Here is a 288,358-nt window from a genome sequence, read left to right on the forward strand (position 1 = left end):
GCATAAACTGACACTATAGGATGGATTAAGATATTCTCATTGTTTAGCTTCTCTACCAACAAGGTGCCTCTAATATTGTCAGACTGGACATAATTTATTTGACTCTCCTCTGAACAAAGTCACGGAATGTTTTTCCTAAGAAAGTGTCACCAAAATCCTAACATATCATTAGATATGTTCCCTACTGCTGGTGGATGTACATCTGTTTCACATTCACTATCATCATTTGACCAAGGCATGTAATTAGTTACCGAGTCAAAAACACTGATTTCCCTTCAGTTTACTGCTTGGTCCTCAACAGTACCTATATTATCAGTATTATGGTCGGTTTCATCCAATATCAGTTTCTCATTTTGATTACTAATAGGCTCACACTGTTTATTTTGTTTACTGATAGGTTCACAGTGCACAATTTCTATGGTATGAATGAAGGAATTCTCTGTATGAACAAACGAGTCGTTCGCTGCATGTGTCTTAGTTATTACAGTCTCGTACTCCTCACGTACATCTTGCCCAATCTGTTCTGTCTCATCCTTGAAGCGCTTAATTTCTTCCCTGACACTTTCTTTAAGTTTTTCTATCGCATTCTTCAAATTTCTATCACGTTCTTTGTTGTACTCTGATAATACCTTTAGAAAACTTTGCAAAATTTCATTGTTTCCATCTTCGGCATTACTACAGGAAACAATAGACACAGGCTCATTTTGGTCAACAGTCGTGGATGCAAAACCTGAATCTTGAGCTATGGAACCTGACTGTTGTGACATATTACATTCTACACGCTCAGTTATCCAAGCAGAATCCCTAACTGCACTGTGTTGTTCTATGTTTGATATCGAAAAATTATCCTGATTAGTCCCGTCAGGTATTGTCCCATCTATCTGAATTAAACCAATATTGTTAGAAAATCCTTGTTCAAGAGTCCCTTCGATTTCTACAGAATTACCAAAGGCTACAACAGTTGCAGCTGTAGCATTTGACCTAACTCTGGTAGCTTTTGACATTTTAATGCAATTATAGCAATAACAGCAAACAAAAGGGAAAACTGTCACACACGGAAGATCAGTGTTACACAGATAACTACTAAAAATCATTTCCTATGAATGTTAACGAAAACAGAAAAAATATTTAAATTACCACTGACAGAATTTGGAGTATAAATGCAAATTTGCAAAGAAATACCTATACTTCAGTAACGAAAACAAAGTAGCATATACCTTGAAAAAATCATTGTCTAATCATATAACAATTCAATAAACAAGAATAGTTTTAAATAGGAGCCTATCATTAGCAACAGCAAAGATCAATAGCAAAATCATTTACTCTAGGCATAATGTAACACACTCACTTGCACTGCACCGTAAAATACTCGTCACAAATCGGTATTCAAAACTGCAGATAATAAACAAAAGTTCTTTTAGCGTACAAGCAAACTTTAACTGTTCTCCTGTCTGTATTGTTAACTGCTAATAAACACCCAAGAAACTATGTTGCTGCAATGGTATAGAGTGTATAATTACTTCAATGGTTGCGTCACAGACCTTGAAAGCAACCGTAAGTCAAAGCCTATAACTGAAATTTTAATTTGTGGTGGCAGAATAAGTCTTTATCTGATTTAAAAAATTTTGTAGACTACCATACAAATGCGCATCCTGGCAGAAAAGGTAAAAAGTTTCTAAACTCGGGTTTGTATTTGTTAAAACTCGTGTTTGTACGTGTCTGGTTGGCGTCTAAGAAACTGGAACGGACCATCACTATTGCCGAGGTTCTCCGGAAATGGAATGGGGAAATCCTGTGCCTGAGGTGTAGGTGCTATTACAGTGCCGAAGTGCAACATAACTGTGTTAAATTAAATTTTGAACAGAAGTATGTGAAGCACACGCTACGCGATGTGATATCCAAAAATGGTTCAAATGGCTCTGAGCACTATGCGACTTCTGAGGTCATCAGTCGCCTAGGACTTAGAGCTAATTAAACCTAACTAACCTAAGGACATCACTCACATCCATGCCCGAGGCAGGATTCGAACCTGCGACCGTAGCGGTCGCTCGGTTCCAGACTGTAGCGCCTAGAACCGCACGGCCACTCCGGCCGGCTGATGTGAAATGCAGCCTAGCCAGTACATCAAACAATTCGCCTGTGAGAGAGCAATCCGTTTTCAATGAAATTAACATATAATTACATTTTCGTCGAGACATTTGAGCCTCATCTTTATCTACGATAATAATGGAATCTGAAGAAATGACAGGAATATTAACCATTACAATACTGCACATTACTGAACATTGCTGGACAGATTACCCAAGTTCAAGGCCCTCCCAAACACAAACTTCATATCTTCAGCTTGTTTTCCCCTTCTTAGATCGTCACTATTGCCGAGGCTCTCCGGCATTGGAATAGCACTACACTATTGGACGTAATGGGGAAACCCAGTACCTCAGGTATAGGTGCTGCTCCAATGGCTTAGAGCCTCGGCAACATGATGTCCGTTTTCTGAAAATTGTCTTGAATGAATAATTATGTCATTTTATACTCCTAACATGCTTTTCCCCATCAGTTTCAGTATACTTCCATAAAAACGAAAATGAAATTCAAATAACTTGAAACCCCGGTAAAACACCTCATTCGATCCTTGTAATGCGTGTGACGTCACTGGCAAGTTTTCTGCTCTTACTGTCATAATGCTAATTCACAGTGATGTCTTGGTTTGGAATTTACGTTTCGGGAAATGTGTTACAAACGGCGTTCAGTACCATACTGTACAAATATGTATATAAAAGTTCCTGAAAAGCTGTTATTGAGTAGGGAATAAGGTGAGTAAAATGTGGGTGGACTGTACCGGTAAGTTTCCACCACGTCGACGCAAAACTTCAATAACTTAACTAAAAATTTGTTGCACTGTGAAGCCGACTTTAACTTGCCTCCGAGGTATGTTCTTCCATTGTTACAACGACGGATTGCGTCATTCTACGTAATTAAATACCTAATGAAAATTGTCGTTTTACACAACTACACTTCAATTATTCATTAGTTCAGTTGTTAGAACAGTACACCTTCGAATTTTATAAGACGATGTCCATAGATCGCTGGTTCGAATCTAACCCGCAAGAAAATTTTTAGCTTATTTGTAAAATGACTGGACAGTCCTCTCGCATGAAAACTCAATCACAATTACAAAACTTCATCACACCTATCAGAAACATAATGTTATTGTCTTCTCCCTGCTGTTTACATGTGCTTAGATTTGCATTCGTTGTTCGCAAAAGTCATGTTCAAAAAGATATTTTCTAGTTAATGTGACCACGCACTTTTTACTTTCTTAGAAACAATGTTTTTATCTTTGTACTGTCCAGCTAGGATTCATATTTCTTAAACTTCTGCAGGTTCATCATCTTACATAAAGATGAAATAAGTCTGCTTCCTACATGTTCTACACGTTTTATATCTCTCCGTATAATCTGTCCTACACATTGTTGTCCTGTTGACGTGTGGTGATATCTTGACTGCTAGCAACGCTTTCCAAAAATATGAATCGTTCGTTCCCAAAGTAAATGTATTTATCCTTTTTGTCCATCTCTCGTACTAAGACTAGGGTGAAGTTTTATATAATACTTCCCACAATCCAAAGAAGCGCTTCACCAGTCCTCTCTAACGCTATTTTCGTATCTCGTGTAAAAGTTTTAAAAATATAAGACCCTTCCAGGATTTTAATATGAGACCGCTTTATCTGCTGCTGGATGCGCTTTTTGTTGCACCACTGAAACACATGCTACATGCAGTATAACTGCTGAAGGTCTTCTACAGTGGAAATCAGCACTAAGTTTTGCCAAGAATAATTTTATTGTGCCTTGGGTCGTATATCATGACTGATAGCCTACAATTTAGTTATAATATACGGATCCATTGGCAAAAGTTCTACAATTCCTTAGTTTTGAGCGAGTTTAATGATGTTGCAGGGAGCAGGGCAGAAATGCCAGTCGTTGCACATAACGCCGCTCTAAATGGGTAGAAAAGGATTTTGTGAATGCTGATAGTGGAAGTATTCCGAAATTTAATGTGCATTAAATTTCGGAAGACTTCTACTATCAGCATTCACAAAATCCTTTTCTGTTTTTACTTGAAGTTGTAATTGCGTTTTCCATCATTTAATAACTAAACTGTTTGCAAAAAAAGGTAAAGGAAAAGAATGAAAAATGAGGAACTAAACATAACGACTGATAAATGAGAACAAAGACTCCAAGTATAACTGTTCTTCATTAAGCCTTAACAACAATATACACTTTCACTTATTTCTCACAACTTGACAAGCTAGCAAACTATTTCTCAGTAACTATCCTGTGTACAATTACTTTCATTGACATTTATTTCAATTATAAGACAAATACATGTGCTTCACTATAAAATTTCTACAGTAATCTTTAACCATACACAATGTTCTAACAAGAAGAAACGACACAATTACGAATATACACAAAAAGTTAGATTACCTCAGAAAACTTTCCTTCTGACATTTTTGCAGTCATATTGTCTCAATTTCACAAAGTTTTTTCCCAGAATATATTAATACAAAATCCTCTTTAAGTAATACTGTCTCCACTACATGGCAGGTTATCTTTCATCCTTTTCAAATCAAGTTCATCACTAGGCTCTGTACCACACACTGACCGATACTCTGACAAAGTAGAACTAGCCTCTCTGAACAAGATCTATGGTCTCAAGAACAGACTAACAAACAATACGGTTTTATTGGTATTACAGGAGTTGAGTACATTTATCAGATTCACGACTTCGTTTACATTTATGATCAAAACTTCTTGAAAATCATAATGGCAAATAAGACAGTTCCCTTTTAACCTTCCACTCCCGAACAACGCTCTGAAAAAACGTACACCTAAATCTTACAGTGCGAGCTTCGATTTTCCTTGTAATCTAAAGACGTTTCCCTCCAAACAGGTCGGCGTCGACAAAGTATTTTTGGTTTCGGAGGAGAACGTTGGTGATTGAAATTTCGTGAGAACGTCCCGCTGCAACGATAAACGCATATATTCTAACGATGTTCACCCCAAATTCTGCATCATGTCCGTGCCGCTCTGTCCCCGATTTCTCGATAATACATAATGCACTGCATTCTTTGTATTTTTTCGATGTTCTTCTTTAATCATGTTTGATAAGAACACCATACCGTTCGGCGATATTACAAAACAGGAGGGACAAGCGTAGTGTAGGTATTCTCTTTATCGCATCTTCTTACTGTTTTGCCAATAAAACGCAGTCTTTGGTTTGCCTTTAATTACCCATGTGTTCTTTTCAATTTAAGCTGTTCGTAATTGTAACTCCCAGGCATTTGGTTGAATTTACGACCTTTAGTTTGACTGGTTTATTGTGTAATCGAAGTTTAACGGATTCCTTTTAGCACTCATGTGGATGACCTCACACTTTTCATTATTTACGGTGAATTGCCTATTTTCTCCCCAAACAGATATTTCCTCTAAATAGTTTTGGAATTGGTTTTGATCTTCTTATGTTTTTACTAGATGATAAACGACAGCATCATCTGCAAGCAACCTTAGACGGCTGCTCATATTCTCTCCTAAATCGTTTATACAGATAATAAATAGCAGAGGGCCTACAATAATACCTCGAGGAACGCCAGAAATCATTTCCGTTTTTCTCTATGACTTTCCACCAATTACTACGAACTGTGATCTCTCTGACAGGAAATCACGAATCCAGTCACATAACTGAGACAGTATTCCATAAACACACAATCTGATTACACGCCACTTGTGAGGTACGGTGTCAAACGCCTTCTGGAAGTACGGAATCAATTTGAAATCCCTTGTCGATAGTACTCAACACTTCGCGTGAGTAAAGCGCTAGTTGTGTTTCACGAGAACGATGTTCTCTAAATTCGTTTTGACTGTGTGTCAACAGACTGTTCTCTTCGACGTAATTCATAGTATTCGAACACAATGTATGTTCCAAAATCTTGTGCATATCGACGTTAATGTTATGGGCCAGTAATTTACTGGGTTACTCCTATTGCTATTCTTCAATATTGGTATGATCTGTGCAACTTTCCAGTCTTTACGTACGGATCTTTTGTCGAGCAAGCTGCCATATATTATTAAGATAGAGCTTTTGCATCAGCGTACCCTGTAAGGAACCTAACTGGTATACAGCCTGGACCGCGAGACTTTCTTTTATTACGTGATTTACATAAGTTGCTTCGCTACACCGATGATATCTACTTCTAAGTTAATTATGTTGGAAAATGTTCTTGATTCGAATTCTGGAATGTTTACTTCGGCTTCTTTGGTGAAGGAATTTCGGCAGGCTGTGGTCAATAACTCTGCTTTAGAAGCACTGTCATCGATAGTATCTCCATTGCTATCGCGCCGAGATGGCATTAACTGTGTCTTAGCGCTAGAACACTATATACGTGCAGAATATCTTTGGATTGCCTCTCAGGTTTTGAGACAAAGTTTCATTACGGAAAATATTATAAGCTCCTCGCATTGAAGTCTGCGTCAAATTTCGAGTTTCTGTAAAAAATCGGCATTTTGCGTTCGTTTAAATGTGGCATGCTTTTCTAGTTGTTTCTGCAACAGTGGTATGAACTGTTTTGTGTACCAAGTGGGATTAATTTATTTGGTATAAATCTCTCAATTGCTGTCGGTACTATTTCTTTGCATTAGAGCAACATCTGATCTACACTTGCATTGTTAATATTTGGAAAGAGTGGAGACTGTCTCTCAGGAAGGCATCAAGCGATATTTTCGTCTGCTTTGTTGAGTAGCTATATTTTTCGTTTTTGGATGATTTGGGAGTTACTGTATTCAGTCTCATTATGATAGCCCCGTGTCCACTAATTCCTGTATCAGTTTTGATTCTCGTCATTAGCTCGGGATTATTTGTTGCTAAGAGGTCAAATGCGTTTTCACAACCATTTACTATTCGAGTGTGCTCATGAACTAACTGCTCCAAATAATTTTAATACAATATTTTTATCACAATTTCGAATGATATTTTACGCATATCTTCGGATGTAAGTATGTATTTTCACCAACATATCGAATGTAAATTTGTGTCACCACCAATTATAATTGCATGAGTCGGGTACGTGTTTGAAATTAAACTCAAGTTTTCTTTGAACCTTTCAGTAACTGAATCAACTGAAAACCATTCAACAGTCAAGATTGCATAAAATATTTCTTTATTTAAGACAACCGGTTTCTGCAGACTTTGCTCTCATTTTAAGTCCGTAAGAAAGTGCGTATACTTGGAATATGTCTCATAAGGTAAGATGTTACGTTTGATTAATTCAGTTTGATATTATAAAAGCCGGAAGTGGGCTGTACATCTACATACCTAAAAAAATCTTTTTGTAAAACATGTTCATTTTACACCGAACCTCACGCACAACATGTCAAGTGGATAAAATCAGCACCTTATAAAAGGTTTGTCATCGCTACAATATTTGAAAACATAAGGCGCTTAATGCAAAAGACCATGTCAATATACATACTGCTCCTCTTCAACGCGCTTACCTTGGTACGGCGTACCATTCCGCTGACAGGAGTGCCGGATTTATGCAACATCTGCCCGTTGTTATTTGCAAACATAATGTTGCGATGTGGTGCCTCTATTACATAACCGAAGAAAGGAACGCTACTGCTTTTGCTAGGAAAGGATTTTTTAACGATGTCAAATCAGAAAAGATCATTTAACAGGTAACGTGGTTTAACCTACTAGGAAGTGCGGTGGATTCCTAAAACAGTAGAAAAGAACAAAGCCCTTCTGCAGTTACACTTGCATCTGGTACCAAAGCAGAGAGAACCAAACCAAGCAGAATAATGCTGAGCAAGTACCTTTCCAGACACGTTTGACTCTACACTATTCAGTTGACAAATTTTGCTACGTCTCTGAATCGAGTGACAGTCAAAGTACAGCTCACTTTAATCTGGATTCTGCCTTGCTAGTGTTACACATTAATTCACGACTCACAAAATCACATCAATTAATATCAGAACACTTTCTGCAAAAAGTCCTTTATCGTACTCAGTGGCGTTCAGCCATTTAAGAATCATTACCAACAACCATCGAACACGAAGCATTAGGGTGCCAGAGACTTATTTGTGAGCTGAGACAAGTTATGGTGATGCGGAATAATCTCTCACGCCAGTGGATGGGTCTAGACCAGTTGCTGGAACTGGGGCACGACGCTAGGAGCTGCCGTCGATGTAATACATCGTGACAGAACGTCAGAACAGTGTGGTGGAATCCATGGAGCTCTTGTAGGGATTAAGTGGAAAAAAGGAAAGCTCCGCTTTATGTCCTGATGGGCCAATTGGGACCGACCGACTGCCGCGCCATCCTGTCAATGACGTCGTCAGAGGTGGTATGGGCGGGCGTGCGGTCAGCACACTGCTCTCAGCTGGCCTCGCGAGGCTGAATGCACACGGAAAAGACCCTGGCAGTACCACGAATCAAACACACGTCATGCACCTAGCAGCTATTTATGCTGACACTGAGCTAAGAGGCGGAATCTTGAGAGGATTTGTCCCAAAATATCTACACCAGCCCTGACGTTCTGCTGTCGAGCGTACCGACACGAACTTCCGCTGAGTGCCGCGCCACAAATTTTCTCCCCAAAATCGATTCTTATAACCTCTGTTAAGTGATGAGCATAAATCGTTTTCTGTAAGTACCTAGGGAACTTACTGAAGTTCGTTTATGCATGTTGTCATGGCTCATTATTTTAAATGTCCTCCCGATTCGCGTAAACGGATAGTCTCATTCTTGCAGTGAAGGGGCGTCCTAACTGCAGAACGGCGTCAACTAAAGATCAACGCAGGTATTAACGTGTCAATGCTTTGGAAGTTTTTGGATACGGAACCCGACCTGCAGCATCAGCCACGGACCTCACAATACACCCCTTTCCTGTCAAAAGTGCCGTAAGGTCGGTTATATTGTAACGTCCCCTATGAAAAATTAATGAATTATTGTGCTGATAAACATCTTATGTTATTTAATTTTCAAACAGCTGAGCAAAACTGAACGTACTCAGACATTCACTTAGGTGACACAATATTTTTAGCGCAACGCAACCTGACTTTCAGTAATCCCTACAAAAGAATGGCCCTGACTAACAATAACCTATACCTTTCATTAAATATTACCTCACAAAAATCTTCGTTACTCGAACTACTGAAATACAGTGAGCGCCAATACTGCCAGCTAAATAAATGATTCAAACAACTGAAGGCACTAACTACTGATAGGCATAGTTAGCAAAAGAAAGTTTTTGATAGAGACCTTAAAAGTGTTCAAAAGTCATAATATATATCAGTCCATGATATCCAATATTACAAATTTACTCTTTCTGATGGACATACGTCCAGATTGTCCGCTGTCAAAATTCCGCCATCTTTCTCCCAACATCCACCACTGCTGGCGGCTCACCTACAACTGCGCAACGCTACGCGCTGTTCACGTCCAGCTGCCCAACACTACAATAACAAACAACAATGCAAACCAGCCACAGACTGCACACAGCACAGCTAGTGATTTTCATACAGAGCGCTACGTGGCGTTACCAATAAAAAAACCTAAACAGCCTACTTACAATATTAACTCTCAAGATTTCCGTTCGTACACACTCCACTGATGCATAATTGAAGCTCGCGGTAGGTCATGAAATTACTTATATACACATAATTATTCAATCAATAATTTCATCCTCATCATCTTCGACATCCATAATTAGTAGTTGTAAATAAATTAACTATGCAATAATTATCGTATATTTGGAATGATATGGACTGGAGCATGGACTGCAGCTGAGTGCCGGGTCAGCTGAAAATCCACCGAGGCTGAAAGAAATTGAGAATGAGCGACGTTGTACTGTCATCGCGAGGCGCCGGCTTTTCAGGAATCGCATCATTGACCTCTGCTTTATTGGTGGTGTTCAAACTAGGCACTAGTATCTGCAGACCCTAACAAATATGCTGCCGCTGTTATTGGCGGGACATCTCGCACTGTACATTAAGGCAGTCCCTGTGGTACCAACATGAGGACCTTTCTTACAAGGGAACCTCCCCATCGCATCCCCCTTCGATTTAGTTATAAGCTGGCACAGTGGATAGGCCTTGAAAAACTGAACACAAATCAATCGAGAAAACAGGAAGAAGTTGTGGGGAACTATGAAAAAAATAAGCAAAATATACAATCTGAGTAGCCCATGCGCAAGATAAGCAACATCAAGCTTACTCTGAGCTCAGGAGCGCCGAGGTCCCGTGGTTAGCGTGAGCAGCTGCGGAACGAGAGGTCCTTCGTTCAAGACTTCCCTCGAGAGAAAAGTTTAATTTTTTGTTTTCAGACAGTTCTCAAAGTTCAGGCACTCACACATAATCAACTTCGCTCTCCAAAATTCCAGGACTTTTTTGGGAGTGGTTATCACATCCACAAGAAAACCTAAATCGGGCAAGATAGAAGAATCTTTTTACCCATTCGCCAAGTGTACAAGTTAGGTGGGCCGACAGCATATTCCTGTCATGTGACGCACATGCTGTCACCTATAGAATATATTAGACGTGTTTTCCTGTGGAGGAATAGGTTGACCTATGACCTTGCGATCAAATGTTTTCTGTTCCCATTGGAGAGGTACGTCCTTTCGTCTACTAATAGCACGGTTTTGCGGTGCGGTCGCAAAACACAGACACTAAACTTATTACAGTGAACATAACGGACAGATCATGACTTTGCGAAAATAACAAAGTAAACATTTTTCTCGAGGGGAGACTTGAAGCAGGACCTCTCGTTCCGCAGCTACTCACGCTAACCACGGGATCACGGCGCTCCTGAGCTCACAGAAACCTTGATGTTGCTTATCTTGCGCATGGGCTACTCAGATTGTATATTTTGCTTATTTTTTTCATAGTTCCCCACACCTTCTTCCTGTTTTCTCGATTGATTTGTGTTCAGGTTCCCTTGTTAGCAGAACACTTGGTGGTCGTTGCATCTGTCATTTGGGAAACGAAAAGTAGTCTGTACGCTCACCAGGCATAACACCTCTGGCCATCTTATCTTTGCAGAAAATTAAAACAGGATATCTTCAAGGCAGCACTGATGACTTCCGAAGACATACAATGCCCTTAAACGTTTCCCTGCGCTACGATAAGTCGAGATGAATTCTAGCGTGAGATATTCTCTGTCTGGAATCGCTTTCTAGCATTTATCATTGCTCACAGATAACATTGTGACCCTTGATACTACAGTCATAATAATAAACACACAAATCTCACCCAACTTAAACGTTTTCTTAAATTTTAGGCAACGGCGCAGATGTTTGTGGTACCTCATGTCTTGATGGCGGGAGAATGGTAGCGGCGCTGTTTATTGGTTGCTACACGGGTGTGGAAAACTTAAAGAAGAAAGTAACATTCGCATGAGGTGTCAGTGCCAAGTATCATAGTTTGCTAAAACTTGGGCCACACACGGAAAGAACTGCTACAGTATAGCACAGAAGCATAGTACAGAAGGTAAACGAAAGAGATTTGCAATGAGACAAATAGAAATGACGCATTTATTCAAGGACAATAATTACATTTATGTCAACCAGATTCATGATGATCCCCTGGACACTACAAAAGGCGGGCGTGGTTTTTAATTGGGTGCGTGATCACCTAAACCTGCAATGCGTGTTCTGCAACGCGAGCCCATGCTGGTCACAAGATTGGTAAGGAGTTCTTCTGGTAGGGCGTTCCGTTCTTCCACCAGAGCGGCTGACAGCCTCTGGATGTTCGTTGGTCCAGTACACCACCCCAACGTATCACACACGTGGCCATTCGAAGAGCTCCTACAACTGCGCTGTTCGGTGGAGTGGGGCAATGTCATCCATAAAAACGAAGTCACTGTCGATTGCACCCCTCAAAAAACGCAATTGCTGAAGGAGTGCAGTGTCACAATAACTGCCGACCGGTGAGTGTACCGTTTTCAAAGATTTGGAGGTAAATACGGCCGTGTAGCATTATGCTTTCGCGTACTATAACACCTGGACTACCAAAACTATCATCGTCGGCAATGTTCCTTGATGCATTACTTGTTCACTTGAGGGTACGTTCAGCATTATCGAACATGATTGTTTCGGTAGTCTACATCCACATCTACATTTATACTCCGCGAACCACCCAACGGTCTGTGGCGGAGGGCACTTTACGTGCCACTGTCATTACCTCCCTTTCCTGTTCCAGTCGCGCATGGTTCGCGGGAAGAAGGACTGCCGGAAGGCCTCCGTGCGCGCTCGAATCTCTCTAGTTTTACATTCTTAATCTCCTCGGGATGTATAACTAGGGGGAAACAATGTATTCCATACCTCATCCAGAAAAGCACCCTCTCGAAACCTGGACAGCATGCTACACCGCGATGCAGAGCGCCTCTCTTGCAGAGTCTTCCACTTGAGTTTGCTAAACATATCCGTAACGCTGTCACGCTTACCAAATAACCCTGTGACGAAACGCGCCGCTCTTCTTTGGAATTTCTCTATCTCCTCTGTCAACCCGACCTGGTACGGATCCCACACTGATGAGCAATACTCAAGTATAGGTCGAACGAGTGTTTTGTAAGCCACCTCCTTTGTTGATGGACTACATTTTCTAAGGACTCTCCCAATGAATCTCAACCTGGCACCCGCCTTACCAACAATTAATTTTATATGATCATTCCACCTCAAATCGTTCCGTATGCATACTCGCAGATATTTTACAGAAGTAACTGCTACCAGTGTTTGTTCCGCTATCATATAATCATACAATAAAGGATACTTCTTTCTATGTATTCGCCAAACATTACATTTGTCAATATTAAGGGTCAGTTGCTACTCCCTGGACCAAGTGCCTATCCGCTGCAGATCTTCCTGCATTTCGCTGCAATTTTCTAATGCTACAACTTCTCTGTATACTACAGCATCATCCGCGAAAAGCCGCATGGAACTTCCGACACTATCTACTAGGTCATTTCTATATATATTGTGAAAAGCAGTGGTCCCATAACACTCCCCTGTGGCACGCCAGAGGTTACTTTAAGGTCTGTAGACGTCTCTCCATTGAGAACAACATCCTGTGTTCTGTTTGCAAAAACTCTTCAATCCAGCCACACAGCTGGTCTGATATTCCGTAGGCTCTTACTTTATCAGGCGACAGTGCGGAACTGTATCGAACGCCTTCCGGAACTCTAGGGATAATGACATCTGCCTGGGAGCCTGTATTTAATATTTTCTGGGTCTCACGAACAAATAAAACGAGTTGGGTCTCACGCGATTGCTGTTTCCGGAATCCATGTTGGTTCCTACAGAGTGGAGTCTGGGTTTCCAGATAAGACATAATACGCGAGCAAAAAACATGTTCTAAAATTCTACAACAGATTGATGTCAGAGATGTAGGCCAATAGTTTTGCGCATGTGCTCGACGACCCTTCTTGAAAATTGGAACTACCTGTGCTCTTTTTCAATAATTTGGAACCTTCCGTTCGTCTAGAGACTTGCGGTACACGGCTGTTAGAAGGGGGCCAAGTTCTTTCGCGTACTCTGTGTAGAATCGAATTGGTATCCCGCCGGGTCCAGTGGACTTTCCTCTGTTGAGTGATTCCAGTTGCTTTTCTATTCCTTGGACACTTATTTCGATGCCAGCCATTTTTTCGTTCGTGCAAGGATTTAGAGAAGTCCAGGTGTTATGGTGTGGGGAGGCACAATGTTGAATGGTTTACTGGCCTCCAAATCCTTCAACACGATACACTCATCAACTAACATTATTGCGACACTGCAATCCTTCTCCATGTGCATCTTTTCGAGGGCGCTTTCTACCCCGACTTCGTTTTAATGGGTGACAATGCGCGACCATATCGAATAGCGAAAGTGGAGAAGCTCTTGGAACGAGAGGATATTTGGTGAATGGACTGGCCTGCCCAGTGTCCTCCCCTCCCTCTGACTTCAGTTCGAAGGAGCATGTATTGCATGTTTTTGGGAGACGTCCACGTGACCAACAACCACGCATGAGTTACAATCCCTACTTTCCAAAATAACTCTTTAGCAACTCTGTGACTGCCAAGGGATCACGTTGCAGAGCATGCACTGACGCCCGTGGCAATCACTTACCCTATTAAGAACCACGGCCCTCCTTTTGCATTCACGAGTAGCGCTGATCTTAGTGTAATTATTGTTGCGGCCACATGTAGTAAGCGTTGCTTCACAAAGTGGAAAATGGCAAAACAGAGGCATCCGGCGACCGAGGTGTTCTGAGGTAAGCGCGCCACAGATAGCCTTGCTGACAGAAGCAGTGTACCAACAATCTGACGCAAGGATGCACACAGACCGAGTGCCGAGCGAAGCCTGGAGAGTGCTGAGTAAGGGGAATTGAGCCACAGATAGCCTTGCTAACAGAAGCAGTCTACCAACAAGCTGACGCAAGGATGCACACAGACCGAGGGCCGAGCGAAGCCTGGAGAGTGCTGAGTAAGGGGAAGTGAGGCCAGCACGCTAAGTTATGCTGCAATATACTGCGGGAGTAATAACAAAAAGCTACCACCAAGGGTAAAAAACGTCCTCCTGTCGGATATAAACAGTGGAGCATGGGCAGCAACTGACAGAAGCCATTAGGAAGCGGTTCGGATCAGAGGACAGACGTGGTCTGTGTCCGAATGTTCAATCTTGGTAGGTGACGATTCTGGAAGTATGTTCCAACTCGCAGGAGTCATCCGTTCGCCACCAGATGTCAACTTCACCTCTGGAGGTCGGCCCGAGTTCAGTCGGCGCCATGGCTGACTAACTACGGCGCCGGACGGAGTGGCCCTGCGGTTCTGGGCGCTACAGTCTGGAACCGCGAGACCGCTACGGTCGCTGGTTCGAATCCTGCCTCGGGCATGGATGTGAGTGATGTCCTTAGGTTAGTTGGGTTTAAGTAGTTCTAAGTTCTAGGGGACTGATGACCTTAGAAGTTTAGTCCCATAGTGCTCAGAGCCATTTTAACCATTTTGGACTAACTACAGCGAGAACTTCCAGCAGGACCGGCCGCAGCGCGGTCTTGGTCACAGGCGCCGCCGGGGACTGACGCCCGGACATCGCGGCAACCCGGTCCCACAGCGCGTGGTCCGTCCATGACGGGACCTGGCGGACATCGCGACTGTCGGCTTCCCAGCCGCCGGTGCAGCAGGCGTCGGCAGCTGACCTCACGGCGACGCGGCTCCGTGGGCGTGCCCGTTGTGGGGCGCCGAGCGGCGGCGAGTTCATCTCAACCACAGGGCATCCTGGCTTCAGCGGAGCACTGGTGGCCTGAGGCTCCCAAGTGCGATCAGCGGCGCGCGTTGCGCGTTGCGCGCATTGTCGGAGAATCTACACAGCAGCAGCCAGGCGGAGGGATCCGCAGGGCTGGGCAGCGACGACGAGGGAGAAATTGTAAAGAAAGTTCAATAAATAATTGTAAAACTCCACGCCGTCTCAGTCTTTGGTGCAGCCACTGTGTCTGCTACTAATAAGCGATGCATAGAAACCGTAACATTATTGTCTTTGAAGAAAGGTATCACCTACACTCATTGTATTGGGTGTTTCTTTCAGTTACCTTCCGTACTATACTGTAGCAGTTCTTCTTACGTTTCAAGTTTCATTGAGCTGTGTTACTTCACAGTGACACCTCATGTGAAAGGTAGTTCCGTCCTTAAGTATTGTGTACGAGTATATTCGATGACATTCACCTAAGAGACATCGCCAAAGTGTTTGTAAATGGTACGTTCGTGTTACGGCGTCAAGTCAAGCGCGGGCACGCCAGTTGGGAACGATAGAAAAGAGATGGCTGTGAGAAGAAGACAGCCAATCGCAAGCTGACCGACCACTCTCCAGGACGACAACGCGACAGCAACGGCCCCTGTGTGAAGAGGACATAAGCGTTGCGACCGATTGTTGACGATCCAATTGAATAGTAGCTTCAAGATTGGGCAGGTCTATGGCGGCGTCAACTCCGTTCACTTCGCTTCTACTCCCTATGTAGGACTGACTTGGTATTGTTAAATACTGTGTAAGTAGGCTGTTTAGGTTTTTATGTTGGTAACGCCACGTAGCACTCTGTATGAAAATCACTGACTATGCTGTGTGCACTCTGTGGCTGGTTGGCATTGTTGGAATATTCGCTATTGTACTGTTGGGCAATTCGATTTGAACAGGGCGTAGCGTTGCGCAGTTGGAGGTGAGCCACCAGCAGTGGTGGATGTCGGGAGAGAGATGGCAGAATTTTGAGAGCGGACGATCTGGACGTGTGTCCATCAGAAAGAGTTAATTTGTAATATTGGATATCATGAACTGATGACCTTTCAACATTATTAAGGTAAATACATCGTTTGTTTTCTATCAAAATCTTTTATTTGATAACTATGCCTATCAGTAATTAGTGCCTTCAGTAGTTAGAATCTTTTATTCAGCTGGCAGTATTGGCGCTCGCTGTATTACAGTAGTTTCAGTAACGAAGATTTTTGTGAGGTAACTGATTCATGAAAGGTATAAGTTATTGTTAGTCAGGGCCATTCTTTTGTAGGGATTATTGAAAGTCAGATTGCGTTGCGCTAAAAAAGTATTTTGTGTCAGCTTAGTGATGATCAGAATAAGTAAAGAGAGAAATGTCTGAGCACGTTCAGTTTTGAAAATCAAATAACGTAAGGGGTTTACCAGCACAGTCATTCATTAATTTTTCTAAGGGGATGGTTCAACTGAAGAAGCTTAAGTATTTTGTTTGTTGCCCTTTGCTTGCGATACATCTGTGTAATTATTAATATGACTACTTTGATTTGATTGTCTAGCCAACTGGGTACGAAGGATTCCTAGACACCCCATATTTGACGACAAGGCTGGACATAATATTTGACGTCGAGCATGGAGACATAATAGTCTGAATGCCGCAGAAAATAGTATATACACAGTGCCTGACAAAAAAAGTCAAACATGCTGAAGGAAAGAACGAAATGAAATGAAGCGACGTATCAGCACGACGTTACACAGCCTCTGACATGGACTTGGTTGTGAGTGTGTCATAAACCAATTGGATCTTCTCCGGAAGTATGCTGACCCACAACTCTTGTAACTGATCCTTGATGGGGACAGATCTCGGAATCTTGCTGGTCACTGGATTAGCTGAAAATGTTGCAGGCAGTTCATAGAGGCACGTCCAGTGTTTGGATTAGCATTATCCTGTTACAAATGGCACTAGGATGCAGTCGCATGCGCGGTAACACATGAGGTCGCACGATGTCGGTAACCTACTGTTGTGCCTTCAGAGTTTCTTGAATCACTGCCAGCTGTGACCTAAAGGGATACCCGATGGCTCCCCACACCATGACAATGTGCTTCTCCAAAACATTGGATGAGTGAGACCTCGTCACAGGTCGCTGCCATTCTCTTCGACGATCGTTATCCTCTGGTGTCCAGATCCTCGAATCATCGCTGAACGCGAAGTGACGCGATTAATCAGCAGTCCGTCCTTCCCAATTACAGTACCATTTCCAACGTTGCCGCGAGTGTTGTGGCGTTAACGGCGGCCTACACGCGGTGTAGCGAAACAAGCGCTGTATCGTTTGTGAGATACAGAAGCGAGCGAATGTGCTGGGACTTCAGCAGTTCACTGCTAGTAGCGCCGCGTCACCATATGCAGAAAGTGTCATCACTTCTGTCTCTACGCTGTTCATTTTTGGAACACAACCTACGACCAGCTTAGAGACAGAAGTGATGACACTTTCTGCAGGACCTGACCATCATTTTGCAGGATAATGCTCAAGCACGTACAGTGCAAGCTGTTACTGATTTGTTTGATTGATGGGGCTGCCAAGTGCTACACCACCTACTGCACTCCCCTGACTTAAGCCCTCGAGATTTCAACTCGATTTCTAAACTGAAGGGAACACTTCGTGGCATTTGCTTCAGAACTGCTACAAATTCGTCGGGCAATAGACCGCGCCGCTCGAACTGTCAACACAACCGGTACTGCTAAGAGTATCCTACGACTTCCACATCGCTGGCAACGGGTTATACACAATGCTGGTGACTACTTTGAAGGTCAGTAAAACTTTGTAACACGTATCTATCATGTACCAGCTGTAAATAAATAGTTGCCACTATTAAAATTCCAACCCTCGTATAACGGTATACATTGTCGAAATAATGTAGCTACAGATGTCACTTTTGCCATTTAACGATGACATATTGTACAAAAACGACGCACTTTTGATACATAATCGTTGTGCAGTAGCGTTAAAACGTTAAACTTTCGTAGCACAAGAGTTATAACATAAAAACATCAAATACAGGAATCGTTTATCTACCGATATGTAGTTTCCTATCATTTTATTACAAATGTCTAAAATGACACCTTTTCGAGAGATCTTCAGTTTACTGATACTTTGAAACACCTTCTGTTCACACCACATACTCTGTGTTAAAGAAAACCCACCAAATACGTAGTGTAAGTCAATACAATGCAATTCTGTTTGTGACGTGAAACGATGTTGCAACTCATTGGCCTCGTTCTTCTCAACGAGGCAAAAATCTGACATTCTTCATTTCACGCTCCGTAATGGAAAGCGAAATTCCATGGTGTGACGTCATCTCCTCGTACACGTGTATTTTCGCGTCCCGTGAGAGGACGGATTAAGGCAGAACCTGTCGTATCTACTTGCACTCGCCTATGACAGATAGCGGAGGTGTTCAAACAAGCGGGCGAAACAGCATACTTCGCTTCTAGTTGCGTTCTTTTTTGTGCGTACGGTAATTTTGTGGGAAACCGGACCTTAAAACTGGCACAGAGTAGTAGGTTATTTTGATATTCGATAAAGGAAAGGATAGTTTGTAAGCCTGCGGTTTCTCATAGAGCATTATTACGCTTTCAAACACCCTTTAAAAACTGTAATACTTTATTACTGGCATTGTTGTAATTTCCAGCATTTCAATAGGCACGATACCATTACTCATTTTGGAGTACTGCCTCTAAGTTCTTCAAATAGAAGCTGAAAAGCATCGAACTAGTTTCTTTTTTCTCAGAAATCTCAGTGTTTTGATGACTAAAAATCGACATGGGATGCATAAGATCTGTTTTTAAAACTGTGTTATGCTGTACCAGTACCAGGCCTCACAGAAGATAAACATGTGGCCTGATATTGGACTCACATAACAGAATTTTTTTTAAAAAAAGCGTAAACATCTCGTGTCCCAAGTCTACTTATTTATGTGACTAGCAATAGTGATACCTTTGAAATTTTCAGAGACGTTTCTTTAACTAGCAATTTCCAAATCAGACATGTCCGACTGTACCATCAGCATACTGAAACGTGATTATCAGAAGACTTGCAGATCACATTAAAAATCGAATGTCTAAACAGGAACGTACTCAGCAAAGTAGTAAGCTATTTCCCTACTTGCTGCACCACGTAACAATTGATCAAGAAGATATGATTCTCAGAACTGTAATCTAGAAGATTTTTTTCTGTGAAAATTTTTAAAGTTTTTTAAATAAAACAGACGTTATCAACATTCTACATATTTATTCTTCATACATATGTGCAACCCTCTTCCGGTGAAGGGTTCCGAACTGTAGTCTGTAACACAGCAGTGTGTATCGTAACTGTGTCGGTGCATGAGAAGCGCCGTCCTGTCACCGAGTTTCGAATTCGAAGAGTTCGTCCTCGTCGCCATGACATTGCCAGACCATACACCAGCGTTAGGATACAAATACAACATCTTCGTTTCACTGTCATCGATCATCCTCCATACAGTCCCAACATGGCTCCACCCTCTTTACAAAACTTAAAGAACACCTTCGAGAGCATCACTTTGGCAGTGTCGAAGAGGTGCAGGCAGAAGTGAGCCTGTGGCTCCGTCGACAAATTCAAACGTTTTGTAGTGACCGCTCTCGGTTGGGAGAAATACGTTCGTCGCCAGGGTGACTGTTTTGAAATATAAATATGTTGTCATGTAGAATAAAAATATAGAATGTTAATAACCTGTGTTTTGTTTAAAAAGTTTTAAGAATTTTCACATAAAAAATTCGGAGGCACTACTTCCGGCATGCCCTCGTATAAGGTAATATACGGTCGAAAGCATTTAGTAATTGATGCTCTGAGCAAAGCTCGGAAGCCGAGCAGTGTTTCCAAAATTATGTCGGTTCTCGGCTTGGTTCACTACTGCATTCTACAGTTCAGTTAACACGCTTTATTTACATCATACAGACGTACGAAATCTGTACAGTGCGGCTACTAAAGGTACGAATTACTTAGTTATGTTCTTATGCGACACTTCAATTCTTTCATAAAAGGCACATGACTTGCTACAGCAGTTGAAAGGAATGTACACCGTCTTGAAAGAAATTATAACGCAAACATCAACGACCAAAACTAGAGTGATGGGATGTGGTAGAATTAAATCAGGTGATGATAAGATAATTGGATTAGGAAACGAAACACCGAACGCGAATTGTGTAAGTAGCAAAATAACGTATGATGAACGTATTAGAAATGATACAAAAAGTATCCTGGCAATGGCAGGGAAAGCGTTTCTGAAGAAGAGAAAGTTGTAAACATCGAATACAAATTAAATAGTAAGAAGTTTTTGATGAAGGTATTTATCTGTAACTGATGTTCCATGGGATCGGCTTCTATCAGTTTTTCCATTCTTATATAAATAATTAGTGTCAGTATTTTGCAAGTCTTGTATCGTAAGACAACAAAGTTGTGCGCTAGATTTTGGATGATATTAAATTTGCTGTAAAGAGTCAATTTCATGAATAATTCCATATTGTTTAGGTAAGTAAAATGAACTGATTCATTCAAAGCATTTGTTTCTTTCTGTCGCAAATGGATTCCTTGCCTTCAATTTTATTCTGACACGCATACAATGTTGTCTGACTCTCTACTTGAGTGTTATAGAGCCGCTGACGTCCATGTAGAGGACCCAGGTTTGATTGCCGGTACGAGACTGGCCCGTCTGGGATGAAAATGCGGAACTTTACCTACCTTCAGACCTCTACAGATGAGGTAGGTGCAAGAACATCACCGTCAGTTCCTGGAAGCATGAAAAAAGTTCGTCTGTGCAGGCTTGTAGCTGTAAAAGGGTTACATAGCTCATTTCCTTTCCTGTTGACAACTTCCAGTTGCAGATTGCAGTGTGCTCATATTATTGTCCTGTGATTTTAAATTCCTTGCTGTCGTGTCTGTTGCCCTTGAGAAAAACATAAGCTCTTGCTTTTCTTGTCTGTAAGGTTACATTTTTCCTTCTTCCTGCTCTCTCTATAGGTCTCCATGTATTACTTACAATCTTATCTCTTTCTCTGTCCTATCTAGTGCATCACAATGTTATTTTTTTAATTTCAAAATTAAGTTACTAATACTTATTTAATCGGTCTCCATTTTCGCACTCCTATTGTCGTTTTAGTACAGAAATTCCCATTTTAATCTGAAAAGAAGGCTAACTAAAGATGATGTCTGTGATGTATTTGGCAGGTTTTATTCATCTGTCCATTAGTTTAGCACTGTCCCTTTTATACCTCTTGACAACCCAGAAAAAAAGAGTGACTGCTACAGAGATTGGGTTGTAACTCAATAGTTGCAATCTTCATCACTTCATGTGCAAGGAAACCTATCAGTTACTTAGTGTGAATTATGAACTGTGGTATGTAACTTACCTTTTGAGACTGAGAGCTTTCGGTTTTTGTGGGGTTTATACTACATTGGGTTATATGTAACAAGATAAAACATTGGCACCATGCATAGCTAAAACTCATCTTTTCTCTTTTCACTTAGTTCACTACACACAGTATCATGAGAGATTAACTACAATGTTTGGAATGAATGACTATATTGAATCACTGTGCTGTTTCGTGAAGGATCCTCGTCCTGTGCAGTTGATAGTATTCAGCCTTCATAGGTATGTATTTGTGTTTGTATCCTGACTTGGTCCAGTAAACAGTTTTAGGTTTCCGCATGTATTTCTGGCTTCAGGTTAGTAAAGTATTTCTTCTAGATATATTGCATCATATTTTATTGATCTTTTAATTTATGGTTTACAATGATGTACAGTGACTTTAAGGTAGTCAGTACTGATTGGTTAGGCAGAACATACAATATTAAAGTACTAAAGTCAGAGAAATGAGAAAGAGATACAAGAATTTGTATACAATCATCAGTAAATAGGTACAAGACTTCTTTTACTGTCATATGTGATAAAAATTTGTGCAGTTTACCTTATTGTATTATTTGCATTATTTATACTGTAGTGTTGACAGTTGTGGACTTTTGTTCCCTTCCAATAAAAAAAAATTATACTCTGCCTTCAGTTTTACAAAATAGGATTCTATTTAGCACAATGTTTAAGGTAACATAATACACTCTGTAGTCATGTGGGGACTACAACCTTTGAAATTCTTTAGTTCCTATAATCAACTTTTTCATTGGCATCCCTACAATTTTGCATAACTGTAGTCCTTATGTCTGAGCTTTGTATTTCAAAAACTATTTTAATAATACCTAACTCATTAAATGCATTTTTTTTATTTTTGAAGGTACTTTACATGTCTCTCCCTACTGATTTCCAGACTTTACTACCATGCTGAATGTAGAGTTTCACTACTTCATATGAACCTATGGTCTCTAATGGTGGTTCATTTTATGGCAACCAATATTTAATCACAACAGATTAAAGACATTGCTTTTTGTAAAATATATTCTGTTTTATGTTTTCTCCAATAAAGTGTTGACTAGTCACAAAATGTACACAGCAACAAACATAAACAAATCCTTAAAATTTTTTCTGAGCAATGGTATAAGTGCTACTTCATGTGTAACAGAAATGATGTTACATATTTTGAAGGTGAGACAGTTTAGAGATGACATTAACCTTTACAATTTTATGTCTGAATTATTGTATTCAAATCAAATACTGAAATATGTTTCTCTGTAGAGATATAAACAGTCCATAGTTTCAGTGAGTACAAGTATAACATTTCAAAGTGATGCACTTAGTTTCATACTTACTTAGTAAATGTGTAACTAAAGTAATTATTATTTCTGACTGTCTTTTTTAATTCTACATTCAAGTGAATAGCCATCTTATGACTAAGTTTTAGAATTATGTTGGGCTATTTAAAAACTCCCAAATAAAACAAGGTATAAAAGTTTCATATCAGCGCACACTCCGCTGCAGAGTGAAAATCTCATTGAAGGTATAATTACATAATAGAACCATATTGTGATATGTTGTAGAATCAGCATATGAGAAAATGACAGTAGGTAAATCAGAAGTACTATTGAATTAAAAAGAAACAATCTTCTGAACTTACTTTCTTCATTATTTTGTACATAACAATTTCATGTGATGGGATTTTCAAAACCACTGCAGGTCATTGCCTTTCTCATTTTTCCTTACTTTTTTAAACTGGTAATGCAGTCAGTTACACATGTCTCAGTAAATAGAAAAATTACAGCGTCTCTCTTTGTACATGGTATTGCAACCTGAAGATACACTATCTTTACAAATGACTTCTGCTTGTATTGTTCAATTATAATGGTATTATAGAAGATTTTGAAGAGGAACATTTCTAATTTTTAGAACGAAACATGTAAGTAAGAAACTATTTTTACTTCAAGATATGTAATTGTCTGTATTCATAATTTTTAAATGAAAATTAAGATGCTTCACAAACTACCAGGAAATGTACTCCCATAGTATTTCAGTAAAGCAAGTACTTCACTATAGGCTTAATATGAAGTATTTAAGAATTTTTTAGGGTTCACTGTACACCACAAATTTAATATATGGCACTTTTGGGGCCTCTGACAATAAAATTCTCTGAATGAATTTATGACAGGAGAGTAATAGCAGGTATATGAAATTTTACTGAAAATAATCTCTGCAAATAGTAACATATCACTGAAGATTAATATGCAGATGCTGGAGTGTGACAATATAGTTCTGATTTTCACAGACCTTTAGGTCTCTTAGTGCACTGTACTGAGTGATACAGCCATCGATCGCAGATATAGTGTGGGGAACCAAGTCTGATAGAAAGTATCAGAGCACAGGCATTTTAGGCTATTTACTGAAGCCATGAATTCATGCAGTCTTGTTATTGTCTGTTAGGAGCCGTGAATGTACTTGACAAACTGCAAGCTTTGTTTATTCACATTTTATGCAACAATTTATTCTTCTGTGGTTTCTCAAGTCTCCAGTCAGTATATGTCACACATCTCACTGCCTGCCACTGACAGAGGGAAAAGGTGACTGATCAGTATAAGGTGTCCAACAGTTGTTGATTGTGGTCTAGGTTAGGAATCATTAAGCCTCTCATAGACACGGTGAGGCATTCATATCAGATGTTGAGAATATTAGTTACTGTGATGTACCTCAGATTTTATTGTCAGAGGTTCTGTTTAAGTTTTATTACGTTATTATGTCCTACCTGCAATGCTTAGGTATGGACAAATATTTAGAATTCAAATTTTGTGTGTATGTGTGTATTAAAACCACACTATACAATTGTTTTACAAAAAGTCAAACACCAAAATAATACTTGCATGATGTAAAAAACTTGTTTTAGAAACATAGTTCATTTTCATATCTGAAAATATGAATGTATTTAATAACAGCTGCATTGGCAACCATGTCAGACAGCACGAGTAAGTGACAATTACAGAGGCACTAAAATACCAGACTGAAGCCATTTGTATGTTAACGAACCTCACCAACATACAAAACACTGAAAATATTTAATAGTTTTTCTGTGCAAAATACTCTTCTCTTTATTGTATTTGTCAGTTACATTAAGAACCTACATTCACATATTTAAACAATTTACAATTCTACAATAACAATATCTTGAACAGCCAAAAATTCTGAACAATGTCAACTTTAATAGACTGAGATTGCATGGTAAGAATAAAGACACTGTCCCATTGATTATGCTTATCAGCTACTCAGTTGTTAGCATTTCAGTTTTTCTGAGCAAGTAAAACACATTATTTATAAAATCTACTGAAAAAATATAGTAACATCATCACAGCTGATAGTAGACATTTATCAACAAATTTTCCTCAAGAATGAAGACTGTGAGACAAGATCCTATTTACATTCAAACATCATCTCCCAGTTTCTGGCAGAGGAAAAGAGAGATAACCATTCCAATAACCTGCAAATATAATTGAAACAATATATCAGTCAAAATGTAATGATTTCTATTAACAGAAAACAGAAATAACTTTTATGTAAAGGCTATTCCACAAAACATGTTTATATCTTTCAGTTTTGAGCATTTGTGTTCATTCACTTCTGCATCACTTACTCGAAACCCACTGGAAGAACACACCCTCAGAGATGTGGAATGCATGAAAATCTTACTTTGCAACCAAAATGTAGTACTGATAAAATGATTTTATGAGCTGTATTTTTAAATATATCCATGTCAATTACAGACACCATATGTTAGTTCTGAATGAATCTTTTTAAACATAGAAAGACTGGAAAGGTGGCATTTAACATAAACACCAGAATATACTCTGTATTTAAAGAACTAGTATTCATCTGTTTATATTACCTGATAGTGGTTACCCATTATACACTCTCCAAAATTGTTCGAGATTACTGCTTCATGTTGAAATATAAATGATCATTTCCTGTGTTAATGGAGATTTATTTACAAATAATCTTGTTTCCTACAATGCTAGTGTAGATCCAACAAGCCAGAACCCTAATATTTGCAAAATTTATAAACTATATACTTAATGAAATAAGGTCAGCAGTGAAGAATATTTAAAAAATATTTTTACCAGTGTGTAACCTACTAGAGCTCATCAAAATAAAAAAAGTGCTACAAAATTATTTTAGGTTGTGGACCATATCTTACAGTAAAATGTTGAACAAACATTTCAACAACATTACATATGGCCTTTATAAAGGTATGTGATACTACTGTGGAATACAACTTAGCTCTTACACATTGTCTTTCCTTCAATCTCTAACATTTTTTTGTAAACAAGCGTATACAAATCGTGCTATAATTGGATATCATGGGTGGAGAGGAAGGGAACTGGTATTATTTATTGGCAGTAATTAAAGACTGAAATTTATTTGACCACATTAGTGTATAAGGAGGGAGAGACTTGAGTGACACAGTGTATGCTGGCAGTTAGGATGAGCGACTGCATTTTCTATTGTCTGCTGCCTTCCCTTCCCTTCCACAAAACTGTATATGTATATATATTTATCTGTATTGTGTATATGAAAATTCACTAAAAGTTGTATCACTAGTTTCTCTGATATTTAATTAAATGTGGGATCGACGCCGGTGTGCTTTAAGCTCTTATGGGTCTCAACACCTCATCACTATTCTAGTCAAGTGACCATGTTGGCAGTCATTACAACTTGAGTTTAATCATTTACACAAGCGGCACTTTGTGTTTGGAGTTGGTTGTTTACTGTGCAGGAATCGGCTTTCGTGTGCCGTGTAAACATGAACTATGTTGGATCTATTTTAAATGCTAACAGAAAAGTAAAGCTGTGAGGACGGGTCGTGGGTAGCTCAGTTGGTAGAGCACTTGCCCACGAAAAGCAAAGGCCCCGTTTTCGAGTGTCAGTACGGCACACAGCTTTAAACTGCTACACTCTGTTGCAGAGTGAAAAATCTCATTCTGGGAACAGAACAGGAAATTACCAGGAAAAGTTAGCCGCAAAGGAACTAAGGTCTCTGAGAACAGATCCTTTGATTCAGAGAGTGACGAAGTCAAACAAGCTTGACTACAAGCGAACATTTAACAAGGAAGTGTACAGTTAGGACAAGTTGTTGTGCGAGTGCAGCATAAGAATATCTGATTTTCAGTCCAAAAATAAATTCATCAACTAATACATCTGTTAAGGATCTTGTACATTTGTCACACTAAAACTCCCACTTACACAAAAATGTTAATTGGAGAACTGCGAAAGCTTAAGCTCTAAACTGTACTTAATTATGTAGAAAACAACAAAATTCTTTCTTTTGCCAGATATGTTATTTATCTTATTATTATTAGTATCGTTATTATTATTATGTTGTTATTTATCTGAGTCCAGAAGTCGGTGAACACCCAGGATGTATACTCACGAGCCGCCACTGATTTTAAGAAAATCATTAAATTACCAGCAGAAAATGAAAGAGCTGGAACCTAGTTACCTATGGCATAATTAATGCGTGCAAGATCTTTCACAAGTATGTATCATGAAGGCCGAAAAGGAAGTAAATGTATGATATAATAAGAGCCATAATATTGGGCATTCCTGAGAAAAGCATAATAAATCAACTTCGAGGAACATAATATATTTAACATCCTGGCAGATTAAAACTGTAGTCTCGATCGAGACTCGAACTCGGGACCTTTGCCTTTCGCGGGCAAGTGCTCTATCGACCGAACTACCCAAGCACGACTGACGACTCCTCCCTACAGTTTCAATTCTGCCAGTACCTCGTCTCCCTCCAATCTTCACAGAAGCTCTCCTGCGAACCTTGCAGAGCCAGCACTCCTGCAAGGAAGGATATATCGGAGACATGGCTTAGCAACAGCCTATGGGATGAAACTTCCTGGCAGATTAAGACTGTGTGCCGGACCGAGACTCGAACTCGGAGTCTCGGTCCGGCACACAGTTTTAATCTGCCAGGAAGTTTCATAACAGCGCACACTCCGCTACAGAGTGAAAATCTCATTCCAGCCTAGGGGATGTTTTGCGGAATGAAATTTTCACTCTGCAGCGGAGTGCGCTCTGATATGAAACTTTCTGGCAGATTAAAACTGTGTTCTGGACCGAAACTCGACCTCGGGACCTTTGCCTTTCGTGGGCAAGTGCTCTACCGTCTGAGCAACCCAAGCACAATTCGCGAACAGTGCAGGAGTGCTAGTTCTGCAAGATCTACAGGAGAGCTTCTGTGAAGTTTGGAAGGTAGAAGGCGGAATTAAAGCTGTGAGGATGGGTCGTGAGTCGTGCTTGGGTAGCTCATGGTAGAGCACTTGCCCGCCAAAGACAAAGATCCCCAGTTCGAGTCTCGGTCTGGCACACAGTTTTAATCCGCTATGAAGTTTCATATCAGCGCACACTCCGCTGCAATGTGAAAATTTGATTCTGGAGATGTCATATATTAATTGATTAGTACACACATTTAACATCTCTGTAGAAATATCGTCACCAAGCGAAGAGGCGCAGTAGTTAAGACACTGAACTCGCTTCTGGTATGACGGAAGTTCAAATCCCCGTCCAGTCATCCAAGGTTAGATTTCGCGAGGTTTCCCAAAATTGTGTAAGGTAAACGTTGGAATGCTTCATTTGATAAGGACACAGCCGATTTATTTATCCTCCATCTCCAAATCGAACTTTGTTTTGTCTGTAATAACCTAGTTGTCGACAGGAAGTTGGACGGTAAAATAAAATGTCGTGTGACTAGGGCCTCCCATCGGATAGACTGTTCTCCGGGTGCAAGTCTTTCGATTTGACGCCACTTCGGCGACTTGCGCGTCGATGGGAATGAAATGATGATGATAAGGACAACACAAAACCCAGTCCCTGAGCGGAGAAAAATCTCCAACCCAGCCGGGAATCGAACCCGGGCCCTTAGGATTGACATTCTGTCGCGCTGACCACTTTTTAAAAAAAATCTCATTTTGTTCGTTTTCGTTCGTTGTGTCTGCTCGGGGCGGACGTCGCAAGACACCCGTTTCAGTTCGTCATTAATCCATTAACTCAGTTTTTTTATTATAGAGGGCAGCTAACCCTCAGACCGAACACGCTGAGTTACCGTGCCCTCAGTCAAGACTGCCGGACTGGGAATTGAATCCAGGTCCTCCCGAATGCCAGGCCCGAGCGTTACCGCTCACCCATCAGGCTCGGTGCCACTCAGTTATTGGGGGCGGACAGTTGGACGGTAATCGTCCTTCCTTCTTCCTTCCAATACCTTAGGAATTTGTTTGTAATGTGACATGTCTAAAACACAGAACATTTGTAGAAAATCGGTTTTCGATTGTGCAATGGCATCGGAAGATAAATTAAAAAGTACAAATAAAACATGGGTTAATATGCCATGTGATGTTTTATATAGTGTCCCTGACATTCTCTGGACTCAGAGGCCTTGTTCAAATACGAGTATATTGGTGTGACCTATGAAGTACAGGTTGCTGAAAACAGCGCAGTGCTCTGCTGGGCATTGTTGTATTTGATAGGCTCGTCACTTTCCCTAATCTTTGAATCAGCTCTCGCGATACTGGTCGCTGTTCGTCACAATCTAAATAACAATGCAAGTAGACTTCTTTTACATACCGTATTCGAAGCATTAGCCAGAGGCGAGATTCATACAGAGAGGCAGAGAAAGGGGATCAACGCCAGACGTTAAGACGTAAGGTTGAATGTTACCCCACACCCATCACCCACACTTCATGAAATAAAATACGATAGATGTACTGTTATAGGTGAGGGCCGGCCACTGCGTGCCAAATTTCACGTGTGCGGCGTGCGGCCCAAGGCCCGTACTCGGCTCAGCTCGCCCCCTCTCGGAAATTTCCGGAACACCGTGACACTGCATTTAGCACTGGGGTGTCTAGTTTTCGGTCGGCACAACACTCAGAGATCGGCAGAGTCACACTGTCAGCGCTGTTTACCCTGCGCTATTTGTTCCGTGGTATGAAGGGCGTTCACAGGTCCAGTGGCCGTTTGCACCAAAAGGGGTAGTCTACCGATCTACCGTCACTGAGCCGTGGTAAAAATTGCTGTTTTGAAGAGCGCGCCGCAGCGCGTAGTGTGAAGCAGTCGCCCTCAGCTTCTGGCGGTGGCGCCGCTGTGGCAGTCGCAGCTTTGGTGTCTCCCTCTGGTGGGAAAGGGGAAAAGTTGTCTGTCCACGTGTATTTAAGGGGCGCTATGAGCTCGCCAGTCGGTCAGTCTGGGTCTGTCTCTCGTCCGCATTTGTTAGGCATAAGAGAACTCAGCGAGTGGTCGCCCGGTCGGGGCTTAGTTCCTGCATCTGGGTCTGCGTGTTAGGCGGCCAGTCTGCTCGAGTTTGCTCAGGCAGTGGTCATTGGCGGTTGGATCGATCGGTTGGTCGGTCGCGCATTGAGACACAAGATGACTTGTCCGTCTTGAGCGTCGGCGCACGTGAGGTCGCCACGTGAGTCCAGTGGGCCGCGGCGCATAGCGAGGGGTAGTGACTTCGCGGTCGACAAGAGAGCAACAGGCGTCAACCCACGACATCGGTCTGGCCGGTGAGAGCTGCGACGCCGTGAGACGGGTGATCGGCACGCCTTCCTGCGTCCGTTGAAGCGGCTGGCAGCGGACGGTTCGGGAGAGCGATTTGGGGGTGCTGCGCCAGGTCCTCTCGAGAAACCGCAGTTTATTAGAAGTTAAGTGATTGGTGATACGTTGTTTGAATTACTCTTGTTAAATTCTACTTGTTTTCTTGGTGAGGTCACCAGCCGTTTTGCTTTGGGGTCGTCCCGCCATTCTTCTCCTTTGCCCATCCGCGGGAAGGTGGTTGTTTATAAATTGGGTGGTCCGTTTTTCGCTTGTGGAGTAGGGGTGGGTTAGAGCAACCTGCGGTTCGGGTTGTTCGGTAGTCTCCCTATCAATCTACGGTACGTTAGTAGCTGCCTCTGTCATGTTTGCCGGATTTGGTGTGTTAACGAATTTATTGCTTGGAGTGTAACGGCCCAATACCTGAAATATGTTTTGATCTTTGGAAACTTTGATATTATTGCATATGATCTTGAGAGGCGGTATCTGTGTACTGTAGACCATCTTAACTATTGTTTGGCGAACCTTGTAGAATTTTATATAAGATTGCATTTCATGGGCATTTATTTAAATGATCATTTTAGTATACAAAGTTGCCAACCTTCCACCGTAAGACTTTTCTTAGAAGTTAAAATCAAGTTGCACCTTCGGTGGCAAGGTTAATATTTTAATTGTTATTGTTTTTTCCATCCCTCCTACGGGGTTGCATAGTTTGTGTGCTTGTGTAAATTGTTAAAACTCTTAGTTTAAAGTTACCTGGTGTGTTGGAGATTTGCACCAGTGTAGTCTGTCAGAGGCTGTTGTGAGCTGTCGTAACTACGGCTGTGTCAAAAGGGAGCGGCAAGGTTCTCTGCCCGAAAGCTCATACAGTCAAATCTTGTTTCTTTCTTCCTCTGAATAAATTGTAACTTTGATATTTAGAGAGTGCTTTCTGATTATAATTTTAAATCTGTTTCTTTAAAAAAAATGCTTTTAGGTACTATTAAAGTGAATAAAATTCCCATTTGTTAAAAGGAATTTGGTTATGATTTCATCAGTTACTCACTGGCCACTACTTCCATGCTTACGTAGTGTGATTAAATGTGTTAATGTTCTTGATGAATCGCTAGTAAATAAAATAAATTCTTAAGAATATTCTTTGAAAATAAATAACGGTTCAGTCACAAGCGTTTAAAATAAAAGGGAATGGCAGAAGAGAGGGATGAGAATTCTGAATTCGTTTAAGCGATGGATACCACTTATATGCTATGAAACGACATTACGGTACCGCGCAAAAGAGCTGAAACATTTACATGACGATAAAAGGGCAAAAAATAACAACGATCGACAGACGAGATTCATTGTTCTGTACATCAAGAAGCACTTTGTGCTCCATTTGTAGGCATGGAGCACCTGAACAAATTGCTGGTACGAATAGTAAAATTTCTGAAGTCGCACCCATTATTCCATTGTTAGTAGCAACACTTTTCATAAGAAAGGAACGAATAGCATGGAGACTTAATGTAGCCTACTAGTGCAAAGTACGTTGGTTAAGTCGAGGGGCATGCCTGAAACGATTTCTACATTTAAAAGTCGCTACTGTTGATTTTATGAAGGAAAAAGGAGTGCAGAAACGAAAATTGGAACATCCGAAATGGATTTCAGACATCGGATTTTAAGTGTACTTGACTGTCCACTGCAAGACATTGCGACGTAACTTGTTTTCGATATGATGGTGATGCACTTAAAAACAAAATTGCGTTGTAAAAGGGACACATTCTGGCAAAGACAATCCAGTTCCATAAGCTCACTGGCGTTAAAGAAAACGGAAGGTTGGAAGAATTCATTGTCGCAAGAATTTAACAAGGATAGCTTCATAAAGATTTTGAGGACACTGTCAGTCTTAAATTTATTTTCGAGCTACTTTCGAGACCGTTTGCCGTTTTACTTCAAAGCACCTCTGTGCAGACTTAACTAATTGACCTGTGAGGTAACTCCAGTTTTAATGACAAATATTTGTACGTTAAAGATGTCCAGGACGTCTACATTGCTTCCGAGAGGTAGATTTCCCAAGTCTACATAATGAGCCTGCAAAGCTGCTACAATAATTTGATCGACATATTCGTATGAGAGATCTTTCTTTGGCTATGAAACTAAATAAGTCACGATTGCATGGCAGCTTGAATGCGAAATAGTGAAACTGTATGCGTCTGTCCGTATACTTGCTGACAGTTTGTATCGGATAAAAATTATATTAAGTCTTGCACGCGCCAAAAATAAATAATTAAAACTGAAAACTTGTTTTGTTTGTGATCTGTGTTTTGAGATGTCTGAAATATAAAACTAAGTCATGTCCAGTGCGACTGCACTGCCAATTAAACGCGGCGCGTTCGTTGTTTTATGCTGTTGTGTGGGTAGTGTCGGACTACGAACTCAGACACTGAGATGCAATCACTATTTGATCGTAGGGATTTTTTATGTAAGTAAAAGCTTCTCTCATCACTGGAAATGACGTTTATGTGAGCAAAATATTAAGTGTTACCATGTTTCAGAGCCCTCGTTAAAGTGTATGCCCCCCTACAAATGCCCGAGGAAGGTTAGCGCATGCCACCTCCAGCAGGACCATGCACTGCAAAGCAATGTGGTGTCAAAGCCGTACTTCACGTTGAGTATAGCTTTAACTTTACTAACAGAGAAGAGTTCAGTATTTTGAAAAATAATTTTTGTTATTACATATACATATGGTGAACATGGTTACTAAAATTATCGTCTTACGTGACATCGACAACGTCATACAAGGCGGCTAAGTATATTTTTTTTATGACAAAGCAGTACTGTATTTGTGGACTTCGGTATTATTCACGGTACCTTGTCTTTGAACTTCAGTGTACCTTATGGAAGCGAGTTATTTCACACAGGAGATGGCAATATTGTTTCCTGCTATTATCAGAGAAGCGCAAGTTGTGGTGCTAAGTTCCTATGGGACCAAACTGCTAAGGTCATCGTCCCCTAGGTTTACATACTACTTAATCTAATTTGAACTGACTTACGCTAAGGACAACACACACACCCATGCCCGGGGGAGGACTCGAACCTCCGACGGGGGGAGCCGCGCAACCCGTGGCAAGGCGCCCTAGACTGCGCGGCTACCCCCGCGGCAGAAGTGGAGGGAAAGCCTGATTATTTAGCAGTCTTTCCAACGATTTAGAAGTATGTGATGTGTAGCGCCACAAACGGCAGAGTGCGACATGTTATGACGCGGAGGGCGTTTTCTTGGACATGATATTATTGCGAGTATCCGAAGAACAGCAGCAAATATATGTCGTAGCTATTGCCTTTTCTGGGGAGGGAGAAAGGATACATTGTTGTGCTTGCACCACGGAACATGGTCTTCCTGTAGTGAGAGACAACTGGCTCTTGACGAAGTGAGACCTGACTTCCATATCTAAGATTTCCTTATCAGGTCATATGGTGTTCGATAGGCTTTGGATCGACATCTGTACCACCGCTTGTTCATAGGTTGTCTACCACAATACCCAGTATTCTGAAGAAAAAGAATTATTCAGCGACCTATTAGACAACAGAGACAGTAAACAAAAATTTAGTCGCAAAGACAAGACTGAGCCTCATTTGATGCAGCTCTATACCGTGCAAGCCTCTACATCTCTTCGTAACTGCTTGGAGCCTTTATCCATTTGGACCTGTTCACCGTATTCAGGCCTTGGTCCTCCTTTACAGTTCCCACTTAGCAGATTGACAGTATGCATCCTATGAACCAATCGCTTTTTTTAGTCAAGTTGTGCCACAAACTCCTTTTCTTTCCAGTTCTATTCAGTACCGCCTCTTTTGTTATTCGACATAACTATATAATCTTCAGCATTCTTCTATAGCATCACATTTCAAAAGCTTGTATTCTCTTAGTCTCTGAACTGCTTAGTGTCAACGTTTCACTTCCGTACAAGACTACACTGCAGACAAACCTACTGAAATAATTCCTAACACTGAAATGGTTATTAGAAGCTAACAAATTCCCGTTTTTCAGAAATACATTTCTTACTATTGCCAGTCTGTTCTTTACAGGAATTAGGAAAGGACTTTCAGATGGGAGTGAGTACATAATATTTTGAATAGGAACCCATGTCTGCAAACGTACCATCTGTTCTACGACGGTTTCAGTTCAAATGTTTAACTCATCCACTTCTGCTTCACGAATTGAATTAGGGAATTATTAGGTAACAATTCAAAGGGAAACTTAACGAAACATGCATTTGTCACTTAAGCACATTTGTTCGTATTAACATTTAAGCATTACGTGTTTACATTATTCGAAAACAAAAAAAACAACCCATCATACTGTACGTACAGAATACTACTGATGCGTTACAATAGCGGCTCGATGTGGCGACCATCAACGTTGTTACAGACACTGTACCTACGAAGCATTTTCTAGTTCTCTCTGCATCCCACGTGGTGCATCTTCAGGTTCTAGTGCAGTGGCCAGAAGTCGTGCATCAGATCCCCCTCTGTCTCTACAGGACTCTCGTATATTAAACTTTGTATACAACCCCAGAAAAAGCAGTCCAGAGGAATTAAATCGACCGATCGTGGTGGCCACGCGGTTGAGCCGCCTCGGCTTATCCATGTTTCACCATACCTCCTGTTGAGATGTTGTAAGCGTACTGTCATATCGCTGGCTTGGTTGCGGAGTATCTTTGCGAGCCGCGTCTGCAGAGAGTCGTGCGCGTGACACGGAATTGTTATGTTGTGTTGTGGGTAGCTCTGCATGTGAGAGGCATTGTTACTACGGAAGTTACCATAAAAGAGTGCAGTCAAGTGCCAGTGTCTTGTGGCGAGCGTGAGAACATGCGTTCGGTCATCGCGTTTCCGCACCATCAACAATCTACCGCGCCGCGACGGTTACGCGCACGCTCGTACAACTGAGATCTGTGAACTGTAAATTAACTTTATGAGCAGTGTTATATTATTAGTAGTGTCGAGGAGGGCTGGCACCAGATATCTGTATGTGTGACGAGCGTAAGAACTTTCGTTCGATCATTCGCCTTCCACATCATCAACAATCTGCCGCGTCTTGTCGGTTATGCGTACCTTCGTCCGAGTGATATTGTGTACAAATGGTTCAAATGGCTCTGAGCACTATGCGACTTAACTTCTGAGGTCATCAGTCGCCTAGAACTTAGAACTAATTAAACCTAACTAACCTAAGGACATCACACACATCCATGCCCGAGGCAGGATTCGAACCTGCGACCGCAGCGGTCGCTCGGCTCCAGACTGTAGCGACTAGATATTGTTTACAGATAATCATCAAGATTGTTAATTGGGATAAACATTTACGACTCACAATTTAAGCAGCGCAACCTGTGATTTCTTATCGTCTCAGAATACAGATGTTCATACCAGACGTAGGACAGTGTTGTGCTTTACGTTGAGTGGCTCCACTTAACCCGCTTGCATATTTCGATACATAATTTCAGGCAAGCCAGCAGCAGTGTGGAGCAGAACAGTACGACTGCCGCGGGATTACCAGGTACGTGGTGTGCACAGGGCACACGGTCAAGAAACGAGAAGCGACAATCAGTTTAAGGGACACCCCGCCATTTGCACCCCGGGTGTGTTACAATGTTTTACGAACCGCAAGTGAGAAGTGAGATGCTGCACCATCATGTTGAAACCACATTTCCTGACGGACGCTCAGAGTGGTACAGCTTCCAAGAACGGCTCCAATACGTTTTGTAGGAAGATCAGCTATGCAGAACCAGTTAGTTTGAGTGGAAGGAGGTAAGGGCCAATCACATGACCGTCCAGAATACCTGCCCACATGTTAACACCAAATTGGTGGCACGAGGGTTTTTCGTCTGCTTAGACATGGCTGTTTCGCGAATGCAGGACACAGTCTCTAGTGAACTGACATTCATCTGTGACGAGAATCCGATGTGGAGACAGGGGTGCAGCGTTGCTGGTACCACATGCAGCAGGCAACGCGTTGTGGAAAATCGGCTGAATCCATAGCATGTACCCTTTGTAAGTGGTGCGAATGTAATTGTTGCTCATGCAGAACTTCCCAGACGATACTGTGACCAATACCCATTGCACGCGCGCTTCTTCGAGTACTCGTTGCCGGCTCTCTTCAACACTATGCAGTATACCTTCACCGTTGCAGTGGAGCACCACAGCCCTGTCTCCTCATTGTCAATGTACTGGTTTATCAGAGCTGCTGAGAAACTTGAGCAAAACGTTTTGACATGGCGCTACTTTGCGGAAAACGTTCGTAATACAGCGAGTAGCAGCTCTTCCGTTACTTCGAGCTTCGCCATACACAAGGAGCATGTCTGTGTATTCTGAACACGCGTGGAAATGCTTACTATATCGGAGACGCACAGAAACTGAATAGATCTCTCAGCAAGATAGAAGTTAAACGACATCAGGTGATCGTCTGACGTAGTGCACGTCATCCTATCTATCCTATTGCATACCAAGACAGGTAACTCTTTCCTCTTCCCTCAGCAGACGTGGATGCGTTACACTTATGAAGTGAAGCCGTCGTAGAACGGAAGTGATACGTTTCCGAACATTGGTTCCCATTCAAAGTATTATGAATTCACTCCCCTCGACAAGGCCTAGAAGTTTGTGACGGGAATTTCCACACAGCCTGTATATCCTCTTTAATTCAGCTATCTTCAGTTAATCTGTTGCTCAAACAGTAAAACTCACTTACTACTTCTAGTTTCCCACTTCCTGGCATAATTCCCTCAGCATCATCTTGTTTAAGGGGGGATGTAATGGATTTTGGTCCAAGTAATCGACGTTTCAAAAATGTTCTTTTCTTCATCTACACAGTTTAATATATGTTGTGTGTGAATTTTATCGTGATAGCAGCTTTAGAAATACCTTTAAATTGTTAAACTGATTAACTCTGCACAGGTGGCCACTGCCACCTTTTCCAATATTTGCGAAACTGCTTGCGGAATTTTTGTCAGTCTGAAGGCTATTTCCTTTCGATATTTTTGGCTGACTTCTATATCTCTGACTGACATCTATATTTTTGCCTCAAATCTTTCTTGCAGGTGATTTATTTACGATTTGACAATACTAACACATATTAGTAGATGGAAGGTTGAATTCGCAAACCTTTACGTGGAAGTCAAGATCTATGCATAATGGGTGGTGGAAAAACTGTGTTTAGGAAACATAGGTTTCGTGGAAATCGGTTCACCAACAAAAAAGAGGAAGCAGCTCGAAATGGAGAACATAAGCTCTTAGTTTCAGCATCGAAACTTGGGACAGAAGAATTGTACAGATGCGTGGATTATCCTGATATGGATTTCACTGGATTCAGACTTATTGATTTAGAGCTTCTCTGCAGGCCATGAAGTTTTCATGTGTTGGCTGCAGAAATACGGAATGGATGATTGTTGTTGAAGAAAGAAGAAGGGGAATAGCTTGTGATTTTAAGTTAATTTGTAATTCGTTTGGCTATGAATTTTGATTTTTCCTCCTCCAAAAAAAAACTGACACTGATACCTATGAAAGCAATTTTAGGCTGGCATGTGCTCTGAGATGCCTTGGACAGGGCAGGGAAGGAGGTAATTTATTGTGTGGTTTTCTGAAAATGCCTTCGCCCTGTGCAAGGTTTGAAAAAAGAAATAAATAAATGTCTGATGCTAAAGAATTGGAGGAATTGGTGGAAACAAACCAAAAAGAAATAGATCATGGAGTAGGTATTCATGACAGTGAATCTCCTACAAATGATACTGACCTGTGTGTGTCTGCACATGGGACCTGGATGAAAAGGGATCACATATCTCTGTATGGAGTTGCATCTGTTATTGGTATTGACTCAGGTAATGTTTTAGATGTAGAAATTATGTCTAAATACTGCCACCTGTGTGCAACAAGGAAAATGTCCAACAATGAAGACCGTGAGAAACTGTTGCAAGAAAAGCATGCAGAAGCATGCTCTAAAAATTATAGGGGCTCAAGTGGGGGTATGGAGTCTGCTGCAAAAGTGAGGATGTTCTCCAGATCTGAGGACCAGTATGGTGTTAGATATACTAAATACATTGGTGATAGGGATTCCTCTTCGTTCGAACTGGTAACAGATAAAAATCTATACAATAAAACAATAGAAAAGTTGGAATGTGTTGGCCACATCCAAACAAAGTATGATGGTAGGCTTCGTCTCTTGCTGAAAGAGAAGATAGGTGAAGTACTTGAGGATAGAAAACCATTAGCAGTAAAAGGCAGGCTTACTCTGAAAGAAATTGATTCTCTTCAGATATTTTATGGGGGAGCTATCAGGAAAAGCACATATAATTTAGAGGCAATGAGACGTGCTGTGTGAGCAATTTTTTTCCACAAACTATCTACTGACCAAACACCAAGGCACAATCTGTGTCGGAAAGACGATTGGTGTAAGTTCAACAACAGAAGTGAGAGGTATTCACATAAACACTCATTATCAGAACCTGTTATGAATGCAATTAAGCCCAGATTCAGGTTTCTTGCATACCCTGATTTATTGAGGAAGTGTCTTCACGGAAAGACACAAAATGCAAATGAAAGCCTCAATAATTTAATTCGGATCAGATGCTAAAAAGGACTTTCTGTGGACTTGAAGAACTTAAAATAGGTGTCTATGGTGCAGTTTTATGTTACAATAACGGAAGTAAAGGCAAAGTGCTGAAGAGAGTTGGTATAGATGCTGGTGTGTTTACAACAAAAGCATTTTACACGACCGACATATGCATAATTTTAGATTCGTACGTTAATAAATATGGCTGTAATGATTTTTGAAATAAATGTAACATTTTCCGTTTCATTCTCCCTTCATTCAGTTACACGCCATTGCCTTTGTTTTACTTTTACTGATGTTCATCTGATAATCTACTTTCAAAACAGTGTCCATTTCGTTCAACTTTTCTTCCAAACTCTTTGCCGTCTCTGAAAGAATGACAGCGACATCGAAAAACCATAACTTTTTTTTTCTTTTCCATGAACCTCATTTCCTTTCCAAATTGCTATTTAGTTCCATTTACTGCTTGCTCAAAGAACAGATTCAATAATATCGAGGACAGGCTACAGCCCTGCCTCTCTCCCTTTCATATCCTTCGAATCTCATAACTGCAGTCTGGTTCCCATAAAAGTTATAAATAACCTTTCAGTTCATGTATTTATCCCTGCTACCTTCAAAATTTCAGCAGTCCAGTCAACATTTTCAGAAGCTATCTCTAAATATGTAACTGCTAAGAACGTAGATTTGCCTTTTTTCAATGTATCACTTAGGATGAGTCGTAGGGCATTTACCGCCACACGTGTCCCTTCACGTCTACGAAATCTAAACTGATCTTCCCCGATGGCGGCTTGTACCAGTTTTTCCATTCTTCTATAAATACACTAACTGACGAAACTCAATGACGAAAGTAACTTTCGCACGTTGTTTCACTGCCGACTAACACAGTATCATGAACTGTGGATCATACACAGAAAGAACTGCTATGCTATAATACCCAATGAGACTAACACTTTCACTGAAAGACAATATGTACATTGAAGTCACAACGATTTGTGATGGTCTACTGGACATTACAAAGGCGTGAAATAGTTCTCAATAGGATGTGTGATTACCATGGAGAGCAATGCGTGCTCTGCAACGTGTTGAAACATGTTTAATAAGGCCTCTTGTAATAGGCTGTTCCTTTCCTCCACCAGGGTGGCTGACAAGCACTGGATGTTAGTCGTTGCACGTGGAACTGTTATGATGTGACTCCACACCACATCACACACGTGCGCGATGGGATTTAAGTTGGAGTTATGGGCAGGTCAGTCAATTCCTCGAATATTCTGTTACGACTTCTGCACCACTTGTTACGGCTTCTGCACCACTTGTTAGCAGCAGACACAGTGGCTGCGCCAAAGACTGAGACGGCGTGGAGTTTTACAATTATTTATTGAACTTGCTTTACAATTTCTCCCTCGTCGTCGCTGCCCAGCCCTGCGGATCCCTACGCCTGGCTGCTGCTGTGTAGATTCTCCAACAATGCGCGCAACGCGCGCCACTGAACGCACTCGGGAGCTTCAGGCCACCAGCGCTCCGCTGAAGCCAGGATGCCCTGCGGTTGAGATGAACTCGTCGCCGTGAGGTCAGCTCCCGACGCCTGCTGCACCGGCGGCTGGGAAGCCGTCAGTCGCGATGTCCGCGAGGTCCCGTCATGGACGGACCATGCCCCGCGCGGCCGGGTTGCCGTGAAGTCCGGGCATCAATCCTCGGCGGCGCCTGTGACCAAGACCGCCCTGCAGCCGGTCCTGCTGGAAGTTCTTGCTGTAGTTAGTCAGCCATGGTGCCGACCGAACTCGGACCGACCTCCAGAGCTGAGGTTGACATCTGGCGGCGAACAGATGACTCCTGTGAGCTGGAACAGACTTCCGGAATCGTCACCTACGAAGATTGAACGTTCGGACACGGACCACGTCCGTCCTCAGATCCGAACTGCTTCCTAATGGCTTCTGTCTGTTGCTGCATGCAGTCCACTATTTATATCCGGCAGTATATTGCAGCGTAACTTAACGTGCTGGCCTCACTTCTCCTTACTCAGCACTCTCCAGGCTTCACTCGGCGGTCGGTCTGTGTGCGTCCTTGCTTCAGTCTTTTGGTAGATTGTTGCTGTCAGCAGGGCTATCTGTGCTGCCTATTTGCAACGCCTCGATCGCTGGCGTGCCTGTGTTTTGCCATTCTCCCCTGCGTGAAGCAACGCTTACTACATGTGGCGGCAACAATTCTCTCGTTCAAAGAGCTCCTCTAACAGCGCTCTTCGATGTGGTCTCCCACTGTCATTCATTAATACGAAGTCAGGACCTAATGTATCCCTAAAAAAACGCACATGGGGAAGGAGTCCAGTGTCACAGTAACGTCGAATGGCGAGAGTACAGCGTTCAAAGATCTGGAGGTACGGTACGCCGACGCAACACAGTGTTTTTCCACACCATAACATGTGGACCACCCAAATTATAATGTTCGACAATGTTCCTGGCTCCATTACGTGTTCATACCTCTCACCATGTGAGAGTATGGTCGCAATCATTATTAAGAATGAACCTACTCGCATTCGGAAAGAGGACGCGATCCCACTCTTCCCTGTACCAGTCCCTACGCTCTTCACACCACTGCCAAACGTACTGATCGTCGGGAGAAGACACCACCCCCATGCCATCGCCGTGCCACTGTGTAGCGAACATAGTATGCTTTGCAGTCCTGTTAAACGTGGCTTCAGTTGCACCCGCTGCTTGAGGTGTGCCCCTTCTTGCCTGTTGCACAATGTAGCGGTTATCTGCTGCTGTAGTTGACCGTGAATGGCCACCACTGTCTTTGGTTCGGACAGTTCCCCCTGACACATGAAGCAATGCTGTGAGAAACACCAGCCTCCTCGGCTACACTCGTAACACACCGTCTTCCTTCCAATTTCCCTATAATTCTTCTCCTTATGAAGTCATCCAGATGTTGTATCTGCCTCATGTTGTAATTAAGAACTCCATCACAGTGCACCATAACTGCTCGATGATTGACATACACTGTATTTTCCGTTCCTTCAACTCTTCATGTTGTGGAGCTATTTGGCGGTTTAGTCACTCTGATCTCACGCAATATGTCGTCCAACTTTCTATGCACGACAGGGTGGCTTCTGGCAACATGCATGTGCACTTTCATTCATTTCCACCGAGTAGTTTCTATGTTATTTAACCTTACCTAGCTCGTCCTTCAGTTTTGAAGAGCAGTGTAAGTCATGTCAATAATCTGCAACCATGATTTTTTAAAACTGATGCTTTGCTACTGCTCGCACATGTCAGCACCTACCTTTATTGGAAACGGTATTATTACATACTCCCTGAAGTCTGAAGGTATTTCGCCTGTGTCATATGTGTTGCTCAATAGGAGGTGTATTTCTGTCATGGCTGCCTCTCCCAAACAAGTCACTAGCCGTCAGGGAATGTTGTATATTCGCTGTGTACTCTCTTTTCTGATGATTCTTAAACTAAATTTAGTGATGGTTAAATTATGGCCTGTGCAAAATTCTTCTAGGCGATCTCTCTCTCATTCCTTTCCGCCAATCCATATTTTCCTCTTTGTTTTCTTACTTCCAAATTCTAGTAGCCCATCAAAATTAAATTTTCGTTTCCTTTAACTATCTAGATTAATGACTTTATTTAATCACCTATTGTTTCAATCTCTTCGTCATCTGCGGAGCTAATTTGCATATACGATTCTTGTACTACTATGCCGTGTGTTAGCGTCGTGTCTATCTTGCCTACAATAATGCGGTCACAATTCCGTTCTAGTTGTTCACCCGAATCCCTAGTTTCTTCTTCATTATTATTCCTACTCCTGCATTACCTCTACCGGATTTTGTGTCGACAACCCTATACCGATCTGGCCAGGAGTTCAATTTTTCCTGCCACCACAACTTCCTAATTCAACCCATCCATTTCCCTTTTTCAATTTTCTTATTTACCTACCCGAAAAGGGAATCTCGTTCAGCACTCCGCCCCGTAGAGTGCCAGGTTTGTTTTTCCTAAAGACAGATCCTCCTGAGGAGTACCCACTTTCAAATCCAGACTGGGGCTATTTTACCTCCGGAATAATTTCCCCAAGGTGATGCCATCATCATTAAGCCCTACAGCACAGCCAAATGCCCTCGTGAAGAAAAGTAACAACTGTAGTTTCCGCTTGCTTTCAGCCGTTCTCAGTACCAGCACAGTCATAGAGACTGTTACATGTGAAACTAATGTAAAGGTTGCTGCCCTTCTTCAGGAACCTCACGTTTGTCTGGCCTCTCCACAGGTACCCCTCTGTCGTGGACAGTACGGCTATTTGTATCGTTGAGACAAGCAAGCTGTTTCGGCAAGTCCCATGCTTTATGGGGGGAGGGGGATGCTAACCTGACTGATTACCACTAAAGTTTAGTTAAATTGTACCCCTCTATTTATCGGTATGCCAGTTATTTATTTATGTTAGTTTTGTATGGTCATGAATACATTATTTTGTGTACTTAATATTAGTAGTTAATTTCTTTGATGATTGTAAATTCTTTGCTTTGCACGTTTGTAGCGTTATCGACAATAACATAATTCTCAGTAGTGTCAAACAGTGGCCTAATAACCAAATCAATAGAGTTGAAAAGTAAATAATTGCTGAAACGAGTGGAAAATAAGTGTCTTCCTTTCCATATAATTTATCTATTTCTATTTTTTGTTCAAATGTTCAAATGTGTGTGAAATCTTATGGGACTTAACTGCTAAGGTCATCAGTCCCTAAGCTTACACACTACTTATCCTGCCGGCCGCTGTAGCCGAGCGGTTCTAGGCGCTACAGTCTGGAACCGCGCGACCGCTACGGTCGCAGGTTCGAATCCTGCCTCAGGCATGGATGTGTGTGACGTCCTTAGGTTAGTTGGGTTTAAGTAGTTCTAAGTTCTAGGGGACTGATGACCTCAGATGTTAATTTCCATAGTGCTCAGAGCCATTTGAACCATTTTGAACATCTTATCCTAAATTATCCTAAGGACAAACACACACACCCATACCCGAGGGAGGACTCGAACCTCCGACGGCACCAGCCGCACAGTCCATGACTGCAGCGCCTGAGACCGCGGTTTTTAAACTGGTATTTTACGTATCCATCCGACAGAACTGTGCGATATTAGTTTTAACGACGTGTAATAACAGCGACAGTAAAAAACGAAGATCAACCAGTCGTGCGGCAGCACCAACCCTCGCCCTTGCTTAGTGCAACCGCCATGCAGCAGCCCTGCTCAGTCGCTGCTGGAACGGTGATTATTCTTCATGTTTCACCGTCACTGTTAATACTTGTCCATAAAATGAATAACGCACTGGACTAACTAGCGATCGCTCTATAGAATGGGCACGTAAAATTCCCATTTTGAAGTAATTTTGTTTGTTATGAGAAACAAACCGACGCTGTCCGTCGACGTTGGGCGTCATATGAGACGTCACAAGCATCATTTGTTTGGGCTGACTCCAGCTAGATAGATATTCAGCGATCAGAGGCCCTGCAGATCACGCTCTGCTTCCACAAACTGCCTCCATTCCTTTCTGTTTTGTGCCCGGTTTGTCCAGGTGTCTTCAGTTGCCAGGGCTGCTAGATCCTTCGCTAGGTCGTCCATCCAGCGCTGCCTTGGTCGTCCAATGGGGCGTTTGGTGTTTAGTTTCCCCGCCCGTGCCATCTTCGCCTGTATTCCATCTGGCATACGGGCTACATTGCCCACCCATTGTACTCTTTTGCTCTTTATCTTCTGTAGGAGAGCTAGCTGTCGCATCAGAAGGTAGCTTTCCTCATTTTTCCTCCTCCTCCATTCTCCGTTGTCTAAAACTTGTCCCCATATCTTCCTCATTACTCTTCTTAATATTAATAGTTTTCCCCTTTCTCACTTAGTCATGCTCCATGTTTCTGAACCGTACATTACTGCTGGGCATATCAGTGTGTTGTAGATTTGCGTCTTAGTGTTCATTGAGATCGATTTAGAGCCAACCGTCACTCTGAGGGAATGCTGATTGCAAAAAGGACGTTGCAAATCTCTGCCGAAAGACCAAAGAAAATGCATCTAACAACCCATAGCAGAGACTCCCGGTGTAATGAGGATGAACTTTAATGCGTAGTTATTTTGTAAGTGGTAATTACTCACTGACTTTATGATGCCACACAATCTGTAACAATGACTTCATTGTCGATGGGACATCAAAACACAATCCTGTAGTCTTTATCGTAGTTGTCTACACTACTCTGCATAAGACGTTACAGATGCGCTCAATAACATGCCTGAAAACACTTAACCAAAATGTTTATTATACAGTAGATTGATCGAGAGCTTCCAATATGATGACCTACTGGTTCCCCACCACTTAATCTCTTAGATTATGGGTTTGGGATCGAGACTAATTCGTAGTGTTGGCGACCTGCGTTAATACTGAAACATTTCTGTTAGCACATTCGAAACTAACATGGGTTTATTTGTTCTTTTAAATGAAAACCACCCTTCCTTGGTGCACTGTATTTTATTTCTCCCAGACGCGTTTTGCCTTTTTCACTTTAAGGCATCATCAGTAGAATAGTTCTTCGCCCTTTTGGTTAGCATCTGCGTTTCCTCTCATCTGGTCACATGCTGGAGGTCGCACTACAGCTCTGTTTACAAAACATAAGCACATTTTTATGATCCGAACATTTTTGCTTCCCATTTTTCACCCTGTTTGCCCTTATTGTGCATCACAACAATCAGTCTTCTATCACCAATTATACATAGTTGGTCGAAAACTGTGATTTCAAGACGTAATTATTCTGAGTTCACTGTAAGGACAAACAAGATGAGAAGTGAAGATAAATGTTCGGATCATAAAAACAGGCTTATGTTTCGTAAATAAAACTGTAGTGTGATCTCCAGCATGTGACCAGATGAAAGGAAACGCAGATGTCAACCAAAAACGCGAAGAACTAATCCACTACTGATGGCTTAAAGTGAAAATGGCGGCCGGCCGGAGTGACCGAGCGGTTCTAGGCGCTACAGTCTGGAACCGCGCCACCGCTACGGTCGCAGGTTTGAATCCTGTCTCGGGCATGGATGATGTGTGTGACGTCCTTAGTTTAGTTAGGTTTAAGTAGTTCTAAGTTCTAGGGGACTGATGGCCTCAGAAGTTAAGTCCCATAGTGCTCAGAGCCATCATTTTTTTTTTTTTTAACGTGAAACGCGTCTGGGAGAAATAAAATACAGTGTAGCAAAGAAAAGCGGTTTTTATTTACAAAACAAATATTTCTGTGCTTGTTGTGCTTGTTGCGGAGGAGGCCTTCAAACTAACACGTTTAACATGGGTTTAGTTAAAACGTTAGTGGTACTGCAAGATATTGGGATGCATCACGAGTTGCAAGACTCAGAATCATATCCAGGGTCTTCGATAATGCCAAGTTCTCAGATATCGGTAGTCAAGTTACTGAACTCGTTTTATTTCAGACTCTGCATGTGAGAGGACTACCTCGTCATCCGACTGTCACGCATCTTCGGAAGGGAAGGGCTCTTATGCTTACGTTAAAAGACGCACTACTGACTCACCTGGAATGCTGCGGTGCTGATTCCCACAGCTATGAGAATTGTCGTCTCTGTTTTGAACCAAGCTTCTAACTGCAGATAGCAGCCCTGAAAGGAAAGAGAAGACGAATTACTTAATTCCTGGTTTCATTAATAATAATAATAATAATAATAATAATGATAAAATCAGTCTCCTCGAAGCTATCCAAAAGAAAAGTTCTATTCAAAAATCTGCTCTGACAAGCAAAGAGGTCAAAAGTAAGAGAAGGAGATTGGAGATTGCAGGCAGCACGTTGTGATCTTCGCCAAGAGTCTCCGCTCTTCTGGTAGTCGAAATACAGGCAACACAGAAGTTATAGAGTGATTGATTACTTGTTACCTTTGATTCACGTATCTGTTCAAAGAACCCTACCTGCGGAACACAGACCCAATCTGTGCGATAAATTTTGATAGTCATTCACTGACATTTCAGCATTTCTTCAGTTCTCTTAGCACTTTCCTCTTTGCCCGATCATGCTTAATCTTTGGACTAGAGAGAAGCTAATCACGTAACTTGTACAAGAAGTGAGTAAGACAATACGGTTCTAATTCCATTCGTATTTACGAGAACTGAATGGTAGGTAATGCCTTAATCGACAGTGCACCTTTTAAATACGGTAGCCTTTATAGAAATTAGTTTTCCATGCGGTACAGATGGCTGCCATACACACGTCATCCCGCGGCCAGGAGCTTGCAGTAACTGACGACTTTTCAGAATTATTTTCGCAGAATCAGCTATGAATTTTCTGTTATCTCGGCGGGTCGAAACACTTGTTATTACTTTTAAATATTTCCTTGCCTAAAATCAACTTACTGTCCGCACACACTTGGGCTGCACCCCGACCACGCTTGACTACATGTCACCGGCTGTCTCTCTCCACTATCCGCAGCTCGTGGTCGTGCGGTAGCGTTCTCGCTTCCCACGCCCGGGTTCCCGGGTTCGATTCCCGGCGGGGTCAGGGATATTCTCTGCCTCGTGATGACTGGGTGTTGTGTGCTGTCCTTAGGATAGTTAGGTTCAAGTAGTTCTAAGTTCTAGGGGACTGATGACGATAGATGTTTAAGTCCCATAGTGCTCAGAGCCATTTGAACCACCTCTCTCCACTGACGAAATTTATGGAATATCGGTGGTATCGTAGCCGCCGAAAATAAGCTCCTAATGTCAGTTACCAGTAAGAGTATTGACAACGGCAGCTTGTAAAGCTGTTATGGAGGGATTCCACCTCCCGTTTCCCCAACCAGGTCCTCCCCACTACTCGGATTTCTTAATAATCGTGAACTCAAATTTCATCTGAAGTCGTAATGTTGTTGGAAAAAGCTTGAGCTTCAGTTTCTTTCCGCTCCGGGTAGCCACCTGGTCTCAGGCCCCTTGCCACGGTTCACGCGGCTCCCCCAGTCGGAGGTTCGAATCCTCGCTCGGGCATCGGTGCGTGTTGTCCTTAGCGTCAGTTAGTTTAAGTTAGATTAAGTAGTGTGTAAGTCTAGGGACTGATGACCTCAGCAGTTTGGTCCCATAGGAACTTACAACAAATTAATAATAGTAATAATAATTCAGTCTCATATTCGGCCCCAGTAGCTGAATGGTCAGCGCGATAGAATGTCAATCTTAAGAGCCTGGGTTCGATTCCCGTCTGGGTCGGAGATTTTCTCCGCTCAGGGACTGGGTGTTGTGTTGTCCTAATCATCATCGTTTCATCCCCATCGACGCGGAAGTCGCCGAAGTGGCGTCAAATCGAAAGACTTGCACCCGGCGAACGGTCTACCCGATGGGAGGCCGTAGTCCACGACATTTACATTTTTATTCAGTCTGATAATGCTAGCAATAGTACTGAAAATTTCAAGTGTGCAAGTCTTCATCGAAGGTATGAACATCTGTGGAACCCACTAAACACAAATTTTCCGGTAGTTAACTAAAGCAATAAGGTGAGACACTTGATTTTTTTCTCAAATGCCATTGTGCCACAGTTTTCTGTTGACTTTCCTTTTGCACCTCATCGACTTTCATCCAACTCCTTGTTTAGCACACAATTTCAGTGTACCACTTTCGCCAGCTTTATACGTTTTCCCATCCTTTCACAGTACTAACAACAACAAATCAGCCATTTCCGTAAACCGCTTTCTTTCTACGGTAAATTTCAACTGGAGCAACACTGTTATCTTTTAGGAATTCAGTGACGGCACGTTGCTTCAATCGCTGTGCCGAGCATCCATCAAACTATCCGACTGCGGCTGTCATACTAACCTCAACGATAGCTTGCGGCTAGCTGGTGTTCTAACAGAGACTCCGCACGATGTGCTGAAACAATGACTTGCCAGTGCTGCCAACGTTTCAGGAATATAGGACGTACAGACATTGCTTATTATTAAGGCCCCCCTCCCCCCCCCCCCCCCCCCGCCAATACCAGTTTCAAACGTGATTTTTGGTGGTAGACGTTTACACCTTTATGTATTGCTGCGAGTGTGCTCCTGTCGTTTGGTACAAAGTCTAGGTGAAAAAGAAAGTGAAAGGATTGTACGGCCGTTGTTGGGCAGGGTTGTTCGGCCTCCTGCTCTAAATAATTCTGTCTGACGCCACTTCGGCGACTTGCCTGTCGATGGTTACGGGAGCCGGCCAGTGTGGCCGAGCGGTTCTAGGCGCTTCAGTCTGGAACCGCGCAACCGCTACGCAGGTTCGAATCCTGCCTCGGGCATGGATGTGTGTGATGTCCTTAGGTTAGTTAGGTTTAAGTAGTTCCAAGTTCTAGGGGACTGATGACCTCAGATGTTAAGTCCCATAGTGCTCAGAGTCATTTGAACCATTTTTTTGATCACGGGATGAAATGATTAGAACAACAGAAGCAGACAGTCCGCATGCGAATAAAATCACTGACCCACCCGGGAACTGAAGCTGGAACCCCACAATCAAGAGGCAGCGACACTAACCACTTTCAGTTTTCCTTTCGTTCTATCGGTGTATTAGTGACTTTTCGTCATAAGTTCCATGCAGATGCCGCATGACACTTTTCAAACGCCATCTACACTCAGTCTGCTCATTACACAGGGTCGCAAGCCCGCTGACCGAACAGAGTGAGCTACCGTGCCTGCTCCCTACTTGACCATAAGTCTCGGACAGTGTACGTGAAAGTCATGTCTGCTTGCAATGTAGCTGCGTAAATTGTAGTTCAGGTAAAACTCACTTTTAGCCACAAATACCACAGTGGTTCAAATGGCTCTGAGCAGTATGGGCCTTAACTTCTGAGGTCATCAGTCCCCTAGAACTTAGAACTACTTAAAACTAACCAACCTAAGGACATCACACACATCCATGTCCGAAGCAGAATTCGATCCTGCGACCGTAGCGGTCCGCGGTTCCGGACTGAAGCGCCTAGAACCCCTCGGCCACTCCGGCCGGGCACAAGTACCACTAAGGTTCAAAATGGTTCAAATGGCTCTGAGCACTATGCGACTTAACGTCTGAGGTCATCATTAGCCTAGAACTTAGAACTAATTAAACCTAACTAACCTAAGGACATCACACACATTCATGCCCGAGGCAGGATTCGAACCTGCGACCGTAGTGGTCGCTCGGTTCCAGACTGTAGCGCCTAGAACCGTTCGGCCTCACTGGCCGGCCATAAATACCACTAAGGAATAAACGGAATTGGAAAAGGTCGTAAGAATACCCAAATCTTTGATGCGACGTCTTTGGGATGATCTGCCGGCAACTCGTGGTCTCGTGGTTAGGGTTGCTGTCTCTCGATCACGGGGGCCCGGGTTCGATTCCTGGTCGGGTCGGAGACTTTCTTGCGCCGGATGGTGTGTGTGAGTTGTTGTCATCATTTCATCGGCATCAACTAGCAGGTCGTCGAAGTGGCGTCAAATAAAAAGACATCCACCAGGCGGCCGAACACCTCAGACGGGGTCGCCTAGTCAGTAATGTCATACGCACATCTCATCTCGCGAGATGAGCTACTACGTGCTTTACAAACAAACTAATTGCACACTTTGACAGAATTTATACGTAGTTTACTTTAAGTGCGTTACACCGGAATGTACCCTCTGTGTTGCTGTAGGAAGTGGCAGCGAGATGCTGTAAGTGGCTGTGAGGTGGCGGGAAGAAGTGACTCGGACACTCACCCTGCTGTGCCTGGCCCCCGACGCGTCGTTATTGTCCTGGCACGCTCGCTCGTCCACCGGGTTCGGCGTCTGCCACGGTTCCTCCACCTGTGTGCACGAAAACACATAGTCCTATGTTAAGATGATGAACAATACAGCAGCACAAGTGTGAAATCATCAATAAAAATGGTTTTATGACAGTACAAAAGTGTACGTATGGCAATATTTATTTTATTTCGTGCATTTATTTCACTTGACATTAGGGTCCACAGGCCCCCTCTTACATCTATCTAGACATTTTCAGTGAATCAGTAATTTAAATATGTTTAGTACACTACTGGCCATTAAAATTGCTACACCACGAAGATGATGTGCTACAGATGCGAAATTTAACCGACAGGAAGATGACGCTGTGATATGCAAATGAATACCCTTTCAGAGCATTCACTCAAGGTGGGCGCCGGTGGCGACACCTACAACGTGCTGACACGAGGAAAGTTTCCAACCGATTACTCATACACAGACAGCAGTTGACCGGCGTTGCCTGGTGAAACGTTGTTGTGATGCCTCGTATAAGGAAGAGAAATACGTACCATCACGTTTCCGACTTTGATAAAGGTCGGATTGGAGCCTATCGCGATTGCGGTTTATCGTATCGCGACATTGCTGCTCCCGTTGCTCGAGATCCAATGACTGTTAGCAGAATATGGAATCGGTGGGTTCAGGAGGGTAATATGGAACGCCGTGCTGGATCCCAACGGCCTCACATCACTAGCAGTAGAGATGACAGGCATCTTATCCGTATGGCTGTAACGGCTCGTGAAGCCACGTCTCGATCCCTGAGTCAACAGATGGGGACGTATGGAAGACAACAGCCATCTGCACGAACAGTTCGACGACGTTTGCAGCAGCATGGACTATCAGCTCGGAGACCATGGCTGCGGTTAACCTTGACGCTGCATCACAGACAGGAGCGCCAGCGATGGTGTACTCAACGACGAACCTGGGTGCACGAATGGCAAAACGTCATTTTTTCGGATGAATCCAGGTTCTGTTTACAGCATATGATGGTCGCATCCGTATTTGGCGGAATCGCAGTGAACGCACATTGGAAGCGAGTATTCGTCATCGCCATACTGGCGTATCACCCAGCGTGATGATATGGGGTGCCATTGGTTACACGTCTCGGTCACCACTTGTTCGCATTGTCGGCATTTTGAACAGTGGATGTTACATTTCATATGTGTTACGACCTGTGGCTCTACCCTTCATTCGATCCCTGCGAAACCCTACATTTCAGCAGGATAATGCACGAACGCATGTTGCAGGTCCTGTACGGGCCTTTCTGGATACAGAAAATGTTGGACTGCTGCCCTGGCCAGCACATTCTCCAGATCTCTCACCAATTGAAAACGTCTGGTCAATGGTGGCCGAGCAGCTGGCTCGTCAATAAGCCAGTCACTACTCTTCATCAACCGTGGTATCGTGTTGAAGCTGCATGGGCAGCTGTACCTGTACACGCCATCCAAGGTCTCTTTGACTCAATGCCCGGGCGTATCAAGGCCGTTATTACGGTCAGAGGTGGTTGTTCTGGGTACGGATTTCTCTGGATCTATGCATCCAAATTGCGTGAAAATGTAATCACATGTCAATTCTAGTATAATATATTTGTCCAATGAATACCTCTTATCATCTGCATTTCTTCTTGGTGTAGCAATTTTAAAGGCTAGTAGTGTACATTAACAATATGTAAGGGGCGATCAAAAAGTTTCCGTTCGAAATCAGTACAGTCCAGAATTAATATTCCAATCAGGCAAAATCGCCTTGAGCATTGAGGCAATCGTCTTATATATGCACCAGGTTGGTAAAAACCGTGTCCTGCTGCGTGAAGAATTTCTAACTGCCTGTTGCACATCCTCGTGCGACAGGAACCATTGACCCTTTAAGGCTTTATGACACCAAAGGCGTGATAAATGCATGTAGAGAGATCATAACTATAGGACGGATGCTCGAGTGTCTCCCACTTGAGTTGACGTAACTTCTGCGCTACGACATTTGCGACATGGGGACGTGCATCATCATACGAGGTGCGGCTAGAAAAAAACCGGACAGATGCTGGAAAAAACATTTATTTACAATTATTTACAATTTCATGTTATCTCCTTCAATGTACTCTCCTCCTCGGTCTCTACACCGCTCCATACGAATTTTTCACTGTTCATAGCAATGCTGCAGATCATTTTCGGTAAGTCCATACATTACTTCCGTCGCTTTTTCTTTTACTGCTTCAACAGTCTCAAATCTAGTTCCTTTCAAAGCTGGCTTGACTTTAGGGAAAAGAAAAAAGTCACAGGGGGCCAAATCAGGCGAGTAGGGTGGATGATCTAAGATGGGAATGTTGTGTTTTGCCAAAAACGTCTTCACTGACAGCGCACTGTGAGCTGGGGCATTGTCTTGGTGAAGGATCCATGACTTTTTTCTCCACAAATCGTTCCGTTTTCTCCGTACTCGCTCACGTAGGGTAGCCAGGACGCTAATGTAGTAATGCTGATTCACCTTTTGTCCCTCTGGTACCCAATCAATGTGCACAATCCCATTGATGTCAAAAAAAACAATCATCATTGCCTTGAATTTCGATTTTGACATTCGTGCTTTTTTTTGTCGTGGAGAACCAGGAGTTTTCCAATGCATCGATTGGCGTTTAGTTTCGGGATCGTAAGTAAAAAACCACGATTCATCGCAAATAATAACATTTTGTAAGAAGGTGGGATCACTTTCAATGTTTTCCAGGATGTCAGAACAAATCATTCTTCGGCGTTCCTTCTGTTCAATTGTGAGACACTTTGGAACCATTTTTGAACACACTTTGTTCATGTTGAAACTTTCATGAAGAATCTGCCTAACACTTTCCTTGTCAACTCCTGTTAAATCAGACACTGCTCTGATTGTTAAACGGCGATCTTGTCGAACAAGTTTACTGATTTTTTCAATGTTTGCATCAGTTTTTGCTGACAATGGTCTGCCAGTGCGAGTGTCATCACTGGTGTCTTCGCGGCCATCTTTAAATCGTTTAAACCACTCAAACACTTGTGTTCGCGATAAACAGTCATCGCTGTGCACTTGTTGTAACATTACAAACGTTTCACTTGCAGATTTTCCTAGTTTGAAACAAAATTTGATGTTAGCACGCTGTTCTTTCTGTACACTCAACATTTTCCGACGCACAGACAAAACGTAAACTACTTAAAACATACGCCACGGGCAGACTGAGTGCAGGAGGCAGATGAAACTCGAGCAGTAGGCGGAGCGAGAGTCACGTGACAGGTCACGCGACTTTCAGCCTTATTGCATTCGTTTTATTGTTTCACCAGTACTAATCCGGTTTTTTTCTAGCCACACCTCGTAAAGCACCAGCACCTGCTGGAGCAGCATTCCACAACGGTGGTCTTCGACAGACATGCTAGACCGTACACATTTTTCATTCTCCTTGATGTCAGCCCGTGTTGTTTCTTCAGCAATCAAAAAAAGAATAACAGCACATTGGTTCTGTTTGGACACATGGGTAATGACGTTGCCATAGTTCATATTCCCGCATTCACCGCACGCATATCCGAAAGACGCGAATGTCACACTAATGTCTTGCCTATATGTCGGTGCTTATATACCGTCATCGGACTGACGTTACGGCACATATACGCTGCAGCAACGCCCTCAAACAGAAACTAGATCTCCCGTTATAGGACAATAATAGCGATCATGATAATAAAAATACAAGGCATATTCGGAAAGTAAGGTCCGATTAGGCGCGAAATGGAAACCACTATGGAAATCCGATGGAACTTTGCACGGATGTGTTGGGCAGTGTCTTTAGTGTGCCTGTTGATCGCTTCACGTCGCTCTTTTCAGTTCAGAGCGCAAAGTGATGACGTGGACATGCCTGAAACAACAGTGTCTCCCACCAAGTATGTGGATCTGCTGAGAGATTTCGCCTGAAGTTATGCAGCCCACATAACATAAATGTCATGCATTTCTTTCTTCGAGACAATTTTCAGCCACATTCTGCAGGGGCAATGAAGACGCTCCTGCAGCGTTTTCAATGGGAAGTGTGTGATCACCCACCATACAGCCCTTAATTGGCTCCCTCAGTTGTTCATCTCTGCCCACCTGAACTGCTGGCTACGAAGACAACACTTTGGCACAAACAACGATAGGCGGACCATCGTAGAGAATTGGTGGAAAGCACAGGCGGCTGCTTTCTGTGACGAGGGTACTGGGAAGTTTGTACAACGCCACGGCTATTTACAAAGGTAGCTGGAATGTGTGGCTAACCGTTGCGAACAAAAAATGTTTGATTTTCACTGTGGTTTTTATTTCGCGACCAATCGGACCTTACTTTCCAAGCAGCCCTCCTAGTATTGAATGTACTGTACGTAATTTAAGAAATGTAAGTCTTTTTAAAATTGTATTAAGCAGTTTCCCGATTAGCTGACGTTTTTGTCTAATGTGAGAATCGGCATCTAATGTGGCAACACTATAGAAGAAATCACTGTGGAGAAGTAGTTGGAAAGTCAGAGTAGAGAGAAATAATAGGTTACGATTAAGAGAGGAGATCGAAGCAATAAACTAGAAACTGATGCGGATGAGAGAAGCATGAGCGGTTTAAATTATGAGAAACACACTGGATCCCTGTTGGACAGTAGGAAGACTACTGTAGTATACTGAGAAGGAAGTAGCGCAAATGATAATATAAAGTTTTAAACTTTTCTTGAACGCAAAATTGTTTTGGATAAGACGTGGATTACATAGTAATTTGTCCCAAGTTCGTCAATTAACACTAGAGTTTTCTGTGAAGTAAATAACAAGAGAAAAAAGTTTTTTCTTGCATCTGGTGCCACTGCTGTTTCCCATATCGTCTCGACGATAAACTTCACCAGATGCCAATTGTGGCATTCGTGATCCGCACCGATGAGCGAAAACCATCTGATGAACAGCGTGTTTGTCTACCTTTGGAACGAAATAAAGCAGTTATTCTGCGCGGCACAGATCCAGCCATTGCTTAGCAGGTTTGTGGATGTATGTGGCACCAGATGTCTACGTCCACGTGTCTCACTATCTCCGTAAATTACGGGCCGGTGGTTTGAAGGCGCGTTCCAGAGGTGTTCCTTTGGGTTGAATCGGGTGAATTTGATGCTGAGACAGCTACTTTAGTTTGTTATCATGCTCCTCAAACCACTGCAGCCACCTTGTGACACGAACAGTTAGCTGAAAGGTGCCACCGCCGTTGGGGAATACCTCAAGCATTAGGGGAAGCCGGTGGTCAGTAGTAATGTTCACGCAGCTCACAGCTGTCACCGTGTCTTCAGCTACTACCGCAGTTCCCCTGGAAGCCCAGGTTAAAGACATCACAGCATAGATGTACGTTCCTGGCACAAAGCTCGTTTCGACCATCCTTTCAAATCCACCTGGATGACGGCCTAGCCGGACAGGACCGTCGACCTAGCGTAACAAGAAACGTCATTCCTTCGACCAGACAACAAGTTTCCCTTTACCCACAGTCTGGTCTTGTTCATCCCGTGCCAACTGCAATCGTAACTGATGATGTCATTGCGTCAAGATGTGAAAAGGTAGGTGTCGTCTGTTACGGAGTCCCATGTTCGACAAAGTACATTGAACGGTGTCCTCCGACACACTTTTGCCTACACCTGTACCGTACGCTGTCGTCATACCTGCGGCAGATCGCCGGTCGTTCTGCTTCACAGAGCGGGCAACCTGCACATTCTGTAATCAGTCGTGGACGTTCAACACCTCGTCCCCTGCTCATGATTGTACCGTCCTTTAACCACTTTCCATAGATGGCGGCGACAGCAGCACGCAAAAAGTGGACCAGTTTCGCCATTCCAGAGATGTTCGTCCGCAAGTGATGGTCCATAACAATCTGCCCTTTGTGGCCTTCTCGTAGCCACTTGTCTCTCCTCAGCTTATACACCCTTACCGTGTCAGCTGCCCGCAATCGCACCGGGGCAGTCAATCTCAAGGCAGGTGGTGGTCATAACGTTCTGGGACAATGTGGCTAAAATCGTCTGCTCAACAGGCTACACAACATGTGTTTATCCACCTATGACACCTTAGCTAGAAGAAATCGACAGTTAACAATCTGAAACCCAATAGGAAGGTACTGGACGTCCGAAATCTTTCAGTACAAAAATTTCATCGTAAATATTAATAAATTCATCCACGTATGTATTTTTTGCGCAAGAATATTACAAAAAACTATAAAATTTATATACAAAACATTAGTAGAAAGCACATGTATATGTGGGTTTCTTAGGAAGTAGTGAAGAGAAGAAAAGGCAAGTGTTATGCTCCGAAAATTGGTTACTCGAGACTGCTAAGTCTCAAGATTAGACAACATTGGGAATTAAGAAACCAGAAAAATTATGTGATTGGAAGCGAACAGACTGGAAACTACTGCGATAGACAGGTATTATTACGGTATCGCTATTTAGAACGAATGCTTAGTAACAGGTGGCCGCAGAAATTGTGGAGGTGCACCCAAAAGGGAGGAAGGAGACGGCGCCGACTGCCTAGATTATGAGAAAATTTCGAAATTTTTTGGTAAGTTCCTATGGGACCAAACTGCGGAGGTCATCGGTCCCTTGGCTTAGACACTACTTTATCTAACTTAAACTAACTTACGCTGAGGATAACACATACATCCATGCCCTTGGGAGGACTTGAACCTCCGCGCGGCCTAGATTATGGCGGACAGATGTCAATGACGCATTTCTCACCGAGAATATCTAAGAGGCCATTACGAAGGCCGTAAACTATGGACGCTGAGATGCAAGACATGCGATTAGCTGTAAATATTTCGCAAGTATGTACAGGGTATTTCAAAACTCGAAGGCACAACTTCAGGAATGGGGTCCTCATAGAACAAGAAGAAAAAAAGGCTGTGTCAAAATGCGCAAGGAAATGCTTGATTAAAGATTTATTCGACTTTCAGTTCTTACAAAAGTGCACTGTACATCTGTAACGCCAGCTAATACACTCTGGGTGCGTATCAGAGGAAATGTTCGAAGTGATCTGCCCCTTCCTGAATACAGGCCTTGGTTCGTCGCCTCATTGAATTCCGCACACGATCAAAAATGCCTCGTGTTTGAAAGGTTGCCGCAGTGCGTACATGGAGAGACGGTTCACCCACAACAGCAATCGATAACACGAAAGATTTTTCGTGGCCCCACCGGTGAAATGCCAGGGCGTTTAACTCAGGCGAACGGGGTGGCCAAGTAATCGGTTCACCTCTATCTATCCAGTATTCATGAAAATGTGCATGCAGCTGCATCTGGGCAAGCAGACTGAAATGATATAAAAGACATCATACTTACGACAGTGAGAGTAAAACTTTCTTTATTTCACTCATGTTCGTTAGTCCATCACTAACATGGGCTAACGAACGTGAGTGTCTACAGACTATGTTGTTTTATGACTTATGGATACGTGTGCTCGCAATATGTAACAGTGTGACGAATGTATTTAATAGTAATGACAACGACATATAAATCTGTCAGCTCATTTTAAGTTGACATGGCGTAAAGCCACAAAAATCTGCACTTTGTAATGGCCTAAGACCGAAATTGCAATCGTGAAATAAAGTATTACAGTCACTGGCATAAATATGATGCCATTTATAAAGTTCTTCATCTACATCTAAATCTACGTAGTTACTCTCCAATTTACACTTAAGTGGCTGCCAGTGGGTTCATCGAACCATTTTCATACTACTTCTCTACCATTCCACTCTTGAATGGCGCGTGGGAAAAAGGAACACCTAAATCTTACCGTTCGATCTCTGATTTCTGTTATTTTATTATTATGATCATTTCTCCCTAAGTAGGTGGGTGTTAACAAAATATTTTCGCATTCGGAAGAGAAAGTTGATGATTGAAAATGACTGTGAATGCCAGGTATAAAAAGTTAGACCGAAATGAGTTAGAGTACCATCATGCATGAAATACAATTGTCAACGGGAGTAAGTCTTCCTGGAGGACATAGGTCCAAACAAGAAATCGCCAGCAGTGGTTGGCCAGTTGTTGACGGAGAACCTCTGTTGGTGAGACGATTGGATGGTTTCATGGCATTTTGTGTCGGCCCATACGTGCTGGTTACGCAAATTCTGGATTCCGCATCTTGTCAAAGTCGCCTCTCTGCGACTAAAGCAACAGCTGCAAAGCTCGGCGTCACAACACATTGCTGCAGGAACCCCCGTTTTCAAGAAGGGACGTCGAACAGATGCGCAGAATTATATACCTATATCTCTAACGTTAATCAGTTGTAGAATTTCAGAACAGGTAATATGTTCGAGTATAATGACTTTCCTGGAGACTAGAAATCTACTCTGTAGGAATCAGCATGGGTTTCGAAAAAGACGATCGTGTGAAACCCAGCTGGCGCTATTCGTCCACGAGACGCAGAGGGCCATAGACACGGGTTCCCAGGTAGATGCCGTGTTTCTTGACTTCCGCAAGGCGTTTGATACAGTTCCCCACAGTCGTTTAATGAACAAAGTAAGAGCATATGGACTATCAGACCAATTCTGTGATTGTATTGAAGAGTTCCTAGATAACAGAACGCAGCATGTCATTCTCAGTGGAGAGAAGTCTTCCGAAGTAAGAGTGATTTCAGGTGTGCCGCAGGGAAGTGTCGTAGGACCGTTGCTATTCACAATATATATAAATGACCTCGTGGATAACATCGGAAGTTCACTGAGGCTTTTTGCGGATGATGCTGTAGTATATCGAGAGGTTGTAACAATGGAAAATTGTACTGAAATGTAGGAGGATCTGCAACGAATTGACGCATGGTGCAGGGAATGACAATTGAATCTCAATATAGTCAAGTGTAGTGTGCTGCGAATACATAGAAAGAAAGATCCTTTATCACTTAGCTACAATATAGCAGGTCAGCAACTGGACGCAGTTAATTCAATAACTTATCTGGGACTACTCCCAGCCTGTTGAGCAGACGATTTTAGCCACATAGTCGCAGAACGTTATGGCCACTACCTGCCTTGAGCGATCCTTTAGGAGTGGTCTAAAATGGAATGACTATATAAAATTAATCGTCGGTAAAGCAGATGCCAGACTGAGATTCATTGGAAGAATCCTAAGGAAATGCAATATGAAGACAAAGGAAGTAGGTTGCAGTACACTTGTTCGCCCACTGCTTGAATACTGCTCACCGGTGTGGGATCCGTACCAGATAGGGTTGACAGAAGAGATAGAGAAGATCCAACGGAGAGCAGCGCGCATCGTTTCAGGATCATTTAGTAATCACGACAACGTTACGGAGGTGACAGATAGACTCCAGTGGAAGACTCTGCAAGAGAGACGCTCCGTAGCTCGGTACGGGCTTTTGTTGAAGTTTCGAGAACATACCTTCACCGATGAGTCAAGCAGTATATTGCTCCCTCCTACGTATATCTCTCGAAGAGACCATGAGGATAAAATCAGAGAGATTAGAGCCCACACAGAGGCATACCGACAATCTTTATTTCCACGAACAATACGAAACTGGAATAGACGGGAGAACCGACAGAGGTACTCAAGGCACCCTCCGCCACACACATTCAGGTGGCTTGCGGAGTATAGATGTAGCTGTAGATGTAGATGAAGAACCATTAGGAGAACGTCATCCTTGGAGGATAATCTGCAGAAGCCAAGGGGTTGGGTTGTTTTGGGGGAGGAGACCAGACAGCGAGGTTATCGGTCTCATCGGATTAGGAAAGGACGGGGAAGGAAGTCGGCTGTGCCCTTTCGAAGGAACCATCCCGGCATTTGCCTGGAGCGATTTAGGGAAATCACGGGAAACCCAAACCAGGATGGCCGGACACGGGACTGAGCCGACGTCCTCCCGAATGCGAGTCCAGTGTGCTGGCCACTGCGCCACCTCGCTCGCTACGCAGAAGCCAAGGCTTGCACACGCTCCAGATGGTATGGATACAGCACGCTTTCACACAAATATCTCCAGATCGTAAAGTGCGGCACATTCATGTGCAAGCCTAACCGCCTTGTGCTGATTCCAGGACATTCCTCCACAGTCCTGAGTAGGCTTTCTTTATCCTATCGTGTTGTAGGTGTTGCCGACCCCCTGTGGACGAGTGAAATTCTCGTATTCACAGACAAGCCGAAGAATTCCTTCAAACATCTTTAGGTGTGGTAATCTGTGCAATGGTTAGCGCCACTGTACAAGTGACGTGCCTGCAATACATTGCCACGCGCTAAACCTTGCATGTAATTCATTGTCGCGAGCTCTTGGTTGGTGTACATTTCCAGACTGCAGACTAAGCGCACAGGCAATTACAAACTACCCCATCCATATCTTCGATAATGGCTACGGATACGTGTTAACGTTGCTAGTCACTTCAGAGGAGAATGCGCACCACAACTACTAACCACGGATATGCCAGGAGCTACAAATTTAGCTTGCGCTCACCGACTTCATATGCGCATTCTGAAGGATATTCAGGCCCATATCACACTGATTCATAACTTGATTACTTGTGTAACACTGCGTAACAGTAGCATGCTCGAGTAACTATGCATTTACGAACCCATGTTGACATAGCCTTATTTTTTTCTTCTTGTGTGAGGGATCCACTGCTGAAGTTCTGCCGTCGAGTTTCGAAAAACCCTTTGTATTGATAAATTCCTGCACTCTCACACGGATTTCTTACAACAAAGTTACAGATTCTGACAACTTTGTGCCCTTTTTTCTACCAGTCACTCTTAGTACAGTCACTATTTGAGTTGTAAATTTCAGCACATTATGTCACCTGTAGGACTTCCCCCAACATTGGTAACATATAATGAAGGTACCAAGCATTCAAAGAACGCAGGGCTATAGCAGATATTACAGGGGAGAGATTCTGCAATGAAATCAATATACCAGGCCTCAGACGCAATTACGCGTATATAAAATTTTCAGAAACCTAAGCTGCCAATAACTGAAACAAAATACCCGCAATATAAGTACATATTCGTAATATGCAAAGATAAAAGAAGCGACTGATATGTCTTGCAAGTTCATTCAACCCGCTTCATTTCTACGTAGTCTTCCGCGGCCGGTGTCATTATTATTAAAACTCTTCTGCCTGTTTTCCACGTCATTGCATAAAATACTGTAATCATAAACCTAAAACCAACGTTTCGACAGTATTACAACTGCCTCCCTCGAGGCAAGACTGGATGAAAGGAGGCTCTATTTATTGCAGATGATCGGTATCAAGACATCATATTTTTGAAACTTTATTGGCCCTAGAATATAACAGGCTAGTCGTGACGGAAGGAGGAAGGTAGGAAAGAAGCTGTTCGTGGGCTAGCTGGCTTTTCAGTGATTGGGTAAGCTTGAAAATCATCGCGTGGAAATGCACTGACAGTTCCCCTACAGCTAGCTGTCTGGTCCGTGCGGCGGCGTCAGTGTCCGGTGAGTCTGCTTCCCCACGACAGCTCGCGGCCCGTTGGACTGGGACAGCCGGCAGCCAGGACGTCGGAAGTTTGCAGCCGACCTCTCTGCTGAAGTTGTCAGGCTGCTTAATAACTTCAATCGCCTCTCCTGATATGACGTATTGACACTGATTGTCTGCAATAAATAGAGTCGCCTTTCCACCACCAAAACTAGTCTTGCCCCGAGGGAAGCCGTTGTGATACGGTCGAAAAGTTGGTTTTCGTAATTATAGCATTTTATACAAAGAAAGGCACTCTAAAACATCCAAAAGAACTTTAGTAATCACAACATGTTTCATTTTTCATAAAACACAGTGATCTTTATGTTGTAATATCAGTGACTGGCACTTGGGGCCACGAGTTAATCACACACAAGACTGCTTAGGAAAACTGTGTGGCGGTTCAAGATTTATTATAACACTGTGAATATTTTGTTTAACAGTCTGCGAAGTTATATGTCGACTTATTCAGCTGTTCTCTGATGTAAGAGGTGCCGTATCAATTTTAGACTGAGCGAGGTGGCGCAGTGGTTAGCGCACTGGACTCGCATTCAAACCCGCTTCCGGTCATCCTGATTTAGGTTTCCCGTGATTTCCCTAAATCGCTTCAGGCAAATTCCGGGACGGTTCTTTGCAAGGGCACGGCCTACTTCTTTCCCCATCACTCCCTAATCCGATGTGATGGATGACCTCGCTGTTTGGTCTCCCTCCCCTGAATCAACCAACCAACCTATCAGATTTAGTGAAGCATCGTAAGCACTGGTGGTCCGTTATTAATGTTGGAGACTACGGGTCAATTTTGTAAAGCGTAATGACAGGAAGTGCGATAGTTGAGTTAAATGTAGAGTAATGACTATGTTCAGTTAATAGCAAACTGAGCAGTGAAGATTCATCAATAAATATCGAATGACATCCATAATGCGAATTCATTTCAAACGATAACTTGTTGCACCACTGTATTTAGCGTTCGAAGCCCTTGTTAATTCAGTACCTCAAACCTTGGACGATATCATACGCAGCCAACGATCACTTATTTCCGTATGAGCTGGGGAAAGACCTTGTTTTCATCTGTAGCATAACGAAGACAGAGGACACCGTAGTCAGGCAGAAGACTCTTCCGAGGAGCCATATGACACTGGAAATGGCGTCCAATGCTTCTTGACAGAGCGTAGGGACACGATGCGGGAGACCCGCACCACCGTACTATGCAGGAGCATAATGGAGGTTTCTTTCCGTTGCCTTCTTCCGACCGTAATGGGAATGAGTGATGATGATGAAGACGAAACAACACCCAGTCATCTCGGGGCAGGTGAAAATTCCTGACCCCGCCGGCAATCGAACCCGGGAAGCGAGAACGCTACTGCAAGACCACAGGGTGCGGACCGATATGACATTAGTTATTCGTGAAAGCTAGGGACACGCATGTTTCCTTGTGCATCTCAATGGGACTGGAGTGACAGACTCTTCCACATGCAGCGAACATCAAGTGGACGATGGGTATATTTACGAGTGTTATTTCGTCCTGCGATGTTCTAAATATGCTCCACACTAAAATAAAGTCTGCAAAAACTTCGCAAAAATATGCGTTTCCTAGTCAAAAAATATTAGAACACTAATGACTGAGAAAATCCTGTAAGTGAACTGTTTAACAGCACTTTACCTACAAGAAGCGGATATACTTTGCTGATACACCAGATACAGAGATTTGTAATTTCGTCTACCTATAAATGGCTGTATACTTAAATTCAACCGCCATTGCTAATCTTAATAAGTAATTGTAATGACTGTATTGTTTCCAGCAAAAAAACCAAAGAAATAAATTTAAAAAGAAGAGAGGATACCACGTTCAACTATTGCGCTCAAAAACTCTTGTTCCAAATTGCAGTGGCGAATAAATGTCCCTCTGAGTGAGAAGTACGTGTTGTGATAAGAGTAGAAGACGGCTTCTTCTCCAGTAATGTGACCAGTGAGGGAAGCTGGGTAGCTCCCTGTCCGCCAGACGATAAGCGAAAATCGTGGAACGACTCCTCACATATTATATTTCAAAGAATAAATTTAAAATATTTTTACTAAGAAGTAACGCATCACCACGTTTTGTGTCAGAAAAACAACATTTCACCTCGAATTACTGCCTTGAGGATACACTGCCAACATTAGTGTATAACGCCAAATGAAGCAAAAACTCCTACAAAGTAATGTGGCTAGAGTCCGCCACTGCACATGGCCAGTACAGAGTCTCTTGCACTTGTTGGGATGTGAGGTTTTGGTGAATCTATCACACAAAACTTGAGAAGAAATAAGGCAGACTTGATGGATAACATATTTATCACAACAAAAATGTAAGTCGGGCGAGGCTTACTAAAGCGGCCAATTAGTGGTCAGTCTGCTGCCCAATTCTCATTTTCTCGCATTAAACACGCTTTCACGGTGGTTACACATCGACCGACTTCTGACACGCAAACGATTAGAAAAGCTATTTTAATTTTACTTACCGTTCCGCTGAACGCCCTGGAGACTACGCTGATAGGACTTCCGGAATTAGTCGTCTAAAACAAAAACAAAAATAAAAATGGAGCATTAGTGACAGTCTGCAATTATCAATGGGAATGCAGCAACACATTATGAACACAAAATAAAATCATATTTGTGGTCTCGTGAACTGGAATTTTTGCTGTTTTAGAACGTCAGAGTTTCAACGTTACCCTTGTACATAGTACAGCACTGCACAGGGAGTTCAGAACTTGCCATTACAAGCTGCTAGGATCTACAAGCGGGCAGGATAAGACATATTAAACATAGCGTTCCACTCCTCTGTGTTTGCGTAATGTAACTATAGTAATCCGCAGTTACAGTGATATTTACAAGGTGTATATCGAATTAACCAAAGACTAGCTTTGGAATGAGCACAACTTTTTTTAAGATGAGATACTTTACACGTCAGTTCTCAGAGATTTTAAAATTCGTCAAAAGTTCGTTTGTTTCATTTTGACTATAGCCGAATAATCGTTTTGAAAGATTCAGTAACTGTTAAGACAATAAAATAGTTCGTATTTATTGTTCCGTCTCAATTGCACATTTTCAATTAGATTACGAGTTTTTATCATTCTTAATCGCCTCCAGATGATTTACATCAGCAATCCGTCTTGTCTCCTTAAACCCACATATCAGAGTACCCTAATATGTAGTTCTGAGTGGATAAAACGGGTTGCTGATGGAACTACGTAGATCTGAGTACCTTGATATGTAGTTCTGATTGGATAAAACGGGTTGCTGATGGAACTACGTAGATCTGAGTACCTTGATATGTAGTTCTGATTGGATAAAACGGGTTGCTGATGCAACTACTTAAATCTGAGCACTCTGATGTGTGGTTTGGAGTAGACAACATGGGTTACTGATGCAGGTAAGTAGATTTGAAGATCATCAATAGTGCTGGAAAAATGTAATATAATTAAAAATGTGCATCTGAGAAGGAACAATAAAATGAGAATTATCTTAATATTTTATTTTGGTTGGATTGTAGACAGGTTTGTGGAAAAAATGATGGGCTCGAGTATGGATGCTGTCACATTTACATACATTCAAACAAATTCATTAAAGTTAATACTAATATAAAGTAAAATACTGGTAGCCCTCATGCAGCTTAATTCCATTATTAAATACAAATTAAACTTCGATTTGTGACATTACACTCCTTAAAATGACGTGGAGAAGGATTCCTTTTAATAAGATTTTGTTAGACGCGAAGAGTCACTTCAGAATGAACTGATGTTGTAGTAGAACACGTAGCTTCAAATGGTTCAAATGGATCTGAGCACTGTGGGACATCTATGGTCATCAGTCCCCTAGAACTTAGAACTACTTAAACCTAACTAACCTAAGGACAGCACACAACACTCAGTCATCACGAGGCAGAGAAAATCCCTGACCCCGTCGGGAATCGAACCCGGGAACCCGGGCGTGGGAAGCGAGAACGCTACCGCACGACCACGAGCTGCAGACGAACACGTAGCTCTGCAGTATTTTTACTATTCGTGAATATCAACGAGATGAAAGTTGGAAAATCTGCAAAAACATGTCCGATGTCAGTTGCGAGTGTGTGTCTTTCCTGAGTTGTGTGTGAAATAAATGGTGCGCTATGTAGTCATGCTTAGATTTACGAATATTTACATTGCACACACTGACCAAAACCTTATAGTACAAAAAATGTACTTTGGGACCAGAGACCTGGAATCGAATAGAACCATTAAATCACGACATTGGACCAGAGACCTGGAATCGACTAGGACCATTAAATTCACGACATTGATGAAATCCACCTTTTTTTGGTGGAATGGTTGAATGGAGGCTCAGACTTCATCTTTATCGACCGCAAAGCACAGGATATTGCCACAGGTTGTTACATTTCCTCTGTCTTGCGATGCCATGCGGATGGAGGGGCATGTGGCCAACACACCGCTCTCTCGTGCTTTGTGCAGACTTCCGAGACCCTGGAGCCGCTACTGCTCGCTCAAGTAGCTCCTCAGTTGGTAGCACGAGGCTGATTGCATCTCGTACCAGTCCTCCACCAAGGAAAAATCCTTGGCAGTACTGGGAATCGGATCCGGGGCCTCCGCATTGCAGCCATCTACACTAACCACTTAGATACGTTGGCTGACGTTTTATTGTATAAGCCAACAAAATTTGACACTGTATTCGTATTTGACCTCAGCTTTTTCTCACACATTGAGACTTCATTGTAAATTAGAATATTACAAACGCATTTAATTATAAAATAATCAAATTATTTCTCAGTGTGAACGAAGGATTTATTGGTGCACACAAATAAAAACAGCTCTTTAATACACAGGTAATATGTGTCTATTGACTCTAATTTCTTTTCTCTCTCCTCCTTGAAGCTCTTAATACAGCTTTCTCCTTTGTGACTCACCTGTTTTGTATCTCCGTAAATGACCAACTGTAGTCACCTATCGTATTTGTATTTTAGCACTGTTCCTCACTAAAATCATACAATTTTTCAGAACAAAACTCAAGCTTGTGACGTTTCATTTCCTGGCCATGCCTGTTTGGTCGTCCTATTCACTATTGTAGATGCCAGGAGGAGTTTCCCGTGGCCAGGTGAACGGAGCTTTGCTCATCCTGAAGATTCCTAAACGGGTGGGCATACTAGCTTGATTTGCAGAGCACGTCGTTTCCTCGCGACGGCAGTGGTTACCAGCATCTGACGAAGGTAAACTCCTGGAGCACCTGGCATCCTGGCAGGAAGCAGCGACTTCTAGAGAAGTTCTCGTAGAGGACGCAGGAACTGGCCAAAGAACTGCTTACATTCCTCTCTTGCGTCAGACTGGCTGAAACGCCAGAATATTGAAACAGTTTCATGGAGCAGTTCGGAGCTCGCGAAATTGAGAAATCGGCCGACGGGCTGCGACCTCTGCGGTGCGAGTTGTGTTTTATCACCATTCCGGGATTCGTGACCAAAGACATTGCTTTTCCAGTACGGCAAACCTACAAGGAGTCGAACGTGCGGTTCTGTCAAAGTAGACACAATTATCTCTCGAATGGGCATTGCGTTCTGTGAATGGTGTAGAGACGACGCTTAGGCCAATTCACATTGACCGTCAAGTCACCTCAAAATATTCCGCAGTGCGTTTCAAACAGCGGCATTGACACAGGTCGTCAACGGACCGTTGCGTCACTTCAAGGTTTGTTGGTAAGGAAATTTTGTGCTATCGTCGTCTGCTAACATTGTAAGTGTAGCTGCTTACGCCGTCCTCATTTGTGTTATAGTACTACATATTGTGCTTTTGTGTGTTCGTGTTTTATTATTATGCTTTTTTTCGTGCAAATCGCAAATTTTCTACGACGACTTGGATATTTTTTACACCGTGTGTTCTTACACAAGCTAGGTCATACTTTGGAAAGCGATTAATTATTTGGATTTTACAATAACAGGACAGAGATGACGCCCACAATGCATATAAATAAGAACATCAGTCGACGAAGCAACTCCCATTACATAACGTTTTAAATGAAAAGGTCAGCTTTAATGAAGAATAAAAATACAGTTGTTTGTAACGTATTAGTTACGTAAGAAAGAAAATGAGTGAGCTTCTATTTATTCGTTTATAGGTATTGTTTGACATGGGTATGTATCCGTTAGAAAATAAATGTCGATGTTTTGAAATATCGTTTCTCTTCTTAGAACTTTATCAAAAAAAAAAAAAAAAAAACGCTAAGAGAGAACATAGGCGATGAAGTTGGCTTTGGTGATTAATAACCTTTGTCGTTGCTAGTTCCTGAATTCTAATAGTGTACTCTGACATTTTGTATCGCAGATGGCGACTCAAAACCCCACTCTCGGCGTTCTGCACTGTGCTAAACGAACTGACGTGATGGACAGTGTAAATACACGCTGACGTGCATGGCAAATGCAGGACGTGCTTGAATCAAGGAACAGTCGGAGTTGTAGTTGTAAATTGTTGTAGTTGTGCTGGGAAAGTCCCTGCGCTTCAAGCGCCAATAGAAAGCACAGAAGCTGAAATCGTTATAGGTACAGAAAGCTGGCTAAAGCCTGAAATAAGTTCTGCAGAAATTTTTACGAAGTCTCAGACGGTGTTCAGGAAAGATAGATTAGGCAGAATTGGTGGTGGAGTGTTTGTGTCTTTCAGTAGTAGTTTATCTTGTAGTGAAGTCGAAGTAGATACTCCGTGCGAATTGGTATGGGTGGAGGTTATACTTAACAGCCGAACTAAGTTAATAGTTGGCTCCTTCTACCGACCCTCAGACTCCGATGATATACACTCCTGGAAATTGAAATAAGAACACCGTGAATTCATTGTCCCAGGAAGGGGAAACTTTATTGACACATTCCTGGGGTCAGATACGTCACATGATCACACTGACAGAACCACAGGCACATAGACACAGGCAACAGAGCATGCACAATGTCGGCACTAGTACAGTGTATATCCACCTTTCGCAGCAATGCAGGCTGCTATTCTCCCATGGAGACGATCGTAGAGATGCTGGATGTAGTCCTGTGGAACGGCTTGCCATGCCATTTCCACCTGGCGCCTCAGTTGGACCAGCGTTCGTGCTGGACGTGCAGACCGCGTGAGACGACGCTTCATCCAGTCCCAAACATGCTCAATGGGGGACAGATCCGGAGATCTTGCTGGCCAGGGTAGTTGACTTACACCTTCTAGAGCACGTTGGGTGGCACGGGATACATGCGGACGTGCATTGTCCTGTTGGAACAGCAAGTTCCCTTGCCGGTCTAGGAATGGTAGAACGATGGGTTCGATGACGGTTTGGATGTACCGTGCACTATTCAGTGTCCCCTCGACGATCACCAGTGGTGTACGACCAGTGTAGGAGATCGCTCCCCACACCATGATGCCGGGTGTTGGCCCTGTGTGCCTCGGTCGTATGCAGTCCTGATTGTGGCGCTCACCTGCACGGCGCCAAACACGCATACGACCATCATTGGCACCAAGGCAGAAGCGACTCTCATCGCTGAAGACGACACGTCTCCATTCGTCCCTCCATTCACGCCTGTCGCGACACCACTGGAGGCGGGCTGCACGATGTTGGGGCGTGAGCGGAAGACGGCCTAACGGTGTGCGGGACCGTAGCCCAGCTTCATGGAGACGGTTGCGAATGGTCCTCGCCGATACCCCAGGAGCAACAGTGTCCCTAATTTGCTGGGAAGTGACGGTGCGGTCCCCTACGGCACTGCGTAGGATCCTACGGTCTTGGCGTGCATCCGTGCGTCGCTGCGGTCCGGTCCCAGGTCGACGGGCACGTGCACCTTCCGCCGACCACTGGCGACAACATCGATGTACTGTGGAGACCTCACGCCCCACGTGTTGAGCAATTCGGCGGTACGTCCACCCGGCCTCCCGCATGCCCACTATACGCCCTCGCTCAAAGTCCGTCAACTGCACATACGGTTCACGTCCATGCTGTCGCGGCATGCTACCAGTGTTAAAGACTGCGATGGAGCTCCGTATGCCACGGCAAACTGGCTGACACTGACGGCGGCGGTGCACAAATGCTGCGCAGCTAGCGCCATTCGACGGCCAACACCGCGGTTCCTGGTGTGTCCGCTGTGCCGTGCGTGTGATCATTGCTTGTACAGCCCTCTCGCAGTGTCCGGAGCAAGTATGGTGGGTCTGACACACCGGTGTCAATGTGTTCTTTTTTCCATTTCCAGGAGTGTAGTTGCGGAACAGTTCAGAGAAAATTTGAGTCTCGTAACAACAAAATACCCCACTCATACGATTATAGTTGGTGGCGACTTCAACCTTCCCTCGATATGTTGGCAAAAATACTTGTTCAAAACCGGTGGTAGGCAGACAACATCTTCCGAGATTGTCCTAAATGCTTTCTCCGAAAATTATTTCGAGCAGTTAGTCCACGAACCAACGCGAATTGTAAATGGTTGCGAAAACACAATTGACCTCTTAGCCACAAACAATCCAGGGCTGATGGAGAGCATCATGACTGATACAGGGATTAGTGATCACAAGGTCGTTGTAGCTAGACTCAATACCGTTTCTTCCAAATCCACCAGAAACAAACGCAAAATAATTTTATTTAAAAAAGCGGATAAAGTGTCACTAGAAGCCTTCCTAAGAGACAATCTCCATTCCTTCCGAACTGACTATGCTAATGTAGACGAGATGTGGCTCAAATTCAAAGATATAGTAGCAACAGCAATTGAGAGATTCATACCTCATAAATTGGTAAGAGATGGAACTGATCCCCCTTGGTACACAAAACAGGTCCGAACGCTGTTGCAGAGGCAACGGAAAAAGCATGCGAAGTTCAGAAGAACGCGAAATCCCGAAGATTGGATAAAATTTACAGACGCGCGAAATTTGGCACGAACTTCAATGCGAGATGCCTTTGATAGGTTCCACAACGAAAAATTGTCTCGAAATTTGGTAGAAAATCCGAAGAAATTCTGGTCGTATGTAAAGTACACAAGCCGCAAGACGCAGTCAATACCTTCGCTGCGCAGTGCCGATGGTACTGTTACCGACGACTGTGCCGCTAAAGCGGAGTAATTGAACGCAGTTTTGCGAAATTCCTTCACCAGGGAAGATGAATGGAATATTCCAGAATTTGAAACACGAACAGCTGCTAGCATGAGTTTCTTAGAAGTAGATACCTTAGGGGTTGCGAAGCAACTCAAATCGCTTGATACGGGCAAGTCTTCAGGTCCAGATTGTATACCGATTAGGTTCCTTTCAGATTACGCTGATACAATAGCTCCCTACTTAGCACTCATATACAACCGCTCGCTCACCGATAGAGCTGTACCTACAGACTGGAAAATTGCGCAGGTCGCACCAGTGTTTAAGAAGGGTAGTAGGAGTAATCCATCGAACTACAGACCTATATCATTGACGTCGGTTTGCAGTAGGGTTTTGGAGCATATACTGTATTCAAACATTATGAATCACCTCGAAGGGAACGATCTATTGATACGTAATCAGCATGGTTTCCGTAAACATCGTTCTTGTGCAACGCAGCTAGCTCTTTATTCGCACGAAGTAATGGCCGTTATCGACAGGGGATCTCAAGTTGATTCCGTATTTCTAGATTTCCGGAAAGCTTTTGACACCGTTCCTCACAAGCGACTTCTAATCATGCTGCGGGCCTATGGGGTATCGTCTCAGTTGTGCGACTAGACTCGTGATTTCCTGTCAGGAAGGTCGCAGTTCGTAGTAATAGACGGCAAATCATCGAGTAAAACTGAAGTGATATCAGGTGTTCCCAAGGGAAGCGTCCTGGGACCTCTGCTGTTCCTGATCTACATAAATGACCTGGGTGACAATCTGAGCAGTTCTCTTAGGTTGTTCGCAGATGATGCTGTAATTTACCGTCTAGTAAGGTCATCCGAAGACCAGTATCAGTTGCAAAGCGATTTAGAAAAGATTGCTGTATGGTGTGGCAGGTGGCAGTTGACGATAAATAACGAAAAGTGTGAGGTGATCCACATGAGTTCCAAAAGAAATCCGTTGGAATTCGATTAATCGATAAATAGTACAATTCTCAAGGCTGTCAATTCAACTAAGTACCTCGGTGTTAAAATTACGAACAACTTCAGTTGGAAAGACCACATAGATAATATTGTGGGGAAGGCGAGCCAAAGGTTGCGTTTCATAGGCAGGACACTTAGAAGATGCAACAAGTCCACGAAAGAGACAGCTTACACTACACTCGTTCGTCCTCTGTTAGAATATTGCTGCGCGGTGTGGGATCCTTACCAGGTGGGATTGACGGAGGACATCGAAAGGGTGCAAAAAAGTGCAGCTCGTTTTGTATTATAACGTAGTAGGGGAGAGAGTGTGGCAGATATGATACGCGAGTTGGGATGGAAGTCATTAAAGCAAAGACGTTTTTCGTCGCGGCGAGATCTACATACGAAATTTCAGTCATCAGCTTTCTCTTCCGAATGCGAAAATATTTTGTTGAGCCCAACCTACATAGGTAGGAATGATCATCAAAATAAAATAAGAGAAATCAGAGCTCGAAGAGAAAGGTTTAGGTGTTCGTTTTTCCCGCGCGCTGTTCGGGAGTGGAATGGTAGAGAGATAGTATGATTGTGGTTCGACGAACCCTCTGCCAAGCACTTAAATGTGAATTGCAGAGTAGTCATGTAGATGTAGATGTAGATGTAGACGTGGCGGTGCTGTGCCGTGATGCGCGTTCATTTTGCTCATCCAAGCTAAGAGCGCAGTTTATTCCTGGTAAGAAATGCAAATTGTTATGGTGTCTATAAATCGCCTACCCACAGCACCTACGAAGGAAATCTGTCTGTTCTAGCAAAATGACGTCTTTCAAAATTTATAGGTAGTATTACGGACAAAACTATGCTATCCCGAGATCAAGTGACCACGGTGGCAATGAATGTTTACAACAGAAAATCAATATAGCGCTTACGAATGCTCTATTGTTCCTGTGCGCGGGTTTGGAACTCCGCTTAACGTCTTTTCAGGTTTCATAGGCGGAACGGTTTCAGCACCAAAGGGTGGAGCGTTTAGCTAGTTAGAGGTTGATTTGAAGGAACAAAGCAGACTTGGAGAGGTTTATTTGGAGACAGCAAATTCATTTGCTTTACGTGAAAATTTAAGCATGCTGTTTCGGGTGTGACTTTTTACCTACTGGCTATAAACTGTGTCCTTGGAATCTTTCGCTTCGGCGTGCCTGCATTAAATCTCTATGGTTTTCCTCCCGACGACGATGGCGGAGATGTTCATCGAAAGCTCGACAGTTTTGTCAGAATTGACGCGGCTTTAAGACTGAGAAGATTTTATTCTGACTGTAAACTGTTTTCCGGATTCGTTTTTGTGGAGACTGTCAGCGTAAGTAGCAAGGGTGATCGCATCTCAGAATCTTCCTGGGAATAGTTGGAGAGCTGCAGGGTTTTATTTAACTGAGGACTAGGGGAAGGCTTAACCGTGTCTGGCTGTTCAAAAGGAGGCTGGCGACCCTTATTTAGACTGTTTCAATAGTCTAAGACTGCAGGGGATTAATTGCAGTCCGCAGTAGACGTTTCCGAGGTAATCTGCTTAACGGTAGTTTTCGTTAGGTGGTTTGTCTCGCGCGCAGCACGTTGTTTTTTAACAGTGTGTCGCTTCTGGCAGTGGCTGCTACTCGAACTTGACGAGACGCCACGGAAGCTCGGAGGACGTACGAAAGAAACATTTCAAGGTGCCTGTTCAGAAAGTGAGGCATGAAGCTCATTAAACTGCCTACCTCGCTGAAATTTTCCCTCATGCTAGCAATAAAAGAAATGTAACATACATCATTCTTGCTGCCTAATAACTTAGTAACAAACTTCGTTAATAATACCAAAGTCGCCCTCTCACTCACAATGATTTTTGATTGAGTTTTGCAATAAAAAAAAATTGGTTCAGATGGCTCTGAGCACTATGGGACTTAACTTCTGCGGTCATCAGTCCCCTAGAACTTAGAACTAGTTAAACCTATCTAACCTAAGGACATCACACATATCCATGCCCGAGGCAGGATTCGAACCTGCGACCGTAGCGGTCGCGCGGTTCCAGATTGTAGCGCCTAGAACCGCTCGGCCACCAGGCCGGCAGTTTTGCAATCAAACATAACCTTTCGAATATCAGGTCTTAACACTTACAAAAATGCCTTCTTTCACTTACGTTTCTGATCTCTCAGAGATACTGTAGACATCTCTATCTTTCGATAACATTTTCATAAACTCTCTCTAAAGAAACTTTAAGTAAGACAGCGAATACTGCACAATATGTGTAAAACGAAGCAATGACCTATAAATAAATAGATACGTGTTTGGATAAGATTCCAAAGTGATGCAAAGACTTGTAACGTGCTTGAAGTATTAAGAAATATTAAAGTTCCATCTTTAGCAAAGGCAAGAACGTAGTATTCCAAGACTACTAAATGGAACAAATCCATTGTCCCGTTGTGCTGGGTGTTCGTTTTTCATTTGCCTGCCGTTACACAATGAATCTACAAAGAAGATTCGTACGATACATCCTATAATATTGCACAACCGTCTGGGTCTCACACATAGTAGGACTAACAGGGAATACTGTACTTAGACAAAACAAGGGTACTGCGAATGGTCAATTTTTGTTTGAACCGCAGAAGAGCGCCCTGGAATGACGAAAAACCAGAATTGGCATACGTTTAAAGTCAGACGTCAATAGTCCTGCAAATGCTTCAAAAAACAGCATTGAGCGATGACTCTAGGAATAACCTACAGCTCGCTACGTATCGTTTCCGTATGGACTGCGATGATAATGTTAGACTACGCGTAATTACAGCGCGTACAAAAGCAGTTAAGCCATCTTTCGTCCCGCACTTCATAGTACTATGTAACGGAAGAACACCTAATAGAGTCTGCACTTATCCGGGCAATTTGCGTCGTATATGTCATATAAGGATATTATATATTGTATTATGAGACCAAGACGCTGCAGTGTTTGAATATATTACAATAGGCCTATTTCGGCATGATTTCCATCTCCAAATTATATCAGGAGATCTTGCATCCATATGGCACTGAATGTCTGAACTGCTGTCACAGTACTGTATAAGTTGGTGGAGCTATTGTAGGTGTTAAACTTTCAAGGGAGCAGTTATTCTTCAAGGTGTGTAATTATGTTGCATGGTAATCAAAAGATATCTCTGATTCAACTGTCAGTTTTACTGTCAACCAACAACGTTATGAAATAAACTTCCTGAACTCGATACCTTCACAAATAACTGCTACGGAAACGTTTAACGGAGAAAACTTACACAGTGCTGTCACAGCAACTCAGACATCGATGTCATATGGATATCAAGGCCACCTGATATAATCTGAAGATGGCAACATGCCGAAATAGGCCTTTTGTAATAAATAATATAATTGAACACAGCAGCGGCTCGATCTCATAGCATACTATCAACTTCGAACAATGGGAAATTAGCCCTACCATGCATTTTACAATGCTTTGTAGAGTATAGATGTAGATATACATCAGAAATTTCTGCGAAGTTAAATAGCTGTATCTAAAACAAGCGCGTCAATAAGAGCACTGCATATTAAAACGGAAATACTATATGATCATTATAAATGCTAGAATATGCGATTTTAAAAATATCGGTTGTTAATTATAAGTAAATGGAGGTTGACACGTTTTTTTTTATCACCTTACTAGCCGAGTACCCGGTGTTGCGCAGGTAGATATTCCAATCCAGTTAATACACTTCCTCCTTCCCCCACATTCCTCTCTCTCCGTCCATCTCCTCGCCATTCTCTCTGTCCACCTTCTTCTCCCTCTTTCCGTCTATACCACCCTCCTCCTTTCTCAGTCCATTTCCTCCGCCCACTCTCTCTGTACACTTCCTGCTTCCCTATCTAGTTCCATCTCCTGCTTCGCTCCTTTCGTCCATCTCCTCCTTTCTCCTTCTCTCCCCACTTCATCACCCCTCCCCAGTAGGAGGCCGGTGGTTCTTACCCCAATAGAATTCCTTTCCAGATATTAATTAATATGCATACCAAGTTTCTTGAAATCGATCCACTAGTTCAGGAGGAGCTTTTTGCCCTCGACTTCTCCAGAGTACTCACATATGACATGTATTTAACATATTTCACACACATCTGTACGCATACTTCCTCTGTATCTGTAGTGAATTTCACCCTGAAGTTTCGTTTTCACACACTTCAATCTTTTTGGCGTCACAGCTACTCAACAATGTCTCGCACAAAGATATAATTTTGCAGGAACTTTCAGTAGTATGTTTGGATACTGTCTGCTAAGTTTTTTGCGAGTAGTGTTAGTAGCGAAAATGTAATAAATTAAAATGCCACGCATGACGCGACATTTTTTCACGCATCTCAGTGTTTACGACGTCATATATCCTGATCTATGGGTCACACAATGATATAATTTTGTAGTTACATTCAGCATCGTATGCGGATACTGTCTGCAAAATGTGTCATTAATGCATTTAATAATATAGACGTAATAAATTTAAATGTCATGCATGATGAGGCAATTTTTCGCGTATCTCGTTTTTTATGACATCATATCTTCTTAGCTGTGATGGGTAGGTGGTTCTTGCCTCCAGAGCATTGTTGCTGACAGTATGGGATATGAGTACCAAGTTCCATTGGAATCGCTCCTGTGGTTTAGGAGGAGATTTGTAACATACCAACATACACACATATTACTTACCGATTATGATTCAGCAGATTAATAAAGCACAAGAAAAAGCATCTAGATATACATCGTTGCTTGGAGTTGGCAGCAGTAGAATAACAGCAACATTTGCCCCTAACACATTGTTTAGCAATAGCAACGAAGTATCATTTACATACACCACTTTACTTTTTTAAATTTTGCTTAGTAGCTGTTACATCTACAACAGAAAACTAAACTGACTACATCTTTTCATGGTAATGTAAAAGCCTTGTGCGACATGTTAGGTGGTGCAGAAATTCGTAGCGTTTTTGTTGTGTGTTGGTATTCCGGTTGCTATGGGTTTGTTTATTGATTGTAATTTTTATTTACAGTTCACAGTTGCTATTTGGATTTACGTATTGTCGTCTTTGCCAGTTGGAGATAGCGAGCAGAGCTGTGGACGACAGATAATAGTGTGACAAGTGGAGAAACCGGAACATTTCCGAGATATTCTTCGTCTAGAGGGGTAACAGCAGCGGAAGCAGTCAGGAAGACCTGCGCCGTGTATGAGGATGAAGATATTGGACAGAGCACGGCAAGAAAAGAGTTTCCTCGTTTTGACATTAGTAACACTCCTCGTTCAGGAAGACCTTCGGGGTTTGATGAAGATTGTTTAACAGCATTAATCCACAACGATCCGCATAAGTGTAGTCGAGAACTGACAAATCTGATGAATTGTGATCATTCCGCCATCGCGTAACATTTGCATGCAATGGGGAAGGTTGAAAAATTGGGTGTACGTATATCGCATGCTCTGAGCCAAAATCATAAAAATCAGCGTGGGCTATATGTGCGTCTCTGTTTGCTCTGTATCAATTTGCTCGTGAACATCAAAGACTTCTGTTCTGTATCGTTACTGGTGACGAGAAATGAAAAAATGGAAATGAAAAAAAAGGAAAAGAAACAAATGATTGATCCCAAACAACTCCCCGTAGAAAGACCTGCGCGCAATCACAAAATATAATTTTTATGATCTGGTGGGACGGCGACGGGTGATGTGCTACAAATTGCTTCCCCGAGGTGTAACCATCACAGCTGACATTTATTGTCAGTAACTGAGACGTCTTTTAGACGCAATCCAAGAAAAATGACCAGGAAGACTGCGTGAAGTGATGATACTCCAGGGTAAGGCCCACTCGCATTTTGCTAGACCGACAAAAAACGCTATACAGGAGTCGGCTGTCATTCTGTACTTACATTTTCACCTGATCTTGCGCCCTTTGATTTTCACATTTTCCGCTCTGTATCGAAAAAATTTCGGGGAACTTGCTTTCCTGATGAAAATACGCTCCTACATGGCTCGACGAGTTCTTCGCCTCAGAACCACGTGATTTCTACTGTCACGGAATCGAAAATTTACCCCAGCGTTGGCAGACTGTTGTAAATAATGAACGAGAATGTATTATTGACGATGAAAGTCTGTGTTACGTGTATCTTTGCGTTTATTAAACTTACGGAAAAACGCTGCGAACTTATGCATGAATCTAATATAAATTTAATATTATAAATACCTTGAAAAAAGTGACATTTTATTGATGGAGACTACACAACTGAGTGATTATCTTCCTTCAGCGCATTACGTTATGAATTACAAAAGCATTTCACAATGAAGTAACCGCTTCGGTCAGCCAGTGGTAATCATCAGACTAAAGGCACCTGCTGCGCACAGGGAAATAATGTGCCCTTTGCTTTATTAACATACATAAATATTACGTCAAAGTGCTTTTAGCCTGATGATTACCGCTGGCTGGTCGAAAATAGTTCCTGCATTGTGAAATGCTTTTGTAATTGCTGTTGTTATATAATAAAGATGGTAGATGTCAATCTTTATTTGTTAATAAGTGTTCCAAAAAATTTGAGTTCCGTTTCTCGTAAACTATGTAACCATTTTCTGTAGAAATTTTCTCAAATGCTACGCACATAACAGTTTCAGTAAAAATAGTAGTTCAGCCTAAAGTACTGCAGCGCCACCAACTCACAGGTTCTACGTGTTGTCGGCTTCATTGCTATATTAGACTGGATACACCTTTCCGTCAAAATTATTAATAGGACAAGGACGAAACGTAAGATGTAGTCAGAAAAATATCTAGCACCTAATAAACAATCACGTTTAATTTTATGGTTTTAGAAACATTTCATAAAATTTATAATCTTCAACTTCAATTTTTCCTCCTCTACAGAAGCAAAAATTACAAACCTTGTTCACTGGTTGATAACTGGGAGCAACAAGAAGATACTTTGAAAAATACATTCAGTCTCAACGAGCAGGTTTTGGAGAAAAAGATACCTTACAGAAGCAAAACTGAAGGTTGCAGAAATAAACTGTTAAAACTGAACACACAAAATTTCCTTTACGTTTAAGCGAACATTCTATATCGTAGTCCATCGCTGGTGACTGTTTCTTGTCCCTTCTGCTCCTTTTTGTTCTTATTCTGCTCTCATTTCTTTCGGAGGACGTCCATACATATATGTTCAGAAAATTTTTTTCGCATGATATGAAGATATTTGTAGAGATGGAGTGCACCAAAAAAGACCTTACTTCCACATCCATTCCTCCAGTAACTGATTTGGACGATACATAACAATCGTTGAAAGAAGAAATTTCATCTAAAACACCAATGTATCGAGAACGTTTGGAAAATAGTTTGATTTTAGGACTCCTTTCTCAGTACAACTTTCCTGAGTGATTCATCTATCCTCTGAACTGTACATAATTCAGTATGCGGAAATAAGAGATGTGACATTTAATCTCTAAACTCAGCGTTATTCACTTTGTGAATCCGAAGAAGAATGTACGTAGTCTCTTCGTACCAAGTGGTGCGGGGGGGTGGGGGCGGCAAGGGGAAACATTTGCACCCTATGATAGAATTCTCACACATTTAGAGCTATAATTATCAGTGACTCTACTGAATTGCAGGTTTAATACTGCTGAGACCGGTGCGAAATACTGTTACTTTATCAATTTTTGTATTTCACCTCCTCGTACAGCCCTTATCGACGTGCAGACCTATGACACGCGAATTCCGACCCCAATTCCCAAATCAACATAAACATTGCAGCAGTAGGCCTAAACGTACCCGTCGTCCATCCCCCAGTTCCCGTAATGACGCTCTCTCCCTTTTCCACTCTTTGCTGTACAACGGAATCAGAACAATAGTTTACAGTTTTCTGTGGACTAGGAAGACCCACAACGGCTTGCTGAATAAACATTCAGTTTCACTCGACGGAGCTACTGTAGTGCTCTCTTAAGAACACAGCCATGCCATACTGTAGATATGTGTTCACCTATACATAATCATGGGAGCCAAATATATCAGTCAAAGAAAGAAAGCTATTACCATAATACAGAAGAGAGGAACAAAGCGTAAAATTTCAAGATCGAAAAGATGTCCTCTCCAGGGATTGAAATTTTATCAAACTCTGTGGGAAGCAACACAGCGGCAAATACAATCATAGAGGTACAAATTCTGCTGTCCATTTGACTTGGCAACTATGTGGCAAACTGAGGAGACGAGGACGCTTTGGCTCAGTCTTAGGCTGTTAACTCTAGATTAATAAACCTGTGTGAAACTTACTATGGCAGTAGGGTATAAAATACGAGATTTTGTATTCAGCTAGGTATGTAAAAGACCTTCGAAGATCTAATAATGGTAATTAACTAACGCATAAGCTATAAATTATGACTTCCTTTTGTAGACTAGAAAATTTTACGATGGTTTAGCAGCAATGTACCATTTCCTCGCCCCTCCCCCCTTATGTTCTAGAATTAAACTCGGTTCAGCCACCGAATCTGAGGATAGTTTTGGGAGATTATCCATCAGCCAACCCAAAAAAGGTAGATTTCAATAACTTCTTATTAAACTTTAGTTATGCTAGTCAACATTAAAAATAGGGAGCACGGAAGTAACGCAATAAGTCCAGTAACATTATCAGATGTGAAGTTTCGTAAGAAAGTAACGTTTTATAGGAGTTTTAAAGCTTACTTCCCTTTTCTCCACTTCATGGAACATTAAAGCGGCATTTTTTGTTGATATTGGATAAGATTTGCTCAGTCGTTCTTTCTAATTCTTTTTATTTTACGTTTTTAATTTTAATGTCAGCCTAACATTATTGAAACAGAAACCCACCAACCCGGCATTGTCCGAGTTTTCGTTTTGTCAGTTTTCTACTAGATAAAAAACAAAAAGTGAACTGTGTTTGTTGCGAAGTTTCGAAAATATTTCAATTTCATGTATTCGTGAAAACACAGTTTAAATTATGAAACGGTAATACAAAGAAACATGTAATACAAAGAAATATGCGTCTTGTACAGACGTGTAAGTACAGTATCCAAATTAAAAAACATGATCAAGTGGTTCAAATGGCTCTAAGCACTATGGGACTTAACATCTGAGGTCATCAGTTCCCTAGACTTATAACTACGTAAACCTAACCAGCCTAAGGACATCACACACAGCCATGCCCGAGGCAGGATTCTAACCTGCGACCGTAGCAGCAGCGCGGTTTCCGGACTGAAGCGCCTAGAACCGCTCGGCCACACTGGCCAGCAAGAAACATGATCCTGGAGGCTTCTGTATGGTGGGCGCAGCTGTTTCTTGTGTCTATAACGCGATTAATTAAACGTCCCTATAGCAACATCTCTTCATAGCTCTATAGACGACTATCCTTTACGCCTACAGCCGTTTGGTTTTCGCAGCTGAAAGTTATCAAAAGCGCTGCCATCTGTTAGGGATTTCCTTAAGTTGACCCGACTGTAGGACTGTATTGGTAGTAAAGCTTGATGCATCATGCGACTTTTTTTACGTATCTCAGTGCTTATGAAGTCATATCACCTAAACTATGTCTCGTACAATGACATATTTATGTAGGTACATTCATTGGAACTGGCGGCCGAAGACTTCTGGCATAAGTCAGTCTGCCAACGGCGTTGTCAAAGTGGGCGGAGGAGCGGACAGAGGTTCAGTGAACTCTCTTGCCTTTTGAGTGGGAAACTGCCCCAAAAAGTGAAATAATCAGCAAAGATCAACGGCATGAGGATACAGAAGGCAATTGCAAACACTGCATTAAAGACACATAGCGTGTATCTAAAGGACATGTGGCCTGTAACTGAAAAAGTGGCATGATGATCTCTCCATTGGCAAAAGATTCCGGAGTAGTCCCCCATTCGGATCTCTGGGGGTAGACTGCCAAGGGAGAGGTGAATATGAGAAAAAGATTGAATAATCAAAGAAAGGATAGCGTACTATGACTCGGGAGGGGGAGGGAGGTGGAATGTCAGAAAAATGAATGTCGTAGAGAAGCTAGAAACTCTGAAAAGGTAAATTCAGAGGCTCAATCTAGGTATACTAGGGGTCAGTGAAGTGAAACTGAAAGAAAACAAGGATTTCTGGTCGGATGAGTATAGGGTAATATCAACAGCAGCGAAAGTGGTGTAACGTGAGTAGAATTCGTTATGAATAGAAGGTAGGGCAGGGAGTATGTTACTGTGAACAATTCAGTGCTATGGTTGTTCCTATCAGAATCGACAGCAAACCAACACCGACAACGACAGTGCAGGTATACAAGCCGACGTCGACAGCTGAAGAGATACAGAAAGTACATGAGTGTATTGAAAGGGTAATAAAGTATGTAAAGGGAAATGAAAATCTAATAGTCATGGGGGATTGGAATTCAATTATGGGCGAAGGAGTAGAAGAAAAGGTTACAGGAGAATATGGGCTTGGGACAAGGAATGATAGAGGAGAAAGACTAATTGAGTTCTCTAATAAATTTCAGTTAGTAGCAGCGAACATTCTGTTCAAGAATCAGAAGAGGAGGAGGTATACTTGGAAAAGGCCGAATGATACAGTAAAATTTCAGTCAGACCGATTTTCCGAAACCACAGTCTGGGTTGTAAGCGTACCCAGGAGCAGATATACACTCAGATCACAATGTACTAGTGATGAAGAGTAGGCTGAAGATTGAGAGATTAGTCAGGAAGAACCAATATGCAAAGAAGTGTGGTACGGAAGTGCTAAGGAATGACAAGGTACACTTGAAGTTCTCTAAGGCTGTAGATATAGCAATAAAGATTAGTCCAGCAGGCAATACAGTTGAGGGGGAATGGACATCTCTAAAAAGGGCAATCACAGAAGTTGGAAAGAAAAACATTGGTACAAAGAAGGAAACTGCGATGAAACCATGGATAACACAAGAAATATTTCAGTTGATCGATGAAAGGCGGAAGTACAAAAACGTCGCGGAAAACTCAGGAATACAGAAATACAAGTCGCTGAGGACTGAAATAAACAGGAATTGCAGGTAAAGTATGACGAAATGGCTGCATGAAAAATTTGAAAAAATCGAAAAAGAAATGATTGTGAGAAGGACTGACTCAGCATACAGAAAAGTCAAATCAGCCATGTGTGACATTAAAAGCAAGGGTGGTAAAAATGCGACGGGAATTCCATTGTTAAATGCAGAGGAGAGAACAAATAGGTGGAAAGAGTATACTGAAGGCCTCTATGAGGGAGAAGATTTGTCTGATGTGATAGATGAAGAAACAGGTGTCGATTTAGAGGAGATGGGGGTCCAGCATTAGAATCAAAATTTAAGAGAGCTTTGGGGCATTTAAGATCAAATAAGGCAGAAGGAATGAATAACATTCCAGCATATTTTCTAAAATCATTGGGGAGAAGTGGCAACTAAACGATTATTCACGTTGGTGGGTAGAACGTATGAGTCTGGCAATATGCCGTCAGACTTTCCAAAAACTGTTATCCACACAATTCCGAAGACTGCATGAGCTGACAAGTGCAAGAATTATCGCACAGTCTGCTTAACACCTCCTGCATCCAAGTTGCTGACAAGGATAATACACAGAAGAATGGAAAAGAAAATTGACGATGTGTTACATGACGATCAGTTTGGCTTCAGGAAATGTAATGGCTCCAGAGAGGCGAGTCTGACGTTGCGGTTGATCCTGGAAGCAAGTTCGTAGGACTTGTCGACCTACAAAAAGCGTTTCGACAGTGTAAATTAGTGGAAGATGTTCGAAATTCTGAGAAAAATAGAAGTAAGCTATAGGGTAATATACAATATGTACAAGAACCAAGAGGTAATAGTAAGAGTGTGCGACCAAGAACGAAATGATCGGATTAAAAATGGTGTAAGACAGCGATGTAGTCTTTCGCCCCTACTATTCAATCTGTACATTGAAGAAGCAATGATGGAAATAAAAAAAAGGTTCAGGAGTGGAATTAAAATTAAAGGAGAAACTATCATTAATACGATTTGCTGATGACATTGCTATCCTAAGTGAAAGTGAAGAAGAATTATATGATCTGCTGAATGGAATGGACAATCTAAGGAGTACAGAATATGGATTGAGAGTAAATCAAAGAAAGACGAAAGTAATGCGAAGTAGCAGAGATGAGAACAGCAAGAAACATAACTTAAGGATTGATGGTCATGAAGTAGATGAAGTTAAGGAATTCTGCTACCTAGGCAGCAAAATAACCAATGACGGGCGGAGCAAGGAGGACGTCAAAGCAGACGAGCACTGGCAAAAAGGGCATTCCTGACCAAGAGAAGTCTACTGGTATGTGACATAGGCCTTAATATGAGCAAGAAATTTCTGAGAATACACGTTTGGAGCACAGTATGGTAATGAAACATGGACTGTGGGACAACCGGAACAGAAGAGAATCGAAGCATTTGAGATGTGGTGCTACAGACGAACGTTGAAAATTAGGTGGACTGATAAGGTAAGGAATGAAAAGGTTCTGCACAGAATCAGAGGAAAGGAATATGTGGAAAACACTGACAAGGAGAAGGGACAGGATGATAGAACATCTGTTAAGACATCAGGGAATGACTTGCATGGTGTACCTTGTGGAGGGTGCTGTAGGGGGCAAAAACTGCATAGGAAGACAGAGACTGGAATACATTGAACAGATAATTGAGAACGTAGGTTGCAAGTGCTACTCTGAGATGAAGAGGTTGGCACAGGAGAGAAATTAGTGGCGGGCCGCATCACACCAGTCAGAAGACTGATGACTCAAAAAAATGTGGATACTGTCTGCAAAATGTATTGCGTCTAGAATTAGTAGAAAGGAAGTAACATATTTAAACGTCATGCACAATGTGGCAGTTTTTCAGGCATCTCGGTGTTTATGACGTTACATCTCTTGAACCGTACGTCGTACCATAATACACTTTTAAAGCTACATTCGGCGACGTATGTGGCTCGCGTATAATTTGTTGCGAATACAGTTAGAGCCATAGATGTAATACGCGGCAGTATTATACGCATCTCATATTTATGACGCTATATCTCCTGAATTATGATTGTATACCAAGTTTGGTGAAACCGGTGCAGTAATTTAGGAGGAGGTGTGGAACACACACACACACACACACACACACACACATACACACACACACACACACACATACACACTACTGGCCATTAAAATCGCTACACCACGAAGATGACGTGCTACAGACACGAAATTTAACCGACAGGAAGAAGATGCTGTGATATGCAAATGATTAGCTTTTCAGAGCATTCAAACAAGGTTGGCGCAGGTGGCAACACCTACAACGTGCTGACATGAGGAAAGTTTCCAACCGAGTTCTCATACACATACAGCAGTTGACCGGCGTTGCCTGGTGAAACGTTGTTGTGATGCCTCGTGTAAGGAGGAGAAATGCGTACCATCACGTTTCCGACTTTGATATACGTCGGACTGTAGCCTGTCGCGATTGCGGTTTATCGTATCCCGACATTGCTGCTCGCGTTGATCGAGTTCGAATGACTGTTAGCAGAATATGGAATCGGTGAGTTCAGGAGGGTAATACGGAACGCCGTGCTGGATCCCAACGGCCTCGTATCACTAGCAGTCGAGATGACAGGCATCTTATCCGCATGGCTGTAACGGATCGTGCAGCCACGTCTCGATCCCTGAGACAACAGATGGCGACGTTTGCAAGACAACAACCATCTGCACGAACAGTTTGACGACGTTTGCAGCAGCATGGACTATCAGCTCGGAGACCATGGCTGCGGTTACCCTTGACGCTGCATCACAGACAGGAGCGCCTGCGATGGTGTACTCAACGATGAACCTGGGTGCACGAATGGCAAAACGTCATTTTTTGAGATGAATCCATGTTCAGTTTGCAGCATCATGATGGTCGCATCCGTGTTTGGCGACATCGCGGTGAACGCACATTGGAAGCGTGTATTCGTCATCGCCATACTGGCGTATCACCCTGCGTGATGGTATGGGGTGCCATTGGATACGCGTCTCGGTCACGTCTTGTTCCCATTGACGGCACTTTGAACAGTGGACGTTACATTTCAAATGTGTTACGACCCGTGACTCTATCCTTCATTCGACCCTGCGAAACCCTATAATTGAGCAGGATAATGCACGACCGCATGTCCGCAGGTTCTGTACGGGCCTTTCTGGATACAGAAAATGTTCGACTGCTGCCCTGGCCAGCACATTCTCCAGATCTCTCACCAAATGAAAACGTCTGGTCAATGGTGGCCGAGCAACTGGCTCGTCGCAATACGCCAGTCACTACTCTTGATGAACTGTGGTATCGTGTTGAAGGTGCATGGGCAGCTGTACCTGTACACGCCATCAAAGCTCTGTTTGACTCACTGCTCAGGGGTATCAAGGCCGCTATTACGGCCAGAGGTGGTTGTTCTGGGTACTGATTTCTCAGGATCTATGCACCCAAATTGCGTGAAAATGTAATCACATGTCAGTTCTAGTATAATATATTTGTCCAATGAATACCCGTTTATCATCTGCATTTCTTCTTGGTGTAGCAATTTTAATGGCCAGTGGTGTATGTGTAGATAATAATTTTTTGTGAATGTTTGCTGCCTGTATTTGATATCTCTTTGGTTCGCTGCACAGTAATCATGTGATATAATTTCAGATTTTTAAGAAGAAAAGTACCATCCATATTCAATTAATAATATTAAAAGGTAGCATACATTACTGAAATATGCATACCGTTTCGATATCCAAGTAATCTTCCTTAAGAGTCGTAAGTGGATAATTATTAGTCGTTTGAGATACAACTGGTTTTGTATACTTCCTGTCCAAATTAGTGCTTAGTGCACGACACACTTTTTTTTTTTTAAAAAACTCACTGAATCAGTTATATCAAAATGGCGATTTTATAATTTTGCCCCCTCTTGGACAAATTTCTGTGGACGTCATGCGTTCACGTCAAAATTCAGTACGACGAAACTCAAAAAGTTATGGTTCAAATGGCTCTGAGCACTATAGGACTTAACATCTGAGATCATCAGTCCCCTAGAACTTAGAACTACTTAAACCTAACTAACCGAAGGACATCACATACATCCAAGCCCGAGGCAGGATTCGAACCTGCGACCGTAGCGGTCGCGCGGCTCCAGACTGAAGTGCCTAGAACTGCTCGGCCACACCGGCCAGCCTCAAAAAATTATGAAAACTATTTCCTCCAAAGACCGTTTCCTGACATATATGTAATCTGCTTTATTGAAATATTCAATATATTATAGCGCTACGTAAGGTTTTCCGTGGTCTGCGGTGCAGCAGGCTACTCACATCAGTGACGGCGAGCGCGCAGCAGGTGAGGGGCACGTTCCTCCTGTAGCTGTTGGCGGAGGCGCTCTCGTTCTTCCACCGCGTGTGCAGGTAGTCGCTGTCGGCCCGGATACCGCAGCAGTGGAACTGGAAGGCAGGCAAGCACGGTTTGTTATCGTTGCAAGCGGAAGGCGGGCGTCGTCCGTATTCAGTACGATGGCAAATACATAGAAGAATTTAACAATGTTACTTTCCTGGATTGCAGGTCGATATGGAATTAAACTGTGAGAAGCATACCGCTGTACCGCTGAACCCACTAAACAAGTCTCTACTTGCAATGCGAATGTTGTCAGGCTTACGTGACATAAAAATAAAGAGGTTGCAATTACACTTACTTTCATTCCATAATGTCATACAGGATTATTTTTTGGGGTAACTCAACAATCCAAGCTATAGTTTTCCGTGTTCAAAAAGTGTAATAAGAATCATTTTTGGTCGGAACTAAGGAACATCCTGCAGAAGCCTGTTTAAGGAACTAGGGACCCTATTTTGTGCTTCCTAATATATTTATTGCTCGATGAAATCTGTCATTAAAATCTGTTTTCCAATTCATCCAGATTAACGCATGGAGCCAATACTAGAAATAAGAATAATCTTCAGAAACAGTTAAAGTCACCAATTTGGATCTACAAACATGTCCATTACCCAGAAAACAACATTTTCAATAAATTGCCAGCTATAAAAATGTTTAAATACTAATAAAATTCACATTAAGAGGAGAGTAAAGGATTTAGCGACGATCAATTTCCTCTGCTTTACTGATGAATTTCTTAGTAGATATGTTACTAATAATATAAAATAATGCAATTATCGGTACGATCTAACTTCTGTACAATGTCAGTGCAGTAACACGAGCATTTAAATCAGTGTTGTAAAACGATTTTTCTGCTGAAGATAATTTTCACTTATTGTTCCGTCTCAGCTGTACATGTTTAATTTAATTACACGTTTCGATTGGTCTGGATCATCTTCACGTCGAAGCAGTAGTGTCAGCAACCCGTCTTGTATACTTTATGACAAGTTATTTATTACCTTTTAAATGAAAATAAGTTTAAGATTTTTTAATTTGTTACAAATACCTAAGGACTTTCACTTCCGATCTGAGGGAGGTACATTAGTGTAGTTATTTTTCGTTGTAAATATTTATTCTGTATTTTTGTTTTTCTGACAAGTTCTGTATCCTGGAGGATCTTTTCACTAAGTATCTAGTGGAAGGAAACGTATATTTAATAACGTTAAATAAATTATTCGTTGGTAGTTGGCAGAAAATTTTAATAATATTAACATTGTGTAATAATAACATTATGAGAATTAGGCTACGTGAACATGGGACAACCTACGGATTAAGGGAGAAAGACTGAACCTCTGCTTGTCATATTTTAGCAGAAAAACGTTCACATGATGTAGAATGTGAAGTTTTACATTCTGTTCAGAAAATCAGACAGATGACCCATTTAGAAATACTGGAAATCAACAAACGTATGACACAAAATACCAGACTACTATTAAATGATCAGATTTAATGTTCCTTTTGCCCTTTTTTAAACTAAGGGTTCGTTGCAAATTCTAGATTGAAATTGTAAATTCATCCTACTTCCACATAAAAACTTTCTTTACCACTTTTTTGGTTAATGTAATTATTCTTATGGGACAAAAATGTAATGCTTTCCTCTGTAAACACACTGTCGTCTTTTTTTTTTACAAATTATGTCTGTGTAAGTCGCACATCATCTGTATCTGTGTTTCTGAAATTTAATTGTCAGCTGAAAATGGCCTGAAGAGCCGAAGGCCGGTTCGTGACCAAATAAATATAATTTTGCAGAACATTAGGAAGTAGTTTCCTTTTTAACAGTACGTCCAATATTTTCTAAATCTAATCTGGATGTTTTTACCTCCACTGTAAGAACGAACGTTCAGGTATATATATCCGTCCGCCAAACAATTTATTGTGGACAACTGCAACATAAAGCAAAGTAGGGACGCTAAATGAAACGCCTTTGGCTGTCAAAAGGGCAGTGCGTGAAGTCTAAACCGATTTCCATAAGAGATTCTTATCGGAAGACCTTTTACAAAATTAAAAGACATTGTGGTCATATGTAAAGTTTGTCAGTGGTACTAATGTTTGTGTCCATATGCTCATGTATGACGCAGGAACGAAAATGAGGGAAGCAAAGCATAGGCAGAAAAGCTGAACTCCATTTCCAAATGTTCCTTGATAAAGTAAAGTCCAGGAGTATTGTCCCAATTTAATTCCATTAATTTAGTTTCAACGATGATGAAAATCAGCTGACGTTTCTAAAACTGAAAGAGTCCGAGGGACCGATGTAATCCGTACTAGATTCCGTACATAATACACCGTAACTCCCGCGAAACAAAAATCTGTTCCCAATAGTCGAAAGAAAGTACAGGTCACACGCATCTACAAGAAGTGTATCAGAAGTGATCCACAAATCAATCGCCGAATGTCACTGATATGTATCTGCGTGGTTGCAGAATATTTTAACCACTAGAATCCAAACTACCTAACATAGTCGGAGAGGCATTTCGCCATAACAAGTAAAAGTCATTTTTTTTTTTTTGCTCCTTATTTTGACTGCAGTGACTAAACAGCGACACGCCTTAACTTTGCTGTTGTTCTCGTGTGTTAAGTACCGCTTATCGCTCTAGCAAATAGGTACATGCATAGTGATTTCGGACAGTTGTACTCTTAGTGTCTTCTTTTTCGTACTCACAAACGGTGAGATGACGGGAGTGATTCGTTTTCTGTACGTTGCAGCTTCTGAGGTTGCAGAGGTCGTTAGCAAAATTCAGCTGCAGTATGATGACAGTTGTCGTAGTTAACGAAATCGTATCAAGTGAATAAATTACTTTCAATGTGGACCTGTACTTGCCTGCGACGAAGACCGTGCGGATGGACCATCTACTTTGAAAAAGACAGGAATTGTGAGAGTGCGCAGCAGATGATTCATACTGATCATCGCGTCAGAACTGAGGACACTAGATATGAGATTCATTATCCACACGTATCTTTACATCACGTCAGAAGACAGACATACCGTCAACAGACAGACATGCACCAGTATGAATGTTTGGGCCATTCAGGGCGTTTCGTATTATGAGAAGAAGACGTGATGAGACTTGGATCCATCGCTTCGAACGATGGAGTAGGCGGTGCGGATACATCGGTCTGTACTTACCGCAACTAAGTTCAGAATCCAAGCTTCTGCAGGGAAGTTGTATATTGACACTGTTTCCGACGTCAAAGGACCACTGCCGATTCATTAGACTCTTATAACCAGTTACTGTGAGCTGCTACGGGATCTGAAGCCCGAAAATGGAAGGAAAAGGAGGTGGAAGATTCAAAAGGCGTGATTTTTGATTCAGGACTATGCTCTCCCTCGTGAAGGTGAGGAAATAAACCAGTGCACTGAAAACCTTAGATTTGAGTCGCTGGAGGACCTGTCGTACAGTCCTTACCTAGTTCCACGTGATTTTCACCTTTTTGGTCCGATGAAAGAACACCTATGTGAATCCACGTTTTCTCGGATGCTAGTATTGCGGAGACGGTTCGAGACGGATGTGTACGACGTGACAGAGCTGTTGCCGGGGCGGGATTAACAAATTTCGGAAGAGATGGACGGAGGACGTAGGGGTGGAGGGCGATTACGTAGAGCAGGGGTCACCAAACTGTCGCCCGCAGGCCGGATACGGCCCGCGAGTCAGTTCACCCATCCCGTCGACAATACTCGATTTCCTTGATAAAACGAATGGAAAACCAGACTTTGTGACACAGTTTAAAATTAAATATTTCGTTTAGAATATCAGGCGATCTTTACACGTGTGGAGACCTCTTGGCTGCTGTGTGCCTTAAATTTACTTTATTAGAATAGATGCACCGAAATAGCTCCTTATAATAACAAACCTTTATTTAAGATAGTCTGTTTCTCAAGTACCTGCGAATACAGTTTTGGTGAGAACGTGAATAATGGGAATCTCATTTATATTAAAGTGGCTATATTGTACACAGCTTTAGGCTAATATCACGTCAATGTTACTATGTTAGCGGACTGTCACTGTTTTAATAAGATGGTAAATGACGTAATACGTTGAAAATAAAACGTTAATTACGGTGTGACGATAGTCTGACAGATCCACTCTTACGACGCCTTCTGAAGGGCTTATTTCAATGGTGGTACAAGTCCATTTTTGTTAATTCTGAAATACAGAGTTCTAAAGTTAAAAGAGCGCTGAAAAATGTGCATTTGAGACATCAGAAATATTCAAGTATATGTACTTGAATATTTCTGGTATATTCAAGTATATGTACTTGAATATTTCTGGTATCTCAACTGCACATTTTTTAGCGCTCTTTTAACTTTGGGACTCTGTATCTCAGAATGAACAAAAATGGACTTGTACCACTATTGAAATATGCCCTTTATACATTTACAAAGATTACCGCCTGGGTAGCCGAGAGCGCTAACGCGCTTCTTCCTGGACTCGGGTAGGCGCGCCGGCCTCGGATCGAATCCGCCCGGCGGATTAACGACGACGGCCGTTGTGCCGGCAAGACTGGATGTGGTTTTTAGGCGGTTTTCCACATCTTGCTAGGTGAATGCCGGGCTGGTCTCCACATCCCGACTCAGTTACACGACTCGCAGACATTTGAAACACATTTACACTCTTTCACGATTTACACTAGACGCAGACAGCTGGGGTACACTACTTCCATCCCGAGGGGTATGGCGTGGTAGCAGGAAGGGCATCCCCTCACCCCTTCTATTAACCACGCCAAATCCGTACCTAACCCTGCCGACCCTGCGCACAATGCGTGATAAAGGCAGTAGCAAAAGAAAGAATGTTTACAAAGATTATGCGATGAACACCGATGTCATTTTATGAACTAAAATTTATTACGCTTGTCTTTGGTTATTGCATATCTTACTTCCGAATTAACCATTTTTGTGTTCTAGAAGTTCAATAAAGTCCTTGAGGTAGTACTTGTGTCTAAACTCTGTACACTCTTTTAATATTTCTTGTGGGTATTTTCTCATATGTATACAGATTTACATTTCTTCAAGAATGTTCACTGCAAACTTTTCAGTATCCTATCCAGAATCTGCAGTGTATTTTCGATCGTATCAGCAGCATGGTTTCGATTTTTCAAGTGTAGAAAGTAATATTAAACTAGCATACAGAATTTATTTCATTTACCACTTTATTAAAAGAGTTATAAGACAGTTCACTAACGACGAGTATGAGCGTGACATTGGAAGTTGGACGTCGATGATTCTGCTGTATGCATACACAAACTCTGAGTCGCAGACATTATTATCGCGAGTAGTAGCGAACGGCAAGTTATAGATGGGGGTCGGAAGTGGTCGGACGAAGGGTGCGGCGGAGAGAAGCCGCGCGACATGGGAGGTCGCAACCTTCCGTGATCGTGCTGGTAGCGCCGGAGGAGACTTTGGTATTAACTGGGGAGTTTTTGGTAATTTGCCTTTTCGCTGCACGTAGTTGTTGGTTGCTTGGGCACTGGAGGGATTTTGTCAGATTTCTGTGTGGATACACTCACAGTAATATTCGTATCTTTGCTATCGCCAGAAATGTGTTTATTGAGTATCGACATTGCGCAATAATTAAAAGTCTGCGTAAAGCTTGTCAGAATTTAAATCAGAAATTTTCTGAGTATAGTAAATTAGAAATTTTTATTGGTTTATTTCATTTTTCTTTACGCCGTTTAAGGTTAGTTGACCAAACCCCCTCCTGATCATTCAATATCTATGCATAAAAGTATGGCATCAATTGTTGAAGTTAGTCGATGGATTGCACTCTCCATGGATCGCAGTATTCCTTTATGAAATATATTAACATGTTACTGATCACGCAGTTGCAGCTCGAAGACGAGGTAAGTTGTCTGTTGCGTGCAGGAGAATTGCAGTTCAATTGTTAGGAGACGTTAGAGGATATATTAAATCTTACAGTCAGATGGTTGACAACTGATTTCTTTAAAATTCGTCGGAGGAGTAATTAGTTTTTTTTGTACTTATTTCTTTTTGTTTGTTCGCAATCTGAATTCTATCATTGTCAGAGACGGAACAGCGCACTCATATTGCAGAACATGTCTTTTAAGTTAATTACCGACTACGTTCCAACATCAGTCTAGACGTCAGTACAATATACTCACTTTAATATAAGTGAAACTGACATTTACACAAATAGTCACCAAAATTGTACTCGCAAGTACTTGTCAATGACGATAAATGCCGAAACAGTCTGTCGTAAATAAAGATTTGTTATTATAAGCAGCTATTTTGGTGCATTTGTTCCAAGAACCATCTCGTTATCAGAGTTATATTACGCTGCCCTAAAAAAGGAAAATAAATTTACTTTTTCAATGATTAGGACTGAGTTGGATGATTGTCATATTCCGGACGCACTATTCGGACGTTGCTTCATACATCAGCAAGCATTCTGTGAGAAAGACTTAGATATTTCTTGTGTACTGAAACAAATTTTTTCTGCTGTGAACTTCACTCGGGGACAAGCAGTCGCCGTCGATTACAGGCTTTGCTTGAAGAAACTAATTCTGAATTCTGTGACTTGGCTTTTCGCGCAAGAGTGAGGTGGCTCAGCTGCGGAAAAGCCCTATTTAGTTTTTACAAGCTCCGAAACGATATAGAAATATTTATCACCGAAAAAAATAGAGCTGACCCATAGATATCAGACCTTACCCTGCTGTCAAAATTGTCGTTTTTGGTCACATCACATCCCACATGAATGAACTGTACGTGAAACTTCAAGGAAACGATAGCGTCGTCTGTAATCTCTAAAGACGCACCAATGGAATTCGGAAAAAGATGTCATTCTTTAAACCACAATTGCAAGAAAACTTTCCTAATTTTCACTGTTCAGAAGAGTTTTGTGCTAAGGTTACCAAAGACGTTAACTTTGCTTTTCCGAGAAAAATGATTGGGAACGTCACATTCTTTGGTAACTGTTTCAGTAAATAAATATATTGGCTGTCCTTGTTTTTTGTGCATTGCATGCCACTCACCTATGATGATGACCAAGGAACGCTAAGCTTTGTTCTTCGCCTTTTTATTTGAGAGCTTTCGTTCTGGCATGCGAATATTGTACAGAATGATGATACGGCCCGCTACGGAAAGAAAGTTTGGTGACCTGTGATGTAGAGAATTCATGTTATTTGCAGTGTCATTCTCCCAATAAAAAGTCCCTTTTTTAAAAAATTGCCTTTAGTTTTTGACTTCAACTAATATATCATCTACGGAGTCAGAGCGAACATTTTTCGTCCTGTTCTGCAGCAACTGCGACAGCAAAAGTTCACGGGAGCGAAACTGCAGCATCGCCCTAATTAGGATGGCGTCAGATTATTTAGAACTGTTTTACAATACGGAAGCAACTCGCTAGCCGACGGGCTTACATTAAATCAGTTTTATTGTTTTGAGTTTGTTATAACGAACACAAACACGACGGAAGCAGTAAAAAATTACATCCGTACCAAAAGTTTTCCGATATGTGAATGCAGAACGCAACAAAATCACAGATGTACAGGTCACGCGCGTGAGCAGTATGCCATGCTGCTGTTTTGTTGTCCCCCACACATTCTGGCCACACTGCGCTTTACTGTTGCAAAACAGCGCGTGTCATTCTCAGTTATCAGAAGGGTAGTTCGACAAATGATTTTAGTACCATACTGTAAATCTGTGACAGAATTGTGGATCGTGTCTTATGCTCATGAATTTTGCTGTTTTTGGAGAATAAATATTTCCTCTCTAAAATAAACACTGGTTCGGCAATCTGAGATCTCGTGAAACTCAGCCCGCTGTATACGTCTATGAAATCTGTACACAAAGGCGCCTAATTTCATGCAGTGTTCTTTGGTTTCCGAAATGCTTTGTGTACAGTTCTACACGATCGTTTAGTGAAAAACTCAGGAGCTTACCGAGTATTGGAGCCTATTTTTGATTAGATTACAAACTTTCCAGCAGACAGAAACAACACGTCGTTCTTAAAGAAAAGAAATAGGCAAATGTGGGGTAATCTCGGGAGCGCCTCAAGGAAGAGTTATAGTGCCGCTACTGTTTACAATGTACAGGGTGTTTCAAAAAGAATACACGGATTTCGAACGCATATATTTATTAAATTGTAAGACATACAACTGTGAGACTTGGGACACATATTTACGAGTCTCTCAAGTTTAAATTACCGTTGGTCAAAATGTCACGAACAATATCGCATCTATACTCGAATTTCTGCCACAGTCGAGTACGCATATCCATTGTCACCTGTGTTATGGCAGTATGGGTACCGTTCTTCAACTCTTGTAGGCTCTGTAGTAGTGTTGGGCAAAAATGTCGTCCTTAATAAAACACCACAAGGTCACAGAGCGTCAAATATTATGACCGTGGAGACCATCTGAGAAGTGCTAAGCCAACAGCTTTTTGAAAACCAATCTAAGGATCGGTGGAGTTTCATTCAGATATGCAGCCATTTGACTTCAGTGACGTGGTGCCCTGTCTTGTTGAAAAATGATGTTACCCTCGTTCGGCCTGATAAACAACCACTTTTATAACATAGCACGATTCAGAAGACGGTTAAATGCGTTTCAGTCAAAGAAGAATGGGCCATAAACTGATGAGTGGGACATCGCACAGAATACACTGGGTGAACCTCGAAGATGTTCAGTGTGTGATGGGGGTTCTGTAGGCCCAAAATTAGAACACTGTGTTTGTTTACTTTTCCATTAAGGTGGAAAGTCGCTTTATAACTGGACATGATGCTTTGTGAGTTAATGTTATCACTGTTAACAGCATTCTGAATCTCTTCAGGAAATGCCAACGGCTGAGTCTGTCGTCATGACGAGCAAACAGAAGACAACCAACATCTAACGGCAATAAATATTAACTAAATAATGCATTCGTTCCTCTAGTAAACCGAGCCGTGGAGCAGAGATCGGTAGTTTTCACAACATAATATTTTGTAATACGGAGGCTCCATGAAGCTACCGATGATGATGTAGCCTGTAGGATGGGCGTAACGTCAAAAGACTACAGTGAAATGTGGGAAGCCCTACAGAGGCTAGCACATACCCCTAAACATAAATAAATGTAATCTACGAAGTGTGTTAAAAAAATTCCGGAACATACGTAATTACGCGTCAGTGGTGTGTTGGAACGAAATGCGGTTGGCATCCCTGCACACGCCTGTATTTAACGTGTAACTCCCGGAGGTTTCATTGTTGTATGCCCGTTATTTATAGTTCAGTACTCTATTGACAAAAACGTAGTGTCACACAGATTGCGAATTTCGAGATGGCAGAGTTAGTGGAACAACACATGTGCATTAAATTTTGCGTGAAACGGAAGAAAACATTTACAGAAACACACCAAATAAAGCAGGAAGCCTACGGCGATCAGTGCTTAAGCTGCACTCGGTGCTACGAATTGTTCACATGGTTAAAAAGGGCTGGGCGGAAGTTAAAGATGACCCTCGTCCACGACGCCCTTCGACGTCTACCGACGACGCTCATGTTAGTAACGTCAAGGAAATTATGCGTGCCAATCTAAGACTGACTGTCCGAGAGATTTCAGAAGCGTGTAACATTTTTGTTGGATGAAATCCTGACACAGCGTCTTGGTATGCATCGTGTTGCCGTCAAGTTCGTCCCACGGTTCATGAGTCAAGACCAGAAAGACCTTCGCCTCGCAGTCTGTAAAGAGCTTTTGGATCGCACAAATGAGAACGAGATGTTCCTTAAGAGAATCATAACTGAGTTCACGAACTGAAAGTAATTACGTCTTGAAATCACAGTTTTCCATCAAATATATATAATCAGCGACACAAAGCTAATAGTGCATCACAACTACAAGTGCAAACAAGTTGAAAAGTGGAAAAAGAAAAGTTCGGAACATAAAAGCATGCTTATGTTTCGGAAATAGAGCTGTAGTGCGACCTCCAGTGTGTGACCAGATGAGAGGAAATGCAGATGAAAACTAAAAATGCGATGAACTGTAAGTAATCACTTATTTACATAAAAAAACGAGACGTGAACTATTTTTTGATCTGTAAATACTACATATCAAAACAAAACTGTATCATTATAGATCCCACTAATGATGCCGTAAAGGGAAAAACGCGAAACGCTTCTGGAACCAAATAAAATACAGTGTAGTAAGAGAAGGCGTTTTTGTTTACAAAACAACTATTTCCTTTAACTGTTCAATACTTCAGTGAAACTGGCAGAATCCCACAGAAGCTGTTGAAGTTTGATTCGCTGAATAACGAAACATCGGAGATAATTGCAAAGTTTTGCCTAGACCCTTTCACAACTTCGTGTTCCATTAGATAAATTAGTCGCCTTTTGTGGAGACCGTACCAACTTCGGAGGCCTTCATCGATGCTTCCAGCGGAATGTGTTTTACCAAATTAGAGAAGAACTAGGAAAAAAATGTAGAAGGAATTGGATGCCCTCCCCATACTCTCCACAATGCCATACCAACGGCTGATGAGTCTTTAACTGTCGATATTGAAATAACCGCCACGAAAATTTTAATTATTTTTCAATATACACGATAAGGACAAAGAAGCTGAAAGCGCTCTGCTTATACGTTGATGTCAATCATCAGACTCTTCTACCCCACTCAAAAACAAGATGGCGGTCGTTCCTGTCAGCAGTTGAGAGTAATTCTTAAGCATTGGCTTCCATTAAAACAACTTTTTGACGCCGAAGACAGGTCACCTAAAATTTCAGATTTTTTTCAGTAGTCCGATCAGTGAAATGAGTTTTATGGTTCTGCAGCCAAACTTCGTTCTGTTTGATATATATAGGGTGGTCCATTGATCGTGACCGGGCCAAATGTCTCACGAAATAAGTGTCAAACGAAAAAACTACAAAGAACGAAACTAGTCTAGCTTGAAGGGGGAAACCAGATGGCGCTATGGTTGGCCCGCTAGATGGCGCTGCCATAGGTCAAACGGATATCAAATGCGTTTTTTAAAATAGGAACCCTCATTTGTTATTACATATTCGTGTAGTACGTAAAGAAATATGAATGTTTTAGTTGGATAACTTTTCTCGCTTTGTGATAGATGGCGCTGTAATAGTCACAAACATATGGCTCACAATTTTAGAAAAACAGTTGGTAACAGGTAGGTTTTTTAAATTAAAATACAGAACGTAGGTACGTTTGAACATTTTATTTCTGTCGTTCCAATGTGATACATGTACCTTTGTGATCTTATCATTTCTGAGAACGCATGCTGTTACCGCGTGATTACCTGTAAATTCCACATTAATGCAATAAATGCTCAAAATGATGTCTATCAACCTCAATGCATTTGGCAATACGTGTAACGACATTCCTCTCAACAGCGAGTAGTTCGCCTTCCATAATGTTACCACATGCATTCACAATGTGCTGACGCATGTTGTCTGGCGTTTTCGGTGGATCATGATAGCAAATATCTTTCAACTCTCCCCACAGAAAGAAATCCGGTGACGTCAGATCCGGTGAACGTGCGGGCCATGGTATGGGGCTTCGACGACCAGTCCATCTGTCATGAAATATGCTATTCAATACCGTTTCAACCGCACCCGAGCTATGTGCCGGACATCCATCATGTTGGAAGCACATCGCCATTCTGTCATGCAGTGAAACATATTGTAGTAACACCGGTAGAACATTACGTAGGAAATCAGCATACATTGCACCATTTAGATTGCCATCGATAAAATGGGGGCCAATTATCCTTCCTCCCATAATGTCACACCATACATTAATCCGCCAAGGTCGCTGATGTTCCACTTGTCGCAGCCATCAAGGATTTTCCGTTGCCCAGTAGTGCATATTATGCCAGTTTACGCTACCGCTGTTGGTGAATGACGCTTCGTCGCTAAATAGAGCGCGTGCAAAACAATCTGTCATCGTCCCGTAATTTCTCTTGTGCCCAGTGGCAGAACTGTACACGACGTTCAAAGTCGTCGCCATGCAATTCCTGGTGCATAGAAATATGGTTCGGTGCAATCGATGTTGATGTAGCATTCTCAACACCGACGTTTTTGAGATTCCCGATTCTCTCGCAATTTGTCTGCTACTGATGGCCGCATTAGCCACGACAGCAGCGAAAACACCTACTTGGGCATCATCATTTGTTGCAGGTCGTGGTTGACGTTTCACATGTGGCTGAACACATCCTGTTTCCTTAAATAACGTAACTATCCGTGGAACGGTCCGGACACTTGGATGATGTCGTCCAGGATACCGAGCATCATACATAGCACACGCCCGTTGAACATTTTGATGACAATAGCCATATATCAACACGATATCGACCTTTTTCACAATTGGTAAACGGTTGATTTTAACACGGGTATCACGAAGCAAATACCGTCCGCACTGGCGGAATGTTACGTGATACCACGTACTTATACGTTTGTGTCTGTTACAGCGCCATCTATCACAAAGCGAAAAAGTCGTCCAACTAAAACATTTATATTTCTTTGCGTACTACACGAATATGTAATAAAAAATGAGGGTTCCTATTTTTAAAAAAATGCAGCTGATACCCATTTGGCCTATGGCAGCGCCATCTAGCGGCCAACCATAGCGCCATCTGGTTTCCCCCATCAAGCTAGAAAAGGTTTCTTTCTTTGTAGTTTTTCCGTTTGACGCTTATTTCGTGAGATATTTGGCCCGGTCACTTTCAATGGACCACCCTGTATATGAGACAATGTTTTTGTATACCGTGACAATTGATTATTTAGAGAAATGACTATTTATTTTTCATAAATATCAAGTATTTGAATGTATGATGCTATCTGATACCCCAGATCGAATGATGATTGAAAACGTTATTATACATTCGACTAAAAATGGTGTGAAGATTTCAGGTGACGATTGTATTCAGGAATATATGTATCTCAAAATGGTTCAAATGGCTCTGAGCACTATGGGACGTAACTGCTGTGGTCATCAGTCCGCTAGAACTTAGAACTACTTAAACCTAACTAACCTCAGGACTTCACACACATCCATGCCCGAGGCAGGATTCGAACCTGCGACCGTAGCGGTCGCGCGGTTCCAGACTGTAGCGCCTAGAACCGCTCGGCCACTCCAACCGGCTATATATGTGTCTGAAGAGCTTTTTAGAAAGTAATTGTGACTCGAAAGAACGGAAGTCTAAACGCTCTGTGGAAGAAAGGTTATTTACTTTCTTAAGGAAACCGGAAATAGGAATCTTGAACGCCTATGTCAACTATTAAAATTATGCGAGTATTTGTTATGTATTCTCGCACACAACGCCATTGTGGAAAATGTATTTTCGCTTATGTCGGCCCAGTGGACTGATGAAAGAAATCAACTGCTGCCAGGGACTGTGGAATCAGTCTTACAGTTCAACTACAGGCTGACTTGCATGTAGTTTTATAACACGTAAAAGGGGAAAAGACTTGCTGAAAAACGTGAAATCTTCCGATAAATATGGTGTACCAACTACTTCTGCCGCAGTAAGTTCGATGTAATTGTGTTCTCAATAAAGAGTAATTATTTTAATTATTTGTTGTAGTTCATTTCTACATCCCCGTTTCGGAGTGTCCCGACGTGATCCCTGTTAGATATGGCAACCCTAACTTTACCCCATCTTCACCTGCCTTACCCTTCCGTGCAATTCCTAAAATTGGAAATTTGTGGTAAGGTCTTATGGAACTAAACTGCTGAGGTCACCGGACCCTAAGCTTACACACTACTTAATATAACTAACTTCACGCTAAGGACGACACACACGCCCTTGCCCGAGGGAGGATTCGAACCTCCGGCGGGAGAAGCCGCGCGTGCAATTCCTAAAGTGTATGTTTTGTGAAGAGCCGGGAGATGTATTACTTACTTAACTTTTGGGAACATTTCTCTTGGAGAACAGCGGTTTTGTTTTTATTGTTATTTTAAAACATGTTCATTTTAAAGAAATATTACTTCCTCCCACATATGTCTATGCAAGTGATCACACGGAGAAAATTAGAGAAACTGGATCCCATTCAGATATTTACCAACAATCGCTCTCCCTGCTGCACGCCAGTCGGGAGTTTAGCAGGGGAAGGAGGAGAGGGGAAGATACAGCTGTCAGAAGGAACCTACGCCACACACCTTAACGAGAAGTGTGGAGTATAGACAGATGTACTATTCTGAGTTTGTCAACATGCCTCACGCCTTCCAGTGTATTTCTGGCATTACAATAGGAAAAACAATCAGAAGGTACAAAACATTACCTAGCCATTTAAGGAAGCAAGAATAGTTGAGCTTGATGTGCAATGGAATCAGAACTCCGCTTGACGTTATACGGAGTGCAGCAAAGGGCATTTCTCTTCTGGTATCATCATTATTTCCCCCCTTCTCCCCGCTCTCCTGTGCCAGCGAATGGTTAAAAAATGGCTCTGAGCACTATGGGACTCAACTGCTGAGGTCATTAGTCCCCTAGAACTTAAAACTAGTTAAACCTAACTAACCTAAGGACATCACAAACATCCATGCCCGAGGCAGGATTCGAACCTGCGACCGTAGCGGTCTTGCGGTTCCAGACTGCAGCGCCTTTAACCGCACGGCCACTTCGGCCGGCGCCAGCGAATGGTGCGTAGGCAGAATGACTCCTTGGCAGGTTTCGTGTGACGTCGATTTTCTCTCATTTTGCCGTCAAGGAAATTTGGTCAGATACGTGGCGGGGGAAGTAATACGTTGTTTAACACGCGTTGTCGCAATTTCGACGATATCCCTCCTCTTTCTTCTACCGTTTGCTCCTGCAGTAGGACGACCATCTCCGTGACACCACGGTGCTCATTAAGAGAACCCGTGGCAGGACTTGCTGCTCTTTGCATTTTCTCCGTCTTCTCTGCTATACTCAACTAATAAAAACGTGACGATTCTCCTATGCTACTTTAACTCCCAGGTAAATCCTAAAGATAAAAGAATTTATCAATTATTATTGCTGAATGGGCAAAAGAAGTTGCAAGTGCGGGAAATGTCATGTGGTAATGTTTGTAAAAATACGTCGAAGAAGGTAATTTGTTAATGAACCGTGCAGTATCCGTATGTGCTGGCGGAGGTGACGGTATCTCGCACTAGACTTCGTGAGCAACGAGAGTGTGGAAACTACACCGGCCGGCAAAGAACGCCGGGGTGCCACTGCTGCCGAAGGAAAAACATAAAACATCTTGTGCCGAAATTAGTATTTCGCCGCACACTAGCAACCAAAGAAGTGAGATTAGTACGTTACAGCATCAAGGAATTTGTGTATTTGATGAATGGTTTTTGCTGTTTATTTCTTGGTTGTTTCGATGTTACTAGTGTGTTAAATAAAGTAACACACTAAAATATCTCATGTCGGGTTATTCTAGCTTATGATAACTCGAGGAGAGTAACTACCAAAGTGATGACCCCGGCGTGCAAGGGATTACGTAGATTTTTGTGTATGAAGAACTTCTATCGACACCCTCCAGTATTGGCAAGGCAGCAGGAACCACTCACAGCACTGCTCGTGGACAGGCACATGGCCGGCAACCGGAAAGTACGCTGGACGCAAGCGAAACAGCATTTCTTTCAGTCGAGCGTTGTTTGACGCAAGCAGCAGAATGACGGTCGTGGTGGACGCTAGTCAAAATGCCATAGGGAAAGCGTTGCAACAGATGGCAACTGAAACGCCTGGTTAAATCCGCAGGACAGAACAGGTACCTGGAATTGTGGAAAGGGACCAAAAATGAGCGGCTGTCAGTTACACTCGAACACGTAACTGTATTTAGTTCACCAAACATTACAGCCGAAATTTCCGAGCTTAACTATTGGCTGAATATGTCACACAATTTTATTGCTTAAGGGCACAACCTCCTTAATTTTGAAAACGGCTGATGGCCCATGATTCAAAACATAACTACAATAAATTTTCAAAAGGCAGAAAGCGCAACGTTTTATCCGTAAATAATATTTCAAATGAGGCTGAAGGCCCAAAAAATCTAATTCTTAACAATAAGGAATTTTACTTTTAAAACGGCTGAAGGTCCAGGATTCAAAACACAACTACAATAAATTTTCAAAAGGCAGAAAGTCCAAGGCTTTACCCTTAAATAACTTTTTTAAAATGAGGCTGAAGGCCCAAACCAGCTAAGATTTAACAAGAAAGGAATTTAAATTTTAAGATGGCTGGAGGCCCATGATTAAAAAAAACACAACTTCAATAAATTTTCAAGAGGCAGAAGGCCCAAAGCTTTATCCAGAAAAAATATTTTAAATGAGGCTGGAGGCCCATTTTTAAAAACCCAACTAAAAACATACAAATTCAAACCATCGGCTATGAGCCATTAAAATACACAATCAAACACCAATACGAAAAGGCAGTACAGCCAGCGGCGCTCAGAAGTTTCTGGGGGTCGATCTGTACTTTAAATATTAACGTTCGCTTAGGAGAGACAGGTAGTTGGCCCAACTATATCCAATCCGCCGGCAAACCTAACCAAGAGACAGTCAACGGACCCACCGACAAGACGACTTGCTTTCTACCCGACCAGTACACAAGGAATTCCAAAGCCAAAACGTAAAATGCCTAGCCGCCCACAACCAAGTATGCATAAGCTGTCAAAAACTACACACACGTGTTGGACAGCGACAACACAGTGAAGAAAAGACACTGCCTGAATTTTACGTCAGCGGCCACGGCAGGTAACCGGAACGCTAACGGCCACAAGGCAAAAAATTCCGCTTGTGCACGTGGACTTCAAATAATGAAAATGCAGTTAAACTCCACCGGATGGTGGCCAAACTTTCGCCAACTCGAACACTCGCTGCTGCTCACGGGATTACCCCCCCCCCCCCCCCCCAGCCAACCATGAAAACCAACGGCATAATGTGAACAGACTGGCTTCGGTAATTAAATCACCACTCAACTTTGATGTCCTGGGTCGGTGAGCCACGAACCTGGTAGCAGTCGGAACAGCTCCCCAGACACTCCGACACTGCGTCGAGACCGCCAGCGGGCCCGGCCCACTGCGCTGCCCGGAGATTTCCTGGCTGATCCACACCAACCGACCGACTGCTCAGACCCAGTACCCCGACAGCATTTAAAATAACTTGTCAGTCAAAATCACACAAACTACCAGCTTCACGAACACTTGCACGAAAACCTAGACAATGCTAACGGCAGTGCCTGTACAATAACAGGAACGAATCACGAGTCGGCACACACAGCCAACCCATAAGCGATCGCCGGCCAGATACACGTCGTCCGGCAACACGACCGACCGACAACCAACCGAAGTCGTCCCCACTCCAATCATGTGTGTCGGCAACCGTCGGGCGAGTCATAGCGGTTCGGACCTCACTGCTGCTGCGCCCCGACTGAACTTGTGCCGCGTGCCAACTCAAACACTTAGTTCAAAATGGTTCAAATGGCTCTGAGCACTATGGGACTCAACATCTTAGGTCATAAGTCCCCTAGAACGTAGAACTACTTAAACGTAACTAACCTAAGGACATCACACGCCCGCATCTCGTGGTCGTGCGGTAGCGTTCTCGCTTCCCACGCCCAGGTTCCCGGGTTCGATTCCCGGCGAGGTCAGGGATTTTCTCTGCCTCGTGATGGCTGGGTGTTGTGTGCTGTCCTTAGGTTAATTAGGTTAAGTAGTTCTAAGTTCTAGAGGACTGATGACCATAGATGTTAAGTCCCATAGTGCTCAGAGCCATTTGAACCATTTTGACATCACACACATCCATGCCCGAGGCAGGATTCGAACCTGCGACCGTAGTGGTCGCGCGGTTCCAGACTGAAGCGCCTAGAACCACTCGGCCACTTCGGCCGGCCAGCTCAAACACTGCCAGATCCCAACTCACTGCTGGCGCGTTCCACCTGACTCGTCGATACACGACGACCGGGAAGTAATAGCAGTCCAGCAAAGATAATACGTCAGGGCTTATATCGATAAGCGCTGCTGCTGCCGCTCATGGGCAGGCAAATCAGCAACTCAGTGACACAAGTAACTGAAACTAACGTAACGAGGTGGCAGTACGGCAAAAACAGGCTGTTAAATAAGAGATGGCATGAATATGACCCGCGCATGGCTCAGTTACCTCTCGCCTTTTATTCAAGTAGCCTTACACCTCATCAAAGGAAACGGAGCGCCATTGATTGGGAACTGTTAGCAGTGTATGCGACCGTGAAACACTTTTGAGCATCGCTAGACAACAGGCATTTCACTTAGCAATAACGTCTTTCTTCCATCGTGCCACAGATCACGGATCGCTGCGAAAGTGCAGACAGTCAGAGCATACATATAACACGACATATAACCGATGTGCGGCGCATTTCCGGTAAGGCCAATATCGTCGCGGATTGTGTTCACGGAACTGCGCAAGTCTACGAGTAGCTTCTTTGGCGAAGATGGCGCTAAAGCAGCGAGATGATCGCGTACTAAATGACTTTCTCACATGTGAACACACAGCCCTACGGCTACGACTCATTCCTGCACCATGTGGTGATAAGCAAGCATTTGGTGCGATACCTCGAATGGAATACAGCCACCTCACAAAAATGGCTCTGAGCAGTATGGGACTTAACTTCTGAGGTCATCAGTCCCTTAGAACTTAGAACTACTTAAAGCTAAATAACTTAAGGACATCACACACATCCATGCCGGAGGCAGGATGCGAACCTGCGACCGTAGCGGTCGTGCGGTTCCCGACTGTACCGCCTAGAACCGCTCGGCCACCCCGGCCGGCCAGCCACCTCACATTCCCGCAGTATTTAGACACACATAATTTGGCCAACCCAGGCACATGTGCTACTGCAAAATTAGTGGCAAGCAAAGTGGTGTGGTCTGGAGTACACATGGAACTACAGAATTTAGGCACGCTCATGCCTCGAGTGCCAAAGCAACAAAGTTAGTCGGCAAGCCTTTACACAATTTACGCAGTTTAAAATACAACAAACAGACTTTCCCACGTACAGTGAACATCGTAGGGCCATTACCATATACGGATGGCCTTAGTTACCTGGCTATAGAGGTAGACCAGTTCACTAGATGGAGAGAAGCTACTCCTGTACCAGACATCCCAGCAGAGACAGTAGTTAAAGCTTTAATGAATACATGTTTTTCGAGATTTGGTCTTCTTCACTCAGCTACAACGGATCACAGGCGACGGTTAGAATCATAGCTTTCTGTGGAAATACTGCAGTTACAGGGTCAGAACCCCCGCACTAACTGTCACCCTGAGAGTACCAGGTTGGTGGAAAGGCTGCATTGTACACTAAAGGCTGCACTGATGTGTTCCTCATCTAAATGGACGGAGGGGCTACCGCTGTTACCGCTGGCCCTGCACACGGCGATCAATGAGAATTTACAATGCTCGCTATCTCAGATGGTCTACAGACAACTGACAACTCTTGAGAATGCTGAAGGGGCTCTTAAGCCCGACAACACTTCAGACCCCAACACCAACAGTAACAGAGTTTGCACAGCAGCTCAGCTGTACATAAGATGTCTGTGGGCAAACCCACCAGTTAGACATGGAGAAAGACCAGTTTTCGTTCACAAGAACCTACGTACTGTATCAACCGTCTTGCACCGAGACGATAAAGTGCCCCCCCCCCTTCCCCTCCGTTATGTAAACCATATATTGAAGCGTACATGTAGACACACACACCTTCAGAATTGATCAGAACGGTAGACACCAAACAATGTGCGTAGACCGGTTACAACTGGTTCAAATGGCACTGAGGTCATCAGTCCCGTAGAACTTAGAAGTACTTAAACCTAACTAACATAAGGACATCACACACATCCATGTCCGAGGCAGGATTTGAACCTGCGACCGTAGCAGTCGCGCGGTTCCGGACTGAAGAGCCTAGAACCACTCGGCAATCGAGGCCGGCTAGACCGGTTAAAGTCGGCATATTTGGACATGGAAGAACTTGCAGAAAATCGAATCGACAGTTCTACACCGACACGAGACGATCCGACGGCGACGGCGTCGTTATCAAGACTGGAAGTCAGGTCAGGCACCAGTACCCCAACATTCCTGACGTTGACGCTATATGACGAGTCGGGGCCTTGGCTCGAGATGGTGTAGTTTAGACAGAAACGTCATTACTTTAGTTCCTAGGGGAGGGGGGGGGGGCGGACAGAATATATTATCTCGCTTCTTGGTTTGTCCTTGCTGGTGGGTACCTGCAGGGGGATGAGTAAAACTTAATCTCTCAGCAGGTCAGGCCAACGCGTGGCTGGCCTGTGTTGTGGTTCTTGGGCCACTCCTCGTATGAGCCGGTTGCCGGAGTAGCCCGCTTCCTCGTAGAGCCTCCTGGCGGTGGCGCGGATCCTATCGCAGAGTGGCAGGATCCCGGTGTCCTCGTGCAGCTGGCCCGTCGAATAGCGCCTCGGAAGACGCATGGCAGTCTTCAGGGCGCGATTCTGAATCCACTACAGACTGACAATGTGAGCATCTGCGGCTTTTCCCCTGACCACGGCAGCATACTCTAACAGTGGGCAGTTCAAGGTTAGGTATAGCTTGATGCCGCGTTCGATGGCAATAACTTCGGGTTTAGCAGCGGATAGAGGGCGTGAAGTAGTCCTATAGTTCTCCCTCTGACATCACGAATGTGATGCTTGCAGATGAGCCTGCGGTCTAGGGTAGCCCCTAGGTATTTCGCCGTCCCGCTCTATGGCATAGGTTCTCCCAGGATTTCGACTGGAGGAATCCCTGGCGGCAGGAGTCTTCGGGTGAAGACACCCGCCTGGCTCTTCGTGCCCAACGCGTCGCAACCACGTTGGAGGCGATTTCTCAGCACTTTGGCGTCCATGCTGCGAGTAAACAGGGCTGTATCATCTGCGTACAGCGCCGGTTCAACTCCTGCCACTTTCGGAGGGTCGACAGTGTACAGGAAGTACACGAAGGGGCCGATTACCGACCCCTGCGGCACCACTGCACGTATCTGCCGATCTGTGGACTTACCGTCGTCAGCTCTCACTTGAAAGGTTCGTTCATACAGGTAAAACCACAGTAGCGTCACGTCGGATGTCGGTATCCCTTGTTCAAAAAGTATGAACTCGAGACCGTCCTGCCACACTGAGTCAAACGCTCGGGAGACGTCGAGGAACACTGCCCCAAGGTATTCCCTTGTTTCCAGTGCTCTCATCGCCGGTTACACCACCCACAGGAGCTGGTGGGAAGTGGCATGCTCTTCTCGGAACCCGAAGTGCTCGTCCGGGACTATGCCCTCCTGGGTGACTTGCTGCATCAGTCTTCTCGCGTACAACCGCTAGAAAACCTTGGGGAGGGACAGGAGCAGCCTGATGGATTGCCGCGGATCTCAGAATGGCCACGTCCTCCGCATGTTTCCATTCAGAGGGGCAGACACCTGATCTGAGGATCTCGTTGAAACTATCGGCACGGTGCCTGTGTAATCCCAGTGGAAGGTTCTTCAGCAGGAGGTTTGTGAAGCCGTCGCTGCCTGCAGCCTTCTTCGGATTCAGTGAGTGAAGCTGTACAGTAACTTCATCCTCCGATATCGGCTCCTAAGGTTGGTAGTTGCTCATGGACCCGCCATATGTGCTCCTCGTCGGTGACGTCGGCCACCGGTGTGAATTTCGCTGCTAACGCGTCAGACAGAGTGCTGGCTTTCACGTCCGGAACGGTGGCGACCTGTAAGGGCGGTATTCGCTGTCGGCGGCGTAGGAAGGATTTTACCACCCTCCATGCGCTGCCGTCCTCAAGATTGAGCGTAGACACAAGGTCTGCCCATTTCTTGGTTCCGGTGTTGCTCGACTGCTGCCTTAATTTCCCGTCTCATGCGGTTTAAGCGGCGCTTCGTGTCTGGTTGGTAAGTGAGCTGCCATTCATGAAACAATCGGTTCTTCTCTGTGATCGCAGCCAAAATATTGCACTGTTGCTGATGCGAGAAGTGTCGCGGCATTTGGCGATGTCTCGGCATGGCTTCATATGCTGCTCGGAGTGTTTTTCGGGTGAAGAATGGTAGGGCGGCGTCCGTCCCTACTTCCGTGGAGTTTGGCGCGTCATGGAGAAGCTCGAGGGTTTTCGTCCGAGAGCGCTCGGTGTCCAGCGTGTGATTGCTCGGACGGCTCTCTGGACGAGAAGCACCTATTTCGAGGCCAAAAATCACCAGTACGTCGTGTGAGGACAGGACATTTCGCGTCTCGGCAGTCGCGAATTGCCCGATGGCCTTGAGAAGAGTGATATCGAGCACGTCAGGTTGTCCCCGTACAGGGAAAATCGCGGGATCAAACGGCCCCAGGATGATTGCGCGCAAGGGTGAACGGCGTGGTAAAGGCGGTGGCCGCTGCGGTTGACAGTTCACGAGTTCCATTCGGTGTGTTTTGCATTGAAATTACCGGTAATGGAAGTTGGCCCCTCCACCGACAGCAGGGCGTCGAAGTCGGCTTCGTATAGCGGTTTGCTATGCTGCCGGTACCCCGACACGAAAAGAATCTTTCCGGCGGTGATGTTGACGGTCAGTCCTGTGGCCTCCAGCGTATTAAGCGCCGGCGGCTGGACTCGGTGGTGGCGCAGTGGTTTCTTCACGTAGATGACAATGCCGTCCCCGTGGGTGACTCTGTCATCCCGGTAGCAGGAAAAATTAGCTGCTCGCACGTCGACCCAACGTCCCCTGCACAAGGCAGATGTCTACCGCCTTGTTCCATAGGATTTGGCGAAATTCGCCCTTGTGGGGATGGAGGCTCGTACCGTTGAACATGAAAATGGTTAACCCATAAATGTGGTCGTTATCCATTTCAAGGGCTGGCTTTTCCCGGCTGTGGCCTGGAAGGCCGCCGTCACTGCTCTCACGAGCGCCGGTAGCTGAGTCATCAGCTGGTCGAGGGACCGCAGAAGCGCGGCCAGCGCGGTGGTGTCTTCTTTCGCTGTTTCGGAAAGGTTTGACTCCGTCGCGACGTTTCCCGTGGTCGGCAGCGGAGCGGCGTACTGGGAACGCCTTGTGATAGCGGCAACCCGCCTTAAAGCTGCGGGTGCCGGCTAGCCGACTCCCTAGACTGCAGGCGGTACCGCCGACGAAGGCAGCTACGACGGCTGCGGTGCCGTGTGGACTCCCCTGCGGGTGGAGCTGGACTATGGAGGGGGAGGGAGGGGGGGGGGCGGCCGGCTAGAATTCGCGCGGACGTTCGCAAAGCTGCGACTCGGGTTTACGTGGATGGCACGCTTCCCGCGCTTGAATGCGGCTCATCCTCTGTAACAGGCGACGTCGTCCCCGTTGCAGTTTTAGCACTTCGGCTGGTCTTCCTTCTTCTTCGGCCAGTCCCGCGACTGGTGCCCCTCGGCGCACTTGCAGCGGCGCTCAGGCCATCTCCATGCGCTGGCAGTTGAAGCACTGGGCTGTCCTGCCTTTCGCACGGAGTGATTCGACTTTTACGTCGAAGTCAGTAATGTTGTCAACTTGAAAAATTTTCCGCTTGTCAACGTTGTCCACTAAGACCACTAGCAACAACAGCATGTCCCTGTGAGTCCTGGGTGACGGCATCAGGCCTACGTGGCGGATCTGGAAGCCGATCTCCTCCAGCTGCAGTTTTAAGAAAGCCGGTTCCATCTTCAACGGCAGGTGGCGAATAACGTCCTTGAGCTGCTTCACCTGCTCAGTACTCTGCGTAAAGCAGTGTCACTTCTCGCTTTCGCAGTGCTGCATTAGTTTTGCGTGGTCCTCAATGCATTCCGCTCTAGCCTTATACGTGTCGATTCCCGCCATCATCGCGTTCGATTCCCGGCGGGGTCAAGGATTTTCTCTGCCTCGAGATGACTGGGTGTTGTGTGCTGTCCTTAGGTTAGTTAGGTTTAAGTAGTTCTAAGTTCTAGGGGACTGATGACCATAGATGTTAAGTCCCATAGTGCTCAGAGCCAGAGCCCGCCATCATCGCCGGCCGTTGTGGCCGAGCGGTTCTAGGCGCTTTAGTCTGGAACCGCGCTACCGCTACGGTCGCAGGCTCGAATCCTGCCTCGGGCATGGATGTGTGTGATGTCCTTAGGTTAGTTAGCTATAAGTAGTTCTAAGTTCTAGGTGACTGATGACCTCAGATGTTAAGCCCCATAGTGCTCTGAGCCATTTGAACCCGCCATCATCTTTCGCGGTTTAGTGACGGAGTAGAGCTTTCCTCGCAGCTCCCCTTATCCCTCGGTCAATGGATGGTAAACGGCGGCGGGCGTCGGAGAGGTTTCGTCGCCGTAGTCGGCGTGGTCCCGTCCCCGTCAGTCTCGGCCATTTCCGGCAGATCTGCACGCCGGTTTGCAGCCTGGACCTGTTCCGGCGTCACCAGTTCGAACTCCCTGGTACTCGCTGTGTGGCGCAGGGAGGGCAAGATGAAGTCTTCCGCATCTGGTCTCCTCGGCGATGCGGTCGTCCTGTGGCGCACCCTGTTCTTCTTCTGTTTGGCGCGATCGGAACCTGCCTGGGGGGACAGTGTGTCCTCTACGGCTGCGGCTGGGCGCTTCCGCGAGGTTTCCTCGGCCTCTGCAGGCTTGTCCGTCGTTGTCAGACAGGGCGCTGGCGAAGGTGTGGCGGCTTCTGTAGACGCAGGAGTCGGGGACGGCGTGGCTCCGAGGGTGCGACTGCTGGCGCGGCAGCTGCCACGTGCACTTGGCTACTACGACCCACGGGTACCAAGGACCTAAGCCTCGAGAGAATCTCCTCTCTGTCTTCTTGTGAAGCCATGTCAGGCATTGCATATACACTATTGGCCATTAAAATTGCTACACCAAGAAGAAATGCAGATGATAAACGCGTATTCATTGGACAAATATATTATACTAGAACTGATATGTGATTACATTTTCACGCAATTTGGGTGCGTAGATCCTGAGAAATCAGTACCCAGAACAACCACTTCTGGCCGTAATAACGGCCTCGATACGCCTGGGTATTGAGTCAAACAGAGATTGGATGGTCTGTACAGCTTCAACACGATACCACAGTTCATCAAGAGTAGTGACTGGCGTATTGTGACGAGCCAGTTGCTCGGCCACCATTGACCAGACGTTTTCAATTGTTTAGACATCTGGAGAATGTGCTGGCCAGGGCAGCAGTCCAACATTTTCTGTATCCACAAAGGACCGTACAGGACCTGCAACATGCGGTGGTGCATTATCCTGCTGCAATTTAGGGTTTCACAGGGATCTAATGAATGGTACATCCGCAGGTAGTAACACAGTTTAAATGTAACGTCCACTGTTCAAAGTGCCGTCAATGGGAACAAGACGTGACCGAGACGCGTATCCAATGGCACCCCATACCATCACGCAGGGTGATACGCCAGTATGGCGATGACGAATACACGCTTCCAATGTGCGTTCACCGCGATGTCTCCAAACACGGATGCGACCATCATGATGCTGTAAACAGAACCTGGATTCATTCGAACAAATGACGTTTTGCCATTCGTGCAACCAGTTTCGTCGTTGAGAACACCATCGCAGGCGCTCCTGTCAGTGATGGAGCGTCAAGGATAACCGCAGTCATGGTCTCCGAGCTTATAGTCCATGCTGCTGCAAACGTCGTCGAACTGTTCGTGCAGATGGTTGTTGTCTTGAAAACGTCCCCACCTGTTGACTCATGGATCGAGACGTGGCTGCACGATCCGTTACAGCCATGCGGATAAGATGCCTGTCATCTCGACTGCTAGTGATACGAGGCCGTTGGGATCCAGCACGGCGTTCCGTATTACCCTCCTGAACCCACCGATTCTATATTCTGCTAACAGTCATTGGAACTCGATCAACGCGAGCAGCAATGTCGGGATACGATAAACCGCAATCGCGATAGGCTACAATCCGACGTATATCAAAGTCGGAAACGTGGTGGTACGCATTTCTCCCCCTACACGAGGCATCACAACAACGTTTCACCAGGCAACGCCGGTCATCTGCTGTTTGTGTATGAGAAATCGGTTGGAAACTTTCCTCATGTCAGCACGTTGTAGGTGTCGCCACCGGCGCCAACCTTGTGTGAATGCTGTGAAAAGCTAATTATTTGCATATCACATCGTCTTCTTCCTGTCGGTTAAATTTCGCATCTGTAGCACGTCATCTTCGTGGTGTAGCAATTTTAATGGCCAGTAGTGTAACTGCAACTTTCCGCAGGGGCCAGTGTTGCGATGGCGGCGGCAAAATCCTCCTTTTTCAGGCTGACCGGCGGCTCTGCGCTCGTCTCCTTACTGAGAGTGTGCGGGTGCGGAGCCGAACGTTCGCGGAAATTTCCACGTCCACCCGGATGCCTCACGCGTCACTCTCGCTCATCGTCTTCTTCAGCTTGGGAAGGGGGGGGGGGGGGGGGGAGGAATTCGGACGGTGCCATCGACCGGGAAAACTCCCCTGCGTCACGCCGAAGCGATCTTCTCGTTTCCGCTCCTCCTTCATGTCGTGGCCCCCAACACGACAACTTTGCTTCTTTAGAAAGCGACGACAATTTTGCTTTCTTTGACAGGGGGCTTAGTCCACGCGGATTTTGCCACCCGAGACCCGGAAACCCCTAAAAGGCTGGTAAGCGAGGATATACAAAGCGTGTAGCCAACTGTGTGTCCCTGCACGAGCGCTTACTACGAAATCACATGCGAAGGGTTAGCCTCGGCAACGTCAGCATGGAGCGTCCGCACGCTGCGGCAGCCACAGCGCGAATGCGTGTGCGTGTGTGCCCCCAATATTCCCGGAGCACCGGGCTTTAAAAATGTGTATGGGGAGAGGGGGGAGACGACAGGTGAGAGGGGGAAGGGGCTGGTGTGGTGACATTAGTATTTTGGGTGCAGGGCAGCAGCCAAAGAAGTGAGAGTAGTGCGTTACAGCAGCAAGGAATTTCTATATTTGATGAACAGTTTTCGTTGCTTATTCCTTCGTGTTTTATTTGTCGCTAGTGTGTTAAATGAAGCAGCATATTAGTTTATATCGTGTCTGGTTTCATTGGGTTATAATAATTGGGAAAAAGTAACCACCAAAATCTAATTATGCACATTCGTTCGTTGTATTGCGTTCTCGATAAACGGACGTTTTCTTTCTATTGTACTCCCAGACAAGATTCTTACTGAAATTATTTTGAATTTGAAAACTTAATGATAGAGATGCATACAGCGCGTTACGTTTCGAATTTATTTGAAAATATACTTCGAACGTGTTACAGCATTTATGATCTTGTGATTTCTAGGATTGTGTTACTGAAATTATAGTATATTTCACTGTGACTGTTGATTTTGAAGTTTATTAGGCTTAGAAGTTTTATTTCAGTTGAAATAACTACGAAAAGAAGTGAGAGTGAACAAATCCTTGGAACCCATGAACATTCTAAGTGGACTGCAAGTTTTGCGTTATGTGTTCAGGTAAAAACGTTAATGTTACCCAGTCAGACGAAAAATATCATTGGTCAGAGCCATCATTTAACAAACCACTGCGCATTCGCTGGGGATTTATTTTAGGCTTCTACTGCTGTTGATGTTACCTGGACTGGATTTAATATTCCTTGCTCGTGCAGAATCGGCAATGTGTGAAGTTACACGCCATTGCCTGCCGCTGTGGCCGAGCGGTTCTAGGCCACCTCAGTCCGGAACCGCGCTGCTGCTACGGTCATAGGTTAGAATCCTGCCTCGGGCATGGACGTGTGTGATGTCCTTAGGTTAGTTAGGTTTAAGTAGTTCTAAGTCTAGGGGACCGATGACCTCAGATGTTGAGTCCCATAGTGCTCAGAGCCATTTGAACCATTTAGACGCCATTTATTACTCATCTCCCGACAGGCAGGCCGCCACGAAAGGTGTCACACTAACGGCTTGTACTGTAGATCAAAGAATCAAGGCTGACATGTGCCTATGATACAATTAATGATCATCTGATCCTTCCACTTTAAATCACTTCAGAAGCATACTCGTAGGTACTTGATCGCCAATCTTTTATCGTACCAACAAGGTACCTTGGCGTCTAATGACGAGCAATACGCTGCATTTATTCATGTTGGAGGTCAAGCGCCTGTCCCTTGCCCAGCGTTGATCATCTGCAGGTCTTCTTGCATTTCGCTTCAGTTTTCTGGTTTTGCAGCCTTCACATTTACAGCACTATCATCCACGAACAACTTCATGGAGTCCCAACGTCATATATTACGTCATTCATACTCATCAATAACAGTGACTGTTCTGGTGAGGTCGTTTCATATAGTTAAGTAATTGAGGCACTGAGAACCATAAGGACCCAAAGCACAGACACAAAAGTGAGAAAAAAAGAGATCTTCCTGAAAATTAAAATTAAATTTGTAGGGAAACCATCAGTCTCATAGGTCTGACTTGTTTCTAAACCAAGTCTCAATATCCTATATTTACTATGAAAAAACAGTGTACACTTTCCATGTTATTAAATATTAACGTTGATAATCAATATAATCCTAAATATTAATTAAGTCTCAAAATTTACAGATATATGCTAGCCACAATAATGTCTTTTTACAGTTGTAAAGTTTGTATTTAATGTGCAACCAGAATAAGAACATAAAGAACAGATACTGAATGCACCACACACATAGTCATGACCATTTGCAGCACTTCATGGTCCTCGTTATCATCATTTTCGTTAAGCATATTCTGTGGCTCGAGGTTCAGATAAAACTGCCAATATACTTCGAATTACGAAGTAGCTACTACTACTACGTACATGATGTAAGCAGTAAATTATGTTGTCAACATTAAATAACAGTCGAGCAGTGAAGAGAGACAATACTATGCTTTGTGCTTTGGGCCCATATGGAAATGAATATCCAAGAAATTAGTGGTAAACCTTTTCATGAATGTTCATATATATAGTGTGGTCCTACAGCTGATTAAGTATAAGGTCAACAGAAGTTTCGAGCATGCGTAAATGCAACAGTCTCAGAATCGATGATGGTGTGCTTCAAGTGCTTGTCGTTGGCAGCGTATCAGTTATATTTTGTTCTTTAACCTATTGTACCCAGGTAACGTATATGGATGCTGATGTCTTTTTACTCGGGAGTAGGTGGTACTTTCAACTAATACCTTTCAAAAAAATTGTCACAGTATTACCAACAATTAACATTACAAGTACACAGCACATTTCAGCAAGAGATCTCTAAAACTAAACTAAACTTAGCCCGAACAGGCCATCAAGACCCAAAGGTAACGACCGACCTCCGTGTCATCTTCACCCCACAGGCGTCCCTGGATGCGGATATGGAAGGGCATGTGGTCACCACACTGCTCTCCCAGCCGTATGTCAGTTTATACTATGAGGTCTCATGCTTCATAAAATTTGTTCGAGAGTCATGTAGGACAGTCATTTGCGTTATGCCGGCCATAGTGGCCGAGCGGTTCTAGGCGCTACAGTCTGGAACCGCGCGACCGCTACGGTCGCAGGTTCGAATCCTGCCTCGGGCATGGATGTGTGTGATATCCATAGGTTAGTTAAGTTTAAGTAGTTCTAAGTTCTAGGGGACTGGTGACCTCAGAAGTTAAGCCCCATAGTGCTCAGAAGCATTTGCGTTATTTTCTGTATTACGATATTTCAGCCAGCAGAAGGTATGTAAACTATATTTCAAACATGAAGTGATAAGTGATCAACATTACGAGCACGTACTGGAAAAGTATGGTTACATATGTTAACGATGTGCTAATAGTTTTTGTGGGAGATAACTGGATTTTCAGATTATTTGAATATTAATGTCAGGTGTTATCAAGGGATCAGACAGCTTTGCCATTTTATGTGGGCTTTATTTCTCCTCGCAAATAGTTATTTCTCGGGAAAATATTGTTTGTTTGTGCATTTCTGAAAAAAGTGTAGTTGTTTGGTAGGATTTATAATATTAAATTCGCTTGTTTCATATATTATCGTCAGTACCAAACAAATGTTTGTAAACCGTTTCAGCGCGACAATTCTTGTCAAAATATACAGGATGTGTCACATAAACTTCCACAGTAAATATTGCGAAAATGGAAAGTGCTATTGATGTGCGGTTTTCTCAGAATGGTTTCGTAGTCAGGGGCTCGTACTGTTAGTCAATATACAGACGGTAGTAGTACTTAGAGAGTGTATTTTTTGTGCAAACATATACTTTTTAAATGAAACAATGCATGTTGACATTAACAAACTAAAAGTATAGTAAATTAGAATGTAAGGGGTGTTTGTTGAAGGATTCTAGTGCGCGTCGTTTATGAGATATGGTATTTTCAAAAGTTTCCACACCGACACTTGTTTGTGCCATTCAGCCTGCATAGTTGCTAGACACTATGTAGTTCCGTTTCCTTACAGTGTGTTTGTGTGTTCCCTGAGTGCACTGCGACTTGCTAGTCAGTGTGTGACAGTTCAAACAGTAGGTAGTAAGTGGACGTTGGATTTAACAACTCATATAAAGCCGATATGCTCATGGTGTAAGGAGAACGTGGGAAGCTTGAAGTTCATTCGTATATGATGTTTGCGGCAAGATATCCCATTAGACGACAACCATCTCGGCGTCTAATTATCAACCTTTTCAACCTGTTACGTGGGAGTGGTAGTGTAACATCTAGACAACGTAACAGAAGGAAACAAGTGTGAACAGAAATGGGGAAATTAATGTCTTTGCTATTGTTGTGGTTCATCCACAAGTTAGCTCCCTGTAATCGCACGAGGAAGTAGCATAAGTCAAGCAAGTGCCCTATGCATTCTCCATCCACATAGGTTCCATCTCTATCACATCTCTCTCCACCAACAGTTGCATGTAAACGACTATGAGAATCACGTTAACATCTACACATGGGCATTAAGACAGGATACGCCATCATGTATCTTGAAGCCACATTTACAAATCATGGGCAGGCAAACCGCTGAAACATACACTTTTCGCCTCTTGGCAATCCTCATTGGCTTCGCCAGGTGGAAACTCAGCGCCCATGGAGTGTAAACATGCGGTGTGGGATAGTGAACCATCAGCTCATAGGTAACTTCATCACAGACGGAACACAGACTTCGCACAAGTGTCGCAGCCTCCTAGCAGACCATCTTCCACGTATGCTGCAAGACGTTCCTCTGAAGACTAGGAGGAACTTGTGGTACCAACAAGATGGCTGTCCAGACCATAGTGCAAGAAGTACAACAGCTCGTCTTCACGAATTGTTTCCAAGTCGTTGGATTGAATACGGAGGACCTGTACCTTGTTCCGACACATTCCCCAGATTTGGCTTCTGTAGACGTTTTTTGTGGGGAAAGGTGAAAGACGCTGTCTACGAGGACATACCAACTATACCCGATGATACGTTACTGCAGCCCGCTCGGACATTTCAGCTGAAATGCTAGCACGTGTGCATCAGTCGTTCCATACCAGACTGGAAGTGTGTATTACCGCTGCCGGTGGTCATTTTGAACACAACCTGTGATTGCCAACTGTCTCGTTACTGTTCATAATCCACATAAGTAGTATATGCACTTATGTTGTTCTTTAGCGTGCGCTACCACAGGTATTTTACGAGTGAAGGTGTGGGAACTTTTCAACATACGATATCTCGTAAACGACTCGCACTAGACTCCTGCAATAAACACAGCTGACGTTCTAATTTACCCTACTTTTAGTTTGTAAACGTCGGACTGTGTAAACTGCATTTAAGCGAAAGACAATGAATGCTGCAGACCAGGGTGCCCAACATTTTTAGGCTTCAGATCTACTACATGCAATTTAGTCCATTTAGAGATCTGGTGACTTAAAAATTCTTAAAGATTGAAGCACAAAACAACAATGCAGTCAAATTTAACCATTTTAATTACACAAAATACATAAAATGAAATTTCCTGTCCACCAAAAGTTGTAGGCCTTCTACTCTATTTTGCAGATATTACACATTTGAAAAAATTAAATGTGCCAAATCATAAACGTTGAAAACATTTTAGTGAGATACTTGGCTCTGCATATCACTGGCAAGTTTATTATAATCAAGTGAACAATTTGTCAGACAAACCCTTACATAGACTGAAAGATGAGGAAAAGTCAGTTTATTTCTACACTAAGATTTCACGACACTCATTGTCGAAAACGTTGCGAATGTAAGTTGATTCAGAAAGCGATAAAACATTCGATGACTCTTTCACAGTGTTAGGGTAGTTTTTTAAACTCACTAGTTTCCAAAAGTAGATTTCCATTCTTAGGTATGGCTAAAGCAGCATTACATATCACACATACACCCCTGTCTCTATGCATTGTAACAAAAAAACTGCTCTCCCATCACCATGGAAGTGGTATGTTTTCCTGTGTTTAGCTCCTCTCATTTTAACAAACATGTTACTAAGTGACAACTATAACTTGGCGCGTGGACGGCCTAGCTCTGATCTGTAGCACTCAGCAGAGTTCGGGAGAACTGGCGGCGCCGTGGTCTGGAGGTGATGGTTGACAACTGTGCAGCATACTGTTCGCCGACGTTGACAGCACTCCTGCTAAGCTGTACTGTCGCTGTGATGTGTACTGTTGCCTTATTTTGATCGCGATAGTTTCTAAAATGAGTGACGAGACCGTTATTTGACATATCAGTACAATCAGCAATCTCGTTTCTGATAGCACAAAAGTATTTAACAAGTCAGTACCTCTGTTGTGCACATTGTGGAAACTCGAGAACAGAGGTTTTTGTTGCCTACAGGAGGTGGAGCTTTCTTCCCCCCGCCCGCACCACACACCCGCACCTCATCCCGCAGCAGTCCCTGAATGCTCTCCCCATTCAGCGCAACCCCGGCTCACAACGCACTAGGTTAAAATAACCTCACCGTGCATGAGGAAAGATTGCTAATTAGCACGGACGTTAAAGGCGTTGAAATGCATATTGAGAAGAAAGAGGCGGAAACAGTGTTCCCAGATTTACCGCCTACGAATAACATGCGAAACAGTCATTGTCAACAAACTGGTATTTTACAAAGACAGCTCTCTTAAACAGCTTTTGGAGAAAAGGTCTGAAAGATCGACACACAAAGCCATAGCGATCGACTGATCGATCGCGGTCAGCGGACTGAGCAACCCTGCGGCAGAGTAATGTAATGAGTAGCGGTGTATAGCACGTCTATTAAAGCTCCGCATTTCTTCAAAATAAGATAATTGAGAGTAGACAGTGAGAAGACAGTTGTGGATTAGTTTTGATACGATTTTTATGAATCTGTTGATTGAAACACTGTAAAAGTGAAGTAAGTTCAGGTGAACAGAAATAGTTTCTTACGCAATGCAGTTATTTTTGAGCTGAATCAGTATCTAAATACGACTTTCTAATACACGTTATGTGTTTTACAGTTCTGAACAAACACCCTTTGAGATCCGATGTCTTTGCTAGACCATACGGTGGCAAAGTCCACACCAGTTATTAACGTAAGATATGTTGTTTTCTTCGGAACGTACTGAAATCAACTTTGGGACTGCTCCTCTCTCCATGATGCAGGTTGCGCGGCCTTTCGAGTCTCTCATGGCAGTAGTTGCAGTTGGTGTGCTGCGTCCCGTCATTCCCCTCGAGTGGTTTAGAGAAGTCTCGGAAACTTGAATGGACAGATCTGAACCCCCCTTGAGTTGTGTACGAGCCCAGTGCCCTAATCACTGGGCAACGGCGCCCAGAAGCAAGAGGTGGAGTTGTTAGAAAGGTTCTGAGAAATGTGATGCGTCTACAGAGGAAGCAAATTATAAGGCGCTAGTCTGGGGTATTATGCAGCACTACTCCAGCGTTTGGAGTAATTATCAAATAGACACGATGGCAGACAACTTACGAATTCAGAGACGTGCTGGTAATGCAACGGAAACGCCTAATTTGGCGGTTACGGAGGAAACAGTTATGTTGCCAAAAGATCTCAGCTGTATAAAAAATCCCTTATTTCAAACCCTATAGTTTGATCATCAGAAGGAGAATTGAAAAAAAGCAAACAAAAAAATATGCAAAATGAGGCAATCTCAGGAAATAGCAAATATTTATACACAGACTCAAATTGAGTGTGCCTCATTAATCCTTACATGGTTTCGGGAACCTCTGGTGAGATTCCATGTGTAACGTAAACGTGAACTTCGTAAGGATTGCAAAATAATGACACGAGTTATTTACAGAAGAGTCGATAAACTGGCAGAAGCCGACCTCGGGGAAAATCAGTTTGGTCTCGGAGAAATGAAAGAACACCCAAGGCAACAGTGACCCTGGAAGTATTTTAGAAGATAGACTGAAGAAAGGCAAACTTCCATTTATACCATTTAGAGATCTGTTGATAATGTTGTTTACGTCACCCTCGTTTACATTATGACGTCAGCAGAAAACAGGGACTAAAAGATTATTTACAACTTGTACGGAAATCAGACTGCACGAGAGTGGAATGACGTGATAGGGAAGCAGTGGTTGAGAAGGGAATGAGACAGGGTCGTAGCCTATCCTCAATGTTACTCATTCTGTGCATTGAGCAGGCAGCCAATGAAACCAAGAAAAAAGATGGAAAGACAATTATACTTCAGCAAGAAGACATTAAAATTTGTGGTTTGCCTGTGACATTGTTGTTTTGTCAAAGACGGCAACGGATTAACAAGAGCAGCTGATCGGAACGGACAGTGTCAGTCGGCAAGACTCCGCACAACCAGGAGCACCTCCGAAGATGTCCAACTTTGGACGAAACGTCAGGGATAGAAGAGTTCCATGGACCACGGCCATACAATCCGGAAAAATTCTCAGCAGCTGAAACATCCGGTCGTAAAAGTCTTCATTGTATGGTCTTGAAAAAAGTTGTAAGGCGAACATCCAAAAAAGTAAAACAAGGGTAATGAAACGTAGTCGAGTTAAATGAAGTGACGCTGAGGCAATTAGATTAGGAAACTGAAACACTAAAAGCAGTAGATGGACTTGTCTATTTGAGCAGCAAAATAACTGGTAATTGGGGAAGTAAATACGATGTAAATCTCCGACTCGAAACAGCAAGAAAACTATTTATGGAAAAGAAAAATCTGTTAGAATCCACTATAAATTCGAATATTAGGAAGTCTTGTCTGGGAGGTATTTATCATTAGTCTGGCCTTATAGAGAAGCGAAACCTGCACAATAACAATTGATAGAACACATCATGATACATCAAGTAACCATCATTTTCACTATGGATAGAAATGTGTTGTGTGCATATGTGGGGCAGGAGAGGCAGAGGACTGTTGGATTGTTGTAGGCTGGGGAGAGGGGGGGGGGGCGGGGAGATTCACACCAAGGGATGAAACAATAAGTAGATTAAAAAGAACGTCTGTTGCAGTAATTATCAGGAGATAAAGAGTCTTGCATGGGGTAGACTAGCGCGGACAGATACATCAAACCAGTCTTCAGACTGAAGACGACAACAACAACATGATGTAACATATTAGGCACACTTTCCTGTTTGATAACAGTTACGTTTATTACCTTATATCTGTCACTTTGATTTAATACACTTCATAAATTACAGGATGACCTATATGATCTTAGATAACTTATTATTTAGTTTCCTTTAAATCGAGTTATTTGCTTTGCATATCAGGGTTGTGTAGCTCTCTCGTTGCTGACTAGTCTGTACTCATAATTTTGTCTATGGATTTAACAGTAATGCATGGGCATTACGTTACACACTGCAACTACGATTTTTAAGCAAAGCATTTATATTAGCAACGTAGATACAGTCTAGGACGGAATGAAAAATTCCGCCTTATGCAAGACACCTTTTTTCTGTATTGTTTCACCCATACATGTTTCAGAACTTTTGTGCTATCTTCAGTGGGTTTAATTTTTATTTTTTACTGTAAAATTGTTGTTACATATTAACATTGACATAATGTTATAAACAACACAAAGTTCCATTTATTGCTTAATTGGCGAAAAGTGGATGTATGCATAGTTAACATACCTTACATGATGCTATTGTCCATTTAATTTGGTAACTATTCTGCTACACAATAAACAACTTGTCATCTGCAAACAGCAAAACGTAATTTATTTTTCTGTTTGTTATGCATTTACTAACGGAGATCAATCTGTATCAAGTTTTTCGTGTGTAACTTACAGTTTTGAAAATGTGGTGCGTTCTCCTGTGTTGTTGGCGAAGTAAATAGGCTTACTTCATGACTTATGGTCGCTTGGCACTGCACTTTTTCGATTTCTCAAAACATAGGCAGAGTTTTCGCTGCCGTTACGTGTTGTCGTGGCTGCGTGGTATTCGTCTGTTTCGTAGCGTGTTTGGCTGTGTGAGACGTGCGAGTTTGAATTGTATTTGGCATCAGTGGTATGGTGTGGTTTCGAACTGTTTCAAATTATTTCACGGTTTATAATTGACCCTTGGAAAATATTGACGCAGGAGCTCTTACAACTGTACATTCTTCGTAAAACGTTCTTTCAGAGGATATTCCTCCTTGTTCTGCATATTACAATACAACACAAAATTTTTAGTAATATTATATGTTGGTCTAAAGATACGTTTCAATAACAGCCACTTAAAATTAGCTGAATCAGATGAACTGTTTGTACTGTACACATTTGTTCCCGTGTCATTGATAAGTAGATAATTTTCTTATTTTTATCCTCAAACATTTAGTCTTACCAACTGATAATCTCTGTGTGCACTGAGGTGAAAAACGTCATTCGACAGCGATATGCACATATTCAGATGGTAACAGTGCCGTATACACGAAGTATGAAACGGCAGTTTATTGGCAGAGCTATCTTTTGGGCTCAGATGACTCACGTGAAAATGTTTCCGACGTGATCATGGCCACACGACGGGAACGAACCTTGAACGCAGGATAGTAGTTAGGGCTACGCGCATGGTTCAAAATGGCTCTGAGCACTATGGGACTTAACTGCTGAGGTCATCAGTCCCCTAGAACTTTGAACTACTCAAATCTAACTAACCTAAGGACATCACACACATCCATGTCCGAGGCAGGATTCGAACCTGCAACCGTAGTGGTCACGCGGTTCCAGATTGTAGCGCCTAGAACCGCACGGCCACCCCGGCCGGCTACGCTCATGGGACTTTCCAGTTTGGAAACAGTTAAGGAACTCAATATTCGAGATCCACAGTGTCAAGTGTGTGCCGAGAATATCAAATTTCAAGGCATAATCTTTCACCACGGACATCGCAGTGGCCGACGGCCTTCACTTAACAATCAAGAGCAGCGGCGTTTGCGTATAGTTGTCAATGCTAACAGACAAGCATCACTTCGTGAAATAACCGCAGAAATAAATGTGGGACGTACGACGAACGTATCCGTTCGGACAAAGGGGCGAAATTTGGCGTTAATGGGCTATGGCAGCAGACGGCCGACGCGAGTGTTATCGCTAACAGCTCGACATCGCCTGCAGCGTCTCTCCTGGGCTCGTGATCATGTCAGTTGGACCCTGGACGACCGGAAAGCCGTGGCGTGGTCAGTTGGTAGGAGCCGATGGTAGGGTTCGAATGTGGCGCAGATCCCACGAGGCCGGCCGGTGTGACCGAGCGCTTCTAGGCGCTTCAGTCTGGAACCGTGCGATCGCTACGGTCGCAGGTTCGAATCCTGCCTCTGGCATGGATGTGTGTGATGTCCTTAGGTTAGTTAGGTTTAAGTAGTTCTAACTTCCAGGGGTGATGACCTCAGATGTTAAGTCCAATAATGCTCAGAGCCATTTTTTTTTTAGATCCCACGAAGCAATGGACCCAAGTTGTCAACAATGCACTGTGAAAGCTGATGGTGGCTCCATAATGGTGTGGGCTATGTTTACATGGAATGGACTTGGTAGTCTGGTCCAAGTGAATCGATGATTGACAGGAAATGGTAACGTTCGGATACAGGGAGACGATTTACAGCCATTCATGAACTTCATTTTCCCAAACAACGATGGAATTTGTATGGAAAACAATGCTGCATCTCACTGGACCACAGTTGTTCGCCATTGGTTTGAAGAACATTCTGGACAATTCGAGCGAATGTTTTGGCCAACCAAATCACGCGACATGAATCCCACTTAACGTTTATACGACATAATTGAGAGTTCAATTCGTGCTCAAAATCCTACCCGGCAACACTGTTGCAGTTAACGGCTATAGAGACAGCATGGCTCAGTATTTCTGCAGGGGAATTCTAGCGACTTGCTGAACCCATGCCACGTATAGTTGCTCCGGGCAAAAGGAGGTGCGACACGATGTTAGGAGGTGTCCCCTGACTTTTGTCATATCAGTGTAAATACTTATCGAGTACGGTGGATTTCCCTGGGACCCATGCATACGTTTCCCATCTTCCGAGTTTTTGAGTTTTTTTCTTTTTATGCACGTACCTGATAATGATTAAACTGAATATGGTTGTAAAATATAGGTTTTCCACACAGATGAGTGACTGTGCAGCATCAAAAAATTTACTGTAGCTATTAACCATCGTTTACCTTAGTGACTGTTTGCTATTTTTGTTTTCATTTCCACTCTAGACAGGGCAATTCAAAAGTTTGTGTAGGAACCGAAGTAGACGACAGTTGGACCAGTCTACTATAACAATAGGGTACCACGAAATTCTCCGTGAAAAAAAAAACCGAGGAATTTCAGAAATGACAATGGCCTGAAGTGATTATAATTATCCACCGATGTCCATATTAACAGGGTTGTTTGCTTTATTCTGTTTTAGAATTTTTATTTGTTGATTTCTAATCGTTTAGGTAACAGCTTTCTGCGCACTTTGAGACGTTTGATACTGAGAGCAGGACGTTGTTTTATATAATCTAATCGAATTGTCGCGCAATACCGTCAGTGCGTTCGTCACACTGGCATGATGATCTCTGGGTCTTGTTGCAGCAGAGAGACCTCCGTTTGCTGCTGCTTCTCGACTTCTGCTTGGGTAACGTCGAGAGTCTTGCGTTTGTGATACCGTTGGCCTACGTTTCCCGCCACAATATTCGCAGCTGGCGCCTGCGCTCCGCGTTTTACACGGTAGGAGACGTAGTAAATTTTTATTCGTCAGTTACCTCTGAGATAGGAGCATGTTCTGAACACTACCGGATGCAGATGCAGTCAGAGTTGCAAATTACTGCAGTCAGTGCAAAATATTTGCTTTTCTAAGATAAACGATGGTGTCTCACAGAAGTTGTGTTTGCACTGCGATCTGCGAAGTGTGAATCCATTATTCAAACAGTGTGCGAATCCGATTGTGGATTCAACAAACAACCTTGTCGTTACAAGCAAATAAACGAATAGCATAAAAAATTCGTAGCAGGTGGCTGCACCGGCAAACAAAGAAGCGCTCTCGATCAAATCACGTTGGGTGAAAATAGTTAGAGCCTGCGGAAGGGGGAATAATAACAGAGCTTGAAAAATAACCAGAGAGAGAGGGAACGTGAAAGGAAAGTAGAAACGAGAAATTAAAAGAGAAATTTGAATCGGTTCACTCTCGATCAGGAAATAAGCACACTGATTAAAAATGTGCGTCAGACTGGTTTACGGACCTAAGACCTTTCTTTTTTCCGGCAGTGTTATTATAGAGGGGGTTGGCTTTTTTTCTTCCGTCCGTAGTAACGTCTCCTTACATCCCATCAACACTACCTCACGCGCACCGTAATCACCTTCTGCTTCGTTGGTTGAAACTAAAGGACTATTCTTCTGTAGAAGACTTTTTTCGTTGATCGATAAAACTGATTGAATTCCCTTAGACTCTGGACATTTTGAGGATTAGATACTTGAACAATTACTTTCTTGTCTTAGAACGGAAATATCTCGGTCAAAATAAAGTCTTCTTGGAAGTTAAGGATAAATCATAGTGCTAACTGACAGCTTCCCTTTTTCCATCTCTTTTCTCATACTTCCAAAAATATACAGAAGTCTTTCTGCATAATCTTGCTGGAGTAAGGTCCTGTAAGAAGGAAGACGGAATGAAAATTGAGATTATGTTAGATGACGGTCGGACTGACTTTCGTAAATTTAAAGACTGGGAGGGAGTTCTGGCGTAGCGACTGATAATGGAAACAAGACTGAAGAAGATTCAGTATATCATCACAGAATTTGTCAAGCTAGAAGTGGCGCTCGATAATGTAAAATTGCGCAAGATACTAGATAAGCTACGGGGACAGACGGATAACAATACAATATAGCTTCACAAATACCAAGGGGATACAATAAGAGTGGAAGATCAGTAACGAAGTGGTCATATTAAAAAGAGTGTAAGACAGACGTATGGTATTTCGACACGTACCGTTCAATCTATACATCGAAGAAACAATAAGGAAATAAAGGAAAAGTTCAACAGTGGGTTTAAAATTCAGGATTCAAATAGTTCAAATGGCTCTGAGCACTATGGGACTTAACATCTGAAGTCATCAGTCTCATAGAACTTAGAACTACTTAAAGGTAACTAACCGAAGGACATCACACACATCTCTGCTCGAGGCAGGATTCGAACCTGCGACCGTAGCAGTCGCGCGGTTCCGGACTGAAGCGCCTAGAACCGCTTGGCCACCGCGGCCGGCAAAATTCAGTATTAAAGGATATCAAAATAAGATTCTACGATGACATTGTTATCCTCTATGAAAGTGAAGAAGAGTTACGGGATCCGATGTATGGAATGATTAGTCTAATGAGTACAGAATACGGACGCAGGATAACCGAAGATAGATGGAAGTAGTGAGAAATACTAGCAATAGCAACAGCGAAAAACTTAACATTAGAATTGGGAATGATGAAGTTAAGAGTTTTTGCTGCCTTAGAAGCGAAATAAGACGGCAGATGAAGCACTGAGGTCTTGCAAAGCAGATTACTACATGTGAAGAGAGATTTCCTGGCGGAGAGGCGTCTGCTAGTATCGAACGTCGGCTTTAATCTGAGGAAGAAATTTCTGAGAATGTGCGTTCTGAGCACAGCATTGTATGGTAACCAATCACGGACTGTGGGAAAACTGGAAAAGAAGAGAATCGGAGACTGACGATGTGTTCCTGTACAATGGTGTTGAAAATTACGTGTACTGATAATCTCCGCAGAATTGGCGAAGAAAGGAACAAATAGAAACCGCTGACGAGAGGAAGGAACACGGTGACAGTAAATCTATAACTCCCATGATACTGTAGGAAGTGCAGGCGATGATAGTGTGGAGGAAGACAGAGATTGGAATATGGCCAACAAAAACCTGGGGATATAGGCCGCAAGTGCTATTGAGATGAAGAGGTTGGTACTACAGAAGGGTCGTCGCAGGCAGCGTCATATCAGTCAGAAGACTGACGACTCCATAAAAAGGTAGGATAAATCGCAAATAAATGGGTTTCCTATGGTGCATGACTTGTCACCAGACTGTATCTTTCACTGTCTAGTTGATTGTGTACCCTTTTGAAATTTCCTACCAAACTAAAACTGTGAGTCGTAATGGAGAAAAACATCTGCGGAATTCAGAAAATTATTACAAATATATGTACAGAATCGACGCTGGAAGCAGGGGTCACGCACCAGTTGTGCTCGGATACCTCCGGTCCTGTTCCGGCTGTTGCTACGAGAGGACCTGTTTGTGGGTGCTTCGAGCCAGAGGATGAGCAGCAGGCAGGCAGGCAGGCCTGCGTTTCCATAGACGACTCAGTGTCGTTAGTACAGAACAGACATCAAGACCGCAGTAGTCCAAAATTTTACTCTGCGTTTTGGCTACCATTTGGTCAGGATTTCTCCAGAATTGTTGAACTGACCACGGTGGTTACTAAATTCCGTTACGTTCTGGGAAAGCGAGGCATTCAGACTTCAACACGGTTCATGCAAAGTAGTAGCTAAAGAAATGTTCATAATCTCCCAGTCAAGAAAAAAATTTACGGTATTCGGCTCTGTAATTAGCATATGTCACGAATTTACAAATTTCAAATGAAGAGTGGGACACTAACACAGTAGTGTGCATGTTAATCGGACAAGACAATCAAACTTTAACTGTGCACATTTACTACTACATGTATAATAAAGTAAGTAGGTTACCAAATATTAATAACAAATATTTTATCTTTCTGTTTTAATAACCTTCTGAACACGTTGTGGCGTAGCTTCGCTCAGGCTAGAACAAATTTTTCGTAGTTTAAAACTGTGTGCCCGACCGAGACTCAAACTCGGGACCTTTGCCTTGCCTTGCCCGCGAAAGGCAAAGGTCCCGAGTTCGAGTCTCGGTCGGGCACACAGATTTAATCTGCCAGGAGGTTTCATATCAGCACACACTCCGCTGCAGAGTGAAAATATCATTCTCGAAATATTTCGTAGTTCGTACTCATGAAACCACACTTTTACTACACTACTGGCCATTAAAATTGCCACACCAAGAAGAAATGCAGATGCTAAACGCGTATTCATTGGACAAATATATTACACTAGAACTGACATGTGATTACATTTTCACGCATTTTGGGTGCATAGATCCTGAGAAATCAGTACCCAGAACAACCACCTCTGTACAGCTGTCCATGCAGCTTCAACACGATACCACTGTTCATCAAGAGTAGTGACTGGCGTATTGTGACGAGCTTGTTTCTCGGCCACCATTGACCAGACGTTTTAAATTGGTGAGAGATCTGGAGAATGTGCTGGCCAAGGCAGCAGTCGAACATTTTCTATATCCAGAAGTGTCCGTACAGGACCTGCAACAAGCGGTCGTGCATTATCCTGCTGAAACGTAGGGTTTCGCAGGGATCGAATGAAGGGTAGAGCCAAAGGCCGTAACACATCTGAATTGTAACGCCCACTGTTCAAAGTGCCGTCAATGAGAACAAGAGGTGATCGAGACGTGTAACGAATGGCACACCATACCGTCACGCCGGGTGATACGCCCGTATGGCGATAACGAATACACGCTTCCAACGTGCGTTCACCACGATGTCGCCAAACACGGATGCGACCATCATGATGCTGTAAACAGAACCTGGATTCATCCGAAAAAAATGACGTTTTGCCAGTCGTGGACCCAGGTTCGTCGTTTAATAAACCATCGCAGGCGCTCCTGTCTGCGATGCAGCGTCAAGGGTAGCCGCAGCCATACTCCCCGAGCTGATATTCCATGCTGCTGCAAATGTCGTCGAACTGTTCGTGCAGATGGTTGTTGTCTTGCAAACGTCCCCATCTGTTGACTCACGGATCGAGACGTGGCTGCACGATCCGTTACAGCCATGCGGATAAGATGCCTGTCATCTCGACTGCTAGTGATACGAGGCCGTTGGGATCCAGCACGGCGTTTCGTATTACCCTCCTGAACCCACCGATTCCATATTCTGCTAACAGTCATTGGATTTCGAAGAACGCGACCAGCAATGCCGCGATACGATAAACCGCAATCGCGATAGGCTACAATCCGACCTTTATCAAAGTCGGAAACGTGATGGTACGAATTTCTCCTCCTTACACGAGGCATCACAACAACGTTTCAGCAGGCAACGCCGGTCAACTGCTGTTTGTGTATGAGAAATCGGTTGGAAACTTTCCTCATGTCAGCACGTTTTAGGTGTCGCCAGCGGCGCCAACCTTGTGTGAATGCTCTGAAAAGCTAATCATTTGCATATCACAGCATCTTCTTCCTGTCGGTTAAATTTCGCGTCTGTAGCACGTCATCTTCGTGGTGAAGCAATTCTAATGGCCGGTAGTGTACATTTGCTAACATGCGATCGTTTGATGAACAGTCCATTTTTCAAAGAAACGCCTTGTATCATACCCCTCCGATTCTCGAGGGTACTGAAGTCTGCTGAATTAGCGGGCCGCTGAAGAAAGCTTATGTTGTTTCTTCGATGGTCGTCTTGACTGCTTTAGAAGTGTGACTCGGAACCGGATCACACTGAAACGTTCTTCCACCATCTGAAATGTCCTGTAGGAATGGCACAATATTGCGCCTAAGGACTTCCATTAATTTGGTTGAAGTTGTCATTCCATACATAAACTGCAACTAGTGCCCCAGGACCACTTGTAATGAAGAAATTCTATAATCTTTTTTCTCTTTTTTTGGTGGGAGGGAGGCAGTATTTTACAGTCTGTTCAAGATGCCGAGCTCTCACTGCGTCAAGGGTGCTTCACCTGACAATTATTGCTCTGTATCCTCGAACAATAAAATGTGACTCGTGACTGAAAATTACACTTTTCCAGTCATTGGAGATAGATTATATACGTTGACCCATGCCAACCGTTTGTTCTTCTGGGCAGGTATTAACAGCTGATTCTTTATTGGCTGTTGTGCCTTCCGCACACAACGAAGAGGCCCATGCTGCACCGTTGAAAAGTCAGTCTTTACTCCAGTAGCCAGTAAATCTCTCTGCAAGTCCTTACTTGCCTTGTGAGGAATTTTATATTTTATTGTTTCTAAGCAGAGTTTTGTCAGGTCCAGGGATAAGTTTTCGTTTTCGCCCACATCTGTCATTTCTCTTTGGAGAGAATAAGGAAACATCTCTATATATGCCCTATTAAGTCTTTAAACACAAGATTTCCTCATATTAACATCAAAGGCCATGTCTCTTATAGTCAGACGTGTGTTCATGAAGTGCAACTCTTTTTGCACCCTTCTTAGGTGGAATGTCAATTTTAATACAAACACAAACTTTTCCTTCCGGCAACAATGAAATGACACACTCGGCTGCTAAATATACTAGCACTCAACAGAACTGGAGGGAATCTACAATTGTTTTCATAGCCAAGAAAACAACAGTTCGCCAAGAGTCCAAGAATGGGGCGGATAAAACTGATTACAGCTAACCAACTTCAAATCTTTGTAAAATATGAGCTTGCCCCAATTAACTTGCACACCATAGTACAGATGTCAATGCAGAAAATGGGTTGCGCATTGTCTGTATGAATTTAAAAAATCATGTCTATTTGTATTTAGACATGCAAGATTATAAAAATGGCTTTAAGCACTATGGGACAACATCTAAGGTCATCAGTCCCCTAGAACGTAGAACTACTTAAACCTAACTAACCTAAGGACATCACACACATCAATGTCCGAGGCAGGATTCGAACCTGCGACAGTAGCGGTCGCGCGATTCCAGACTGAAGCGCCTAGAACCGCTCGGCCACTCTGGCCGGCAAGATTATAAATTTTATCATTATAGACGAGTAGCTGCCTCGGTGCTCGGTTTCTGGATTAAAGGAGTTACTTTAGTTTCATTGTCCACAGGCAAGCGACAAAGCCCGAAGGACATACCAATCCGTCGGAGAGTCATATACAAGCGTTAGTAATGGCCACGATTAATGGGTGAATAACAAGACAGTATATTCCATCCGTATTCCCACATGCAGCTGTTGAGTCCTTGCAGACAAGAAACAGGAACAAATCCATCTGACGAGGAAAGCGATGAACCAATGAGCTGAAAATGGTGGCTACTGGATTAAACAAAAAATGCGCCAGCAACGGTAGAGAGAAATGCGACTTCAACAGCGGACGAAACTTCATCTGAAGAATGCGATATTACAGATCCTGAATCTGGTCACTTGGTCACTTTAATGACAGGCCTTTCCTCGGCCATGGCTGGTGCAGGCTGAGTGCCTGTGTGCTGCTCCTGCGTAGCATGTCAGTGTCGGTATTTGCGTCCTCTCTGGATGGAAAGGCGTTTCGTCATCTCAAATAACAAAGCACATTACGCTAACAACCTAGCGGATTGGTATACAGGGTGGTCCATTGATAGTGACCGGGCCAAATATCTCACGGAATAAGCTTCAAAAGAAAAAACTACTAAGAACGAAACTCGTCTAGCTTGAACGGGAAAACCAGATGGCGCTATGGTTGGCCCGCTAGATGGAGCTGTCATCGGTCAAACGGATATCAACTGCGTTTTTTAAAATAGGAACCCCCATTTTTATTACATATTCGTGTTGCACATAAAATATATATAAATGTTTTAGTTGGACCACTTTTTTCGCTTTGTGATAGATGGCGCTGTAATGGTCACAAACGTATAAGTAAGTGGTATCACGTAACATTCCGCCAGTGCGGACGGTATTTGCTTCGTGATACATTATCCGTGTTAAAATGGACTGTTTGGCAATTGCGGAAAAGGTCGATATCTTGTTGATGTATGGCTATTGTGATCAAAATGCCCAACGGGCGTGTGCTATGTATGCTGCTCGGTATCCTGGACGACATCATTCAAGTGTGCGGACCGTTCGCCGGATAGTTACGCTATTTAAGGAAACAGGAAATGTTCAGCCACATGTGAAACGTCAACCACGACCTGCAACAAACAATGATGCCCAAGTAGGAGTTTCAGCTGCTGTCGCGGCTAATCCGCACATCAGTAGCAGACAAATTGCGCGAGAATCGGGAATCTCAAAAACGTCGACGTTGAGAATGCTACATCAACGTCGAGTGCACCCGTACCATATTTCTATGCGCCAGGAATTGCATGACGACGACTTTCAACGTCGTGTACAGTTGTGCCACTGGGCTCAAGAGAAATTACGGGACGATGAGAGAGTTTTTGCACGCGTTCTATTTAGCGACGAAGCGTCATTCACCAACAGTGGTTACGCACACCGGCATAATATGCACTATTGGGCAACGGAAAATCCACGAAGGCTGCGAGAAGTGGAACATCAGCGACCTTGGCGGGTTAATGTATGGTGCGGCATTATGGGAGGAAGGATAACTGGTCCCAATTTTATCGATGGCAATCTAAATGGTGCAATGTATGCTGATTTCCTGCGTTATGTTCTACCGATGTTACTACAAGATGTTTCACTGCATGACAGTATAGCGATGTACTTCCAACATGATGGATGTCCGGCACATAGCTCGCGTGCGGTTGAAGCGGTATTGAATAGCATATTTCATGACAGGTGGATTGGTCGTCGAAGCATGGCCCGCACGTTCACCGAATCTGATCCATCTATCACAAAGCGAAAAAAGTGGTCCAACTAAAACATTCATATTTCTGTACGTGCTACACGAATATGTAATAAAAATGGGGGTTCCTGTTTTAAAAAACGCAGTAGATATCCGTTTGACCTATGGCAGCGCCATCTATCGGGCCAACAATAACGCCATCTGGAATCCCCTTCAAGCTAGACGAGTTTCGTTCTTTGTAGTTTTTTCGTTTGACGCTTATTTCTTGAGATATTTGGCCCGGTCAATGGACCACCCTGTAGATTGTCTGGGAGGTCTTGGCAGGGTGGTTATAGCACCCAACTTCGATCCTCCACTTCTTCTTCAAACAGCTTTCCTAGAGGCTACTTGGAGATTCCGTCCAGTGTAGGCTTTGCCTTGTTCAGGTTGTCCTCATCTTCGTCTCGTCCGGTCTCCATACCATTGACGAGGAGGAGGTTTTCCGTCTCCTCTGCACAGCTGACGAGATGTTTCGCGTCAGTGGAAGTGAAGACAGCACGGGCGTTGATCCGCCTCAGTGACTCCAGGGGAAGGATTTTAACGAGCAGCTGTAACTTCTCAGGAGTGAAGGGATAGCGTTTGTGAGGGAAGGTAGTGTGACGTCCCCTCTCCGCCGCGTGCTAGTGTTGTCGACGCCGTGGTGCTGTTACTGCTACAGCTCGGTCGATGGAGTCGAGACGCGATAAGCGATGATGGATGTCTCCGTTGGTTAACGAGAGACAAGATCTGAAAAAGCTCTTAAGAAATCGTTCCTCGCGTAATGATTAAAGTTTGATTGCGAGTCCGCACAGTTTTCTTATTAATGCGAACTGCGCACTCTGATTGTCTCTTATGGTTTGAAGTTGAATTATTATGTGCCCGGTTAACACTTTAGTGCAGCAATTGACGAAGCTTCCCTCATGCGCATCGTCCACATCACCAAAAGCGAGGAAAAAGTTCAATAGCAGATCGTATTGGTCGTTGTTTGTTCGTTGCTAAGTAAAATTGTTCGCTCTATATGACGCGAGATCCACAGATACTCTTTAACAATGTCCTAATTATCTTGCATCGTAATACTATGTGCCGGCTGGAGTGACCGAGCGGTTCTAAGCGCTACAGTCTGGAACCTCGCGACCGCTACGGTGGCAGGTTCGAATCCTGCCTCGGGCATGGATGTGTGTGATGTCCTTGGGTTAGTTAGGTTTAAGTAGTTCTAAGTTCTAGGAGACTGATGACCTCAGATGTTAAGTCCCATAGTCCTCAGAGCCACTTGAACCATTCAATATTATGTACGTCAAAGCCTTCCTTGTCACAACTAACAGTCCACGAATTTACTTCCAAGTTCAATAGTCACTGTCATTAACTTTTGATGAGCAATTACCAAATATTCATAGAATGATGGAGGCGACACGTTGAATTTCCACTTTTGATGAACAATTTTATTGTTCCTTTTCGCTAAATACTTTATAAACATCACGCCACACTCACACGCAGTTAATTATCACTGGCAATTCTGTTAGTTTCAAGTATCGTGACAATTACGACAGCTTTAACCCTCGGCATAGTTGTATCTTCTTCATGTATACGTGTCAATGTCTCCTACTCGAGACTAAACGAGTATTACAGTCTTTTGAAACTTCGTCCGTTCCTTTCTATAAGTTCACTTATATCAATGTTGAGTCCAATCTGCCTACTTCCGTTAATTAAGTCCAACAACTCGGTATACACAGTCAGCATACTATCTCGGTTCAGCTGCTATTACTTCGTCCATCGTTGAGAACTCTTTGTAACTGTCCAAATCCTACGAATTGTAACTACGAGCCAGAAACCGAACCTACATTTGAGGAAAGTGTGCAGTAATGATTAATTTGTTAATGACATTACAACCGCCGGCCGGAGTGGCCGAGCGGTTCTAGGCGCTACAGTCTGGAACCGTGCATGGCCTCGGGCATGGATGTGTGTGATGTCCTTAGGTTAGTTAGGTTTAAGTAGTTCTAAGTTCTAGGGGACTGATGACCTCAGAAGTTAAGTTCCATAGTGCTCAGAGCCATTTGAACCATTTGACATTACTACCGCGAAAATGACTATTTTTTAATAATTTTGCGTGACATATACTATTCAATGATATTTTGTACGATGGAATTGGGAAAAAAGGGATGTCGCAGGATTTGAACCCAAACCACCATTGGGGTAATCGTGAACATTAACCCCCCCCCCCTCCCCTCCCCTGCACTACATTCGCTCTCGCGAAACTTGGCTATCGTTATTGATATAGAAGGTGCGCATAAAATTTCAACATAGATATTGTCGGAGACTATGAGCTGTTGCATGACAAGCTGCTAGCCAGGTACTCAGGACAGCCCCTCTTCAACATACCTAAATCAAAATCCGTGATTAATTGGTATGATGGCCCTCTTGTTAGTGCTGCAAGTGAAGAGAACCGAGGAGACGGTAACTTCACCGATATTTGACAGGCACCCTGTACAGCGCAAAATATGACTTCTGTATGGGATACAGTGACCTGAATGTACACGCTTCATAGAAAAATATCATAAAATGGTTACAGTCGATGTAAATAGAAATGAATCTGTCACCAAAATGCACTGCCGGAAAAAAATTGTACACCTAGAAAGACGAAGTTGATTTTGATCTGATGAAGGCACATGCCGCCTGACGGATAGAGAATGTACTGTTAATGGTTTCAATGTCGCCTGCCAACAGATAGCGTAGAGGCATGACCACCAGAGCACCATCTGTTTCTACTCTTTAATAGGGAGTACTCGCAGCCAGAAGGTTCACTGTGGTGCAGATGTTAGAATCAAGCAGTCAACCATGCCACGGAGACACGCTCGTGCTTCCTACAGCCAACTGAGCGAGTTTGGAAGGGGTCAAATTGTAGCCTTCCGAGGGCCGGGATGGTACTTTCGGAAAATTATCACACAGGGCGGAAGTGCTGCGTCAATTGTCACGTGATCATTCCCACACCTGTAGACAGGCTGCTGAACGCCCACGCAGCACAGAAGCACGCCAGGGAAGCAGTGGAAGGTCGAACAGCTGGCATAGCACAGATAAGAGGGGTTGTGAGCCCAGACGTGGCAACGCGAACTGTTGCAAACGGTTAATTAGCAATGGGGACTACTGGCACGCACGACCCTAGGCCGTCTTCCACTCACACCACAGCATCGACGTGCGCGGCTCGACTGGTGCAATCAGAGCATCACTTGTAAGATGGCATGGCACGCCATGGTATTCAGCGATGAAAGCAGATTCTGGCTGAACGCAAGTGATGGTCGTTTGTGAGTACGTTGTAAATCTGGTGAGCGCTGTCTTGTAGAGTGCATTCCTCCCAGGTACACTGGCCAGTGCTTACGATCTGGTGTGCGATGAGCTACAACTCTCCATTCAAGTTTGGTGTTTCTGAAGGGGATGCTAATCAGCCCTCGATACGTGCAGAATGTTCTTACACTCGTTCTTTCACCATTCTTGCAACAGGAAGGTGATGTGTTGTTCCAACAAGATAATGCTCGCCCACAGACTGGCCGTGAAACTCAACGTGCTCTGCAAGACTTGCTGCAACTTCCCCGGTCAGCACGATCTCCAGACTTCTCTCCAACCGAGCACGCGTGGGATATTATGGGACGAGAAGTGACTTGTGCGACAACCAACAACTCTTACAGAATTACGTAAACAGATCCAGCTGGCGTGGCATAACGTATCCCAGTACAGTATTCACCAGCTGTACGATCGACTGGATCCCACAGTCAGTGCCTGCATTGCCGCCCAGGGAGGCTGCACCACGTACTGTTGCAACAATAAAACTTGAGTGAATTACAAACGTCTAAACGGTGTACTAATTTTTTCTGATATACTTCCAATATTATGTACGTGCCACTGACATTGATATATGAAATAGCCACCTGCAAATTACGAGACATGCAAGGATATGAGGCTACTATCAACACTGGCGGGGAACAGGGGTTATGTGTGGAGAGGACATTCATTGAGTGTCGATAGCTTCGCAGGACTCCTGGAGAGGTAAGGGCTTCACATGTCTAGACACATTCAGTTTATTAACGTTTATGTGCCATCTGGAGGCAGCACTTAACAAGAAAGCTGAGATTTGTCAACAAAAGGTGCAACTGACCCTGTGGTGACCTCAACCCACAGGAAAAATAATTATCAAAATCTGAACTGTGAAGTCATCCAAAATTCTGGTTGGAAAACCACACTCTTTGTTATACTTCTCAATTGGTCACGATCCCACTTTGTTTATGAACTGAAAACTCTAATATTCACGAGAAACTGCTCTGAAATTAACCTGAACCGACAAAATTTTGTATATATTCTCTGAAACTTCAAAGGAATTAGAAAAAGTGACAAAATTTCGTGAATCACACACAATACTGGTAACAATCGCATGAACACTGGGGGGTTTCACCATACATCTACCCACTTTTGAGTATAACCAGTGTCTCTTAATACTACGACTCGTAGCAATACAATATCAAAAAACTTTTATTACTGGGTAAAGAGTCACTACGTGATTCGACAGCTGACATTTATAATTCCCGCTCACGTGAGGAAAAGCACCAATACGGGAATAGCAGCTTTTACATTATTGGTCAGAACGCAAGCAATTATGGCAGTCGCCGTAATTTTCGCGCGAAGCCATATTTCGCGACAAAATACTCTTATTAGTTACTGTCACATATCTAGTCTCATAACAATACATAAAACTACATAAAATAACTACAATAATTTTGACATTCAAAGAGCATTAGTTCTAATGAGAGGAAGAAGTTTATATTTACTGGTGTTTCAACAATGACTACCAGGCAACTTTTAATTCACTGATTGTAATTTTATTTTCGTTAGCAAGAAGCAAACAAACTAAACAAAGAATTTAATTAAACAGAGTCTGTAATTCTTATACTTTTAATAGAGAAAGTTTCTAGGTCAGGGGATAGCGTTCAGCGAAATCCCTTAACATTTTGTTGCATACGAAGCGTTGCGTTAGGCAGCACGATGTCGGCGGGTTACGATGATGAGAGCAGGATACAGACAGTTCCGCTGGTTAATCTTCTCCGGTGAAACGCAAATAAAGTTCCGGCACAGCTGTATCATTAACCTCGTGGTGATTAACAAACCACAAGACGCCAGTATACGAACGTTGTTGACATGTCCTCTGTTTCAAAGTACATGAAGTAGACATCGCTCGTTTTTACACTTTATGCACTGTCCGTGACGCTATCGTCCATAATTACACGGTTCGTCACATTCATATAGTCTTAGCCACAAATACACAGTTCATAGAATTGTTCATGTATGTGAAGCACACTGTAAACAATGTTCACTCTGTTCTCGCATTTCAAACTTCTACAACGTCACTGACAGCCATTTATATTGCACAGTTAATTGGTCTTCACTTTCATGGCTTGATAGAATGTGATATACAACAGTTCCACCACCCAAAAACAATACCAGCAAAGTTCGTTCGAATAAAGGCACAGTTCGTGTCGGCCACAACAAAGTAATGTTGGCGGCACTTTCACAGTCCGGTTTATTTGCTCTTAAAGTTCGCTGGCGATGGCAGTACAAACCGCAGTGGTAAAGAGAATTAACCATCTGATAGTTCGGTATCACTGCCCATACAATTACATATGCTCTTCATGGAACACAGTACTATTTTTCCCGCGCACGCTTCACAGACACGCCATCCCCCATCCCTCTCTACTACGCAACAACCTTTCGACTCTCGATATTACTATCGCTGTCCCCTGTCTATAGATGTTATATCGTGATCGTAAATTACATAAACCTTTATAAATGTTATTGACTGCATGTTTCACAATTAATAATATTCCAAAAGAGAACTTTAGAAACTTTACCACAGGTACAGAGCAAGAAACATATTTATCCATTAGCAAACGAAATAATCACAATTACATCTTTACATTTAAAAACCACAGTAGAATGTTACATAATCACAATTAGAAATGCCCATATGAACACAAGAAAAAGAATAGAAATCTAAAGAAAATCACGAAAAAAATTTTATATGCGTAATTAGCAATGGCTTCACATATGCCCCCCATTTTATCATGAAATGTTCCCAGGAACCTCTCAAGATAAAATGTCATTGACTCATGTGAGACAACCAACATCATAAAGCTTGGTCATGTCATGGGTATGTATATTGCCCTAAAGTATTCAAACTTCTATTCAGACTATTTGACATGAATAATTGGAAACATCATATAACAGTACAAATAAACTTAACAACAATGAAACAGCATTTTACACAATTCTTTGAAAATGCTGACATAAAGCAAGCAGATCAAATTAACAAATGAATATTTCATATAGTAAAGACTAAAACTGAGACAGGTGTTAGTTACAGCACAAACAGAATTCTAGGATGAACAAATAATTACAGTAAACCTATACAATGCTGCTGCAGACAAATCTTGCTAGATTCTTGAAAGTTGTATATACTATTTATCATCACACGCTCTGGAGTGTCTTTGGAAGAATTTGTAAGTAAAGCCACAGTCTACTATAACAACTCACATTTCATTGCTTGAATCTGATAACTACTTGACTCTCCACATCATCAAACACGTAAAAAAAAAAAAAACTATCTGGTTTCAAAAAGAATTTTATATAATGGTATACAAGAAATTATTCTTAAACCACTTCTTATTTACAGTTCATAATGAAATTTTTACACTGTTTACAATGAAATTTATTTCCTCTGAAAACTGCAAGTGGGCAAATGTATTTGTGTGTTGTTCTTGCCTTATATGGTTTTCAATCAACCACATTCATAAGGGCAAATTTCTTCTTGGACTTGGGATGAATCAGATAGAATGTATTTGGGTGGGGTATACCAGCCACCTCAAATGGTTTTTTGTATACATCAAAAAATTTAGAAATCTCACTATTTATCTCTTTTGACTTCTCATATGTCTTGACCAAAACCAAATCTCCTATCCTTATATCGATACATTTCACCTTATCATCATGTCTTTTTTTCTTTCCAACAGCTTCTTCTCTGCCAGCTCTTTTATCCTTTTCTTCTTTTCACCCCAACTCAATTCCTCCTTGGCAGGGAAAGATAAATTTTCCTCCACCAGACTTTTTTGTCTCTCACCTTTCATAATCTCCTGACGGGTAAACACCGTTACCTCATGAACAACAGTATTCATTACATCCTCAATGTCTCCTATTATGCCTCCCCATGAACTGTGGTTATTGCTACAATAAGTACGGCAGAATCTGCCAATCTCCCTCATATAACGTTTTACTGGATTCCCTTGCGGATGATACGTTGATGTATAAATTACTGTAACTCCTTGATTGGTAAGGCCTTCTTTCCACTTCTTACATGCAAACTGTGACCCATTGTCGGATAATATGGCCTTAGGTTTCCCAAACTTCACAAAATAATCACCTTCCAATTTACTCAAAAGGGCTTTCCAGTAGCTCTACGTAGCGGATAAAGTTTTATAAATTTAGAAAACACCTCCAAAACTACAAAAATGTATGCAAAACCTGCCTTGGTTTTTGGTAACTTACCATAAAGATCCACCGATAACAGTTCCATTGCATCATTTGGTTTAATATTTTGCATAGGGAGCCTACATGTTTGGTTAGTGACTTTGGCTCTTTGACATTTGTCACATGTCTTAATACAGTTATTCACTCTCTTTACCATGTTGTCAAAAGATACACATTCCCTCAATTTCTGTATACACTTCTTAGCACCAACAAAACTCAAATGAATATAGTCTATTATCTCATCTGTATATCCAAGGGGCCAACATACTTTCCAATCTTCTGAATTTTCATCAGTTCGTCTAAACAACACTCCATCAAGAATTTTGTAATACTTTGGCAACTTATTGTTGCTATCTTTCCTTTCCAGTTCATGCTTCACCATTTTCCACACTTCGTCCTGATTATGATACCTTCTCATGTTTTTGCAAATACCTTCAATTTTCTTCTCTCCTTGAACACCTTTTATATAAAACAATTTTACATGCTCTTCATCAACATCATACCCTGTATCATTACCTTCATTCAATGGTAACCTGGATAAAGCATCTGCTACTTCGTTGTGTACCTTTAATATACTTTATCTCAAAAGGAAACTGTTGTAAGAACAAAGTCCATCTTGTTAACCGTCTATGTACCAGCCGAAACTTTTTGAAAAATATAAGGGCTCTGTGATCAGTATGTTTGATAGTTTTATTTCCCCATAGGTAATCTCTGAACTTTTGAAATCCCCAAACTATTGCCAATGCTTCACACTCAATCACAGTGTAATTTCTCTCGTACCTGGTCAATGACCTACTTGCAAAGGCTATGGTCCTATGATCTTCATTTTCCTCATCCCCAAAATGTTGAAACAATTCCACTCCAATACCGTACCCACTCGAATCAGTCCCCAAACAGAATGGTTTACTAAGATCCAGATGGTGTAAAATCTTTTCCACTTTCAAAGCTTCCTTATGTTCATTAAAGGCTTTCTGACACTCTTCTGTCCAAACATAGTTCACTTTAGGACTCAATAATTTGTTCAGACATGGGACATTAAATGCTTGCCCTGGCACAAAATTCCGGTAAAAATTGCACATACCCAAAAATGATTTCAACTCTTTTCTATTTCTTGGGGATGGACACTAATTGCTTTCATTTTGTCTGGATCCATCTTAATACCAGTAGTTGACAAAATCCTACCCAAAAACTTCATCTCTTTGCGAACAAATTCACACTTTTTGAGTCTCAGGGTCATTCCCCCTTTCCTTAAGGCTTGAAACAACTCACTTAATAAACAACAATGTGGCAACTAATAGGTCATCCACATATATTGTCAGTTTTTAACCCAGCTCTGGTCCTAATACTTGATCAAGGGCTCGTATAAAAACAGACACACTAATATTCAGCCCGAATGGGACAACAGTGTATTGATAACACTTCCCGTTTACCAAAAACGCTGTATACTTCCTATATTCCTTAGCAAGTGGCACCTGCCAGTATCCACAGGTTAAATCGAGACTACTAAGATAGTTTACTTTGTGATACCTCTGTAACATCCCCTCCATACTCTCTGGCCTATCAGTTTCTCTCCTTACCACTTCGTTTAACATCCTGGCATCAATAACTAGTCTCACACTACCATCTTTCTTGCCCACAATGACCAGAGGTGAATTATATTCACTCTTCCCTCGCTCTATAACACCACAATTCAACATCCTCTCAATTTCTTTATTTACCGCCTCCTTCTGTGCAAATGGTATGGAATAAGATTTTTTCGAAAAAGGTTCATGTGGTGTGATATCCAGCTTACATTCATAATTCTTTAATCTCCCTGGCCTGTCAGAAGAAACTTCCCTATTCATCCACAAAACTTCTCTCAGTTCTTCTTTCTGGCATTCATTTAACCCTTCAACTTTAGACATTTGGTTCTTCAATTCGTCCATAAGTCCACTTGTATCCTCCTCACTCCTGTACTCCAAGTTCAGCTTAGCATCACCCAAATCAGCTACTACAGGCATCATTTTCACTTTTAAATACCCTAACAATCGGTCCTTATCTATCACCAATCCATCAAACTTCACACTCATCCTTGACCCATCACCCTCAAAATTAACAAAACTCTCTCCACAATGTATCTCTGCCTTGCACTCTGTCAACCAATCCATGCCCAATATAATATTCACTGTTAACCCAGGTACTACAAAAAATTATGCACTAAACCTATGCCCCCAATCTCAAATTCCAAATTATTTGGTGTTTAATTACCTTGCTTAATTTCCCTGTAGCACCCACTATCTTCAAACCTACTACTGGTACATTCGTCACTTCATTATGCTCCTTTATGTAATTAAATAAACTTTCAGCAATAGCACTAATTTCACTACCTGTATCCAAAAGAGCTTTTTCTTCCCTACCATACATTCCAATTCTCACAAAAGAGTGCTCAGTCCTATCACCATCATCACTACTTTCTTCACATGACAAATCCTGCTCAATTTCATTATGAGCCCAGTTATCACAATTAAACTTTGAACTTTCCTTTCCTTCTAAACATTTCTGAAGAGCACAAACACCTACTTCCTCCTCATCATCAGCTGCTATTCCTACATCTCTGTGAATAATAAAAACATTGACATCTTCTTCATTACTTACTTTCTCTTTATGGTTCAAGGCATGTGTATCCATCACCCCTCCATTGACCTCAGAAATTGACCTTTCTCTTGGCTTAGCATCTTTCCTTAAATTATCACATGCATGGAAAGCATCCCTTTCACTACTTTCTTTCTCTCCTCCCATACTGCAACCATTACTCATACTCTCCCTTTCATCAATAGCACTTGCATTTTGAAATAATTTCTTTTCATTTATCACTCCCTTTGGCTGCCTTTCATATTCTTTGACTCCCTCATACATCTGGGAAAATCTCTCCATACATGAGTCCCCTAATTCCTTACCACCTTCACCATTAACCGCAGGTCCAATTTCTTCCATCACCAGACCATGATGACTACACACCCTATCACCATAATCATTACTAACACTATTACCCATCACTGTATCCCTTACATTACCATGGTGATTTGAAAATTCAATAGGCCCTAACCTTTGACCCGCCCCAGCACGGGCCTTCACTGTAGCGGGGTCCCGTTTCCCTCTTGTGATTCCCCTACTGTCTGATAACCTTGGCTATTTCCTCTAAAAGCTCCTCAGCCTCTTCCCCTACCTCTAACATTTACTTGGTTCATTCTCCCTACTCTATCCTGATTATCATAATGACCATCAACATGTCTATTTTCATTAAATGAACAGCCCACTTGACACCTATCCACATCCCTCACTCTGTTCAGAAAGTCTTTGATAGTACAAAAATTTCCTATCAACCCACATCTTCTATTAGGAGGCCACTTCCCTATCAATACTTCTATAGTATCCTTGTCACTCCATGGGCTGTCTAAATGTTTTAGTTTAGTCATCCATTTCTCACAATATTCTCTCATATTCTCCCTACTACTCCTATCATATCATGGGGCCTTCTTAAAAGCTTCTATAACATCACTTTGTTTTTCTTTCGACCAGTATTCTTTCAAAACCGCTGACACAAAATCCTCAAATGTTTCATATTTTTCTGGTGCATCAGCTCCCCAATCTAAACCTTCCCCTTTTAAACAAGCACTTGCCCTCCTTAGTTTGTCCTTTTCTGTCCAATCTGTAGTAAACTGACTTCTCAAACTATTCACAAAAGACACGGGATGTACATCTCCACTAAGATCAAAAACTATATTATTGAAACTACTACCATCCCTTATCTGCACTATTACTGGTGATGCAGTAAACTGCTTACCCTGTACTGTCTTTTCTAAACTCCCTACCCTATTCTCGATCTTAGCAGTGGCCTCTCTAATATCTCCCGCTTCTGCCTTTGTCTCTTGTCTATATTCACGGAACATTCCTTCGCAATAATCTTTAATTTCATTCTTCCCCTTCATACATTAGGTAGCTTGGGTTTTAATGTTTTTATCCAAGCATTCTACACTTTCCTTTATGATGTTTTCAAGCTTCTCTTCCTTCTTATTTTACTCGAACTCTGTCTCTTTAAAAGTCTCTTTAACGTCATCTTTAAACTTCTCAAAATCTTTATCAACCTCTGACTTAAAGCTCAAGATTTTCTTTTCCAACCCATCTTTCATTTCCTGTTTAAATCCCCTCAGACGTTTTTCAAACTATTCGTCTAGCTTTTTTATTTCTTCATCCATTTTTTCCTGTGATTTGCTGACAGCTTCTAGCTTTCCACTCACTTCTGTTTTAATTCCTTCCAGTTTCGTCAAGAGCAATGCTAACATACTTTCCACTCCTCCCTTGTCATCTGCTTCTCTTCTGACACCTGGTTCCACTTTAATGTCTATTCCTTTATCTACCTTTTTCATAACAAACTCTTCTTCTTTATTTTTTTCTTGCTCACTTTCCCACAACTTGCGACTAGCTACACGCTGATCTTCTTTGATTGTCATTTTGTCTACAAGAGATAACCCACACAAAACAAAACAATACAATTTTCACTCTTCCAAATTCAAACATCGATCCTAAGATTGACAGGTTCGAAAAGACAGTATTACTAAAACACTGTCCTGTCACAACACGGCGCCATATGTAATGACCTCAACCCACAGGAAAAATAATTATCAAAATCTGAACTGTGAAGTCATCCAAAATTCTGGTTGGAAAACCACACTCTTTGTTATACTTCTCAATTGGTCACGATCCCACTTTGTTTATGAACTGAAAACTCTAATATTCACGAGAAACTGCTCTGAAATTAACCTGAACCGACAAAATTTTGTATATATTCTCTGAAACTTCAAAGGAATTAGAAAAAGTGACAAAATTTCGTGAATCACACACAATACTGGTAACAATCGCATGAACACTGGGGGGTTTCACCATACATCTACCCACTTTTGAGTATAACCAGTGTCTCTTAATACTACGACTCGTAGCAATACAATATCAAAAAACTTTTATTACTGGGTAAAGAGTCACTACGTGATTCGACAGCTGACATTTATAATTCCCGCTCACGTGAGGAAAAGCACCAATACGGGAATAGCAGCTTTTACATTATTGGTCAGAACGCAGGCAATTATGGCAGTCGCCGTAATTTTCGCGCGAAGCCATATTTCGCGACAAAATACTCTTATTAGTTACTGTCACATATCTAGTCTCATAACAATACATAAAACTACATAAAATAACTACAATAATTTTGACATTCAAAGAGCATTAGTTCTAATGAGAGGAAGAAGTTTATATTTACTGGTGTTTCAACAATGACTACCAGGCAACTTTTAATTCACTGATTGTAATTTTATTTTCGTTAGCAGAAAACAAACAAACTAAACAAAGAATTTAATTAAACAGAGTCTGTAATTCTTATACTTTTAATAGAGAAAGTTTCTAGGTCAGGGGATAGCGTTCAGCGAAATCCCTTAACTTTTTGTTGCATACGAAGCGTTGCGTTAGGCAGCACGATGTCGGCGGGTTACGATGATGAGTGCAGGATACAGACAGTTCCGCTGGTTAATCTTCTCCGGTGAAACGCAAATAAAGTTCCGGCACAGCTGTATCATTAACCTCGTGGTGATTAACAAACCACAAGACGCCAGTATACGAACGTTGTTGACATGTCCTCTGTTTCAAAGTACATGACGTAGACATCGCTCGTTTTTACACTTTATGCACTGTCTGTGACGCTATCGTCCATAATTACACGGTTCGTCACATTCATATAGTCTTAGCCACAAATACACAGTTCATAGAATTGTTCATGTATGTGAAGCACACTGTAAACAATGTTCACTCTGTTCTCGCATTTCAAACTTCTACAACGTCACTGACAGCCATTTATATTGCACAGTTAATTGGTCTTCACTTTCATGGCTTGATAGAACGTGATATACAACAGTTCCACCACCCAAAAACAATACCAGCAAAGTTCGTTCGAATAAAGGCACAGTTCGTGTCGGCCACAACAAAGTAATGTTAGCGGCACTTTCACAGCCCTGTTTATTTGCTCTTAAAGTTCGCTGGCGATGGCATTACATACCGCAGTGGTAAAGCGAATTAACCATCTGATAGTTCGGTATCACTGCCCATACAATTACATATGCTCTTCATGGAACACAGTACTATTTTTCCCGCGTACGCTTCACAGACACGCCATCCCCCATCCCTCTCTACTACGCAATAACCTTTCGACTCTCGATATCACTATCGCTGTCCCCTGTCTATAGATGTTATATCGTGATCGTAAATTACATAAACCTTTATAAATGTTATTGACTGCATGTTTCACAATTAATAATATTCCAAAAGAGAACTTTAGAAACTTTACCACAGGTACAAAGCAAGAAACATATTTATCCATTAGCAAACGAAATAATCACAATTACATCTTTACATTTAAAAACCACAGTAGAATGTTACATAATCACAATTAGAAATGCCCATATGAACAAAAGAAAATGAATAGAAATCTAAAGAAAATCACCAAAAAATTTTATATGCGTAATTAGCAATGACTATGTGTAGAGAGGACATTCGTTGAGTGTCGATAGCTTTGCAGGACTCCTGGAGAGGTAAGGGCTTCACATTTCTAGACACAATCAGTTTATTAACGTTTATGTGCCATCTGGAGGCAGCACTTAACAAGAGAGCTGAGATTTGTCAACAAAAGGTGCAACTGACCCCCGCCCTATAGAATCCGAGTGTCATCACGGGCCACTTTGATTCTGTGTAGCAGAAATTTAGACCAGGCACTTAATATCAGTTACAGCCCTGATCTGAAAGTATTAGTGCAATAAATCCTCTTAATAAACAGTTAGAGACTGAAGTGCCCCATTAAGGTAGGCTGAAGAAAATTTGAGAGTTTTACTGCAATATGTTGCGGAATACAGTGCTGACATATTCGGTAGCACAGGCGTGGTACCAGTTTCGAGTTACACGCGCGCGGTACGCCTCGGTTTCCCAGTGGTGGACCGAGTCAGCCAAGCCAGCTTTAACAGAATGTATATGAGTGTGTGCGAGGGAAACGCCACTTGGCAAAGGCACGTGCAAGAATCTCATCTTTTTGACATTGCTTCAATCTAAGGGGTAGGCGGAAGAAAGTGATAAGTTCAATGTAGTGAGAATTAGTTCCATTCTGCCATTTGTCGTGGTTTAAACTGCAGTACTGTACCTACTGGCAAAAAGTTGTTCCGTTTGAGCTGCTAGAAAGCATTTGAAGGATGCATACACTGTTTTAAGATTTGGAGATAGCATTTGTTAAAATTTTGGGGTATTCTTTAATGTAGTTTTATGTAAATGGTTCAAATGGCTGTAAGCACAATGGGACTTAATATCTGAGGTCACCAGTCCCTAGAACTTAGAACTGCTTAAACCTAACTAACCTAAGGACATCACACACATCCATTCCCAAGTCAGGATTCGATCCTGCGACTGTAGGAGCCGCGTGGTTCCGAACTGAAGCGCCTAGAACCGCTCTGCACCGCGGCCGGCTAGTTTTATGTAACTTTAACGTAGTACGTATCAATGAACGCCTGCAAGGTTGGTACAGTCACTGGTACGTTTTACTTTGAAACAAAAGAAAAATCCGTAACAAACGTTACTGAAGGTTAACATCGTTTTGACCCCAACATTAAACATTGTGGGTAACACTATTCCTATCCTGATTAACTTCTTTGTAGATGTTTGTATTTATTTCTAGGAAGGAACACAATCTACATCCAGTGAAAGAGAAGTAGCAAACATGTGACAATGCCCATGAAAATCAAACATCTAGCGAATACAGACTTTTTAAATGTTTCATTAGGAAAGAGAGGTACAAGGCATTTCCTATCACTTTAGAATTAGCAAATACATATGACGGACCACGTCCTATCAGCGAAAAAGAAATGCTTACGTGCTACAAAACTTCTGTAAGTGATTACTGTTTTCAAAAATTTTAAGTATACATGAATGGTGAAGAAAATGAAGATACAAAATTGCTTTATTAGTGTTGTTGCTAAAGTTAACAAAATCACACATGGTTTCTTCCTGAGTTCTTTATGCATATTTAATTCTAGTTTATTTATGTAAGCAGTTTTGATTCTCTGGTACTCGGCCGGGAATCAAACACGGGTGCTAGTGTGTTAATTCAGACACTCAGAACAACAGACATCCTTATCTTAGGAATGGTTCTGCAACAGTTTTTTTTCTTATGTATAAGGCCTCCGGTATACTGTACTCTATGTAAGATAGTAAGTATTTGCTCCCAAAACTTTTCGAGATAATTTTGATGAAGACAGTGCTAATCCACAGTAATAGGAACATTTCTACACTCCTGGAAATGGGAAAAAGAACACATTGACACCGGTGTGTCAGACCCACCATACTTGCTCCGGACACTGCGAGAGGGCTGTACAAGCAATGATCACACGCACGGCACAGCGGACACACCAGGAACCGCGGTGTTGGCCGTCGAATGGCGCTAGCTGTGCAGCATTTGTGCACCGCCGCCGTCAGTGTCAGCCAGTTTGCCGTGGCATACGGAGCTCCATTGCAGTCTTTAACACTGGTAGCATGCCGCGACAGCGTGGACGTGAATCGTATGTGCAGTTGACGGACTTTGAGCGAGGGCGTATAGTGGGCATGCCGGAGGCTGGGTGGACGTACCGCCGAATTACTCAACACGTGGGGCTTGAGGTCTCCACAGTACATCGATGTTGTCGCCAGTGGTCGGCGGAAGGTGCACGTGCCCGTCGACCTGGGACCGGACCGCAGCGACGCACGGATGCACGCCAAGACCGTAGGATCCTACGCAGTGCCGTAGGGGACCGCATCGCCACTTCCCAGCAAATTAGGGACACTGTTGCTCCTGGGGTATCGGCGAGGACCATTCGCAACCGTCTCCATGAAGCTGGGCTACGGTCCCGCACACCGTTAGGCCGTCTTCCGCTCACGCCCCAACATCGTGCAGCCCGCCTCCAGTGGTGTCGCGACAGGCGTGAATCGAGGGACGAATGGAGATGTGTCGTCTTCAGCGATGTGAGTCGCTTCTGCCTTGATGCCAGTGATGGTCGTATGCGTGTTTGGCGCCGTGCAGGTGAGCGCCACAATCAGGACTGCATACGACCGAGGCACACAGGGCCAACACCCGGCATCATGGTGTGGGGAGCGATCTCCTACACTGGCCGTACACCACTGGTGATCGTCGAGGGGACACTGAATAGTGCACGGTACATCCAAACCGTCATCGAACCCATCGTTCTACCATTCCTAGACCGGCAAGGGAACTTGCTGTTCCAACAGGACAATGCACGTCCGCATGTATCCCGTGCCACCCAACGTGCTCTAGAAGGTGTAAGTCAACTACCCTGGCCAGCAAGATCTCCGGATCTGTCCCCCATTGAGCATGTTTGGGACTGGATGAAGCGTCGTCTCACGCGGTCTGCACGTCCAGCACGAACGCTGGTCCAACTGAGGCGTCAGGTGGAAATGGCATGGCAAGCCGTTCCACAGGACTACATCCAGCATCTCTACGATCGTCTCCATGGGAGAATAGCAGCCTGCATTGCTGCGAAAGGTGGATATACACTGTACTAGTGCCGACATTGTGCATGCTCTGTTGCCTGTGTCTATGTGCCTGTGGTTCTGTCAGTGTGATCATGTGATGTATCTGACCCCAGGAATGTGTCAATAAAGTTTCCCCTTCCTGGGACAATGAATTCACGGTGTTCTTATTTCAATTTCCAGGAGTGTATAAACAAACAATTCCCTATGACTTAAAACAACGTTTTTACCGGGTGATTACGGAGATGAAAAAGTAGTATTAGAAGTAGTAGAAAAAGTTGCAAATAAGTCCATTGTAACAATACGATTTATAGAAATAGCCAAAAACATAACAAACAATAAGTCAAAACTACACTCTCGTGGGTTAGCACTGTCTTCCGTCGACTTCACGGTTCGTTCCGAAAACGTTTGCGAAAGAGCAGCTATCGTCCGCTTTCTGACACGTTATTGCTTAAATATCTGAATGAATTGGCCAGTTAAAGACATTAAATTACCAGAGAAGCTAGTCACTATGCTAAATTCTCCACCACTTATACTATCGTTGCACAATGTGTGCGACATTGTCAGCGCATTTATCTGAATAAGCGGTAGTACTGTTGTGTTGCGAATAAGGGCATAGAATCTACCTCAGAAACCTTCGGCTGGTAAAAAATGGCGCCAATTTCAGCCGTTAGGCGGAGGGATGCTCTACAGTTCCGACTGCCCGTCGCCGAGAGAACAGAATCCTATGCCCCTCTGCTGCCTTCAGCATTGCTTGGCCATGTTTTGCTGATTGTAGGGGATCCTCGTCATTGGCTTGGACTTCAGAAGAGTCGGGGGCGGTTCTTTCAAGTCAGTTCCCATTGTGTTGGTACCTGAAGCCAAGTGGTGGGGGTTTCGGTCAACGGATACTTCGAATCGCGAGTCTATAAACCCACCAGGATCCAGCTGTTTTCCCTTGCAGTCCTTAGTTAAGTTACTTGGCCGCCCGCCGCTGGTGCGTCGACATCTGAACCGCTTCCATGAGGTGAGCTGTCCCTTTATTACTCCGATTTGCGGCATACTATGTCATTTTCACTCGGTTCAGGCCCTTCTTAAAGTGATTCCCAGGGCGAGCAACTGCAGTTGGCAATGTTTCGCATGTGGTTTTCTTGTACAGGGAGTTTCTGTGGGCGGGCGCTCGCTCTCCTTTTGTATTGTGTCACTGAATTTCAGGGCACACATTACCAGAAGGCAGTGCTAACGTAAAAATATTTGAAATGTTTCTGGTAGCCCACTGAAGTAATCTTTCGTCACTGCATACAAATAAGTCTTTCATGGCGACTGCGACCACGTTTGGCATTAAAGAATGCAATTTTCTTGGTCGCCGAAAGATAAATTTTTTTATTCGCCATTTCATATGATGGATTTCGGTATCGTAATCATCAGATCTTACCTCGACACATAGCATCATGTCATTTTGCAGAATTTCCGTCATAACGTCAGTGCGTAAACTGTTCGTTAAAATCCATAATAGAAGAGAAAAGTATCTTATTCTGTATTCAATAACACTGGAAGAGAGGAATTACTTTATTCGTTGCAAGATACGGTAGGTATCACTAAAATTACAGGACACAAAAAATAGTTCAAATGGCTCTGAGTGCTATGCGACCTAACTTCTAAGGTCATCAGTCGCCTACGTAAACCTAACTAACCTAAGGACATCACACACATCCATGCCCGAGGCAGGATTCGAACCTGCGACCGTAGCGGTCGCGCGGTTCCAGACTGTAGCGCCTAGAACCGCTCGGCCACATCGGCCGGTGAAATGTGGAACATAATTCTTAATAGGGTGTGTGATTCCCATGGACGGCAATGAAAGCTGTGCAACTCGCTACCACGCTGGTCGCAAGGGATTTTTTTTCTTTCTTCCTTTTAATTTATAGGCTTCCGGGACGTGTCCGTATAGTCGTTTCATCAGTGGAACCTCATTTCCGACGATACAAACAAAATGACAACATACCCAGTATTTAAAATAATTGAAAAGCCACGACCGCTTCATATCGTTTACTAGATGACCGGTTTCAGCACTCTGAAGGTGCCGTCATCGGATCTGAAACGTGAATTAAAATTAGATTTGTGCCGCATGTGCCAACATGAGGCAGAGCATCTGATGAAAATCATTATCACAACCGATAAAAAATAATAAAAAACTGCTTTCATGGTCGTTCTTTCCATAAAATATAAAACTGAAATCACAGGCAGTGGTAGTTTCATGTGGTGACTTCAGTTTTATATTTTATGGAAACAATGACCATGAGAGGAGTTTTTTTTATTATTTTCTATTGGTTGTGACAGTGATTTTTATCAGATGCTCTGCCTCATGTGCCATGATGTCCATAGGGTTTTATAAATGTTAATCCACGTTTCAGATCCGATGATGGCACCTTCAGAGTGCTGTAACCGGTCATCTAGTAAAGGATATTGAATCGATCGTGGCTTTTCAATTATTTTAAAAACAGAGTCATCGCCCCACGACACACCATGTGTTCACTGCAAAACAATACCCAGTCCCCGAGCGGTTAAAAACTCCTACTCGGCCGGGAATCAAACACGGGTGCATCGGTTAGCAATTCGCCGTGCTGACCGCGCAGCTACCGACGTGAACAAGTCACAACGCTGCCAAGGAGTTCTCATCGTGGAGGATTTCATCCTCCACCAGCGAAATTGATAAATGCTAGATGGTCGTTGGTGTGTGTGGGCGTGCTAGAGAGCGTCTCCTCAACGCATCCTAGACGTGCTCCACTGAATTTAATATATCCGCCGTCCGCGGGTAGGAAAATCTCAGAGTGTGAGTTATAGCGGTTTTATTTAAACTAAAGTTTTTCTTCAGAATTTACAAAACAATATTCGTCAGGTAGGACTGATCCTCCAAGCCTACCAATAACTAAATCAGAGATTCTTCCAAACATAAACTGTCTGTAGTAACCATACAGCTTCACCAAACCAAGCCCAGGTGTCTCGTGAAGAGCGGCGCGGAGTCCACGTTGCCGTCACCTGAGTCCGAGGACGAGTAGAGGCCCTGCGAGGATGGCTCCGGTACGCTAGCGGCGGTGGACGATGACACCAGTGGGATCGCTCGGCGTGAACCGCCTCTCCAGTTTTTTTTTTTTCTTTATTGTGATTTCATTCCCCTGCCCCATATGGGCAGGGGAGGGCTGTCAGTGGCACAATCCGCCGCTCTTCAGCCGAGTGACATGAACTTAAAATAAGAATAAAATGGTACATACAGATGGCGATAAAGGGGAACTTAAAACAGAATAATGGGAGAAAATGGAGGTACAAAATATAGACTAACACGGAGACGTTCATGGAGGACAGTTAAAAAAAGTCACCAGAAAGTTTAAAAAACACAGTTGGTGATTCTTCAAAACTCAGAGAAGACACTGAATGTACATGCACACTCCGGAACAACACACTTAAAACCCACTTGGAACACACACGTCGAAGAAGAAGACTGCCAGGCGGGACCTGCCGAGGGAAAGGGCAGAGAGGATGGAAAAGGAGGGGTGAGCAAGGGGCAGCAGGGGAAGCGGCGGGATGAAGAGAGGAGGGGCAGCAGTGGGTGCACGAAGAGGCAGGAGACACGTGGGGCAGGAGACGAAGAGAGAAGACAGGGCAGGAGGGAGTGCAGAGACACTGAAAGGGGGCACAAGAGATGTAGGGGGAGTAGGAGGGGGAAGCCGCTAAGGAGGAAGGGAGGGGGAGGAGAGGGAGCCCTGAGGAGGAGGCAGGAAGATGGGGTTAGAGTTGGTAGGAAGGGTAGATGTCAGGGCGAAGCTCATCATCCGGGAGGGGTCCTCTCCAGGCTCCTGCGCCAGCCAAAATACTGCTTGGCGCATGGATATGGCTGGCTCTATTTGCAGTCACGTGTCGAGCGGAAAGAAATAGGTTCGCGGGTGTAGCGACCTCTTGCGGCGCCATGGACGCCTCCTGGTGGTCTCTGGGAAGCGTCTGTGTTTCCGGGACGACCGGCCAGGATGACCCCTACTCTGTCCGGGGCCCGCTGTACCGGTCTGCTTCGCGGGAAGCGAGAGCTGCAGGCGCTTAGTTAGGACACAGTAGAATTTAAGTCAGAGGAAGGAGCAGGCCAGTCCATTTGACGATGGTCCTCTTCTTTCAAGAGCTGTTATACCTGCACTGGTCTACGCATTTGCGCATTATCATCCATAAAAAATGAAGTCGTGTCTAGGGATACTGTTGAACATGGTGTATTGATGGTTCAGGTGTTACGGTGTGGGGAGGAACGATGTTGCATGGGCATCCTGACCTCCAGATCTTTGAACTCGGTCCACTCACTGGTCAACGTTAGTGTGACACTGCCCATGTATTTCTTTTCAGAGGTGCATTCGGTATTAACTTCATTCTTATGGACGACAGTGCGCGACCGCATCGAAGAGCACAGCTGGAGCAGCTCTTGGAACGAGAGGGTATTTGCTGAATTCACTGGCCTGCCCGTTCCCCAGACTTAAATCGCATGGAGCACATGTGTGACGCATTGGCGAGATGTCCACATGCACTATCGACCATCCAGCAGTTGTGTACTGCACTGGTGAAGGAATGGGCCGGCCGGAATGGCTGTGCGGTTCTAGGCGCTGCAGTCTGGAACCGAGCGACCGCTACGGTCGCAGGCTCGAATCCTGCCTCGGGCATGGATGTGTGTGATGTCCTTAGGTTAGTTAGGTTTAATTAGTTCTAAGTTCTAGGCGACTGATGACCTCAGAAGTGAAGTCGCATAGTGCTCAGAGGCATTTGAACCATTTTTGAAGGAATGGAACGCCGTACCACAATAAATGCTCACCAACCTTGCAGCCAGCATGGAAGCACACTGCAGCCGTCCGTGGTGACCACAAATGCTGTTAAGAACCACGTCCCGCCTTTTGTAATGTCTAGGGGACCATCACGAACCGTGATGATTTGAGTGTAATTAATGTTTTCAACATTTCGCGGCCCTCTCAGCAACAGTATTAATATTAATTTTAATTTTAATAATCCACAGCCTCACTTGCACTGTATATCTAGAATTTACCTAGGTTTCAGTCGGGAAAACCCAACCTTCTTCAGAATAACAGTAACTACCGTTTGTCCATAGTGGACATCGTTATGCTAAAACTACAAATCCATAAATTATCGTCAGACTGTAAAAACGTATCTGAAACTGCGTCGAACCCACTTCGCGACCGCGAAGTATGAGTTCCAGTACAGCGCTCGTGTGTGCCGCATCGCGGTCGCGAAGTGGGTCCGACGCAGTTTCAGATACGTTTTTACAGTCTGACGATAATTTATGGATTTGTAGTTTTTGCATGACGATGTCCACTATGGACAAACGGTAGTTACTGTTATTCTGAAGAAGGCTGGGTTATCCCGACTGAAACCTAGGTAAATTCTAGATAAACGGTGCTACTGAGGCTGCTGATTATTAAAATTAAAATTAATGTAATTAATGTTCTTAAATAAAAGTGTCATTTCTGTTGGTTTCATTGCTCGTTTCTTTCAGTTCCTCATGTGCTATACTGCAGCAATTCTTTCAACGTATGCTCCAAGTTTCATCGAGCTATATTACTTGATAGTGACACATCGTGCGAAACTTACTTTCGTCCGTAAGTTTGCACGCAATTGTACTAGAATATTATCAAATATCAGTCATTCCTGGACGATAAAGTATTAGCGGAACGGAAATTTTTGAGAAATATCTCTATCTTGTCCATCTAATAAGGGAAGCTCGTGTATCCTTCGCAATTGGCACGACGGATTAGAATACAACTACGTTGTTCTCTTCATAGATTAAATGGGATTTGAAAGCATGGTTGTGAGTATGAATGGGGTTGGGGGGGGGGGGGGAGGTGGCTGACGTTGGATTTGGGAATGTCGGTAACTGGAAGCTACTGTAGCAGGAGTAGTAGTGATGTTGGGTTGCGGACTGGGACGGGTTTTGGAGTCTTGATCTCAAGAGTGGATACAGTTAGCAGGAGTATAGGCGATGCAATGTGTAAACTTCAGAAAGAGAGAGACAGTGACAATTTTCTTAGTCTAACAAGCAGATCGGGCCCTGTCGTCTCCACCGGTCTTTTCGAGATTTATGATATATACGAGGCTTGTCTAAAATTAAAGAGAAGTGGGAGCACCAGATGGCCAAGCTACTACAAAAATACAGCATTTTTGGCGCGGGTCGGGCGAGGCATTCGCTGCTTATGTCAACCTCGTTTCTAGCCAGCAGTTACCACAGTGGGAATATTACAGAACAGTAATTAGAAGGTTGTGGATTCGAGTCAATACAAAAAACAATTTTTTAATTCTTTTATTTTAATTTGTACCTTACCTGCACTGCACTGTAAATAATCCTAAATACTACTGACTGTATTGTATTTATTAAAATGTTAACAAAAAACCTCAAAAGAAAAGGCAAATGAAAATTTGGGTTTGCAGATAAATTTGCAACGTATGATTCCCCTCAAAAGCACTCCGCTAGTGCAACTCCGCGATGTCCTTTTTTATTGCCTGGTGAAGATTTTCGTCAACAAGCTTCCGAACTGCTCCTAATCTCATGGACACATGAAAAGAAATCGCTTGCCTAGATGGTTGCATCAAATTACATTCCACTGTACATGGACAGCTATCCTTGCCAATACTGGGCTAAATAATGCGTTACATATGGTTCACTGCCAAACTGCGCGATGAGAAAGAACCTTATCTGAGTGTAAACAATTTTGTTTTTCTATAGATACCTTCAAACAACTACGCAACTATAAAAACGCAGCGTTCATAATGTGTGCAAGATTCCCGAAAATTACTGCTTCCTCTTGTCACGATGGGTATCACGTCCTCATGTATAAATAATCATCTGTGAACTAGTAAAAGTACATAGTGCTATATACGAAGTTCTCATGTGTGCCTTACAATCCCTCCCTGGGAATTTACGAGGGTGAATCAAATGAAAACCTTAAATATTTTTTAAATATTATTTATTGTGCAGAAGTGTACAAAGCTGTATCACTTTTCAACATAATCTCCCCCACGCTCAATGCAAGTCCTCTAGCGCTTACAAAGTGCATAAATTCCTTTGGAAAAAAATTCTTTTGGTAGTCCGCGCACCCACTCATGCACCGCGTGGCGTACCTCTTCATCAGAACGTGTTTCCTTCCATTGCGTCTTTTAGTGGTCCAAACATATGGAAATGACTTGGGGCAAGTTCTGGTGAGTATGGTGGCTGAGGAAAACACTCAAAATGCAGGTCTGTGATTGTTGGAACTGTTGTACGGGCAATGTGGGGCCTTGCATTGCCATGTTGCAAAAGGACATCTGCTGACAGCAATCCACGTCGCTTTGATTGATTACAGGCCGCAGAAGACTTTTTAGGAGATCTGTGTATGATGCACTGGTGACAGTGGTCCCTCTAGGCATGGTATGCTCCAAAGTGACACCTTTTTCGTCCCAAAAGAGAGTCAGCGTAACCTTCCCTGATGATGGTTCTGTTCGGAACTTCTTTGGTTTTGGTGATGAGAAATGGCGCCATTCCTTGCTCGCTCTCTTCGTTTCCGGTTGGTGGAAGTGAACCCAGGTTTCGTCCCCAGTAACGATTCTTGCAAGGAAGCCATCACCTTCTCGTTCAAAGTGCCGAAGAAGTTCTTCACAAGCATCAACACGTCGTTCTCTCATTTCAGGAGTCAGCTGCCGTGGCACACATCTTCCAGACACTTTGTGAAATTGTAGCACATCATGCACAATGTGGTGTGCTGACGCATGACTAATCTGTAAACATGCTGCAATGTCATTCAGTGTCAGTCGGCGGTTTTCCTTCTCTACGGCTTGTTCTGTGGAGTCACAACTCGTTGTGCCTGACCTGGACGAGGAGCATCTCCCACTGAAGTCACACCATTTGCAAACTTCCTACTCCATTCGTAGACTTGCTGCTGTGACAAACATGCATCACCGTACTGAACCGTCATTCGTCGATGAATTTCAATAGGTCTCACACCTTCACTACGCAAAAACCGAATAACAGAACGCTGTTCTTCCCTGGTGCAAGTCGCAAGTGGGGCGGCCATCTTTATACTCATACTGCGTCGGTGTGTGTGTGCGCATCTGCACTATGCTGCCACCTACAGGCCATTCTGCACGCTGTCTGCAGCACGCTTACCAACTTATAGGATAAGGGTGCGAAATTTAGATTTGTTATTACAAATAAAAGGTTTTCATTTGACTCACCCTCGTATTTGGAATCCAGAATTTTCTTTGCCTTTCCTTCGCATGGATTATATGAAAATCTAAGAAATACAATATATTGAGCATTATTTTCTATTTATTTCCAATGTAAGTAACGTGTAAATTGAAAAAATAATGAATAAAACTCTGCTCAGGAACTCAAACCAACGGCGCTCTGGTTGCCGCTCTTTACTCCTTTCGCTGTGCCGACCGCTGGGTATGAACGAAGTTAATATAGGCACCTGCACCAAAAATGCTATTTTTTTCTGAATGTTCGGTCATCTGGATCTCCCACTTCTGTCACTTTCGTAACTGGCCAAACCCTGCATATATAAGAAATTTGGACGAAATCGGTGATGACAAGTAGACGCGGTCCCCTAGTAAGACGTGCATCAGCATCAACATCTACATCTACATCCACACTCCGCAAGCTACCTGACGGTATGTGGCGCAGGGTACCTTGGGTACCTCTGTCGGTTCTCCCTTCTATTCCAGTCTCGTATTGTTCGTGAAAAGAAAGATTGTCGGTATGCCTCTGTGTGGGCTCTAATCTCTCTGATTTTATCCTCATGGTCTCTTCGTGAGATATACGCAGGAGGCAGCAATATACTGCTTGAGTCCTCGGTGAAGGTATGTTCTCGAAACTTCAACAAAAGCCCGTACCGAGCTACTGAGCGTCTCTCCTGCAGCGTCTTCCACTGGAGTTTATCTATCATCTCCGTAACACTTTCGCGATTACTAAATGATCCTGAAACGAAGCGCGCTGCTCTCCGTTCGATCTTCTCTATCTCTTCTATCAACCCTATCTGGTACGGATCCCACATCGATGAGCAATATTCGAGCAGTGGGCGAAGAAGTGTACTGTAACCTACTTCCTTTGTTTTCGGATTGCATTTCCTTTGGATTCTTCCAACGAATCCCACTCTGGCATCTGATTTACCGACGATCAACTTTATATGATCATTCCATTTTAAATCACTCCTAATGCGTACTCCCAGACAATTTATGGAATTAGCTGCTTCCAGTTGGTGATCTGCTATATTGTAGCTAAATGATAAAGGATCTGTCTTTCTGTGTATTCCCAGCACATTACACTTGTCTACATTGAGATTCAATTGCCATTCCCTGCACCATGCGTCAATTTGTTACAGATCCTCCTGCATTTCAGTACAATTTTCCATAGTTACAACACCTCGATATACTACAGCATCGTCCGCAAAAGACCTCAGTGAACTTCCGATGTTATCCACAAGGACATTTATACATATTGTGAATAGCAACAGTCCTACAACACTCCCCTGCGGCACACCTGAAATCACTCTTACTTCGGAAGACTTCTCTCCATTGAGAATAACATGCTGCGTTCTGTTATCTAGGACCTCTTCAATCCAATCACACAATTGGTCTGATAGTCCATATGCTCTTACTTTGTTCATTAAAAGACTGTGGGGAACTGTATCGAACGCCTTGCGGAAGTTAAGAAACACAGCATCTACCTGGGACCCATGTCCATGGCCCTCTGAGTCTCGTGGACGAATAGCGCGAGCTGGGTTTCACACGATCGTCTTTTTTGAAACCCATGCTGATTTCTACAGAGTAGATTTCTAGTCCCCAGAAAAGTCATTATACTCGAACATAATATGTGTTCCAAAATTCTACAACTGATCGACGTTAGAGATATAGGTCTACAGTTCTGCACATCTGTTCGACGTCCCTTCTTGAAAACGGGGATGATCTGTGCCCTTTTCCAATCCTTTGAAACGCTAAGCTCTTCTAGAGACCTACGGTACACCGCTGCAAGAAGGGGGGCAAGTTCCTTCGCGTTATCTGTGTAAAATCGAACTGGTATCCCATCAGGTCCAGCGGCCTTTTTTCTTTTGAGCGATTTCAATTGTTTCTCTATCCCCCTGTCGTCTATTTCGATATGTACCATTTTGTCATGTGTGCGACAATCTAGAGTGTTTCAGTACCATTTTGGTCACAGAGTGTCTGGTCATTTTGTTTTGACAGTGAGTAGAGAACTGTAGGTGTACATGTCTCCAGAACGGTGAGACCTGCTGATGTGGAAAGCTCCACCAGTGGCAAAGCGCGGAGCACTGACGGCGGGTTGGCCTACCTTGTACTGCATGACATCGACGGCCTTCGTGAAGCCTCCGTTGGCCTGCGACTCGAGGCTGTAGCGCTGCACGAGCTGGCGCTGCAGCCGCTGCGGTGGCAGGTGGGCTTACCTTGTACTGTATGACGTCGAGGGCCTGTGTGAAGCCGCCGTTGGCCTGCGACTCGAGGCCGTAGCGCTGCGCGAGCTGGCGCTGCAGCCGCTGCGGCGGCAGGTGGGCCTACCTTGTACTGCATGACGTCGACGGCCTGCGTGAAGCCGCCGTTGGCCTGAGACTCGAGGCCGTAGCGCTGCGCGAGCTGGCGCTGCAGCCGCTGCTGCAGGTCGGCAGACACGTGCCGCCGCGCCAGCAGCGCCGCCACAGACAGCGACAGCTCCGACAGCAGCAGCGCGAACAGCAGCGCGAAGTACTGCGGCACCAAAGCACACACACACACACACACACACTAACACTGTGCGCTCCACTGTAATTGTAACGTGGCCCTGCACACAAGGTACAGGTAACGAGGGAAATTCCTCCGCAGCACTCACCTCAGATGTAGTGGTAAAACGGCTCAGTGGATGGCCCGTCAAAAACTGAACTCAAATCGTGCGTGAAAACGAGAACAAGGTGTACTGAACTGTGAAAAAAGATGCAAACTAGAAACAGAGATCGGTTCAAGCTCAAGATACATTACTGCCCATTAAAATTTCTACACCAAGAAGAAATGCGGATGATAAATGGGTATTCATTGGACAAATACGTTATACTAGAACTGACATGTGTTTACATTTTCACGCAATTTGGGTGCATAGAGCCTGAGAAATCAGTACCCAGAACATCCACCTCTGGCCGTCATAACGGCCTTGATACGCCTGGGAATTGAGTCAAACACAGCTTGGATGGCGTGTACAGGTACAGCTGCCCATGCAGCTTCAACACGATACCACAGTTCATCAAGAGTACTGACTGGCGTATTGTGACGAGCCAGTTGCTCGGCCACCATTGACCAGACGTTTTCAATTGGTGAGAGATTTGGAGAATATGCTGCCCAGGGCAGCAGTCGAACATTTTCTGTATGCAGAGAGGCCCCAGTACAGGACCTGCAACATGCGGTCGTGCATTATCCTGCTGAAACATAAGGTTTCGCAGGGATCGAATGAAGGGTAGAGCCACGGGTCGTAACACATCTGAAATGTAACGTCCACTGTTCAAAGTGCCGTCACTGCGAACAAGAGGTGACCGAGACGTGTAACCAGTGGCACCCCACACCATCACGCTGAGTGATACGCCAGTATGGCGATCATGAATACACGCTTCCAATGTGCGTTCACCGCGATGTCGCCGAACACGGATACGACCACCATGATGCTCTAAACAGAACCTGGATTCATCCGAAAAAATGACGTTTTGCGAATTGTGCACCCACGTTCGTCGTTGAGTACACAATCGCAGGCGCTCCTGTGTGTGATGCAGCGTCAAGGGTAACCGCAGCCATGGTCTCCGAGCTGATAGTCCGTGCTGCCGCAAACGTGATCTAACTGTTCGTGCAGATGGTTGTTGTCTTGCAAACGTCCCCATATGTTGACTCATGGATCGAGACGTGGCTGCACAATGTGTTACAGCCATGCGGATTAGACGCCTGTCATCTCGACTGCTAGTGATACGAGGCCGTTGGGATCCAGCACGGCGTTCCATATTACCCTCCTGAACCCACTGATTCCATATTCTGCTAACCGTCATTGGATCTCGACCAACGCGAGCAGCATTGTCTCGGTACGATAAACTGCAATCGCGATAGGCTACAATCAGACCTTTACCAAAGTCGGAAACGTGATGGTATTCATTTCTCCTCCTTACACGAGGCATCACGACAACGTTTCACCAGGCAACGCCGGTCAACTGCTGTTTGTGTATGAGAAATTGGTTGTAAACTTTCCCCATGTCAGCACGTTGTAGGTGTCGCCACCAGCGCGAACCTCGTGTGAATGCTCTGAAAAGCTAAGCATTTGCATATCACAGCATCTTCTTTCTGTCGGTTAAATTTCGCGTCTGTAGCACGTCATCTTCGTGGTGTAGCAATTTTAATGGCCAGTAGTGTATGTAACATTAAGCGATTCCGAAGAACCACGGCGTCGTGATTGTGTGGTTCTGGTGTTGGACTGCAAATCGGGTGATCCGGCTTCGAACCTCCCTAGTGCACCATACTTTTTTTTTGCCACAATTTTATGAACTCTCCGACCGATCACTGGCGTGTCTGTTCTCTTTCTGTAGTCTTGGCAATTGTCATACTATACACTGCTTGTAGAACATGAGTCATGTCGTAAGCATATATTACCGTCGTGAGTAAATGTGATGAATAGGCAGAGCAGGCGAGATGTTTCCTAGCCCTGTCAAGTGAACTATGTTACAACGAAGGAATTCAAGAGTCAAAACTTCCAAGAAGGAACACAAGAGGCATAACATGTGGTACTTGTATGGAGTAGGTAGGTACGTACATCTGGAGGTCCCTTCGTCAAACGTCGCTGTTGCAGACGGACGTTACACCACGATACAGACCAAAATTTGAATACAGCGAACAGAGACGTCAATGAGCGGACAGACATTTCTTAATTTTATGAAAACAAGGGACCGTTTGGGGAAGACTTGAACACGGATTTCCCCCTTCGCAGTTCAACACCATGACTGCCATTCAGAGTTGCTCGTTGTTACACATGCTGATTTTGGACCGTTCACTGTTCCTATTTTGCTTCTTTTTCTACAGTATACCTCCTTCCTCTTTTCATGCTTGATCTTTGTTCAGTGTACGGGCTATCCAATTGGCGATTTTACCACTGAATCGGAGGAGTGTGCCATAGAGAGTTCCCCTTGTAAGTCAAAGTCAGTAATTCGCCATGTAATGTTAACCACAAGAAACTGTCACTGGTTTATTTAATTGACTACGGGGTGGCATTTGATTATGTGGAAAAAGAGGCAACAAAACAGACAAACATTACGGAATTTGGTGTTGAAAATAACTAAACAAATCTCTATTTGCTACGCGAATGATGTCAGACATAGGTAAAAAAAAATAGAGTACTGTTCTTACTTTCATTCCATAATATCATACGGGATTTTTTTCTGAGGAAATTCATCAACTCAAGCTTAAGTTTTCCTAGTCCAAAAACGTGCAATACGAGTTATTCGTGTTCTGAACTCAGAAACATTCTGTAGAGGGCTTATTAATAAACTAGGGATACTAACTACTTAATGCCAATGTATATATCCCTTAAAGAAATTTATCATTAAAAATATATCTTTTTTTTCAAACCAACTGTTCCGGTCATGGAATCAATACTAGACATAAGGTTAACTTTCACAAACATTTAACATCACTTGCTTTAGTCCAGAAAGTTGTCGACAATTCAGCAATATACATTTTCAATAACACGCCAGCAGTCATAAAAAGTTAAACTAATAATAAAGTTCAGTTTGTAAGAGTTTATTGATGTTTATTGGTGCCCAGGTCCTATTCCATTGACGAATTTCTTAGCAAAACCGATTGGTCTCCGTGTATGTTATTAATAATATTACATAATGTTAATATTGGGTACAATCTGCCTTCTGCACAAATTTTTTGCAGTAATGAAATCATTGTAAATGAGCGCTGTAAAATATTTTTTTATGTTTTTTTAGTTTGATGAAGAGTGACTACAATAGCCTAAAATCGTCATTGCACTTAAGTGTATTGATCAATTAATATTCTTTTAAATATAAATATGCTTAGGATTGCTTTTTGACCGATTTCACTTCCAGCAGGGCAATTTCGTTTGGGATCTGTGGAAAGTATATTAGCATATTTGTTCTTATTTTGTAAATATTTATTGTGTATTCTTATTGTTCGACTTGTTCCTCATCCCAGATTATCTTCAGCTTTAGATCGCACGAGCGTGCAGCAGAGGTGTAGCAAAAGAAATAACAAGGGAGCCCTGAGTGCGAGGTCGCACGTTCAATCTCTAGTAAGGCTCATTTTAAAGTGTTGTGTTATCAATTAGGAGAAGAAAAGTTTTAGCTGCTAATGACTCACCATGTGCATCAGTGGGGTGACAGAAAATCAGTGTCCGGGAGGTGCAGAGATCAACCTTCTATGGGATGGATCTATTACACTTCACAAAATGGACATTCAAGAAATGTTAAAAATAAATCATTAACTTGTACCATGAACACCGAATGAAAAATGCCGCGCTACATTGATCACAAAGTTTTGCACCATCAAAACTGAAGACGAGCCCTGGGAGTTACAAACCGTGAAGAGCATTCAGCTAGGTTTCCACTCTTAAAGAACGCGTGTAGAATCATGTTGGTGCAACAGGATGGTAAGAACTGATGGAATGTGTGGCATGCTACCGAATGCGGAATAGTCTACAGTGGACCTTATCGTGAAACTGACTATCCTTTAAGGTGCAGCCGCGGGCAGTGCTATAATATGTTTTATAGACATCCAGAGGCTGAATTTCTTCTTTCGTTTCAGCTAGTACGAACTGCAAAGTTACATGCTTTTCAGGAGGGACACTTTGCTCTAAAAGAGTATGATTTTTTTTACGTATACCAGGAACCAAGAGAAAGCGAGTTATTTTGACCAGCTATTAGCCAGAATCAGTGCTCATACCATAGTTGTGGTTCTCTTACGTCCATTTTCCCACTCTTGCTTGCTGTGATGTAAATTTCCCTACTGGCCTTGCAAAATCACGCACACGAGATCGAATAGTAGGAGCCAGAGTACCCACGACTTCTTGCAGCACAGTAAATAACTTCCAGCCAGTGTACGGTCCAGATTAACAGTCGTCATAATTGTATACGAATACGTTAAGGCGTTGATGTTAGTTGATCTAGACACAACTCTCTTGGTACCTCTAATTTCCTGGGTCCCTTTCATAAGCATTTATTTTTCTAATCCCGATTGGTAAGAGTTGAAAACAAATTCCTTACTGAACGCTGGGATGAATTTGTTTATCTCATCTACAAATTTTTATGCCGATTCTGCGTCTGCTGTGCATTGTCAAATTAACGCTTTGTTTGAAATTTCCTCACCTTACGTTTTGCCAATCCTGTAACACTCTTCGAAGTTACGCAACCATCCACTGCTGTCGTGAAATCACTGTAATCTACGTCGCGCGCAGTTTGATGTGTATAACGTAGTAGGTCACTTGTAAATTGTATCGAGCAGCCTAGAAACGAGGAAACACCAGTTTTTGTGAAAAGTGTGCCTTGTCCTCCACTGAATATTCATAGTTTTTCTTATCAATTACACGGTCATATTGCTAATTCGATTTTTTTTTACCATGTTGAGGACGATCTTCCATTTGTGTAACTTTGTTTATTCCAGCTCCTTTGGCAACGATTGCCCTTTACTACGTTTCACTGCAGACGGGAATTGCGGCTCTCTGTCCGACAAAGAAGATTAACTATAAGGCCCGATACCTGTTGCAATATCACTTTCACTTGTTAAAGCATGTATCGTCATCACTGCACTCGACATGCACACTGTCCGCATAGTGGAGCGTAAATGGCACCACATATTCCACTGACTCATCTTGCAGGAACGCTGATATTTCAAGGGCCACTTCTGTCTCAATCTGCGAAATTCTTTGGCTTCCTTTCTGACAAAATGTCAGCTTTGGCAACTGTTGTTGTAGATATAATACGATGTTTGCTTTGTTTATCGTTGCCATTCCTCTACTTTGTAGCCCTGTTGTGAGTTACTCGTCGACTAAGCAGTTCAGCTACGCTGTAAAGCCTGTTGTGTTCTCCATTGGACACACCCAGTCCCGCCCTCTGTTAATCATTAGCAGCAAATATTGTGGCTGCATGGCAGACAATATATGGGGCATCGAATGCCATAAACTGCATTGGCCTCTTGCGACGTCCCGCTCAAGGAGTACCTTGTAAGTGTAGGTCGACACCAAAAGATAGTAGGAAGAAAAGAGTTTTTCTGCTAGGCAGTAGACATTGCATGGGTACAGACCAGATGATGCATGAAAGAATAGAAACTGAGACATGGTGCGGCTGGCGCCAGGGTTCTCGAACTTAGAATGGCATCGCTGCCATCGATTATGGAGTCACCATCTTTGCCTTCGGCGATTCAGGCCGGTGGTCGGGTGATTAACGAGGAGAGAAAGGAGACAGCGGAGTGCATATTCGCAGGGTCGGAGGTGGCTAGTTGACGTTTACCGTGAGGCCTGTGGTACGACGCCTGTACGCTATGGGCAGGGTCAGCGAGAGATCCCGGCAGTGACTTGATGGGACCTCGGATTCGGTATCGCGGTGGTGCACTGTTGTGTTTTGGTGATTTTCTGCTGCGAGGGCATGTATAGGTTCTTGTTACTGGCCATTGAAATTGAGATGTGTCTATGGCGTGTCGGAGGAAATGTGTGATGCTCGCCGCTTTTGCATATGAAAACGCTTCTTGTGCCTTGTGTCTGTGCAGGAAATTATGTGAAGTAAATAGCTGATATCACCGCGACGTCTTGCTCTCACGCGTTGTTGAATATATTTCGGAATTACTGTGTAAAGAAAATGAAGGTACTGTTTTATTCTACTTAAATCTGTGCCAGTTATATGTGCATTTATATGCCCTTCTTTATTTGCAGAAGTTATAGAAGTGTGTAAACAGAGAGGTGTGTGGAAAGGGATGTAAAGTTGAAACCCAATAAGTGAATACACTCGAACTCTGTATTACTGAAGGTGCCTTTCCATACCAGTACCTACCTTGGGTAATAAGTGTTATTCAGAGGTTGTCATGGTACTGTACGTAATTATTATACACAAAATTGTTTATTCTGATGATACTAAATTGGAGATGTAAGATCGGTTGTCTGCCGCTGTAAATTACTATTGTCTCCTCTGTGTGGCAGCCTAGCATTGTCAGTGGCTTCAATCATTACTCCTGTCATATTTAGAGTTTTGTATTCGCGGGTTTGCTTAAGCTGACACTGTTGAGTAGTAATACCTGTAAACAGGCAAGTCAAACTGAGTACACTATGAACTCAAGACGATATTCTATTACGTGGTACCTTAGTTTGTTATAGGTTACAAGTATTTTACGTGTTATTAATATTCTGCTGTTAGCTTTGTCTAAAGAGGAGCTAGTTCTGTGAAGTAGTCGTTTACATTTTATTAGTGTGTTGCGCGTTGTGTCTTTTCATGTCAATTGTTTTTAAGAACCTACAAATGACTCTGTGTATGTTGCAGGTAGCTGAAACTGACGTGTTCACGGGGGTCGCGTCCTGACGGGGTTGATAGCGGCCCTTTTTACTACGGCACATCCGGCTATCCTCCTTCAGTACATTTGTCTCGCTTATATCGTTACTACGTTTGTCGAGTGAAATTAGGGCTTACTGTAATCACCTTATACACTCCTGGAAATTGAAATAAGAACACCGTGAATTCATTGTCCCAGGAAGGGGAAACTTTATTGACACATTCCTGGGGTCAGATACATCACATGATCACACTGACAGAACCACAGGCACATAGACACAGGCAACAGAGCATGCACAATGTCGGCACTAGTACAGTGTATATCCACCTTTCGCAGCAATGCAGGCTGCTATTCTCCCATGGAGACGATCGTAGAGATGCTGGATGTAGTCCTGTGGAACGGCTTGCCATGCCATTTCCACCTGGCGCCTCAGTTGGACCATCGTTCGTGCTGGACGTGCAGACCGCGTGAGACGACGCTTCATCCACTCCCAAACATGCTCAATGGGGGACAGATCCGGAGATCTTGCTGGCCAGGGTAGTTGACTTACACCTTCTAGAGCACGTTTGGTGGCACGGGATACATGCGGACGTGCATTGTCCTGTTGGACTGTCTAGGAATGGTAGAACCATGGGTTCGATGACGGTTTGGATGTACCGTGCACTATTCAGTGTCCCCTCGACGATCACCAGTGGTGTACGGCCAGTGTAGGAGATCGCTCCCCACACCATGATGCAGGGTGTTGGTCCTGTGTGCCTCGGTCGTATGCAGTCCTGATTGTGGCGCTCACCTGCACGGCGCCAAACACGCATACGACCATCATTGGCACCAAGGCAGAAGCGACTCTCATCGCTGAAGACGACACGTCTCCATTCGTCCCTCCATTCACGCCTGTCGCGACACAACTGGAGGCGGGCTGCACGATGTTGGGGCGTGAGCGGAAGACGGCCTAACGGTGTGCGGGACCGTAGCCCAGCTTCATGGAGACGGTTGCGAATGGTCCTCGCCGATACCCCAGGAGCAACAGTGTCCCTAATTTTCTGGGAAGTGGCGGTGCGGTCCCCTACGGCACTGCGTAGGATCCTACGGTCTTGGCGTGCATCCGTGCGTCGCTGCGGTCCGGTCCCAGGTCGACGGGCACGTGCACCTTCCGCCGACCACTGGCGACAACATCGATGTACTGTGGAGACCTCACGCCCCACGTGTTGAGCAATTCGGCGGTACGTCCACCCGGCCTCCCGCATGCCCACTATACGCCCTCGCTCAAAGTCCGTCAACTGCACATACGGTTCACGTCCACGCTGTCGCGGCATGCTACCAGTGTTAAAGACTGCGATGGAGCTCCGTATGCCACGGCAAACTGGCTGACACTGACGGCGGCGGTGCACAAATGCTGCGCAGCTAGCGCCATTCGACGGCCAACACCGCGGTTCCTGGTGTGTCCGCTGTGCCGTGCGTGTGATCATTGCTTGTACAGCCATCTCGCAGTGTCCGGAGCAAGTATGGTGGTTCTGACACACCGGTGTCAATGTGTTCTTTTTTCCATTTCCAGGAGTGTATGTTGAAGTTAAGTACTCCCTTGGCAGGGCGCAAACCTTCGTGGATATAGTCGTATCCTCATCTGTAAATATTGATCGTGTTATTCATTTGTTCTCGTCACATGCATGATTATTTATCTTGTTATATGTAATGTCAGTAAAATGTGTTAGCGAGGTCCGAATTGGGACGTTGTATTCTCTTCTTGTGGAAACAAGTTTAAGTGATTTTATTCCCTTTTTAAGTAGCATTTAGATGGGTACGTTTTGCCTCCATGTTTGGTGTTTTTATGGCTTCCACGTTAATTAAAATTACAATAAAGGTAAATTTGGCAACGGAGGGTTTCGTGTATTTACTAGTTGCTAAGTGAATCCTAAGTTAAGTGCAGGAACGCTACCAGAAACTGGGTACCAGGTCACAAGTATAGTGAGGCCCGATGAGAGAAGACGCAGAAAATTTGTTTAAAATTTTTGACAAAGAGGATCAGGTTATCACAGTAGGTGGAGAGGGAAACGGCCGGATAAAGACATAAATTACGGTGTTAGGGATCACCTGATTGGAATAGGAGTAGCACCCACACACACAGGTGTGAGTTTTGTGGAAGTCCTATAGTGACATGACCAGCCCTGCTGTGAGCCTCTTCACGCTGAGTTGAGCAGGCAGCCACTGACGGAAATGAAATCTCAAATGAGATGGGGATGTAGTATACGCGGCCAACAACTGGATAAGAGGGGGAAAGATGTGTTGGCTAAGCTTCTTGCAGGAAATGTACGGGGGCCATCATCATACGAAGCAAGATCCCTGTGGCTACTGGTGTCACAGAAGTACTGTACTTTTCTTTACGTGAGAATCAGGATTCAGGTACCATCTTGTGATAGACGTAAAAAAATAACAGAGCATCCCCACAAAATACCTAAGAATGCACAGGAAAATAAATGTATCTTATTTCATCACAATATTAGAGGATTGAGTGATAAGGTAAAAGAGCTTCTCATCTACATCTACATCCATACTCCGCAAGCCACCTGACGGTGTGTGGCGGAGGGTACCTTGAGTACCTCTATCGCTTATCCCTTCTACTCCAGTTTAGTATTGTTCGTGGAAAGGAGGATTGTCGTTATGCCTCTGTATGGGCTCTAATGTCTCTGATTTTATCCTCATGGTCTCTTCGCGAGATATACGTATGAGGGAGCAATATACTGCTTGACTCTTCGGTGAAGATATGTTCTCGAAACTTCAACAAAAGGCCGTACCGAGCCACTGAGCGTCTCTCCTGCAGAGTCTTCCACTGGAGTTTATCTATCGTCTCCGTAACGCTTTCGCGATTACTAAATGATCCTTTAACGAAGCGCGCTGCTCTCCGTTCGATCTTCTCTATCTCTTCTATCAACCCTATCTGGTACGGATCCCACACTGGTGAGCAGTATTCAAGCAGTGGGCGAACGAGTGTACTGTAACCTACTTCCTTTGTTTTCGGATTGCTTTTCCTTAGGATTCTTCCAATGAATCTCAGTCTGGCATCTGCTTTGCCGACGATCAACTTTATATGATCATTCCATTTTAAATCACTCCTAATGCCTATTCCCAGATAATTTATGGAATTAACTGCTTCCAGTTGCTGACCTGCTATATGGTAGCTAAATGATAAGGGATCTTTCATTCTATGTATACGCAGCACATTACACTTGTCTACATTGAGATTCAATTGCAATTCCCTGCACCATGCGTCAATTCGCTGCAGATTCTCCTGCATTTAAGTACAATTTTCCATTGTTACAACCTCTCGATATACAGCATAATCCGCAAAAAGCCTCGGTGAACTTCCGATGTTATGTATATTGTGAATAGCAACGGTCCTACGACACTCCCCTGCGGCACACTTGAAATCACTCTTACTTCGGAAGACTTATCTCCATTGGGAATGACATGCTGCGTTCTGTTATCTAGGACCTCTTCAGTCCAATCACACAGTATGTCTGATAATCCATTTGTTCTTACTTTGTTCATTAAACGACTGTGGGGAACAGTGTCGAACGCCTTGCGGAAGTCAAGAAACACGGCATCTACCTGGGAACCCGTCTCTATGGCCCTCTGAGTCTCTGAGCTTCTTATCTGTTTCGAAAATTTGGGGAGCTCTGAAAACACACACATTCTGTGCCTGTCTAGGCTTATAGAACCAACTTCGGAGTATTTTTCGACCGTTCCATTCCATAAAAGTACCTTGACATGAGCTACAAAAATGGCTTATTACTGACAAAATATCCCGACCATGCTGTGCGGCACCATCGCGGCCACAAGATTTGCAATCAGATGTTCTACACCATTACCGGTCATTACCGCCCGGCAATATTTCCGGCAATATATTTCTGGGTACAAGTGTTTGCACGGGGCCCCACTATTGCAACAAATGGACGATCGCCAGCTAGTGGATGTGAGCCTATAGTTCACACAAGGAACGAAATCAGAAACAGTAAGAGAAACCGTGCCTGCTGAATGCATTCATTTTAAGTAAGGAGAGTGCTTTACAAAATTTAATTAGTGAATTGATGCTAAATCTGCACGCATGGACAGCACGCGCTACCTAATATGTTTCAAACCACCGTGCAAGGAACTGGATTCTTCCGGGTTTCACACCTCCGTTTCTGTTGCTGATAGAAAGGTAGGATCAGTTGTTTTGGACAGTTCTTGGGCCAGGGGCCATTTGTATAAACAAAAGAAGGTCTGTCTTAGTGTCGCCATCCTACAGTACAGGGCCAAAGTATGAATATTACATACATCTACCTGCTTCGGAAAAAGGATCTAATCGGTTGTTTCTTTTTGCATTTGATCTACGGTGGTCTCATGATGGCACCATTAGTTCATGAGCGATTCCTTAGAAAACAATCAAAAATAGTTTTTTCCATTTTTTTTCATTCCAAAACGGAGCCGACGATTCCAAGACGGTATGCACAGCATATGACTGAAATTTTTACAATGTATTCCTAAGATCAAGATCTCGAACAGAGCTCTAACTTTTCTTGACATCTCTACCCGTTTAAGAGAAACAGAGGTTAAAATTTTAGCTCATGGGCGGTTCCTTATAGAACCCCAAAACGCGTTTTTTTAAATCATTTTTCGTACCAAAACCGAGCATCGGATTCCAAGGCGGCTATGTACAGCAGATGGTTATAACTTTTACGATATATTTCTACGATCCCGGCCTGGAACTGTCCTGAAAATATTATTGATATCTTTATCCGTTTCTGAGACAAAGAAGTTCAAATTTACTCTGCCTGTACACTAAAATAGGAACGTAAAATACGATGTCAAGTCAAAATGTAGTTTATAAAGTGACGTAGGTAGGGTAAATATGCTGTAAAGTGTCTCCGTTATCATCAGGTGGGCTCTGGCAACCCCATGTTGTAGTACAGAAGCATATACAAAACTTTTGTGCTAGTAAAAATTCAGTCTGAGATGTAAAATTTATTTTACGTTGTTTTAGCTTCACGTATGTTAAGTATCAAATTTTTACTGACCCATAGGACTGTTTTCATGAGTGAGTGACATGCCCTGCTGTGGCAGGGAAAAGAAAGGAATCAGCTAAAAAATTCTCCTGTCAGAGCAAAAAGAGGCAAATATGGTACTGTTTAAAAGACTCTGACTGAAAAGTGGGGTACAAGCTGTCTCATTCTACCTTGCTCAGAATCTTTAAATATTTTCCGAAACATTTTAGCCGCGAACATGTTCGCACTGACAGAGAGGAGGTAGTGGCAGTGGGAAAGAGGCGGAAGAGTAATAAACAGTAGGCAGTGGTTGTGCTGTAGAAAGACTGAAGGAGACAGTGACAGTGTCAGAGAAAGAGAGGGACACAGTGGCTGTGGAACATAGCAGACAATGAGAGAACAGTGCTAGGAAAAGAGAGGAGATAGTGCCAGTGGTAGAGGAATAAAGAGAAGGAGAAATGGAAGGGGTGAGAGACAGTGCCAGAGTGTATGAAGTGGCAACGAAGAAGAGGGGATAGTGAGTGAAGACTGCAGCAGTAGTAAGGAATGAATGAGGTAGTAGCAATAAGATAGAACAAGAGAGAGACAGAGACACTGGGAGGAGATAGTAGTTGTAGGACAGAACGAAGGAGACTGTAGCTGTGAGACAGGAGGCAGTGACAAGTAGAGAGAGAAAGAGATAATGACGATGAATTGGGTTGAGTGAGTGAGTGGGAATGGGCAAGTGGGTGTGGATGGGTGTGAGCGACTTACAGGGAAGGACTACTGGGCGTGAGCGACTAACAGCTAGGGGAGCTCGTGGGAATGACAGGTGAGTTGTGTATTAAAAAGAGTGTGAATATCTTCGCGTGAGAAGCATTTGGAATAGCTTTTTATGGTGCTGAGAAAGGTGCTCCGTTTTAAGTCAGAATTTTGAAACAGGAGCACATTCGCTTCTTTTTTCCGATGGTGCATAACGATTCCGAATTTTATCACTGTGTCGCAATACCATTGCTAATATTTCACACACGCTATTTGTCCGATAACTGCTACTAGAGTGTGTATAGCAGTTATAGACTGACTGGCAATCACCGTTCGTTGATTTTTTTAACGGTGATTCGTACGGAAGTTTGTGTGCCTCTTTTTTAAAGTTCACTATCCCTCAGTAAGCCTCATGGTACCAGAAGCTCGCAATTCTTTGTTAGAACTGAAAGATTTCACTAACGAAAGTTTGAAGTAAGAATACAATTTTTATTTTCTTTTTCTCCGCCACCACCCATCATTGTTTACATTATAAATCCGTGCTTCAGGTACATCACGAGATATTATGAAACTCATGGCATCAACTGCAAACCATGGGTATGAAGAGCCATTTGCGCTTCCAGTCTTCCTATGCAACATTTTTGCCTCGTTTTTGGCGCAGGGTAGAAGACTTCGAAAATTTTTGTGTGCTTCATCAAGAGTGATTCAGGGCTCATCGGCGAAACCTTCGCTTCTGTTTTGGCAGACTGTGATCTTTGCATACATTAATTTCGACGTCGCATAGTTTCGGTCGTTGATGAATCGCATATATAAATTTCACAGCTCTCTCGTTCGTCCACTTCCCCGTTGCTATACACAACAAACAACTGATGGTTCAGATGGCTCTAAGCACTATGGGGCTTAACACCTGAGGTCATGAGTCCCCTAGACTTAGAACTACTTAAAACTAACTAACCTAATGACATCACACACATCCATGCCCGAGGCAGGATTCGAACCTGCGACCGCAGCAGCAGCGCGGTTCCGGACTGAAGCGCCTAGAACCGCTCGGCCACAGCGGCCGGCTAACAAACAACTATGAATCATATGTCTATATGTGCCCGCACAAACTTTTGAACGAAAGCAAATCGATATTATCTTCGCTCAAACACGTGCCTGCAGCGCTGTCGGTGAGAAAAGTAAGAAAAGATGGTGAGGCCGAGGGGGGAGCATTTACGGACAAGGACAGAGAGAGATTGTACCCTGCAATACGAAATATACTCCACCCTTGGTGGAAAATACCTGCAACCTCTGGGCAATACGTTGGCAACGACGTGCAACATCAGAAATATTGCCCGGCGATACATCACAATTTCCGCAGTGGAGTAATGTTGATGGCAACGCTATTGTTGCCAAATATTGGCGTAAGATATGGCCCATGTAAAAGCACCTTAACAGCATGCGGAGTAAATGAACACTTAAATTTTTCCGTGAAAGCTCGGATTTCCCGTATTTTATTACGATGGTCTGCCTCCCTCTATAGATGGGAATCAACAAAATATTTTGGTACTGGAAGGAGAAAGTTGGTGACTGACATTTCATGGAAATATTTCGTTACAAAGTAAAACGTCTTTGCTTTCTTAATTGTCACCCCAAGTCGTTTATCATATCCGTGACACTCTCTCCTATTTCGCGGCAATACAAAAGGAGCTGTCCTTCTTGGAACTCTTCCCATGGTCACCGTCAATCGTACTTGGGAAGGATCCAGTACCGTGCAGTAGCATTCCAGAATCTGAGGACAAATATAGTGCAGGTAGTCTCTTTGGAAGTTCTGTTGTACCTTGCTAGTATTCTGCTAATAAAACGTAGTTTTAGGTTCGTGTTCCATGCAAAATGTTCTGTGTAATGGTTCCAATTTAAGTTGTTCGCAACCGTAAAACCTGAGTAAATCGACAGCCTGTAAGTTTTTGTGTGTAAGTGAAATTTAACTATATTACTTATACATGCGTAAGACCTCACACTTTTTATTGATTAGGGTCAACTGCCACTTTTAGAATCATGCAGATATCTTGTCTAAATAATTTTGTAACTCGTTTTGATCTTCTAATAACTTCACCAGATGGTAAACAGCAGCACCATCTACAAACAAAGAGGGCAGTCCATATTATCTCTCAAATCGTTTATATAGACTAAGAACAGCAAACAGCTTGTAGCACGTCCTTGGGCAGTGCCGGCCTCGGCGTGCCAGACTTCACGCGTGCGGTGTGTGCGGGCTGCGGGAGGGCCAACGCCCGGCATGTCGCTCGATTTCGCTCGGTCCTTCTCAGAAGTATAGCACTCCTCAGCACCAATGTAATTAATTTCTACAAATAACGTGTCACGGAAGCTGTAACTTTAAGGCTAAATCAGTTCCATAGAAGGAGCAACGTTTTTAAGAAACAAAGAACACAAACGTAACAAAGAGTAAATAAAACAACAACGTGCACTGTGCGCTTAATCTGAATACGGTGGTTCCCAGTTACGCTCCCCTCCCCCAGTACCGCCGTAGAGCGTAGCTCCGGGGGCGTAGGGATACTTGTATGTTTATGCGTCTGCCAGTTTTAGAACATCTCAGAGGCACCTATGGCTCCACCTCCAAGGCTGCTGGGTTCGTTGCAGGTAGTGGGCTCTCTATCCGCGTCGTCTCCTCTTTCTGCCGCTCCAGCGGTACAGGAGTAGTCTCCAACTGTCGTTGCTGTCCTGCCTCTCTCTCAGTCGACAGCATATTGTCAGGTTTCACTCGATCTATTGAGACGGTTTGCTGCTTTCCACGCAACTCTGTCTTCATCGTGTGGCTGTGTCTTGCTAATATCTTGACCGATCCAAGGGTGGTTGCAGGGGCACTCGTATTGCATCTGTCCGAAACCGGTGAGTACCTCCCTTTCCTGTTCCAGTCGCTTATGGTTCGCGGGAAGAACGACCTCCGGAAGGCCTCCGTGCGCGCTCGAATCTCTCTAATTTTACATTCGTGATCTCCTCCGGAGGTATAATTAGGGGGAAGCCATACATTCGATATCTCATCCAGAAACGCACCCTCTAGAAACCTGGACAGCAAGCTACACCGCGATGCAGAGCGCCTCTCTTGCAGAGTCTGCCACTTGAGCTTGCTAAACATCTCCGGAACGCTATCACGGTTACCAAATAACCCTGTGACGAAACGCGCCGCTCTTCTTTGGAATTTCTCTATCTCCTCTGTCAACCCGACCTGGTACGGATCCCACACTGATGAGCACTACTCAAGTATAGGTCGAACGAGTGTTTTGTAAGCCACCTCCTTTGTTGATGGACTACATTTTCTAAGGACTCTCCCAATGAATCTCAACCTGGCACCCGCCTTACCAACAATTAATTTTATATGATCATTCCACTTCAAATCGTTCCGTACTCATACTCCCAGATATTTTAGAGAAGTAACTGCTACCAGTGTTTGTTCCGCTATCATATAATCATACAATAAATGATCCTTCTTTCTATGTATTCGCAATACATTTCATTTGTCTATGTTAAGGATCAGTTGCCACTCCCTGCACCAAGTGCCTATTCGCTGCAGATCTTCCTGCATTTCGCTGCAATTTTCTAATGCTACAACTTCTCTGTATACTACAGCATCATCCGCGAAAAGCCGCATGGAACTTCCGACACTATCTACTAGGTCATTTATATATATTGTGAAAAGTAATGGTCTCATAACACTCCCCTGTGGCAAGCCAGAGGTTACTTTAACGTCTATAGACGTCTCTCCATTGAGAACAACATGCTGTGTTCTGTTTGCTAAAAACTCTTCAATCCAACCACACAGCTGTTCTAATATTCCGTGGGCTCTTACTTTGTTTCTCAGGAGACAGCGCGGAACTGTATCGAACGCCTTCCGGAAGTCAAGGAAAATGGCATCTACCTGGGTCTCATGAACAAATAAAGCGAGTTGGGACTCACACGATCGCTGTTTCCGGAATCCATGTTGATTCCTACAGAGTAGATTCTGGGTTTCCAGAAATGACATGATACGCAAGCAAAAGACGTGTTCTAAAATACTACAACAGATCGATGTCAGAGACATAGGCCTATAGTTTTGCGCATCTGCTCGACGACCCTTCCTGAAAACTGGAACTACCTGTGCTCTTTTCCAATCATTTGGAACTTTCCGTTCCCCTAGAGACTTGCGGTACACGGCTGTTAGAAGAGGGGCAAGTTCTTTCGCGTACTCTGTGTAGAATCGAATTGGTATCCCGTCAGGACCAGTGGACTTTCCTCTGTTGAGTGATTTCAGTTGCTTTTCTATTCCTTGGACACTTATTTTGATACCAGCCATTTTTTCGTTCGTGCGAGGATTTAGAGAAGGAACTGCAGTGCAGTCTTCGGAAGGAACAGCAAAAAATTCTGCTGACAGGCAAAGGGCCTCCTCATAAACACTCATAAACCACATCCGGAAGTGTGAGGGCGTTGGATTTCCGATAGTCACCACAAGGTCTCCAAGTGCCATTCCTCGTTTTTACGAAGTGTAGAGGACTATCGGAATTACGTAACACGCCTGATTTTAGTTAACCCTCGAATTGCTTTGCCGCTATTAAGCGATCTGGGGCTAGCCTTGTTGGTCTTTGTGATACTGGCAGACCTGGCGTGGTTCTAATGTGTTGAACTGTGTTATGTGACACCGCTAGCTGAAGTGCCCTTGTGGTGCCATTTTCGCCCCGTGCCACCCTTTATGCATGCAGCCTCTGGAGCAACGTTTGTCTCGTCCAAGCGCACGTATGACGACGTCATCATCTCTTTTAATCTGTGCAGCATTGATATTTATCTGCATTCACATATTACACACCTAATGTGGTCTCTGACAACTCCGCTAGCACGATGTTCCAATGGCAATTCTGTCTAAATCCTAAATCCATCTCCATTTCGTCGGTGGCGTAATCCGTTATCGGTGACGCATCTGTCACTGCGAGGTGCACCTGTGAAGTTGTGGTGGTAGTCTGATAATGCTTGAGTGGCAGTGTAATGACATCTGACCCCGAGTCAGGTCACTCACGTCTTTAACATATAATCTCTATGAAGGGGAGGATAACGTTGGCAAACTGCTCACCATCCTTCTGGGTTCCTCGACGTGCCCACCTCCTTGCTGAAGGCACTTCTGAGGATTCTCGCGGCCTGCCGTGCCTACTACCGGCCGTCGTCGTAGTTCGAGTAAACACACGGCTTTGTACATCTTCTACTTCTACATCTACATCTGACGGTGTGAGGCGGAGGGTACGCTGAGTACCTCTACCGGTTCTCCCTTCTATTCCAGTCTCGTATTGTTCGTGGAAAGAAGGATTGTCGGTATGCCTCTGTGTGAGCTCTAATCTCTCTGATTTTATCCTCATCGTCTCTTCGCGACAGATACATAGGAGGGAGCAATATACTGCTTGACTCCTCGGTGAAGGTATGTTCTCGAAACTTCAACAAAAGCCCGTACCGAGCCACTGAGCGTCTCTCCTGCAGAGTCTTCCACTGGAGTTTATCTATCATCTCCGTAACGCTTTCGCAATTACTAAATGAACCTGTAACGAAGCGCGCTGCTCTCCGTTGGATCTTCTCTATCTCCTCTATCAACCCCACCTGGCACGGATCCCAAACCGGTGAGCAGCATTCAAGCAGTGGGCGAACAAGTGTACTGTAATCTACTTCCTTTGTTTTCGGACTGCATTTCCTTAGGATTCTTCCAATGAATCTCCGTCTGGCATCTGCTTTACCGACGATTAATTTTATATGGTCATTCCATTTTAAATCACTGATAATACCTACTCCCAGATAATTTATGGAATTAGCTGCTTCCAGTCGCTGACCTCCTATTTTGTAGCTAAATGATAAAGGATCTTTCTTTCTGTGTATTCCCAGCACATTACACTTGTCTACATTGAGATTCAATTGCCATTCCCTGCACCATGCGTCAATTCGTTACAGATCCTCCTGCATTTCAGTACAATTTTCCATAGTTACAACACCTCGATATACTACAGCATCGTCCGCAAAAGACCTCAGTGAACTTCCGATGTTATCCACAAGGACATTTATACATATTGTGAATAGCAACAGTCCTACAACACTCCCCTGCGGCACACCTGAAATCACTCTTACTTCGGAAGACTTCTCTCCATTGAGAATAACATGCTGCATTCTGTTATCTAGGAACTCTTAAATCCAATCACACAATTGGTCTGATAGTCCATATGCTCTTACTTTGTTCATTAAACGACTGTGGGGAACTGTATCAAACGCCTTGCGGAAGTTAAGAAACACGGCATCTACCTGGGAACCCGTGTCTATGGCCCTCTGAGACTCGTGGACGAATGGCGCCAGCTGGGTTTCACACGATCGTCTTTTTCGAAACCCAGAGTATATTTCCAGTCTCCAGAAAAGTCATTATACTCGAACATAATACGTGTTCCAAACCGCCGGTGGCACCAACACACCTTCTGCTGCTGGCTGCTGCTGTTAGTCCCGTTGTTATCTTTCTTTTGACCAGATGAGATCTTCACGTACTCTAACATCTGCGATACTTGTCGCTATAAGACGTCAACTTGTCCCGTAAGTTCATGCAGCTGCCGGCTCTTCCGTATAACTGCGGTGGGGCTCTTGTTGCGCACAACTTGCCACAACCAGTGCCACAAAAGCCGTCCGCGTGTTGTCCATTGTCTCGTAAACTTTGTCTGCCATCGTTATCAATGACTGGACATTGTCTTTTGCTCCACCTTGACTACACCAGGCAGCTGTGCCAGCCAAATGTGGCTCAGTGCCATGTCAGGTAAGTCTTCTTCTCCGACGACGCCCCGTACGTATCGTCAATACTCGGAGAGGACGCTATCGCCCACCTTTTTATTTTTCAACAAGTGCATGCGTTGTTCTAGTGGTTTAGACATTCTGTCGACCAATAACGTCTTTAAAAATGTATATTGCCGTTCCGTCGAGGGCGAAGTATTACACCGAAGGGCCATAGAAACTAGTACACCTGTCTGGTATCGAATGGGGCCCCGCGAGCACGCTGAAGTGTCGCAACACGACGTCACATGGGCTCGACTGATGCCTGAAGTAGTACTGGAGGGAACTGACACCATCAATAATGTAGGGCTGTTCATAAATCCGAGCCGCGCGAGGTAGCAGTGCGGTCTTAGGCGCGTTGTTACCGTTCGCGCGGCTGCTCGCGTCGAAGGTTCGAGTCCTCCCTCGGGCATAGGTGTGTGTGTTGTCTTTAGCGTAAGTTAGTTTAAGTTAGATTAAGTAGTGTGTAACCTGAGTTATAAGAGTCGAGGGGCATGAAAGGGAAGCAGTGGTTGGGAAGGGAGTGAGACAGGGTTGTAGCCTCTCCCCGATGTTATTCAATCCGTATATTGAGCAAGCAGTAAAGGAAACAAAAGAAAAATTCGTAGTAGGTATTAAATCCATGGAGAAGAAATAAAAACTTTGAGGTTCGCCGATGACATTGTAATTCTATCAGAGACAGCAAAGGACTTGGAAGAGCAGTTGAACGGAATGGACAGTGTCTTGAAACGAGGATATAAGATGAACATCAACAAAAGCAAAACGAGGGTAATGGAATGAGGTCGAATTAAGTCGGGTGATGTTGAGGGAATCAGATTAGGAAATGAGACACTTAAAGTAGTAAATGAGTTTTGCTATTTGGGGAGCAAAATAACTGATGATGGTCGAAGTAGAGAGGATATAAAATGTAGACAGGCAATGGCAAGGAAAGCGTTTCTGAAGAAGAGAAATTTGTTAACATCGAGTATAGATTTAAGTGTCAGGAAGTCGTTTCTGAAAGTATTTGTATAGAGTGTAGCCATGTATGGAAGTGAAACGTGGACGATAAACAGTTTGGACAAGAAGAGAATAGAAGCTTTCGAAAGAATGCTGACGATTAGTTGGGTAGATCACACAACTAATGATGAAGTATTGCGTAGAATTGGGGAGAAGAGGAGTTTGGGGCACAACTTGACAAAAAGAAGGGACCGGTTAGTAGGACATGTTCTGAGGCATCAAAGGATCACAAATTTAGCATTGGAGGGCAGCGTGGAGGGTAAAAGTCGTAGAGGTAGATCAAGAGATGAATACACTAAGCAGATTCAGAAGGATGTAGGTTGCAGTAAGTACTGGGAGATGAAGTAGCTTGCACAGGATAGGGTAGCATGGAGAGCTGCACCAAACCAGTCTCAGGACTGAACACCACAACAACAACAACAAGTAATATTCTTGTCTTGGGAGCTTGGTGCAAGCGGAGGTGTTTAAACACAGAAGAGTGTTCCTGGAGCCACTCTGCAGCAATTCTGGACGTGTGGAGTTTCTCGTTGTCCTGCTGGAATTGCCCAAGTCCGTCGGAATGCACAATGGACATGAATAGATCCAGTTGATCAGGCAGGATGCTTACGTACGTGTCACCTGTCAGAGTCGTATCTAGACGTATCAGGCGTCTCATATTACTCCAGCTACACACGCTCCACACCATTACAGAGCCTCCACCAGCTTGAACAGTCCCCTGCTGACATGCAGGGTCCATGGATTCATGAGGTTGTCTCCATACCCGTACACGTCCATCCGCTCGATACAATTTGAAAAGAGACTCGTACGACGAGGTAACATGTATGCACTCATCAACAGTCCAATATCGGTTTTGACGGGCCCAGGCGAGGCGTAAAGCTGTGTGTCGTACAGTCATTAAGGGTACACGAGTGGTCCTTCGGTTTCGGAAGCCCATATCGATGATGTTTCGTTGAACAGTTCGCACGCTGACACTTGAGGGCCCAGCATTGAAATCTGCAGCAATTTTCGGAAAGGTTTCGCTTCTGTCACGTTGAACGATTCTCTTCAGCCGTCGTTGGCCCGCTCTTGCAGGATCTTGTTCCGGTGGCAGCGATGTCGGAAACTTGATGCCTTATCGGATTCTCGATATTCACGGTACGCTCGTGAAATGGTCATACGGGAATATCCCCACTTCTTCGCTAGCTCGGAGATACTTTGTCCCATCGCTCGTGCGCCGACTATACCACCACGTTCACACTCACTTAAATCTTGATAACCTGCCATTGTAGCAGCAGTAACCGATCTAACAACTGCGCCAGATATTTGTTGTCGTACATTGGCGTTGCCGACTGCAGCACTGTATTCTGCCTGTTTATATATCTCTGTGTTTGAATACACATGCCTACACGAGTTTCTTTCGCGCTTCAGTGTATGCCCGCGACTATAGCAGCTGCTTTGGCGTCTAATGCGTTTACGGCGACCGCAAACCTTGTGTGTTCATCGGTTACTTAGTTTTGTTCGAACGCCAGTTCAAGCATCGCGAACCAAATTTCCGGTTTTTCGCTGCACATCTGCCGCTAACTGTCGTCCTTCGACTTATCGCTGGAGTATTTTGCTCTTCTATTGCCGATTGGGGCTGCCGTATTTGTCTTTGTGGCTCGCCTTGCATGCTCGCCTTGCAACTGTTCTTGGTCTACGTTCCGCGTCGTCCTCGGACCCGACGGTATCAATCGAATCTGTATTGCCACGGCGGGGTCACCAATTCATAGCGCTCCTCAGTATCCATGTAATTAAATTCTGCAAATACTGTTTCAGGAAAGGTATAACTTTATTCGAAAAAGGCTGAATCTGTTCCATACAAGGAGCGAAGCTTTTTTAAAAAAACAAATAACTCGAATATAATAAGAATAAAGAATATTCTCTGTGCGCTCAACCTGGTGACGGCGATTCGCACGGAAGTACCCGGAACACCGCAACATTTCACTTCGGTTTGCCGTACGGCATTTTACGATCGGCACTGCTTAACCTTCGCTATTTGCTGGTGGTATGAAGCACGTCCACGGATCGAATGGCTGTTACCACAAGAAGAGGCAGCCTAGCGAACTATCGTCGTAATACTGTAAAATGAGCAGGAATGTGAGAAGAGAGGGATGAGAATTCTCCGTTCGCATAAGTAACAGGTACTGCATATTTACTATAAATGACGTTACAGTACCATGCAGAAAGAATTTAAGAATTTAGCTGACAATGAAAGACCAAAAAATTACAGCGATCGGCAGGCAGCATTCATTGTTCCATACATCAAAAAGCACTTTGTGCTAGATTTGCAGGCCTGGAGAACGGAAGAAAGTGGCGGTATGAATTGCAAAATTCCTGAGGTCGTGTGCATTATTCCATTGTTGGTTGAACGCTTTTCAGTGAAACTGAACGAAGAGTGTGGAGGCTTCAAATATTACTACAGGGTAGATTAAGGCAAAGAGCAAGCCTGGAATGATTTTTCGATTTAAAAGTCGCTGCTGTTGAATTCGTGAAAGAAAAAAAGAGAGCAGGAATGAAAACCAGAACATTCGGAATAGAGTCCGTATCACACGTCTTAAGTGGATCTGACTGCAGACTGCCCGTAGTAAGACATTGCAAGGTAACTTCTTTGTGATCTGATGGGGATGCATTTGAAAAAAAAAAAGAAAAAAAAACGCATTGTAGAAGGGACACACTCTGACAAAGACGGTACAGTTCCCTAGGCTAACTGTCACTAAAGAAAATGCAAAGTTTCAGGAATTCGGCGTGGCCGTGAAAGAATTACAAGTTTCCTAAACGTTTTGAGTAGACTGCCAGTCTTACACCTGTTTTCGAGCAGTCTCCGAGAGCATTTGCCATTTCAGTTGAAAGTGCCCCTGTGCACTTACAGATGTAACTGATTGACCTGCAAGGCAATTAGCGTTTTAATGACAAATTATTATAAATTAAAACTGTCCAGGATGTCTACCTTGCTTTCCTGAGGTGGTGTTTCCAAATCTCCAGAATAGTGTTGCAAAAGTTTGATCGACATGAACCATGGACCTTGCCGTTGGTGGGGAGGCTTGCGTGCCTCAGCGATACAGATAGCCGTACCGTAGGTGCAACCACAACGGAGGGGTATCTGTTGAGAGGCCAGACAAACGTGTGGTTCCTGAAGAGGGGCAGCAGCCTTTTCAGTAGTTGCAACAGTCTGGATGATTGACTGATCTGGCCTTGTAACAATAACCAAAACGGCCTTGCTGTGCTGGTACTGCGAACGGCTGAAAGCAAGGGGAAACTACAGCCGTAATTTTTCTCGAGGGCAAGCAGCTTTACTGTATGATTACATGATGATGGCGTCCTCTTGGGTAAAATATTCCGGAGGTAAAATAGTCCCCCATTCGGATCTCCGGGCGGGGACTACTCAAGAGGATGTCGTTATCAGGAGAAAGAAAACTGGCGTTCTACGGATCGGAGCGTGGAATGTCAGATCCCTTAATCGGGCAGGTAGGTTAGAAAATTTAAAAAGGGAAATGGATAGGTTGAAGTTAGATATAGTGGGAATTAGTGAAGTTCGGTGGCAGGAGGAACAAGACTTCTGGTCAGGTGACTACCGGGTTATAAACACAAAATCAAATAGGGGTAATGCAGGAGTAGGTTTAATAATGAATAGGAAAATAGGAATGCGGGTAAGCTACTACAAACAGCATAGTGAACGCATTATTGTGGCCAAGATAGATACGAAGCCCACGCCTACTACAGTAGTACAAGTTTATATGCCAACTAGCTCTGCAGATGACGAAGAAATTGAAGAAATGTATGATGAAATAAAAGAAATTATTCAGATTGTGAAGGGAGACGAAAATTTAATAGTCATGGGTGACTGGAATTCGAGTGTAGGAAAAGGGAGAGAAGGAAACATAGTAGGTGAATATGGATTGGGGGACAGAAATGAAAGAGGTAGCCGCCTGGTCGAATTTTGCACAGAGCACAACATAATCATAACTAACACTTGGTTTAAGAATCATGAAAGAAGGTTGTATACATGGAAGAACCCTGGAGATACTAAAAGGTTTCAGATAGATTATATAATGGTAAGACAGAGATTTAGGAACCAGGTTTTAAATTGTAAGACATTTCCAGGGGCAGATGTGGACTCTGACCACAATCTATTGGTTATGACCTGTAGATTAAAACTGAAGAAACTGCAAAAAGGTGGGAATTTAAGGAGATGGGACCTGGATAAACTAAAAGAACCAGAGGTTGTACAGAGATTCAGGGAGAGCATAAGGGAGCAATGGACAGGAATGGGGGAAATAAATACAGTAGAAGAAGAATGGGTAGCTTTGAGGGATGAAGTAGTGAAGGCAGCAGAGGATCAAGTAGGTAAAAAGACGAGGGCTAGCAGAAATCCTTGGGTAACAGAAGAAATATTGAATTTAATTGATGAAAGGAGAAAATATAAAAATGCAGTAAGTGAAACAGGCAAAAAGGAGTACAAACGTCTCAAAAATGAGATCGACAGGAAGTGCAAAATGGCTAAACAAGGATGGCTAGAGGACAAATGTAAGGATGTAGAGGCCTATCTCACTAGGGGTAAGACAGATACCGCCTACAGGAAAATTAAAGAGACCTTTGGAGATAAGAGAACAACTTGTATGAATATCAAGAGCTCAGATGGAAACCCAGTTCTAAGCAAAGAAGGGAAAGCAGAAAGGTGGAAGGAGTATATAGAGGGTCTATACAAGGGCGATGTACTTGAGGACAATATTATGGAAATGGAAGAGGATGTAGATGAAGATGAAATGGGAGATATGATACTGCGTGAAGAGTTTGACAGAGCACTGAAAGACCTGAGTCGAAACAAGGCCCCCGGAGTAGACAATATTCCATTGGAACTACTGACGGCCGTGGGAGAGCCAGTCCTGACAAAACTCTACCATCTGGTGAGCAAGATGTATGAAACAGGCGAAATACCCTCAGACTTCAAGAAGAATATTATAATTCCAATCCCAAAGAAAGCAGGTGTTGAAAGATGTGAAAATTACCGAACTATCAGCTTAATAAGTCACAGCTGCAAAATACTAACACGAATTCTTTACAGACGAATGGAAAAACTAGTAGAAGCCAACCTCGGGGAAGATCAGTTTGGATTCCGTAGAAACACTGGAACACGTGAGGCAATACTGACCTTACGACTTATCTTAGAAGAAAGATTAAGGAAAGGCAAACCTACGTTTCTAGCATTTGTAGACTTAGAGAAAGCTTTTGACAATGTTGACTGGAATACTCTCTTTCACATTTTAAAGGTGGCAGGGGTGAAATACAGGGAGCGAAAGGCTATTTACAATTTGTACAGAAACCAGATGGCAGTTATAAGGGTCGAGGGACATGAAAGGGAAGCAGTGGTTGGGAAGGGAGCAAGACAGGGTTGTAGCCTCTCCCCGATGTTGTTCAATCTGTATATTGAGCAAGCAGTAAAGGAAACAAAGGAAAAATTCGGAGTAGGTATTAAAATTCATGGAGAAGAAATAAAAACTTTGAGGTTCGCCGATGACATTGTAATTCTATCAGAGACAGCAAAGGACTTGCAAGAGCAGTTGAATGGAATGGACAGTGTCTTGAAAGGAGGATATAAGATGAACATCAACAAAAGCAAAACAAGGATAATGGAATGTAGTCTAATTAAGTCGGGTGATGCTGAGGGAATTAGATTAGGAAATGAGGCACTTAAAGTAGTAAAGGAGTTTTGCTATTTGGGGAGCAAAATAACTGACGATGGTCGAAGTAGAGAGGATATAAAATGTAGGCTGGCAATGGCAAGGAAAGCGTTTCTGAAGAAGAGAAATTTGTTAACATCCAGTATTGATTTAAGTGTCAGGAAGTCATTTCTGAAAGTATTCGTATGGAGTGTAGCCATGTATGGAAGTGAAACATGGGCGATAAATAGTTTGGACAAGAAGAGAATAGAAGCTTTCGAAATGTGGTGCTACAGAAGAATGCTGAAGATTAGATGGGTAGATCACATAACTAATGAGGAAGTATTGAATAGGATTGGGGAGAAGAGAAGTTTGTGGCACAACTTGACCAGAAGAAGGGATCGGTTGGTAGGACATGTTCTGAGGCATCAAGGGATCACCAATTTAGTATTGGAGGGCAGCGTGGAGGGTAAAAATCGTAGAGGGAGACCAAGAGATGAATACACTAAGCAGATTCAGAAGGATGTAGGTTGCAGTAGGTACTGGGAGATGAAAAAGCTTGCACAGGATAGAGTAGCATGGAGAGCTGCATCAAACCAGTCTCAGGACTGAAGACCACAACAACAACAACATTTCTGTGAAAGACCTTTTTCCGATTATGGAACGAAGTAAGCCACCATTATATGGCAATTGAGTGCGAAACTCTGTGAAATTGTCTGCCTCTGTCTGTACGCCGGCAGTCTGCACCAGTTACGAATTTTATTATGTCTTCAGTGCGCCAAAATTAATTAAATAATACTGAAAATTTGTTTCTTTTGTGGCCTAAGTTGCTGAGAATGCAGTGTGACTGCATTTCCATTTAAATATGGCGCGTTGGCAGTTCTCCCATGTTTCCCCTCCTTGAACTCAGACAGCGTGGTGTGCCTGGGGGGGAGTGTGGTAGCCAGGCTGAGCGGTTTGGCGCTCACGCCCAGGCGTGGTCTACGAGCCGATATCCTGGCCGTTCCTGTTCTTGGGGAACCAAAGATATCACTTCGTTTTCATTAGATGGCACGTCAGTTGCTATGAATTGTGACCTGTCTAATAGGAAATCTCGGTTCTAGTGCCACAGATGAGACTATACTTCGCAGGCGTGCAATTTGATTAGAAGGTGCTAGTGAGGAACGATGTGAAAAGTATTGTGGAAATACAGAATTATGGAATAGCCTTGAGAACCTCTGGCGTTAGCACTCATTTCGTTGTGTGAATGAAGAAACAGTTGTGTTTCACACGAACGATATTTTCTGAAACCGAAATGCTTTTCTTTCAGGTATATCATAATGTTGGTGTGTAGCATACGTTCCAAAATAGTTCTACTAATCGATGTAAATGTTGTAGATCTGTTATTCAGAGAATTACTTCCATTTCCTAATGTGATCTGTCAAACTTTCCAGGCTCGTCCCTGTTGGTGCTTTACACTGGATTTTTTCTACAATTATTGAAAACTGTTTGTGTCCACAACACTGCCCCTCGTTAGTAAAGACAACTTCTGTTTCGCTAAGTCTTAAGAGCACGCAAGGAAGAAATAAGTGAACAATTAATTTTGCTTGCAGCATTCACATTTGTTAATTACATGTGTTGTCTCGAGATAGGAAAAAAGTGAGAATTACCCGAACAGCGCGTTGTTCTATATTTTCGTAGAAAATATTTAATATAATACCGTTGCAATGGTCAAATTTAATGACCGTGCTGCAGTTAGAGAGGATTAATAAGCATTAGCTGGAGATTCGCAGCAAATTCAGAGCCCGATTTCACGGATTTCGGGATTTAATCGTATTATTTTGAGAGCAAGGAAAGAAATAAATTACGCCTGCAATTAGGACTGACGTGTACTTGTCTCAGCATTACTTTTCATTTTGAATAGGCGCAGTGTTTGGTGCGAATGCATCATTACAGGTGTTGACGCATATTCGTGATTGAAAAGTTTACATCCATACAGCTGGCCATGATACGTGAAAAGGGCCCCCGTTACATTCAGAAGCCGCACGGGCAGCGTGATTAAGCTCGTTTAGTGCTCTCTGTCATTTCCAGAAACGAGAGTACTACGCTAGGTGACGCAATAGTTTACACACAGGACGCGCATCCGCGGCGACGGTGCTCCATATCCCTGTCCGACCAGCAAGGTTAAGGTTTACCGTGATTTCCGTAAAGCGATTGAGGCGAACGCCGAGACGACGCTTGTGAGAATGATACAGCCAACTTCCTTTTTAATCCTCGTCAAATCCGAGTCTTCGGTCTATCCTGTAAGGATCTAATCGCCGGTGAGACTTCAAATCGTAATTTTCCTTGAAATTTACATCAAGAGGTACGGTTTTCAAGCTGAGCAACTGTTTCAGGTAAAGTTAAATTTTAATTACGTACAGGGTGGTCCATCTAATTCTGTACTGCGAAAAAGTCCTCACTGAACAACGTACAGTTTAAATTCTTAGCTACAGTAACTACCGAGACATCGATATCAATTTCGCTTTTACAAATGGAACTAAGGTAATTTCTGCTGCTAGCATCGCAATCCTAAAAGAGATGAATACAAGTGTGTTTCAGTCTTCACATCCGAATACCAGTTTCAGAGAATTTTGCGTATTTATTACTCAGCATCTATATGTTCTGAACATGAAACGAATTGCTGTCTTATGCGGAAGTTCCTGACTTCATACTGAAATAATTAAATGCATCAAGTCGGATAAGGAGGAAACAGAATGCTACAACGACGTGGTCTCTGTATAAAAGAGGCGTAGAAGAAATGTAGCATTCAGCCTGTCTGTGACTTTCACGTGTTGAGTGCTGATTAATTGTCAAAAAATAAATATGTTTCACAAACCAAGAGAAACAATATATGCTACTTCTTTACAGAGAATGGAGAAGGAACGCGAAGAAAACAAGTGGACTGAGGCACAAAGACATCCCGACTGAATATGTCCAACGAAAATGCAGTTGAGCACACGTTCGATAAATTATTATTGAAAAGCCACTGAAATACAAGGTAAATGGTAAGGAGAAAAGATTGGAATGAGCGGAGCGAACGAAATACAGGGTGACCTAAAGGTCCCTTAACATTTGAAAATGCACTAATTCATGGAATAATCTAGGTAGAGACGTAAAACTCAACACACAGGGATGAAATAACAGGGGGTTTTACTGAAACCAAAAACGAGTACAAAAACAGGCCAACAGATGGCTCTGGTCATCAACATATCAGTGACGCCGCATGAGATTCGTGTACAGAATGAGCTGTAGTGAGAGAGGGACTCATATCATCCATAGCCTGGCTGATGAACACCTGCTGGAAGGTGGGACTGTTAAGCAGAGTCGCGTTCCACCCCATGTTGCAAAATGTATGACAGATCTCTTGCGGTCATCGTTTGGTGAGGATCGCATGCTGAGACGCCTCTTCAGTCACGCTTGGCCTCGCAGATCGCAGACCGCAATTCGTGTGCTTATTGGTTGCAGGGTTACCTGAATTTGTGATCATCCCATCTCATTAGGGATTCTAAAAAGCAACACACCTACTGATATGCTGTAAAGTGCTGTTCACAACACTGTCCCTCGACTAAACAACTGTTGATGAGAGACGGCAGACGTGTTGAGCATTTGTTATAAAGAACATTGTCTTTCTAAAAATCTGTTGTTACGCTAATTATTGCTTTTGCATCATATGAAGCGCCATTTGTTGGTCATTTTGTGAACTTTTCTTAGATCCAATAAAATCCCATGTCACTTCAGGCACGTGTGTCAGTTTTCACCTCTCTGTCTGCATTATTCCATTAAGTGTTGAATTTTCAAATGCCAACGGACTTCTGGCTAACCTTGTAGATGTTCTGGCAGTTGTTACCTATAACCCACACGTCAGCTTTAGAGAAATTGCGAGTGTCTCTCAAATAATTTAGTCCAGCATTGTTCGCATGAAGCTCACAAACAGATCCCGTCCGCATCGCGTCTTACTTCACCTGCAGATTAACCATCGGGACTGCAAGAGACATGTGGAATTCTGTCGCTCGGTTTCGTTGGAACATTTGGACAACAGGTTCTTTAAAAAAAAGGATTGTCTTCACAGATGAATCGATCCTTACAAATAATGGAAAGTCGAAATGAGGGGATACACATTATTGCACTGCTGAGAATTCTCACTGACTGAATCAGGTTGAACATCAAAGGCAGTGGAGTCTGAACCTTTGGTAAGGTCGTACTGCAGACTACGTGACTTTTCCTTCCTCATTGAAGGAACCCTAATGGATAAAAGATACTGTCTTACCGAAGTGCTACCAGCTCCTATAGAGGCAGTACTACTTGAAATACGTAGATGTATGAGGTACCAGCACGACGGGTAACCCGCTCACTACCCAGGCTTCCGTCTTCTGCAACCCCGCTGGTTACTTCACAGGCCAAATGGCACATGATACGAATGAACCTTATTTGCGCGCAGACTGCGAACATCTCTGGAGTGAGCTGTTCGAGAAGTGCTTGCAATAATTTCTCTGGAGCTAACATGAGATTTGTGAGCAACAGCTAGCAGAACACATATTTCGTATGCTCCGCTCAATGTAGCCTTTCCTTGTTACCATCTGCGCTGTATTTCAGTGCTCTTCCAACAACAGTTTTCTGCACCTTCACCGAATTGTTATTTTCGTTGGTCACCATCAATGCGGGTACTTCGTGCGCATAAATCAGTTGTACTCTTTGTGCTCGTTGTGCATTCTCTGAACAGATGTCACACATTTAGTTCGCATAAGCTGCATTCAGGACAAAGACAGAACCAAAACTACATTTCCTCTGTTGCAAGGTGGCATGGTCTCCTGACCTTCATTTCTTACATATTCCGACCCCACCATCGTATTCTGCGTATCAAGACGTTTCATTCGAGCCCAAACTCTATAGGGTGAGTCAATTTTACATATTTCCATTTAATCGATATGCAAATCTAATAAATAAATCGCAAGTGTGCATCGAGCTTAAAAAGTTGAGGCTGGTGTACACAGACATTCAAGACATGATGGCCACAGGACTTTTTGTTTGGCGGAGGCAACAAGCCTGCTGGAAAGTCCATAAGAGCATGAGTTAGCACGCAGCTGCGCTGGCTGGCCGACCGCTCACGGACCAAAACAGTTTTTGCCAGAGAAAAGGGATAATGGCCTGCATGTTCACCTTAAAAGCAAAACCCGCTGTATTGTTTGGGAGAGCCCCAGCACACGCAGTTTTTTGACGGACCAAGTGCACAGTTTCAGAGTTCTCACAAGTGGACAGTAAACGCCTAACGCAGATGCTATATATTTCCGGATTGGTCGCTTAGCCATTCTTCCATTTGTAACAGTAACGCTGATTGGTTTACTATTTCTGACACAATGAGCCCGAGGAGTAAGGGAAAGACAGCGGATGATATACTCTTTTGCTTTTTGCATGGAGGAAAGTCGTTCCGGTGACACTCTTGTAGCGGGAACACGTAGCGGGAGTGAAGCGCTCGTGCATGTACACAGAGAGCGAGGAACAAAGTCTCTACTCAGAACTGCACTGTGACAGCACCTCTGCCGCTAGTGAATTGGAGTGATACTCTATACTGAGTCGCTCACGATTAAGCATATGTTCACTGTGTTGGCCGTGACAATGTGTGATGTGAACACAGACAGAGTATTAGTTAGAACCTGTGAGCGAACATTGAGTGGCATCGCAATGGACTGGTTATCTGACCGGTGTACCACGCTAATAGCTAGACTAGGGACAGATAGCTTGACTTCATCAAGGCGAAGTGAGAGTTCGATTGGCGAAGGTCAATCCAGATAGAAAGAGATAATTTTGTTATTTTCGTCAGAGCTCACGGTATTGTGCAGTACAGTGTAGGCGAGCCCCATCTTTCCTCCAATAGAAATAACATACTTCATTCACATCACTCCATTACATTTCTCACGTGACAACCTCGACCGTACTTAGAAACATTCAATCGGATAATTATTCAAGTTGAGTAGGTGCGGCTCTCAGCCATTCTGCCGAGTAAATAACATTCTTAAGAACAGGGATAAAAGAGCTTTCCCACACTTTGTATATAAATGAGATTAACAGGATTCCTATCCATAAGAGGTAACCTCCTATCCCGAAAACAACCTGGAAATTTGTGTATCAGTGTATAAATAAAAGTGTCATTTGATTTTTCTTAAATTTGGCTCTAAATAATTTTTTCCGTTCGTTTAATGTTCTTCTTACACTAACTGGCATTAATCCAGTACCCAAGTATCCCATTAGTTACGTAATAAAATAGAATATTTTTGTGTCTTTTCCTTCCAACGGACGACTCCAGAAGATATTTATTGCTGAAAATTATCCAGGCATTTCTTTTTGGTACGTTAGGAGCGTCTGTCTGACTTCTGTAGAGCCAAAGAGTACTTGTCAGATCAATCCGTTGCACAACTCGTCAGCATAACACCCACAAACTGACACTGTGTCACTTTTATACTGGTATCAGGGCAATGAAAGTCTGTTTTCTCCGTAACCGACATGGAGTATTTCCTCATTTTGTTACAAACTCACGAATTTCCGCAGAAGTTTCCAATCAGATTAATATTCAAAACTGGTAATTACTGAAGTCTTATTATTGACTTTACTGCTAGGATGGTAATCGGAGAACCGATAGAGGTACTCAGTGTACCCTCCGCCACACACCGTCAGGTGGCTTGCGGAGTATGGATGTAGATGTAGATGTAGATATTTAAAAAGTGAAACATCGTCGCATTCACCTCGTTGGTAATTACGATATTAGCAACAGGATTTACATTAGATGCATTTTAGAAACCTAAGTTTATACCGGTATCCCTGTAAGTGATACAGCTGTGGTAAGAGTCTATATGTCAGTTAGTGAGGTTCATCTTAACCGCTTCCGCAAATAATTTAGTTGAATAACGTACCTGAGCAACCCTGCGACTTAAGGGAGGCTTTCGCGACCGGAGTCGATTTGTTTACCTCTATATTTGTATATTTGTGTCCATACAATCACTCAACGGTCACATCCTCCCGTACACCACAGCATCTTCAGCAAAGAGGTGCAAATTGGTGGTCACCCTGTCCGGCAGATCATTCGTGTATAGAGAGAATAATGGCGGTCCTACCGCACTCTCCCAGGGATGTAAGACAAAACAGCTGTAATTGTCTCCATGCATGAATTATCTGACCGACAGGGTGAGCAGCAATCAGCGGCTGTTTGCTGGTGATGCTATGGTGTATGGGAGGGTATCGTCGTTGAGTGACTGTAGGAGAGGTACAAGGTAGTTTAGACAAAATTTCTAGTTGGTATGATGAATGACAGATGGCCCCAAATACAAAAAAGAAGTAAGTTAATGCGGACGAATAGAAAAAACAATCCTGCAATGCTCAAATACAGTATCAGTAATGTGGTACCTGACACAGTCACGTCGATTAAGAATCTGGGCGTAATGTTGCAAAGCGGTGCGACACAGAACGACGATCTAAGGATTGCAGTAGAGAAGGCGAATGGTCAACTTCATCAGTTTTGTAGGGAGAAGTTTAGGAAAGTGTGAGTCATCTATAAAGGCGACAGCATATAGAACACTATTGCGACCAGTTTTTTAGTACTCAAGTGTAAAATTCTTCTGGGTTTGTGGCTGCTTTCGTTCGCGCTGCTATTACAGCCGGAATTTATTCCGGTAGTCACCTACTGAAGCCTGCTTGCTGCGTCAGTTAAAAGATCTGTCAAATCTTTTCGCGATCACACACCCATAAATATGTTTGACACACGAAATTTTACTCTGATTTTTATCTCTATAACAGCTTTTGTAGCATCAAACAATACAGATTGAGCGATCTACATATCCTGTATTGTCTTTCCACCAGTTGGACAAATATATCGAACCGCTTACGTTTGATACGCCAGACAATGGAATATTAGTATCTTTTTTTTAACACCTCTCTTACAATACCGTTGTGTTTGGTAAATTCTTCCAAAATAATTATTTCATGAAGTACAAAGTTAATGCTACGTTTTTCATTCTTTCTCTTTGATCTGATATCAGGAATATGACGATCATCAATTGAGGGTATTTGGTGTGAAGTTACAGAGAAAAAGGAAAAAAATGGTTACTGCGTGAGTATGTAATGTGAAATAACTGGGTTGATTTATTATTTAGTGAAACAAATTTTTTTGCAAACCATGCTGAGTGTATCTTAGTAATACTTCATTGTATAGGATGGATTGCTTAAGAGGTAGTTTTTAACTCCTCTTTCAAAGAAGCTTGCTTTAGTAACCAATATAATCCCTTTTGTAAATTTATTATACCACTTTATTCCTTGGTGTAAAACGGAAACGCACATTCGAGTCATGTGGATTCTGGACATTTGTTACAAAGTTGAGTCGACAGACAGTTATTCGATGTACTCTTTAAGACACCAGATATAAAATGAGCCACCCTCAGCAGGCTTGATGCGAACAGCATGTGACACTGCCTCTGGCCTCGATCCGCTGAGGAAGAGAGGCATCAACTTTTTCGAAGTATGCTATATCTAGCTGAAACCACTCTTTGATAATTGGAACCTGTAAAACTGCCAGTCTGCACAACTCTCGATGGAGAGAACTATGAGTACACCAAAAATACATTACAACGGCTAATATGGTGCAGGAAAACTGCTGGCATTCAGAAAGGTTCCATTCGTCTCAGAATGAATAAAAAAGAGTCCTGTATGGTTTCATGGATCCCTTATACCATTTTCCTTCAAAATAGTGGCACGTTAAGGTAAGAATGGTATTGGTGGGTAGTTACCATGCACCCTTCTCTCCAAAGTAGATCACAAAGGATCAATAATACTGAGGTCTGGTGACTGTGGCAGCCAGGGGAATTTTGACAATTTATCCTCATGTTCACAGAATCAGTCATGGCCAGTGCGATCTGTACGAACAGGGCGTTTCATCTTGGAACACAGCATCACCACTGGGGAACAAACATTGTACCATCAATAAAAATGAGCAGCACAAATGATCACATAATCCTTGGCAGAATGTGAAGGTGCAGGATCTGAGGCCACAAAGAATACCAAGATGTGCCTGCCCAAATCATCATCAAATCCTCACCTTGTTTCACACTTGGGATGTAAATTCGGCCATAAGCTAGAAACAGTCTGAAAGAAACCCAACCAAATGACATTCGTCCATAGTACAGGGTATATGAATACAGCGCCATGTTTTCCTGTTATTGTCATTTATATCACCATTTAGTTGTGGAATTTCAGCTCGTCCCACAATTCCCAGCTTATAGAGCTCCCTTCGTGTTGTTTTGGTGCTGACAGGAATCGCGAGTGCAAGGTTCATTTATGCAGCGAATTTTGAGATTGATGTGTGTGCTGGGATAAGCTGGCGCCAGCACACCAGGCGACAATGACGTTGCGAGAAGATCGATAGAGGCCAAGGCAGTCTCACAAGAAACGTACCGCCAACGCTCTCTCAGCCGCCAGTATTTAAAAAACCGCCGCGGACTGGAGGGCTCAGTCAGTTCCAGTCACTCATCGCATGAGTCAACAGGTGGAATCACCAGTCGGAGCCCAGTGGGAGCCGCAGTCGCAGTCAGCCCAGCCTCTGGCTCAGAGTCAGTCAAAACCCAGCAACTAAAGTAGTGAACATAGTGGGACTTTGTACTTCACCAGCAGTGAGGCTACAGTGCACTATTACAGAGAGCTTGTACCACAACACCTGGGCTAACTTGAGTAACTTTCTTATTCATATGAATAAAGAACCCTGTTAACATACACATGGAGTTCGTGTTATAGAAAGAGGATACTGGCCAGCAAGAAATATCCTCTCCTTGTTCCCGTGGTACAAGCCTACAATGAGAACAAGATGAGCAAAAAAACGTGCTTTTATTTTTCGGCACCATCCTGTAACAACCGTCTGTCACAATCAGTCGGCACACACTTCTATCAGTTGGTGACTTCGCAGATGATGTTTTCCCACTTTCCCTGTATGGGGCATACTTCTTCGATACAATGCCTCTTGAAACAGCAAATACTTCGGCTGCTTTTGTTGGGAAAGCACTATATGAGCACCAAAAATCTGCCTGCTTAACTCAAACATATTGTACTCTCAATTACACGGAAAACTATTGTGACCAGGACTGACAGTTTCAACGTATTGAGGACATTACAATGGTGCCGTTCGTTGTAAGATGCAACAGTGCAACCTGTAGACTTGTCTAGCATCTGCATTTATGTTCGAGCATACATTTCGCATCGCGTTTCGACATTTTTGTCTAAGCCCTTTACGATCCACCACCTGTTCAAAGTAGTCTCACATATTTTATATGAGATTATAATCTGGTGATATAGTTGCCTAGTCGATATACGAGGCGTATTCGTAAAGTAAGGTCCGATTATGCCCAGAATAGAAACTACTGTGAAAATCCCATGGAACTTGGTGCAGATGTGTTGGGCAGTGTCTTTAGTGTGCCTGTCGATCGCTTCACGTCGCTCTTTTCAGTTCAAAGCGCAAAGTGATCACGTGGACATACCTGAAACAACAGTGTCTCCCGCCAAGTATGAGGATCTGGTGACAGATTTCGCCTGAAGCTATGCAGCCCACATAACATAAATGTCATGCATTTCTTTCTTCAAGACAATTTTCAGCCGCATTCTGCAGGAGCAATGAAGATGGTCCTGCAGCGTTTTCGATGGGGAGTGTTTGATCACCCACAATACCACCCTTAATTATCTCCCTTCGTTGTTCACTTCTGCTCACGTGAACCACTGACTACAGAGACAACATTTTGGCAAAAACAATGAAAGGCAGGCCAGCGTAGAGAGTTGGCGGAAAGCACAGGTGGCTGCTTTCTGTGACGAAGGTACTGGAAGGTTTGTGCAACGCCACAACAAATGTCGAAGTCGGCGCGGCGATTATTTGGAGAGATAGCTGGAAGGTCTACATCTACATCTACATCTACATTTATACTCCGCAAGCCACCCAACGGCGTGTGGCGGAGGGCACTTTACGTGCCACTGTCATTACCTCCCTTTCCTGTTCCAGTCGCGTATCGTTCGAGGGAAGAACGACTGTCTGAAAGCCTCCGTGCGCGCTCTAATCTCTCTAATTTTACATTCGTGATCTCCTCGGGAGGTATAAGTAGGGGGAAGCAATATATTCGATACCTCATCCAGAAACGCACCCTCTCGAAACCTGGCGAGCAAGCTACACCGCGATGCAGAGCGCCTCTCTTGCAGAGTCTGCCACTTGAGTTTATTAAACATCTCCGTAACACTATCACGGTTACCAAATAACCCTGTGACGAAACGCGCCGCTCTTCTTTGGATCATCTCTATCTCCTCTGTCAGACCGATCTGGTACGGATCCCACACTGATGAGCAATACTCAAGTATAGGTCGAACGAGTCTTTTGTAAGCCACCTCCTTTGTTGATGGACTACATTTTCTAAGCACTCTCCCAATGAATCTCAACCTGGTACCCGCCTTACCAACAATTAATTTTATATGATCATTCCACTTCAAATCGTTCGGCACGCATACTCCCAGATATTTTACAGAAGTAACTGCTACCAGTGTTTGTTCCGCTATCATATAATCATACAATAAAGGATCCTTCCTTCTATGTATTCGCAATACATTACATTTGTCTATGTTAAGAGTCAGTTGCCACTCCCTGCACCAAGTGCCTATCCGCTGCAGATCTTCCTGCATTTCGCTACAATTTTCTAATGCTGCAACTTCTCTGTATACTACAGCATCATCCGCGAAAAGCCGCATGGAACATCCGACACTATCTACTAGGTCATTTATATATATTGTGAAAAGCAATGGTCCCATAACACTCCCCTGTGGCACGCCAGAGGTTACTTTAACGTCTGTAGACGTCTCTCCATTGATAACAACATGCTGTGTTCTGTTTGCTAAAAACTCTTCAATCCAGCCACACAGCTGGTCTGATATTCCGTAGGCTCTTACTTTGTTTATCAGGCGACAGTGCGGAACTGTATCGAACGCCTTCCGGAAGTCAAGAAAAATAGCATCTACCTGGGAGCCTGTATCTAATATTTTCTGGGTCTCATGAACAAATAAAGCGAGTTGGGTCTCACACGATCGCTGTTTCCGGAATCCATGTTAATTCCTACATAGTAGATTCTGGGTTTCCAAAAACGACATGATACTCAAGCAAAAAACATGTTCTAAAATTCTACAACAGATCGACGTCAGAGATATAGGTCTATAGTTTTGCGCATCTGCTCGACGACCCTTCTTGAAGACTGGGACTATCTGTGCTCTTTTCCAATCATTTGGAACCCTCCGTTCCTCTAGAGACTTGCGGTACACGGCTGTTAGAAGGGGGGCAAGTTCTTTCGCGTACTCTGTGTAGAATCGAATTGGTATCCCGTCAGGTCCAGTGGACTTTCCTCTATTGAGTGATTCCAGTTGCTTTTCTATTCCTTGGACACTTATTTCGATGTCAGCCATTTTTTCGTTTGTGCGAGGATTTAGAGAAGGAACTGCAGTGCGGTCTTCCTCTGTGAAACAGCTTTGGAAAAAGGTGTTTAGTATTTCTGCTTTACACGTGTCATCCTCTGTTTCAATGCCATCATCATCCCGTAGTGTCTGGATGTGCTGTTTCGAGCCACTTACTGATTTAACGTAAGACCAGAACTTCCTAGGATTTTCTGTCAAGTCGGTACATAGAATTTTACTTTCGAATTCACTGAACGCTTCACGCATAGCCCTCCTTACGCTAACTTTGACATCGTTTAGCTTCTGTTTGTCTGAGAGGTTTTGGCTGCGTTTAAACTTGGAGTGGAGCTCTCTTTGCTTTCGCAGTAGTTTCCTAACTTTGTTGTTGTACCACGGTGGGTTTTTCCCGTCCCTCACAGTTTTACTCGGCACGTACCTGTCTAAAACGCATTTTATGATTGCCTTGAACTTTTTCCATAAACACTCAACTTTGTCAGTGTCGGAACAGAAATTTTCGTTTTGATCTGTTAGGTAGTTTGAAATCTGCCTTCTATTACTCTTGCTAAACAGATAAACCTTCCTCCCTTTTTTTATATTCTTATTAACTTCCATATTCAGGGATGCTGCAACGGCCTTATGATCACTGATTCCCTGTTCTGTACATACAGAGTCGAAAAGTTCTGGTCTGTTTGTTATCAGTAGGTCCAAGATGTTATCTCCTCGAGTCGGTTCTCTGTTTAATTGCTCGAGGTAATTTTCGGATAGTGCAACCAGTATAATGTCACTCGCTGCTCTGTCCCTACCACCCGTCCTAAACATCTGAGTGTCCCAGTCTATATCTGGTAAATTGAAATCTCCACCTAAGACTATAACATGCTGAGAAAATTTATGTGAAATGTATTCCAAATTTTCTCTCAGTTGTTCTGCCACTAATGCTGCTGAGTCGGGAGGTCGGTAAAAGGAGCCAATTATTAACCTAGTTCGGTTGTTGAGTGTAACCTTCACCCATAATAATTCACAGGAACTATCCACTTCTACTTCACTACAGGATAAACTACTACTAACAGCGACGAACACTCCACCACTGGTTGCATGCAAACTATCCTTTCTAAACACCGTCTGTACCTTTGTAAAAATTTCGGCAGAATTTATCTCTGGCTTAAGCCAGCTTTCTGTGCCTATAACGATTTCAGCTTCGGTGCTTTCTATCAGCGCTTGAAGTTCTGGTACTTTACCAACGCAGCTTCGACAGTTGACAATTACAATACCGATTGCTGCTTGGTCCCCGCATGTCCTGACTTTGCCCCGCACCCGTTGAGGCTGTTGCCCTTTCTGTACTTGCCCAAGGCAATCTAACCTAAAAAACCGCCCAGCCCACGCCACACAACCCCTGCTACCCGTGTAGCCGCTTGTTGCGTGTAGTGGACTCCTGACCTATCCAGCGGAACCCGAAACCCCACCACCCTATGGCGCAAGTCGAGGAATCTGCAGCCCACACGGTCGCAGAACCGTCTCAGCCTCTGATTCAGACCCTCCACTCGGCTCTGTACCAAAGGTCCGCAGTCAGTCCTGTCGACGATGCTGCAGATGGTGAGCTTTGCTTTCATCCCGCTAGCGAGACTGGCAGTCTTCACCAAATCAGATAGCCGCCGGAAGCCAGAGAGGATTTCCACCGATCCATAGCGACACACATCATTGGTGCCGACATAAGCGACCACCTGCAGATGGGTGCACCCTGTACCCTTCATTGCATCCGGAAGGACCCTTTCCACATCTGGAATGACTCCCCCCGGTATGCACACGGAGTGCACATTGGTTTTCTTCCCCTCTCTTGCTGCCATTTCCCTAAGGGGCCCCATTACGCGCTTGACGTTGGAGCTCCCAACTACCAGTAAGCCCACCCTCTGCGACTGTCCGGATCTTGCAGACTGAGGGGCAACCTCTGGAACAGGACAAGCAGCCATGTCAGGCCGAAGATCAGTATCAGCCTGAGACAGAGCCTAAAACCGGTTCGTCAGACAAACTGGAGAGGCTTTCCGTTCAGCCCTCCGGAATGTCTTTCGCCCCCTGCCACACCTTGAGACGACCTCCCACTCTACCACAGGTGAGGGATCAGCCTCAATGCGGGCAGTATCCCGGGCAACCACAGTCGTAGTCCGATCAGGGGATGCGTGGGTCGAGCTGGCCGTCCTCGACAAACCCCCATCCGGACCCCCACAGTGATGCCCATTGGCAACAGCCTCAAGCTGTGTGACCGAAGCCAACACTGCCTGAAGCTGGGAGCGAAGGGATGCCAACTCAGCCTGCATCCGAACACAGCAGTTGCAGTCCCTATCCATGCTAAAAACTGTTTTGCAAAGAACGTCTGGACTAATCTACAGAGAGCGCAAACAAATCAACAAAATTTAAACGGTTATTAAAATACAAGATTGCCTAGTAAATGCAGTAATGCTGCTACTTGCGCACTGCTGGCACTGCTCGGCGGCGGAAGGAGACTACGCGAATTTACACTATTCAGGTACTAAAACGCGATGCTACACTCTCAAATACTATAATACGCCAGAAATTTATGAATTAAACAATGCAAGTACCAAAAACAAGCAAAGAAATTAAGAATTAAACTATGTAACAAATGAGTGAGCTAGGAGTATACGACTTGCTGCTCAGCTGCTTATCCAACGGCGGCAGGGAGCACACTGACTGTGACCAACCGACACTGGCCGTTCAAAGCAAAAACAGAAGACAAACGACTACGCGAATTTACACTATTCAGGTACTAAAACGCGATGCTACAACTCTCAAATACTATAATACGCCCGAAATTTATGAATTAAACAATGCAAGTACCAAAAACACGCAAAGAAATTAAGAATTAAACTATGTAACAAATGAGTGAGCTAGGAGTATACGACTTGCTGCTCAGCTGCTTATCCAACGGCGGCAGGGAGCTAACTGTTGCGAATAAAATTTTTTTGATTTTTCACTGTGGATTTCATTTCGCGACCGATCGGACCTTACTTTCCGACCAGCCCTCGTACTATAGGATGCCTGATAGTTCATCGAACTAGGAACGGATGCGTGCACGCCTGTGAGCACAGCTGTTATTCAGAAGACAGAACTGTCCACTTCATACACATGATGAAGATGTAGATTGAGGGGCTACACTTGATCACATAAATTGTTAAAATAAACATCCTGGTTGTTGTTCGTGGTAACCATAATGACTGGGTCCGAGTTATGATTCGAAAATTGCCTACAAAGCATCACAGAACCACCTCCTGCCTGACTTACGCCCTCTGTACCCTGCTGGACCGTCATGGCACTCGACTGTGTGCGTCATTTGAAAAGCGACAAAGTCGCCCACTGAATACGCGCAGTTTTGTGTGCCGCTGTGAGCAATGGTATTTTGTGAGGTACCATTTGTAATATTCGCCCAGAAACTGGTTGAAATAGACCTGCATTCACTGACAATAGTAATCCCTGTCGCGTTTGAAATCTATTTCCATTGACAACAAGTGACACTCGCCCTCTGTCCCTGTCCATTAGCATTTACGACCATTGCCCTTATGCCGTGTTACATGGCTGCGATCGGTTCACCATTCCTTGTAGACACATTGGACAGTCCGTGCTGATACAAGTCGGTCAGCTCCATTCATAGTATGGCCATGGGCACATCCAAACACGGCAGATCTCTTCTGTCCTAGTGTACTGATTCCGTGCAAATGATTGTCACCTACATACCTCTTCAGTGCAGTGACTTACATCATCGGTGGTCGCACCATCTATTCCTCTCCAAAGTGCCCAGTGTGCTCTTCTTAGGGATGATTACTATTTTGACAATGAGCTTATGTGTCTGATTGTCCGAGGATGATGCGTCCATATCAGTCTGTGCTCTTTACATCGAGATGTGCTCTAAAGGGGACAGCAGTGTTTAGCAAAAAAATGGTTCAAATGGCTCTGAACTCTATGGGACTTAACTTCTGAGGTCATCAGTCCCCTAGAACTTAGAACTACTTAAACCTAACTAACCTAAGGACATCACACACATCCATGTCCGAGATAGGATTCGAACCTGCGACCGTAGCGGTCGCGCGGTTCCAGACTACAAGTGTTTAACAAAGCAGACATTTAAAGTAGCACCCAAGAGGAAATGATGGCATTTTTTTATTTGAAAATGGATTCACAATCGAAACTGTATACTAACTGAAACAAAGTAAAGGGAAATTTTATTTCATCCATTGTCAGCCAGAGTGATAAAATGTTATCCTTACTGGTTGAGAAGCTTGCTGCGATCAGCTTTGAAAAGCTACAAGATCGATACGGGCACAATGAAAAGAGAAAAAGAAAAATAGAGGATGAAGCAGAAGCAGAACTGTACGGAAAAACTTTCAGAGGTTGTTAAGCGATATTTTCTGAGTGTTTTGGTATACAGGACTTACGATGTCCAGCAGCCTGTTACAAAGTTATTACATTTGTTTAATTTCCTGCCCCGACTAGCTTTCTATCTCTTTTTTTTTTTTTTTTTTTTTTTTTTTTGGATCATCAGTCTACTGAATGGTTTGATGCGGCCCGCCACGAATTCCTTTCCTGTACTAACCTCTTCATCTCAGAGTAGCACTTGCAACCTACGTCCTCAATTATTTGCTTGACGTATTCCAATCTCTATCTTCCTCTACAGTTTTTGCCCTCTACAGCTCTCTCTAGTACCGTGGATGTCATTCCCCCATGTCTTAGCAGATGTCCTATCATCATGTCCCTTCTCCTTATCAGTGTTTTCCACATATTCCTTTCCTCTCCGATTCTGCGTAGAACCTCCTCATTCCTTACCTTATCAGTCCACCTAACTTTCAACATTCGTCTATAGCACCACATCTCAAATGCTTCGATTCTCTTGTGTTCCGGTTTTCCCACAGTCCATGTTTCACTACCACACAATGCTGTGCTCCAGACGTACATCCTCAGAAATTTCTTCCTCAAATTAAGGCCGGTATTTGATATTAGTAGACTTCTCTTGACCAGAAATGCCTTTTTTGCCACAGCGAGTCTCCTTTTGATGTCCTCCTTGTTCCGTCTGTCATTGGTTATTTTATTGCCTAGGTAGCAGAATTCCTTAAGTTCATTGACTTCGTGACCATCAATCCTGATGTTAAGTTTCTCGCTGTTCTCATTTCTACTACTTTTCATTACCTTCGTCTTTCTCCGATTTACTCTCAAACCATACTGTGTACTCATTAGACTGTTCATTCCGTTCAGCAGATCATTTAATTCTTCTTCACTTTCACTCAGGATAGCAATGTCATCAGCGAATCGTATCATTGATATCCTTTCACCTTGTATTTTAATTCCACTCCTGAACCTTTCTTTTAGTTCCATCATTGCTCCCTCGATGTACACATTGAAGAGTAGGGGCGAAAGGCTACAGCCTTGTCTTACACCCTTCTTAATACGAGCACTTCGTTCTTGATCGTCCACTCTTATTATTCCATCTTGGTTGTTGTACATATTGTATATGACCCGTCTCTTCCTATAGTTTACCCCTACTTTTTTCAGAATCTCGAACAGCTTGCACCATTTTATATTGTCGAACGTTTTTTCCAGGTCGACAAATCCTATGAAAGTGTCTTGATTTTTCTTTAGCCTTGCTTCCATTATTAGCCGTAACGTCAGAATTGCCTCTCTCGTCCCTTTACTTTTCCTAAAGCCAAACTGATCGTCACCTAGCGCATTCTCAATTTTCTTTTCCATTCTTCTGTATATTATTCTTGTAAGCAGCTTCGATGCATGAGCTGTTAAGCTGATTGTGCGATAATTCTCGCACTTGTCAGCTCTTGCCGTCTTCGGAATTGTGTGGATGATGCTTTTCCGAAAGTCAGATGGTATGTCGCCAGACTCGTATATTCTACACACCAACGTGAATAGTCGTTTTGTTGCCACTTCCCCCAATGATTTTAGAAATTCTGATGGAATGTTATCTATCCCTTCCGTCTTATTTGACCGTAAGTCCTCCAAAGCTCTTTTAAATTCCGATTCTAATAGTGGATCCCCTATCTCTTCTAAATCGACTCCTGTTTCTTCTTCTATCACATCAGACAAATCTTCACCCTCATAGAGGCTTTCAATGTATTCTTTCCACCTATCTGCTCTCTCCTCTGCATTTAACAATGTTACCACCGTTGCTTTTAATGTCACCAAAGGTTGTTATGACTTTCCTGTATGCTGAGTCTGTCCTTCCGACAATCATATCTTTTTCGATGTCTTCACATTTTTCCTGCAGCCATTTCGTCTTAGCTTCCCTGCACTTCCTATTTATTTTATTCCTCAGCGACTTGTATTTTTGTATTCCTGATTTTCCCGGAACATGTTTGTACTTCCTCCTTTCATCAATCAACTGAAGTGTTTCTTTTGTTACCATGGTTTCTTCGCAGCTACCGTCTTTGTACCTATGTTTTCCTTCCCAACTTCTGTGATGGCCCTTTTTAGAGATGTCCATTCCTCTTCAACTGTACTGCGCACTGTGCTATTCCTTATTGCTGTATCTATAGCGATAGAGAACTTCAAACGTATCTCGTCATTCCTTAGTACTTCCGTATCCCACTTCTTTGCGTATTGATTCTTCCTGACTAATGTCTTGAACTTCAGCCTACTCTTCATCACTACTATATTGTGATCTGAGTCTATATCTGCTCCTGGGTACGCCTTACAATCCAGTATCTGATTTCGGAATCTCTGTCTGACCATGATGTAATCTAATTGAAATCGTCCCGTATCTCTCGGGCTTTTCCAAGTATACCTCCTCCTCTTGTGATTCTTCAACAGGGTATTACTAGCTGAAACTTGTTACAGAACTCTATTAGTCTTTCTCCTCTTTCATTCCTTGTCCCAAGCCCATATTCTCCTGTAACCTTTTCTTCTACTCCTTCCCCTACAACTGCATTCCAGTCGCCCATGACTATTAGATTTCGGTCCCCCTTTACATACTGCATTACCCTTTCAATATCCTCATACACTTTCTCTATCTGTTCATCTTCAGCTTGCGACGTCGGCATGTATACCTGAACTATCGTTGTCGGTGTTGGTCTGCTGTCGATACTGATTAGAACAACCCGGTCACTGAACTGTTCACAGTAACACACCCTCTGGCCTACCTTCCTATTCATAACGAATCCTACACCTGTTATACCATTTTCTGCTGCTGTTGATATTACCCGATACTCATCTGACCAGAAATCCTTGTCTTCCTTCCACTTCACTTCACTGACCCCTACTATATCTAGATTGAGCCTTTGCATTTCCCTTTTCAGATTTTCTAGTTTCCCTACCACGTTCAAGCTTCTGACATTCCACGCCCCGACTCGTAGAACGTTATTCTTTCGTTGATTATTCAATCTTTTTCTCATGGTAACCTCCCCCTTGGCAGTCCCCTCCCGGAGATCCGAATGGGGGACTATTCCGGAATCTTTTGCCAATGGTGAGATCATCATGATACTTCTTCAATTACAGGCCACATGTCCTGTGGATACACGTTACGTGTCTTTAATTCAGTGGTTTCCATTGCCTTCTGCATCCTCATGTCGTTGATCATTGCTGATTCTTCCGCCCTTAGGGGCAAATTCCCACCCCTAGGACAAGAGAGTGCCCTGAACCTCTATCCGCTCCTCCGCCGTCTTTGACAAGGCCGTTGGCAGAATGAGGCTGACTTCATATGCCGGAAGTCTTCGGCCGCCAATGCTGATTATTTATCAAAATTTAGGCAGTGTCGGGGATCGAACCCGGGACCGAAGACGTTCTGATTATGAGTGAAAGACGCTATCCCTAGACCACGGGTCTAGAGCTTGTATCTGTATTACATAGAAAATAGTGCCCAACACTATGAAAGTCGATGGTACTGAAACGGATCTTGTAGTACCGTTCCATATTTTTTGTCTCATTAGAGTTTCCGGTACAAGAGAATTAATAGCGAGAGGGTTTTTCTTTGCATACATAAATCGTTGGTAACAAGCAGGAGAGAATGGATCAAACGGAGTTTATTTATTTATTGATTTTATGCCACGTTTCCCTGCATCCTTTCCCTTGTGGGACCTGGGCCGTATGAGTGAGAAATTATGTGAAGTAGCAGAAAGCTTTAGTCAGAGGTTGTAGCAACGCATGAGTAGAGTGGTTCTGTGGTAGTGTAGTACCAACCACTAAGCGCGAACAAGTTTTGCAAGGACAAAGTGTGAAAATCAGACCAGAGAGGTCGCGAAGACACGAGTATTGGCTCTGTCAGGTTGGCGAACCACCCCCTCCACCCCTGCTTTCGAACGAGCAACGGTTAGGCGGTGTGGCCCGCAGGACACTGGACCCTGGGTAGCGGCGCTGTGCAGACGTTGAAGACTTAGCTCTCGATAATATAATCAAAGGTATTAGAATGTTTCAAATCCGTTCATTGCTAAGGTTCAGGTGTTGAAATCAAGTGTGAGATTACCACGAAACTCCCATAAGGAAGGTTATTTTCGTCACATGATTAAATTTCAGTAAGAACTTTGCGTTTGTGCCTTGGTCAGACACCCACCATGGGCCTTAAGCTCACGTTTGTAACACTGCTCTGAGCGTAATGGAAGTTAATTCATTTAATGTATTTTAATGTGGTGTTTCTTTCACAGTGACATTTTGGGGGATTTTTTATTTTATTTTTTTATTTTATTTTTTTATTTCTGATATGTTTTCTTTGTGTACTTGGTTTCCCGCCACGTGGTCGGTTGGAGCTACCGCCACATTAGTAAAGCGTAGTTTCGTTCCAAAAATGTACAGTAGCCTCACTACAGTTCCGTGAAGCTCAATTCCGAAATAGTAAATTTTTGCAGAGAATTAGAACTCTGAATCATGAAATTTGTGCGTATTCACTTTGGCCCGAAACTGTGTCAACGGTCGTTAATAGGAAGGTGGGCCAGATCAATTGATACAAGGTACGAGTAAATAACTATACGGTAGCGCAGGAGTGGAAGATACGACAGAAATAATCTTGTGTGTCAGAATTTTTGCATGTCTGTTGGCTACCCCAAGTTGGGCACGTGTGTGAACTAGTATCAATGTGATAATTAGTAAATATATACTAAGATGGTATCTGTTCTTTCGGACATGTCCGAAAGCACAGATACCATCGGTGACCATGCAGCTCGTTAGAATAAAATTACAATGAAATGAGCACCCTTAGCTGCTTACAGGCGTTGACATACGTCAACGGGGAGAGATGAAAATGTGTGCCCCGATCGGGACTCGAACCCGGGATTTCCTGGTTACATGGCAGACGCTCTATCCATCTGAGCCACCGAGGACACAGAGGATAGCGCGACTGCAGGGATTTATTTCTGACACGCCTCCCGCGAAACCCACATTCTCGACGTATTGTCCCGCACTACATTCGTAGTGCCCTCGCCCATTATACTCATTACTCGCGGCGCGTTGCCGATTCCCGTAAGAGTTCGGGCACTGTTTGTGCATTCGCACAGAAGAAGAAGATGGTCAAGTGGCCGGTGAGCCTTAACTATATATACACTAAGATGGTATCTCTTCTTCGGACGTGTAAGGAGGAGATCCCGGGTTCGAGTCCCGGTCGGGGCACACATTTTCATCTGTCCCCGTTGACGTATATCAACGCCTGTAAGCAGCTATGGGTGTTCATTTCATTGTAATAATTAGTAAATGTTTCTTGTGCTTATAGTGACGCGTATTACATGAAATTGTCGGGTTAAACTATTGTATCTATGAAAAGTTCCGATTTTAACGGCTATTAATGAAATGGGGACTTGCATAATTTTTCCAGCCGTTTGATTGTCAGTGGTTCTGATGCTCCCACAACTACTTTTCTGAATACAATGAAGTATGCTAATTACCAAATATTTAGGGTAAACTATTGTATCGCAGAAGGTTGCGATTTTATTGATATTTATTCTGTTAGGATGGAGACCTACAAAATTTTCCCGCCACATAATAGTAAATGTTCTTACACCACCAGTTCAGTAACGTGTTGTTGTTTCGGAACGCAGGATTAAACCAGAATTGCCATTCAGTGTCAAGTGGGCCATTTGCTACCCCCTGTTTGGTGCACGTTTTAATGAAGTTTGAAATAATTAGCCGGATAATCTTCCGGCCTGACAGAGTCCACATGTAGTGTCTTTTGCTGAACTTGTTCTGCGTGACCTATACTAATTAAATTCAATAGCAATAGAAGGCATGGGTTTAGCTATAACTGTGTACCTGCATAAAACTGCACTGAAGTCAGATCTGCGCTCCCTTCTCCGTTTCCATAATTAGAGGGAGAAAGTAAATCCTGTTTACTAGACAGACCATTTGTCATGATGTATAATACGAGAGGCACTGCAGTTGCTAAAAATGCGCAGTAACTAGTTCCAGTAGATACGTCGCTAATTGTTCAAATGCTACAGTCAGTCAATAAATGTCGAGATTTTCTATTGATTTTCTCCCTTTTGTCATTAACAACTTAAAGAATAGGTAAAACCTAATGTACACAAACCTCCCTAGAAAATGGAAAATAGGAATTGATAAAATATCCCTTAGAGATGACCGGCAATCCCCAACAAACTAGTCCCTACCACAGTCGCATGCTGGATCAACAAATAAAAATAATTAAAGCTCTATGCTGCCTATTAAGCCCTGCAATGGTGCCTTCTGTAGTGGTTATAAGGGTTGCGTTGTCCGTTGCCTTGAAATTTTTACCGGTAAGTTAAACCCATACGCTAAATATTACTAATACTCCAGCAGTAACTCGCAGAGGCCTGTAATTTCGTGGAGCACACGAGTTTTGTAAACCAATACTACAGAGGGTAACTTTCAGAAGCATTCGGACACGATAAGCGACTGTGAACATCCTACCCGGTAGTATACTATCAGTACCATCGGTAGGGTGGTTACGTTGCACTATTCACTGTATTGTCTTGTTTCCATTTTCTCGCAGGTCCTACTGTTGACAGACAATAATGCCCTCATTACATTTAAAAGAAAACACCCCTCGGTCACTATTTTTAACGAATTAACCGGGTTTCAACACTGCTATGAGCGTCTTCCTCAGAATTTAAATCAAAGAATGGTCTATAACATGGTCACAGAATTATGACTAAAAACGTATGATACACAGGATAAGCACAGAATCATCGTGAAAGACTGGCAGTACCTATATATCATTTATAAAATAACAAATATGCCAAACGGGCGTTAGTCACAAAGATATTTAAGATAAAAAATTGTCATGGCGAGCCACTAAGGGCTGCTCGTTCCTTACGCGGTTACAGGTTGCAACCTATCTTCTCAAGACGACACTCACAGCAGTGTTGAAACCCGGTTAATTTGGTAAAAATAGTGACCGAGGGGTGTTTTCTTTTAAATGTAACTATTCACGGCCTCTGAACGTGCAGCCATATACAAAATAATGCCCTCATTGTTGCCCTCAAGTTTAAATTCAGTCAGTGTTTCTCAGTTTGTCGGTAGCAGGGGCAGCCATGGATTCGACTCACAAGGCATGCCCTGGAACGAGTGCCATAGTCCTCTGCGTTGCACCACACTTCCCTCACCGCCACGGCACGCTATCTGACCTTAAGGAGGTGGAAAATGCAAATGCGCCACATTTAAATGGTAATGTAGTTGCACAGCGAGCAACTTGGTATTATATTTCACAACGTAGGTCACAAACAAAACAAATTTTCAGTATTACTCAATTATTTCTGGCGCGTGCAAGACAATATCACCTTTACCTCACGGAAATTGTCGGCATATGGGTAGATCCAGACAGTTTCACAGGTCTTCGCACTCCGGTTCTCACGTAAATGTGACCTATTTAGTTTCATAATCGAAAAAGGTCTTTCACACACGTACATGCGTTGATCAAAATATTGTATCAGTTTGGCTACCTTTTTATAGAGACTTGGAAAGTCTGTATGTTGAAAATAATGTAGAGCTCCAGGAGAGCTTTAAGGTAAAAAGGTTTAAATCGGAAATTACCTTGCAGATAAATCATTTATGACTGCACAGGCATTGCGGCACTTTCAACTGAAATGGGAAATGGACTCGATAACAGCTCGAAAAGAGATATGAGGTTGGCAGTGCCCTCAAAACGTTTAGAAAACTCTACTTTTAATTCCTTCTTCAACACCCCAATTAATTATTGTAACTTCGAGATTCCTTCAATATCAGTAACTTAAGGATATGGACGATCTTTTTAAGTCAGAATTTATCCCTTCCACAATGCCATTTTCCTTTTAAATGCTTTCCCATCAAATCGGAAATAAGTTATTTCTCACCTTGCAGTGTCTTACCATGGGACGAGTGCATTCAAGTCTATTTAAAATGCAAGGTTTGCAATCCATTCCGGATTTTCTTATTTCGTTTCTGCATTCCTTTTTCTTACATAAATTCAACAATAGCGACTTCTAAATCGAAGCATTGTTCCAGGCATGCACCTTGATTAAATCCAATGTACTTTGCGGTAGTATATGGTCTCCATACTATTTGCTCAATTCCACTGAAAACTGTTACAATTAGCAATGGAATGATACACGCGACTACAGAAATTTTACTATTCTTACCACCAATTTGTATATCTCGGCACGATATGGAATGATTTAGTTTACAAAACTGTAAAATATGTCAGCATTTTGATAATATATATGAATGTCCTTTTCCATTGATCTTACGCTACCTGTAACTCTCTTCACACACACACACACACACACACACACATACACCTACGAGTCGTCAGGCGGATTTTATCTGGTGTTTTAGCAGACATTTGCAATTTATTTTTCCCAGTGTATAGCTGGGGTCAGCCCAAACATATACTGCTCATCACGTCTTTCACGCGACCTTCAGTGACGACGGAAAGCATCGGTTGTATCCCATAGTCAATAAAATGATTTTTAAATAGAAATTTTAGGTGCCCATTCGATAGTGTGGTTCCAAAGTAGTCTAGTGCGTTATTTGTTTTGTCCACAAGCATTAACAAGAAAATAACCAATACTGCAGTAGCGACAGCTCCACCCTGGCCCTCACTGACTGCTAGCGCCAAGCAGTAGCGCTCCTCATTCGCTACTGGAGTACTTGTTATTCATCGTGTTTTACTGGAGTACTTGTTATTCATCGTGTTTTACTGGAGTACTGGTTATTCATCGTATTTTACTGGAGTACTGGTTATTCACAGTGTTATACTGGAGTACTGGTTATTCACCGTGTTATACTGGAGTACTGGTTACTCATCCAGTTTTACTGGAGTACTGGTTACTCATCCAGTTTTACTGGAGTACTGGTTACTCATCCAGTTTTACTGGAGTACTGGTTACTCATCCAGTTTTACTGGAGTACTGGTTACTCATCTAGTTTTACTGGAGTACTGGTTACTCATCCAGTTTTACTGGAGTACTGGTTACTCATCCAGTTTTACTGGAGTACTGGTTACTCATCCAGTTTTACTGGAGTACTGGTTACTCATCCAGTTTTACTGGAGTACTGGTTACTCATCCAGTTTTACTGGAGTACTGGTTACTCATCCAGTTTTACTGGAGTACTGGTTATTCACAGTGTTATACTGGAGTACTGGTTATTCAACGTGTTTTACTGGAGTACTGGTTATTCACCGTGTTTTACTGGAGTACTGGTTACTCATCCAGTTTTACTGGGGTACTGGTTACTCATCAAATTTTACTGGAGTACTGGTTACTCATCCAGTTTTACTGGAGTACTGGTTACTCATCCAGTTTTACTGGAGTACTGGTTACTCATCCAGTTTTACTGGAGTACTGGTTACTCATCCAGTTTTACTGGAGTACTGGTTATTCATCGTGTTTTACTATCCCTGCTAACAGGTATAAATAAAACGGATATCACGTCAGAATAATTGGGACCGCTCTATCGAATGGACACGTAAAATTCCGCTTTAAACATAATTTTGCTTTTAAGGGGAAACAAGCCAACGCTTTCCGGTGTCACTGCGTCGCATGAATACACAGCTGCTGTGGCAGGTTATTTAGCGTTCCCTGCGATGCCGCGTACTATTGGCCATCATGTTCTATGCAATCATTTTTCAGTTGTTCTGACAGCGAGAGTGTTCGCATTTGATTTTGTAAGCTACAAAGATGATGAATTTCTCTTAGTTACTGTTTCCAATTATAGCTTCAAATTATAATGAGAGCGTTAGTTCGCAAAGCAAAAATTGCAAAGTCTTGATTACTCTGTGAAACAATCTTGGTACTCGTTTGTAGGATAGCATAAAGTGAGCAGATGATAAACAGACTCAGGAGATAGACAGTTTCGCTAGGTTGCGTCTTAGGCATTAATTTCATCAACTTACATTAATTTCATTAATGTACGATCGTCCAATAACTTCAAATGGCTGCAAGGGTTAGGTTGTAACGTACTGATTAATCGCTCGGAGTTTTCGTATTTGATCTATGTAACAAAGTTTATTTCAAATGCAAGTGAAAGTTTACCATGTGGAAATACAATTTATTTGAAGAAAACTTTTCCAAGTACGTTTCTCTCTGCATTTTTGTTCTCCGAAACATGTGTTTCATACTGTTCCGCCTTTTGTGTAGTGGATGATGGATTAAACCATACGAACATTGACCCTAAATTGAATTTTCCAGACCGTTTCTTCTCATTCTGAATGTTACAAAATCGACTGTCTGGAACTGAAGTGTTTGTACGTATGAATGTATGTATGTACGTGTTACAGACACTGCTGAAAGACGGCTTACAGAAAATGTTGTTCCGTTTCAGTCAGATATATTTCTCGCAGTAATTGCTGAACGTCAAGAGTTTGATGTTATTTTGTAGTTTCTTTAAACTTTATGTACCACTATCCCACATACATCTTTTGACAACACAGAACATAGCAGAATATTGTTAAATTTTCTACACTTAGTTGCGCTGCTGCCTCTCTTATATTCTACCTTTTTTATTATACCACGTTCATATATTCCTCTATGAATTAGGAATGGATGTAGGACTGTTATGATTTCAGTTTGTGCTCGAAATTAATTTTATAATCTATCAGATTTTTTCACATCGGGGGTAACTGGTAAAAGATTTTTGTGGCCGAACATCTCACTCACTTCTGTGCGACACTAAAGACAAAATGCATATCTCGATAGAATAGTTGGGACAGCTCTGTCGAATTGACACGTAAAATTCCGCTTTAAAAAACAAGAGCGCAACTACTATCGATCCCTGTGGTACATCTGTGGTGATTATTTCGCACTGTGAAGATGTTGCTTCACACTACGGTCATTCAGAGATGACAACTGCGATGTTAATGTGAGGCGATTCGCACAAAGAGACCACTCCGAGAGACTACGGTGGCGTCCACAGGAGGAAGGCGTCGCGGGTCAATACTTGGGGGAGCGCAACAGGCGAGGATGCTGCCGGGGCTAGCGGGGTACCCGGCTGGGGAGCGCCGCTTACCACCTAGGAGGGCAGTCGTGCAGCGAGCAGTGCGAGGTGCTCTACCGCCAGTCTTCATAGTGAAGCTAGGGAAGTCACTGCCAGGAAAGTGTCACCACACATGAGAATTATTTTCTCGATTGTTGTCTATTTACGTATGTGTTCGATAATGTGACTTCAATGCACATGCGTCAACAAGTAGTGTTGTCAAGATTTTGTCATGTATTATGATGTTTGTAAAAAAACTGAAGGTCACTGTGGTCTTGGGGTAGCGTATTTGCCACCAAACAAAACGTTCAGGGTCCTAGATTCCATCTTAGCCACTGCTTATGTACTGAATACAAATAATCGTCCATGGCGATCGAATATTTACGGTACAAGCGGTCACCATAATTATGTCAAGGGTCTCTCAAGAAGTTCATAGGAGTGGACAGAGATCCAGAGAACATTTTCGGGTATTAAACTGTGGAAGAATCAACAATGGTCATCGTCAATAGAAACCAAGACGATGAACACGTATAACGATGTCCACAGTAAATTTGGCCTGTAATTAAAAAACTTTCATTATCTCTTCATCTCTTATCTTCTCATTGAAGAAACGAACGGGATTAGCCTCCCATTCTGTCTTCTGGGAGACAATGCCAAGATGGAAGTGACAAAAGAAGAAGGCTGAAAAATCAACAAAATGGTAACAATTTACTAGTGGCAGCGAGGAATGTCGTAAGTCTGCATGTGATAGGGGAGCTAGGAACTCTTACAAGGGGCGTTCGAGGGCTCACTCAAGTCATAGACGGAGTCAGAGAAATGAAATGAGAATAAGCATTTCTGACGGTACCAATAGAGGTTAATAGCAATAGCAGCAGAAAATGTTATAACAGGAGCAGGATTCGTGTTGAATAGGAGGTAGTGCAAAGAGTATGTTGTTGTGAACATTTCAATGATAGGATTATTCACGTCAGAATCGTCAGTAAACCAACGCCAATAACAATAGCTCAAGTATACAGGCCGACGTCACAAGTAGAAAATGATGAATCCAGGATATGAGGGCACTGGACGGATAAGTCAGCATGCAAAGGTAAGTGAAAATCTAGTAACCACGAGAGATTGGAACTCTTTAGTATGGGAAGGGATAGAAGATAAAATTACGAGAGCAGGAATGAGAGAGGCGAAGGACTAACTGAGCACTGCAAGAAATTTCAGCAAATCAGACTATCACAGTATTCACCAGCCACAAGAAAATAGTCGTAAAAGAACTGAAGACACGGATAGATGATATTTGCATTTCATTATAGTGGAGCACAGATTCAGAAATCAGATACAGGATTGTAAGAGGTACCCAGGAGCATATATGGACTCAGATCACAATTTAGTAATGATGAAGTGTAGGCTGAAAACTAGGAGAATCGTCAGGCAGAAACTGCGTTTAAGGAAGTGGGTCAACGAAGTATTCAGGAATGATCACACATTTCTGAAGCAATAGAAGTGTGCATTATGTTGCTGAAGGTTCAGGTTAGTTACAGAGTGGTCTAATCGAATAAAAGGGTGGTTCGCTGTTGACAGACATACCTATTTCCCCATTTTGATTTCTCTTTAACTACTGAGTTGCCCGTTGAATGCTCTCATCTGCTCTACATGTCTCCTCATCTTCTACTTACGACATTGGTTTTTGTATCTGAACTTGCTGATTCTGATAACTTCCCGTCAATTTTGACGAAAATAATCCTATTGCTGAACTGTTCAGAGAAATTCACTCTTTCCCCAACGTTTCTTTTTTGGGTGAGGGGGACAAAATGGGGGACAATCAGTCTTGTGACCTGTTTGGTATGGCCCGTCACGACTTCCTCGCTTTCTCATCTCAGCTCTTAAAGCACAACAACATTAACCACTTGCTTCATCTACTCCATCTGTCTTCCGCTACAGTCTGAACCCTCTACACCTCTCTCTCGTGGCATGGAAATTGCTCCCTGATATCTTAACACAGTCCTATCATTTTGTCCCTTCTTCTGGCCAGTAATTTCCATATATTCCTTTCCTCGCCGGTTCTTCGGGTAGCCTCTTCATCTCTTATCCAATTATTTTTTATTTAATTTTCAGGAACCATCCCAAACGCTTGGACTGTCTTCTTCCCAGGTTTTCTCCAAGTAAATGACCACTTTCACACAATTCTGTTCTCCAATGTACGTCCTCAGAAATATCTTCCTCAGCTGAAAGCCTATGTTTAATATTAAGAGACTCCCTTTGGGGACGAATACCCTTACGTTATTTTGCTTCCAAGGTGGAAAAACTCCCTCACTTCGTCTACTTCGAGGACCTCAGTTTTGATGTTGAGTTAATCGATGATCTCATTTATCTAATCTCATAATCTCACCAGTACTACGACTGTGGTCTACTTACAAGACATATCATATGCTCTGTAGACTGCTTATTCCATTCAACAGGCCCTGTGGCAGGAGCAATGTCATCAATGGATCTTATCACCATATCCCAATACGAAACATTCTTTAATTTCTGCTGTTGCTTCGTCGATGTACACATTGAACAGGGGGAGAGACATACTGTATCGTTGATCTACGCCTATTTGATTCGAGGTCTTCTCCCTTGATCTTTCATTGCTACTGTTTCCTCTTTGATCTGGTACGTATAGTGTATTACCCGTCCATCCCGTTAGCATTACACCTAATTTCCTGAGAAGTTCGAAAACTTGCACCATTGTACGTTGTCGGACCAAATGTGTCATTCGTGTTAGCAAGTCAGATGCGTGAGATGCGATAGTTCTCACGTTTATTTACGTTGATATCGTCTGCAACGTCTGGCTGATTTTCTCTCTTACATCCACTTCTATATCCCCACCTTCATATATTCTATGCTCTAACTTCAATTGTCAATGCCTCCAATCGATTTTAAGAATAGCGAAGGGATGTTATCACTTCCTTCCGCCTCATCTGGTCGCAAGCCTTCCAAAGCTCTGTCAAAGTAAAACTGCAATACTAAATTCATTGCGTCTCGCAAATAGATTTTCCTTTCTACTTCTGTCACCTCAGCAGACAGTTTCTCCCTCTTTTAGAGACCCTCAATGTACTGTTTCTACCAATTTACTCTCTCTTCCGCGTTGAACTGTGAAATTCCTTTCCCACTCTTAATGTTGATGTCCTGGAACTGTGAACAGTTTAGCGATAGGATTATTTTCGTCAAAATGGACGGGAACTTATAAGAATCAACAAGTTCAGTTACACGTATCAATGTCATAAGTAGAAGATGAAGAGAGATGTGGAGCAGATGAGAGCATTCAACGGGCAACTGAGTACGTAAAGGGAAATCAAAATGTGAAAACAGGTATGTCTGTCAAGAGCGAACCACCCTTTTATTCGATTAGACCACTCTGTAACTAACCTGTACCTTCAGCAAGATAATGCACATTTCTATTGTTTCCGAAAAGTGTCAGTATGAAACTCTTCTCCGATATAAGGGTGCTTTTGTGGTCCGCAGGCCACATGACCAATTTCAGTGATGAAACTTCCTGGCAGATTAAAACTGTGTGGCGGATCGAGACTCGAATTCGGGACCTTTGTCTTTCGCGGGCAAGTGCTCTACCAACTGAGCTACCCAAGCACGATTCACGACCCTTCCTCACAGCTTTACTTCCTCAAGTACCTCATCTCCAACTTCCAAACTTCACAGAATCTCTCCTGCTAAAGGCAAAGGTCCCGAATTCGAGTCTCGGTCCGGCACACAGTTTTAATCTATCAGGAAGTTTCATATCAGCACACACTCCGCTGCAGAGTAGAAATTTCATTCTGAATTTCAGTGTTATATGGAAGGCATTTAAATGATGCTCTATCGGGATGGCTCCAGACAGGAGTGAGTGCCCTTAGGCTTTAACGCATTAATAACGTTCAAATGGGTGCTACACGCTGCTAGGAATGTACCTCTAATTGAACGGTCAATGAGTGTATCTGTTCGCCATAGTCGCCTGCGATTACTTCATGTCTTAACTCTAGGGACTGAGTTTTTCACCGCTTGTGACGTATGCGCTTTTTTCCCTGTTAACAGTGGGAAAATTTTTGCGGTATCTCTCGATCTCGGTGTGCATTTTGGAAACTTTACCCCATGACAGTCATTGCAATCATTACAAATCCCAGACACATAGCCAAATAAAGCACATTGAGGCCACTGAAACGTAGCTCGCCACCAAATTTAAATGGTTAACATTGACATTAGCACTTTTTGTTGTGGTTATACAGCCCCTTCATATTCCATCGCTTATAGTTCATATAAGTAAGAACCGAGGCACTTAAGTGTCCCGTGATACTGTCTCGGTATCTGTCATATTTATCCACCACCTTTTATAAGTGCAAAAAATGTTTATTACATTTTGTTTAATTTGCATATCGAAAAAACAAAGTAGTACAGCAAAATTAAATGTTCAGAGAGAAATAAGTGCATCGATAACAAATACCAGTGAAAGGTTAGCTGACGACATAGTCCATCTGTCACTTTGCAGTGAATGTGGCTTATGAATGAACAAAGAGATGATGGAAACAATTAAGAGCGATGGTTGAAATAAAGGTAGTGTCAGAAGTAGATGGAGTGAAGCGAAGAAATCCTCCTTTTAATAAGAGACCTCTCTCCAAATCAGATAATGATCTGCAAATGAGGAAATGATCTTGAATGCATGTTTGACCATCAGCTGCTTTTAAAAAAATGGTTCAAATGGCTCTGAGCAATATGGGACTTAACATCTGAGGTCTTCAGTCCCCTAGAACTTGGAACTACTTAAACCTAACTAACCTAAGGACATCACACACATCCATGCCCGAGGCAGGATTCGAACCTGCGACCGTAGAGATCGCACGGTTCCAGACTAAAGCTCCTAGAACCGCTCGGCCACAACGGCCGGCCCGAAATTTACACTTTTCGATTAAGTCCCCATCGAACTGAACTCAAATTTCAGAGTTGGACCACGATTAATAGCTGCAGTTTAGTGTAGAAGTCAAAGAATCTAATTTCTACTATCCAGCCCGCCTTCTTCTCTAGCCATGTCTTCTATTGCTTCCCCCACTATAGTGTCAGATTTTGTATCCTTTATGTACTGAGATACGCGTTCAACGCTCTCATGTCGGGTATATACATAATGGGCTTGAAACGATAACTCTAGAAATATACTACAGCCCCCTATCTGTCGCTCCCGTGTGGATAGTGAGAACAAGATTTAATCAATCACTCTTTGCACACAGGCATTTCAGTATTCTTCTCGTGCTACATACGTCAGTGGACCGAGAAGAATGCCTGAAACCTAGTACAGTGGGAAGTCCCCACTGCGATTCACTTCACAGAGGTTTGTGGAGTACTGATGTTGATGTAGATGGGGAATCAACACTTTTGCTCTGATGTAAGAGCACATATTCTCAATTATCTCGTTTGGTAACCCATGTTTATTGGGACTTATTTGCTCTGTTATCGTGTACTGTACTTTCACCCTTCTCAATTTTCACAGTTAATTATGATAATCCTGCATATACGGGGGTGTATTTCCTAAATATCGTAAGAAAAATACATTTATATATCCTGTTGTTAATTCGTTTTTTATTCGTTCTCACACGTGTCAGTGCTTTTTTCTGATCCCACTGGCCACTACAAAACTGATGCACTTCTGCAGCTGTTACATTAGAGATCTTCTAACTACCAATTACGCACTGCTAGAAATGTCCCAGATTTTTAAGTTTCAGAAAAGAATCCACCTGCTATCACAGACTTTGAAGCACAGAGTTTCGCTGTGAGACAGTTTCCTCCCATACCACGCCGACAGCTTGACACCTCCTGAAATGCAAGCGAGTGTAAGAGTTTTGGTCTCGTGGGAAGCATTGTCTCTTCTGAAGTCGGTAAAGGCACTGGCTTCTTGCGACGCTGCAGGAAGCGTCTCCTTGTGCACTTTCTGGAAGTCAATTTCCGAAACGTCACAGCCACTTCGCTATATCAGATGGCTTTAAGACACACAAGGTTAGCCTCAAATACATACAGAAGGGCATGCGACGTAATATCCTGTAACTGAATCTGACCTACAGTACAGTCTACAAACCGACACTGGCTGGTGATAAATACTGCAGTAATGTTGGGGTGGCTGCACAATATACGTTCGTATGTAGTATCTATCGAGGCTTGTGACTGAATTGTGGGTTTTCTGGTAGGCAGATTCTTTAACATATCCGGGAAGGATATCCTTCCACAGGCACAAAGTAATCTGAAATGTGCAACAGACTAGTGTGATAACTTCTGAAAAGACTGTACCAAGCACATGCAATGGAATGCGTGTTCCCACGTATAGCTTCTGCATCGCAAAACGTGCCATCTGCCGACGTCTAGGTACACATTGTTGGGAAACATCATATAATCAGAAGATAACGTCGGAGTTACTTAGCAGAATGAAGTGATGTATTCGCACTTTCTTTATCTTTACTCCCACAATAATATTTTATTGTTGCCCAATACTCTGATGCATTTGATGATTTATCAGTTAGTGTTTGCTCCTTATGTAACTGCATAAATTTGTTTCACTCAAGAGACATACCGGGTATGTAACCTAGTTGTCTCACTGGCCTGCACTCTAAACGTAAATAAAATAAAAAAGGTAGTTACCATCTGTGTTATGTACTAATGACTCATGATTTAGCTGTAATGCCAGGATCTCGCCATCTGACGCTCTTATTTCTGATTCCATAAAAATTTAAATGACACCCTCTTTGAGAAAATATCGACCCTAGTGAAGCAACTAACACATCTATGAAAATTCTGTGCACTTCATAAAACTTAAAGTTATTGAACCGTTTGGTTAGTCACAACTTGGTGAAGACCATTCTTTGTGTTGCTGAGCGGGAGGGGAGGGGGTGGGGGTGCAGTTAGGAGACTAAACAGCGAGGACGTGAGTCCCTCATTCGAGTCCATGTGATGTTAGTGATGTCAACCATAAATTCGATCGCGCCTTGACCGTATGTAGGATGGTAAAGTGCAGGCACTGAAAGTACTTTTAGTTTCAGAAATCAGAAGTAATTTCAAAGTAGGTATGAGTAAGCGAGCCAGGCCAATATGGAGGTCAAAGAGGAGACGAGGGTGCCCTCTGCTCCCTCTGGGCTCATCTGTGGCGAGAGAAACTTCACCTACATCTGACGGCCGCCAACCTGATGAAGGGCTAAGACAGTAACTGGCTGTACGCCCTGTCGCGATTAGAAACAGAGGACAAGCTAGGTTTGCTCGCTGGTGAAGCGCAAAGCTGTCCTCGTCCCTTCAACAATTCCAGCATTCACCTGAAGTCAGCCAGGGAACCCACTGAAATTCAACATCTGGGTGGCTGGTCGGAGATTTGAACTGTGTGTGGCTCCGTCTGAATGCCTATTGAGATTTGAACTCTGTGTGGCTCCGTCTGCAAACCTACTATCTTAACCGCTGCACCACCTCACAAAAAAATGGTTCAAATGGCTCTGAGCACTATGCGACTTAACTTCTGAGGTCATCAGTCGCCTAGAACTTAGAACTAATTAAACCTAACTAACCTAAGGACATCACACACATCCATGCCCGAGACAGGATTCGAACCTGCGACCGTAGCAGTCCCGCGGTTCCGGACTGGGCGCCTAGAACCGCTAGACCATCGCGGCCGGCTACCACCTCACACATCCCGAGTGTATCGGAAACTTTTATGAAGGTATTTATTGCCCACAACTTCTGCTGTATACACTTGTACCAACGCTGCATTTTTGATGCAAATTGTTCTGATCATTTGACCATCTGTTTCCAAACGAGGATATAATAAGTCTTCACAACAAAATCTGCCTCAGTTTTGTAACGATAAACCTAAAACATGAAAGAAAAAGAGAGATCAGGATTAAACATTCAGTCGACAATGGGATCGTTAGAAATGGAGGACAAGCCCAGAATGGATGAGAGTAGGTAACAGATAGCTCGGTAATGATGGCACACTGGTAACAAAAGATACATATATAGCGATCAACCTACAGACATCTGTAAAAGGGTTCTAAGACTGAACGCAGATAGTGAATGGTACTGTAGCTGTACACACTGATCGTCTCCGGTGAATGTTGAATACATAATCAATATTCAGTGCTTCATAGTTTATGGTTAGCTACACTGTTTATGCATTGTTTCTTCTTCAGCTACAGAGAAGCGTGAACAGAAGAGGTACACTGTGCATGAGAAGTACTGTTAGGAAAGAGAATTTTGTCCACTGATTTGCTCCCAATACCTGTCAGGGTTAGAACGTGCAAAGTTAATGAAAACATCAATAGTAAAAAATTATCTATTTTCATCGTTAACAGAAATGGGGATTAGTCATGGCGTTTATTTATTTTGTGATCAATCTTATAACATCTCTCTTGTGGCAACATAGTCATTTGAGAGTTGAACTTACGCCCAACATCTTCAATCATTGATTCGCAATATCTGTCTTCTCCTACAATGCTTACCTTCTGCAAACCCTTCTAGAGCCATGAAAGTCACCGTTGTTTTGTTGGCGTTTATCACACATACCTTTTCTCGACTTTTCTGTACGTGGCTTCATCATTTATTATCAGTCCGCTTAATGCTAAACATCCTTCTGTAACACTACATCTTAAACATTTGAGTTTTCTTTTTCTTTTCAGTTTTCCCTCAGCATTTGTTAACAGAGAGTAAACTTCTACTTTTTTTCTTTCTCAAATACTACATCTGCAATACTGAGGAACAGAGACATATTGATAAATACCATTGTGGTAGATACTGGGATGCAGTAGTGTTACATTCTGGTGCATGAGAATAGCAGAAACATAACCATCTACTTCTACATGCACTAGAGATTAGGACTCCATCTCTATCTGATATTCGACCCTAGTAATCGCTTGTTTGCTAGAATAATTATGGCACCTGGTGTAGTGACTGACTCGAAATAAGGAAGGAAAGTGTAGGAGGATCCAATCCAACCAACAATGGGGTTATTAGAAACGGAGAACATGCTTAGATTTGAAGAAGATGGGGAAGGAAATCGGCCGAAATGGAACCATTCTCATACTGGCGTTCAGTGATGCAGAGTAAACACAGAACTCCTATATTGGATGGCTTTCAACTATTCTTCACCGAAGTTTGAATATAGTACGTTTCCGATACATTCAAAGTTATCATAAGTTTTCCTTTCTCTGAACATCTGAGCAGAAGTGAAAGCTACATATCCAACGTGTTTTATATTATAGCTACCACGGTTAGAAAGTGACAGAGAAGGAACACTTGTGAGGAACAGCAAGGCAGCAGTGGAGAAACGGTCTCAGGTGTACACCAGAAGAAGAGACAAGAGGAGGAATAAATAGGGTAGCAGTGGGTAGCTGGTGGAGACAAATGATGGGGCTAACTGGACGGTAGTGACACCATCAGGAAGTAGCACTAGCGGCTAATACTACCATGTTCTACATTGACATTGTCTATGGGGAGATGCACAATCAAATTGATTTGAAACAAGTGTGGAGAACGATCCTACGTCAAGATCGCAAAGTTTCTTTACTGATAACTGGTTTTGGCTCATTACTGAGACAATTGGCCTGAAGATGGCTCAGTAATGAGTTGAATCCAGTGTGCAGTAAAGAAACTTTGCGATCTTGACGTAGGATTTTGACTAGGAACCTGGGATGGACACTGACCGCGGCGAGGACGCACCGGCTGGCGCGCAGCGCGCCACAGCATCCGAAGAAGCCGACGAGCAGCATGGCGCCCGCGGTGGCCGCCAGCGCGCACGCCGCCCACCGCGCCGCCTCGCCGGGGACCTGCGGCGTGGCCAGCAGCGCGAACAGGTGGCTGCGCGGCACGTCCAGCAGCCACCAGCCCGACAGTGCCAGCACGCAGCATCCCACCACCTGCAGGCACAGCACAGCGCACACCTCAGTTACTCTGCTGTCTGACTCATGGCAGGAACAGGTGGCTGCGCGGCGTGTCCAGCAGCCACCAGCCCGACAGCGCCAGCACGCAGCACCCCACCACCTGCGGGCACAGCACAGCGCACACCTCAGTTACTCTGCTGTCTGGCTCATGGCAGGAACAGGTGGCTGCGCGGCATGTCCAGCAGCCACCAGCCCGACAGCGCCAGCACGCAGCATCCCACCACCTGCGGGCACAGCACAGCGCACACCTCAGTTACTCTGCTGTCTGACTCATGGCAGGAACAGGTGGCTGCGCGGCATGTCCAGCAGCCACCAGCCCGACAGCGCCAGCACGCAGCATCCCACCACCTGCGGGCACAGCACAGCGCACACCTCAGTTACTCTGCTGTCTGGCTCATGGCAGGAACAGGTGGCTGCACGGCATGTCCAGAAGCCACCAGCCTGACAGCGCCAGCACGCAGCACCCCACCACCTGAGGGCTCAGCACAGCGCACGCCTCAGTCACTCTGCTGTCTGACTCATGGCAGGAACATGTGGCTGGATGGTATGTCCGTCATCAGCTACAGAATGTCAGCACACAGTACCCCACCATCTGCATGGACATGATACACCTGTCACGTGAAAGTCTGCATGCTGGCTGGCTAATGGCAGGAATAGGTGTCTGGATGTCGATCAGCTGTTTGGTATGCTGAACAATGTCAGAAAACAGCTCCCAAATGTCCTGCAGGCATAGTATTGCTCAATCAGAGGGACATCTGCTGGCTGACTGGCAGGGCTCTCACAGTACATGGTACAGTGTTTTACCCTTCAATAAGCGATTAAGGATTCTATCACATTAGATATATTGAGTGAACACTGTAAAACCTGTATTTCATGTATGTTTCATGTACTACATGGAGACTGGATAGTGATGGACGTTTTCTGGCTCTGTTTTGCTGACAAGAAAATTCCAGACCAGGTTGTGGCCAAGCAGCAGCCATAAGCCTCCAGAGCATGTATCCAAACATGTCAACACCTCGTTGTCTATTAATATTACAAATAAAAGAAATGATGAATATATATATTACTAAAACATTGTATTGGTTCATGCTGATCACATCTGATTACTCGTCAATGGCACTTAATGTCTCAATATGAGCCAATACTGTGCATATTGTTAATGCACTGGTGTCCAAATTAGAGCAACCAACCCCTATTTCCCTGTCTTGTGCCTGATTCACCATCTAATGGTAGAAGCCGGCCGGGTTGGCCGAGTGGTTCTAGGCGCTACTGTCTGGAACTGCGCAATTGCTATGGTTGCAGGTTCGAATCCTGCCTCGGGTATGGATGTGTGTGATGTCATTAGGTTAGTTAGGTTTAAGTAGTTCTAAGTTCTAGTGTCTGATGTGTGTGTGTGAAATCTTACGAGACATAACTGCTAAGGTCATCAGTCCCTAAGCTTACACACTACTTAACCTAAATTAACCTAAGGACAAACACGCACACCCACGCCCAAGGGAGGACTCGAACCTTCGCCGGGACCAGCCGCACAGTCCATGACTGCAGCACCCGAGACCGCTCGGCTAATCCCGTGCGGTGGGGACTGATGATCTCTGAAGGTAAGTCCCATAGTGCTCGTAGCCGTTTGAACTGTAATTATAAAAGCTGTCAAGAGATGTCCATACAATCGTGTTCTGCATGGCAAAAGGCATTCCAGTCAACGGACAACCACATGAACAATGACAGCAGGGCATCTATTAAATGGGGTAGTGTTTGCCTGGTAATCCTATATCCACAGCTGTGTTTACAGTCATCGATCGTGCAGTATGGCAAAAAGAAGACCCTTACTAGGCTCTCTGTGGTGGGGGGCTATAAGTAGAAGGGAAGCAGGACAGTTGCAAACTGATGAAGTCAAATGGCTCAATGTGAATCCCTCTGTTTCTCGGGTGTGGCGACAATTTATAGAGACCAAAACAGTACCCCCAAAGACCAGGGCAGGGTGAAACACCCCCGTTTAAATTCCTTTATTAGGTTTTGTGTAATTTACCGAAGCCGCCAAAAAGTTAATTATTATGATGATATGATGGTGTGCTTAATGGATGAAAGGCTATCGGTTTTTCTGCTGTGGTTTCGGGGGTATTTCAACCGAGTGCGGCTGTTCTGAGACAAAATACTGGAATGATTGAAAGTTTGTCTGTCATTAAGGACCACAAAGGTTGCGATGTACAAACTGATATATTTTCTACTAACACACAAATTCTGAGACAGTTGCTACCTTCGCCTTACACGTCTATTTGCTGTTACATCTTTTCATGCTGATTTTAATTACTTCGTCACACACGTAACGATGATGGCTAACATTCAGAACAATCCTCACTGCAATCCATGGTTGTTGCTGGCCGACGCGGCTGACGCGAAACACGTAATTCGGCACTTGTCACTTTCTGTTTCATATCACTCGCGAATCGGTATTAGTGAGGGTCAACCCAACGACGATCAGGGGAATGTGCTCACTCGTCATACTGCGGTGAATTTTACCGTTTACAACTCATTCGACCAACGTTCTTGCCTGTCTCTCCCGCACCACAGCTCACTCGACACTCTCCAGTACCACCACGCACTCGACACTAGTCTCACTGACTCCTGCAGCGCTTGACAATCGACTCCTGTCTACTATAGACCTGGGCGTCGGACACAAGCATTTATGTTCGTGGGATCACGGATCCCTTACATCCCCACCCTAAAAACCTTCTTTGTAGCCACAGGCGAAAAAGAATAATAGGAAAAAATTATCACATAGTATATAAATGAAAATGAGGAACATAAGTTCTGGTTCAAATACTGAAAATTACATTGTATCACAAATAACCCAATTGACTCCGGTAGCAAACTGCCCCTACAGAAACATTATACAACATCACTCTACCTTAATTAATATGGCATGATCAATATTTTTACAAACTTATCTTACATTCAATTACCAAAAATCTTCATTTTCAAAGGTTTGTCTGGGACATTAACTACATATTTGTTACTGGTTAACCTCTTATAACTAGCTACAGCAAAGACAAGAAAACAAACTAGTTGAATAACAGCTACCCCTTTGGTATGCCGTCCTTTCAGTGGGGTTCGTGCCGTCCATACTACTATCACTCTAACTTATAACTCACTTGGCCAACACACATCAAACTTAAGGAAGAAATTCACAACTTATTCATTTGAGTCTTGAACACAAGCAAAATTGAATATCAAAACAAAATATAGCATTTACACCTTGATTTATGCCATTATTTTACAATCCCTCATACCTCTACAGATTAAATAATATTAAATGCTCCATTATACCAATAAATATGTCTTACATAGCTATTTGCATCGCCATAACTAATGTGGTCACCCAACGAAAATTTTAAATTACTGATCATTTCATTTTGCCAAACATTTACTGCCATATGTGAGTTGTTATCACCAAAGCTTAGATGAGAGGTACAATATTTCCTATTATATTGACATTAATTCAAAAGTGCTATATGGATATTTATTATTCATTTACAGTGCCAGAATTCTGCTTCTAAAGCTTGACCAAAGTATAACCATAATTGACTCTGATATCTAATTGGATACATGAATTACTCTTTACTCATAAGTTACACTTTCTGTTTTATCAGCATACCTCAGATAAACGTTTATACCTACAAACAACTTGCAAACAGATATTGCTCATGTGCTAAATGACATACTTCAATACTTAAAACATCTCATACTCCATACTCTTCATTACACACAACTCCCTCAACTTAACAGCAACTTCAACTGCAAATAAATATACATCTTCAAACTACATCATCTCTCCATATTCGCTGTAATAACTACATAAAAATACTACTCCAGGCTCCTTGGCCTCTCCGTTCATCATATTTCACATCATTTACTCGAACAACTATCTCCTAATGTATTTGTTTCTTTATATGCCATCCTAATTACAAGCTGATACATTACTTCAATTTTCTTACAACGGTTTGACCTTTTCATGCCTTACAAAACAACTCTATAAGATTACACAAACTCTTGTTTGACCAATTAGCTTCCCATCACATTTTATAAACATTAGCTTTCTGATCTGGTTCTCATTTTATTACTTCTGGCACTAATAATTTTGTAGTGTACTGACAGTAAGCTGATCTTTAACTTATTGATTCTCTGACATCTCACGCTCTACCTCACCAGTAACTACTTGTTCTTATTATAAGTCAACTATAAATTTGTTACATGGTTCCTGACTGAATTATTTGGACGACCACTACCTATTCTAACTACTATACACTATCTTCTTAACCTAAGGATAGAGAAAGATGGTAAAGGAGTGAAAGTTGAAATAAGAAATAAAGCCTCACCCAGCTGGGAGTGTACCAGTCGCCACTTGGTATACCAGCAAAAGAGTTGCTGGCTCCCTACACCTTAAAACTGATTTTATTCCATTATCTGGGTTGCCCTTATCCTTACGTGGATAGTATCTTTTTACATTCTCAACATATTCCTTACCATGAGCTCTTTTTGTTTGCACATATTCCAATTCAACTGTGTTTGGGTGATCAATTCTTGTGATCCTATATGGTCCTTTATATACATGGTTAAATTTATGTATCTCAGAATTTATTTTCTTTGATATGGCGTGCACTTTTACTAACACCAGATCCTCAACTCGATAAGTTACTGGCTTTACCAATTTATCATGTCTCTCCTGTCTCTTCTTTGCTTTCTCTTTCATCCTCAGTTCCACTAACTCTAATTTATTCTCCCATGTTGTGTCATTTCCAGGTGGATAATCTAATAGCTCACGAAACACACTATCAGGTTCTTGGTTAAGTAAAATCTCACGCGATGCAAATCCTGTCGAGTCATGTGGGAGGTGATTCCTGATATGTTCAAATTCTCCCAGGTACTCCTTCCATGACCCATGCTTCCTATGACAGTATGTCCTACATAAACAATTTAATTCCTTCATCGATCGTTTGGCTGGATTGGAGGATGGTCTATATGTTGAGATTGCAGTTGGTTCTACCTGATGCTTATCTGGCATTTCTTTGTTTTCTTTCTTGATTTCTTCATTTCCTTTAGACATCTCTTCTATATACTTGTTGATTTCTTTATTTCCTTTGGACATCTCTTCTAAACACGTGATGATTTCTTTCTTTCCTTTGGACATCTCTTCTAAATACATGATGACTTCTTCCTTTCCTTTGGACATCACTTCAAAAAGCTCGTTGATTTCTTGGAGTATCTTAAATATTACTGACTGCGATTCTCATCCTCAAGACTCAGTTCCTTTCTAATTGGTTTTACCGGTGTCTCAGGATAACCGGTTGAATGACCCAATGGGCTGTCCATTGACATTCCACTACTACCAATTCCTGACTCACCCCTGTCCTCCTGAACTATATCCATTTTTCTAACCACCTCCTCCACAACCTTTTCTTTCAATTCAGGATCCATTCTAATTATTCACTATGCACAGACAACAAAAAAATAAAATAAAATAAAAATAACCTCCTAGTAACCCAAACACTTACTAATTAGCTAATAACGAAATAATCCTTCACTGTATTAGGTTAACGCAGACTGGCACAATAGAACTCTCCATTGAACACCATAAATTACACAAGCCTATCCACATCAAACATCAATGACTGCATTTATACACAAAATCTCGAAGTAACATACACACAACTTAGAAGACATATAAATATGTAGTTTGCAATAAATAATGCAAATGAGGCACTATTCTGCGCTGTACAGCATAAACACAAGCCCATATTAGCATACCAAGCTTCAGAGAAAATTTGCAAAAAAATGTTAAAAAATACTATTCTTATATTTTCTGCAATTGACAAATTTAATTTGAAGTTCCTTCCGCGCTCTGAAGATAGTGCAACACTAATTAGTCTCGCGCGAGCAACGCGTCCTCACTCACCCCTCGACGCTCGTCGAAGTCGTGATGTTTTGACGTTTGAAGCCGCGCTACTAGTCGTGTTGGCGTTGGCTCCTCCGGAGCGGCGGCTGTGAGGCGAAGCGTCGTTGTAGCTGGTGTGGTGCCGTGTGTAAAGCGAAGCTCGCGGCGAATCGCGCTGACGCAGTCTCGTAGTTCGGTGGTTGGCGACGGGATGGAGCTGTTGTCATCGTTCATCGGCGGGCAGATGGCGCAGGCGTCGTATACTTCCGGGGTACGCCACTAGATGTCGAACTCCGCGTCGTCGTTGTTTCTACTTCAGCCACTTGGCTCCGCTGTAGTCACTGGTCAGTGTGGTACATCTCCGCTGTCTAAATCCTTGATATCGCGGCGTGTGGAACCTCTTCACCGCTTCAGATGCGTTCGTTAGCCGCTCACACTCTGGGTGACGTCATCCAACAATTACGCCAAAGACAACACTCGCGAATGCGGTAACAGTTTATGGGTCCACATAAAATTGAGCGATTTACCCCGTTCAAAAAACAATTTCGGATACAAAGTCACTTGAAAACATGTTCCTGATGCTTTCGTAACGGAATTTTGGCTGGTTCACTCTCGGTTACGCACAAACGCGCCTTTTCTTAGAGTATGAATTTTACAGTACTTCATGCAGGTTTTCGTGTCCATACTTCAATACATTATCCATTAACACTGCTTTTGCACTTGAAATTGTAAAAAGAAATTTTTTACTGTTCCTCAGTCACTTTTGCACTGTATTCTCTAAACAACGTGCTTCGTTACCGCGATTTCTAATTGCACCATAAATGTTATGTTACACTGTTTCGAGTTGGAATACACTGATTTTAGTCACGGTAACGACATACCGAATTGCTCTTGCACTAAAATTGTCCGATAATTTTGCAAATGTCATTCCACTGAAACGAAAACTTGAGGTCAATAAACCATTGTTCGGATCCGAAGATTGCAATTGTCCTTTTCACGGGAGCCAAGATGAAACACCCCCGTTTAAATTCCTTTATTAGGTTTTGTGTAATTTACCGAAGCCGATAAACAGTTAATTATTATGATTATATGACGGTGTGCTTAATGGATGAAAGGCTGTGGTTTCGGGGGTACTTCAACCAAGTGCGGCTGTTCTGAGACTGAATACTGGAATGATTGAAAGTTTGTCTATTATTAAGGACCACAAACGTTGCGATGTACAAACTGATATATTTTCTACTAACACACAAATTCTGAGGCAGTTGCTACCTTCGCCTTACACGTCTAATTACGGTTATATCTTTTCATGCTGATTTTAATTACTTCGAAACACGTAACGATGATGGCTAACATTCACAACAATCCTCACTGCAATCCATGGTTGTTGCTGACCGACGCGGCTGACGCGAAACACGTAATTCGGCACTTGTCACTTTCTGTTTCATATCATGTCTAGTGTGGAGCCGTCAACATGCCACCTGGGTGGCTGAATAGTGGGCCAATGTTCTTTTCGCAGATGAGTCCCAGTTTGGTCTGGAGAGTAATTCTCGACGCATTCGCGTCTGGAGGGAACGTGGAACACGATTTTGCAACCGATATATTATCGAAAGTGACCAATGTTGAGGAGGATCCCTAATCTTGTAAGCAAGGATTATGCTGACCACATGAACACCTCCTCACGAAATTGTATGGGTGAATCGGCAAGAGATCATGGGACCTCATGTAGGGTTGTTGCGAGGTGGTGTAGGCCCAGAATTCGTACTGATAGACGATAATGATCGATATCATAGAGCAATAGTGGTTGATGTTTTCTTGGAAACGGAAGATAGTGCAAGCATGCCGTGGCCTGCTCGCTTTCCAGATTTGAATCCCATACAGCATGCATGGGGTGCGTTAGGGTGACAGGCTGCATCATGTCAGCATCAACCAACCACCCTCCAAGACTTGCAAGCAGCTCTCCAGAAGAATGGACGTTGTTGCCTCAACGTATAGATTGGCGATATCATTCACAGCATGCCCTGTCGTCGTCAGTCTTGTATTGCTGCCAGAGGTGGTCTCACCCCATACTGAGCACATTAAGCAGCTGTACGAATGTGTGTGCAAATCAGTTAAGTTGGAAAAAACGAAGAACATTTTTGTGTACCGTTATGCATATTGCAGTTGTTTACATTCTATATTCTTTACATTATTTCTACTTTAGTCACCTGTTATTACTGCTTTGTAGCAAAAAAATACAACTTTGCAAAATTTCCGTTTGTTGTTCTTAACTTTGGACACCAGTGTAAATAGTTGTAAGTGTTTGGCATTATCTGTGAATATATTTTGACTTATATGTGAAGATCTGTTTTCCTGAAGATACGATATTTACCTACTGAGCAAAGATTTCTTGAAATAGTAACAGTTTAAAATAAAAGTTGAAGCCAGAATATGATGAAATAATGTTGCTTAGATTGCGTCTCCAGTTCTATGAATTAATGCTTAAAGGAATTTTTGAGAGATCAGCTGATATGTCTCTAGATCTCCATAAATGACTTCACAATAGAAACAGCATTTTCATATTAGTCATTAATACGTTGAGGTGTATAATTGGAAGTGAGAATATCAATTTAATTGAAAACAATGGTTTAGCATATCAGAGATCATCGCTAATTATGCTGTAGCAGTTGTCTGTTATCTCTGGTCCAGATAGCAATGCAGTCTACTGCACTACTTATATGCATTACTCTAATTGATCATTTTGAAAATTATTATCATAAAAAGGTATTGTGTCTACAAATAATCGTAAGAAGTGATCAAGGACCTGCATAAAAACAATTAAACTCTTTGGATTACAGTGAAGTGTTATCCTAAGGGAAACAGTAATTTTGATCATCTAAGGAATCTAAGGAGGACACAGATATTACATCCAGTAGCGCATAGTCATTATGCTACTGTCTACAGTCAGAATGGTTGTATGACTGCGGCAGGGTTTCATGTTCAGCAACTAGGGGCCCATCATCTGAATAATAACAGCAAACAGCATCCAAAAATCTGTGTGAACGTGCACACCTGAGTCACGTGACAGCTGCAAGCTGGCTGGCTAACAGCAGAACCATGTGGCTAGGGTGGCATGCCCAGCAGCCAAATTTCCATCACCTGGACTATGCAACACCCGACATCTCATACCTCACACCTGGCTCGTGGCAGGAAAGGAGCTAGCAGCTCATCAGCTGGACAATGTCAGGACACTGCGGCTGTGGGCTCAACACACCCTCCATCACTAGAACACCCGCAGATTGGCTGGTGAAATAGTTGGTTGTATGGCGCGTCTAGTGGGTATCACCAGGCCGCTAGAAGGATGTCCTTGACACATCATGTACATGGAGAGCATTGAGTGAAGGAGACACTTTATTACCAGTCTGAGTCTTGGAATTCGTAAAAGTTGCTATGGTGATGATCCTGCATTGCGACCTCCATATTTCAAGCTTGAACATGGTGGCATACTTTCTCTCTGGCTGTAGAGCATTTGTTGTGTGACCATAGTTTGTCACGAATCGTGAGTGATCAGTTCAGTTCTTGTTATTGATGCAGTGTAAAATGACGTTAATTTCAGACATATGTCATATGGTGTCTTGCTTAACCTGCAACAAGGTAGTCCGGATCGCTTTCTGAAAGAGCCAATCTCATGAGCTTGTATATAGAGTACGACGTTGTTCTGAGGAACAAGGGGATAACAGTGTACTTCCTGTACCATTGTCGAAAGTCATAGAAAGAGTAGCTGCAGATCTGAAAATTGGAACGACCTCTGCGATGGAAGCAAAGAGGGAGAAGCGCGCTGGGGATCCACGGGAATCAACTGCTGTTCTTTTCACTCCAGGAGAAACCAGAATGAGTGATGGTAAACCGACAGAACTGGGTAATTTTCAAGGGGACATATATACACGACTGCAACGCACTGAAAGAATATCGCGCCCAGAAAAATCTGCATCTCTCACTTCGAGATAGTGAGTTGTTTTTGGGAGGAAAAACCAGTTTTTCAGTCATGCTAAAGAAGATACTCGTAGAGTATTGACGAAGAACGTTTCTGGAAGAAAAGTTCTGCTTGAACGAGAGGATATCGTTCCCTTGAGATGCTGTTTTTGGAAAGGAATACCTAAATTCAAACCTCACGAAATCACTTGGTTGGTCGACATTTGTGTAAATGTCGGTCATTCCAGAACCGCTGCATGGACTTATGACACTGCTTGAGGTACAATGAAAGAACCAGTTGAAAAAATCGCCTCGTTCTTTTACGTGCTGGAACAATCGGTGGGTTTGTTCAAAATGCTTTGTAGTTCTTTAAATCAAAGAATTCCGGGGACTACCTCGGAGAACTCACACCAACGAAATTTAAAAAGTGGTTTGTATATTCTTTGTTTCCAGACGCAGAAAAAAAAACACTATAATATTTGACAGTGCACCATATCACTCTCTCCAATTAAACAGTCCCTACCTGCAGCAGCAGAATGAGTGGCATAGTACAATGACTAGAGAAGAAGGCCATACATTCATTTGACAGAAAAATGAAAAACGCATAACTGCTGCAAATTGTGAAAGAGCTTGCATCGCATAATATCATTTGAGACTGACAAAACTGCAGAAGAAAATGGTCATAGTGTGGCACCAAGCACTATATCATTGCCTTTCAATGTAATAGTTCAATGGGCTCAGGTGAAATCATATGCCACAGACAGAAATAAAGGTTTCGAATTAAAACAAGTCCAATTTTTCGTGTGTGAGGCGCTGGGCAGTATTACACCCACAGAGTGGAACAGTATTGTCACGCGTAAGTGACACATCTTGGAAGAGGCATGGGAATGAGAAGGTGGACTATATAGATACCACCTTTCTACCAATGCACTATTCCATGGCAGATGTAATACCAGCCTTTTTGTACTGCTGGACTCCATTGTTACCCTAGCTTTGGGAATGGGATTGGCACTTTAGACATTTCATGGTACTGCCCATTTTATTTTTGTCATTACGTGTCTGGGTTCTACTACGGTTTCGGTAAAGTATTCTTGTCTCTTCTACTATATCCAGATAATATATATGATATTAGTAACCTGTGTCAGCCATCTATGTTAGTATTCTGAGAGTACATCCTTACTCAATCATTATTAAATTTACCCAGACTATGTTAAATATTATGTGGTCATTTGAGTATAATACCCACACTTACTTCATGGTCTGGATTGTAGATCCTGAATATATACTTTACTATCGGCCCCCTCTGGCATTACTCCACACCTCATTGTTTTATTTCCATTTTTAAATTTTGATACGATAGTAACGACCATGTTTGACTTAATAAGTACAGTAAGATACATTTGCACTTGGTGAGAGAGACATGTACGGATCAGTTTACATGCATAGATAACTGGTCTGTCGTTGCAGGTGAGAAGTACTTACCCACATCTCTACAGGAGGCGCCTATGTTGAGAACACATTGCTACATTATACACATGAAGTCCCATGTTACAGTACTTCTTTCAATGTGTCTTCATTTCTGTATATGTCGCTAAGATTACGACATTATTCAATCTATATATAGAGCAAGCAGTAAAGGAAACAAAAGAAAAATTTGGAGTAGGAATTAAAATCCATGGAGAAGAAATAAAAACGTTGAGGTTCGCCGATGACATTGTAATTCTGTCAGAGACAGCAAAGGACCTGGAAGAGCAGTTGAAAAGAACGGACAGTGTCTTGAAAGGAGGATATGAGATGAACATCAAAAAAAGCAAAACGAGGGTAATGGAATGAGGTCGAATTAAATTGGGTGTTCCTGAAGGAATTAGATTAGGAAATGAGACACTTAAAGTAGTAAAGGGGTTTTGCTATTTGTGGAGCAAAATAACTGATTTTGGTCGAAGTAGAGAGGATATAAAATGTAGACTGGCAATGGCAAGGAAAGTATTTCTGAAGAAGAGAAATTTGTTAACGTCGAGTACAGATTTAAGTGTCAGGAAGTCGTTTCTGAAAGTATTTGTATGGACTGTAGCCATGTATGGAAGTGAAACATGGACGATAAATAATTTAGACAAGAAGAGAATAGAAGCTTTCGAAATGTGGTGCTACAGAAGAATGCTGAAGATTAGATGGGTAGATCACATAACTAATGAGGAGGTATTGAATAGAATTGGAGAGAAGAGAAATTTGTGGCACAACTTGACTAGAAGAAGGGATCGGTTGGTAGGGCATATTCTGAGGCATCAAGGGATCACCAATTTAGTATTGGAGGGCAGCGTGGAGGGTAAAATCGCAGAGGGAGACCAAGAGATGAATACACTAAACAGATTCAGAAGAATGTAGGTTGCAGTAGGTACTGGGAGATGAAGAAGCTTGCACAGGATAGAGTAGCATGGAGAGCTGCATCAAACCAGTCTCTGGACTGAAGACCATAACAAAAACGACAGCGGCAGTAAAGATAGTGACAGTGACATAAGAGATGTGGATAATAATGACATTTTCATTGTCTGTGAAGACTGTGTAGTCTACCCTCTTCCACATGACATAGGTAAAAGAGGCATCTGTGCTTTGAAATATATATTAAAATATTGAAACATCGTAATTTTTACTTTATCTCGACGTATATTTCCTAACCTATTCTTTTTGATTATGAAGAGAATATTTTTTGATCCCCCAAGGTTGTCAGCGTTTTTTTTCACACTTCAGTAATATGGCATTGCAATTACTACAATTTTTAGAGTGATATTCGTAGTCGGACGACCGACATTAAGTAGCAGCAAGCAGCCACGTATCAGCACTAGCAACAAAGCCGTTGCCTTGTTACTTGCCGGCCCGAGTGGCCGAGCGGTTTTAGGCGCTACAGTCGGGAACCGCGCGACCGCTACAGTCCCAGGTTCGAATCCTGCCTCGGGCATAGTTGTGTGTAATGTCCTTAGGTTAATTAGGTTAACGTAGTTCTAAGTTCTAGGGAATTGATGACCTCAGAAGTTAAGTCCCATGGTGCTCAGAGCAAATCTTGTTACTTTGTAGACTGTCTGCATTTTCGTAGTGAGGTACCACTGAATGTCTGCCACCTGCTTTACAAATCAATGACCTATGTGACCATTTCAAATCTCTATAACACTACCAGCATGCAACACCTATGCATCTAACAACGATTCCCCCCCCCCCTCCTCCTCCTCCCTTTCACCAGATCCAACCACCGACATGTTGGCTGGTAGTGGGAATAGTTGTCTCGGTGGCACGTGCAGCAACCACCAGCCAATTATTTGCACATTACCAGTAGATAGCTCTCCACGACCAGTGCCATCAGTGAGGTCATGTGAACATGGTCACAACGCCAGCCAGCTGGGTAGTTCCAGTAACGTGATCTGAGGGCAGTACAGGATGTGCAGCAGCCGCCAGCTGTTCACCACCAGCTCACAGTGGTCACCGTTCCTGAACATAGACCATCAGTTCAAATTATTATGAGCACCTGACTCAGACCTTTGATACATTGAGCTCATGAAGTATGTTAAGATGTTGCTTTCACGCACTCACATCAAGTATCGAAGTGGTGGAACGCTGTTATGAGATTTTGCAAACTGTTGTGTTTAAATTCCACGGTCGTGCTATAGTGATACGGCGAGATGTCGTTCTGCCCTTCGTTATTATTTACAGTACTGGTTAGCAAAACAAGTAGCGTCTTGAACTGGTTTATGTCCAGAAAGCAACGTGACAGTTCTACAAAAAAGTCGGCACACAGAGGCTTCAGTAACAGGACACGAACTGTCGGTCCACCAGTCAAGCTGCGTATTTATTTCTTGTAGAAGCATAAAAGCCATCCTCATTGAACTGTTTGCTGCGATCCCTGGAGTCACGGTAGTTGAAAGACGAACTATGTCTCACTCAAATAATAGCACCTCCACACTCTTAATCTGTCTCCATATATCTGAACTTGCGAAATGTTAGACCTATGGACTGGGACATACGCCCGTTTACACTGGAAGGCAGGCACAAACAATCTCGCCACACTTTTTTACATCCTTCATTCCCAGCTCGTGAGAGAAAGGCAGGCTGTTGTAGGACATAGAGATATCCTGCCAAATATCCCAGAAGTCTGTGAGTGGGGCACAACGTATCAAGCGTAGTCTTTGGATGTTATTTAGAGTAGTTTATGAGACAACCCACGTACAAGGAAACTCTGTTGAGTGCTCTGGAAACGAACAGGCAAGAATTTTTGATTCAGTGAATGCTGAGATAGGAATCAGCGACAACAGTGACATTATACCTTTATTGACCGCGGCTGTCTAACGAAAAATTTAAAAAAAAGGTAGAAACATAATACTGATTAGCACGTGTCATAGGAAAACTACTTTCTATCCGATCTGTCAGCAGCAAGCTGTTAGTTTTGGCATTGGGGAAGGATTTGTCTGAAAAATTGAAATTGTGTTACACATTTCTTTGTCGTGGAAAATAATAGTGAGTGGGACGTGTTTCCCATAGTTCAGTTATAAAATTAAGAAGCTGCTACAAAAACATAGGCAGTTCTATGGCAGATTCAAATGAAGCAAGAAGTCGAAAACGGACACTATATGAGAGGTGATCAATGAACCTGAAAACAATTTTTTACCTGGCGAATTGTAAAATAACCACTCTAACATGTTTTGATCATACATAAACTCAGTCAATGGAAAAAGGCGGCCCTCGAAGTACCCTTCGACCATTAAGGCACAGATCGGAAAAATGATAAAATGAGAGTGGAAAATGAAATTCTGTCTTTCGAAACCACTTCACTGAAGTAGGTCACAGTCTATATGTTACATTCGATATTCCCACGGTTGCGAAAATCACACCTATAGAAATAAGTGGTGTGGAATTTGAAAACAGCTCAGATCGTCCCACACAGGAAAGAATACAGGACCTGACTGGGCGACCATTTGGTTCCACGTCGAATATGAGGATGGTTACATCCCTCTTCTATCGTCAATTTACCGTAGATCGCAAAAAACAACGGAATGTGTCATACGACTGCAAAAAGCCTCGGTTCGTTCCAGCCTATGGGAAAGGTCTCAAGACAGAGAGACAATAGGTCTACCTGACGTCGATTTCTAGTAGAATAAAGTAACATATATCGTGGTCAATCAAATCATGTGTAGAAATGAATGTGGTTTCCGTAACCACTGACTGTGTAAAAACCAGCTTCTTCGGTTTATCCATGACATTCAGAAAGCAATAATGTTCGGAGGCCAAGTTGACGCTTACTTTCTTGACTCACACAAAACCTGAAATACAGTTCCACAACATCGTCCAGTAAACAAAATGCGGGCATACGGACTATCCGAACAGGTATGCGATTACATCGAAGACATCCATCAAACAGAGCACACTATGTCGTTCTGAATGTGAAGGCATCATTATAGGCAAAAGTGACATCCGGTGGCCGTTAAGGCAACGTGATAGGGCCGCTAATGATGACGATCTCTATAAATCACCTGGGTGATGACTTCTGAAGCCATAAGTGTTTGTTCACTGTGCAGCTGTGTACAGAGAGAGGACATCGTCAGAAAATTGTTATCAAAGAGACTTACAGACCAAGAGCCACAGGTGCAGAAACTGGCAGCTGGCTCTAAAACTATACTGCCGGAAAAAAATAGTGCAACCTTTTGGAGGTATCCAATTAATTCATGATTTATTGTTGCAACAGTGCATATGGAGTACATGAAATGATTACATTTACAGACTAATAGCACGAGTGGTTCTGAGATACGAGGTATCGACCCATACTGAAAAACCCATACTGGTACATGGTGTAATGCACACGGGCAGCAGTGCAGGCGCTGATTCAGTAGTTCAGTCGATCGTACAGATGGCGAATACTGTCATGGGCTACGTTCTGCCACGCCTGCTCGATCTGTTCACGTAGTTCTGCAAGAGTTGTTGGCTGACGAGTCGCAAGAGTCATGCCCCGCCCCCAACCCCTACCCCAAGTGCTCGACTGGAGACAAGTTCCGAGATCGTGCTAGCTACGGCAGTTCCTGCATCTCTTACGGAGAACGTTGAGTTTCACGGGCAGTGTGTGAGCGGGCATTATCCTACTGGAACAAAATAACACCTTCCTGTTGCAAGATCGGCAAAAGAATGGGTCTAACAACATTCTGCAGGTACCGAGTGCTGGTTAGTGTCCCCTCCAGAAACGTAAAACGTGAACGAGAGTTGTACGAGTTGTGATTGTAAATTTTTAAGAATGGGCTTGTAATTGTAAATGGTGTATTTAAATGCTACTGTGATGCATCTCCTTCAAAATAGTCCCCTTCTGACTGAACACACCGACTCCAACGGTGTTTCCACTTTTAGAAACATTCCTGGAAATTTTTTTCCTGAAGTGTGTTAAGGACACTCTCCGTATTTGCCTGGATGTCTTCAATCGAGTCAAATTGCTTCCCTTTCAGTGAAAATTTCAGTTTAGGAAACAGGTAGAAGTACGCAGGGGCCAAATCAGGGAAATATAGCGATAGTGGAAGCACAGGAATTTTGAATTTGGTCAAAAACTCAACAATGGAGAGGACACGATGAGCCGGAGCATTGCCACGGTGTAGCATCCAACATCTGTCCTTCCACAATGCAGGCCTTTCGTTCCTCACCATTTCGCGCAAACGCTCAAGGACGCATTTGTAGTATTCCAGGTTGATTGCCTATCCTCCAGGGGTAAATTCATGATGCACAATACCGGCAGAATCGAAAAAAATCACCAACATTCTCTACACCTTTGACTGACTTTGCCGTGCTTTTTTCGGTCGTGGTGAACCTGGTGTCTTCAACTGCGAACACTGCACTTTGTTTTCAGGATCATATCCATATACCCACGATTCGTCACCTGTAATCACACTATTTAACAAATGTGGGTCATTTTGGTCCGATTAACCATTTCTTGGGACACTTCAAATCGGTATTTTCTCTGGTCAGTTGGCAACACTTTTGAAATGAATTTCGCGGACACTCGATGCGTGTTCAGATCTTCAGTTAAAACTGACAACTGCATAGAAACTTAAATGGTCATCAGCCATCTCCCTAATTGTAAATCTACGATCAGAGCGCACTGAGTCGCGAACTCTCACAACATTTTCATTGCTTTTTGAAGTGGAAGGACAGCCGGGCTGTGGTTCATCTTCAAATGATTCACGGCCATTTCTAGATCTGTTGAACCAGACAAAAACATCTGACTGGCTCATACAATTATTTCCAAAAGCTGTTTTTAATAGTTCGTAAGCTAATTTCCAGATTTTAAAACCAAATTTCACACAAAGTTGTTGCTCAGTTCTTAGGTCCATTTTCACGCAGACAGAATCTGGCAACAAGCACTAACAGACCCGCACTCAACCAGCTGCCACAACGAACTGAATAAAGGAAACGCAGTTTTCTGTCAGAGGGCGTTCAAGGATAAGGCAATTACTCACTTCCCACCCTCTGTGTACCAACCTGCCACACCAGGAAGCAGTAGCAGATCCATTCTTAAAACTTTCCAATCACACTTCGTAGCTTATCGAGCCCTCACCCTAAGGCCTGGGGTGCAGCCAGTATGTCTGAGATGAATGCACTCTGTGAGACAGCGGTCACCAAGTCTACGTCGTACGCGGAAAACGAGCATCACTTGCGTGCAGGCAGAATCTGGTTTAATCGCTGAAGACCACGGGACGCCATTCCGTCTTCCAAGTGATCCTCTGACGACACCAGCCAAGCCCTGCACATCGATGCTTAAGCACAAGTGGAAGACGGGCTACAGGCGTGCGTGCCCTTAATTACACTTCTAATACGCGGTTGGCAACAGTTTGTGTTCATACGTCTGGGCTCACAAGCCTTCTTATTTGTGCTGTGGTAGCTGTACGATGTGCCACTGCTGCTCTTACTATACGACGATCATGGAGGGCGTCTGCGCCGTGTGGACGTACGAAACCTCGTTTGCAGGTGTAAGAAGGTTCACGTGATCACTGATATCAGCATCATTGGACAACTGATTAAGCACGTCCAACATGTGTGCCAATTCTCCGGAAGGACCATCCCACCAGTCGGAAGGCCACGAGTTGACCCCTTTCAAACTTGCTCAGTTGGCTTTAGGAAGCACTACTCCTCCATAATGTCATATGGTATAATATTTTGGGGTAACTCTTCAAGTTAAACAAAAGTTTTCAGAGTCCAAAAGCGTGTAATATGTATTATTTGTGGAGTAAATTCACGGACGTCCTGTAGAAACTTCTTCAAAGAACTGGGTATACTAACTACTGCCTCTCAGTATATCTACTCCTTAATGAAATTTGTCCTAAATAATATATATCTTTTTCAAACAAACAGCTCAGGTCATACATACAAGACTAGGAACAAAAATGATCTGCACAAGGACTTAAAAGCACTTACATTAATTCAAAAAGGGGTCCACTACTCAGGAACACTCATCTTCAATAATTTGCCAGCAAACATAAAAAATTTAGTTACAAATAAAGATCAGTTTAAAAGAAGCCTGAAAGACTTACTAGTGGCCAACTCCTTCTACTCCACTGACGAATTTTTTAACAGAAACAAATGATGTATTGTATACACTCATACTATTAGTATTGTTATTTCAGCTTAAAAAAAGATGTATATACTCATACTATCAGTATTGTTATTTCAGCTTAAAAACAAAGTGACATGTTCCACATCCACGAAGATCTCCTCAGTACGGATCTAAAATTGGCCCTGAGCACTATGGGACTTAACTTTGTGGTCATCAGTCCCCTAGAACTTAGAACTACTTAAACCTAATGCCCGAGGCAGGATTAGAACCTGCGACCGTAGCGGTCGCGCGGTTCCAGACTGTGGCCCCTAGATCCGTTAGGCCACCACGGCCAGCCTCAGTACGGATCTGTGGAACGAAAAACTAATCTAATCTAAACGGATGTAGCATAGGCAACGCGCCAGATGACCGTACTCTACCGCATACGTTCTCCGTTCCGTGGTGGACGGGAACATTTTGCACATCGCTGGCCTCTGGCGTTCAGCGCAGTCACACTATACGGGCGGCAGGAAAAGTCACAGTAGGCTGCAGGTATGTCGGTCTGTGCCGGCGCTACCAGTATAGCCTGCATATGGCAGCAGCAATGAGACGGCTTATGTCTGCTGGAAGGGCTGCGCTACTCGTGTTGCGCATGCGCACAGGCCACTTCCCTCTTACTACGCTCCTCGCCGTGCCGACAGTACACATTCCGTAGGGCAAATAGGGTACTGACGCGTAGGATCGCGCCTTGGCCACACAACTTTGCTATCGTCAGCTGTTTGTCCACCCCTACTAACCACTAACCTCTGCTTGCGAGCGTTGGTCTGTCTGCATGCACGCATACATTCGATCTGAAACACTTTACTGTAGTGTATTGCGAAGATGTTAATAGCTTTGTCGAGGATTGTGGAATGCTCCCAAACGAAACCCCAACCGGGATTTGCACTGCTTTTAACAACACATTCAGGACTTACCGTAAATATTTCTAATTACTGAAATTTGACAACAATTGCTCGTATATGCACAACAAAACAATGGTTCAAATAGCTCTGAGCACTATGCGGCTTAACTTCTGACGTCATCAGTCGCCTAGAACTTAGAACTAATTAAACCTAACTAACCTAAGGACATCACACACATCCATGCACGAGGCAGGATTCGAACCTGCGACCGTAGCGGTCGCTCGGCTCCAGACTATAGCGCCTAGAACCGCACGGCCACTCCGGCCGGCTATGAACAACAAAAAACTATCCGACCCAACAAACAATTCCTAGTAGTGTAAGTTGCAGTACATCTTATTTATTTATTTATTTACACGTCACGTTCCACAGGACCAAACTGAGAAGCAAATCTCCAAGGTCATGGAACGAGTCAATACATCAAATTACAACATAGAAGTACTAACAGATAAAAATAAAATGTTTATGAACTCGAAAAAGTAAAGCCACAAATTTAAGTAAACGCAATCAACAATACAACAGGAATCAGCTTAATTTTTCAAGAAACTCCTCGACAGAATAGGAGTGACCCATGAGGAAACTCTTGAGTTTCGATTTCAGAGCGCGTGGATTACCGCTAAGGTTTTTTGAATTCTAGTGGTGAGTTATTGAAAATGGATGCAGCAACATACTGCACACCCTTCTGCACAAGAGTTAAGAAAGTCCGATACAAATGCAGGTTTGATTTCTGCCGAGTATTAACTGAGTGAAAGTTGCTTATTCTTGGGATTAAGCTACTATTGTCAACAAGAAATGACAGTAAGGAATATATATATTGAGAGGCCAATATCAAAATATCTAGACTCGTGAACAGGGGTCGACAAGAGGTTCGTGAACTTACACCACTTATTGCCCGAGCCGCCAATTTCTGAGTCAAAAATATCCTTCTAGAATGGGAACAGTTACCCCAATATTCAATAATATATGACACAAACGAAGTAGACTAATTTTCGTGTCGAACGATCCCTCACTTCAGATACCGTTCGAATAGTAAAAATGGCAGCATTACGTCGTTTAACAAGATCCTGAACGTGGGCTTTCCACGACAGTTTACTATCTATCTGAAGACCTAGAAATTGGAACTGTTCAGTTTCACTAAACATATGCGCATTCTGTAAAATTAAAAAGTCAGGTTTTGTTGAACTGTGTGTTAGAAACTGTAAAAACTGAATCTTACTGTGATTTATGGTTAGTTTATTATCTACAAGCCATGAACTTATGTCATGAACTGCACTATTTGAGACCGAGCCAGTGTTGCACACAACATCCTTTACTACCAAGCTAATGTCATCACCAAACAGAAATATTTTAGGTTTACCCGTAATACTAGATGGCATATCATTTATAGAAATAAGGAACAGGAGTGGCCCAACACTGATCCCTGGGGCACCTCCCACTTGACCAAATCCCACTCAGACACCATATCACAGTCATTCTCAACACTGTGAATAATGACCTTTTTCTGTCTGTTGCTAAAGTAAGAGGTGAACTAGTTGTGAGCTACGCCCCGCATTTCGTAATGGTGCAACTTCTGGAGCAATATTATGTGATTAACACAATCAAAAGTTTTAGTTAAATCAAAACATATGCCTAGCGTTCGAAACCTTTAACGCATCCAGGACCTCACAGAGAAAAGAGAATATAGAATTTTCAGTTGTTAAACGACTTCTAAAGCCGAACTGTACATTTGATAGCATATCCTGTGATATAAAATGATCAATTATCCTTACAGACGCAGGCTTTTCATTAGCTTTAGCAAACACTGATAGCATGGAAATAGGTCTAAAATTGTCTACATAATCTCTTTCTCCCTTTTTATAAAGCGGCTATATTACTGGGTACTTTAATTGCTCAGGAAACTAACTATTCCTAAAGGAAAAATAACAAATACAGCTAAATACAGGGGTAACATGTGCAGCACAGTACTTTAATATACTGCTACACACTCCATCATATATCCATGAGAGTCCTTAGTCTTCAGTGATTTAATTATCCACCCGATCTCCCCCATGAATGTATTGCAAAGGAGTATTTCAGAGATCAATCTCGGAAAGTCATCTGTCAAGAGAGTATATGATTCCTTGTAGAAACCAATTTTTTATTTAATTCAGCAGCAATGGTCAGAAAATGATTGTTAAATACTGGACATCTGATTTATCAGTAACAGAAATATTTTGACTACGAACTATTTTTATATCGTCGTCTTTGTGCTAATTACCAAACACTTCCTTCACACCTGACCATATGGTTTTAATCTTAGCCTGTGAATTAGCTACTCTAGTTGCGTACCACATACTCTTTGCCTTCCGAACAACGTTTTAAGCACCTTACAGTACCGTTTGTAATGCATTACTGTAACTTGATTGTGACTACTTCTAACATTTTGATAAAATTCCCGTTTTGTTCTACATCTACATCTACATCTTCATGGATAATCTGAAAATCACATTTAATTGCCTGGCAGAGGGTTGATCCAACCACCTTCACAATTCTCTATTATTCCAATCTCGTATAGCGCGCGGAAAAAACGAACACGTATATCTTTTCGTACGAGCTCTGATTTCCCTTATTTTATCGTCATGATCGTTTCTCCATTTGTAGGTCGGTGTCAACAAAATATTTTTGCATTCGGAGGAGAAAGTTGATTTGAATTTCGTGAGAAGATTCCGTCGCAACGAGGAACGTCTTTCTTTTTAGTGATGGCCAACCCAAATCCTGTATCATTTCAATGACACGCTCTCCCATGTTTCGCAATAATACAAAACGTGCTGCCCTTCTTTGAACTTTTTCGATGTACTCCGTCTGTCATATCTGCTAAGTATCCCGCACCGCGCAGCAGTATTCTAAAAGAGGACGGACAAGCGTAGTGTAGGCAGGCTCCTTAGTAGATCTGTTACATTTTCTAAGTGTCCTGCCAATAAAACGCAGTCTTTGGTTAGCCTGCCCCACAACATTTTCTGTGTGTTCCTTCCAATTTAAGTTGTTCTTAATTGTAATTCCTAGGTATGTAGTTGAATTTACGCCCTTTAGGTTTGACAGATTTATCGAGTAACCGAAGTTTAGCGAATTCCTTTTAGGACTCATGTGAATAACCTCACACCTTTCGCTATTTGTTTAGCGAATTCCTTTTAGGACTCATATGGATGACCTCACACTTTTCGCTATTTAGGGTCAACTGCCAATTTTCGTGCCATTCAGATATCTGTTCTAAATCGTTTTGCAATTTGTTTTGATCTTCTGATGAGTTTATTAATCGATAAACGACAGCGACATCTGCAAACAACCTAAGATGGCTGCTCAGATTGTCTCCCAAATCGTTTAACGAACAGCAAAGGTGCTATGACACTACCTTGGGGAACGCCAGAAATCACTTGTGTTTTACTCGATGACTTTCTGCCAATAACTACGAACTTTAGGAAATCTACCAACACCTTTTATCTTGCACCATCATATACAAAATTTATATTGAAGTCACCACATATAACTAATTTCTGGTACTTCCTATAAAGTGAATCAAGGAACCTCTCTAGCATGAGCAGTAATGCTCTGAAGTCAGAGTTAGGGGACGTAGAAAGAACACCAATCAGAAGTTTAGTTTCACTAAATTCAACTGCTTTTGCACAACATTCAAATATCTGTTCAGTGCAGTGCCGTGATACGTCTATGGACTCAAATGGAATACTGTTTTTTACATACATGGCCAATCTCCCACCCCGCAAGGAACTCCTTGAAAAACAGCCAGCTAATTTGTATCCTGCTAAGTGAAGCCTCTGATTTGTCAGATTATTTAATGATATTATTTAAGTGGTGCTTCGATATACCAATAATTTCAGATTCAACATCTATAAGCAGTTCACTGACTTTATCTCTAATACCTCTTACATTTTGATGAAATATGCTAATTCTTTCTTTACTTGGAAACATCAGTCCCCTGAAGATGAGCCCTTAGTCAGAGGAACTTCCTTTAAGCAGATATACCTATCAGCTGACTTCAGTATAAAAAAGGTGCAGCTCTAACACCTACTACTACAGGAATTTTTTCATGAGTGATCCCACCACCATACACTACACTGTCACTTATAAGCTTTGCCAGCCTCCCCATCCCATACTTATTGAGGTGCAAGCCATGCCTAGTGAAAATCGATGTACTGACAGACTCAACTGGCACCACTGAAATGCTCCATGTTAACGCGCCTAACAGTCGCATCAAGATGAGGCCGATCATAATGCTGAGACAGTTGCACGAAATGCACATTAGTGCCGCCAGTTTGAGTAGCCACCTTTACCAGATCACCACCTACATCATATTCATCGTCTCTACCAATACTGTTCCCTACCTGATACTCCTTCGTCAAATTCCTACATAGTTCCCTTATTCTGTCAGGCTTCACAATGATGATGACCTGGTACTCACTCCCCAACACTTCCTGCAACTGCTGGCCCACACCTCTACCGTGCGAACTACCTAGCAGCAGAATCTTCTTCTTTCTGTTAGATTTTGCAACTGACCTAGGCCTCCTAACTGCTGAGGACTGCTGCATGTTACCTACACCTACAGCTACAAGATCCTCCGCTCCAATAAACTCTGTCAGTTGGTCAAATCTATTGCACATACGCGAAGTATAGCTGTCTGAATACCTCCTCCTGCTTGCTGCCTTCTTGCCAACTGCCAGTTCCCATTTCCCAGCACCCTTCACCCTCCTCAACCTATCTAGTTTCTCCTATGCTTGTTGTAACTGCACTTGGAGGGCACAGATCTCACGCTCCTGCTCCTCTATGAACTTATTTCCACTACAGATTCTGCATTCCCAGGAGAGGATCTCATTAAAGTAACCACTGGCTTCCCCACTGCATTCCCTCCAATGAAAATACTTTGAACAAATCCCACACTGTAACCCACCACTCACAAACATACGACAAAGCCCACACTTCTCGCTAATGATAAAATTTTACAGTTAGTGAAAAAACTGTGCGTTTACGTTACCTAAGTTCAAAAAAATGGTTCAAATGGCTCTGAGCACTATGGGACCTAACTTCTGAGGTCATGAGGCCCATAGAACCTAGAACTACGTAAACCTAACTAACCTAAGGACCTCACACACATCAATGCCCGAGGCAGGATTCGAACCTGCGACCGTAGCGGTCGCGCGGTTCCAGACTGAAGCGCCTAGAACCGCTCGGCCACTTCGGCTTGCTACCTAAGTTCAGTTACACCAATAGAACTATTTATAAAACTAACAATAGCGGACTCGCAATTCTCTCTCTACTAAGAAAGCAACTACTTGTGTTAATACTACTAAACCACAACTAATACCAACACCATCAAAACTACACGAAAATCATTAGCTAAAACCAAAATTTCAAGCGGTCACTGGAACATTCAAAGAAGTTAAAACGCTGAATGCAAATTTTACTGAGATATTTCACTAGAAACAATAATAAATGTCAGCTGAAAACTAAAGCATGAAATTTGTTAAACGACTTCAACGCGCAGATTAAACTAAAAAAACACGGTGAGTGAACATTTCCAAAAGTTTATTAAATCGTAATTTCGCCACAAACAGCACTAAACACCGCTGAAAACTATTAAATTTAATAACTGTATAACAGTGCACAAATGACTTTGTCAGCACTTAGCTTTACAACCGCTATAGCTGCAACTGCACGCCGCAAAATGTAAACACTTCTGATGGATTATTTTCATCAGTCTCAACCAATCTCGACATTTCAGTTATCCTGATTAACGCTCATATATTAATTTTCCGTTTTAGTACATTGATAATGTTTAAAATCAGCGGAATGTCAGTTAAATTCCTGATATTTGTCTATAGCAGAATTAATTTACGTCTCATACAAGACAATGTTCCATTATGGGCCTTTGTGTTATCCATTTAATACAGTCACTTATTTGCAACGCAAAGTGGTTAGCAAAACAAGAAATTCATGAAGTGCGGGTTGCAAAGCTATCAGGCGGGCTACAACTCAGGTCATTTGAATGCTTCCTCGTTTGTCAGCGCTTTTGTCGTTTGAGGCTTGCTTCAACGGAGACTAAATGCTCAGTAGTGACAGTACTGAATTATAGTGAAATGAGAATCCACAAGTTATGTATCTGCTTCTTCGGTGATGTCATACCTGATTCTGTTCGTATTTGAGTGCAACATGATGGAGATCGAGCTGTGCACATCTTTTACTGGTGAACATCTGCGTTATACCTTCCCGGAAAGGTGAAAAAGGAAAGGAGGTCCTATTTTATGGATAGTTCGTACACGTAATGTGACCCACGCTCGTTTTCTTCTTATGGTTGATATGTATATGAGTCATCTGACTAGAGTGACGAAGGTCTTGTAGGAAATCGCGCTTTTTTTGCATTTCGCGATCGACATTGTTTGACACATTAAACGACCAATGTGAAAGTAGCACCCTCTATCACTTTTTTTGCATTTCGCGATCGACATTGTTTGACACATTAAACGACCAATGTGAAAGTAGCACCCTCTATCACTTTTTTTGCATTTCGCGATCGACATTGTTTGACACATTAAACGACCAATGTGAAAGTAGCACCCTCAGTCACCAGCAGGCCAGCAGTAAACCTGAATACCAATTTTCGCTTGTAACTTTTGAGTCACTCGTTTCCGAACAGGGAACCTGCCATACACTGATGCATTTGCCATTATTCATCAACTCTGTGAGTCTGCAGCACGATCACGGAAATACGCCACATAATACCTAACTTAGTTTTCGCATATGATCAGAGTCTGTAGTATACAAAAGTGTATGGAATCCTAAGCGAGGAAAATATTTTTCAGGAAATTAAGTAAGTGTACATCACAGTGTGAGATATTGGAGCGTATAGAAGCAAGAGAGGAAGAGGGAGGTAGGGAGAGAGAGAAAGACAGGGAGAGCCAAAGAGAAGTTAGTAAAACTCAATTCCTTCCTGTCTGCTCACGTTAAAAGCACAAAAGCCATCACTGTCCGTAAGTGTATATTCATTTAGTATGATTCGCGGTAAGGGTGAAAGAATGGTCTACACAGACGCAGAAGCGAACAGTGTGGGATCAGACCGCTCTGTGGCTTTGACCTGACAGCGACACAAGGGATCCCCGTCGTCAACAGTCTTTCCACGCTGTGTTGTCTGCGAAAATTCCGTGTGGCTGCTGCCACAGCCTGCCCTGGAAGGGCCGCGCACAAAGCTATTAACGAACTCCTGCTGCTCAACAGCGTAACTTTCCTAGAGGCGAGTGCAGTCTGGGAAAAGTTGTCGCACGCAGTTTACACGTAACACCACAGTATTGCACTGCATCCGTGGCAACTCACTGTACCACAAAGCCGGCCTGTGTTACGATACAATTTTCCCATCAAAGCACAACAAGTGATCAGCCACTATCACAACAGAATTTTATGCCTTTCATTAATAAATGCCGAAAAAGAACAAAGAACAGATTCATCTTTGAATTTGCCAGCCTGTGGAACCTCACATCAAGGTCTATGAGTAATGCTATGTGTACGAAATACCAGTTAGTGACATCTATGCCTACACTGTTAGCAGCCACAGATTGGCAACATATCAAACACTTTATTCCTTCCTAACCTAACAGAAAAGAGCTACATGACGCATGCTGTGCAAACTATGCAATCCTGTGTAATATTGCCGTGTTATGTTGCTTGCTTTTTTCTATTTGCGCAACACGAGTGGGTTCGGTAAATAGATCCCGGATAAATGAACTATAAAGCTAAACCAGAGTAAGAAGTGTATACGTCGTTGTATTACACTGAGGTGGCAAGTCATATTATAGCGAACGAGTGGTTCTAGGCGCTTAAGTTGTAGTGTTTCCTTATCCTCGACGTTCTGCCGTGAAAAATATAAAATAGAAAAACTGATTGGGTTTTGAATTTTGGTGGTTTCAGTTACGGATAAGGCGGACTTCGTATAATTGATTGAGATCGTGCTGTAATTTGTCCGTGCATGGCAGACCAGGTCGGCAACACTACAAAAAGCGACTGTACGGAAATAACATCAGAAACTAATTGAAATTTACCTTATAATCTTGTTAGATACGCAGTATTATTTACAATATAGTGTTTATGGCTGTCCTCCTAATTTCTCTTGTAGGACGACCCGTCTTTCACTTTTCTCCGTCTGTTGAAAACTTCTTCAAGTTGTCACTGTCATGATCAATTTACAAATTTGGCGATAACCACCTCGAATCACTATTGAAACAACCTCGCTTTGTAATATAATTTTAATTTCCACCCAAAAGCACATTCAACACATCGCCGAAAAATACACGTCTTTCGTATGAAGACAAGAGAGAGAGTGTCATCAATTAGTTGTTAAAAACAAAAACCTACGCAAAAGTAAAAAGACGAACAAAATTATTTATAAAAATCGGTCGCTGGCGCAGCGGTCTTCTGCGTGCGTGATCGTAAATTATATCTTTGTATTGGCGGAGGCGCGGAAGTCAAAGTACCATTACAATGCCTCCTCTACTGACACGCTCCGCAAGCGAGCGTGGCAGTATAGAAAATATACATAGATACATATATATGTGAAAATAAGAAATTTACATATCACAAAAAATATTTCTGAGCACAATGCTCTTGGCATATCAGTCTTTGTATACAGTCTTTTTGGTATGTATCTTCTTTAGGAGTTGTAACATTAATGTCTTTGAATTGCAGCGTACTATCGTTGCTTAGCACTGCGTTTGAATTCAGTTCACATGATTCGTGTTTACAATGGAATTAATTCGAACAATAAATGTTTCTATTATATTGCTCGAACGTCTTTAAACGTAGTATCGGATTCTGAGTGTGTGTGTACTGTGTGGATGTCTTGCGTGTGACTTGAAGAAAACCCAAAGTTTGTTCAATGTGTCAACACGAAATTGTGATCTCCAGCAGTTGAATTTTGGTGGCGTCTACCGGGGTATAAATGGTCAATGAGGACACAGGAAACACCTCACTGCCTACGACAGGTGATGAGCTTGTCTTTTACACCAACCTGAAGACCTGCCGGCTTCCACTACACCATACACTCCAAGGCATATTGACACTACGTAAATATTTCTTGACCAGTGTTCCATCACGTTGGTTTCTTCTTTGCATTTTCAGTTCCATTTATATGAATCATGTGCTACATGCACAAGTCCTTTGCAGTTCATTAACATCTCCTTAAAATACATTTCTTGATGTAGTAAGTACATAAATATACAAATATTTACAATTAATCATTACATGAGATAGTTACATTGTTGTCATATAGTACATATACAGAATTAAATGAAAATATAGTAAATTTTTACGTTACATTCAATATCATTGTGCTGACACGTGAATTACATTACATTCAGATTGAAATATACATTTTATTTATTTTATTTGTTAGCTCATTATTTTTCCTTTTCTTTCATTTTTTTTGTTGCTTTCCCTTTCGTTACACTTGCAACATTTGAAGATAATTGTGGCAACTCGCTAGAATATTCAACTTAAAATTCATCTCGCCTCCTGGAATAAAATTTACACATATTTCAAACTTCAAGACAGCCCTCTGTAGGAGGATAGGTTCATGGGATGGTTGCTAACTACTTCATAAATACTAGTAAGGTCATCTCCTACAGTGGACTACACAAAATAAAATATGTTAAATAAAATACATGTTAACTTAATATAATGTAAAAGTTCCTATACCTAATACCATGTCTAAGTGTGGTGTCCCCACTATCGCTGTTTCTAAGAGTGGTACCCCTCTATTACCGTTTCTAAGAGCGGTGCCCCTCTAAATATCTTAGGATCCTACAAGTATGTACATCAGTGTGGGAAGTTCATATATATATCTAGTTCAAGTCAATCAAGTTCCTATAAAGTTTATGTAGTTCATCTCCTTCCTTTCATGAGCATCAAGCAATATAAATAAATGTTTTACTTAATAAATGAATAAATCTTCTTAGATAATTGCTGCTGCATTCCATGCTGTATATCCATTCTGTATTTAACTTGTGGTACCAGTAAAATTCTATTCATAAATAAATATGTGTGTATGTCTCTCCATACTGTCAGATAATCACGAATTATATAATGTCAAATATTTCATCAACATGTACAAATTTTTCTAAGGGATGGATGAAAGTATGAGCCGCAACAGAGGACTGACGTTTTGTTTTCTCCTTATTCTCCTTTCTATTTAGGGGTGCATTAGTTCAGTTCAGTAGATGAGCTTTAATTATGTCATTAGATGACTGCTAAATATGTTCTCTTAAATAATTCTTCCATTCTGAAGTGTCAAGCCTACATAACTCCAAAAATTTCATTACAAGTTCCCATTACATTAGTGTTAAAGTGTTATAGATTTAATTCTTCTGGTACATTTCCAACAGTGGCTGCTTTCCACATATATCTATACTTTAACCTTTAGTTATAAGTATATATAAGACATCACATAAGTTATTATCTCAGGCATACCAATCTTTCAATAAATAATATTCTTTCCACTACTTTCATTCTGTATTCCAAGAGTACATGTGATACAGCATTCAAATCTAGTTTCTCTCCTCTCAACATATTCTCAATTACTCATAACATTCTCACCTATCCATTATTCATTCTTCACAAAATAACATATACTTATTCCTCAGCATTATATATATATATTCCTCTTATTCATCATCATTTACTTTTTTACTTCAACAATAATAATAATAATACCCTTTTCTCATCTTATATTCCATTTACCTCTCTTCATATTACTATTTATCCTCTTATTAAACTAAAATTACATTCACTCATCTCATTCAGTCACTCACATCACTCATATCAACATTACTATTATCACATGCCTCCTAAAGAAAATAATTCTGTTCAGTTCTCTGCCTCCTCTAATGTGTATATACCTCCTCTAATGTGTATATGCCTCAATAGCAACTCCTCTAACAACCAAATATCCTATTAGCTATTGGATGGTTCACATTGCTTTCTAGACTTACCTGCATTCATTAGATTGTAAGTATCTGTATAACTTAAATGTAGGCTCATCATAACTGTACATCATATTAATTATCTTCTTCTCATTAGCTAACATTTTACTGTATGTATTTTTTCAAATATCTGTGTGGATGTAGACCTCTGGGTTTATGTGTTAATGGATATTCTAATGAATAACAGCCAGGGTGTGGAATATTTGCAATTCGGTATGGTCCAGAGTATAAGATCTGCCATTTCCTGTTTAAATGTTTCAGTTTTGTGGGCTTAGGAACATCAACTTGAAATGTTTGTGCTTTCCTGACACCTCTGTCATATTTCTGCTTTCTTCCCTTAGCTTTGTTGCATAATGTTGTGTAAGCTTGTCTTACCTTTTCTTCTAAACTAACATGATGTGTTGTTGCTGTAAATTTAGGTAGAGGGTCTGTCCATTCATTTCTTCTTGTTTTATCCATAATTAATTCAGTTGGTGTGTATCCAGTAGAAATGTGAGTTAAATTGTTCACTATTTGTTCAAATGGTGCTACATATTCTACCCATTTTGTGTGCTTCTCTGGTGTGTGTGTTCTCATAAATTGTCCAAATTCACGAAATATTCTTTCTACTGGGTTTCCTGCCGCGTGAAATCTTGAAATTAAAATATGTTTAACATTCTGTTCTTCAATAAAAGTCTTCCATTTTAAACTGGTCAAATATGCTGCATTATCCATGATCATAACTTCAGGTTTTCCTATTCTCACAAAATAATCTGTTAATAGACATCTGGTAATAGCAGTGGTAGAAACTGAACGTAAAACATTAAATTTTAAATACTTTGTGAAAACTTCTATCACAGCAAGGTTGTATTTTATTCCTCCACATGCTTGTGGATAGGGTCCTGCAATATCTAAAGAAATTAGCTGTAATGGCCTCTTAGGTATGATTGGGTGCAATTCATTCATGCTTGTGCGATTAGAATATTTGGCTTTCTCACATATGATGCATTTCCTAATATTACTCAATACTCTTCGCCTTAAATTTGGAAAATAGCAATATTGTATAATCTTATCTGTACATTTGGTTACACCATAGTGTCCCCAAGTTCTGTGTGTAAATAAAATAAAATCATCAACAGGAGCTTCAGGTAAGCAAACACACCAATGCAGTGATTCAGGGTTTCGTCGGTGAAATAATACTTCTTTGTGTAATGTGTAATATTTTTCAAGATGTGGGTCTGTTCCTGCACGTAATTTATTCTTTATCTGGATCCACCTGGGATCATCGTCCTGCAATATGGCTAACTTCCTGCACGTTTTTGTAGTAAGGTGCAAATGTTCCGTCATACATGAGTAAAATTTTGAAATCTGATGTTTGTTCTGTCACATCTGAAAATTCTTGTAGGCCTTGTGGCAAACGAGATAGAGCATCGGCTGTAATGTTAGATTCTCCTTTTAGGTATATAATATCAAAATCATATTCTTGTAGTGATGCACACCAGTGTGCAAGACGTGAATGTAATAACTTGCATGATAGCAGGAAAGAAAGAGCTTGATGATCAGTATAAAGCTTAGTACGTTTTCCCCATAGAAAGTAGCGAAACTTGCGAAATGCCCGTACTGTGGCAAGTGTTTCGCGCTCGGTCACTGAATATGACTTTTCGCATTCAGTGAGCGTGCGGCTAGCAAAACTTATAGGTTTGATGACTGTTTGTTCACTTTCTACATGAATTTGGAATAAAAATGCTCCGAGCCCATAGGAACTTGCATCTGTTACTAGGCAAAAGTCTGACGTCATGTCAGGATGACATAACAACGGTGCATTTACTAAAGCATTCTTAATCGCTTCAAAATCGGTCTGACAGAACTCTGTCCATTTCCAAATATTATTTCTTTTGAGTAAAGATAGAAGATGTGGACTGTTAAGAAGGTGGTAGGGTACAAATTTCCTGAAGAATGAAGGTAGACCAAGAAAGGCTTTGAGTTGTTTACGATTCTGTGGGAATGAAAAATTCTTTATTGCATCAATTTTTCTTGAGTCTGGATAAATGCCTTCACTTGATATGACGTGACCAAGGAATTTGATTTCTCTCCTCCCTAATTTCGTCTTTGATAAATTGATAGTGACACCTGCGTCAGAAAATTTAGTCAGAAGTTGCTTCAAAAGATTAACATGTTCTTCCCAAGCAGTGGTGGCAATGACAATGTCGTCAACATAAAATGTGATTTGCGGTAACACTTGTGGTCCAAGAACAGCATCTAAGGCTTCAATAAATACTCCAGCACTCACTCGTAGACCAAAGGGTAGAACACAAAATTGATAACTACGTCCCTCACATAGAAATGCAGCGTATTTACGACTGTTTTTATGGAGGTTCACCTGCCAAAATGATGAGCGGAGGTCGATATTGGTTAAATACTGTACATTATGAAATTTTAAAAGTTGTTCTTCCAAATTTATAGGTCGTGTGTTGATTGGGATTATTACGTTGTTAATTTCTCGTGCGTCCCGCACTAACCTTACACTACCATCCTCTTTATTAACTGCTAGTATCGGACTGCAATATGGTGAATGTGACCTTTGAATGATACCCCAAGCTTACATTTTTTCAATCTCTTTCAAAACTGCGGGTTTCTTTGACCAAGGAATATTATAATATGTTCTACAGTATGTTCTATGTGGTTTAACATCCATCTCATAAGCATAGCCTCTAATAATTCCAGGTTTCTCCACAAATACCTCAGCAAATTGCTGCAAAACTTCAAGTAATTCAAGTTCTTGTTCCTTCGTCAGATATTCAGATTCTGTGCATTTCTCATATAAATCATTAGGTTTAATTCCCTGAGATACAGCTTTATTAAAAGTTAAATCACATATGTTTGTTGCTGGTGGATACACAAAATGTAACTGTTCAAACTTACCTTGTTTACTGTTTAAGTTTTTACCCTGTGTTAACTCTTTTGTCAGTTGTTGTTGGTTTACGGTTAAATGACATTTCCCTTTTCCTAAATCTATGATTGCTTGATATTCATTCAAAAAGTCAATTCCTAATATGCAATGCATGACTAATTTGTCTACTACCAGAAAACTGTAATTGAGTGGTATATTTGAAAATGTGAAGTTAATTAGCGCTTGAAATTTGACATTCTTTGATTTGTTACTGGTGGCACTTATAATGTGACAATTCTGTTCATTATTTGTTTGAGTTCATTATATAAGGACATTGAAATGACACTTGCTGCTGCTCCTGTATCGAACATTACTTCCACTTCATCACTACCAATCATAACTCGTGTTATAGCCTGAATAATCTTCTTTGTTTTACCGGTACTATTAAAATCTACATCCTGATATAATTCTTTTTCTATTTTCTTACTGTCATCATATCGGAGAAAACAAATCGTCGGTTCCGTTGCGCTCTGCTCCCTATCGACCGTAACTCGAGCGCTTAGCTCGGTCGTCGTTCGTTTTCCGGCAAATTCGGTTGTTGCTGCGGGTTGGGTTCGTTGCCCAAGTCAATAATATTTACGTTTCTGTCGCGCGTCACCCAAGTATCAGCTGTTTAGTTGTTGACATTACGTCGCGTCGCATTGGGAGTTCCATTAGGTAGGAATTGAGGGTTGCTGTATTGCATGTGTCGTGGCGGTGGTCCATTGTGATTTCCCCATACATTATTTCGCCCATGTCTGTAACTGGTATTGTCATTACTGTTATTCCTGCAATACATGTTTGGATGTTGTTGGATGTTGTTTCTCTGAAAATATCCAGGATGGTACCTGTTATTCTCTCTTCTTTGATCTCTATGATTACGGTTCCTTCTTCTGTTGTTGTTATTTTGAATATAACTGTTATTGTTCTGATTGTAATTACTGTTCGGATAACCATTACAGTAATAACTACTGTTTCCTTGCCAATGCTGCGAGTTGTTTCTCCTAATATTAAATGGATTTGTCCCAGTGTAGTGCGAATTGTTTCTTTGAGTGTTTTGTTGTGGTGTCGGAGGCGGATTCCAATAGCCTCTGTCATTTCTGTTGTGCGTACGCGAATTGCTTGGATGGATCGGATAAAACTGATTGAAATTCCTGATCTCATCTCTGTAAACAACATCTATCTCATCAAAATAACTGAAAAAATTCTTTATGTTGTCCTCGGACACTCCTATTAATTTATCACGGTAAGGAAATGGTAAGTGGCTTTTAAGTGTTCTAATTACGTCTGGTAAATCTGCTGGTTTTGTCCAATATAATGTTTCGTCTAGGTAGCGTACAAAGTATTGACGTGAAGTCTCTTTTTTCGGGGTGTAAATTTCTGGATTGTATACTTCTCGTTTTAAACTTTGCTGTTCTGTGATCGACCAGAATTCCTCAAGAAATGCTTGTTCAAACTGTTCAAATGTTAAACATCGTCTTTTCATTGCTGCTCCCCACTTAGCTGCTCTTCCACGTAACAAATTTGTAACGTATCGAATTTTGTCGGCTTCTAACCAATGTCTCGGGAAAATACCATCAAAAGAGCGGATGAAAACAATCGGATGCACTTTGTCTTTCTCATCACATGAAAATGTCTGAAAGTATCCATGTCGTACTAATGTTTCATCAGCTACTCCCGATGGTATTATGGGCCCTACAATCTGTTTTCGGCTGTATGCTGGGTCTAGCATTATTATGATTCTCATTTGTGTTTTGGTTGCCTGTTATGGGTTTTGGTATCACTGACAAACTTGGTATTACATTTTCTTTAAGTTTACGTACCTCTTTCTGAATATTAACTGTTTCTCCCTTTATTTGTTCCTTTGTCTTATCTAAAACGATTTGTGTCATTGTCTCAAACTTCTCATCTAAATAATCATCACATAATTTGCATTCATGTACAAGTTTCTCTGCTAGAGTTGTGTCATTCTTTAAAGATGCTACATCTGCTCTGTCTTCAAGTTTTTCTAACTTTTCCTGTAGGATTTCTGCTCCAGTGTTACATCATTTAATCTGTCTGAAAGGTCTGTAATCGTCAGGTCTAAGTGTTTTTGGTTTGTTTTTACGGAATTGTGTGACTGTCGTAATTCGTCAACTTGGGTACTGGTTTTCTGTTGTTCAAAAACTACTGTTAACAATTTCTCATTACATCGTTGTAAGTCAGATTTGTCTCGTCACTGAATTCCACAAATACCTTTTCTTGTCTCGTAACCTTGTCTGATAAGTCAGTAAATTTCCCTTCAAGACTACTGGTGGTTTCTGTCAAGTCAGCAATTTGTCTCGATTGTTTTTCAAAATTTTGTTTTATGTCCCGTGTCAGTTCATCGAATTTAGTGTCAAATTTCCCAATGTCACGTTTTAAATTGTCATTTTTCTCGTCTAAAGCGTCAGATCTTTTGTCAAATTGTCTGTTTTGGTCACCAAGTAACTTCAGAATCTGGTTGAGCATGTCAGAGTCCTGTGTCTTAGTTTCGTCATTTTTTCGTGTCTGATTGATGTCTGGTTCTGAAGTTGACGTTGTCAATGTCACGTTTTGTCGCGTAGTACTCACTCTCCATTCGCCTGTATATCTGTTTAAATATGGGGGTTGTTGTCTTAATCGATCCGGTAAAATTATGTCTTGAACATCCTCACAATTAAGTTCAATATTCATTTGACTGTCGGACATGTTTTGCAATGTGTCACTTTCACTAAGCTCGTCCGCGGAAACAATTTCTACGCGTCTAGCGTCCATCTTGCGATTTTCGTAATTAATTGCAAATAAAATTTTCCAATGGCAAAAAAAAAAAAAAATTAAAATATGATATGTTGAAATCTGAAATTTCTCTTATGGAAATGGATATTTCTATATGATTTCTAATTAAAAATTGAATTATTAAACTGGTACTGAAATTTCCCTCTCACAAATAAATGACTGTGAATATGCTCTTCACTTATCATTTGCAATAATAGTAGTAAATCGATTTCAACTACAATTTGAAAAAATAATTTCGAAATAAATGGATCGGAATAAAGGAAGTACAGATGGCTGCTTGAAACTGGAAAAAATGTAAATTTCTGTACTCACCATTTTTTTTTGTTCTTCAGTCTTATGTTGCAAATGTAGCGTCAAATATACAGTTTTCAATCCAAAATTTTTCTTTCGCGTCCGTGCAAATTATTTTATGGAACGTTATCCTTTTCCCTTTTTTTTTACCAAATTAATTTCCTCAGCATGAAAATGAAAATTAACACGAATTAATAACAGGGAAAACAATATTGTTGTAAATTTCATGCGCGTAACATTACAATTGAAATGAATGATGCTATTAAGTGGTTAAAATTAGATAAAATGTCCAAAATTTATAAAAACTGCACTTGTATCAAATCCGGCGATTGTAAGTCCTGTCACCAGGACGCCAATTGTAGTGTTTCCTTATCCTCGGGGTTCTGCCGTGAAAAATATAAAATAGAAAAACTGATTGGGTTTTGAATTTTGGTGGTTTCAGTTACGGATAAGGCGGACTTCGTATAATTGATTGAGATCGTGCTGTAATTTGACCGTGCATGGCAGACCAGGTCGGCAACACTACAAAAAGCGACTGTACGGAAATAACATCAGAAACTAATTGAAATTTACCTTATAATCTTGTTAGATACGCAGTATTATTTACAATATAGTGTTTATGGCTGTCCTCCTAACTTCTCTTGTAGGACGACCCGTCTTTCACTTTTCTCCGTCTGCTGAAAACTTCTTCAAGTTGTCACTGTCATGATCAATTTACAAATTTGGCGATAACCACCTCGAATCACTATTGAAACAACCTCGCTTTGTAATATAATTTTAATTTCCACCCAAAAGCACATTCAACACATCGCCGAAAAATACACGTCTTTCGTATGAAGACAAGAGAGAGAGTGTCATCAATTAGTTGTTAAAAACAAAAACCTACGCAAAAGTAAAAAGACGAACAAAATTATTTATAAAAATCGGTCGCTGGCGCAGCGGTCTTCTGCGTGCGTGATCGTAAATTATATCTTTGTATTGGCGGAGGCGCGGAAGTCAAAGTACCATTACACAGTCTGGAACCGCGCGATCGCTACGGTCGGGAGTTCGAATCCTGCCTCGGGCATGAACGTGTGTGATGTTCTTAGGTTAGTAAGGTTTAAGTAGTTCTATGTCCTAGGGGACTGATGACCTCGGAAGTTAAATCCCATACTGCTCAGAGCCATTTGAACCATATGATAGCAATATGCACATATACAGATAGCAGTAGTATTGCATACAGAAGTTATGAATGGGCAGCGCGGCGGTGGAATTGTCATTCGTATCCAGGCGATTTATGTGAAACGGTGTCCGACGTGATTACGTCGGCGCGACGGGAATTAACAGACCTTGAACGCGGAATGGTACTTGGAGCTAGACGCATGGATCATTCCATATAGGATATGGTTAGGAAATTCCGAGATCCACAGTGTCAAGAGCGTGTCGAAAATACCAAATCTCAGGCATTACCCAGCACCACGGGAAACATTCTGGCTGGCACTCTTCACTTAACGACAGAGAGCAGTGGCGTTTGCGTAGAGTTGCCAGTACTAACAGGCAAGCAAGACTGCGTGAAATAACCCCAGAAACCAGAGTGGGACTTATGACGAAAGTATTCGTTTGTACAGTGCAGTGAAATTTATCGTTAATGGGCTATGACAGCAAACGAATGACGTGAGTGACTTTGCTAACACCACGACATCGCCTGCAGGGCCTCTCCTGCGCTCTTGACCATATCGGTTGGACCCTAGACGACTGGAAAATTGTGGCCTGCTCAGATGAGTCCCGATTTCAGTTTCTAAGAGCTGATGGTAAGGTTCGACTCTGCCGCAGACCCCACGAAGCCATGAACCCAACTTGTCATTGACGCGCTGTGCAAGCTGGTGGTAGCTCCAGACTAGTGTGGGATGCGTTTGTTCTGGTGTAACCACAAGCGCCGGAACGAAGATGAAGAACGCAAGAGAAGAGAGGGCAAAGAGACGACGTTGGCTCACCACGACAGGAGCGGCATCTAGCCGAAGTGAATATAAGCGCTGTTCCTGCCAGCCTCGGCCGTACATTAGTGGACAGTATTCGCAGAGTATTAACACGGCCTAGCAGCGAACGCTAGAATAGCTGATCCACAAAACGTCTGTCAAACTTGCATGAACTTTGTGTATACACTACTGGCCAATAAAATTGCTACACCACGAAGATGAAGTGCTACAGACGCGAACTTTAACCGACAGGAAGACGATGCTATGATATGCAAATGATTAGCTTTTCAGAGCATTCACACAAGGTTGGCGCCGGTGGCGACACCTACAACGTGCTAACACGAGGAAAGTTTCCAACCGATTTTTCATACACGAACAGAAGTTGACCAGCGTTGCCTGGTGAAACGTTGTTGTGATGCCTCGTGTAAGGAGGAGAAATGCGTACCATCACGTTTCCGACTTTGCTAAATATCGGATTGTAGCCTATCGCGATTGCGGTTTATCGTATCGAGACATTGCTGCTCGCGTTGGTCGAGATCCAATGACTGTTTGCAGAACATGGAATCGGCGGGTTCACGAGGGTAATACGGAACGCCGTGCTGGATCCCAACGGCCTCGTATCACTAGTAGTCGAGATGACAGGCATCTTATCCGCATGGCTGTAACGGATCGTGCAGCCACGTCTCGATCCCTGAGTCAACAGATGGGGACGTTTGCAAGGCAACAACCATCTGCACAAACAGTTCGACGACGTTTGCAGCAGCATGGAATATCAGCTCGGAGACCACGGCTGCAGTTACCCTTGTCGCTGCATCACAGACTCAACGACGAACCTGGGTGCACGAAAGGCAAAACGTCAATTTTTCGGATGAATCCAGGTTCTGTTTATAGCATCATGATGGTCGCTTCCGTGTTTGGCGACATCGCGGTGAACGCACATTGGAAGCGTGTATTCGTCATCGCCATACTGGCGTATCACCCGACGTGGTGGTACGGGGTGCCATTAGTTACACGTCTCGGTCACCTCTTGTTCGCAGTGACGGCACTTTGAACAGTGGACGTTACATTTCAGATGTGTTACGAACCGTGGCTCTACCCTTCATTCGATCCCTGCGAAACCTTACATTTCAGCAGGATAATGCACGACCGCATGTCCGTAGGTCCTGTACGGGCCTTTCTGGATACAGAAAATGTTCGACTGCTGCCCTGGTCAGCACATTCTCCAGATCTCTTACCAACTGAAAACGTCTGGTCAATGGTGGCCGAGCAACTGGCTCGTCACAATACGCCAGTCGCCACTCTTGATGAACTGTGGCATCGTGTTGAAGCTGCATAGGCAGCTGTACCTGTACACGCCATCCAAGCTCTGTTTGATTCAATGCCCAGGCGTATAAAGGCCTTTCAAAAAATGGTTCAAATTCCTCTGAGCACTATGGGACTTAACATCTGAGGTCACCAGTCCCCTAGAACGTAGAACTACTGTAACCTAACTAACCCTAACGACATCACACACATCCATGCCCGAGGCAGGATTGGAACCTGCGAGCGTAGCGGTCGCGCGGTTCCAGACTGTAGCGCCTAGAACCCCTCGTCCACTCAGGCTGGTGCTTGAATTGTTGTATAGCATTCCGACAATGCAGCATCTCTTAGGCACCCCATACGAGACGAGTGGGCAGGACACCACAGTGTTTACATGGAATAAACTGGGTCCTACGGTCCAATTGGATCGATCATTGACTGGAAATGTTCGGCTAATCGAAGACCGTTTGCAGCCATTCATGGACTTTATGTTCCCAAACAAGGATGTCATGTCGCCGGGCCGCAATTGATCACGAATGGTTTGATAGAACGTTCCGGACAATTCCAGCCAATTATTTGGCCACCCATATCGCCCGACATAAATCCAATCAGACATTCATGGGACATAATCGAGAGATCAGTTCGTGCTCAAAATCGTGCACCCGCAACACTTTCGCAATTATTATCGGTTATAGAGGCAGCATGGCTCAGCGTTCCTGCAAGGGACTTCAATGGCTCTTAGAGTCCATGCCCCGTCGAGTTGCTGCGCTACGTGAAGTAAAAGGAGAACAGAGACAATATTAAGAAGTACCCCATGACTTCTGTCACCTCAGTGTTACTTTTATTGTTCCTGTGGATACAAGCTCATCTCACAAAGTGTTACTAACTTCGTTAAATGATCATAATGCTTAATATTATTTATGTTTATGATAGCAAAATTTAATCGTTAAATTAGAAAAGAAGCTGCTAATCAGAAAAGGAAATTTGCTGGTACCTCACTTATACTATGAGGGTGTGCTGAAAAGCAATGCCTCCAAATTTTTAATATGCAAACTCTTAAAGTTTTTCAAACAAAACGAACTTCATTAACATTCTACATATTTATTCTTCGTGTCAATATATTTATTTTCAACACAGTTTTCCTGGCGATGAAAACGTTCTCCCAGCGAGAGTCCAGTTTGTTGGTACCGTCTCTGTAGACTTTGTCGGCGGAGCCACAACCCCACCTCTGCTTGCACAGCATCATCACTATCAAAATGAAGTACTCGAAGGCGTTCTGTAAGTTTTGGAAACAGATGAACGTCGGATGTGGCCAAGTCGGGACTGTATGGAGGGTGATCGGTGACAGTGAACCCAATGTGTCGGATTGTTGCAGGTGTCGCAGCGTCCGTCTCTGGCCTGGCATCGTCGTGCTGAAGGAGAACGTGCTCCGTGTGTGGACGGACTCTTTGAATTCGAAACTGTTTCCCAAGTACCGACATACTCGTAGTTACATTAGGTGCAACGATTCGGAGCCCCCAAGCGGCAGAGCGCTGCGGGTATGTAGACATGAAGAATAAAGGTTTTTTATTTAAAAAGCTTCAAAAGTTTTCACATAAAAGATTCTGAGGCATTTCTTTCGAGTATACTCTCGTAGAAGTGACACCTGGTGATCATGTGGCGTTTGACACCTAAGGTAAATGGTGACAGTGCAATTGTGTGTGTGTGTGTGTGTGTGTGTGTGTGTGTGTGTGTGTGTATGCGCGCGCCGTTCTGTTGTACGTATCAGCGCCGTAGGATGGGTCTACATGGAGATGTGACAGACTGACAGAAATAAACTTTCGTGTGTCGACGTTTTGACATGATGCAAGGTATCTGAGCATGGGTGATTTTACATATAGAGAGGCGCGGTACGTCAGATTAAAGGGGAGGTGAAGGCGACTGTGCTGATATGCAGATATGCTCCGTAATGAATGTGTGGGGGAAGCTACAGCGCTGAGAAGATGTGTATAACTGAAATTTAATGAATGATAAATTAATTAATAAGTTTGGTGGTATCAAAGAGATTGACCTATCAAATTGTACTGCTCTTCAATGTGCATCGACTGACCTGCTCACATGCTTCGTTACGTAATAAATTAGTTTATAACACTTTTTAATTGAATTTTTAATTAAAATAACTGTATTATCTAATCGAACACACCTACACAATCAACATGACGGTATGTGTTGCTAACCATGATTACATCCCACATACAATACTTAATTTTTGAGAATTATGTTTCTAATAATTTCTTTTAATTAATTATTTATTAATTCGCATCGCTTTGCCCGTAATTCATAAACTAATACCGTCGTGCCACATTAGTTTGTCTTGTAACGAAGATGAAGTGGTTTTGAGCACAGAAACAAAAACTCATAATTGTTTAATATTAATTCTTGGGCAAGCTACTGCACGTACTGTAAAGCGTAATATATGGATTTTGTTAAGATTGTTAGCATGAGCAGCTCGTGGTCGTGCGGTAGCGTTCTCGCTTCCCACGCCCGGGTTCCCGGGTTCGATTCCCGGCGGGGTCAGTGATTTTCTCTGCCTGGTGATGACTGGGTGTTGTGTGCTGTCCTTAGGTTAGTTAGGTTTAAGTAGTTGTAAGTTCTAGGGGACTGATGACCATAGAAGTTAAGTCCCATAGTGCTCAGAGCCATTTGAACCATTTGTTAGCATGACTTAGCAGATGCATCCGATTTCTGATGACATTTATATGTAGAAGTTCTAAATTAGGATGTTGATAGCATAAAATCTTAAGTAACAGAATGCAGTACGTTGTCTTCGACAGCGCGTGTTCGTCAGAGACAAGGGTATTGTCAAGAGTGCCACAGGGAAGTGTGACAGGACCGCTATAATTCTCTGTACAGGGTGAACGTTAATAAAACCGACCAACTGCAGCAACGGATTCCTGACTGTAAATGGAGGAAAAAAGGTCCTACGAACATGTGTTCGAAAATGCGTCGTTGCTACAGTAGATGGCGCTGACGAATGACATATACTGTGAACACGTAGTGAGTGTATCTTGTGGGTTGCAGGCTGTGTGATTGATGCAACGCACTGTAAGCAACAGAATCGTCCGATATTCACGTCGGGAACAAACTGTAATGGTGTTTGTATACGACCCAGCAGATGGAAACAGTCGAGAGGCAGCACAGCTGTACCAAAAAAAGTACCCTGACGATACCAACCACTCGCACAACACGTCAAGCCATTTTTGGCCGTGTGTGATCACGGGCCTTTTCAGACAAACGAACGTTCAGGGAAGCGACGGACTGTGCGCACACCAATTTCGAGGACCGGGTTCTACCGGATATTAAGACGAACAACACACCCAAGCCCCAGGCAAGTGGCACGCCAACATAGCGTAGGCCAAAGTACGATGATGCGACGTATGACACGCCAACATAGCGTAGGCCAAAGTACGATGATGCGACGTGTGAGCGTGCGTATTGTATCCCATGGAAGACACTTTGAGCAACTGTTGTGACGCGGATGCAATGCAGCTATGAACAGGTACTGTGCTCTGGGACGATTTATTGTCGTTGCATGCACACCGTCCATTTCCGGACACATGTTCATAGGACCGTTTTTTCCCTTAATTTCCAGTCAGGAATCTGTCCCTGCAGTTTGTCGGTTTTATTAATGTTCATCCTTATAAATATACGACCCGACGGACTGTTTGAGCTGCAATCTTTTCGCTGATGATGCTGTATTGTAAGGGAAGGTGCAGTCGTTGAGTGACTGTAGAAAGATACACGTTGACTTACACAAAGTTTCTGGTTGGTGTGATGAACGGTAGTTAGCTCTGAAAGTAGAAAAATGTAAGTTAATACTGATGAATACGAGAAACAATCCCATAATATTCGTATACAGCATTTTTAGTGAGCTACTTGACGCAGTCAGACGGATTTAATGTCTAGGCTGGCTCTGAGCACTATGGGACTTAACATCTATGATCATCAGTCCCCTAGAACTTAGAACTACTTAAACCTAACCAACCTATGGACATCACACAACACCCAGCCATCACGAGGCAGAGAAAATCCCTGACCCCGCCGGGAATCGAACCCGGGAACCCGGGCGTGGGAAGCGAGAACGCTACCGCACGACCACGAGATGCGGGCTTTAATGTCTAGGCTTAAGGTTGCAAAGCGATATCAAATGGAACGAACATGTGAGGGAAGGCGAATGGTCGACGTCTCTTTCTTGGGAGAATTTTTGAAGTGTGGTTCACCTGTGAAAAGACTGTTTGTAAAACACTAGTGCGACCCATTCTTGAGTACTGTTCCAGTGTCTGGGACGCCCACCAGGTCTGATGTAGGGAAGACATCGAAGCAGATCACAGGCGGGTTGCTAGATTTGAAACGATAGGTCCAGCTAATACGCAAGTACTACGGAGATGCTCAAGGAACACAAATGGGAATCCATGAAGGGAAGGAAACGTTGTTCTCGAGGAACACTGCTGAGAAAGTTTAGAGAAGCGGCATAGGAAGCTGACTGCCTAACGATTCTGCTGCTAGCAACGAACATTTCGCGTAAGGACCACTAATCCAAGACAAGGGAAATTAGGGCGCGTACGAAGGCAGACAGTCGTTTTCCCTCGCTCTGTTTTGCAACTGTAACAGGAAAGGAAATAACTAGTAGTGGTACAACGTACCCTCCGCCATGCACTACACGGTGACTTTCGAAGTGTGGGTAGGAGTCATTAAGTGACGTAGATGCATCGTTTTTCTGTGGAGGGGTTAGCAGTGTCAATGAAACCGCAGCTTTCATCTCGCTCGTCCGTTCAGTTTGGGTCTGAGTCCAGGACGTTATACCTATGCTTGTCTGAGCTGTGATCCAGCTGCATGCCTTTTTCGTGCCGCTAGTTGTGACGCTCTGAAATATTTCGCGTCAGGTCAATAGGATTTGGAGATTTTCTTCACTGGTCAGGACTCAGTTTATTTCTGCCAATTCTTCAGCAGTTATTTTGCTTGTAAAGCTGATTTATGCTCTGAATTAGTTGTACAACTAAATTGTAGCTCATTTTGCCACTAGGAGCTTTGATTATGTCTCGTTACTCCTTGGCACTTAGAATTGATACATGTGGTGTCAATTATGCTTTTATTGATTTGAGCTACAGTAGAGTCTGATTTCGTTATACTTTAGCAGTGAATACTGCTTTTGTTTTCCGTCAATTTTGTGTATTTTATTTTTTAGATAGTGTGTATGCTACCCACTGCATTGGAGGCACGAGCTAAGTTAAATACTCTTAATTTTGTAGTAGTTTATCACCAGCCTACGAATACTTGCGTGATTTATCAACAATAGATATGTTTGTGAGTTTTAAACAATTGTAGCTGGGGTACATTTTTTCGACTGCCTGCACCTGCGACGAACTTAAGATTATTTTGCTTTTCTCATTAATACATAGAGCGAGTTCTACAATTTATTTTTATTTAAAAACCGACCATTACGGAGTGAGAACCAATCATGCCCATAGTTTTCTTTTTTTTTCCTCCTTCTCTTGTCATCAGTCTTCTGACTGGTTTGATGCGACCGACCACGAATTCCTCCCCTGCGCCAACCTTTCCATCTCAACCTATACCCTCAGTTATTTGCTGGATGTAGTCCAATCTCCGTCTTCCTCTACAGTTTTTAAACTCTCAGCACCCTCTAGTACCATGTAAGTTATTCCCACATGTCTTAACAAATGATCTGTCATCATGTCCCTTCTTCTTGTCATTGTTTTCCACGTGCTCTTACTTCGCCAATTCTGTGGAGAAGCTGATCAGTCGACCAAAGTTTTAACATTATTCTATAGCTTATGTAATAAACACAGTCGTGATCACATTTAACTTGTTAATTTTTACTTTTAGTTGACCGGTTTTAATCTTCTAGAGCAACATCGTCAAACTACATTCCTTAATAAGAGTAGGAATCGCTGGCGTGGTGCAGGTCCGTCTGTGCCGGCGTGGAGACCACTGCTCGACAGTGTTTCTTCCTCAAATCAAGATATATGTTTGATACTAGCTCATTTCTCTTGGCCAAGAATACTTTTTTGTCAGAACTAGTCTATTTTGTATATCCTCCTTCCGCCCTCTGTTGCCGGCCGCTGTGGCCGAGAGGTTCTAGGCGCTTCAGTCTGGAACCGCGCGACCGCTACTGTCGCAGGTCCGAATCCTGCCTCAGGCATGGATGTGTGTGATGTCCTTAGGTTAGATAGGTTTAAGCAGTTCTAAGTTCTAGGGGACTGATGACCTCAGAAGTTAAGTCTAATAGTGCTCAGAGCTATTTTTTTTTCGCTCTCTGTTTTCGCTTACTTTGCTGCCTAGGAAGCAGAATTCCTTAAATTGGTCTACTTCGTAATCACCATTTTTGATATTACGTTTCTCGCTATTCTCATTTCTGCTACTTATGATCACTTGCGTTATTTACTCTCAAGCCATATTCTGTACTCATTAGACTCTCCATTCCATTCAACCTGTCCTGTAGTTCTTATTCACTTTCACTGATGATAGAAATGCCATCAGCAAATCTCATCATTGATATCCTTTCACCTTGAATTTTAACCCCACTCTTGAATCTTCCTTTTACTTCCATGATAGTTTCTTCGATGTACAGATTGAACAGTAGAGGCGAAAGGCTACATCCCTGTCTTACGCCCACTTTAATCTCAGCAGTTCGTAGTTGGTCTTCCATTCTTGTTGTTCCCTTTGTTCTTGTACGTGTTTGTGAACCACCCGTCTTTCCCTATAGCTTACACATGTTTTTCACAGAATTTCGAACAGCTTACCCAATTTTATAACCTCTAAAGCTTTTTGCATGTCGACAAATCCTATGTATGTGTCTTGTTTTTCTTTAGTCTTGCTTCCGTTATCACACGCAACGTCACAACCGCCGCTCTGGTCGTTTACCTTTTCTAAAGCCAAACTGATCGTCATCTAATAGATCGTCTGTTTTCTTTTCCATTCTTCTGTATATTATTCTTACCAACAACTTGGATGCATGAACTGTAAAGCTGATTGTGCTATAATTCTCGCACTTGTCGGCTCTTGCTACCCTTACGAGTGGGTCGTTGTTGCTGTGGTCTTCAGTCCTGAGACTGGTTTGATGCAGCTCTCCACGCTACTCTATCCTGTGCAAGTCCAAGTACCTACTGCAGCCTACATACTTCTGAATCTGCGTAGTGTATTCATCTCTTGGTGTCCCTCTACGATTTTTACCCTCCACGCCACTCTCCAGTACTAAATTGGCGATCCCTTGATGCCTCGGAACATGTCCTACCAACCGATCCCTTCTCCTAGTCAAGTTGTGCTACAAATTCCTATTCTCCACAATTCTCTTCAATACCTCCTCATTATATAAGTGATCTATCCATCGAAACTTCAGCATTCTTCTGTAGCATCACAATTCGAAAGCTTCTATTCTCTTTTTGTTTAAATTATTATTCGTCCATGTCTCACTTCCATGCGTGGCTACACTCCATACAAATACTTTCAGAAAATACTACCTGACACTTAAATCTATGCTCGATATTAACAAACTTCTCTTCTTCAGAAACGCTTTCCTTGCCATACCCAGTCTACATTTTATATCCTGTCTACTTCCGCCATCATCAGTTATTTTGCTCCGCAAGTAGAAAAACTCATATACTACTTTAAGGGCCCCATTTCCTAACCTAATTCCCTCAGCATCACCTTATTTAATTCAACTACATTCCATTATCCTGGTTTTGCCTTTGTTGATTTTCATCTTGTATCCTCCTTTCAAGACACTGTCCATTCCGTTCAACTGCTCTTGCAGGTCCTTTGCTGGTTCTGACAGAGTTACAATGTCATCGGCATATCTCAAAGTTTTTATTTCTCCTCCACGGATTTTAATTCCTACTCCAAATTTTTCTTTTGTTTCCTTTACTGCTTGCTCTATATACAGATTGAATAACATCGGGGATAGGCTACAACCCTGTCTCACTCTCTTCCCAACCACTGCTTCCCTTTCATGCCCCTCCACTCATATAATTGTCATCTGGTTTCTGTACAAATTGTAAATAGCCTTTCGCTCCCTGTATTTGATCCCTGCCACCTTCAGAATTTGGAAGAGAGTATTCCAGTCGACATCGTCAAAAGCTTTCTCTACGTCTACAAATGCTAGAAACGTATGTTTGCTTTTCCTTAATCTAGCTTCTAAGACAATTCGTAGGGTCAGTATTGCCTCATGTGTCCCAACATTTCTGCGGAATCTGAACTGATCTTCCCCAAGGTCGGCTTCTACCAGTCTTTCCATTCGTCTGTAAAAAGTTCGTGTTAGTATTTTGCAGCCATGACTTACTAAACTGATAGTTCGGTAATTTTCACACCTGTCAACACATGCTTTCTTTGTGATTGGAATTATTATATTCTTCTTGAAGTCTAAGGGAATTTAGCCTGTCTCATACATCTTGCTCACCAGATGGTAGAGTTTTGTCAGGACTGGCTTTTCCTACACTATCAGCAGTTCCTCCTCCTGGGGCCTTGTTTCGACTTAGGTCTTTCAATGCTCTGTCAAATTCTTCACACAGTGCCGTATCTCCCATTTCACCTGCATCTACGTCGTCTTCCATCTCCATAACATTGCCATCAACTACATCGCCACTGTATAGACCCTCTATATACTCCTCCCACCTTTCCGCTTTCGCTTCTTTGCTTAATACTGATTTTCTATCTGAGCTCCTGATAGTCATACAAGTGGTTCTCTTTTCTCCAAAGGTCTCTTTAATTTTCCTGTAGGCAGTATCTACCTTACCCCTAGTTATATATGCCTCAACATCCTTTCATTTATCGTCTAGCCATCCGTGCTTAACCATTTTGCTCTTCCTGTCGATCTCATTTTTGAACCCTTTGCATTCCTTTTTGCTTGCTTCATTTTGCTGCCTTTTTATATTTTCTCCTTTCATCAACTAATTCAATATCTCTTCTGTTACCCGAGGATTTCTACTAGCCCTCGTCATTTTACTTACTTGATCCTCTACTGCCTTCACTATTTCATCTACATCTACATCTACATCTATACTCCGCGAGCCACCTTACGGTGTGTGGCGGAGGGTACTTATTGTACCACTATCTGATCCCCCCTTCCCTGTTCCATTCACGAATTGTGCGTGGGAAGAACGACTGCTTGTAAATCTCCGTATTTGCTCTAATTTCTCGGATCTTTTCGTTGTGATCATTACGCGAGATATATGTGGCCGGTAGTAATATGTTGCCCATCTCTTCCCGGAATGTGCTCTCTCGTAATTTCGATAATAAACCTCTCCGTATTGCGTAACGCCTTTCTTGAAGTGTCCGCCACTGGAGCTTGTTCAGCATCTCCGTAACGCTCTGGCGCTGTCTAAATGTCCCCATGACGAATCGCACTGCTTTTCGCTGGATCATGTCTATCTCTTCTATTAATCCAACCTGGTAAGGGTCCCATACTGATGAGCAATACTCAAGAATCGGACGAACAAGCGTTTTGTAAGCTACTTCTTTCGTCGATGAGTCACATTTTCTTAGAATTCTTCCTATGAATCTCAACCTGGCGCCTGCTTTTCCCACTATTTGTTTTATGTGATCATTCCACTTCAGATCGCTCCGGATAGTAACTCCTAAGTATTTTACGGTCGTTACCGCTTCCAATGATTTACCACCTATGGCATAATCGTACTGGAATGGATTTCTGCCCCTATGTATGCGCATTATATTACATTTATCTACGTTTAGGGAAAGCTGCCAGCTGTCGCACCATGCATTAATCCTCTGCAGGTCCTCCTGGAGTACGTACGAGTCTTCTGATGTTGCTACTTTCTTGTAGACAACCGTGTCATCTGCAAATAGCCTCACGGAGCTACCGATGTTGTCAACTGAGTCATTTATGTATATTGTAAACAATAAAGGTCCTATCACGCTTCCCTGCGGTACTCCCGAAATTACCTCTACATCTGCAGATTTTGAACCGTTAAGAATGACATGTTGTGTTCTTTCTTCTAGGAAATCCTGAATCCAATCACAAACCTGGTCCGATATTCCGTAAGCTCGTATTTTTTTCACTAAACGTAAGTGCGGAACCGTATCAAATGCCTTCCTGAAGTCCAGGAATACGGCATCAATCTGCTCGCCAGTGTCTACGGCACTGTGAATTTCTTGGACAAATAGGGCGAGCTGAGTTTCACATGATCTCTGTTTGCGGAATCCATGTTGGTTATGATGAAGGAGATTTGTATTATCTAAGAACGTCATAATACGAGAACACAAAACATGTTCCATTATTCTACAACAGATTGACGTAAGCGAAATAGGCCTATAATTATTCGCATCTGATTTATGACCCTTCTTGAAAATGGGAACGACCTGCGCTTTCTTCCAGTCGCTAGGTACTTTACGTTCTTCCAGCGATCTACGATAAATTGCTGATAGAAAGGGGGCAAGTTCTTTAGCATAATCACTGTAGAATCTTAAGGGTATCTCGTCTGGTCCGGATGCTTTTCCGCTACTAAGTGATAGCAGTTGTTTTTCAATTTCGATATCGTTTATTTCAATATTTTCCATTTTGGCGTCCGTGCGACGGCTGAAGTCAGGGACCGTGTTACGATTTTCCGCAGTGAAACAGTTTCGGAACACTGAATTCAGTATTTCTGCTTTTCTTCGGTCGTCCTCTGTTTCGGTGCCATCGTGGTCAACGAGTGACTGAATAGGGGATTTAGATCCGCTTACCGATTTTACATACGACCAAAACTTTTTAGGGTTCTTGTTTAGATTGTTTGCCAATGTTTTATGTTCGAATTCGCTGAATGCTTCTCTCATTGCTCTCTTTACGCTCTTTTTCGCTTCGTTCAGCTTTTCCTTATCAGCTATGATTCGACTACTCTTAAACCTATGATGAAGCTTTCTTTGTTTCCGTAGTACCTTTCGTACATGATTGTTATACCACGGTGGATCTTTCCCCTCGCTTTGGACCTTAGTCGGTACGAACTTATCTAAGGCGTACTGGACGATGTTTCTGAATTTTTTCCATTTTTGTTCCACATCCTCTTCCTCAGAAATGAACGTTTGATGGTGGTCACTCAGATATTCTGCGATTTGTGCCCTATCACTCTTGTTAAGCAAATATATTTTCCTTCCTTTCTTGGCATTTCTTATTACACTTGTAGTCATTGATGCAACCACTGACTTATGATCACTGATACCCTCTTCTACATTCACGGAGTCGAAAAGTTCCGGTCTATTTGTTGCTATGAGGTCTAAAACGTTAGCTTCACGAGTTGGTTCTCTAACTATCTGCTCGAAGTAATTCTCGGACAAGGCAGTCAGGATAATGTCACAAGAGTCTCTGTCCCTGGCTCCAGTTCTGATTGTGTGACTATCCCATTCTATACCTGGTAGATTGAAGTCTCCCCCTATTACAATAGTATGATCACGAAACTTCTTCACGACGTTCTGCAGGTTCTCTCTGAGGCGCTCAACTACTACGGTTGCTGATGCAGGTGGTCTATAGAAGCATCCGACTATCATATCTGACCCACCTTTGATACTTAGCTTAACCCAGATTATTTCACATTCGCATTCGCTAATAACTTCACTGGATATTATTGAATTCTTTACTGCTATAAATACTCCTCCACCATTGGCGTTTATCCTATCCTTGCGGTATATATTCCATTCTGTGTCTAGGATTTCGTTACTGTTCACTTCCGGTTTTAACCAACTTTCCGTTCCTAATACTATATGCGCACTATTTCCTTCAATAAGAGATACTAATTCAGGAACCTTGCCCTGGATACTCCTGCAGTTTACCAATATTACGTTAACTTTTCCTGTTTTTGGTCTCTGAGGACTGACGTTCTTTATCAACGATGATAACTGTATTTTTTCCCCGTTCTTGTCAATCGTTCCCTAATGCTCTCTCTGAAACTCTCTATAACCTCTCGTTTTTTCAGTTTATCCAGGTCCCACCTTCTTAAATTCCCGCCTTTTTGCAGTTTCTTCAGTTTTAATCTACAGTTCATAACCAATAGATTGCGGTCGGAGTCCACATCTGCCCCTGGAAATTTCTTAGAATTTAAAACCTGGTTCCTGAATCTCTGTCTTACCATCATATATTATATATGAAACTTTCCAGTCTCTCCAGGCCTCTTCCACGTATACAACCTTCTTTCATGATTCTTAAACCAAGTCTTAGCTATGATTAAGTTATGGTCTGTGCAAAATTCGACCAGGCGGCTTCCTCTTCACCTTACCCCCCTTCCGCATTCACCTACTACTTTTCTTTCTCTTCCTTTTCCTACTAATGAATTCCAGTCCCCCATGACTATTAAATTTTCGCCTCCCTTCACTACCTGAATAATTTCTTTTATCTCATCATACATTTGTTCAATCTCTTCGTCATCTGCGGAGCTAGTTTGCATGCATACTTGTACTACTAAATCTACATCTACATTTATACTCCGCAAGCCACCCAACGGTGTGTGGCGGAGAGCACTTTACGTGCCACTGTCATTACCTCCATTTCCGATTCCAGTCGCGTTAGGTTCGCGGAAAGAGCGACTGCCGGAAAGCCTCCGTGCGCGCTCGAATCTCTCTAATTTTACATTCGTGATGTCCTCGGGAGGTATAAGTAGGGGGAAGCAATATATTCAATAAATCATCCAGAAACGCACCCTCTCGAAACCTCAACAGCAAGCTACACCACAATGCAGAGCGCCTCTCTTGAAGAGTCTCTCACTTGAGTTTGCTAAACATCTCCGTAACGCTATCACGCTTACCAAATATCCCTATGACGAAACGCGCCGCTCTTATTTGGATCTTCACTATCTCCTCTGTCAATCCGACCTGGTACGGATCCCACATTGATGAGAAATAGTCAAGTATAGGCCGCACGAGTGTTTCATAAGCCACCTACTTTGGTGATGGACTACATTTTCTAAGGACTTTCCCAATGAATCTCAACCTGGCACCCGCCTTACCAACAATTAATTTTATATGATCATTCCACTTCAAATCGTTCCGTACGAATACTCCCAGATATTCTACAGAAGTAACTGCTACCAGTGTTTGTTCCGCTATCATAAAATCATACGATAAAGGATCCTTCTTTCTATGTATTCGCAATACATTACATTTGTCTATGTTAAGGGTCAGTTGCCACTCCCTGCACCAAGTGCCTATCCGCTGCAGATCTTCCTGCATTTCGCTGCAATTTTCTAATGCTGCAACTTCTCTGTATACAACAGCATCATCCGCGAAAAGCCGCATGGAACTTCCTACACTATCTACTAGGTCATTTATATATATTGTGAAAAGCAATGGTCCCATAACACTCCCCTGTGGTACGCCAGAGGTTACTTTAACGTCTATAGACGTCTCTCCATTGAGAACAACATGCCGCGTTCTGTTTGCTAAAAACTCTTCAATCCAGCCACACAGCTCGTCTGATATTCCGTAGGGTCTTACTTTGTTTATCAGGCGACAGTGCGGAACTGTATCGAACGCCTTCCGGAAGTCAAGGAAAATGGCATCTACCTGGGAGCCTGTATATAATATTTTCTGGGTCTCATGAACAAATAAAGCGAGTTGGGTCTCACACGATCGCTGTTACCGGAATCCATGTTGATTCCTACAGAGTAGATTCTGGGTTTCCAGAAATGACATGATACCCGAGAAAAAAACATATTCTAAAATTCTACAACACATTGATGTCAGAGATATAGGCCTATAGTTTTGCGCATCTGCTCGACGACCCTTCTTGAAAACTGGGACTACCTGTGCTCTTTTCCAATCATTTGGAACATTCCGTTCCTCAAGAGACTTGCGATACACGGCTGTTAGAATGGGGGCAAGTTCTTTCGCGTACTCTGTGCAGAATCGAATTGGTATCCCGTCAGGTCCAGTGGACTTTCCTCTGTTGAGTGATTCCAGTTGCTTTTCTATTCCTTGGACACTTATTTCGATGTCAGCCATCTTTTCGTTCGTGCGAGGGTTTAGAGAAGGAATTGCAGTGCGGTCTTCCTCTGTGAAACAGCATTGGAAGAAGGTGTTTAGTATTTCAGCTTTACGCGTGTCATCCTCTGTTTCAATGCCATCATCATCCCACAATGTCTGGATATGCTGTTTCGATCCACTTACTGATTTAACGTAAGACTAGAACTTCCTAGGATTTTCTGTCAAGTCGGTACACAGAATTTTACTTTCGAATTCACTGAACGCTTCACGCATAGCCTTCCTTACGCTAACTTTGACATCGTTTAGCTTCTGTTTGTCTGAGAGGTTTTGGCTGCGTTTAAACTTGCAGTGAAGCTCTCTTTGCTTTCGCAATAGTTTCCTAACTTTGTTGTTGATGAAGCATGGTGGGTTTTTCCCGTCCCTCACAGTTTTACTCGGCACGTACCCGTCTAAAACGCATTTTATGATTGCCTTGAACTTTTTACATAAACACTCAACATTGTCAGTGTCGGAACAGAAATTTTCGTTTTGATCTGTTAGGTAGTCTGAAATCTGCCTCCTATTACTCTTGCTAAACAGATAAACCTTCCTCCCTTTTTTTATATCCCTATTTACTTCCATATTCAGGGATGCTGCTACGGCCTTATGATCACTGATTGCCTGTTATGCGCTTACTGAGTCGAAAAGTTCGGGTCTGTTTGTTATCAGTAGGTCCAAGATGTTATCCCCACAAGTCAGTTCTTTGTTTAATTGTTCGAAGTAATTTTCGGATAGTGCACTCAGTATAATGTTACTCATGGTCTGTCTCAACCACCCGTCCTAAACATCTGAGTGTCCTAGTCCATATCTGGTAAATTGAAATCTCGACCTAAGACTATAACATGCTAAGGAAATTTATGTGAAATGTATTGGAGATTTTCTCTCAGTTGTTCTGCCACCAATGCTGCTGAGTCGGAAGGTCGGTAAAAGGAGTCAATTATTAACCTAGCTCGGTTGTTGAGTATAATCTCCACCCATAATAATTCACAGGAACTATCCACTTCTATTTCACTACAGGATAAACTTCTACTAACAGCGACAAACACGCCACCACCGGTTGCATGCAATTTATCCTTTCTAAACACCATCTGTGCCTTTGTAAAAATTCCGGCAGGATTTATCTCTGGCTTTAGCCAGCCTTCCGTACCTACAACGATTTGAGCTTCGGTGCTTTCTATCGGCACTTGAAGTTCCGGTACTTTACCAACGCAGCGTCGACAGTTTACAATTACAATACCGATTGCTGCTTGGTCCCCGCATGTCGTGACGTTGCCCCGCACCCTTTGAGGCTGTTGCCCTTTCTGTACTTGCCCGAGGCTGTTGTTGTTGTTGTGGTCTTCAGTCCTGAGACTGGTTTGATGCAGCTCTCCATGCTACTCTATCCTGTGCAAGCTTCTTCATCTCCCAGTACCTACTGCAACCTACATCCTTCTGAATCTGCTTAGTGTATTCATCTCTTGGTCTCCCCCTACGAATGTTACCCTCCATGCTGCCCTCCAATACTAAATTGGTGATCCCTTGATGCCTCAGAACATGTCCTACCAACCGATCCCTTCTTCTGGTCAACTTGTGCCACAAACTCCTCTTCTCCCCAATCCTATTCAGTACCTCCTCATTAGTTATGCGATCTACCCATCTAATCTTCAGCATTCTTCTGTAGCACCACATTTCGAAAGCTTCTATTCTCTTCTTGTCCAAACTATTTACCGTCCATGTTTCACTTCCATACATGGCTACACTCCATACAAATACTTTTAGAAATGACTTCCTGACACTTAAATCTATACTCGATGTTAACAAATTTCTCTTCTTCAGAAACGCTTTCCTTGCCATTGCCAGTCTACATTTTATATCCTCTCTACTTCGACCATCATCAGTTATTTTGCTCCCCAAATGGCAAAACTCCTTTACTACTTTAAGTGTCTCATTTCCTAATCTAATACCCTCAACATCACCCGACTTAATTCGACTACATTCCATTATCCTCGTTTTGCTTTTGTTGATGTTCATCTTATATCCTCCCTTCAAGACACCATCCATTCCGTTCAACTGCTCTTCCAAGTCCTTTGCTGTCTCTGACAGAATTACAATGTCATCGGCGAACCTCCAAGTTTTTATTTCTTCTCCATGGATTTTAATACCTACTCCGAATTTTTCTTTTGTTTCCTTTACTGCTTGCTCAATATACAGATTGAATAACATCGGGGAGAGGCTACAACCCTGTCTCACTCCCTTCCCAACCACTGCTTCCCTTTCATGTCCCTCGACTCTTATAACTGCCATCTGGTTTCTGTACAAATTGTAAATAGCCTTTCGCTCCCTGTATTTTACCCCTGCCACCTTTAGAATTTGAAAGAGAGTATTCCAGTCAACATTGTCAAAAGCTTTCTCTAAGTCTACAAATGCTAGAAACGTAGGTTTGCCTTTCCTCAATCTTTCTTCTAAGATAAGTCGTAAGGTCAGTATTGCCTCACGTATTCCAGAATTTCTACGGAATCCAAACTGATCTTCCCCGAGGTCGGCTTCTACTAGTTTATCCATTTGTCTGTAAGGAATTCGTGTTAGTATTTTGCAGCTGTGGCTTATTAAACTGATTGTTCGGTAATTCTCACATCTGTCAACACCTGCTTTCTTTGGGATTGGAATTATTATATCTTCTAGAAGTCTGAGGGTATTTCGCCTGTTTCATACATCTTGCTCACCAGATGGTAGAGTTTTGTCAGGACTGGCTCTCCCAAGGCCGTCAGTGGTTCCAATGGAATGTTGTCTACTCCGGGGGCCTTGTTTCGACTCAGGTCTTTCAGTGCTCTGTCAAACTCTTCACGCAGTATCGTATCTCCCATTTCATCTTCATCTACATCCTCTTCCATTTCCATAATATTGTCCTCAAGTACATCGCTCTTGTATAGACCCTCTATATACTCATTCCACCTTTCTGCTTTCCCTTCTTTGCTTAGAACTGGGTTTCCATCTGAGTTCTTGATATTCTTACAAGTGGCTCTCTTTTCTCCAAAGGTCTCTTTAATTTTCCTGTAGGCAGTATCTATCTTACCCCTAGTGAGATAAGCCTCTACATCCTTACTTTTGTCCTCTAGCCATCCCTGCTTAGCCATTTTGCACTTCCTGTCGATTTCATTTTTGAGATGTTTGTATTCCTTTTTGCCTGCTTCATTTACTGCATTTTTATATTTTCTCCTTTCATCAATTAAATTCAATATTTCTTCTGTTACCCAAGGATTTCTACTAGCCCTCGTCTTTTTACCTACTTGATCCTCTGCTGCCTTCACTACTTCATCCCTCAAAGCTACCCATTCTTGTTCTACTGTATTTCTTTCCCCCATTCCTGTCAATTGTTCCCTTATGCTGTCCCTGAAACTCTGTACAACCTCTGGTTCTTTCAGTTTATCCAGGTCCCATCTCCTTAAATTCCCACCTTTTTGCAGTTTCTTCAGTTTTAATCTACAGTTCATAACCAATAGATTGTGGTCAGAGTCCACATCTGCCCCTGGAAATGTCTTACGATTTAAAACCTGGTTCCTAAATCTCTGTCTTACCATTATATAATCTATCTGATACCTTTTAGTATCTCCAGGGTTCTTCCATGTATACAACCTTCTATCATGATTCTTAAACCAAGTGTTAGCTATGATTAAGTTGTGCTCTGTGCAAAATTCTACCAGGCGGCTTCCTTTTTCATTTCTTAGCCCCAATCCATATTCACCTACTACGTTTCCTTCTCTCCCTTTTCCTACACTCGAATTCGAGTCACCCAAGACTATTAAATTTTCGTCTCCCTTCACTATCTGAATAATTTCTTTTATTTCATCATACATTTCTTCAATTTCTTCGTCATCTGCAGAGCTAGTTGGCATATAAACTTGTACTACTCTAGTAGATGTGGGCTTCGTATCTATCTTTGCCACAATAATGCGTTCACTAAGCTGTTTGTAGTAGCTTACCCGCGTTCCTATTTTCCTATTCATTATTAAACCTACTCCTGCATTATCCCTATTTGACTTTGTGTTTATAACCCTGTAGTCACCTGACCAGAAGTCTTGTTCCTCCTGCCACCGAACTTCACTAATTCCCACTATATCTAACTTTAACCTATCCATTTCCCTTTTCAAATTTTCTAACCTACCTGCCCGATTAAGGGACCTGCCATTCCACGCTCCGATCCGTAGAACGCCAGTTTTCTTTCTCCTGATAACGACATCCTCTTGAGTAGTCCCCGCCCGGAGATCCGAATGGGGGACTATTTTACCTCCGGAATATTTTACCCAAGAGCACGCATCATCATTTAATCATACAGTAAAGCTGCATGCCCTCGGGAAAAATTACGGCCGTAGTTTCCCCTTGCTTTCAGCCGTTCGCAGTAATAGCACAGCAAGGCCGTTTTGGTTATTGTTACAAGGCCAGATCAGTCAATCATCCAGACTGTTGCCCTTGCAACTGCTGAAAAGGCTGCTGTCCCTCTTCAGGAACCACATGTTTGTCTGGCCTCTCAACAGATACCCCTCCGTTGTGGTTGTACCTACGGTACGGCTATCTGTATCGCTGAGGCACGCAAGCCTCCCCACCAACGGCAAGGTCCATGGATCATGGGGGGGCTATCTAACCTAAAAAACCGCCCAGCCCAAGCCACACAAACCCTGCTACCCGTGTAGCCGCTTGCTGCGTGTAGTGGACTCCTGACCTATCCAGCGGAACCCGAAACGCCACCACCCTATGGCGCAAGTCGAGGAATCTGCAGCCCACACGGTCGCAGAACCGTCTCAGCCTCTGATTCAGACCCTCCACTCGGCTATTTACCAAAGTTCCGCAGTCAATCGTGTCGACGATGCTGCAGATGATGAGCTCTGCTTTCATCCCGCTAGCGAGACTGGCAGTCTTCACCAAATGAGATAGCCGCCGGAAGCCAGAGAGGATTTCCTCCGATCCATAGCGACACACATCATTGGTGCCGACATAAGCGACCACCTGCAGATGGGTGCACCCTGTACCCTTCATGGCATCCGGAAGGACCCTTTCCACATCTGGAACGTCCCTCCCACGTATGCACACGGAGTGCACATTGGTTTTCTTCCCCTGTCTTGCAGCCATATCCCTAAGGGGCCCCATTACGCGCCTGACATTGGAGCTCCCAACTACCAGTAAGCCCACCCTCTGCTACCGCCCTGATCTTGCCTACTGTGGTAGGTGTGGGCTTCGTGTCTATCTTGGCTACAATAATGCCTTCACTATGCTGTTTGTAGTAGTTTACCCCCGCCCCTATTTATTTATCCATTATTAAACTTACTCCTGAATTACAGTTATTTGATTTTGTATTTATAATCCTGTATTCACCTGACCAGAAGTCTTGTTCCTCCTGCCACCGAACGTCACTAATTCCCACTATGTCTAACTTCAATCTATCCATTTTCAAATTTTCTAACCTCTCTGCCCGATTAAGGACTCTGACATTCCAAGCTCCGATCCGCAGAACGCCAGTTTTGTTTCTCCAGAGAACGATGTCCTCCTGAGTAGTCCCCGCCCGGAACAGTGGAAAGTTCCACAGGAATGGAAGAAGGCCCAGATCACAGCAAACTATAAAAAGGGTAGAAAATCGGATGCACAAAATTACCGGCCAATTTCACTGACATCTATTTGTTGTAGAATTATGGACCATATTTTGTGTTCAGACATAATGACATTTCTAGAATCTGAGAAGCTCATCTGCAGAAACCAGTACAGTTTTACAAAACAAGATGTCATGCGAGACACAGCTGGCCCTCTTTGTGCGTGATATACAACAGGCTCTAGATACTGGCTCCCAGGTTGATGCCATATTTCTCGACTTTCGAAAGGCGTTCGACTCAGTTCCGCACTGTCGCTTGCTCCAAAAAGTGCGCGCTTACGGTCTATCCGATGACATATGCGTTTGGATAGAAAGTTTCCTAACAGACAGGGAGCAGTATATCGTCCTGAACAGGGTAACTTCAAGAGAAACAAGCGTAACTTCAGGTGTGCCCCAGGGCAGCGTAATAGGTCCGTTGCTTTTTACGATTTACATAACCGATCTGGTTGATGGTATTGACAGCGGCATTAGACTGTTTCCCGATGATGCTGTAGTTTACAGGAAAGTAGTATCACACGAAAGTTGTGAACAAATCAATGAGGATTTGCAGAAAATTAGTGCATAGTGTAAAGACTGGCAGTTAACTCTCAATATTATTAAGTGTAACCTACTGCATATAACAAGGCGAAAATCCCCCATTACTGTACGAGTACAAAATAAATGCCAAGCTTTTGGAAGCGGTAACATCCGTCAAGTATCTGGGTGTGACTATTCGAAATGATATCAAATGGAATGTTCAGATTACCCAAGTAACGTATAAGGCAAACTCTAGATTGCGTTTTATTGGTAGAATCCTGAAGCGATGCAGCCCTTCAGCAAAGGAAATAGCTTACAATACTTTAGTTCGTGCAGTCTTAGAGTATTGTTAGTCTGTATGGGACCATTACCAGTTGGGTCTGATTCAAGAGATCGAGAAGGTCCAAAGAAGAGCGGCAAGATTCGTGACTGGTACATTTAGCCATCGCGAGAGCGTTACGACTCTCATAGAATGTTTGAAGTGGGACACTCTTGCAGATAGACGGCACGCTGAACGGAAGGGGCTGCTCACTAAATTCCGAAATCCAATATTCACCGAGTATGTAGAGCATATATTATTACCACCAATTTTCAAATCGCGTAATGATCACCATTCAAAGATAAGGGAAATAAGGAGCTCGTACTGAGGCGTTCAGACAGTCGTTTTTCCATCGCGCGATCCGCGAGTCGAACAGAGGGAGGGAAATATGACTTTGGCGCGAATTGTGCCTTCCGCCACACACCGCTTGGTGGCTAGCGGAGTATATATGTAGACGCAGATGTAGAATGGGGGACTATTTTACCTCCGGAATATTTTACCCAAGAGGACTCCATCATCATTTAACCATACAGTAAAACTGCATATCCTCGGGAAAAATTACGGGTGTAGTTTCCCCTTTTTATCAGCCGTTCGCAGTACCACCACAACAAGGCCGTTTTGGTTAATGTTACAAGGCCATATCAGTCAATCATCTAGACCAGGGGTCTCCAAACTTTTTAGTCCGCGGGCCGCATTGACTCCTCCACGAAGTCATAAGGGCCAAGATCTACCTAGTGGGAATAAAGCACCCTAGCACTCCATGATCACCGTAGTGTAAGGCTAAAGAAAAGATGAAATCGCAAAAATCTAAGGTTGTGGGAACAGCTAGCACTACTACGAACTACGATTTTTATTTAATTACATAATTTTGATTGGTGTACGTACCTGACCGAAATTCTGGCGTATTTTATTCTGGCGAATTTCACCGACAAAAAAGTATGTCACTGCACATTCTTCACGAAAGCGTTCTGCAAAGTTAACGAAATCTCGAAATCATTGTTAGCAACACTATTACTGCAAGACGTAACAGAGGTAGATTTTGTCAACGCATTGTTATTTCAAGCGGCGCAAGAATAAATTTAGTTATGTAGTCTTGCAGCGAGTAGCAAAGCCAATGTCGCGGTGTATTGGTCGCGATAGACCTCGAAACTCAGTTGTTGGCAGTATGGGTACCACCTCAAATAATTGGCGGGCCGGATACCGGGGATGTACGGCCAGCTAACGCGGACCGGTTTGCCGGCCGTCGCGGGCCGGTTTCGGCCCGCGGGCCGTAGTTTGGAGACCCTGATCTAGACTGTTGCCCCTGCAACTGCTGAAAAGGCTGTTGCCCCTCTTCAGGAACCGCAAATTTGTCTGACCTCTCAACAGATACCCCTCCGTTGTTGTACCTAGGGTAGGGCTATCTGTATACCTGAGGCACGCAAGCCTCCCCACCAACAGCAAGGTCCATGGTTCATGGGGGGTTGAAGTAGGTAGATGATGTTTTTACGAAAGTATGATGTTAGATCGCCACACTCATACATTCTACACACCAACTTCAATAACGGTTTTAAGTATTCCAATGCTCTTTTAAATTCTTTTTCTAATAGGGGAACCCGTATGTCTTCCCTATCGTCAACTGTTTTTTCTTCTGTCGCGTCAACGGACAAGTCGTTCACTTCATACAGGCCCGTAGCAGACAACGAGATGCACCTCCAGTAGCTCAGATAATTTTACAGTCGCAAAGTGTCCAAGACCACAGCGTGAATAATGTTGCTCGGGGTGTTGGTGCATCTACGCGGACTTTTCTATATCTCTAAAAAAAATGGTGTACCACTCGATGCCATGTAACACGACGTAAGAAGAGTGGCCGACAGGGACCGGAGCCAAGTGTTCCATCTTGTCCATGACACTGGTCAGTGTCCATCCTAACTGAAATTGCTGCCGTCAGTGAAAGCAGGCACGTCTCAAACAATTTTCGAGAGAACAGTGAGGAGAGAGCTGCACGCGATGCACATTTGGAGGTGGTTACCTCGCAGGAGGTGATCACTCACAATCTCACGTAAAGCGGTACGTCGTCAGTGGGCAAAACAACACGGGGGCTGGACATTAACTGACTAGAGACAGATTTGATTTCTCCACTATTCAAGTAGTGGAAGGCGCTGAGAGTACCGAAAGCATGATGAGGTGTTCAGCTTTTAGTGTTCGGATGGTACAGTTCATGCCGGAGGTGCTTCTGTAATGTTTTGGGGGTGTTTCTCGTACCTTGAAATGTCTCTTTCAGCTAAACGTGAACGTGAACCAGGATGTTTATTTCAATGTTATCGGTGACCAATTGTGACTTTTTCTTCTAGATCTGCG

At 42.9% G+C, this 288,358-nt stretch overlaps 1 protein-coding gene and 1 long non-coding RNA gene across 3 annotated transcripts in view; both read right to left on the minus strand.

Annotated features, from left to right (window-relative positions):
• Positions 1-22,043: 22,043 nt before the first annotated feature.
• Positions 22,044-181,179, minus strand: LOC124803258 (CD151 antigen-like). The gene is made up of 7 exons (XM_047264441.1): positions 181,102-181,179; positions 161,883-162,068; positions 87,366-87,491; positions 64,525-64,578; positions 50,551-50,637; positions 46,420-46,503; positions 22,044-25,202 (listed from the first exon to the last, which is right to left on the minus strand). Exons 1-7 carry the CDS (start codon positions 181,177-181,179, stop codon positions 25,146-25,148), a joined length of 672 nt encoding a protein of 223 aa, XP_047120397.1. The 3' UTR covers positions 22,044-25,145.
• A 44,601-nt stretch (positions 181,180-225,780) lies between these two features.
• Positions 225,781-288,358, minus strand: part of LOC124803057 — a 1,523,538-nt gene continuing 1,460,960 nt past the window's right edge. Inside the window, exon 5 of one of the 2 annotated variants that reach the window (XR_007017189.1) lies at positions 225,781-225,899. This is a non-coding gene — a long non-coding RNA (uncharacterized LOC124803057). Of the gene's footprint in view, positions 225,900-226,218; positions 226,272-288,358 lie in introns of those variants that run through there. The other variant, XR_007017190.1, reaches the window with a different exon arrangement.

The sequence above is a fragment of the Schistocerca piceifrons genome, chromosome 6, assembly GCF_021461385.2.
Source record: "Schistocerca piceifrons isolate TAMUIC-IGC-003096 chromosome 6, iqSchPice1.1, whole genome shotgun sequence".
NCBI classification, from domain to species: domain Eukaryota; kingdom Metazoa; phylum Arthropoda; class Insecta; order Orthoptera; family Acrididae; genus Schistocerca; species Schistocerca piceifrons.

Excerpts from the sequence above, each read along its gene's own strand:
- LOC124803258 (XM_047264441.1), bottom strand. The coding sequence starts at position 181,179 with ATGTTAGAGTACGTGAAGATCTCATCTGGTCAAAAGAAAGATAACAAC. Across the intron at positions 162,069-181,101 it reads GCAGCAGCCAGCAGCAGAAG|TACTTCGCGCTGCTGTTCGC; the intron begins GTGTGTTGGTGC and ends TTGGTGCCGCAG. Across the intron at positions 46,504-50,550 it reads CGGGGGCCAGGCACAGCAGG|GGCTGCTATCTGCAGTTAGA; the intron begins GTGAGTGTCCGA and ends CTTTCCTTTCAG.